Here is a 242629-nt window from a genome sequence, read left to right on the forward strand (position 1 = left end):
TGGGAGGCGGGGGGCAGATGCTGGCCAGGTTAGTGGGCGTGGCTATGAAAACAAGTCGCGCGATGGACGCTGGGTTCTGCTGATGCGGCTTCCCTTAAGGTGGGCTGCTGGGATTCCAGGACCTGAAGCTACTAGAGGGTTGGAAGAAGAGGGATCCTCTAAACTTTGTTTATGAAAAAAATAGACTGTAAAATGATAAAATACACCATCGCCCTGAGCAATGGTGGAGTACAGCTCTATTTATGAGCAGAAAAAAAAGAAAGTATACAAAATATAACTTGGTAGGAAAGTCTTTAAGTTTGTTTTTTTGGGGTTTTTTTTTGTTTTTTTGTTTTTTTTTTGCTTATGATTGTTTCCTAGGGCTGGGAACACGCCAGGCAAATGCTGTACTATGGTCCTAACCTCCAGACCTAGGCTGTTTTATATTAAAAAGTAGTCATCTATTTAATGTGTACAATTCCACTATACAAAATCAATATATAAAAACCAATAACATGCCTGTACACCAATAATGACTTTGCTGAAAAGAAATTAGGAAAAATTCTATTCACAAGAACCTAAAAAAAGAAACCCTAGGAATAAACCTAAACAAGAAAGTAAAAGACCCTCTACAATGAAAATTATAGCACTGAAGAAATTGAGGAAGACACTAGAAAAAAAATGGAAACACTTCCTGTGTTTATGGATGGGCAGAATTACATTGTTAAAATGGCCATATTACCTAAAGCAATCTACAGATTCAATGCAATCCCCACCAGCATACCAATAGTATTCCTTACAGAACTTTCAGAAAAAAATAGTCCTGAAATTCATTTGGAAGAATAAAAAAACCCAGAATGGCCAAAGCAATCCCTCCCAACCCCACCCTCCACCCAGGGTTTGGACGCAACACCTCACACATGCTAGCCACGCACCCTATTATTGAAGTACACATCCCCTAATTGGCCTGCCAAAACAATTACAAGCCATAAAAACAATGCTGGAATCGTCACAATACCTGACTTCAAATTATATTACAGAGCTCTAGTAATAAAAATTGCATGGTACTGGCATAAAAACAGACAAGAACATAGAATGAATAGAAGACACAAAGATAAACCCACCCAGAGTCATCTGATTGTTGACAAAGCACCAACAACATACATTGGAGAGAAGAGAGTCTTTTTAAAAATGTTGCAGGGAAAGCTGACTATCCATACTAGAAGAATGAGACTAGATTCTTATTTCCCACCCTGCACAACAGTCAAATCAAACAAATCAAAGACCTAGAAATTAGATCAGAAACTTTGAAACTGGTAGAAGAATACATAGGGTCAACACCCAAACAGGGAAGTGCCGGCAACAACTTCCTCAATAGGACTCCTGAACTCAGGAAATAATGCCAAGAATTAATAAATGGGATAACATCAAATTAAAAAACTGCACAAGCAAAGGAAATATTTAAAAGCAAAAAGAGTCCACAGAATGGAAGAAAATTTTTGCTAGCTTCTCTTTTGCTGGAGAATTGATATTCAGAATATATAGGGAGCACAAAAAACCTAACACCCCCAAAATAATAATAACCCAATCAATAAATGGGGTAATGAACTAAATAGACACTCCTCCCAAAAGGAGTACAAATGGAGGATTGGGGTTGTGGCTCAGTGGTAGAGCTCTTACCTAACATGTGTGAGGCCCTGGGTTTGATCCTCAGCACCACATAAAATAAAATAAAGATGTTGTGTCTGCTGAAAGCTGAAAAATAAATATTAAAAGTTCTCTCTCCCTCCTTCCCCCCCCCTCTCTGTCTTAAAAAAAAAAGTGATGGAGACATGGCTCAGTGGTAAAGCGCCCCTGGGTTCAATCCTTAGTACGGCAAAAAAATAGATAAATAAATAAAAAGAATACAAATAATGATAAATGTTGCTGAAGGTGTGGGTAAAACTTTTACACTGACAGTGAGATTATAAATCAATCACCACAACCACAGTGGAAATCAGTAAGAAGTTTCTTTGGAAGACTAGAAGTGGAACCACCATGTGACCCAGCTGTACTATCCCTCGGTATCTATCCTAAACAATTAAAGTCATTATACCAGAGCAATACATGCGCACCCCTGTTTACATACAGTAATAATGTCTGTTTCATTCTACCATCTGTCCTATGCCCACATCCATCACTTACCTCTACCTAATCTAAGGTAATGCTATTCTTCCCTAGTGCCCCAGGCCTGTGAATTAGCATCCGCATATTAGAGAAGACAAATGGCCTTTGGTTTGTGGGACTGGCTTATTTCGCTTAACATAATATTCTCCAACTCCAACCATTTACTGGCAAATGCCATAATTTCACTCTTCTTTAAAGCTGAGTGATACTCAATTGAGTATATATATATATATATATATATATATATATATATATACACATACATACATACATATATATCTCACTCTTTTTTTTGTGTGTGTGGTGCTGGGGATTGAACCCAGGGCCTTGTGCATGCAAGGCAAGCACTCTACCAACTGAGCTATATCCCTATCTACAACTAAAAATTTTCTTTATCCATTCATCTATTGAGGGACATCTAGGGTTTGTTCCATAGCCTAGCTATTGTGAATCGAGCTGCTATAAACATCAATGTGGCTGTGTCACTGTAGTATGCTGATTTTAAGTCCTTTGGCTATAAACCAAGGAATGGGATCGCTGGGTCAAATGGTGGTTCTATCCCCAGTCTTCTGAGGAATCTCCATCTACTTTCTGCAGTGGTTTTACCCATTTGTCGTCCCAACAGCAATGTCTGAGTGTGCCGTTTTCCCCACAGCCTCACCAACATTTATTGTTGCCTGTATTCTTGGTGATTGCCATTCTGAAAGGGATGAGACAAACTCTTAGAGTAGTTTTGATTTGCATTTCTCTGATTGCTAGAGATGTTGGACACTTTTTCATATATTTGTTGATCAATTGTATTTCTTATTCTGTGAAGTGTCTGTTCAGTTCCTTAGCCCATTTATTGATTGGGTCGTTTGTTTTATTGGGTGTCAAGTTTTTTGAGTTCTTTATATATGCTAGAGATTAATGCTTTATTGGAGGTGCCTGTGGTAAAGATTTTCTCCCAGTCTGTTGTCTCTCACCTCACATTATTGTTTCCTTTGCTGAGAAGAAGCTTTTTCATTTGAATCCATCCGGTTTATTGATTCTTGAATTTACTTCTTGCGCTTTAGGAATCTTGTTAAGGAAGTCAGATCCTGGGCTAGGGATGTGGCCCAAGCGGTAGTGCGCTCACCTGGCATGCGTGCGGCCTGGGTTCGATCCTCAGCACCACATACAAACAAAGATATTGTGTCCACAAAAAAAAGGAAGTCAGATCCTAGGTTGACGTGGTGAAGATTTGGGCCTATTTTTTCTTCTATTAGGCTCAGGGTCTCTGTCTAAGTCTTTGATCCACTTTGAGTTGATTTCTGTGCAGGGTGAGAGATAGAGGTTTAATTTCATTTTGCTACATATGGACTTCCAGTTTTGTTAAGCATCATTTTTTGACTAGGCTATCTTTTCTCCAGTGAATGTTTTGCTTCATCCCTTTTTAACAACTGAATACTATTCCATTGTAGGAACCTACCCTTTTTGTTTGTCCATTCATCCTTGGAGGAACATTTGGGCAGCTTTTTCTCTTTCTATTTCACTATTATGAATGTTGCCTCTTGACCATTCATGTACACAGGGCTTTTTTTTTTCTTGGTTTTATTTCTGTTTTTTAGCTTAGTTGTGTTTTGCAGGGCTGGGGATGGAACCCAGGGTCTCATGCCCACTGAGCTGTATCCCCAGGCCAGACGTACCTGTTTTTGTGTAGATGAGTGTTTCTCCTTTTAGTAATAAGCCTTGGAATGGGATTGCTGGGTCATATGACAATTCTACGTTAGACTTTTTGAGGAGGTGCTTGTTTTCCACAGGATCTACCCCGTTTTGTCCCTCTTTCGTTTCATGTTTATAGGCAGCAGAAACTGGAGACCAGCCCTAGCCTGTCCAGGGCACAGAGCGAGCACCTCCTGGACTCGCAGCCTCCCAACCTGTGGACACCTCCTGGGGCTTTTCCATTTCACTGGTCACAGAGGGCGGTTCCAGAATGAAATTTTTGATTTTGTTTTGTATGGGGTTTTTTGTTTCATTTTTTAAAAATATTTTATTTAGTTGTAGTTGGACACGATACCTTTATTTTATTTGTTTATTTATTTTTATGTGGTGATGAGGCTCCAACTCAGGGCCTCGCATGTGCTGGGCAAGCGCTCTACTGCTGAGCCACACCCCAGGCCCCTTGTTTCTTTATAGGATGAAGATTTTGAGGTGAGTGAGGAAGACGAGTTCAAGAACCTCTCTGCTCTTCCAGAGGATCTCCTTAGTTCTGTGCCTCCTCCTCCACCCTACAGCAAACCAGGGCCTTCGCTCATTACCCCAGCTGTCACTGCTCTCCTGTGAGGCCGTGTGACACTCCTAATACCCTTTTCAGGTATTTGTCATTAATATCCTCACTTACAAATGGAGAAACCGAGGCTTGGAGGAGTGAGGTATAGACAAGCTGGGTCTTGAACTTGGAATCTTTCTGATCCAGAGCCCTCTTAAATACTCTCCAGCCTGCCTCCAAAGCCAGGGTCCCTTTTTATGTAGGCAGCCTTCCACATCCCCAGGTTCCACATCCTAAAATTCAACCAACTGTGGATGGAAAATATTTGGGAAAATAACCATTGCATCTATACTGAACACATGCAGAATGTTTTCTTATTATGAGTCCTTGAATAATCCAGCACAATGACTGTTCACCCAGCAGTTACTTACATTGTATTAGGTATTGTAAGGAATATAGAGACGATTTTTTTTTTTTTTTTGGTGGTGGTGCTGGGGATTGAACCCAGGGCCTTGTGCATGCTGGGCAATCACTCTGCCACCTGAGCTATATCCCCAGCCCTAGAGATGATTTTTAATGTATACTAGAAGAGTCAAGTATGGTGGTGCACACTTGTAATCCCAAGTACTCAGGAAGCTGAGGCAGGAGGATCGAAGGTTCAAGGCCAGCCTTGGCAGCCCAGTGGTAAACCACACCTGGGTGTTCAATCCCCAGTACCAAAAAATAAAAATAAAAAAACATCCCTCCCCAGCAGAGTGTCTGGCATGGAGTAAAGATGCTCAATAAGGGAGTGAGGTTATGGCTCAGTGGATGAGCACCTGCCTGGCATGTGTGGGGCATTGGGTTCAATCATCAGCATCACATATAAATAAATTAAATAAAGGCTCATTAACAACTAAAAAATATGAAAAATATATATGTGTGTGTTTGTGTGTATGTGAGTGTGTGTATTGAAACCGAGTGTCATACACCTATTATCCCAGCAACTTGGGAGGCTGAGACAGGAGGATTGCAAGTTCAAAGCCAGCCTCAGCAACAGCAAGGCCCTAAGCACCTCAGTAAGACCCTGTCTGTACATAAAATACAAAATAGGGCTGGGTTGTGGCTCAGGGGTCAAGTGCCCCTGAGTTCAATTCCAAGTAACAAAAAAAAAAAAAAAAAAAGTGCTGAGGCTGTAGCTCAGTGGCAGAGCGCTTGCCTAGCACATGTGAGGTACTGGATTTCCTCCTCAGCACCACATAAAAATAAATAAATAAAATAAAGGTATTTTAAAAAAAGAATTTTGAGTGAATAAATGACCTCATGCAATGCTCACGATCCAGCTATAAGGCAATTCCACGGATGAGGAGACTGAGGCTTAGCGAAGCTGCAAGGGCTCTTAGGGCTGCGGAGACTCCAGCCTGTGTGAGTACAGGGCTCTTTCTCTGCCACCTTTCCCCTGGGACCAGCCTGGGAGGATGCTGACCCAACAATCCCCTGTCTGGGCCCAGCTGTTTATCTGCAGAGCTGGTGCAGGTCAATATTGGAGCTGGTGGGGCTACCTGGCTCTGGAGGGTCACAGAAGGGCAGGGACAGGGGAGCGGGGACACAGGAGTTCTGTAACAAAGGTTGGGAGGGTGGAGCCAGCCAGGCTGCTAAGTGGAGGAGAATGTGGGAGGAACCCCTGGGTGCAGCTGGCCAGCTGGCTCCCTGAACCTCTGTGAATTCACCTGGGAAAAGACAATAGCAGTCACAGTCTGGAGCCAGGTGTGGTGGCACACACCTGTAGTTCTGGTTACTCTGGAGGTGGCACTCAGGAGAGTCCCTTAAGCCCACACGTTCAAGATAAGCCTGGGCACAGGTCTCCATGGCCCAAGCCTGTAATCCCAGTGGCTCAGAGGCTAAGGTAGGGGAATCGCAAGTTCAAAGCCAGCCTCACCAATTTATCGAGGCCCTAAGCAGCAATTCAGTGAGAGTTTTCTCTAAATTAAATACAAAAAAGGGCTGGAGATGTGTCTCAGTGGTTCTGTGCCCCTCGGTTCAATCCCCAGTACCAAAAGAAAAAAAAAAATCAGCCTGGGCAACATAGTGAGACCCATCTCAGTAACAGTAACATCAGCCGACATTAAGTATTTTTTTTTTTTTTAAAGAGAGAGGAGAGGGGGGAAAGAGAGAGAGAGAGAGAGAATTTATTCATTTATTTTTTATTCTAGTTCTCGGCAGACACAACATCTTTGTATGTGGTGCTGAGGATCGAACCTGGGCCGCATGCATGCCAGGCGAGCGCGCTACCGCTTGAGCCACATCCCCAGCCCCGACATTAAGTATTTAAAATGCAGAAGGCTTCGGGATCAGGGTGTGGCACCTATGACCTCCTTGGGGTAGACCTGGCTGGTGACTTGGATCCACAGACCAAACGGCAAAACAGACTTGAAGAGTTGAGTTAGGGATGCGTAGCCATGGGCTGCACCAGTCCAGTCGGGTGCACTCTGCACTTTACAGTTGATTCCCAGTGACTCCCAGAGGGACCCTAAGGGACCGAAGGTGCCAGAGCTGCTCAGTGGTAGAGCAAGTGCTTAGCATGTTCAAGGCCTTGGGTTGGATCCCCGGGGGCGGGGGGGGGGGTGGGAAATGAAGGAAAATAAGGGACAGTGTAGGAGACAGAACAGAGCATAGGGTGGGCTGAGGGGACAAGAAGACCCAAGGGGCAGAGCCGAGCCCAGAAGAGATGCCATGTAGTCAGCTGTTAATTTCATTTACTTACTCTTTTTGGTAACGGGGACTGCACCCAGGGGTGCTTAACCACTGAGACACATCCCCACCCTTTTTTATTTTTATTTTGAAACAGTGTTTTGCTAAGTTGCTGAGGCTGGTTTGAACTTGGGATCTTCCTGCCTCAGCCTCACAGGTCACTGGGGTTACAGGCATGTGATGCTGTGACAGCTTTTATTTTTTCAATGCAATATTGGAGATTGAGCCCAGGGGCCACAGACCTAACCCAGACACACCCCACCACCCCATTTTTTTTTTTTTTTTTTTTTTTTTTTGCTGAGGCTGGCTTTGAACCTCCTGCCTCAGCCTCCAGAGCTGCTGGGATTAGAGGACTGTGCCACCATGCCCAAGTGGCCAGCTGATTTTTTTTTTTTTAAAGAGAGAGTGAGGGCTGGGGATGTGGCTCAAGCGGTAGCGCGCTCGCCTGGCATGCGTGCGGCCCGGGCTCGATCCTCAGCACCACATACCAACAAAGATGTTGTGTCCGCCGAGAACTAAAAAATAAATATTAAAAAAAAAAAAATTCTCTCTCTCTCTCTCCGCCCCCCCCTCACTCTCTCTTTAAAAAAAAAAAAAAGAGAGAGAGTGAGAGAGGAGAGAGAGAGAATTTTTAATATTTATTTTTTAGTTCTCGGCAGACACAACATCTATGTTGGTATGTCGTGCTGAGGATCGAACCCGGGCCGCACACATACCAGGCGAGCGCGCTACCGCTTGAGCCATATCCCCAGCCCCCTGGCCAGCTGATTTTTGACAAAACTCCACAGTCACAAGCTAGGAGAAACAAAGTCTTCCCCACAGACTTTTCAAGAACAAATGGAAGCAGCACAATTCACAATAGCTAGACTGTGGAACCAACCAAGATGCCCTTCAATAGATGAATGGATAAAAAAAAAGTGGCATTTATACACCATGGAATATTACACAGCACTAAAAAATGACAAAATCATGGAATTTGCAGGGAAATGGATGGCACTAGAGCAGATTATGCTTAGTGAAGCTAGCCAATCCCTAAAAAACAAATACCAAATGTCTTCTTTGATATAATGAGAGCAACTATGAACAGAGTAGGGAGGAAGAGCAGGAAGAAAAGATTAACTTTAAACAGAGACATGAGATGGGAGGGAAAGAGAGAGAAAAGGGAAATTGCATGGAAATGAAGGGAGACCCTCATTGCTATACAAAATTACATATAAGAGGTTGTGAGGGGAATGGGAAAATAAACAAGGAGAGAAATGAATTACAGTAGATGGGGTAGAGAGAGAAGATGGGAGGGAAGGGGAGGGGGGATAGTAGGGGATAGGAAAGGTAGCAGAATACAACAATTACTAATAGGGCATTATGTAAAATTGTGGATGTGTAACCGACGTGATTCTGCAATCTGCATTTGGGGTAAAATTGGGAGTTCATAACCCACTTCAATCTAATGTATGAAATATGATATGTCAAGAGCTTTGTAATGTTGTGAACAACCAATAAAAAAAATAATAAAAAAAAAAAAGAACAAATGGAGAGGGGGCTGGGGTTGTAGCTCAGTTAACGAGTATTTGCCTCACATGTGTGAGGCACTGTACTGGGTTCAATCCTAAGGACCACAGAAAAAATAAATAAAATGAAGTTATTGTGTCCATGTATACACACACACACACACACACACCCCACAAATGGACAGCTCTATAGACACCAACCTCAACCCTAAACTCATACCACAAATATTACTCAGGGATGGGGACGGGGCTCAGTGGCAGAGCACCTGCCTGGCATGCAGAGTCCTGGATTCCAGCGCCAGCACTGCAAACAAAACCTGAAACATAACGTGAACTCAAAGTAAATCATAGGCCAATCTAAGCCACAAAGGGTTGCGATGTCTTGAATGTCCCCCACAGTGCAATGTTGGGAAGAATCCTCAAGTTCCTACATTGATGCAGGGGACCCTTTGGGGAGTAATTAGGATTAGATGGGGTCATGATGGGGCCCCTGCCTTGGCTTTGTTAGAAAGAGAGCAGTTGGCAGGTCTGCTGCCTCATCATGCAATGTCCAGCGCCAGTTACCAGGCAAGGAGCCCTTGCCAGATGCCAGCAGCATGCTTTTGGACTCCCCAGCCTCCAGAACTGCGAGCTAAACCTCTCTGCTTTATAAATGTTCTTGTCTCAGGTATGCAGTTTTAGCAACAGCAAATGGACTGAGACTGATATTTAGAAAACAAATCTAAGGGCTGGGGTGTGGCTAGAGATAGAGCACTTGCCTAGCATGTGCAAGGCCTGCAGTTACACACACACACACCAGAGGAAAAAATAAATGTGGAAAATCTTGCAAACTTGGGCTCAGCAAACACTGCCTGCACAGAAAGCACAAGAAAAACCAAACTGAAAAACTGAACTTCATTGTAATTTTAAACGTCTGCTTTTTGGGAGATATAATTAAATGTGAGCCACGAGTGAGAAAAGAAGTCACAATCCCTTCTGGGACAAAGGACTTGTCCCCAGAATATACAAAAGTGGTCAAAGAACAGGGAGCCCAGTACTGGAGCTTCTCCAGCACACGGTCAGCACTTGGGAATGACAGCAGTGACGGTCACATAGGACCAGCTGGAAGGTCACCCAATCATCCAGGATCAGCTGCCCAGCCGGTGCCTGAGAGCTGGGCATTGGCCAGGTCAGTGAGAATGAGAAAGGCAGGTCGTTCTGACTGAGGGAACTGCAGCCCTGCCTCCAGGGAAGGCCCCTTCTAGGGGACAGACACCAAAGGGGACTGACGCTGGAAAGGAGGCACAGGCTCAAGCCACCTGTGGCCTTCTGCCCCCCCCCCCCCCACCAGCCATTCCAGTAGCAGAAAGAAAGGGCTTGGAAATAGGGCAGATTCAGGTCCTGTGGGGACAGGTGTACACGATACCTGTGGAGGTCTACTTTTGGGGGCAGGATGGAGCAGCAGGAAGAGCCAATGAGCTGTGAGGCCCGATGCTAGCTCTACCCATGCATGCTGTCATGGTGGGCAACTCACAGGAGGCATTTCCAGTCCCAGGTGGTGGGGAGAGTCCATGGGATTGGAGGTAGCTCCTGCCCGGAGCCCTGCACAGTCTGGCATTGCTGGCTACCCACCCTCACCAACCTCCCAACACACTGGCCTGATCCTGCCCCTGGGCCTTTGCACCCATCGTGCTGCCGCATGAAAAGGGTTGTTGGCTGGATGAACAAGCATACCCCGTGGCCACTGAGGTCTCAGTGCACAGCACTACCTGGGAGAGTCTTCCTGGATCCCCAGCCACACCCCTGGACCCCCACTCAGGTGTTCACACCCTTCTTCTGGGTCCCATCCCCCCCCGCCCCCCCCCAGCTGGGGATGAAATCCAGGGCAAGTACTCTCACACCCCAGCTGCTCATCCAGGTCCTGGGAGGCCAGGAACCTGGTGCCTGTGACACATCACTGAAGCAACGGGTGATCTTCCAGGCTCACGTCAGGGCCTGCTGGGGTCCCTGATCCTCGATGAGAACAAAGATTCACGAGGCCGGGTGACAGGTGGAGCTGGGTGGGCGGTTCCCCTGCTACATCACCCCACTTCTCCAGGCTGTTCCTCCCTCTGTAAAGCAAGTCTTTGGCCCCAAGGGGAGACCTCCACTCTAGCCTGCCCTGTTAGCCCACAGCGCTGCGTGATCCTGGATGAACCCCAGGCCAAGTGGCAATGAAAGAGGCTCCGGAGGCCGCAGCGCGGGTGGAGGCTTTATTTCACTGTGGGGGAGCCTGGACAGAGGGCGGCAGGCAGGGCAGGAAGGGCTGGCGGTCAGGTGGGAACTGGGCGGGGTGGGCTGCCCCCAGGCCTACTTAGGAGGGGAAACCGAGGCCGGCCCCGGGGGACCGAACCCCACGGGCAGGGGTGGGGAAGCGGAGCTGGGTCTGCAGGGACAAGGCCCTCCCTCTGGGCTGCCCCTCACTGCCTCCTGTGGGGTCTCAGTCCCTCTTGCTCTCTGGGCTTTGTGACCCCCGATCCTTGCTTCCCCGACCCAGAGGAGGGAGCCAGGCCACAGAGGACAGAGGACAGGGAGCCAGGGAGTGAGGAGTGCAGGGGGGTCCACGGTGTGCAGAGGGGGTGGCAGCCACCTGGTCCATCAGTTCCTGGCAGCGATGACCACAGAGAGCGCCACGCCCCCCAGAGCCACGGCAGTCGCCCCAAACAGCCACTTCCACGGGATGGACTGTGAATAAAGGGGAGAAGGTGACCAAGATGGCGGAGGGCAGCCACAACCGGCTTCCTGGGCCTCTGCTCCCACCATACTCCAAACAGGCCTCCTGGCAAAGCCCTGCTGGCCACGCCTTTCCTCACTCACCGAAACCCAAACCCCAAGTTCCCACCCGGGTCACCTCCTTGTCCCCGAAGAGCCCCACCCCCACCCAGGTCCCTCAGCACCAATCCACCCGACTCAGCGCTGGTCAGCGTAGGGCTGGGCCTCTGCGACCCCAGCTTCCCCGGCACAGCTGGTGACAGAGGACTCTCCGGCAGGTGCGGGATGAAAAGCGTCCCACTCTCTACCTGCGGGCCCTGGACCTCAGGGTCCCGTGCCCACGCACTGCTCACCCAGGCGCCCTTGCCGGGACACTTGGCCGGCAGCCGGCTGGGGTTGCCCAGCATCTTCCGGTAGAGGGCCGTCTCCGTGCTGCGCTGCGCAGCGTGCTTCTTCACCAGCTTGGACAGCTCCGCGTGGATCGTCTGTGGGAGGGGGCCGTGGGCACCACTGGGACCTGGGGCTTCCGACTGCCTACTCTGTGCTTCACCAAAGGGGGGGCTGCTGTCCCCGTTGCCCAAAGGAATGGGGTAGACGGTGCAGAGCACGAGACAGCCAGGGAGGGAAGGTCCCAGAGGGAAGGCCAAGGACACAGGCCCTGGCCAGGATGGTGGTGCCCTCAGCCCCGGGAGGGCTGGCAGCATGAGTCCAGCCTGTCCATGTGGGGTCACGGGGACTTAGCAAGCTGGCCAGGGGCCTTTAGCTGCCCATCCCCTGCCCACTGGGAACACCAGAGAGCCACATGAAGAAAAACTTACGGCAGACTGCAGGCAAGACTTCCCAGATAGCCCCACAAAGCAAGTCCTTGGGACACCCCTGTCCTGCTCACCTTGTTGGAAGGTTCCAGCTTCAGGGCTGCCCTCAGGATGGGGATGGCCTCACTGTACTCGCCTTGCTGAGCCAGCACCTGTGGGGAAAGGGCGCCATGCCTGGGGACCACGGCAGGCTTGCTCTCCTTCAAGAGGCCCAGTCCTGCTAAGCTCCTGGCCCCCTGACCAGTCCCCACCGTCTCCAGCAGGAGCCCAGGTTCCAGGCCCCTCTGTACGCGCCCACGCCCTTGGTTTCTGAGTGCTACAGCTGGCACAGCACTGTCCCGTCCAAACCGGCCCCTCTCCCTGTGTGTCTGGCTCAGCCTGAGCTGGACGCCTGGGTGCCCCCTTCACTGCCTCCTTCCCTCATGGCCTCAAGGAACTTCCCACGAGGGAAGTTCAGGCCACAGTGAATGACTTGAGGCCAGGCATGTGACCCAAGGAGGTCAGTGAGATCCAGCCTGAATGGGGCAGTACCACTGGGAAGCCAGTTGCTAAGGAAAAAGAATAAAATTCTGGAGCTTTGGGGAGCTTTTTGGAGCTGGGGTGAGGGTGAGGGTTAAGGAGCCTGAGGGAAGCCCATGGCACAAAGGCACAGCATCCCCACATCACTGGGAATGCCTGAATCTCGCCGTGCCTGAAGCTAGCTACCCTGGACAGGAGAGTTTCATGAACCAACAATCTCTCCTTTTTGCTTGAATCTGTTCAAGTGGGTTTCTTTCACTTTCAAACAGTAGATGCTACTGCCACCCCAAATTAGAAACCAGCTGACAACAGCCAGACATGGTGGCACATGCCTATAATCCCAGCGACTCAGGAGGCTGAGGCAAGAAGATTGCAAGTTCGAGGCCAGCGCCAGCAACTTAGTGAGGCCCTAAGCAAATTCAGCAAGACCAAGGCCAGCCTTAGCAAGTGCCCTGGATCCACTGCCTAGAGTGCAGATAGACAGGCAAGACACCTCCATGTGCTACCTATCAGAAGGTGACACAGCAAAAATGAAGAGATGACAGGGCAGGGGAGGGGGCAGGGGAGGAGGCAGGCGAGGAGGGCCTCCTGAAATGGTGACATCAGAGCAAAATCCTGAACAGGAGCTGGCGGTGCAGCTCAGGGTAGAGTGCTTGCCTGGCACGTGTGAGGCCCTGGGTTCTGCCCCCAGCACCACACACACCAAAAAAGAAAAACTAAACCTGAACCAGATCTAAGAGACCTAGGCAGGTCCTGGGGTACAGTGACCTGAGGCACAGGGCACAGCCTGGCCAAGGTCCTGGGGCAGGAGGGGCCTAGACGCAAGCAGGGAGGAGGCTGGGGGACGGAGAGGAGCAGGAGGTGAGAGAGCAGAGGAACTGGAGGAAGGGGACAACCAGATGACTCAGGGTCCCAAGGGCCATGACCAGAACTCAGCTTGTGCTCTGAAGGAGGAGACAGAGCCTCGGAGGATGATACACAAGGAAGAGTGGCCCTGGGACAGAGGCAAGGGGCCCGAGAAGCTGGGATTTAGGATTTAGGTCTAGCCTCGGCCAACCAGTCACGGGACCCAGGCTACACCCCTGTACCTCTGTGGGCCTATTTCCCGCCTGCACCCCAGAAAGCTCAGCTAGCTGACGCCTGTCTTTCTCGGTCACGGGGCTGGGGGCTCGGCTGGGCGGCCCACCTTGCCCTTGCGGAAGAGCGCCTTGATGTTGTCGGGCTGGTGCTCCAGTACCAGGCTGCAGGAGCGCAGGGCGGCGCGGTAGTGGTCCAGCTTCAGCTGCGAGGCGGCCAGGTTGTTCAGACACTTCACCTTCAACTGCAGGAGCTGCTCCTCCTCCTCAAAAGTCATATCCACTGTGGAGGACAGTGGTCACTGCACCACCAGCCCCCAGGACCCGTGCCTCTGAGGCGTGCTGGCTGCCATCCACCAGGGTCAGGGAGCTGGGTCCTCCCGTCTCTACGGGGCCAGGGCCACACCTTCCCCAGGCTCCAGTGTCTGATTCTTGGCACCTCATGGAGGGAGTGTTGGAGGGGCACAGGGACTGATGCCACCTGCCATGGCCCATCGTTCACCCGCCTTCGCGACATTCCCACTGGCCTCGGGTACATCAAGGCTGGAGGGGCCCCGTCTGGAGGGTTTAGGGTTCCGAGCCCAGGACCCGGGGGCTGGGGGCTTCTGAGCTGAGCTGGAGGAACACCTCTGTGGGGTGGTGGTGGGGATCTGACCCAGAGCCAGTCAGTCACCTTTGGCGCTGGACGTGATGGCCTTGATGGCAAGGTCGTAGGAGTTGGCGGCCAGCACGAAGTCCGCTCGCTGGTAGTGGGCGTTGCCACACTCCCGCTTCCGGTTGGCCAGGGCCACCCTCTCCTGCCCTGTCAGCATCTCCAGGTCAGGCCCATCCACGGCCGTCTTCAGGGTGACCTCCAGGCACAGGGCCGCGTGCGGGGGGATGTAGGGGCTCCTGCTGGGGAGGTGGGGCAGGCGGGCGCACTCAGACCCGGCGGCACTGGCCCTCGCCCCAGGCTCGCTGGGTTGACTCTGGGGCAGGAGGGAAGGGCCTCAAGTTCCAGCTGTGCCCATCGCCACCCCTCCTCAGTGAAATAGGGAAGTCACCCTGCCACCCCTGAGCTGCGTGACTTGGCTAGCAGGTGTTCTTCCCTAAGTCTCAGTCGCCTCTTCATCTATAAAGCGAGCAGGCAGACAGGGAGAGCCGGGGGACACCCCACCAGCGTCCCCCACTTGGCCAGGACCCATGTGGTGGCGCTCACCTGCCCTGGGGGCCGTAGCAGTACTTGGAGTCAGCAGTTACCATGGCCGTCTCGCCCACGTCCATGAGGGGGACACTGAGGTCCAGGGCCTGGGGTGGACAGGGCCAGAGGGACTCAGGTACGGCCCAGCCTGGCAAGGTGCCCATCCTGCCCCTACCCACCTCCTCCCTCTCCAACCTGGATGACGTCACAGTCGCCCAAGGTGAACACCAGCTCTGGCTCCTCCTGTACCCGTGTGCCATTCTCCAGCGACATCTGCAGCTGCACGGTGACCACCTGCCCCTTAGCAGGTCGGCTTGAGCCAGGTGGGCCTGGGACCAGTGTCTTCTTTCTCAACAGCCCATTCCCTGCCAGGAAGCAGGGACACAAACCTGTCATTGGGTGGCCCTATGTCCCCAAGCCCCCGCCAAGCTCTGGGTGTGAGCTAAACACGTGATGACCACCCTTCCACTGCCAGGCAGGCTGACCCAAGGAGGCTGGATAGTGGGCATGGCAGATCTGTTTTCTGGTGCTGCGGATGGAATCCAGGGCCTTGCTGGGCAAGTGAACTGCCACTGAGGCACTTCCCCAGCTCCAACAGGACAGATTTAGGGGCGACGATGCTGGTGCTGGGAACTGGCTCAGTGACCAACAGCTGTTCCAGACAGAGAGATCCAGAAGAGACACTGGAGTAGGCCCCTCCTCCAGCTTCAAACCCCAGCCCTGGGATGTCTGGGCCTCAGTTTACCCAGCCATGATGAGGCAGTCACAGGGCCTCCCAGGGGCACCCAGCAAGCCCTTGCTTGGTTTGTAACCACTGCTGTGCTGCGAGTACGTCTCTACGGAAGCACGACGTGCACAGAGTTTAAATATTAAACAGAGTTAAAGGGCTTGTGAGCAAAAGTAGCTCCTGATGCCCCCGTGACTTCAGGAGACCACTGTCCACACTCTCAGCCACTCCGGCTGCTGTCTCTCCCATGCCCCAGGCCATCCCAGGAACCACCAAACAGCCAACGCCAATGCCAGCTGAGCAGGCACAAGGCTCAGCACCCCTGCAAAGGCACTCAGGAGCCTGCCACCCACTGTCACCCCACGGCAACTGCTGGGATGACTGCTTCCAGCACCCACGTGAGACAGCAGACAACAGAGCAGAGAGAGGGCAGGTGACATGAGCTGGGCCTTCCTCAGAGCTCCCCCAGCTTTCCTCCAAACAGAGCCCCAGGGCAGCGAGGGCAAAGACTGCTGAGCAAGAGGGCAGCCTGGTCTGTGGCCAGGGGCTCAGTTCCCACGCTGGCCTACACCCTGCCACATTCTGATGCTCTAGAATACTTTGCAAGTCTGAGTGGATTCTAGCCTAAAGATTAGAGACACTGATGAAGCCATCCTTATTCTGAAATATTCTAGAAAATTCTAAATGTCTGTGCTACACCCCTACTTGTACACACCTAGCATTCAGTCTGAGACCCAGTGATCCGACAGACCCCTGGGTCATAAGGTTTGTGGGCTCTGATGACGGACAAGCTGGAAGTCACAGTCACGGCCAGGCCCTGCCTCCTCTCCTAGGGTGGACTCCCGGGCAAACCACATCCCCTCAAGGGCTGATTCTGTGTCTGGAAAATGAAAACCCCAATTCTTTTTTTTTTTTTTTTTTTCGGTTTTCTGAGATGCTGGGAATGAAACCCAGGGCTTCCCACACGCTAGGCAAGTGCTCTCCCAAGGTGCTGCACAGTCCCTGCCTGGAGGCCCCAACTCTGACCTCAGAAAGAGGCTGCACAAATACAGTGTCACACTAGTGCTCCAAGGGGGAGCTCACAGCTCTCACACTTAACACCCTTGGGAAACAACTTGCCCAACTCTACCACACCTAGGGAGGCTGGGTGACCTTGGGCAAGTGTCTTGGCCTCATGGAGCCCATTCTCCATTAACAGAGATGGAATCGGAAAGGGCTGCTGGAAGGATCCAGTGACATGCCACACGGGACTGGTGTGGAGCCAGCGCTCAGGAAGTATTACCTGGTGTTGGGGAGGGAGTAAATTCTTTCCCCCCTGTACTGGGGATTGAACCCAGAGTGCTTTACCACTCAGCCACACCTGCAGCCCACTGGTATTATCAACAGTGGTGATGATGGATCATTTATCATAAGAGCAATAATCATTCACTATGTCGGATATCAGGATTAGTGGCAACATATTTTCTACAGAATATTAACATTTCTCTAATTTTCAGAATTCTGAAATAGCACAAGGGAGAGGAGGAAGTGTGAGTGTCTTTCTTTGCAGGACTTCTTTGAACATTTAGAATGATAATGAGGCCCCCTCCCCGAGGCCCCCTCCCCGAGGCCCCAAGCTCAGGAGGGACTGGGCAGGAGCTCAGTGGTAGAGCACTTGCACATTCAAGGCCTTGGGTTCCATCTCCAGAACTGCAGCAAAAAATAAATAAATAAATAAATCCTCCCCCAAATATAACAATAATTGCTAATGGTACTTCACAGATATAAAGCATTTAAGAACAGTAAGGAAGTCAGACAGGGTGGAACATTCCAAAGCCAGACTTAGGCAACAGCCTTAGACCCTTTTATTTTGTTTTGTCCCAAACAAAATAAAAGGGCTATGGGTGCAGTTCAGTGGTACAGAGCTTGCCTAGCAGGTGTGAGGCCCTGGGTTCAATCCCCAGCACCAGGGGGAGAAAAAGAATAGTAATGAGTACTGTAAACCAGCCAGAGGGATGAACAGGACATTCTTCAGATCTATTTGACCTCAGGGGGCATTTTTCTGGGATTGGCACCAGTCAGACAATTGCCCAGAAAAGATGCAATAGGGGTTGGGAGCCACTGGCAATCAGCCCGATAGCTGTGTGGCTCTGGGCAGGTGACTCAGCCTCTCTGGGCCGCTGCTAACAGTTCTGGGAAAAAGAGACACAGCACATGGTGTGTGTGTGTGTGTGTGTGTGTGTGTGTGTGAGAGAGAGAGAGAGAGAGAGAGAGAGAGAGAGAGAGAATGAATGGAGTTCATGAACATGAAGCATCTCAAGCAGTTGTCACTGGCTGACAATCACCATAGTTACCAGGTTACTTTCAACCCTCACAGCAGAGATGAGAAACAAGTCTCAGGGGATGAGAAGGCCTGGTCCAAGGTCATTCTGCACCCTGGGCTGTGGCTCAACCCAAACCACCCCTGCTCCTTACCCAGGATGTCCAGCCACTCTTCTGGAGCCGGGGCTGGGGCAGGCTCTGGCTCCATGGCGGCCAGGAACTCTCGGGCCAGGGCCCCAGGCTGCTCGGCCTCCTCCAGAGTGGACTGTCCCATGTCCTCCAGAGGTGGCAGCTCACTCAGATCATCATCATCCTCTTCCTCCTCTTCCTCCTCACCCTCTGCATCCTCAACTCCATCCAGCACCTCGAAGTCTTCAAGTGGTGGGACAGAAGGCGGTGGGGCAGTGGGCTCTGAGGGCTCCGCACAGGATGCCATACTGCTGGGGGGACGGGAACTGGCCCTGAGGAGGGTTACAGATGGGGGTGAGAATCCCACCTAGCCTCACAAATTATCCGCACCACCCATTCCCTGCAAGCTGATCGCCTGCTGTGTGACTCAGGAATTGTGGCCCTCAGTTTCCTCATCTATATAGTGGGTATAACAACAAACCCAGGCTTGTTGAAAGAAATGAACAACCCACTCATCAAGTCCTGAGCATCAGTGTTATCTATTATTAGAACGAATTATTATTTAATCTTTATAAACACCCCAGGAAGTAGGGAACTCCATCCCCAACTGCAGAAAAGGAAATTGAGGCCCACTGGGGCATAGCCATTTGCCCAAAGTCCCAGAGCAAGCCAACTGCAGGGGCAGAATTGAAACGTGGGGTTCCAATCCCTGGGGCTTTATCTGATTAAATGCCAATAAAGAGTCACTGGGTTTTTTTCATTTGTTTTTTTTTTTTTTTTTTTTTTTTTTTTGGCTGGGAACAGCCCCTGAGGCCTCTGGGAAGCCATTTTTATAGCCTCTGAGCCACTTGTGAAGTTGAATCATTACCAGGGCTTTCTACTCCCAACTGTCCCAACTCCCAAAGAGATCCCCCTCCCCACAACCACCAGCACCAGCCCAATCACCTAGAACCCCCATGCTCCCACACCCTGAAGCTAATGACCCCAGCCTCAATCTCCCCCTACCCGCCCTCCCGCCTGCCAAGGGAGACCTTTCTCTAGCCATCCAGCCTCCTTCCCAACCTCTCAAAGCAGCCTTAGGAGTAGGAGAGACACCCCCCCCCCCCAGGCATTCCACAGCTTTTTCCTTGCCCCAGGCCTGTCTCCCTCGCCCAAGGCCTGTAGGGAGTCCCCACCTCTGGCTGTCCTATCACCAATCGGAGCTAGGCCCCCTCCCCCAGGCCCCCAGCTCAGGAGACCAAGCCATCACTCACCCACAGCATCCCCTCCTCTATAATCCTCACCTGCCAGGCTCCTTCCGGGATCGGAGCCCTATTCTGAGACCCTCCCAGCGCCCACCCCCACAATCCCCTGCGCCCACACCAATGGGCCTCCCCCACCACCACCCCTAGTCAGGGCCAGCCCCCCCACAGCGGCGCTGTCGCCCCGTAAACACCCGGGTGTCCCCAGACGTCTCGCTCCCAATCCCATAACGCCCTACGCTCTCCGGACGCCCCCTACCTGGGTCTGGCCCTCCGTCAACCACCCACCCAAGCCCCCAACGCCCCAGGCCGGTCTGACGCCACTAATCTGGGGCCCCGACCCCGCACCCCTTGGGCGCCCCCAGCCCAGCACGTCAGCGTCTACAGCCGCCAGACCGGCTCTCCTCCGCGCCCCACGGCCCCTACCCCCGGCCGCCAGCGCCTGGCTGCGCCCCCCTAGGACACTGCCGACCCCCGCGCCCCCAGCTCGCCTCCCCCACGGCCCTTCGCCCCGCCCATCGGCTACGGCCCCCGCCGCGCCGGCCTCCGGACCAGCCCAGGGCAGCGCCCAGGGCCGGCGCAACCCCGCCGGCGCCCCGGGACACGTGCCTCCGGCTCCGGGACCCCCACCTGGGGTCCTGCGCCCCCCTCCCCGCCCCCAGCCGCTGCCGCCGCGCCTCGGGAACCAGGTTCGGGCGCCCGGCCCCGCCTCCGCCGCGACCATTGGCCGCCGCCGCCGCGACTGCCGCGTCCACTGGTTCTCACACACGTCCGTCCCGGGAGCAGGCTCCACCTCCTTCCTGCTTTGCTCCGCGGGACGTTCTTAAAGGGGCAGAAGCTTCTGGGCCTTTTGGGGCGGGGGCGAGTGGGCCAAGGGTTGGAATCCTAACGCCCGTGATTACCGCGCAGCCCAGTGCTGTGCCTGGCTCCCATCAGAATTTCACCCTGCGCATCTGTAAAATGGGGATAAATACCCTTCTCATGCACTCTCACCTTGGCGGCTGTTGGGAAAACACTACTAAATGTTTCCTGAAGTAGACTGCTTGGGGGTCCAGGCACCTATGAGACTGCCGGATGACCACCCCGAAGCCCTAGTTACAGAAGTGGACCTAAGGCCCGAAAGGGGAAGCACGTGCCCAAGGGCACGCAGAACACCCCCCACGTATCACGTTCTGCTTCCCGAAGATTTCCTGGTGCATACAGGAGGCGCTCAATAACAGCCAGGTGGGCGACAGAGCGAGCAAGACCACTAGAAGTTCTTCCTCCATGCACCTCTGCCAGAGGGTGAGACGGTGTGCACTATCGATTAGAAAGGTTTCTGTGGATCTTATTTTGAAACAGGGCACTATACCTTACCAGCTCTTGTTTAATTTGCTCCCAGCAGGTAATCCTGCTAGAATGGTGTCCTCCTTTGGCTTTGCCCTCCACCCCACCCACCCACCTCACTCTCCCATATCCCGACAGGGATTTTCACCAGTTTTGTGCCCAGCACCTCCTTGAACAATGCCTGACTACCCATGGGAGCTCAATAAATGAAAAAAATAAATGGATGAGTCAGAGGCTGGGTTTTGGAGGTGGCCCTCACTGGAGGCAGTAACTGATTTTTGAAGATCAGAGCTCTGAGGTTGCCGCCTGCAGGAAGTCCTCCCTGACCTCCTCAAGGCAAAGCCTGGTAACCCGCGCCCCCCCCCGCCCCCTCCCCAGCTGTCCTCCGGTCTTTATGAATCTCTACTTCATAACTGGCTTACTTGTGTGTCATTTGATTCACCTCTGCCATGCCCAAAACATGGACGACACCACCGCCAGCAGCCAGGGAAGCTCTGTTGTTTCTCATTGTTGTAGTCCTGACACCTGCTCAGTGTTTGGCAGAAAAGCCTGAGTGGGGGCCAGTGGTTGCTCAGAAATCACAGCACAAGGCAGCCAGGATATGAGAAGTCCCCAGTCAGGGGTCAGGCTTAGTTCTGAGGAACTTGGATTATTTACCATCATCTATAAACTTCAGTGTTGTTTTTAATTTTTTTTTTGTTAAAATATTTTATTTTATTTTTTTTTTGAGAGTGAGAGAGGAGAGGGAGAGAGAGAGAGAGAGAGAGATAATTTTTTTAATATTTATTTTTTAGCTCTCGGCGGACACAACATCTTTGTTGGTATGTGGTGCTGAGGATCGAACCCGGGACGCACGCATGCCAGTCGAGCGCGCTACCGCTTGAGCCACATCCCCAGCCCTGTTTTTAATTTTTTTTAAGTTGTCAATGAACCTTCATTTTATTTATTTATATGCAGTGCTGAGAATTGAATCCAGGGCCTCACACATGCTAGGCAAGTGCTCTACCACTGAGCCCTGAGCCACAACCCCAACCCCTAATCCTTTCTTTCTTTTTTCTTTTTCTTTCTTTTTCTTTTCTTTCTTTCTTTTTTTTTTTTTTTTGTGCTGGGGATTGAACCCAGGGCCTTGTGCATGTGAGGCAAGCACTCTACCAACTGAACCACACCCCTAGCCCCCCCAATCCTTTTTTTCAGTTTTTTTTTAAATATTTATTTTTTAGTTACAGGTGGACACAATATTTTTTTTTTTAATATGGTGCTAAGGATCGAGCCCAGTGCCTCATGCATGCTAGGCGAACACTCTCTCTGAGCCATAACCTCAGCCCCCCTGATCCTTTCTTATGAGATGAGTATTCTGATATTTGGAAGTCACAGGACTAACTGCATTGAGAGTTGAAATGGTCATGTCCTCCCAATGAACTTTCATTTCCATGACATTCCCCTCTTTATCTCTGTTTCTGGCCTTAGAGCGGACTTTGACTAATAGGATTGCACTCATTCTCCTTTGATCATGTTTTCAATGTTCCATGCTCTTCACCATGTTGCCTTCCATTTTTCTGTATTCTTATACATATGTCTCTTGGAAGCAATATAGACTCGAGGTTTTTCGATCATTTATTTATTTATTTATTTTGCTACGGGGGATTGAATCTAGGTGCACTTTAACTTTACCACTGAGATACATCCTCAGTCTTTCTTATTTTATTATTATTTTTTAAATTTTGAGACAGGGTTTCTCTATGTTGACCAGATGGTCTCAAACTTGTGACTCTTCTGCCTCAGCCTCCCAAATAGCTGGAATTATAAGTATGTACCACCAGGTCCAGCTGAATTTTGCTTTTTGATCTATTCTTCCCATCTTTGTCTTTTAGCTGGGTTATTTGGCCTATTTATATTTAATGTAATTATTAACATTTTGGGACATAAATATGCCTTGTTATGTTTTTATTTCTGTCCCACCTGCTGTATGTTCCTTTTTTCTTCCATTTTCACCTTCCTTAAGATTGGATGGGTATATTTGGTAAGACCCCTGTCATTCTTTTTTTTTTTTTAATTTTTTTAATTTTTTGAGACAAGGTCCCACTATATTGCTCAGGCTTGTCTTGAACCTGTGGGCTCAAGTGATCTACCCACCTCAGCCACTTGAACAAGCAAGCCTGTGCCACATCACCTTATACATGAGGAAATGTTCATCTTACAGATAAGGAAACTGAAGCCCAGAGAGGTTGACTACTTTGTTCAAGGTCACAGTGGTGAAAGGCAAGATGGAGCAGGTCCCTTCCCCCACTGGGTTTCTCTTCCAGCAGGGGATCTGGATATTGCATAAACAATGATGCAGATAAGCATTTAATTGCAGCTGTGATCACTTCTATGTAGGAAATGAAACTGAAAAAAAAAAAATTCTAATCCTGAAATTCGGGCCTCCTCTGGCCCCAAAGTCCGTGTCACTGGACCGGCTGAGCGTCCCTATCACTTCCTATTTTTTCCCTTGAACACAACATTTTCTTGTCTCTAGTCCACTATCTAAAAAACATTTTGGGCTAGTCAACTTCCCTTTGGTCTTGATGTGCAGCCCCCTACTCCTTCCACTTCAGCACCCAGCAGCACCCAAGGGACCCACTGAAAAGCTTGGTTTCTTCAGTCTGGGCCTTGTCTCCTGCAAGGGACAAGGTGCATCAGGATTCTGCTTTTTCCAGCCCCGCCCCCAGCTTCCCCCTCTCAGCACTGGCTGCTGCCTGGCTCACTGACATCTCGGAGTCTTCTGAGGATCACGTCCACACTGTGCACTTTCCCATCAATTTTCCCTTACTCCTGTGATTCTCTGTCCTGAATGATTATCTGTACCTAGCAAACTCCTAACCTTCCCTCAAAACCCCAATGCAGATGTACTGCTTCCTGGCAACCTTCTCCGCCTCCAGAAAGAGCCCTCTCACCCTACCTCTCAGATTCCTCCAGGTTGGACATCCTTCCCACCTTCCAATCACCAGTGCCCACGGACTGGGAGTGTCTGTTCCTAACTTCACCTCTATTCCTACTCCAAGGCCAGGGACAGGGTACTCTGGATCCCCAGAATCTGAGCAACACCCAGAATGGAGGGGAACAAATTGAAGCCAGGGATGCCTTACCACTAAGCTACCTCTCCAGCTCCCCCCCCTCCTTTTTGAGACAGGGTCTCACTACTTTGCCGAGACTGGCCTCAAACTTCTGATCCTTCTGCCTCAGTCTCCCAGTCGCTGGGATTTCAGGCACATACCACTGTACCTGAATAGAGTAAAAAAAATAAAATGTTTAATTGTCAAACATAAGAATCCTGGTTGGCATTGTTTGTTTTTCTTCTTCCTCCTCTTCATCTTTTGGTACAGGGCACTCTACCACTGAGTTACACCCAGTCTTTTTTATTTTGTGGCAGGGTCTCCCTGGGTCTCCCAGGCTGATCTGGACCTTGTGATCCTCCTGTTTCAGCCTCCTGAGTCACCGGGATTAGAGGCTTGTGCCACCATGACTGGCCAATCATTGACTTTTCAATGAATGAATGTGACAAAACATGGGAACATTACCTACAGTTTACTGAGGACTTATCTCGTGGCTTAACCTTGTTGTAAGGATTTCACTGCATGATTCATAAGGTGAAGCCACTTGCTCAAGGCCATGCAGCTAGGATGTGATAGACCTGGAATTAGAATGCAGATAAGTCTAATTCCGGGACTTTTAAACAGTCTTTCATGTGCCTGAGAACATTTTGTTGTTGTTGTTGTTGTTGTTTCAGTACTGTTCAGTACTGGAATTCAACTGAGGGGCGTTATGCCGCTGAGCTACATCTCCAGGCCTTTTAATTTTTTTTATTCTTTGATGGACCTTTTATTGACTTATAAGTGGTGGTGCTATGAATTGAATTCAGTGCTCATGCACGCTAGGCAAGCGCTCCACCACTGAGCCACAACCCCAGCCCAGGCCTTTTTATTTTGGAGACAAGCTCTCACTAAATTGCCCAAGGTATCCTTGAACTTGGGATCCTCCTGCCTCAGTCTTCTGAAAATCTGGGGTTATAGGTGTGCATCACCATGTCCAGCTGCAGTAGTTTTTATTCTCTACAGTTGGCCCTCCACATCTGGTGGTTCTGCATCCATGGATTCAAGCAACCTTGGAATAAAAATATTATTTCTTTGCAGAGGGCAGGGGTACTTCTGGGGATCCAGTCCAGTTGCACTCTACCACTGAGCTACATTCCCAGTCCTATTTATTTATTAATTTATTTTTGAGACAAGGTCTTGCTAAATTGTCCAGGCTGACCTTGAATTTGGGATACTCCTACCACAGCCTTCTGAGTCACTGAGATTACAGGCATGATCAGGAGGCTGAAACAGGAGGATCTACAAGGTCTGGACCAGACTGGGAGACTTAGGGAGACCCCACCACTGTGCCCAGCTGGAACAAAAATATTCTAGAAGAAACTGCATCTGTACTAAACGTGTGTAGACTCTTTTGTTATTATTCCCTAAATCACAACAGCTATATGTACACAGCACTTAAAATGTATTAGGATTCTAAGTCATCTAGATATTGTATAAACTCTGCAGGAGGATTGCAAGGTTCTATGCAAAACTCTCCCATTTTCTATAAAGGACTTGAGGATCCTAGGATTTTGGTATTCATGGTCCTAAAACCAATCCCTCACAGATATTGAGGGATGACTTATACATTCAGATACAAAAGTAAATATGTGTGTGTATTGGTTAGTAGATATTCATGTACATTTTCTAGCTCTGACTGCTAGTAGGGTCTAGAGGTATTGACAATACAATACAATTGCAATGAGCACACCAAGCACCTAGATCTTTGTTTCTAAATACCGGCTTCAAGCAAAGAAACCAGGCTCCTTGGAGAAAGGGTTGATTTTAGGGTTGTTTTCACTGCATGGAATATTTTGTGATACCCATAGTAAAGAAGCACTCATAAACGATACAGACTTATTTTTTGTACCAGGGATTGAACCCAGGGGGGCTTAACCACTGAGCCACGTCCCCAGCCATTTTTTTAAATATGTATTTTATTTAGAGAAAGGGTCTCAATAAGTTGCTGAGGCTGGTTTTGAACTCATGATCCTCCTATCTCTGCCTCCTGAGCTGCTGGGATTACAGGAATGTGTCACAAGCCCCAGCTGATGGGAATGTATTAAAAGAACACAGGAAAGAACTTAAAGGGGCAGCAAAATAAACAATACTTGATTAATGGTAATCCACAAAATAAAGTACCCGTAAGTTCAGTCATATTAATACTTGAATAAATCCATAACAAGAGAAGAATAGACAGCTTCGCTTATGGAATTCCAATTCGTAATCAAGTTAATAAATAGAAAACCACTATGAGGCAAACACTACCACAAGTAAATGTTGCCAGCAAGAACCACAGATGGATGTTAAAATTAGTAGATAGGAAAAAAAAAAGACAAAAAGCCTTCCAAAACAACAAAAATAAAACCCACAGGGCATTTGCATGGTCTCATTTATTCTCCTCATTTTCCTTTCCTTTCCTTCCCCCCCCCCCCACTTCCCCTCCCTCTCCTCCTGGCATGGTCTCTTAAGATACTAATTTTTTTTTTTAAGAGAGAGTGAGAGAGGAGAGAGAGAGAGAGAGAGAGAGAGAGAGAGAGAGAGAGAGAGAGAATTTTTAATATTTATTTTTTTTTAGTTCTCGGCGGACACAACATCTTTGTTGGTATGTGGTGCTGAGGATGGAACCCGGGCCGCACGCATGCCAGGCAAGCGCCCTACCGCTTGAGCCACATCCCCAGCCCTAAGATACTAATTGCAAAGGAGAAATCAGCAACTTTACAGAAGAGAAAGTGGCAGACACTGTCTCAAGCAAATAATCAAGTTCAATATCACCAGCAATGAAACACATCCACACCCTGCGCCTTCAAAATACAGTCTGTCCAATCACGAGGAAATATCGGACAAACACAGAGATGGACGTTCTGCGAAACCAGTACTCTTCAGAAATAATACGGTGAGGAAAAACAAGGAAAGACTGAGAACTGTCACATATTAGGGGAGACTAAGAAGAAGACGTGACTGGATTCAACGCAGAATCCTGGATGGAACTCCGGACCAGTTACCAAAAGCGGAGCAGAGATTTATGAACCCGAATGAGGCCGATTTCCAGGCTTGGGAAGCAGAACACCTGGGTCTGATTCGGCTACAGCTCACTTAAGACCTTGGGGGTACTTTTTACAGGTCTTGGGCCTCAGCCTTGCCATCTATATAATGAGATGTCTCTCTCAGCTTTCCCCTTTTGGGGTTGCTTTCGATCTCAGACTTTGAACAACTGAGCAGGCGCGACAGGAACTGTTTGATTGGCTATTCACTGTGACGCACGAGCGAACAGAAATTACGTATCAGCCCCACCACTTCCTGCCGCGCCTCAACGCACGCATGTCGGTCCCAGAATACGGCGTCGCCACGCGCGCTCGCACGCACGGTGCGTGGTGACGTCGAGGCGGCGAGGGCGCCATCCCGGAAGCGCGAGCAAGGCTGCCAGATGTGCAGGTGCCGCCGCCACCGACGCCGGGGCTGAGTTTGGGGTGGGGGCTGGGGACACCGGGGCCGCGGGGGAGCCGGGCCGGGTCGGGCGCAGCACCCAGGCTGCCGCGGGGTGGGGCGCGCCGCTGGCCACATCTGGGCACTCCTGCTGCGCACAGGCCTCAGTTTCCCCAGCTGCGCAGTGGATGCGCGGGGCAGTGCCACGGGCCGGAGCTAGATTCGGAACCCGGGCGCGGGAGTTGGGGCCTGCGCCCACATTGTGCGGTGTCATCCGGAGCCGCGCGTTGCTCTGCTTGTACCTCCAGTGTCCCCAGCGGGGAGTGAGTGCAGAGTAGAGCCCCGCCCCACTTGGGGTAATTTTGTGAGCTTGGGAGGCGAGTTAAAAGTTTGGGTTGGAACCGCTGCGTGTCTGCTGAGCTTGTGACCTTGGGCCACTGAGTCCGCCCCTGTGAGCGTAAGCTTCCCTCCGAGAGGATAGTATCTGCCTCGTAGTGGTGATTTAGAAAAATTCATTGAAGTGTTTTGTCATATGAAGAATTAAATATAAGTGATCGCTCCTGTGGAAGCACCTGGGAGGCTCTTGTTAAACTGATTCCCGGGACTTCACATTCCAGCTGGAGGAAATAGCCTGCTCAGAGATCTGTTTTTTTCTCTTTTTTCCCCCTTGCTTTTTGTTTTGTTTTGTTTAAAGAAATGGGGTCTCCTTGTTGCCCAGGCTGGCCCCGAACTCCTGCGCTCAAGCAGTCCTCCAGTTTCAGCCTCCGGAGTAACAGCCACTACAGGTGTGCGCATTGGCAACCTGCTGGAGCTCTCTTTTTATCGCACTGAGAGATCTTGAGTCTATTCTCATTTTCTGAGACTCAGGTGGAACAACACAGCCTCCTTCTGGGCGTGGCGGCTCCATCATCCCATAATGTATTTGGAGCAGAGCAGATCCCTTGCTGGATCCGTTCTGCTGTGGAGTAGCTGTCGGGGAAGGTTTCCTGAGGCAGCTGTGGGTGAGGGGGAGGTTGCCGAAAACCCCTCTCTCTCACTTCTGGGAGCCAGAAAGACAGGGGGGATAAAAACGTTGAATTTCTTTCTTTGTGGTACTGGGGATTGAACCACCGGGGCCGTTCTACCCTTGAATTACATCCCCAGTGCTCTTTATTTTGAGAGCGGTTTAAGTTACCCAGGCTGGCCTGGAACTTGCTATCCTCCTGCCTCAGCCTCCCAAGTATGTGGGATCGCAGGCATGTGCTGTGGCGCCCAGTTAGAGCCCCGCTTTGAAGCAGAACCATCTCTCTGGAGGTCTAAATCCTGGCTTGACATGGGCTAGATGTGGTCCTCTCCCCCACGAGTGCTCTTTTAAATCTGTTCTTTATACATGGTCATGTTTCTGGAAATGTGGCAGCTGTGGTGACCTTGCCTGACACATAATAAAAGCCCAGTGAACAGTTGGGAGGAAGCTTACACCTGATGTGGCAGCTTATTATTATTATTATTTTTTAAATTTATTTATTTTGCAGTATTGAGGAATGGAACCCAGGGCCTTGGACATATTAGGCAAGCATCCTACCACTGAGCTGTATTTCCAGCCCCAGCAGCTTATTTCTAGAAGAAAAGCAGGGGCTGCAAACTGCTAGCCAAATTCAAAGCACAAATAAATATTCTTGGCCTCCATGATGTTTTTTTTTTTTTTTTTTTTTGAAAAAAGTATTTGTTGCTAACATTTGGAATTGAGGAAATTTCACAGAGGAAAAAAGAAGATCCTATTAACATTTTTTTCCCATAAAAATATCTGAAGTTAGGCCAAAATCAGCTGCTGCTTTAAGAGGCAGCCTTCTGGGCTGGGATAGTGGATTGGCAGTGAAGTCTTGCCTAGCACATGTGAGGTACGGTGTTGGATTCCCAGAACCACATAAAAACAAAGTAATTTCTTTTCTTTCTTTCTTTTCTTTTCTTTTCTTTTTTTTTTTTAAGAGGCAGCCTTTTTGTAGCAGGTGGATACTGACCTCCTGTTCAGATTCCCACCTTTGTGGAACCTGCAGACTGTGCATTTGAGCTAGGGCTCAGGTTCACTGGCTGTGTGACCATGGCCCAGTTCCTCAGTCTCTCTGAGCCTCAGTTTTCTCATCTGTAAATAAAGATGATAATAGTTCCAAGTATTTGAGCTTGGTGCCTTAGGATATAGTAACTGCTCAGTAAATTGGAAGGTAGCCAGACATGGTGGCTTAGCCTGTGATCCCAGTGACTCTGGAGGCTGAGACGGGAGGATCACAAGTTTGAGGTCAACCTGGGCAATTTAATGAGATCCTGTTTCAAAATAAAAAGCTGAGCTGTAGCTCAGTGGTAGAGGATTTCCCTACCATGTGTAAGGACCTGTATTCAGTCTCCAGCACCACAAATAAATAATGAAATGGGAAGGGAGATTAAATGGATTCAAACATTTTGCTGATCCTGTGTAAATTTTCCCCCCCTTTTTTGAGATTCTGGGGATAGAGCCTAGAGCCTTCTGTGTGCTAGGCAAGCACTCTACCATTGAGCCATACCCACAGCTCCTATGTGTGACAATTAACCAATCAGAAGTAAACCTCTGTTGTTCTTTATTATTATTATTTTATCAGTTGGTACTGAGGATTGAACTCAGGGGCACTACAACTGAGCTACACCCATAGAACATAGAACTCCCAGACTGAGGGTGGTCAGAAGCAGATACTGGCCCTTCTGGCCCCATGGAGTCAGGGCCAGAGGAAATTTTTTTTTTTCCCTCCAGTGGACACAACATATTTATTTTTATGTGGTGCTGAGGATCGAACCTAGCGCCCCACGCATGCCAGGTGAGCGCGCTACCACTTGAGCCACATCCCTAGCCCAGGAACATATTTTTTGAGAAAGGGTTTCACCAAGTTCCCAAAGCTTGTCTTGAACTTGGGATCCTCCTGCCTCAGCCTCCACAGTAATGGCTGTTACAGGCATGCACCACCACGCCTGGCTCTGTTGGTCTTCAAATGTGTGGTCCAAAAAGTCAAGCTATCTCAAGGTTCTAGATTTTTCCCAAGTCCCTCAGAAGGGTCAGTTCTGTGCCCCCCTCCTACATGGCCTGGAAAGCCCCCTCTCTCTGGGTAGGGAAGGTCCTCGAACGCCAGGCAATCTGGGAGCTGCAGAGCCATCTGGGTTGTTGTGGCCATTGCCGGGCTGTGAATGCCTGAAATTCTTGGCTTTCATTTGCTCATAAAAGTCTAGTGTCAGAGCTGAGTTTCCAAAATTCTGTTTGCCTGTCCAAAACAAAGCTCTGACACTCCCTTGCCAGGTTCTGGGCCTGGGTGACACAGACAGCTCTCTCTTGGAGCTAACATTGGTATAGAGGGAGCCGTAGACAAACAGGTCAACTGGGAACTCGGGTAATTTCAGAAAGGATAATTTCACTGAAGCAGTGAAATATAAGAGTGACCCAAGCTGGATGTGGTAGCACAACTAATCCCAGTGACCTGGGAGGCTGAGGCAGGAGGATTGCAAAATTGAGGACAGGCTGGGCAACTTAGTAAGGTCTGTTTCAAAATCAAAACAGTTAGGGATGTAGTTCAGTTCCAGAGCACTTGCCTGGCATGTGCAAGGCCCTGGGTTCCATCTCTAATACTGCAAGAAAAAAAAAAAAGAAGAGTGACCTAAGTGGGGTTGTCAGCAAAGACCTCTCGGAAAAGAGACACTGGAGGTGGTGATGTGACAGGCAGCCAAGGTGTTCTGCTAGTGGGGACAGGAAGGAGGCTGGCAGATCCAAAAAGGGCTGGGCCTTGGACAAATGAACAGCAGGTGCCCTAAAAGTTGGGGAGTAGGGGATTCTAAGGTGCTGTGTGCTGTTCACAAATAGGACCCTTTTTGGTTCCCAAGACTCCAAGTTCTGGGATAATAACCCTGAGGCTCAGTTGGCATGGCTGAGTCACAACGCTCATCCCGACTCGGGGGCAATGGTTGAGTCAGAACCCAACCCATGAGGTTCCCAGTCCCACCTTAGGGCCCACGCCCCTGGTGCCTGGCATAGACCGCAGATTGTGGTTTCCTACCTGTGCCAGGCCGTGGAGGAGGAGGAAGAGATGGACCCCCCGGACTCGGCCTCCAGGGTCTTCTGCAGCAGAATCCTGAGCATGGTGAACACGGATGACGTCAATGCCATCATCCTGGCCCAGAAGAACATGTGAGTGTTGGCCGCAGGGCCCCAGGCGGGGAAGGAATGCACTCCTGGCCAGTCCCCACAACAGGCCTACACTGGTGATAAAATGAAGGAAATGAGCAAATCTGCCTGCTGGCTCCAGAGTTGGTCCCTCTGTGACCTGGAGGCGAGGCCTTGGCACAGGAAGCAGGACTTTCAGAAGGTCTTGCAGCTGTGACTGGCTTGGCAGGGGTCGGAGAACTGGAGGGATTTTTTTTTTCCTTTTAGTAACTGGGGATTGAACCCAGGGACACTCTATCACTGAGCTACATCCCCAACCCTTTTATTTATTTATTTTTTTAAGATAGGGTTTTATTAAATTGGTTAGAGTCTTGCTAAGTTGCTGAGGCTGGCCTTGAACTTGCGATCCTCCTACCTAGGCCTGGTATTTCAGGCATGTACCACGGAACTGGCTGTGGCTTCTTTTGGACCTTAACCCAAAGGCTTTCCCACACTGCATTGATGACCCAGCACAGACCTCATTTCCTGCCATTTCTCACTCTGTGCCTGGGCTCCTGGGTGAAGAATCTCAGCAATACCCATCTCACTTCTAGTTCTTGAGGGCAAATTCACACCTGACCTTTGGGAACTCCCGGACTGGGGGTGGTCAGAAGCAGATATGGAGTCAGGGCCAGAGGAACAACTTGGGGCTGCTGGAGTCTAAGGGGAGTGGGGAGTCTGCTTAAGGGAGAGATGAGAAAGTCTTAGCTTTCCGTCACTGTGACAAAATACCTGAGATAAACAACTCAGAGGAGGAAGGTTTATTTCTGATCACATGTTTTAGTGCATGGGTCCCTGGTCTATGGCAGCACAGTATATCATTGTGGAAAAGCACAGGAGAGTAGGCCTGTTGACTTCATTGTGGCCAAGTAGCAAAAAGATGACAGGAAGGTGCCAGGGTCCTGAAAGCCCCTTTGAGGGCATTTCCCCGGTGACCTGACTTCCTTCACGAGGCTCTGCCTTCTAAACATTCCATCACTTCCAGCAGCACCACAGTCTGGTGATCAGGCCTTTAGCACATGCCCTTTCAGGGACATTTAGGATCCAAACCCTAACAGAAGGGTACACTTCAGTAGGATTTTGAAGGTTGAACAGCAGTTTTAACTGGGCAGGCCAAAGAAACAGCACATGCCCCGGTCATGAAGCAAGTAAGGCCTTAGCATAGTCAGCAGGCAGCAAGGGCCCTGGAGGCGGGGCAAAGAGCTTGTGCCCTTTCTCTGCATCAGGCTGGACCGTTTTGAGAAGACCAATGAGATGCTGCTGAATTTCAACAACCTGTCCAGCGCCCGCCTGCAGCAGATGAGCGAGCGCTTCCTGCACCACACAAGGACGCTGGTGGAAATGAAGCGGGACCTGGACAGCATCTTCCGCAGGATCAGGTGTGTGCTTGACCCCTCTGTGGAATGCTCCTATTCGAACCCAGGAACTGGGAGGTTCTGCTGTTTTAATTGTTGTTGCTGTTTGGTACTGGAGACTGAACCCGGGTGTTCTCCTACTGTGCTCTACATCCAGCCCTTTTTGAGACAGGGCTTCACTAAGTTGCTGAGGTTGACCTCAGCCTCCTGAGTCACTGGGATTACAGGCATGAGCCACTGGGCCCAGCCCCAGCCCTTTTTGTTTTGTTTGGGTTCCAAGGATTGAACCCAGAGGCACTCAGCCACTGAGCCACATCCCAGCCCTTTTTATTTAGAGACAGGGTCTCACTGAGTTGCTTAGTGCCTTGCTTTTGTTGAGGCTGGCTTTGAATTCACAATCCTTCTGCCTCAGGTTCCTGAGCCGCTGGGATTACAGGCGTGCACCTGCCAGCCCCAGCCCTTTTTAATCTTGCTATAATTTATAACAGCACATGTTTTCTGGGGCTTCATATCAGGTTTACTGCCCAGATGGTTTGGGGTAAGGGGAGCAGGGATCTTGAGGGTTGATAACCACGGCTATGTGTCCCCGTCACCCAAGAAGGAGAAGAGGGGTTGCCACCTGGCCTGGAACCATCAACAGTAGTGGTACTTATAAGGCCACAAAGATAACCACCTGCTTTGAAAACCTCCTTTCCATTCTCTGCAAACACAGCTGTGGTACTTTAGGAAAAAGAAGAACCAGCTAGGGGCTGGGGATATAGCTCAGTTGGTAGAGGGCTTGCCTCACATGCACAAGGCCCTGGGTTCAATCCCCATCCCCAAAACAAACAAACCCACCCACCAAACCAGCAGTTAAAAAAAAAAAAGAAAATTCTCTAAGCTTCATTTTGTCCAAAGGTAGAGGAGGCTAACATAAGGGGGCACTGCAGGGAGAGGGCCCCTCTGCCTGGGCTCAGGGACCAGACCCCAGGGTGCACGTCTGCCCAGGTGTTCCCAGGCGTGTTGGGCTGAGCGTGGGGCAGAGAGAGGGAGGCTTGGTGAATGGTGAGGGCCAGGTTCCTGCTGCCCACCCAGCAAGGGCTCCCTAGCCAGTGCCAGGCCCAGCCCATCTGATCAGCAGGTTCAGCCCCTGTGCCTTCCCTTCCCTGCAGGACCCTGAAGGGGAAACTGGCCAGGCAGCACCCGGAGGCCTTCAGCCGTAAGTGTCACCCAGGCTAGTGAGCCCGAGCATGCCAGCTTCCTCCACTCAGAGCTGGCTTCCCGAAGGTCACCTTGGGCTGACATGCAGCCCAGGCCCTGGTGGGTGGAGGGTCCAGAGAGATGGGGGTGGGGGGCAAGGGCAGGGTGCTGGTGAGATGCAGTCTCCTTGTCCTGGGGTGTACCCATGTAGTACCATGAGCCAAACTCTGCCCACAACCACCTGTGACGGGGGACTATGAATATCCTGATTTCAGAGGGGGAAACTGACGCCCAGAGAAGCACGATTGTGGAGGAAGTGCAGCTGAAAAGGGAGGGGGAAGGAATCAAGTTCACATCTGTCTAGTGACAGCCCTAGTGGCTCTGGGCCACCATTCTGTGTCGTCAGCACCTCAGAGGGTTCCCGGTTGCTGAGCCTTGGTTTACCCAATCTGCTTAATGGGCCAATAGCTAGCTCTTCATCCCAAAGCTGCCGACTACCATGGACATAAATTCCGAGTTTACAGAGCAGGGTGGACAGGAGGGGTGCCTGGGCCAGGTGATGTAGTGGGGGTGAGGAAGGACAGAGCCAGCTCACCCAGCCTAACCTAGGAGGCTGAGGCAGCATCCCGACATCACTTCGTGTGGGAGGGATTCCTCTTACCTGCTGGGCCTTGGTTTCTTCCTCTTCCTCAGTAAAATGGGCTAAGTCATGTACCCACAGGGCAGGGAGCCTGTCAGGTCACACACACAAAGTCCCCCATCTGAGTGTTTGACAAGGCAGCAGAGCAACTCCTGGGCCTCCTTCCTCAGACATCCCAGAGGCTTCCCTCCTGGAGGATGAAGACGAGGACCCCATCCCGCCCAGTGTCACCACCACCATTGCCACCTCGGAGCAGAGCACAGGCTCATGCGACACCAGCCCTGATACTGTCTCGCCCTCCCTCAGCCCTGGCTTCGAAGACCTGTCCCACATGCGGCCTGGCTCTCCCACTGTCAACGGCCACAGCCAGACGGATGATGAGGGGAGGCCGGGAGAGTAGCCCTGCTCCAGGCACCCAGAGGTCTTGGGCAGCAGTAGCCATCCCCAGGTGTCTGAGGTGGCAGTGGGTAACCCTGCCTCACCATCTTCACCTTTGCCACCCTGTTCTGTCATCCAGGGCTCCCTCCTGGGGCTGCGGAATTCCTGGGGTCTCTAATTTCCTGCTCCTTTTCCTGGGAACATAACCTCATGCCAGGGCACAGCCATCCCAGCTGGAGTGGTGGGGCTGGGCACAAGGGATGTTTTCAGAGCCAGGCCTCAGGTCTGCTCTGAACAACAGTTAAGAGGTGACCTATCCCCTGGCTAGGACCTCCTGGAGGTGGACAAGATCGTCACATCATCCTCTCACCCTGCACCCACTAATTCTGGTTTCCCTGCCCCTTTCTCAGACTGAAGTACTGAGTACTTTCTCCAGTTAGTGTCTCCAGGAGGTTTCTGACACAGAGAAGGAAGTTAGAGATGGAGGCTGGATGGCCACTCAGCCCTGGGCCTGTGAGGCCTGTGTTTGAATAGAGGTGTGGACCTCAGAGGCCCCGTAGGCATCTCCTGGGTTTCCTGGAGCAAGCCACACCACCTTGGAAAACAGAGTTTAGTGGAATATTTTTGTACCCGATGTTTACAGATGCTGTTGGGAAGTTATCAATAAAAAGACTCTGGGGGCTGGAGATGTGGCTCAAGGGGTATCGCGCTCGCCTGGCATGCGTGCGGCCCGGGTTCGATCCTCAGCACCACATACAAACAAAGATGTTGTGTCTGCCGATACTAAAAAATAAATATTAAAAAACCTCTCTCTCTCTCTCTTTAAAAAAAAAAAAAAAAGACTCTGTTGCTAAAAAGGGAAGAGCACCTCTCCCTGGCTTCTTTCCCTCCTTGGGTCTAGCAGCTGAGAAAGTGGACACATGCTGGATGGAGGACATGGAGTCCTTTTGTCAGGGTCTGCAGACAAGCACACACCACTGACCTGGAAAGAGATAGGACTGACCACCAGGCTGCATGGCTGAGCCTGCAATCCCAGCAACTTGGAAGGCTGAGGCAAGAGGATCGCAGGTTCCAGGCCAGCCTCAGCAACTTAGTAGGATCTGTCTTAAAAAAGGGGGGGGGGGGGCTGTAGCTGGCGGCAGAGCTCTCCCGGGTTAAATCCTAGTAACACACACACAAAGATGGGGCTGTTCTTCGTGGAGGTCCCGGTGGTGGCAGTCCTAACAACCCAGGTTCGCACTTCCCAGGTCGTCACACCTTCTGTTGGCACTGCTACCAACACTTCCCTTACCCCCTTGAACAACACCTCTAGATTGCAGTGTGTGTGCGTGGGGGGGGGGGGCTCAGGCAGCCAGATTGGACCCCATTCCCCGTTAGACTCTCCCAAAGTCGCCTCACCTTCGGAGCTCTTAGAATTTATGTAAAAGGAATCTGCTGGGTGCGGTAGAGGCTGAGGCAGGAGGATGGCTTGAGCCCACGAGTTTGAGATCAATCTGGGCAGCAAACAGCAACACATTGTCCCCAAGAAAAGGCACCTTCCCAGGTATGAAAGCTTCTCTGCCTCTGCGTGACACGCAGTAGACACTAGAAATGTTCCCAGGAATAACGAAGCAGGTTGACAAACTCGCACGTAACTTCTCAGTCCTCCCTTTTCCCTGGTCCGGTGCCATCCACAAGTTTCAGTCCCAGTCCAGAACACGGCGGGTCCCACCCGGCACTTTTCGCCAGACCCTACTACCTTTTCCTGGAGAAGGCACTAGTCTCACCGGCTTTCCCTGCTCCCATAGACTCTGCCTTTAAGTCCGTCAGTGCACAGCGGCCAGAGTTTTCCAGCAACAGGTTCCGGGTGTTGAGTGTCTGCGGTGGCTCCCACGGGTCTCCTGCGACTTCCACCTTCTCCATTTCAACCCCTGCACCCTGCACACTCTCTGCGTCGTGACGCATTTGCTTTAGCAGAAAAGTCTCTCCTCTGCTCTATTCAACAAGCATTCCCGGAGCATAGGCCAAGCGCCAGGTAACGTCGGGGACCCGGAGACAGTGAGCTAAAACACCTGGAGGGGCGCGACCATCGTCACGTGACTCGACGGGCGCCGCCCACACCCGGAAGAGGGTGAGCGACGCTGGCCCACGTGCGCCGCGGCTTCATTCGCCAGTACCCAACATGGTGCCGGGGCGGGGCCTGGGGCGGCACCCGATGCGAGACGCGGATTGTGACGCAGACGCGCGGCGTGCTCGGTGCGCAGGCGCTCTCGGCGGCGAATCGGCGGTTTCCGGTTCCGCCGCCCTCTTTTTCTTCAACGAGGCTCCAGAGCGGGTCGGTGGCTGAGGTTGTGCGGGCTGGCGCGGGGTGCCTTGCGGGCGGTGGGCGAGGTCTCGGGAGGCGAAGAGGGAGACCCCGGGCTCGCTCGGGCGGGGCAGCCCCGGGGGTGGCGAACGGGCACGTGAGCCCAGGCTCCCAGCTGGGACGGGGCTCCCCGAGGCGGACGCGGCTCCGGGGAGGAGCCCGAGCGATCCCTCGAGGCGGGAATGGAGCCTCCTGGATGGCCCCGAGTGGATAGCGAAGGGGCAGTAGGCGGTGGCGCTGCTGTGTTGTGCGCCGGGCCTTTGGAAAGGATTGGATTTCTCAGGTTGGGTGCTCGTACCTCAGTCTACGTCAATAGACGTTAATTTTCTAGACTGTTTCCTAAATTTCCTTTTAAAGTGAAGCGTTATCTAAACAGATACCTGGCACGTGTTTGGCAGATAATAAGTGGTAGCTTTTGTTGTGTTTTTGGTGCTACTGGGGATGGAACCCGGGGCCTCGCGCTTGTTAGGCAAGCCATCTGCTGCTGAACTCCATCCCCAGTCCTCGTCATTATTGCTTATGGGTTGGAGCAAAGGCAGTAAGTGGGATCTGGGGAGTTTAGGTCTGAGAAGGAAGCCAAGAGTGTTGGACATCTCATCTTTATGTTAAGAAAGGAGAAGGGGTGTGTGGCATGTTGGAGAGATGGCTACTGGGATGGCATTCCCGTGTAGGTAGTAAGGGAAACCTGTAGGACAGTCCAGGAACTTGTCGAAACGGGAGGATGGCACCATCCTCAGGGAAGATATGCCTGGCAAAGAGAATGCCTTAGGGTACTTGTCATGCATATCAGCAAATACTGAAGGGGATACCTCCTCTGCCCAACTTGAAGGACACTCCTGCAGGCTTGTGGGTATAGCTTAGTGGTAGAGCACTTTCCCAGCATGTGCAAAGCCTGAATAACATCCCCAGTACCTGGGGTTGTAGGGGAGGGCATGGCATCCAGGAGTAGGGCCGAGGAATTGGTCCCTTGGTACAGGACAGGTTTAGGCTAAAAACCAGAGTGTGTGAGAAGACAAGCCCAGAAAAGCCAGGGTAGATGGAAGACAAGTGCAAGGCACAGGCCTGAAATTGTGGTCAGTGCAGGTACAGGAGGGCTGTCAGGCCTGCTTTACTCACCACTCCATCCTGCTTTCCAGCAGACGCAGAGATGCAGATCTTTGTGAAGACCCTGACGGGCAAGACCATCACCCTCGAGGTTGAGCCCAGTGACACCATCGAGAATGTCAAAGCAAAAATTCAAGACAAGGAGGGTGAGTTGGGCTAGGTCAGTGGGGGCTCTGTCCTGTGAGCTAGGTGCTGGATTTGGACAGACCCCAGGTTTGCCAGTGTTTCCCTGTGATCCCTTGGAAAGAAAGCTTTATCTTTAACTCTGTTGTCCTTTTGAAAGATTGGGATTGGTACTAGAGCACCCCTGCAGGGGAGGGCCCGCTAGTAAAGTGTGGATAATTTTAGTAATTGAGCTTCCTTCTTTTTCCAGGCATCCCACCTGATCAGCAGCGTCTGATATTTGCAGGCAAACAGCTGGAGGATGGCCGCACTCTCTCAGATTACAACATCCAGAAAGGTACTGGGGTCGGGCTGCTAGACCAGGCTCCATGAGCCCCCAGTCCCTGGATAGAGCATTAGTGGACTCAGTGGCACTACAGAGGGAGGCAGTTCTTAAGACGAAGGGTCAGTACAGTGCCAGGTACTCCACAGGCTGAGGCAGGAGTGTTGATGCTCTAAGTTAGCCTGGGCAAGTATAAGCCCTATCTCAAAATTAAATATGTTAAAAAAGGGTGGAGGGTTAGGGTTATAGCTCAGTGGTAGAGTCCTCCTGGATTCCATCACTAAAAATGAAAAAGGGGGGAAAAAAAGAAAAAATGAGCACTGGAACTGGGATTGTGTGGTAGATAGCATACAGGAGTGCAGGAGGCCCTGGATTCTGTCCCCAGCACCCCCACCCCCCAAAACAAGTAATTAGGGAAATTTTTATTACTGTTATAAAGAAAATTAGTGTCTCGGGGCTGGGATTGTGGCTCAGTGGTAGAGCACTCGTCTAGCACGTGTGAGACCCTGGGTTCCATCCTCAGCACCACATAAAAATAACTAAACATAGGTATTGTGTCCAACTTCTTCTAAAAATAAATATTAAAAAAAGAAGAAGAGGAGGCTGGGGTTGTGGCTCAGAGGTAGAGCGTTTGCCTGGCATGCACGAGGCCAAAAAAGAAGAAATTTAATGCCTCTTCACTGGGGTAGTTATAATGTTTAAACATTAGAGTTGCCGGATGATTCTCCATGGAGTGTCTGTGGGCAGGTCCGGCCAGCCCTTTGTGTCCATCTACACATAGACCACTTGGGATCCTGCTTGGAGTTCTCATTACGTAATATGAGAAGCACCAGTCTACCAGGTGACAGAAAGCCTTGCTCAGTGACTGAGGTGCTAGGACTGGGCTCAGCTGATGTCCTCTTATCTCCTGCAGAGTCCACCCTGCACTTGGTGCTTCGCCTTCGAGGTGGCATCATTGAGCCTTCTCTGCGCCAGCTTGCCCAGAAGTACAACTGTGACAAGATGATCTGTCGCAAGTATGTGTGCTCAGATGCTTGCAGGTGGGGTGGCAGGAATAAGGGGTAGGGTGGGCCCTCATTAGCCGATGCTATCCCTTACACAGGTGTTATGCCCGCCTGCACCCCCGTGCTGTGAACTGCCGCAAGAAGAAGTGTGGCCACACCAACAACCTTCGCCCCAAGAAGAAGGTCAAATAAAGCCCCTCCACTGGCTCCTTTCCCCAAGGAGTGGCCTCCTGCCCAAGCCCCATGTATGGCCTTGGGACCTCAATAAAATTTCCCTTACATTGACTGGAGCAGTAACTGGTGTCCATGTGACTGTTTTGTCCAGGGAGGTGGCTGAAGAGTGGCCTATCTCCTTTGACTCTCTGTTGCCTTTGGATCCTCTTATCCTTCTGGAGACTAAAAGAATTGGTGGTTCCTGTCCTGCACATACAGCAGGTTTTGTCGAAGCCAAAGCACAAGCAGGTTTCAATTAGGGCTCTGCCAAACGTGTTTTGTCATCTAAATGGAAATTAGGACCTGGTGGGGACCAAGGTCTGCTGTGTCATTGCCTGGGATCTAGTTGACATTTGGAGGTGTCCAGGTGTGGATGAGTAGACAGGTAGGTAGACCATTTACTGTCAGTAAATGCTTCTTAGTTTTGAGTGAAAATTATTAGCACATGTGAGACCAGTCATTCCTCAAGGTTGGTTTTGCTGGGGGTGGACAGGGCCTCATGTGCACTAGACAAGTGCTTTGCCACTGAGCTGCACCCACACAGCCTACCTTAAATTTTGATTGGGACTCAATGTAGGTTATGTCAGACATGCCAATGACTCCCTCTCCTGCGATGCCATCTAAGGGCTACAGTCTTAAGTCACCCCATTCTTCAGCTAGTCCAGTTGCCACCTTGTTGACTGCCCCTCCCTGGTCTAGGTCATCACCATCTGCTATGGCCCATCCTCCAGAGTCCCAGACCGATTATTTTGAGCCAGGGTCCTCACTAAGTTGCTGAGGCTAACCTCAAATTTGTGATCCTCCTGTCTGCCTCTAGAGTTAGTGGGATCACAGGTGTGGGCTGCCACACTTGGCCCATTTCTCCTTGGAAAGTTCCAAAACCCCCTCAGCACTTAAATTGCTTTGCTATTCCTGTTCTTGCCTAAGGCTCCCACCTCAGGGCCTTTGCATAGGACCCCCTAATTCAGCTCACTTTGGACACTTACCACAGTACCTGCCAGTAAATCATCTCAGTGGGCCCGGATGTTATTGGACAAGAAAGGTGTATGCAAAAACCTGAGCTAATATCCTTACAGTATTTAGAGTACCGGGTTCCAGTAAGGACAAACCAGGTGGGCGCCTGGCCCGAATTAACTAATGAAGGATGGGGCCTGCTGTCTGCGGCTTGGCCTGTCGCAGAATCAGAGTCCCTTGACCTCCGGACCTGCAGGGGGCGCCAGGCACAATGGAGCGGCCTGTCTTGGCGTGGCCCGGACTGCGCAGTCATGATCACTACTGGGGCGGCAGCGGAGAACGCCGTTCCCGCGGTGCTTGACGTTGCGGATGCCACCGGAGCTGGGGCACTCGCGGAGCCGGTGTGGCCCTGGGTGAGTCGCGGCTCGAGCGAGGACGGGCGTGGGGCGGGCGGTGCAGGCCCAGAGCGCCGGCTTCATGCCCCAAACTTGCCCCCCCGCCCCGCAGAAAGATGCCCCGATCCGGACGCTGGTGCAGCGAATCCACCAGCTGCAGGATGAGCGCGCGCAGGGTTTCCGCAAACTGGAGGAGTGAGTGCGGGCGTGGGGCCGCGCCGGGCGCGCAGGGTTCAGTCCCGGGCCCAGTTCGGGTATGGGTATGTCAGTGGCGGGAGTGCCCGGAGGCAGAGCTGGGTCCACACGAGGCTGCCCTATTAGAAGTGGGACGGAGTTTGAAGAGGGATCAGTTCGTAACTAACTTAAACTCTTAAGGACCCGGAGAGCGGTCCCCTCTTCCCTTGCTAGAGTCAGGAAGCGTCTTTACAGTCGGTCGTCCAGTCTCTGGGGTGCGGGTACGCCCCCTGCGGGTTGGTGCGGGTGCCTGGCCAGGGAGCGCGTACTCACATCCTCACCTGCTTCAGAGGCCACCGCCAGTACCTGCGGAGCGGCCCGCACTACGACTTCCCTGGCTACCGGAACACAGTGCACGAAGTGACCCAGGCCTTCGCTGCTGCCTCGCGGGAGGTGCTGGCGGTGGAGGCAGAGCTGGCTGGACCTCGCGCGCAGCCCCTGCTCGCGGGCCACGTGCGCAGCCTGCAACAGCTGGAGCAGACGCGCCTGGCCACGGTGAGACCACGACCTCCTTCCTACGCTGTGTCTGTCACTGGCCTGCTGTGCTCATTACCGCCCCTTAGGGAAGGGCCTCAGTCCCTGTCCCACACTCATTTCTGGGAGTCCCAGGCCCCACCCCTTCCTGCCACACCTCAAAACTCCCTAAGTCTTCACTGAGAGATTCTCCGGTGCCTCTTACCCAACCCCAGTTTTATTCCAGGTTTTGTTCTTAGTTCAGGACGTGCTCACTTTACTCCAGCCCCGCTTAAACGCTGTTCCTAGAAGTGGGGACACTGCCTCACGACTGCATCCGCTCTGGCTTTTTCATTGCCTGAGGTCCCACCCTCAACTACTTCCCTGGAGAGCAGGGATTCCCAGGCCACACCCACCCCAGTATTCCTCTCTACCTACTAGTTTTCAGGCCCCGCCTACACTTCTTCTGCAGCCAATCCTGGCCGAGAGGGCTACATCCACGTGTTGCCACGCCCATATTGCACAACAAATTTCCCCTCCAGACCCCAGTATTTTCGACCTACTCCCACCCATGGGTCATAACCCCACCCTGCTTTTGGGACTATGATGCCCCGCCCGCTACACAAGCCACACCCACATATGACCAAGTCCATTTCAAGTGCAGACTCCTTTTTTCAGACTCCAGGGAAACGCTGGACTCTTCACACACAAAGCTCCGCCCCTCATGGCCCTACCCTGCAGCTTTTTGGGGGAAGGGGGTACCAGGATTGAACCCAGAGATGCTTACCACTGAGCCCCAGCACCCTCCCCCCCCCCCGTTTTTTTAAATTTAGAGACAGGGTTTCGCTGAGTTGCTTAGGGCCTCACTAATTTGCTGAGGCTGTCTTTGAACTCATGATACTCCTGCCTCAGCCTCCAAGCCGCTGGAATTACAGGCGTGTGCCACCGCACCCGGCTGCAGTGTCTTTAATACCTAATCTTTATTTTTAAGTAGCAGGGGAGGACAGAGTGGTTTCTGCTTTCTGTGACACCCTCCCCACTGCCCATTCTCCCACCAGGTGGCTCTGCTGCAGCTGATGGGGACACCAGAACTGACTGGGCAGGAGGACACTGAACAGATGCAGCAGCTGAAGATGAAGTGAGCTTTGCTGCCCACTGGGCTGGCCATGCCCGTTTTGCTGGCACCCTCAGGCCCCGCCCTAGCCTGCTGTTTCCTCAGGCTGGCCCAGTCACATCTGGCCAGTTGAGCAGCCTCTCTGGATCCCTATACAACCTTTGGTATTTATACCAGTGTCCTAACCTGGTGGCCCCAGATGTACACATTCCACGGAATACATACCCTGTGACTTCACATCAGAGGCACCCTGAGCATTGCCAAGACACAGCTGCCCGTCTCAGCACATGCCCACCTGCACTAACTGCTTGGACGTAGGCCCCCACGCTCCACTGGCACATGCCTGCACGCTCCTTTTATCTTTTTTTGGTGGGGGATGGGGTGGCACTAGGGAACAACCCTAGGGAGCCTTACCACTGCTCTACACCCCTGCCCTTTCTATTTTTTTTAATGTTTTATTGTTTTTTAATGTTTTAATTTTTTTTAATGTTTTTAAATTGCCAAGGCTGGACTTGAACTTTTGATCTTCCCGCCTTAGCTTCCCTACTTGCTGGGAATAAGGACATGTGCCACTGTGTCCTGCACGTCTGCACATTGTCCCTGACTTCCAAACACATGCTCTCATGCACACATGCTAGACATTTGCCAAGCTGTCACTCTGTAACCTCTTGATGGCACGCATGCCTCTCCCCCAAGACGGCCCACTCTGACCCAAGGAGCCATCCCTCTTCAGGCCCCCTCCCAGGCTAGTGCTGCCTGGAAGTTTGGCGGCGGGCAGGAGGGCCCAGGGCTTGCCACAGCCCCCTCCGAGCTAGTTGCGCGGTGCCGGCTAATCCGCCCCATCTGGGTCTTATTTATAGTTTCCATCCGTTCTTGTAGGGTAATTAAAACCATGGAGGCCATCAGTGAGGTTCTCCAGGACCTCAGGTTTGATGCGGAATCTGCCGAGTGACCGTGGCTCTCCAGAGATGTTCAGAGGAGATGGGAAAGGAGACCAATGGCGTCCAGCCCAACCCTGACCACCTGGCTGAGGTCATGCTCCTCTGGAGCTGCAGACCCTGCTCCAATTCAGTGTACCTCACAATAAAGAGTCCTTCCTCTGCCATCTCTGTGTCCTGCAGTACTGGGGTCCCTGTGTCTGGGGAAGGGGTTCCCCAGGCCAGAGAGGGCTGGGGGAAAACTCTCACCCTGCCCCAGAACTGGTGTTTTGTTTTTTGAGATGTGGTCTTGCTGGTCTGCCTCAGCCTCCTGAGTAACTGGGACTATAGTCCCCACACCCCACTTGAAACTGGTGTTTTGAATCACACCCTTGAGGAGTTCAGAACTAGAGATTGTGGATCCTAGAGAAAGTGTCTGAAATTCTGGGAGGTGGGGCCTCTAGTAGGGGAGGCTTCCAGTGACCGTAGGGTCATTAGGATGCCTCACAGATCTCCCCAAAACCCACAGCCCCCACTCCCAGGCTTCAAACTCACCTTCACAATCAGAGCACCTAAATAGCTCATTTATTTTAAAATATTCTTTTGGAGGGTTACTGGGGGACAAAAGTAATGACTTCTCTTTACTCCCAGCCCTGTAGGGGTTCTGGGTAGCTCAACCAGCTCATGTCCCAACATAACACCGGAGGTGCACCCAAGGGTGGCCTGACATGGGGGCCAGAGCTGTCCGAGCTCAGAGCATCTGCCCCAGCTCCTGCTGATGGTGCTCAGGTGCCCTAAGGTGAGAGTACAAAGGTGGCCCCAGTTTGAGTTCAGTCTCTGGGTCTCCACTTGGCCAGGAAGGTAGCCCCATCCCTAGAGTTTATCTGGCAGGACCTGCAGGCAAAAGGGAAGCCAGGTGAGACAGGCAGCCTGGGCAGGATCAGCCTTCAGGTCCTGTCCCCTCCCACTAGCTGTGTGTCCTTGGGCAGGATATTGCACCTCTCTGTTCCTGTTTCCCCATCAGAGAAGTGGAACTGATCATCCTCTGGGCTATCCTGCCAGTAAAACCCTTGGCAGAGCCCGGCATGCAGTAGAAGCTCATTCGTATTAACTAGGGTGAGTATGTTCATTCCTGAGGATGAGATTCCACCTGCAACATTACCCGCCAGGCACACAGTAAGTGCTAAGTAAATGCAGATGAGTAAGAGGAGGAGGAAGGATTCCATTTGGGCGACTCAGGTTGAGTGTGCTGGGCAAGGCTCACAGTCACCCCAAATACTCCCACCCACCCGGGCCCACCTTACCTCTCGCCGCGCCCCGTCTGCCCGAGGGCAGGATCCCCTCGTCCTGTGCTTGGAAAGAAGACAGCAGTGTCGTGGCGGGTGCTGCAGACCTGGCCCCCAGCCCGCTCCCTCTCCTTCGGCCTTCCTCTCCGGCCGGTCCTCGCAGCTCCCAACCTCCACCCTCCGCCCTCCTCCCGCCCACCTCCGTGCCCGCAGGTCCCTCCTTCCTACCTGGTTGCGGGTCTTGTGCGACTTCTGCATCCAGGCTCGCCACTGGTCGTAGAGGCGGAAGCTAAGGTTCGAGCAGTACGCGTGCTTCTTGAGCCAACCCAGGAACTGCTTGAGCTCGCGCCGCACCGGCCCCGAGCTCGGCTCGCCACCCCGCGGCTCGCACGCGCCGCCGCCGGGGCCCGGGCGCTCTAATGGGAGCGGAGCATCAGGGTCGTGGCGTGGCCGGCAGGGGGCGTGCGCGGACCGGAGAGGGAGGGCCCGGCGCGCGGGACCGCGTGCCCCTCGAAACCCTCCGCTCCCCGGACCGCGTCCTCCCCGCCGCCCTGCACAGCAGCCCAGCTGCACCCCTGGGGAGGCAGGGGGCAAGGAAGGGAGTCCGCCTCCACGTCTCCTCCAGGGACCCGATTCCTGTGGCCAGAGCCAGGTGTAAAGGGAAGGAGGGGGGAGGAGAGGGGGCCGAGGAGGTGCCGAGCAGGCGGCGGGAAAGAAAGGGCGAGAAGCCGAGGAGACAGGGGGGTGGAGAGGCAGAAAGAGTGCGAGACGGGGACAGAGGCGAGATCCAGGGAGGGCGACATTTGGAGGGCGGAGTGATGGAAGAAAGGACAGGATGGGGACAGACTCGAGGGACACTGCCCAGGAAAGAATTCTCAAGGCACAGCAAAAATTAAAGGGGGAAAAAAGGAAGAGAAGGAGAAAAAGAAAAGACACAGGGCAACAGCGACAAAAAGATGGAGGGGGGCAGAATGCAAGAGGATCCCAAGGGGACAGTCCCCAGGATGAGCCTGGGAGCATGAGCTAGTGCGGCAGGGAGTGGGCCCAGAAGGCCAGGTGGGAGGCGCTCCTGTGGGTCCAGCCGCCGGCCGCAGCCAGCCCCAAGCAGGCCGGCGGATAAGGACATCGGCCTCACGTCATAAATAAAGCCGGGGACCCGCTGACAGGCCCTGGCACGGCCCCGGCCCAGGCCGCCCCTGCTGGCCTCCCCCGGCCTCCCCAGCCTCCCCGGCGGACTCAGCCGCCTGCTGGCTCCCGTGCAAGAATCGCAGGTGCTGGGCACGAGCAGGGGCCAAGGCTCAGCCCCTCCCAGCTGTGCTTGCTCCCTCCCATCCCAGAACCTGGAGGGGCCCCGGGCTGGGGGCTGGGGAGCTAGCTGGAGCGTGGTTCTGCCCCTCCCTGAGTCGGGACGTCTCTGTCTCTGGACCTCAGTTTCCCCACCATCCCACCAATGTGGGCCTGGAACTGGGTCTAGATCTCTATGTGCTCTTTTAGGGCCTCAGTGCCCTCACCTGAATAAAGGGGGCCTCCCTCGGGGTGCAATCAGGAGGGAGTGTGGGGGATGGGAGCTTCCTTACCTACTGGCAGCAAATACTAAGGTGGCAACTACCACCATGTGGGCACTTGTCATGACTTATGTCACCTAAATTTTGCAACAGCTTGAGGCAGGTGTGGCTCTCAACCCCATTTTGCAGATAGGAATGCTGAGGCCAGACATTCCAAGTAACTGATTTTTATCCATTTCGAAAGGAGAGAATACAGGCTCAGAGAAACTCCCGATAACACTGGATGTCAGACCCTAATCTCTCTAATACCCTCCTCACTTATTGATTAGAAGGGGACACTGAGGTCATTGGCCTCACAAGCAGGGATCTCAAACTCACTTGCTCTCAGGACTGAAGATGGGGCAAATGCTGAGGGGCCGTGAAGGGGTGACCACTGCTTTGGGGGCCACTCAGCAGTTTGACCACTGCTGTGGGGGCCACTCAGCAATACAGGCTGGGTTGCATTTTCTACAGAATTTCTTTTTTTAGGCAATCTAGGATATTTGTGTAAAAACTTCCTGTTGGGTCAAACTTCCAGGTGGGTCAAACTCCCCCGCCCCCAAATGCCAGACCAAATAGGTTCAGGGGCCACCTTGGGCCCTGAGGGCCAACAGTTGGAGACCTCTGCTATCTTGGAGAAAATGAGGAAATAGAGACCCAGATTCTGGGTGGTTTGGAGCAGCCCAAGGAGCACCCGGCCCTGGGAGGGTGCTCACCGCTGCGGGGCGTGGAGGCAGCTGTGGGGTGGCTCCATTCACTCCATATCCCCGCCTTCTTGGAGCCATAGATGCCAAAGGGGTTGCAGCGCACTTGCACGAAGTACACGGTACCTGGCTTCAGCCCCGCCAGGCGGCACGAGGTCTGATTGCTCACGTCATCTACCACCTGGACAGTGAGGGTCAGGTCAGAGGGAGGGCCTGGGGCCCAGGGGCAGGGCTGGGGAAGGGACGGGCACCTTCCAGTCCACGCTGTCCTCCACGCGGTAGCGGATCTGGTACTTGGCTTGGAAGAGAAAATCCTTGAGAGCTGGCGGTGAGACCCAGCGCACGCTCAGCTGGTCCTCCAGCCCCCCAACTCGGCTCACATGCACGTCGGGTGGAGGGTCCGTGGTCACTGCGGGAAGGAGCAGGGTCTAGTCTTCTTGGTTGGTCCCATGAGAGCCTGGGCATGTCTGGGGTCCAATCCCCCAGGAGTGTAGTCCAGGACACATGGCTTAGGTGGCACCTGCCTCAGGCCCCCCTCTTTCTCCCACTGCCAGGATGGATGGATTACATGATATAATATTCCAGAAACACTCAGCACCTAGGAAGGCTCAATTAATGTCAACTGTTATCACTTTTTTTTTGGCACTGGGAGTTGAACCCAGAAATACTTAACCACTGAGCCCCATCCCCAGCCCTTTTTGTTTTTATTTTGAGACAGGGTCTCACTAAGTTGCTTAGGGCCTTGCTAAATTGCTGAGGCTGGCTTCAAACTTGCAATCCTCCCACCTCAGCCTCCCAAGTAGCTGGGATGACAGGCATGCACCTCGAAGCCCAGTTTGTTATCATCATTAGTATCTGATGGGGGGGAAAAAACATAATCCTGTCCTTAAAGGGCTAGATAACAGCAGACTCTTTGGGGCTGGAGGTGTAGCTTGGTGCTAGAGAGTTTGCCTAGCATGTGTGGAAGCTCCAGGTTCCATTCCCAGCACACCTCAGGGGAAAAAATTTAGACACTGCCTGGCTAATGATATTATCGTTTTCAGACCCAGGGGGCTGATGCCCAGACAGACCCCTGGGACCCTCCTCCACCCACCTCCAGTTCCTTCCCATTTGAAGCTTGCTGGGTGCACAGGGAAAACTGAGGTAGAACTTGCTCACTGGAGTTTAGGGTGTGAAGAAGGGGAAATAGGCTTGGGGGTGGGGCCACCAGCCAGGGGGTGCCCAGGCCTATTCTGCAGGCCCCGTGGGCAGTAGGCCAGGCTGGTGTCTCCCACTGAGGCCTGGGTGAGGGACAGAAAGGGTTAAAGCCCAGGCCTGCTTGGGGCTGAGAAACACCCTAATTAGATTAGGCCCAATTCTGCTCGCAGATCATCCACTTCCTGCCTCCCACCCGCGCCCCCCAGCTCCAGGCCTTGGCTTCCTGGGGCGCCTCCAGACCTGGGCGCCCCCTCCCCGCTCCCCAGGGCCCTCTCCTGCACACCTGGGCTGCCGAGGGTGGGGGCGACCAAGCCAGGTGTTCTCTGCAGAGCAGGGACATCCTGGCTGAATGAGCAGACTTTGAAATAAGGAGTGGATGCCCCGCTGCGCCCCCAGCCAGCAGGGAGAGATCTAGAGTTGGAACCACAGCTGGGGGGGGGGGGTTCAGGCGGGACCTCAGGAGTGGGGACAGAGGCCACAGCTGTGGCATGCCTGGGGGCTCACCCACGTCCAGGATGTCCAGCGTGAGCACATCAGAGCGCGCTGAGCCCAGGCGATTGGTGGCCTCCACCCAGATCTCATAGGGTGTAAAGAGAGCCAGGTCCTTGGGGATGTGGCAGGAGTGAGGGCCCACTGTGTGGTACTCCTCACACGTGTTGTCCTGCCCGTACCACCTGCAGGGGCAGGAGGGGAGCCAGGACACATGAGGGCCCCTTCTGGTCCCCAGACCTCACCAGGGGAGCCCCAGGGTATAGATAGGGACATAGGGGCTCAGAGAAGGCAAGCATTGTTCCAGAGTCACACAGCCAGTCGGGCACAGGCCCCCGGTGGGCCATCACCAACCTCAGCTTGTACTTGAGGGAGTAGTTGGTGTGAAGGAAAGTTTCCCCGTGGGCCCCTGGAGTCCAGCGGCACGTGAGGTCCTTCATGTTCTTGGACCAGCAGCTGATATTGAAGGGCTTCTCTGGGGGCACTGGGGAAAAGGAAGGGTGCAGAAGGCTGAGGGTCTGAGCTAGCTGTGCAGGTGGCAGGGTCCTGATGGCTTGCTGGGCCCCTACCCTGAAGTGGAAAAAGGACAAGGAAGGCAATCTCAGCCCTGCTGCCAGAGAGGTGAGGATGACCACGCGCATGGGCCCTCCCTCCCTCCCTCCCTCTCTCATTCTAGAGATGGAACCCAGGACCTTGCATTTGCCTTGCATATTCTCTACCACTGCTGCACCCCCAGCCCCATAGGACCTGGAGAATGAGGGGTGGGGCCTCCACGTTCTCCTCCCACCTGAGACAGGCGCTTCTGAACCCACCCACTTCCCAGCCCCAAGCCAGAGGACCCAGGATTGGTGCTTCCCTTCTCCAGAGGGGGATGGTACTCCTAGATCTGCCCCTGGGTGTCCTGGGGACCCACTTACAGCCAACATAGAGGCAGGAGCCAGCTAGGATGCTGCCGTCGCGGGCGTGGCACACAAGGTTGTCCCCAGACTGCTGTCTGGACCCGTTGAGGTTGGCCAGAACAAGGGCCAGGGTGGAGGCATTAAGCACCCGGGAGAGCTCAGGGGGCAGGCGACGCCCGTTGAGGGTCCAGTAGAGACCCTCGGCCGTGGTCCCAGGAGGATCCCCGTGCAGCGAGCACGTGGCTTGCAGGGAGGAGCCGATGAGGAGCGTGGGGTCCTGAGGGCTGATCACTGCGGTGTCTGGGATCAAAGAGGAGTGTTTGTCAGCCGTGGGGAAAAGCCGACACGAATCCTCCTCCAGGCCAGGACTTCCAGGGCCCGTGGGAGTCCTGAGACGTTGTTCACCCCCATACCCACACTCACACATTTTATAGATAAGGAAACTGAGGAGTGATTAGGTCAAGTGCCCAGTCCAAGGTTGATGGCAAAGCCAAGATCAACCCACATCTGTCTGACTCCACAACTCAGGTCCTTGCAAGTCACATCATCATTGACTTGCTCAAGACTCTCTGAGCAGTGAAAAAAGTCAGACAGAGCTGGGCACAGTGGCGCAAGGCTGTAATGCCAGCAACTCTGGAGGCTGAGGCAGGAGGATCTAAAATTTGAGGCCAGTCGCAGCAAATCACCGAGGCCCTAAGTAACTTAGTGAGATGCTTACTCAAAATCAAACATAAAAGGGGTTAGGGATATGATTTAATAGTAAAGCGTCTCTGAGTTCAATCCCCAGTACCAAAAAAGCAAGTCAGACATAAAAGCCCCACAGATCCAAGTGATTCTTGCTTTGCACATAGTCTGATAAACTTTCTTTTTCCTGTTTTCTTCTTCTCCTTCTGCTCTTCTTCTTTCCCTCCCCCCCCCCTCTTTTGCAACTAGAAACGAAATTTGTGAGTTCTTTCTTTGACCTCCCAGAGTCTCACACATAGTAGGTATTTCTGTGAAGGGAAGGCAGTTTTTAAAAAGAGAGCCCTGTTCCTACTAGATGAACCATTAAGGGCACCATTTATTGAGCACTGTTGAATTTTAAATACTGGGTGGGTTTGTAATCCCAGCTGACTTGGGAGACCGAGGCAGGAGGATCACAAGTTTGAGGCCAGCCTCAGCAACTTAGCAAAACCCTATCTCAAAATAAAAAATAAAAAGGAGGGGCTGGGGCTGTAGCTCAGTGGTAGAGCCCTTGCCTGGCACGTGTGAGGCTCTGGGTTGGATCCTCAGCACCACATAAAAATAAATAAATAAAATATAGGTATTGTGTCCATCTGCAACTAAAACAAATATATAAAATTAAAAGGACTGGGAGGGGGTAGCTCAGTAGCAAAGTGCCCTCCACTTCTGCATAACACATGCGCATTTTCTCATCAAATCCTGCTCATCTTAAGCAGAGGCTCTGAAAGGGCAAGAGTTCTCTTGCCCTAGTTCACCAACTGTTGGAGGGATATACTAGTTAAACCCAGATTTGTCGGTCTCCAAAGCCCTGCTCTGCAGTCACTGGAGATGAAGGTGGCGGTGGCAAGCTCTAGGCCCCCGACTCCCATCCAAAGGGACTTTACACTGTTGCTCTTTCCCTCGCCTCAGTTTCCCTAATCTGCAAAGGAGAAGGGAGAAAGGTCTGGGTCATTGTGAAGGTCAGGTGGGAAGGGAGGCCCTCAGCTGGGTTGTGAGAGTTGGGGGCTGGGCAGGGGTGCCTCTTTTCCTATCAGCCACGAGGGCAGCCAGCAGTTTCCCTTCCTGGTGATCAGAACCTAAAAGGAACCTATTAGCCAATGGGAAACCACAGCTCAGAGAAGGGAGGGGGGGATGGGCAGGCCAAGCCCCTGACGCCTCTCTGAGTCTCAGTTTCTCCTTGTGGAAGTTCATCCTGGTATCAACCCCAGGGCGTTGTGCCAGGACATCCCTGTGCCAGGCTGAGCTGGGCTTGAATGCTCCTAGCTCCTGAGGACCTCTGACTTAGTGGCTTTACTTCTCTGAGACTCTGAGAAAGGGCTTCTTAGCAGCTATGAGGGCCCGTCCAACTCACTGATTCATCCATTTACAGAGAACCTCCAGTGGTCTAGGAGCTGGAGACACCCTGGGGACTAAAACACAAAATTCCTGCCCTTGTGGGCCTTACATTCAAGAAAGCAGCAGGGGAAAAAAAAGAACAGGAGGACGAGGAGAAAGAGGAAGAGGAAAAGGAGGAGGATCAAGAAATATCTAAGAGAAAGAAAAAGGGACAAGTTAAGCAGGGCCCATAGGGAGTCAAGTCAGAGAGGGCAGCTTGGATAGGCCAGGAGTCCTGTCTGGGGAGGAGACATTTGAGCTGAGACCAGAATAAAGGAAGGGAGGTAGATGTGAAAACTTCTAGGAGACAGTGCTCTACAGGTGAGTGCAAAGGCCCTGGGGCAGGGGTGTGGGAAATGAGGTTTGGCATGTGAGCAGGGATACCGACCTGAGGGAAGGAAGGAAGTTATTCCAGGATTGGAAGCAGGGAGCCTTGGGGTTCCATTTACATTTTAAAAGGACTCCCCAGGGGGCTGTGAGGAGGGCTTGAAGGGGCACAGGGGCAGTCCAGCTTCTCAGAGATGGCCGCCAAGGACAGGGCGATCCAGGCCCCTAGGGAGGCCCCTTGAATGCCAGTATCTGCCGGCCCTCTCCCTCAGCCTCACCGCCCCAGATGGGCGAGGTGGGACGAACACGGTTCTCTGGCCTGGCCCTGACAATTTTCCGGGGCAAACTTGGCTCGAGGGCCCTGTCTTGCTGGAGCCTGGGATCGCAGTTGCGTTTGGGGCTTGGCCCAGGGCTCGCCGGAGGTCTCGGCGTCCGTGCGAAGGAGCCGGCGGAGCAGGCCAGAGCCGGGGAGGCGGGGGCGGCCAGGGGGCGGGGGGCCAGGGGGCCGCCCCGGAGGTCCCAGGCAGCCAGCCGCCCGCTAATTCGGAATTCCTTCGGCATGAACTCGGGCGTGCCAGCGTCTCTGCCCCGGCCCACCCACCGCTTCCTGCCTGGGCCCCCCCAGCAGGGTGGGAGGCGCGGCCGGGCCTGCCCGGACCCCAGGCCCACTCTTAGCCCTCCCCGGTGGGTCCCGCCCTCCTGCTCCCCCACCCGCAGTCCTGGTCTGGCCAGAAAGGGGCTCTCTGGGGGGTCTTGGCTGGGGGGCACTGCCCCTCTGCCACACCCGCCTGGCCTGGCCTGGCGTGGCCCGTTTGCCAGCAGCTGCAGCTGCCCTCCCAGGGCTGAGGGAGGGATGGAGGGGGGGAAACAAGGCTAGGCTGGCCGGAGGGACGGGCCAGCTCCCCACCCCCTCCACCCCAGCAGGAAAGGTCAGGGGGATGCTGCCCCTCCCAGCCCCTGAGTACCTGCACACCTGGCTTGCCGCTCGGTTCTCAGTCTTCTCCTCCATATAATGGGGAGGAATGCATTCTACCTGCTGGTGCACACTCACGGTGTCAAGAGGACCTGGCGCCCTTAGCACCGCAGGACCACAGGATTACAGCCCTTCCAGCTGGGGGTCCAGGCGGGATTGGCACTCTCCAGGCCTCAGCAAACAATGGGCCAAGGCGGTCTGGGACTGGGACATGCACACTCCAGGCCAGGCAGAGGAGCCGCTGGGATCAGCCCCTGAGCCTGGCAGAGGGGCTTGGCCTGGTTTGGGGGACCTCCTAGAGGAACCCCTAAAGCAGATCCCTAGCTTGGGCTTTTGGACAGCCCCCCTCCCCTACTTTCCTGCTGAGCTGGGGCATTTACAAGTTTTTTTCTCTTCCCCCTTCCCAATCTGGAGCCACTGCCGTTATTAAAAAGGAACACCATGTGTTTTAAAAGGGAAAAGTGTGAGATTCTCTGAAAGCCGAGCGGGAGGGTGGCCTCTGTCCCAGGGTCCCCACGGGGGTCCCCATCTCCAGTCCCGCTGGTACCTGCAGACACTTTATGACCCACCCGCCTGCTGATCAGGTGCTAAGACACCCCATAAGTAGAAACATATTGCCGAGGTGTGAGAATCTTTTATTTAATTTCTTCCCCCTTAAAGGAAAAAACACACACACAACACTCCCACCCCCCACCTTCGCCTCTTGCTCTAGGGGCTGGGAAACAAAGCTTGAAGCTATTGGTGGCACTCACAGGCTCTATCCTTGGCCTGGCAGAGTCATTAGGACCCCAAGAGGGCCCTGGGTAGGCCCCCACGTGCCCAGGTGCCTTGAGCAGGCTAAGCTTTCAGCGAGTGTCCCCAGGGGGTGCCCGGACCCTACCCTTTTTGGAGGAACACCACGAGAAAGAGTATGGGAGATTGGGAGCAGTATGTGTCCAGTCCTTGGCCTGTACCCCTGGATGGGGCTCATGGATGATTGTGAACGTCTGGGGAAGACTTTCCGAGTGTGCCCCTGTTGCCTCCCCTGTGGAATGAATGTATGACCACGAATGTGTGTGTGTCAGGGATGGAATGTGTGTGCGCGCCACGATGGTGTGCGAATGTGCATCTGGGATGCAGTGTGCGCGCGTCTGAGGGCGAGGGTGACGGGACACAAGCCAGTGTGAGTCTTTGTGTGTCTCTGGGTGTGTCCCAGAGAGGGTCTGGATGTGGAGTCCTATCCTGGCGGGGGTGTGCATTGGGTGAGGGGGGCCGGAGAATGCCTGAGGCCAGGAGCTCTCTATAGAAAGAGGGTTTCTCAGATTGCGGGTTCCCAGTGGACCCCCCCCCGAAAATATGGGCCGGCGGTGCCCGGACTCACTGGCTCCCGCTCCCTCTAGCTCTCACCCACTCGCTCACAAAGATTTCTCTCGCTGGAGGCTCTCAGCCCAGAGCAGCCCGAGTGAGAAGAGTTCTGAGAGCCGCCGGTGACAGAGACTTCGAGGACTCCAGTGTGCGGGGTCCCGTAGGGGGAGGGCGGCGGCGCCGGCCCGCAGAGAGGCACGTCCCTGGGGACCCCGGGCCGCGCGCCAGGCGGTCAGAGCGGGCCCCCTCCTGCCCCTCCTTCCCCGCGGGGCTCATCCCTCCTCCCGAGGGGGCCCACTCTCGGCCCGCACCCAGTGCGCCAACCGCGTGCGCCCCCGCCGGGGAGCGGTGCCCCGCGATCCCGTGGCTCCGCGACCGCGGACGCAAACGCGTGCGCTCGATGCGTTCCAGTGTGCAGAGGGTCCAGGGCCGCGGTTCCTCGGCCCCTGGGGGCCTGGCTAAACGCCCTTGGCCTAGCGGCCCAGGTAAGAAGGCCTCGGGACCAGAGGCCGGACCCTCGGGCCGGAGGACTGTGGAGCGGTGCGCCCCGCAGGTGAGGGCGCCCCGAGGGCGGCGCCGGGGGCGCCTTCCTTTGTTCCCGGGGCCGTCCAGGTGGCGCCCGCGCCCCCTCCCCCCGCGGCTGCCCCCTGGGCGCCCGCTCTCGGCTTCGGCGCGAGGTGGGGAGCAGGACGCCGGTACTCACGGGCTCCTGATCCAGCTTGCGGCGCCCCGAGGACGCAGAGCAGCAGCAGGGGCAGCAGCGGCGGCGGCCGCCGCGCGGATTGGGCGGCGGGGCCCGGGCGGCCGGCGGGCATGGGGCCGGCGCTGCCTGGGGAGCGCGGCGGGCGGTGGCTGCGGCGGCGGCGGCGCGGGGCGCGAGGAGTGGACCGGGCGCGGGAGGGCGCGGGTCGGGCAGCCCGCACGTCGCTGGGCGCGGACGCGGAGGCCGGAGCAAGTCTGAGCAGCCGAATTGACAAGGCGCTAATGCGCCGCTGGCCCCGCCCGGCCCCGCCCCCGGCCCGGCCCGGCCCCGGGGGGGCTACGGGCCCCGCACCGGCCTCCCCGCCACCCGCCCGCCCGCCCGCGGGCACCGCGCGTCCCGCCCGTCCGGCCTCCGCCCCGCAGCGAACTGTGTGCGCCCGGTCCCGCCGCCCAGAGCCCCCCACCCATTCCTTACCCGCCAGGGACCTCCCTCTCCAACCCCGCCAGCGCCAGGCTCCCCACCCCCAGTCTGGGACCCAGCGCCCGGAATTCCGTTTCCATACCTCTGTCCACTTTCCGCACCCTGCCTGTGGCCCAGTGCCCTTTCAATGTCCCCTGCGGCCCCCAACCATGCCCTGTTCTTCGCTAACCCCCTTCCCCAGTCCTCCCTCTGGGCCCCCACCCCAGTTCTGGCCCCGCCCCCCCACCGAGCGGTCCCTGAGCCCCGCCTACCCCAACTTCCAGCCCCTCTTCCTCCCTAGGGGCTTGAAAGTCGTCCCCAGCCCCACGCCTTCGGCGCGCGGGTCCCACCGGTCTGGGCCCTCCCACTTCATCCCGCCTCTCTTCGTTCCTCGGTGCGCAGCCTCCTCGGCCGGCCCAGGGCTTGGGCTGGAGGAAAGGAGCAAAAGCAGGAAGGCAGAGTCCCCGGCCCTCACGCTGGCTGAGCTGTCCCACTTGCGCGGAATGGTTTTGGGGTTGCTCGAGAGGCGTCCCGGAGCCTCAGGAGGGGGCTACTACTTGGGCAGACAGGGAAACATGGGCCCCCGTGGGAGCGGGAACCGGCTCCCGCACTCGGGATAGGAGGGATTCCCATGAGCAGAGCGTAAGGAGGACTTCTCCTGGGACACATTCACATCCCCCCCACGGAAAAATCCACTCAGCGGCCCGCGGGTGGGGTGCGCCACGCGGTGAGTAATCGCTCCGGCGGCCTCCGCCCGCCAACTCCAGGTATCGCCGGCTGCCTGGAGCGACGCATAGTTTATCTTCCTTTTTTGCGCTAAGATCCTTCTCCGTGTTATTATTTTTGGCCACTGCTCGGGTTTCGGGACCCCTCCCGGCTCCGGCGTCTTATCCCCCTCCTCTTCATCCCCACCCGATCCGGGCGCCCACGAAAAAAGGTTACTGGCCTCCAAGGCCACCGCGAAGGGGACGCCTGAAAAGAGAGTTACGGGGTGGTCCCAACCCTACGGGTGGGTCACAGCCCCGCCCCCAGCTGCAGCCAGGAGAGGGAGAGGGCTGTAACTCTCCCTTCCAGGGGTTTCTTGAAGAGGTATGGACCCTCCCTTCATGTCCCCAACAGGCCGGGGCCGCGGTCTGAGGAGGGCTCAGGCTTCCCCACCTTGTCTGCTCACGACTGCCCCTCACCCTCTCCTGGGATCCCCAGCTCAGACTTCAGAGTGTCAAAAAAGATAAATGGAGGAGGACTTGGGATGCAGGGCATCCCCCTCATCTGGACTCTCGATGGGGCTTTGGGGGAAAGAGGTGTAGGGGGAGTAACCAAGAATGAATACTGTTGTTTCCTGCAACAAACCAGGCCTCTTTTGCCTCAGTTTCTTCTTCTGAAGTGGACAACTGGGGCCAATCTACAGATTGCCAGAGGAAAATGCAATGGAGCAGAAGTCCCCAAAACCTAAAAGCCCTTAGGTTTTAGGTAGCCAAGGCATATTCCCCAGAGCAGAGGTGGCCCCCAGGTCTATTTATCTCCTCTGGAAAATGGGGCCATAGTGCCGCTGCCAGACCCAGAGAGTTAAGTGGAAGGGGCGATTCTTGACTGTGTTTCCAAGATACCCACCACCCCTCCCCCATTGCCTCTGCCTTGCACATGTTCCCAGTGGGGGTAGTGATGTCTGACCCCTTCCTGGGAGGACTTGGGACTTCTGGAGCAACATCTTTATTTTTTCCCCATCTCTGCTCCTCCCCCCAGTCATGGGGGGAATGAGCTAGCTCTCCCTTCCACCCAGGTGCTCAGGCCAGAGACCTGGAAGCGTGCGTGACAACTCTCTCCTTCGCTCTTCCCACACGTCCAATCCATCAGCAAATCCTCTTGGCTCTGATTCCAAAACTCATCCCATTCTGAGATTCTGATCCCTTCTCCCTACCTCATCCTCTTCCAGGTCCCCTTTGGGATGGGCCCAGCCTCCTCTGGGGCTTCTCCCTCTAATCCTCCTGCATTTGTCTGAATACAGAATTTTTAAAAGAAGCAAAACAAACTCTCCCCTTTCTCCCCCCCCACTCCTTCGCTTGCACCAGCCGCTGCAGCCCCCTTCCCCCAAACATGCCAGGCTCTTTAGTATTGAAGGATCTTTGTACATGGGCTCTTGCTTGCACTGAGATGCTGTTCCCCAAATCTTCCCCTATATTAGCACCTTCTCTTGTGTGAGGTCCCAAGTTCTCAGAGAGCCCCCCCCCCATCCTTCCCTGGTACTCTCCATCCCTGTCACTTTTATTGTCTATATATCACAGTTCTTTAAACAACTGATTTCCTTCCCCACTTATTTTCTTAAGACCCTGAGTACCCTGAGTGTCCTTAGGACCCCATGCTGAGCCCAGAAAGGGCCAATAAAGAGCTCAATAAATATTTGCAATATGAAGGACCAAGGAGAGTTCCAACTAGCAAGAAAACTCTTTTCCAGCAAGCCATGCTGCCTCAGGTCCCAGAATGGCCCCTGACTTGCTGTGTGATCCACACTAGTAGAAGTCCTTCTCTGGTCCTTACCCATAGAAAGGTATGAACTATTTCCCTAGTCTGTCCATCCCCATCCTGGAATGTAATGTTTGGGTGAACTTTACCCCATACCTTTGACTTATGACCCCAAGACGCACCCTTCCCTGTCCTGGGTACCCCAGCAACTTAACCCCTTCTTCCACTTTTTTTTTTTTTTTTTTTTGGTCAGGAAAAGGAACCAGGGATGAAGAAACTTCTGGCAAATATTGACCCAAGTCCTTGAAGGTGGCTGGGAATGTACTGAGGGGAAGATGAAGGGAGGGTCCCTCAATGGGGTGGGGGAAGGGCTCTTCCTAGGTCCTCCAACCAAAAGTCACTTCTGGGTCAGGATGGGGGTGTTTCAAGTCCCAGCACCTGGTGATGCCAGGGCACTGAGGAGGCGCCAGGGTAGGGCAGTTGCAAAAGGCACTTTCAGGGTCCTGTGGGACCCCAAAGCAGGTAGGAGTGCAGATAGCAGAGAGTTGCCTCTCCCAATCTGCTACCACCCCAACCCCAAGGCTGCTTTGAAGTGGAGGCTGGTTGTCCTGGGATAAGGGTCTGGTTGTCCGTTTCAGGCCTGTGTGTGCCCCGGGGTGTGTAATGTCCACCCTGGAGGCTGAGCTTGGGGAGTCCCTATTCCTGGGTCTCAGAGTTAGGTGCTCTGAACTTCAGGCTCTAGAGGGGAGGCTTGGAGAATACCAGAGCTGTGCCGGGTCCTGGGCTGGGCTGGTGTGCCTCAGGGCAGGGGAGGCCTACGTGCCCTGCCCCTCTGCACCCCAAAGAAACTCCAGAGACTGGAGGGGCACCGCTGGCCGGAGAGCGGCTGCACCCCTCTTTCCCCTCCAGCCGTCAGCAAACCGCGGCGCCACGGAGCCTTGCCTCCTTCCCAGCTTGGACCCGGCTTGGGGGTGGGGGTCAACAGGGTCGTGGTGAGGGCGGAAAGGGACAAAGGGCGCTTGTCCGCCGTCCGCCCTGACCTCTGCTGCCGCTTCCCGGAGGCCTGGCGGGCCGCTGATTCACGCCTGGGCCGGCCGCAGTGCCCCCCGCCCGCCGCCCCCGCCGGGCCGCCCCGGGGGGTAGGAAGTGAGGGGGGGGGCGAGGGGCGGCGCCGAGTCAACTTTCCCTCTTAAGCCCCGAAGGAATGTCGGCGGATTTCCTGAAACCCGACCCCGGCCGCCCGCCGGCCCGCCCGCCCCTCACCTGGACCGGCTCCCTCGGGAACTGCAGGAGGGGCGCGGGGGCTCACCTGGGGGGCCGGGGTCAAGTCCCCTTCCTCTCCCCTCCAGCGGCCTCCTGGCGCGGAAAGGCGGAGGAGTGGGCGGCCAACTCTCTTGCTTTGCCCGCGGACAACCTGGGCCAAAGGTCTAATCCCTCCAGCCTCAGTTTCCCCTTATGCAAAAGGGTGCGAGGGGTCCCTCCTTCCTTTTGCACTTTAAACAACACTTCTTATGTCTAAAGTCCCCCCCATCACACACCCTACGAGGTTTCGTAGGGCTCTGCCGGCCTCTCTTCTCTGACTTGTCACCTGGGCCACCCGCTGGGTTCCAATTTCCTAGTTTGGAAATAGGACAAAGCCACTAGTACCTATCTTAGAGGGCTGTTGCGAGAAGTGTTTTATTTGAAATGAGTGAAGGACAGGGATTGTGAAAGGGTTAAACACTGGGACTCTGAACTGGCATGTGTGGACTTGAATCCTGGCTCTGCCCAAGAGTCTGGGAATCTAAGTCTCCCACCTGTGAAATGGGGGACAATACTGGTCATAGTACACTAGGAAGCTTCCGGAGGCGTGGGCCTGGCGCAACGGTGGGTTAGCTGCCGGGTTCCCGGGCTCGATTCTCCAGCAAACGCAGGGCAGGAGGCCTTTACCGCTGGGTCGGGGCGGCCTAGCCTGGGAGGGGCGGGGCGGGGCGGGGGAGGGGCCGCGCCGGGATCCAGATGTTCGGGGTCCGCCAGGCACAGCCGCGCCTGATTAAGCCACTTGGGGGCCGGCTGGGGCCGCGGAGATGAAAGCGAGACGGCCGGCCGGGGAAGGGGGCGCGCCAGCCCGCCCCCCAGTCTCCTCCTTCCCAGCCGGAACCTGCGGCGCCCTCTGACCCGCCGACCCTGCAAGGCAGCCGCCCCGTCTGCGGGGGCGGAGCGTCGATAGGGACTTGCGGGCCTCCGCTCAGCGCGGCCTCTGCAAGCACCTGCGTCAGGCACGCCAGCGAGACCTGGGACAACTTCTCAGAGGACCAAGGTTTAGAGGCAGCGCCCCCCTTTCATGCCTAAAGGAGAGGAAGCTGAGTGGACCGCCTAACCCGATATTCTTCTCTTGGAGATCCAATCTGTCACTATGGGGTGTGGCAGCTATGAAAGCCAGAACTGTCCCTGTTTGCCCCCCCAAGTTTTCCCACGAGAATTAGACATTGCAACAGTTCTGTGTACATCTCTGTGTCCCTTCCCACTGAGTCCTAGGGCGAGGGGCTCCCAGTCTGGGGGACAGGGACTGGTTTCCCCAAGTCTGTATCAAGACTGGGCCATCCGAGGCGAAGCTAGTGGTGGGAGGGGCTAGTGGAGAGGCAAAAAGGGCTTCCTGGAGGAGGCGCGCTGCCCACAAGGCACCACCCCTCTGAACTGGCGTAGAACATGCCAAAGGAGAAGATGCCAGCTTTCGCCGACCAGGTCCTGCGGCTCTCACCTTTCGATTCCCCTCTCTGGCTCGGCTTCAGCCCTGCGATCCTCCTACCTTCCCTCCTTTCAATGAGCTCTTCCCCGCCCCAACGTCCTGGCTCTTCCCTCTGCCTGAATTGCCCTTCTACGTCCCGCCGGCTCAAATGTCGCCTTCTAGGCGAGGCTCTCCTTGACATCCCTGGAGAATTGACCCCCGGCTCATCACATCACCCTATTTGTTCTCTTTTGTCCCCTAGGGCTGGCAGAGATGCCACCCTTCGTGGGACCCCCAAGGTGGCACAGACGTTGGTGGCCGAGATCCACCTGCCCCACCCCGCCCGCCCCCGACGGTGCCGCAGCGCCGCTCTCCGCTCGGGTTCTCCGCATCCTCCACCCCCCATTCCCAGGCTGCCTCGCTCGGGTGACGTCAGCGCCCCGGTCCCCGCCGCCGCTGCATCCTCGGCTCCCGCCCCGGAGCCCGAGTCTCCCGCGCCCCCAGCGCATCCCCTTGCCATGGCTGCGGTGGCGCTGATGCCGGCGCTGCTGGTGCTACTCCTGCTGGCATCGCCGCCCGTCGCCTCCGCGCCGCCCGCTCGCGACCCCTTCGCCCCACAGCTCGGGGACACACAGAACTGCCAGCAGCGGTGTCGCGAGCGCGACCCCGGCCCACGGCCCTTGCAGGTGAACCGCTTGCGGCGCCAAACTGAGGGGACCCTGAATCTCTCCGATGGGGGAGGGGCTGGGGAAGCGGTTCTCTGGGACCAGAGCGGGAGGGGAGGAGTCGAGAATGGAGGGGTCCCAACGGTGGGGGAGAGGCTGAGGGTCCCTCCGACGGGTTTAGGGGTATTTCTACGCGAGGAGGGGGCTACAGGAGTCCCTCCAGTAGGGGCTTTGGGGATGCAGATCCCTCGGATGAGAGCCGTGTATGCCTGTGTATGTGTGTGTGGGGGTCCTTCCTAGCCCGGGTAGGGAGTGGTAGGAGGGATGGGACTGAGGCCACCTCCCGGGATCCCATCGCACTATGCTGCGCAAGGGATGCTGACAGGCCAGTCCTTGCCGTCGTCAGGCCTGATGATCCTCCCCAACTGACTCCTACATCCTTACCCCTACCTCCCCCTCTGACTTACCAGCCCCCACTCATCATCGACCCCCAAACCTGATACAAAGGGTGACAAAATTTCCATCTCTGAGTGCCCTTCCTGAGACTCCTCAATCCTCCTCCTCCCTGGGGCCCACTCAGCTCCCCCAGATCTTCCATTGTGCTCCTCTAGCCCCCCGTCTCCCGCTTCCTTTCCTCAGAGCTAAGAGACCGTTCCCCCAAATCCTTAGCCTTCTCGAACCTCACCTCAAACTCCCTGGATTGGGGGAGGGGCCAAACCTTCTTCTCCCCCAACCCCCATGCCTGCATCTCCTACCCCCCCTCCCTCCCGCGGGCCTGAACCGGTGTCACCCCTCCCCCAGGCGGGGCTTCCGAGCCCCTCAGAGTCCCCGTATGACAAGGCCATGCTCATCAGCGCTTGTGAGCGTGGCTGCCGTCTCTTCTCCATCTGCCGATTCGTGGCCAAGAGCTCCAAGCCCAACGCCACCCAGACTGAATGCGAAGCAGGTGAGGGTCGGCAGGGCTGGCCAGCTGGGCCAGGGTGGGGAGAGATGGCCTGGGAATGGCCGCTCAGGTCACGCCTCCCACCCCTGCAGCCTGTGTGGAAGCCTACGTGAAGGAGACGGAGCAGCGGGCCTGCCGCGAGGGCTGCTGGAGCCAGTCCCCTGAGCCGGAGCAGGATCTTCAGCTGGAGCAGAAGGTGGGCTCCCTCCCAGTCTGGCTCCTGGGCACACCCGGTCATCTGAACCTACATCCGGGTTCCATTCTAGACCTACTAGGTGACCTCAACTGAGCCCTGTCATGTGTCCAACCTCAGTTGTAAACTCTGTGAAGGAACTTATCGCCCCTCCTCCTCTCCTCCCCCCCACCTTCCTAGGAGTAAGTGGCAGACAATAGTCCCCGTTCATCAAATATTTATATAGCTCCAGGCCTACTGTAGCCTGTCCCAAATTCCTCAAGCCACTTAGAAGCACCAGACCTGTCACCCTCATTTGGTGGCCCAAGGAGCAACTGCCCAGGTCACACAGTTAGGACTGTGCAAGAGTCAAGATTGATGCCACCAGGGCTTGTGGCTGCCACCAGGCTACGAGAGTTACCTGGTGCTGGTTGAAGCAGTTTTCCTGTGACAAAAAGGTACCCATTGTCATCTGGAGGGGCTTAGAGCTGAGGTTCAGGGAGGCCTGCGCTCCCAAACACATGCACAACTGAAGGCGATAAAAACTGTCCTAGGTGCCCCTCGGGAGGCTGAGGCAGAAGGATCATGAGTTCAAAGCCAGCCTCAGCAAAAGTGAGGCACCTAAGCAACTCAGTGAGACCCTGTCTCTAAATAAAATACAAAATAGGACTGGGGATGCCGAGTGCCCCCTGAGTTCAATCCAGTACCACCCCCAAAAAAAACCTGTCCTAGTCTATCAATAAGGCGATGCATCACCCCATCTGGGGAAACTGAGGCTCGAGAAGTCATGTGACACAGCCAGAGACTCGCAGACTAGAACTCCCCAGAAAGTCTCCCCCTTCACCCACATTGCTCTCCCCTCTCCAGATTTCTACTGTTCAGAAAAGAAAACTGCAATGTCCCCTACCCATTCGGGACTCCTTGACACCATCCACATTTGAATAATTATGGAATGGGGGCGTGGCTCAGTGGCAGAGCCCCTTGCCTAGAAGGCGTGAGGCCCCTGGGGTCCATCCCCAGCACCAAAACAGTAATAGTAATAATACTAATGACAATAATAACAGGGATGAGATTTTTAGTAATAGTGGCTACTCTTCCTTAGAAGTTTGTGCTATGCCAGGTGCTTGGCAGACATCCTAATGGAACTCTTGTGGCCGTCCCATGAGGGAAGAGAATCATCCCCATTTTAAGGGTCAGAGAGGGCAATCCATTCCCCCTGGGGCACACTGCAAGCCAGATGCTGAGCAAAGTCTATGTTTATTAGATGGAGTCTTTGTTGCTCCAAACCACTCAGCCACATCTGAACACAGAGAATTCCTCTAGCCCTCTTCCCAAGGGCTAATGCCCTTCTGTGTTGACATTTCCATGTTTGGGTCTCCCTTCACCAGAGAAAGGTCCTGGAAACTCCTGGTGGGGCCCTGTCCCTCCTGGACTTATTTTCCACCCTCTGCAATGACCTCGTCAACTCGGCCCAGGGTTTCGTCTCCTCCACTTGGACATACTACCTGCAGACTGACAACGGGAAGGTGGTGGTGTTCCAGGTGAGAGCTCTAGAAGCGGCCAGTGGTAGGTGGGTGGTCTGGGTGAAAGGTCAGGTTGAAAAGTGGGATGTACTGACTCTTGGCTCATGGAATGCAAAGTCTAAGGTGAGAAAAGCTTCAGGCACAGTTGGATCCAGGAGCTCAGTGTTTTACTCCACCCTTTGACTCAGCTTTCCTCTGTAGTGGCTTCATATCCAGGCATGCCTTTCCCTCCTGACCACAGGGAGGGTGCTGGAGGCTCTAGACTAAACCTCTCTAGGTTTTTTATTGAGCTGGGATTTATTATGATTGGTCCTGGCGGGGTCATTTGACCATACCAGCCAGTTTGTTATTCTGTTGGCTTGTCCTGAGTCACCTTGCTATTTCATGAACTGAAGGATGGTGCTTAAGCAGGTGGAGGGGTCCAAGAAAGCAGGGAGTAGCATCAACCCACTGCCCGTGGGGTGGGGTCCTCCCTACCTTCCCCCTAATGGAACTAGGTATCAGCCTGGCAGGAGACATTGTAGCCAACTGGGACCCAGCGAGGTGCCTGCAGGGCTCACGGTGCCCTTGAAGCAGCCTCTCTGTGCTGTCTTGTTCTCGACCCAGACCCAGCCTGTAGTCGAGAGCCTTGGGTTCCAGGGGAGCCGTCTGCAGCGAGTGGAGGTGACCTGGAGGGGATCTCACCCTGAGGCTTTGGAGGTGCACGTGGGTAAGTGGGTAAGGCTCCACTGCACCAGTGCTTTGTCCCCGATGTCCCCACTGTCACAGGATTCCTCTTGGCAAGAGAGCCTTATAGGATCCGGATTCCCATCCTCAGTTCCTGAGTTTCATAGTCCCTCTCCCAGGGTCTCAGGGTCCATCTCCATGGTTCTTTGTATCTCCAGGTTCCTTCATCCATCCCTCAGGGTTCCTTGGTCCATCTCCCAGGGTTCCATGGTCCATCTCCCAAGGTTCCTTGGTCCATCTCCCAGGGTTCCATGGTCCACCCCCCAGGGTCCCATGGTCCACCCCCCAGGGTCCATCTCCAGGGTTCCTTGGTTCATCCCCCAGGGTTCCTTGGTCCATTTCCCAAGGTTCCTTGGTCCACTTCCAAGGATTCCTTGATTCATCTCCAGGCCTCCGTGGTCCATCCTTCCGATTCTATGGCCCATCTCCAGGGTTCTGATCTCCATTCCAGAACTCCATGCCCTACTGCCCCAGGCCCTGGCCTCCCTTCTTCACTCATGATCTCTTGGTGGAGGCCTAGGGGTCCCTGAGAAATAACTTCTGTCTCAGACCCGGTGGGCCCCCTGGACAAGGTGAGAAAGGCCAAGATACGCGTCAAGACCAGCAGCAAGGTCAAGGTGGAGTCTGAAGAGCCGCAGGACAACGATTTCCTCAGTTGCATGTCCCGGTGGGTGGCAGGACCCTGGGGGTGGGCTGGAGGTGGGAGCAGAGGGGAGCTTCTTCCTGAGCCCTGCAGCCACCTCTGAGCGGTGCCTGCGGGGCGGGACAGGCGCTCGGGGCTGCCTCGCTGGATCCTGGCCTGCTGCCTCTTCCTGTCTGTGCTGGTGATGCTGTGGCTGAGTTGCTCCACCCTGGTGACCGCACCAGGCCAGCACCTCAAGTTCCAGGTGGGTGGGGCCAGGGGCAGGAGGGTGGCAGAGGGACTGTTCCCTGGTTCTCGACTGGGCCATCCTCTCCTGGCACCAGGCCCTGGCTAGCTGGGGCACTCAGGAGCCCTTCTTGCCTCAGCCCCTGACCCTGGAGCAGCACAAGGGCTTCATGGTGGAGCCAGACTGGCCCCTCTACCCTCCGCCATCGCACACCTGTGAGGACAGCCCCCCGCCCTACAAGCTGAAGCTGGACCTGACCAAGCTGTAGGCCTCGGTTGGCCGGAGCATAACCACATGCCGAGGCCCTTCTGGCCTCGCTTGCCCTGCGCCTGGGAGTCCAAGGTCAGCGTGGGACCGTCCTTGGGCTTCCCCACTCCAATCCTTCTCTCCCCGAGTCCCATCCCTCTCTCCACCAGGTCCTGGGGCCTGATGCCTGGCGGGGTGGGGTGGCCTGGCCCTGTTCCTCCATCCTGCTTCTTTGGGGTGTGCTCTTCTTGTCCTTCATCATGTGGCTTTCTGAGTATTTGAACCCGTTTTGTGTCACCTTTCTTCTTTCTCTCTCCCCTCTCTGGGGGGCTGAGGGCTACAGGGGAGCCACTTCCTATCAGGGCTTCTCCCTTCTTCCCCTCCCTATTCTTGGAGACCCAGCCCCCCAAGAGAGGGAGGGAGGACGCGGAGAGGGGTGACCGGGGCTGGAGAGGAATAAACCATGTATATAAAGGACCTTGGACTGAGCCTGCTTCTGTCTGTCTGTCTGCTCTGAGAGAAGTGGCCTGAGCGTGGCCATGTCCCCTGCCCGCTGTGCCCTTTCTGACACAGGAAAAGTCCCCGGAAGTTTTCACGGGCAAGAGGGCCACAAACCAGCTGCCTTCTCCTGCTGCCTGATGCAGATTGTGCTCCCAGTAAAGGCATGGCCCTGAGAAAGTGGCTCCTGTCACCTGCCTGGTCTGGGTAGACAAGTGCCCCTTCCTGGGCCCCAGGGTCCCTGTGAGACATCTTGAAGAGGCTGCCTGGTGATGTGACCTCTGGCTTCCATGCCTCTTTCTTTGGGGGACAGAGTTTCTGTCCACTGGGGAGAGTGTCAGGGCACTGACTATGGCATCGTCCCCTCCCCTGTCTAAGGTCACTCAGTGTGGCCTTTTCCTTCTGCACGTTGCGTCCGGGAGGACTCATGAAGGGCACATCCTGCTTAAAACCCAAAGATACAGGGCTGGGCTGGGGCTCAGTGGTAGAGCACTTGCCCAGCATGTGTGGGGCCCTGGGTTCGATCGTCAGCACCACAGAAAAGTAAAATAATAAAATAAAGGTGTTGGGTCCATCTACCACTAAAATAGAGAGACCCAAAATACAATCAACCAAAAAGAAAAAAATCTGCAGATTTCCTCAGATCCTTCCAGATGACCCCTGTAGCTTCAGTGACTGGCGTTGGTCTGTTGAGATTCCTGGCTGCGGGCTGGGGATGTGGCTCAAGCGGTAGCGCGCTCGCCTGGCATGCGTGCAGCCCGGGTTCGATCCTCAGCACCACATACCAACAAAGATGTTGTGTCCGCCAAAAACTAAAAAATAAATAAATTATATATATATATATATATATATATATATATATATATATATATATATATATATAAAAAGAGATTTCCTGGCTGGAGCTGGCCCTAGCCCCTAATAAGGTGTGGGATAAAGGACCTGGTCCTGGCTCCAGGCAGTGGTGGGGGAGGTTTCCAGGGCTCCAGGTTGACTGATGGACCGCGGGGGATGGTGGGAGAGCAATGGCAGCCGGAAGCAAGTCAGAAGGAGCCCAGGACTGGGTGTGAGCTCCTCTTCCCTTCATCCGGCCCTGTGTCCTAGGAGGTAGATTCACTTGGGTCCTCTGCCTTCCCTTGCTGGTGGGGGATGAGGAGAGAACAGGTGGTGTCCCTCCTGGCATCCCCAGATCCGAGGCTACAGCTCTGGCTGGGAGTGGTGGTGCAGATCTGTAATCCCAGCTCCTCAGGAGGCTGAGGCAGGAGGATCACAAGTTGGAGGCCAGCTTGAGCAACTTATTAAGACTAACTCAAAACTAAATTAAATTAATAAATTAAAAAAAATCACAGCTTGGCTGGGCAGCCCACTTTCTATTCTGTGTCTGGGGGTCTTCAGCCTGCACATGGGGACAGCCCCTGTTCCCATTCATCTTGCATGCCACCCATTCCCAGTAGTTACCCAGGCTGTGGCCTTTATCATAGCTCTCCTGAATCATCCATTCTGTCTGTTCTGAGCGTTGCTTGCTGTGGGGCCCTGCCTAGTACGTGAATATCAATTCAACATGGGCCCTGGTTGGTTGTCATTTGGCACTCCATATGAGATTTCAGCAGTCCATGGAAAGTCACCCAGGATATAACACCTGGGCAGAGTTGAGAAGGAAGCCGGCCAGCACCACTTGGTAGAACTTTCTTTGATGATGGAAATGTTAGGAACCCATCACCTACAACTGCCTGGATATGTGATTGGTAGAAGTGAGATTTTTCTCTGTGTGTGGTACTGTGTATTAAGCCCAGGTACGCTCTACCACTGGGCCACATCCCCAGCCTTTTCTATTTTTTATTGAGACAGGATCTCACTAGGTTGCCTCACTAAGCTGCTGAGGCTGGCTGGCCTTGAACTTGCAATCCTCCTGCCTCAGCCTCCCAAGATGCTGGGATCACGGGCATGCACCACTGTGCCAATTTCAATTTGTTCTATGTTTTGGGGAGCGGGGTACCGGGGATTGAACTCAGGGACACTCGACTACTGAGCCACATCCCCAGCCCTCTTTTGTATTTATTTTGAATTTTATTTATGTATATACAGGGCCAGGGTCTCACTGAGTTGCTTAGCACCTTGCTTTTGCTGAGGCTGGCTTTGCGCTCATGATCCTCCTGCCTCAGCCTCCCAAGCCACTGGGATTCCAGGTGTGCACCACTGCTTGGCTCAATTTGTTCGCCTTAGCCTTTTTTTTTTTTTTTTAATTCTATTCTGTTCTTTTATTTATTTATTTATTTATTTATTTATTTTTAGTTTTCCGTGGACACAACTCTTTGTATGCCGCACGCATGCCAGGCGAGCGCACTACCGCTTGAGCCACATCCCCAGCCTCCTGCCTTAGCCTTTTAAGTTGCTGACATGACAGGTGTACACCACTGTGCCTGGTGCCTCTATTTTTTTTAAGAGAGAGAGAGAGAGAGAGAGAGAATTTTAATTTTTTTTTTAATTTTTTTCGGCCGACACAACATCTTTGTATGTGGTGCTGAGGATCGAACCTGGGCCGCACGCATGCCAGGCCAGCGCGCTACCGCTTGAGACACATCCCCAGCCACATATTTTTTTAAATTGTGGTAAAATACACAGTCATTCCTCTAGCTCTATATATTCTAAATCCATGGATTCAACCAACTGTGGATCAAAAATCTTTGTAAAAATAATTGTCTCTCCTGGGGTTATAGCTCAGTGGTAGAGTGCTTGCCTAGCATATGAGGCACTGGGTTCGATCTTTAGTACCACATAAAAATAAAATTTAAATAAAAAAGCTCTTGTGTCCATCTATAACTAAAAATCGATTTTACAAATTTGCATTTGCGGGGCTGGGGTGGTGGCTCAGTGGTAGAGCGCTCGCCTAGCATGCATGAGGCACTGAGTTCGATCCTCGGCACCACATAAAAACAAAACTAATGAATCCACCTAAAACTAAAGATACATGAATAAATAAATATTTTGAAAAATTTGCATTTGGGGGCTAGGTTTGTGGCTCACTAGTCGAGCACTTGCCTTGCGTGTGTGAGGTACTGGGTTCAATTCTTGGTATCGCTTATAAATAAACGAAGGTCCATCAAAAACTAAAAAAAAAAAGTTTTTGTTTTTGCTTTTTTTTTTAAATTGGCACCCGTATTGACCATATATAGACTTTCCACTTATCCTTATTCCCTAAACAATATAGTCTAACATCTATGTACACAGCATTCACATTCTATTAGTATTCTAAGTCATCTAGAGATGACTTAAAGTCTACTGGAGAAGCCAGGTGCAGTGGCGCAGGCCTGTAAGTGCAGCGACTCAGGAGACTGAGGCAGGAGGATTGCAAGTCTGAGGCTAGCCTTGGCAACTTAGTGAGACCCTGTCTAAATAGATAGATAGATAGACAGACAGACAGATAGATAGACGGACAGACAGACAGATAGATAGATAGAAAAGGGCTGGGAGTATAGCTCACTGGTAGCGTCCTCCTGGGTTCCATTCCTAGTCTCACACAAAAATAAAATAAAGTCTGCAGGAAGATGTGGAGAGGCTCTATGCAAACACTGTACCATTTTCTATCAGGGATTGGAGCATCTGTGAATTTCAGTATCCATGGGGGGTCTGGGGACCAGTGCCTGACTGATATTTTGGGATGATTATATAACATGACAATTCGCCATTTTGATGATTTATTTATTCATTGTGCAGTGCTGGGGATGGAATCCAGGGCCTCACATGTGCTAGGCAGGAGCTGACTTCAAACCAGACTGAAAAACCCAGACTTAGGAGTTTTTAAGTATACAACTCAGTGGCCTGAAGATCGTCCCCAGGGGCTGGAGGCAGCTCAGTGGGGGGTGCTCAACACCCAGCACAGAAAAATAGAAGCAGCACCTCCACAATGTCGGGCAGCCGTCCTGTCCATTGGCTTCGGTGGCTACGGGAGGGGTCAGCTCAGCTCTGAGGGGCCCTGCTTGTCCCGTCCTGCCTCCCACCTCCCACCCTCGTGGTCCTGGACGCCTGAGTAGCATCTTGATGCCAATTGGTCCTCCCTCCTCTCCCTCCATCACCAAGGACTGTCCCAGCACCCGGCCTCCAAAGCATCCCTCCAGCCCACGCGTGTCTTCTTGTTCCCATGGCAACCACGCAGGCCCAAGCTGTCGTTGCTTCTTGCCCAACAGTTGCACCTGCCTCCTCTCCAGGCCCCCTGCCCACCTCCAGCTGGCCGCCGGGTCCACCTGCTCCAAACCAGGCCCCACCCGAGGGGTCACACTAGAGGTCCCCGTCCCCATCTGCCGCTCTCACCACGTTGAGGACCAGGGGGTGAACCCAGGGGCACTGAACCACTGAGCCGCAATTTGATAAGGCCGTGGAGTCAGACCATGTCCCTCCTCTGTGACCGTCCCCCCACCCCCCATACATGACTCCCTGTTACCTTAACGCCACCTAATTTCTTTTATTTTTGGTACTGGGGATTGAACCAGCTTAACCACGGAGCCACATCCCCAGCCTATTTTATATTTTATTTAGAGACAGGGCATCGATTTTGCTGAGGCTGGCTTTGAACTTGGGATCCTCCTGCTTCAGCCTCCCAAGCTGCTGGGATTATGGGTGTGCGCCCCCGCGCCCGGCTCAGACACCACCTAATTTCTTAGCTGCTAAAGGGCTTTCAGTCCTTGATGACCGGGTGACTATGTCTCCTGTTGCATCCCTCCCATCAGTTAGTCTTGAAGGCAAAAATGGGCTCATTGTCCCCGTTCCTGATGGCACGCTCCAGCCATTGGGCCTTTGCCATCGCTTCCCTTCTGCTTGGGTTTAATGCTGTCATGAACTTGGGACGTCCTCACCACATTGTTGCCCTGTTCCTCCTTCCTAACAGATGTCTGGTTTGGTCTGATTGTTGGCCTGTGTGACTCCAGAGACATCAAACAGCATGACCCAAGTCTCCACAAGGAATTGGTGGGATTCATAGGGAAAAAAGAAATGTCCTGTGGATTAGTGTTGCTGAATTGGGAATATGTAAACCTGGAGCAGCTGAGGGCCACTTGTCACTGCAATGACAATGCCTGTCAGAGGAATGAAGAGAAACAATGTCCTCAGGTCATGAGTAGAAGTCCTAGATCAAGCTGTGCCTGAAGCCCACATTGTTCCTCAATGTTTGGCTAATGTCAGTTTGTGTTAGCCTTCTTGAAACTGAAACATTCAATCCCTTTCTCTCTTGTCTCTCCTGTTCCTCGAGACTGAGCTCTCCTTCCAAGAGTATTTAATTTAATGTATATATGTATGTATTTACTAGGATTGAACCTAGGGGTGTTTTGCCACTGAGCCACATTCCCAGTCCTTTTTCTTTTATATTTTGAGACAGGGTCTTGCTAAGTTGCCCAGGTTGGTTTCAAATTTGTGGTCCTCCTGCCTCAGCCTCCTGAGTTGCTGGAACTACAGGTGAACACGAGCGCACCTGGACTACAGATATTTAAAAATTCATTTTGTATTCTGTGTCTGGCCCATCGATTCTTTTATTTATTTTTGTATTTGGTGGCACTGAGGATTAAACTCAGCCTTGCACGAGCTGGATAAGTGCTCTACCACTAAGCTGCATTTGCAGCCCGAGGGGATTAGTTTTCCAATCTCCAGTGACCAGGTCGGAGCTTGACCCCGACAGATGCTTCATGAATGGAGAATGAGGAACACCAGGCAGGGTTCAAACCATGAGTTCTGTCTCCTGTAGTGGTGGAACCTCCCAACAGAAGGTGAGCATTGGCCGCCTGGAGGAGGTGGTGGGGAGGGGGGTTCTGAGGGATGGGTAGAATTTGGGAGGAATAGAGGGTGTCCCAGTGGATCAAAAAAGGAGGATGGGTGGCTAAATGCAGTGGTGCACACCTGTCATCCCAGCAGCTCAGGAGGCTGAGGCAGGAGGATCATGAGCTCAAAGCCAGCCTCAGCAACTTAGCGAGGCCCTAAGCAGCTCAGTGAGACCCTGTCTTTAAATAAAATGCAAAATGGGGCTGGGATGTGGCTCAGTGGTTGAGTGCCCCTGAGTTCAATCTCAGGAACAACAAAACAACAACAACAACAACAACAACAACAACAACAAAAAAAATAAAAATAAACCCAGAGTGTGTGTACATGTGCTCTGCACAGCTGCCCGGGGACCGGGGTGGAGGGGTCCTGGGTACGCATGTGCTGTCCTGGAGCAGTGTGTTGGAGGGTGTGTGTGTGTATGAGAGAGAGAGAGGGGTTGCCTCACCTCACCTGCCTCTGTGGGTTTCGCTCATGTCCTTCAAGCCCCTGCGAGCTGACCCCCCACACCCCCACTTCTCCCTCTATTTGCACTTCCCTGGCCACACCCCAGGCCCCCCAGGGCCCTGCAGGGACTCTGCCTGGAACACTCCCTCCTTAGGAGCCTAGTTGGGCTCCTTGATGCACTTTGCCCGTCTCGGGTTGCCTTGGGTCCGTCCCTCCCTCCTGGCCTACGGAGACTCTCCCTCTGGTGGCTCCATTACGCCCCTATTTCTCCCTGGTCCAGCCCATGTGCCCTGCAGGGCTGGGTCTGCTGTGGCCCCAGCACCCACAGATGCAGACCACAGGGGCCTCTGGGATGCTGGCCAAGGGCCCCTACTGGTCCAGGGAGACCCCGGGCTGCTTTGCCCAGGCTCCCGTCCAGGGCCCGTGCTGGGGTCCCAGGGGAGAGAGTGTCCCTTCGATGTGTGGCCAAGGACCCGCCTGAAGCAGTCTCTGAGCCTCAGTTTACTATCTGCTCCCAGGGCTTTGCCTCTCCCTCCACTTTCCTCCCACGTCACACACAGACCTGGTGGTGACGGGTGGGTGGCTGGTGTCATGGCAACTGGAAGGAGCACCCACGTGTCCGGGTAGCACATGGTTGCCAAGGCAACAGACCATTCTGTTCCTTGGTAACAGGGACAGAGATCTGGCCGGGGGTGGTGATCCGCTGGGGGAGGGCGGGAGCGGGAATGTCCTTGGCCTCCAGCAGGCACTTAAGTGACACTCCAAACACTCCCAGGAAGGATGGGGACTTGTGTCTGTCTCTTCCAAGGATTTGGGGAGTTCAGGCCAAGGCCCACCTGAGGCCGCCCAGGTACTTCCTGGCGTCCTTCCCTTCCTCCTGTCCCCACAAGTCCCTGTGCCTGAAGCCCGTTCCCTCTGCCATCCTCTGGCTTTGGCTTGAATGTCCTTTGGCTGCTCAGTCCAGCCCCCTCCCCCAGTCACCATGCCCCAACTCAAGCTTTTATCATGTTGACAATTTAGTGGCTGCTGGTTTGCTTGTGTGATGATTGGTTTAATAAATGGTCCCTCTGCCAGATGCGACAAGCGTCTCGGCCACAGCTGGGTCCCACACACCGAGGAAGCTGCTCTCCATACATCTCTGTCGACACTCCGCCGCCTTCCTCTGCCTTGCCCCGCTTCCCCTGAGCCAATCCGACAAGGTCTCCGGCCTCTGTCCCTTCCCGGGTTGGAGTAGGGCCGCCTGCATGATGTCTACCTGGACCGCTTGGGAGTATTGTGGACTTCTCCACCATGTTCTGGAATGTTCTGGAACATTCTAAAACATCTTCTGCTCTGACTAAAGAGGGGATGTCACCTCCTTAAAGAGCCTCTCCTTGACCTCCTGGATGAACCAGTCCCTCCTCCCCGGGTCTCAGCCATCTGCCTTCATGGCAGTTATCACCCCCTGGAAGAGCCTTGGTCGTTGTTTGATGGGCACGTCTCAGATTCCTCTTTCCTCGTTAGGATATGCACTCTAGAATGTTCTGCAGCAGGCGGTGGGATTATAGTCAAATCCCAGTTGTTCAGTACCCCATTCCCTGGTGCTCTCTCCTGCCTGCTCCTCATTGGTCACCCCCTAGAGGTCACCCCAGCCCTGATCTTTATCATGTTCAGTCCATTGAAATAAATCACCTTAGCTGGCCACAGTGGCATATGCCTGTAACCCTAGCTAGTGGGGAGGCTGAGGCAGGAGGATCACAAACCCCAGGCCAGCCAGGGCCACATAGTGAGACCCTATCTCAAAGCAAAATAAAAAGAGCTGGGGATGTGCAGGGGTAGAATACTTGCCTAGCATGTGTGAGGCCCGGGATATGACCTCCAACATGGCAAAAAGTAAAGAATGATAAATAATAAGTAAATAAATAAGATAAATCAGTTTTCATGAGATGCAGTGTACGTCTGATAATGCCACCATCTCAATTGTCAATCCTCTACTCTGTTGATCTGCTTCAGGTAGCCCCTGTGTCAACCTCTATGACCATAGGACGTTTATGAACGTTACATCAAGAGGATCACACAGCATGTCCTCATATGTCTACCTGCGTCACTCACTGTTGGAGAGATCCACTCATGGGAGGCATGAGCAGCGATGTCTTCATTTTCCTTGCTGCGTAGTATTCCACAATGTGACTATTACATCACCTTTTGATGGTCCTTTGGGCTGTTTCCAGTTTGGGGCAGTTAGTATTTATATCTTCTGGTGAAAATATGTCATCTTTTCTTTGAATAAATATATGTAAGGGGTTGAGAGATGCCCCACCCCGTCCCCAAATTTTATGTCTATATGGTACCCCATAGAATGTGGCCTTACTTGGAAACAGGATACTTGCAGGCATAATTAAGGTAAAGATCCAGATGAGCTGAATGTGGAGGAAGGTGGGCCCTCGACTAATGCCTGTCTTGAGAAGAGACAGAAATCTGAGAAACAAGGAGATAGCCATGTGACCATGGGGACAGGAATTAGAGTGTGATGGCCACAGCTAAGGAACTCCAAGGATTGCTTCAGTCACCACTAGTCAGGAGACAGGCGTGGGACGGATTCCCCTTCAGGTCCGTATGGGGATAAGAACCAACCTGGTGGACACCTAGATTTTGGACTCCGGCCTCCAATACTGTGGGAGAACACATTTCTGGTTTTTTTTATTGCCACCCAGTTTGTGGTCTTTCGTTACAGTAGACACGGTTCCTCATCCCATGCCCAAGAATAGGACGACAGGGCCCCAGAGTGGGTGGATACCTCCCTACAAGGATGATTTGGGGGAGCCCCCTGGGGATACTCAGGTCCCCTCTGTAAAATGGCAGGGTAGTTGCATGTGACCTACCAGGGCACGTTCTTCCCTGGAGCTATTTCATTTCTAGTGTTGAGGTGCGGGTGGGGGAGCCCAGGCTTGGTGCCTGCTTGGCAAGCGCTCTCTCGCTGAGCTCCTCCCCCAGTCCTCCTCCTGAGACTTTAAATCATCTCTAAATGACTTATGATACCTAACACAATGTCAGTGCTGTGTAAATAGCTGTTATACTCTATTGTTTAGGGAGTAATGACAAGACTAAACGTCTGTACATGTTGGGTGCAGACGCGACTTATTTTTTGAATATTTTCCATCTGCACTTGTTGGAATCCATGGCTGTGGAACCCCTTGAGGCAGAGGACTGGCGGTGTTGCCAAACACCAAATGGCATTCCCGAGTGGTCTCACCAATGGACACTCCCACCGGCTGAGTGTGAGGCCGGCCTTGGAATCAGGACCAGTTCCTCTGTAAAACAGAGAAAGAAGGGGCTGGGACTGTCACCAGGTGGTAGAGTGAAGTTACCACGCATGAGGACCTGGGTTCCATCCCCAGCACCCCTAAAAAGTGGGGACAGTAAGAACTCCCCCCCCACCCCCGGGTGTGGTTGAGAATACACCACAAGCACGATTCTGGGCATTGAAGACACTCCCTGTATTAGACCATTTTGTGTTCTTAAAATGACATGCCTGAGACGGGTTGGCTTTATAAAGAAAAGAAGTTTGTTTTATTATTTATTTATTTATTTTTCAATATTTATTTTTTAGTTATAGGTGGACACAATGTCTTTATTTTATATTTATGTGGTACTGAGGATCGAACCCAGGGCCTCATGCATGCTAGGTGAGCGCTCTACCTCTGAGCCACAATCCCAGCCCCCTTATTTTTTATTTTTTTAAAAAACATTGTTATTAGTTGTTGATGGACCTTTATTTTATTTACTTATTTATATGTGGTGCTGAGAATCGAACCCAGTGCCTCACACATGCTAGGCAAGTGCTCTACCACTGAGCCACACACCCAGCCCTGAAAGGGGGTTTATTTCACCCTCAGGGTTGGGTTTGGTTCAGTTTGGTGCTTGGGATGGAATTCACGACTTCTCCCAGGTGCTCGATTGCTGAGCTGCACCCCAAGCCTCAGTTGCAGTTTCAGAGGCTGAAAGTCCAAAGAGCATGGAGCAGGCTCTGGTGAGGGCCCCTCCTTTAAAAAGGCTGCATCACCTCATGGTGGATGGCAATGGAAGGGGAGGGTGTGGCTCAATTCCATCTCTACACAGGAAGTCAGAGAGAGAGACTGGGGGACCACAATCCCTGCCCAGGACAACATGGTCCCAATGACCTAATGGCCTCTCCCTGGGCCCAAGTCTGTGTCTGTCTGTCTGTCTGTCTCTCTCTCTCTCTCTTTGGTGGTGCTGGGATTGAACCCAGGGGTGCTCTACTACTGAACTACATCTCTAGACCTTTTATTTATTTTTTTTTTAATTTTGAGACAAGGTCTCACTAAACTGCTGAGGCTGGCCTAAATCTAGCAATCCTCCTGACTCAGCCTTCTGAGTTGCTGGGGTTACAGGAGTGTATCACAGACCAGCTGCAAAACCCTTTTCTAATAAAGACTACATTTCAAGGTTCCAAAGCGAAAATAACTTTTGGGGGAAGCCATGGAACCCAGTACCTGTTGTAAGCATGTGAGCATCTAGAATGTATCAGCCGTCACATTTATATATATATTATTCTTATGTGGTGCTGAGGATTGAACTCAGGGCCTTGCACATGCGAGATGAGTGCTCTACTGCTGAGCCACAACCTCAGCCCTCAGCCATTGCATTATTAATACTAACAAAGAAAGGCTGGAGATGTGGCTCAATGGTAGAGCACTTGCCTAGCATGCATGAGTTGAGTCCCTGGGTTTGACGCACCACAAAACAAAAGGGAATCTGCGATGGCTTCCTTCCACCAAAGTCCACTGGGAATCAATCTCTCTGGTCTGTTTTGCCAGCTAAGTGAAGACATTCAGGTTGCACTATGGTTTGGGGATGGTTTAAGTGTGTCCCTCCCACAAGAATTTATATATTGGGTTGGGGTTGTGGGCTCAGTGGTAGAGCGCTTGCCTAGCACATTCGAGGCCCTGGGTTCAATCCTTAGCATCATATAAAAATAAATAAATATAACAAAGGTATTGTGTCCAACTATAACTAAGAAAAATAAATATTAAAAAAAGAATTAATATATTGAGCTGGACATGGTGATGCATGTGCATAATCACAGCAACTCAGGAGACTGAAGCAGGAGGATTGCAAGTTGGAGGCCAGCCTCAGCAACTTAGAGAGGCCTTAAGCAACTTAACTGGACCCTGTCTCAAAATTTAAAAATAAATAGGGGCTGGGGTTGTGGCTCAGTGGTAGAGTGCTCGCCTAGCATGGGTGAGGTCCTGGGTTCCATCCTCAGCACCACATAAAAATAAATAAACAAAAATAGAGGCATTGTGTCCACCTACAACTAAAAAAATTTTTTAAATTTAAAAATAAATTAAAAGGGCTGGGGATATAGCTTAGTGGTTAAAACGCCCCTGGGTTCAATTCCCAGTATAATAATAATAATAATAATAGTAGTAGTAGTAGTAGTAGTAGTTATTGAGAGCTTGGGCCCAGGCACTGAAAGGTGGTGAGATCCTTAAGAGGTGGAGCCCAGTGGGAGTTTGGAAGACTGGCTCCTCCCTCTTACTCTGGTTTCCTGTTTGGCCATTTGACCACCTCCCTGCATATACTCCCACCATTACTCAGAGCCAACCTGATGCCTGTAATGATGCCCTTGACCTCCAGAACTGTGAGTGAATAGACCTCTTTTCTTTGTAGTTAGCCTGCCTCAAGTGTTTCATTATAGTAACAAAAACTGGACTGATACAGGTTGGCTCAACTTTACGGAGTAGTCCTGGCCATTCCTGGATGTGGACATGTCCCTCCCCTTGGCACCCTAACTAAGGCAGGGGTCCCCAAGAACTGACTCTGACTCAGCTTCCCTGAGAGTCCAGAGCGTATAGCTTGTGCTGTATGACTAGGAGTCCCTCGCCCTCTCTGTGCTTGATCCCAGCCCTTGAGTGGCTCTGGCAGACAGAAGTACAGAACTACATTCTTTGATATACATGGTGGACATCAAGAATTTATATATTGGGCTGGGGTTGTGGGCTCTGGGTGTTTTAGTAGAAAGGGTGACTGATTCTTAGTATGGGTGTGTGTGTGTGTGTGTGTGTGTGTGTGTTGGTGTTTTATTTTGTTTTTTGTTGTTTTTTGAGACAGGGTCTCATTAGATGGCCCCTGCTGGCCTTGAATTTGTAGTTGTCTGGGCTCAGCCTCCTGAGCAGCTGGGGTCACAGGTATGTGCCACAACCTGGCTCCTGGTGCTGGGGATCGAACCCAGGGCCCCACATGTGTTAGGCACGCACTCTAGTACTGAGCTGCTCCCCCCGGCTGGGGGGACAAGTTCTTGCGAAGGGAAGAATTGAGTTCACTGGTCCCCACTTCCCATGCACGGAAACCGAGACCACCCAGCAATCCAGGAGCTACTGCCCAAGGGCCTCAGTGATTCACCCGAGCCCCCCGTGCTCACCTAACGTGCTTGGTGCTGTCCAGCAGCGAAGCAGCCAGGAAGAAAGCAGCATCCACTCCTTGGGGAGCTGACATTTAAGTGGGGGTGGACGATAAGCCAAAAGAAAGAAAAAAAAAAAAGGAAAATGTCTGATAATTCCTCAAAAATTTGAACATAGAACCACCCGATGAGCCAGAAATTCCGCTCCTAGGTATCCGCCCAAGAGAACTGAAAACAGGGAGTCAACAAATCCTCACACTCAAAAGTTCACAGCAGCTGAAAAGTGGAAACAACCCAAATGCTCATCAACAGATGAATGAATGAACAAAATATGGCCCAATCACACGGTGGAACATTACTCAGCCATCAAAAGGAGCAAAGTACTGACGCAGGCTGCCACATGGATGAACCTCAAAAACATGATGCTGAGTGAAAGAAGCCAGGCCAGAGGCCGCAGGGTGTGGGAGCACATGGACAGGAAATGTTCAGCACAGGCAACCACAGAAGGCAGAAAGTAGATTAGGAGTTTCCAAGAGCTAGGAGGAGAGCAGGGCGTGATTTTATGAGAACTAGATTTCCTTTCGAGGGTGTTGAAATTATCTGCATCACATTAGGAGAGATGGTTTCACAGCATTCTGAAGGTACTAAACCCTTGTGGGCCAGCAGCCCAGGAGGCTGAGGTAGAAGGATCATGAGTTCAAAGCCAGCCTCAGCAACTTAGCAAGGCCCTAAGCAACTCAGCAAGACCCTATCTCTAAATAAAATATATATAAAAAAGTGCTGGTGATGTGGCTCAGTGGTTGAGCACCCCTGGGTTCAATCCCCAGTACCATTAAAAAACAAAAAACAAAACAAAACCAAAAAACACACAAAACAAACCCTTGTGGGATTGTAGACGTAGTTCAGTGGTAGGGTATATGCCCAGCAAGCACAGGTCCCTGGCTTCAATCCCTAGTTCCGTCAAAGTGAGAAATAAATGAATAACAAATAAAAATAAGGGCTGAGGTTGTGGCTCAGTGGTAGAGCGCTTGCCTAGCATGCGTGAGGCCCTGGGTTTGATCCTCAGGACTGCATGTAAATAAGTAAAATAAAGCCCATTTAAAACACTTCCTTAGTTGTCAATGGACAGCTAAGAAAATATTTTAAAAAATAAGATAAAAATTATTTTAAAAACACAGAATCATTTATTATGGGTATTTCATCTCAATTTTAAAAAGAAAAGTAAAGTTTGTTAGATGGGAAGAAAATTCAGACTAGGCTGGGAACAGAGAATGGGCCTAGGGGCTGGAAAACAGTCACCCTGACAGCGACTGCAGAATGCAGGGCGATAACAGGAGTTTTTATTTGACGTTGACCTGTGTATTTTATAGAGAAGCAAAAAGGACCATTGAGTGTTTCATGGCTTGTTCCAAAACCATTTGGTGGTGACAGCCTAAGGGGTGGACACCGGCCCCCCCACCCCCCCATCCCCCCGCGTGAGGCTGCGGGAAACCAGGCCCCCCTGAGGCTTCATTCCCTCCTCTAACACCCGGGGGTGTGAGGAGGCCACCAAGCTTCGACCTGGGGCGCTGAGCCCCACAGCTGGTCGGAAGCAGGGGAGCAGGTGAGGTCCCTGCCTCTGGGGCAGCTGTGCCAGCTGCAGGCCAGATGGTGGCCGGGCCTGTGGAATTGCCTGCTGTGTCCCTGCTTCAGCCTTTGCCAGGCTATAGGTCATCTTATTGGGTGCGGGGTGTGCAGTAACCCATGTGGGCCGTCACGGTCCCCTCCCTGGACCCTGCTTCATCCAGAGAAGGCAACCTCTACAGTTTGGCCCAAGAACCCTGCAGAGAGTCCTGGCTTTGCTCGGCCTCACCCCCAAATCTCACCTGTCCTATTAGCTACACCTGCAAAGTGCACTCCAGCCAACACTACCCGGTCACCACCCTGGGACAAACACCATCAATTTTGGCCTGAATTGTTTGCCTCCTAATAAATCCCCAAATGTCAGAGGAGTTTGTTAAAGTCAGTGTTAATTAAGTCCCCTCTACTGAGATGGCCCCTCTCATTTCACACATAAGGATGTCTCCACAGTGACCCCTAAGACCCTCAGTGACACAGAGAATGCCTCCCACCCAGTCTCCCACCTCTTCCCTCTCCCTTGTTTTTGCTTGATAGGCAACTCTCCAGGCATGCTGATGCCTCAGGACCTTTGCACTTGCTGTCCCATGGCACATGGTCTTCGAGCACCCAGGGTGTCCAAAGGGCTGCAGGTCTACAGCACGCTCCGAGTGTGCACGCAGCCAGGAGCCCAGCAAACCTCTTCTTACTTATCTGTGGCTGTGGCTGTGTTCCTGACATGTGGGTCAAATCTGGATGTTATGAAGTGTGCGTGCATATGGACAGCATTGACTTCAACTCTAGTGTAGCGGGGGTGTGAGCTGGAGTTCTCTGCTGAGTGGGGTTTGCTGCCTCCGTGTAGTTCATCTGGAACAAAGGCTGCATGGTGGACCAACCTTGGGCGGAGGAGGGCGTGTCTGCAGAGCTTGCCGGAACGTGAGCGGCTCATGCATGCATGCGTTCAGCATTATTCAGTGATGACTGTGCTGGAGAGGTCAGCAGCACCCAGTTTCTATCAACTCCCACAGTGTAATCTCCTGGGCATTTTACACAATGTTTGAGCATATCTGTGCACCCGGACCTCTGCAGGAGATGGATCAGTACTTGGACCCGGTCCTCCTTGCAGGAGCCCACTCAAGCAAGCCCCTTACGCCCTCCTCCAGAGTCTCCAGCCCTGTACACCTTCTTCTCCTAGTGCTGACTCAGGGAGAACTTTGAGCCCCATCTGGACTCCTGGTCCCCATCCGAGCGAGGTTGCATAAAAAAGCTCTGACTCAGAGAGCAAAAGTAAATCTGCTCAAGGCTGAAGAAAGGATCCTGGGAGCTTGGACCCTTCCAAGGCAGTGATTCTAGGCTTTCAATTAGTTTAGGGATGGAGGGTGTCCTTGAGAGCTCTGGATGCTTTCTAGGAGGGTGTGTGGCTGGGGTGAGGGGTTGGATTTGGCTCCACAGGGTGCACAGCAGGGAGGGATGAAAGAAGGGAGAGGAGGAAAGGAAGGAAAACAGGAACAAAGACAAAAAAAGGAAAGACACGGATGACATTGAGCCCTGGCTGAAGACTGGGGTGTCTGGGGTCTGGAGCTTTCCCAGGGCGCTGGGCCTGATGGAATGAACTCAGATGGTGTAAATGTGAGTTCGAAGAACCTATAGGCAGGGATTTGGGGGAGTAGGAAGGGGATTTGAGTAGAGGTTGGGGAGGTAATCTGATTGGGGAGACTGAGGTATAAGAAACCACAATTAAAGAATGAAGAAGGTATGGTGGATCTGAGGCAGGTGACTGGCATCTGAGGGTGGAAGTTCTGGGAAGTTCTGGGTCTTTTAGAGAATAGTTGGGATCCAATAGTGTTGAAAGTCTAAGACCTGGCAGGGCATGAGTTTCCACGTTTCTGAGGGAGGCCCGCGGAAGGGGTAAGGCTGGGAGTGGGGTGTGCGTGGTGGGGAGAGGGTGAGGTTGTCAGAGTTTAGGGACCAGTTTCTGCACGCCTTAGCTCATCCTCTCCCGCGCCCCTACCCTTAGCCTCCTTCCCGGTCCCTCCCGGCTCTCAGCTCCTAGGTCTCACCACACCCAGCCCCACCCCAGCCACGCCCCATCCTCGTCCCAGGCTCCGCCCACTCACACCTCGCCCTCCCGCAGCTCCGCAGACCTGGCCTTCCCCTCTTCAGGACGGACCCCCCCACACACTCTCTCGCGGAGTCACTGAGCCTCAGCCCGCCCCTCCTCACTCGGTCCAGCCCCCCCGGCCCCGCCCCTCCTCTGCGAGTCGGACCCTCCCTGGTCCGGCCCCACTTGGGACCAGACCACGCCCTTCTCTGGTCCGACCCGCCCCAGCTCTGCCTATGGCCTTCTGATACCTCCGCTCCGACCCTCTTCAGACCTGGTCCCTCCCTTCATCTTGGGCCCCGCCACTCATCATACCTGGCCCCGCCCCTCTCCCTGCCCCTACCTTAACCCTTCGCCGAGTCCCGACACAGGCCCCGCCTTCAAATAGGCCCCGCTCCTCCCAGCCCGCACACGTCCCCCTGCCTCTCCTCAGTCTTGGCCCTGCCTCAATCCTTCACCTTTCACTTTGGCCTGGTTTTGGCCCCGCCTCCCCGAATAGGAGGCCCCTCCCACAATGCCCCGCCCCCTCACCATGCTGAGCTCCGATCCGTCCATCAGACCACGCCCCCTCGTTTGGCTCCGCCCCAATATCTCGTCTAGGCACCGCCCCTCCTCAGGCCCGGCCCCTCTTCGCTCCCGGCTTCTCGGTCTACCCGGTCGGCGCGCGCGGCTCCCGTCACTCGAACGCGCGCGGCGGGAAGATGGCGGAGTCCGGTGGCAGCGGCGGTGGGGCTGGCGGCGGTGGCGGCTTCGGCGCAGGCCCGGGCCCCGAGCGCCCGAACAGGTGAGTTCCGGCCTGCGGAGTGGTCGCGCCTCTGGCCCGGAGCTCCGGGGATCTGTAGGGGTCCTGGGGGACGGTTTATGAGGTCGTCGGGTACTGTGTGGACCGAGGGTCTCTGATGGGGCAGCTGGAGGCAGGCTGGGCAGTCCAGGATCTGCACTGGGCCCTAGGCTCCTGGGGATGGCCCCGACCATAACGGGGTTGTGGGGGAACTGGGGATGCCACGGAGTCTAGGAAGCAGAGAGGGGTCGGAGCGGGGGCCACAGGCAATCTGGAGGGTGTTGAGGAGATCTTGGGGATCTGAGGAGGAGGTTGAGGCTCAGAGCTTCCTGAGGGGTGCTGAAAGACCCCAGGTAGCTAAAAGGGGTCCTGGGAAGGATGAGGCTCTGGGAGGCTGTGAATGGAGGATCCTAGTGAACCTGAGGGCCTAACCCGGGACTAAGGGGCCTGGAAAACCGGAGAGGAGAGTCACTGGGAATCTGGGTTCCCAGTAGGTCCCAATAGCTAGGAAGGAGTCTGTGGGGACAGAGTGGTTCAAGGGATCCTGAGGGATGCAGGTGGGTGTTGGGGAGCAGAAGATTGCTAAAGAGCAACGAGGGTCTGCAGAAAACAGGGTTCTTCCTTGGAGCTCCTCCCTCCCATCTCTGGGTTTCAAATCCCTCCTCCTCTCAGGCTAAAGGACTTGATGCAGAGTCTTACCCCTAGACAAGAGGGCCAATTTCACCCATTTGATCAGAAGGAGGCTCCTTTCTCCATGGCCAAATCTTGAGATGGGTTGAACCCCAGAATTTGCACAAAAAATTATAGATGTTTATATTCTTCTTTGTGTTGATCCACATCCACATCTCTGAAGGAACACCTGCCTTAGGGAGAACCACTTCCCTCTTATCCTATTGGGCAAGGCCAGCATGGCTCAAGACACTCCACCCCAGCCCCCTAGGACAGCCCACCACCCTTGGCTGGCGGAGGAGGAAATTCAGGCTCTTCATTGCCAGGAAGTGTGAAGGAGTCAAAATTTTCAGTCAGTGTGATGAATGATGAAGTTGGTCCCAACTTGGGTGCTATAAAGTTGGTCTTCCTTGCAGGGCTCTGGGCTGATGCCAGCAGGAATGGCCTGATGGCCTGGGGGCATTACTCAGCTTTGGAGACTGGCATGGAATGGTCCATCTAGGGCACAGAGGAGGCAGAGGCTCTGACTGTTCCCAAGGGTGCTGAGTGGCACCTTAAGGCTTAAGTGTGTGGACACAGCAAGGCAAGGGACTGAATCTGGTCTGCCAGTGCCTAGAAGTCAGGGACATCTGTGACCAGAGGAGTAACCAGACTTCCAATGTGGGAAAGGGGCTGGGGCACAACTGGACACCTGCAGAAGGGATCAAGGAGATATCAGAGGATTTGGGGAGATATTCAGAGAGTAGAGCGCGTTGGGCTTGGTGATCAGGCATGAGGTGGCAACTAAGGGACAGACTGAAGGACCACAAACCTCAGGTTCCTGTCTTGGGCCCTGAGGTGAGATTACCTGGGACAGGGCTTTTTATTCTTATTCATTTATTTATTTTTTTGTGTGTGATACTGGGAATTGAACTCTGAGCTACATCTACAGCACTTTTTATTTTTGGGATAGGATCTTGTTAAATTGTCAAGGCTGACCTCAAAATTGTAATCCTCTTGTCTCAGCCTCCCTGGTAGCTGGGATTACAGGTGTGTGCTACTGTGCCCCACTCCGGCTATTTTTTTTTTAGTTTTTAATATTTATTTTTAGTTTTCGGCAGACAAAACATCTTTGTTGGTATGTGGTGCTGAGGATCGAACCCGGGCCGCACGCATGCCAGGCGAGCACGCTACCGCTTGATCCACATCCCCAGCCCCCTGGCTGTTTTTAAACAGCTTTATTGAGGTATAATTAATTAATTGCAGACCATACAACTCATTTAAAAATTTTTTTTAGTTGTTGATGAATATAATACCTTTATTTATTTATATTTGGTGCTGAGAATCGAACCCAGTGCCTCACATGTGCAAGGCAAGTGCTCTACCACTGAGCCACAACCCCAGACCCCAGTTCACTCATTTTAACGAACAGTTCATTGAATTTTAATATTTGTTAAACTGTGTATCTGTCACCACGATCCAGTTATTTATTATTACTGTTTTTTGTGGTGCTGGGGATGGAACCCAGGGCCGAATGCAGGCTAGGCAAGCATTCTACCACTTAGCCACATCCCCAGCCCAACTCCATGTTTTAGAATAGTTCCATCACCCCAAAGAGTCCCCCAAAGCTGTTTGTAGTGCACCCTGTTCCCACCTCCAGCCCCAGGGACATACTGACTTGCTTTTGCCCTCTATAGTTTTACCTTTTCTAGAAATTTCATATGAATGCAATATTTGTCCCCTCCCCTTTCCCCTGCCACCTTTTGTGGCATCAGGGATCTAACTCAGCACCTTACACATCATAGGCAAGTGATCTACCACTGAGCGACACCCTCAGCCCCGGGACTGTACACGTGGCCGTTGTGGAGCAGCCTTCTTTCCTTAACATGTTTCTGAAATTCATCAGTGTTGTTGTATCAGAAGTTTATTCTTTATCACTGCTGAACGAATTGTCCCTCCATGCAGTGGTGTATGGGTGGACAGTGTTTATCTATTTTTGGATCCATGGACTGTTGTGTTGTTTTCACTTTGAACAATTGTAAATAAAGTTGCTGTGAATGTCTGGGTATGTGTCTTTGTGTGGATGCAACACATTCATCCTCTCAGGTGGATACCTGAGTGGAATGACTAGGTCATATGGTACATGTATGTTTAACTTTTTAAGAAACAGCCAAGATTTTTTTTTTTTTCCAGAATGGCTGCACCCTTTTGCATCCCTTCCAGCAATGCACCAGAGTTCCAGTTGCTTCTCATTCTCACCAGCACTTGATATGGCCTGTTCTTACTATTAGCCATCCGTTTTTTATCCCCGATCCCAGGGCCTTGTGCATGCTAGGCAAGCACTCTACCAGCGAGCTACATCCCAGCTCTTCTTAAAATTTTATTTTGATACAGAGTCTCACTAAGTTGCTGAGGCTGGTCTCAAATTTGTGATCCTCCTGCTTCAGCTTCCCAAGTATCTGGGATTACAGGCATGTGCCACAGCGCTCAGCTTGAGTTTTTAATCTATTCTGGATACCAGTCCTTCATTGGATAGATGTTTTGCAAATAATTTTTTCCAAGTCTCTGTCTTTTTGTTTTCTTAAATATATCTTTCATAGAGCAAAAGATTATCATTTTGATGAGATTCCATTTGGCAATATTTTTCTTTTATGAATCATTCTTTTGGTGTTATATTTAAGAAATCTTTGCCTAAATGGAAGCACTTTCTTAAAAGATGTCTCCACCACCCCTGAAATGCCCATCTGCTCCCTTTCCACTATCCTAGTGAAAATCACTTTTTTTCTGGAGCAGATGATAGATATGTCTTATCCCTTGGGTTTTCATGCGGGCAGAGGGGCAAAACCCTAAGGTGGCACACAGATGGCACCCACAGAAGGAGGATCAGGTTTTATTTTTATTTTTATATTTTTCAACTTTGAGACAGGGTCTCGCTAAGTTGCTGGGGTCTTGCTAAATTGCTAAGGCTGGACTTTAATTTGGGATCCTCCTGTCTTAGCCTCCCAAGTCATTGGAATTACAGGCGTGCACCACCGCAACTGGCAGCAGGATTGGGTTTTGAGGGAAATTTGTACAAGATCTTCTTCCAAAGATCCAAATGAGATGTTGAGGCCTCTGTAGTATTGAGTTCCTAAATGTATTCCCAAGGGACCAGCCTGACCTGGTACATGATCCCCCTCCTTGCCTCAACTGCCTATGCCTCCTTGTCCCCCTTCATCCCTGACACTCCTAAGTTATGGGCCCTCAGACTCACCTGTCTGATCACCTGAGCCTCAAGTAGCCACAGAGCATTGTTTTCTGGTCACCTTGTGGGGTAAAATTTACATAACCTAAAATGCACCCATTTCAAGTGAACAATTCAGAGGCATCTAGTACATTCAGAATTGTGCAACCTTGACCTCTATCTCATCCCAAAATGTTCTCATCATTCTAAAATGAAATCCATACCTATTACCAGCCACTCCCCATACCCTTCCCTCAGCCCTGCAACCACTAGTTTGCTTTCTGTGTCTGTGAATTCACCTGTTCTGGGTACTCCATATCAGTGGAATCACACAGCATGTGATCTCTTGTCTCTGGCTTCTCGGCGTCATGTTCTTGTCTTAGCAGGTGTTGGTGCTTCATTTTCATGGCTAAGAATATTCCGTGGTGTGGCTGAACCACAGTTGGTTTATCCATTCACCACTTGATGAATGTCTTAACTGGTTTCCTGTTGCCGAAGAATACTTGAATGACAGGCATAGTGGTGCATGCCTGTAATCCCTCCCAGCGACTCAGGAGGCTGAGACAGGAGGACTGAAAGTTTGAGGCCAGCCTCAGCAACTTAGTAAGGACCTAAGCAACTTAGCAGGACTCTGTCTCAAAATAAAAAGTAGGCAGGCCTGGGGATGTAGCTAGTTGTTAAGCACCCCTGGGTTCCATTCCTGCTACCAAAACAAACAAACAGTGACTCAGAAGGCAACTTAGTGAGACCCTGTTTCAAAAGGTAAAAAGGGGTCTGGGGCTGTAGCTCAGTGATAGAGCGCTTGCCTTGCAAGTGTGAGGCACTGGGTTTGATCCTCAGCACCACATAAAAAGAAATAAATAAAAATAAAGATATTTTCATCTATAACTAAAAAAATTTTTTTTTTAAAGTAAAAAGGGCTGGGGATGCACAATACCCAGCATCTCTCTCTCTCTCTCTCTCTCTCTCTCACACACACACACACACACACACACACACACACAAACGCGTGTGCGCGCACACACGTAAAGAAAAAAAGGATACCGACACTATGAATAAGGAGAAGAGTCTGTTGAGCTCTCAGTGGTGGAAGTCGAGGAGCATGATGCTGGTATCTTCTCCACTTCCTGTGAGGGCTGCATGTGGCTTTAACTCACGGTGGGGCAAGTGGACGTGTGTGGAAGAGGAGGGGACAAAGGGTGCCAGATGCTCTAAAGCAAAGCCCTTGGAGAACTAATCCAGTTTGGGGAAGGGCATTAATCTTTCTTGCAGTCCCTGCCTCCCAATGCTGCCGCACTGCCAACCAAGTTTCAACATTATTTTGGTGGGGACAAACCACATCCAGCCATGGGCAGTGGGCATTTTGTCTGTTTCCACCTCTTGGCTATTATGAATCATGCTGTCGTGACATGTGTCTGTTACATTTTTGGGTAAAACCTGTGCCCAGATCTTCACTGTATATATCTAGGAGCAAAACTGCTGGGTCATGGAGCTGGGGTGGTGGCTCAGCGGAAGAGCACTTGCCTCGCATGTGTGAGGCACTGGGTTCGATTCTTAGCACCACATGTAAATAAATGAACAAAATAAAGGCCCATCAACATAAAAAAAAAATTGCTGGGTCAGGGGGCTGGGGCTGTAGCTCAGGGGTAAAGCACTTGCCTCGAATGTGTGAGGCACTGGGTTCAATCCTCAGCACCATATAAAAATAAATAAAGATACTGTGTACACAGTTCATCTACAGAGAAATAAATATTTTTTAAAAATTGCTGGGTTAGTGGGCATGGTGGGGGACACCTGTCAGCCCAGGAACTCCAGAGGCTGAGTCAGGAAGATCGAAGTTTGAGACCAGCCTGGGCAAGTCAGCAAGACCCCACCTTGGAATAAAAAGGTCTGGGGCTGCAGCTCAGTGGTCGAGAGCTCTTGGGTTTGACCCTTAGTAGCACTGAAACAAACAAACAAAGAATTGCTGGACCCTGTGGACGACTTAGGTCCTTGATCTCACCAGTCACCACCTGACATTATTCGGTGAGGCCCTTGGTGTAAGGGCCTGGTCGGGGGAGCACGAGTCATGCTGTCTTGGGTGTCTGGAAAGTAGGTGGCACAGAGATACTGAATGTCCAAGAAATAAGACTGGCAGGGAGGAGGGCTGGCCATGGGGGCGTGGAAACAGTTCTCCCGGGTTTGCAGCCTGACAGGTAGATGCCTCCTCTATGGGGTCAGGTCTTTGTGGGGAGGGCTTGGGGGGGGCAGGGGAGGCTGGCCTTGTCAGTGACACCGACTTTCTAGTCTGCCAGGCAGGGTGCCTGCATTAGCCTTTTTGTCCCCTGGAAGGTTTGTCATTTGGCCAGAGATGGGGGCGGCTGCTGCCTTCCCCTGGCCTTTCCCGTGGTACCACAACTCAAGACGTGGCTCAGGAGGGACTGCGCTCCCCCACCCCGCCGCCCCCAGCCTTATGTAACTTGTTTGTTCCAACTTCTCTCTTCTGCATCCGAGGGGGGAAAAGAAAGAGCAAAGCATATTCTCCTTCCTTCCCATCTCGAGGGATCAACAAAACCTCGTTGCCTAGTAGAGACGGTCGTTAATGACTGAGCTGAACCTCAGGGATGGACGGAGTGTGGCTGTGGCTGCGGGGTTGGTGGAGGGGCGGCCGGCCTGGCCTGGGCTCACGGGAACAAAAGGCACTTGTTCTGCAGCGGCCTCCTCCAGGCCTGGCCTCCTCCAGGCGCAGGCCGTGGGCCCTCAGCGGGATCCAGGCTCCTTGGAGGGAGAAGAGTTTGTCCACTTGGGGTGCCACAGGTGGGGAGGAGGAGCCTTCCAGGAGTTGAGTTCCCCCGGCTGATCTCCGTCACTGGGAGCTACCAGCCTGCAGAGACCTTCAGGAACCTTCTGCCTGGCCATGCAGGCTCAGTGGCTTGGCCTTTGGCATCCTGCTCCTCAGCCTGTGTTCCCTAAAGGTGCCAGGGGGCCCAGTGTTGCTGGCTCATGATGCTTCTGGGGCTGAGGAGGGGGCATGGGGGCGAGGGATGCTCTGACTGCAGGTGTTTTTCCCTGGGAAATCATGGTCGTGGGCCTGTCACGGTTCAGCCTGGTTCAGTGGCCTTTGTCAACAGCCTTCTCTGACAGTCCCTTGGATTATCCCCCAGTAAGCCCTGACACCTCTGAGGAGCCCAGCCTCTAGAGCCCTGTCAAGAAGATGGGTGGGGCCATTTGGCCTTCCAAGGAGGTCTCATTCCCTTGGCCTCGTCCTCCTTTCCAAAGGAGGAAAAGGCAGAATCGGGTTGAGGTTGTGGCTCAGAGGTAGAGCGCTTGCCTAGCACGGGTGAGGCTCTGGGTTCGATTCTCAACACCGCATATTAATTAATAAATACATAAAGGTCCATCAACAACTAAAAAAAAATTGAAAAAAAAAGATAGAAAGAAAGAAAAGGCAGAATCTTGACCCTTCTGAGCCAGGACTCAGCTCCCCCTGGGAGAGTCAGGGAGATCTGGCAGCATCAGGTGCCACATCCGGTGACAGCTGTCTGTGGGTTCCTCCCTCCAGCCCGTAGCTGCATCAAATTCCTCATCTGGGAGGTGGGACCCAGCCCCCTGGGTGGGGTGACAGAGAAGAAACAAGTGGGGAGGGGGGATGTCGCTGGGGGAGTTCTGTGTTTGTGCTGCATTGGTGACATTGCTCTGCAGTGGTGACGCTGCCAGCGTCCTGCCCGCTGTCCCTGCATGGGAAGCATGGGGTCCTGGCAGGCTTGTCAGCTGACTCAGTGTGTCAGGTGGAGCAAAGGGAAAGCTGGCCTGAGCTGCTGGGAGGGTGGAGGTGCCCTTCCCAGGTGGCTGTGAGGTGCAGGGACAAGGCTAGCAGGGGAGCAGCACATGGAGAGTCTGAGCCATCTTGGTGACACAGAGAGGGAGCAGAGGGAGCTGGCGCCCAGGAGCAAAGCTCGCCCAGTGCGTCTCGAGGGGGCCCGGGGGGTGCAGCTGAGGCTGGGAGAGCTGGGGGCACTCAGCTGAGCCAGGCCCTGTAGGGGTCACTTGGCCGGCCCCAGGGAGCGAGGCCACCCTTACCTCACCTGCTTGCCAGCAGGGTCCCCAGAGCTGCTGACAGGAGATGGCTCTGCAACTGCACGCTTTGCCCTGAGCTGTGCACGCGACTGTCTCACAGCTGGACTGCCTTCACCCGGTAGCTGCGACCCCCCAGGGACAATCTTCTTGTCGTCGGCCATACTTATGGGGAAGAAAGGTTTTTATTAGTCTCCACCATAATCACGCCATTGCCAGGGAGCTGGGAGGCAGTCATCCACCTTCCCCAGGTGGCTGTTTTATTGCCCCGGATCTCCCCCAGACACTTTAAAAGGGGGTGTTTCCCTTACTCTTGCTCATTGTTTTTTGTTGGTTTCAGGGTTTTAAGTTGTGACCTGTCCCTTGGCTTTTCTATTCCTTTCCCTCCCTCTCCCTCCCTCCTTCCCTCTCTTTTTCTTCCGGGTGCTGGGGTTGGAATCCAGGGTCTCTTGGCTGCCAGGTAAGTGCCTCACCACTAGCCTCACCCCCAGCCAGGCTCTTGAGTTTTTTGTTTTTTGTTTGGGTTCCACAGATTGAACCCAGTGTTGCTTAACTGCTGAGCCACAGCCCAGTCCTTTTAAAATTTTTTATTTAGAGACAGGGTCTCAATGAGTTGCTTAGAGCCTCCCTAAGTTGCTGAGGCTGGCTTTGAACTCTTGATCCTCCTGCCTCAGCCTCTGGAGCTGCTGGGATTGCAGACGTGTGCCACTACTCCTGGCCAGGCTCTTGATTTTCAGGCTGCTTTAGACCTGGCATTGCGGCCCTGTAGGAGGTGTGAGAGGGGGAGACACAAGCAGAAACAGTTATGTGTCTTGGGGGCTTTGGGGTCTGGAAGGAAGGGTGGGATTTGCTGAGGGTGTTAGGTGAGGTCAGGGGACACGTACCTCTGCACTCTGGCTTCCTGCTCTTGTGGATGGGATTAGACAGCCCTTTTTGCCCTCTGGTGGGTGTCACAGGTCCCCTGTGTGCCTGCCATTGTGCTTGGTGCTGGTTGTGTGGGTCCACAGGACAGATGGGCCTTGCCTCACCAAGCACCACATGCCACAGGAGTTAAGTGAGGCCGTTTCCCAAACGATCCCAAGGCTGAGTTAGAGGTTCCCACCTCCTCTGGAAGGTTCCAGAGTCTTTTCACAAATGAGGTTGAGCACAGGGAGAGGTCATTCATATGACTGATGAGGGTGGGGAATGAGTGCGGGGTTTTGGGGACGGTCACTTCGGTCAGATCCCTGTTTTGGAAAGATTGCTCTGGTGACAGACAAGGGAGTCTGGGCGATGAGAGGCCAGCACAGGCTTTGGGGCCATTAAAGGTTGAACTTGTGCAACCAGCAGTGGCTGCTGGGAGGGCTCTTAGGTTTCTGCTATGCACTGAGGGCGGGTGCTGGGTGACCCATCAGGTAAGTGGGAAGGAAGGGAGGCCCCACCTTGGCCTTGAGTTGCTGCTACTTGAGCATCCAGTGGCTCCGAGAGGTGAGGACCCAGCCTGGAGGGCCTGCAGCCCTGCCTCTGTTCCAGAGCAGTCCTTGTGCCTCTTCCTGTTCCAGGCCTGAATCAGGTCAGGGTCCCACCCTCCTTGAGGGCTTCAGGTCCTCTAGTCAGCAGGTCCCAGGCCGAGGCTGTCCCTGCTCCTGAGAGAAGGCTGCAGTCACCTCCAGGCAGAGCCCTACTTTGTACATCTTGTTGATTTCACCTTGGGTCACAGCCTGGGTCCAGCCCCTCTTCCGGCTCTCCCATTCCAGCCAGCAGGACCTTCCTAAGATATCACACCACATCACCGGCACCTGCCAGGGGCTCCCTGTCTCAGAACAGCATCCACTTCTCCATGTGACCGGCCTGGCCCCCTGAGCATTCGCAGCCCCGCCAGCCCTGCTGGTCTCCAAAGCACGGTCAGCTGGAATGTCCTGTCCCGCCAATTTGCACGCCTCAAGCCTCAAGTGTTGCCTTGGGGCCCGGCCATTCTGTCCACCCTGGCACCACTTCCCACCCCTGCATCCCCCTGTCCTGCTCTGTCCTCTGTGAGGACCTGTGTCCCCCTTGGATGTGCGCTCCTTGAGGGCAGGACTGTATCCGTTCACAGTGTCCCGTGGGGTGGATGCTCTGAGCGTGGATCTGGCCAGGGCTCCGCACAGTCTGTAATGGATTTTCCAGGGAAGCTACCCTGGCCGGAGGCTTCTGGAACAGCCGTCCATGCCTCTGCCCAGTGAGAGTCATCCTCCTCCTTCTCCTTTTATTGACGGGGCAGCAGAAATTTTTAGCCCGATGTCAATAAATCCACCCCATTGTAGAGAAGCCAGCGCACCGCGCCATTTTGCATGGGCTTCGTTTGGTTCACGAGCAGAACCTCTCAGCGCTGTGTGTGAAAGCTAAAGGCGGCCAACACAGCCGCCCTCCCCGTCCAGCTGCCTGAAGTGGGAAGTGGGGGCTGAGCCCGCTGGGTCCTCACTGGCGGCCGACCCACCCTCCTCCTCTGGTAGCCGCTCCGCAGCTGTGCGGACGAGCTCTCTTAACACTTGTTAACCCCGCGCCTCCCGGCCCTTCCTGCTCCCCGCCCTCCCCGCGCTCTCCAGAGAGGCCCCGGCTCCGACGGCCGAGCCAGCAGCTCGCTAGCGTTTCTGCTGCGGAGCGAGTCTTGGTGCGCATCCAGCGCTTGCCGACCCTCGCCTGCCGAGCAGCCCTGTGCCGAGCGCTCTGCACCTCGGCGGTGCACACTCGCAAATATTGTGATCCGGGAGGAAGTAACCGGCCCCTGGGGGACTCGCAGACCTTTCCTGCGAGGGCAAGGGCTTCCGGAATTGAACACGCTCTGCCTTCGGGGCTGGACCTTCGGGCTTTTTAAAGGCCTTGAGGGGGGTCACCCGAGGATTGAGGCCGAAGATGTTTTCTGACGCCACCACCGTGAAATTCCACAGGGGTCAAAGACGGGATCGGGCGGGAGCAGTCTGGGCTGGATATCCGGAGAGTTCTGTTCTCCACGGGATGTTAGAATTCGAGGCAGTTTGCCGAGGCCGAGCAGAGGCATGTGATCACCCGGAATCTCCTGTTACCTTACTGCAGCTCAGAATGGGGGTTTTCCTGTGGTGGGGCACAAGGGGTGGCGAGGTGGCTGTGAGGCAACAGGCACGCAGGGAAACCCACTGAGCCCCCCAGGCAGCCTTTCCGTCCACATCAGCTAGTCGCCCTTCACATGGACGCTCTCCAGGGCCGGGTTTCAAGTTGTACCATGTGTTCTAGCTGGAAGACTCTGCCCAGTCCCTGGAGGGCCGTCCTGCTCTCCCTGTCTGCTCTTCTTTCCAGGTTTGTGCGCCTTCGTTGCGTGAGGCAGGGCAATCCGGGGGTGCACAAACGTTTATGCTCCACGTGAGTCACTTGTACAAATGATGGGCAGTGTTTTCCTAGCCAAGGCTGATGGCATCGGGCCCCTCTGCTCCTCTGACCTCAGTCACGCCTGTAGCATGTTAGCATTTAGAGTCGTTGAACTTTTGCGTTGGTCAGGAGTGCGGGCAGCTCGCTGACCTTTCTGGGGGAGTCACGGAGAGCAGAGCGGAGCCATCTGTCTTGTCACAGACAGGCGGGACTCAGGCTAGGGACAGCTGCTGCCCACTTGCCCTCAGACTCACCCTCGGTGCGGCTTCCTCACCCACTGGCCCTGTAAGAAGCTCGTGCTGCAGAGTCTGGAGAGGCGGCAGCTGGAGAGGCGTTAAGTCCATGGCAGTTTTTCCAGAAGCTTGTCTGGAATGCCGTGGACGGGTCTAAACTTCTGCCATTGAAGGCTCTACTTGGTTACAAGAGCCAGAAAATCGACTCAGTCTTCAGTCAGAAACTCAAAGGTCAGCCTGGCGTGGTGGTGCACGCCTGTCACCCAGTGGCTCAGAAGCTGAGGCAGGAGGATTGCAAGTTCGAAGTCAGCCTCAGCAACTTAGTGAGATCCTGTCTCAAAAAAATAAAAAGACCTGGGGATGTGTCCTAGTGGTTAAGGGCTGCTGGGTTCACTCCTGAGCACCAGTTTTAGACCCCCTGGGGTTCAAGGCTGGAAGACCTCCCCCAGAATCTGTGATTCCCCATCTTTCAGCTCTTGCCTTCCCTTTCCTGGCCACTGCCTACCGGTGGAAAGGCAATCTCACTTTGCAGCCTAGCAACCTGATGAACGCCAGGGGTGACAGATCTCCATCTGGAAGCCGCAGCTTGAAATCTAGGGAGGCTCCGATGGTGTCAGGTGGACCCCCTCTCATCCTGGGACCCATCCCCATGGCCAGGGGTCTGGGAGGCTGTGGTTGACCAGGCAGGGTCACATGCCTCCTTTTTCAGCCCAGGTATGGGGTCTGACTGATCCTTGCTGATGCCTGAGGGCAGAGAGTAGGAGGGTCCCTGGGGAAAACCTTTTAGGCACCCCTAAAATGGGTGACAGGCTCCTTCTGACACTGAAATTTGTGTCGTCATCAGAAGGCTGAGCCCCAGGGGATGCCTGCCTGTGGCCCAGCTCCACTGGGGATGGGCACATGCCTTTTGGCAGCCCCGTCCCTTCTGGGGCCTCAGTGCCTGTGCTGCCAGGGGAGCAGCAGGCTGGGCTGCCTCATGCAGCTTTGTGCCCAGTCGCTGGAGTTCAGCAGCGGCGGGTCTCTGTGGAGCGGAGCAGTCATGCACCTACCTGCCTCCTCTGTGGAGCCAAGGGGTGTGCTCATTCAGGTGGCCCCGTCCCCCAGCCCAGCACAGGTGGGATGCAGTGGGGGGATGGGATCAACCTCACATCAGTGGGACAAGGCAGACTAGATGCCTCAGCCTGAGGCCTGCCCATTAGATTGCCCCTGGCAGGGGACCCAGCTGGACTGGGGGGGTGAAGGTTGTGGGGGGACCCTGGCTGGGCTGTGATGACAAGGGAGGCCATGGCAGAGACTCTGTACTTTCAAAGAAGGCTCAGAGGTGGTGGGGGAGGCCCTAAGCATGGAGGAGCTGGTGGACTTGGGAGTGGTGCAGGGAGGAGGGCCTGGCCACTGGACACAGAACAGCAGGAGCAAGGGTGGGAAGGTCAGATGACCCGGAGAGAGCCTGCTGAGTGCTTCCTGGTTGCTCTCAGGAAGAGAACAACAGACCCAGCTCTAGGACTTGGGGCAGGAGGATTCATGGAGGGGGGTGAGCTGTTAGCATAGGTAGCAGTTGGCCTCCAGCCTGGGGTTACCACCTAGGAGCCGTCTCCCTGCCACCCCACCCATCTGTCCACCCACTTATCATCCACCCACCAATCTGCTTGTCCATCCATCTATGTGTCCACCAGTCTGTCCTTCCATTCATCCATCTATGCATGTCAGCCCATCCCCCATTAACCATCTTCCTACACACCCAGTTATCTACCTCTGTCCATCCATCCGCCAACTTACCCAGCCGTCTATTCATTCCTTCTTCTACCCACCTGCCCACCCACCCACCTGTTCACCTATCTACCCTATCCTCCCCCTCCCCCCTACACGCTCATCCAGGTGACAGGCATGGCTGCGCTGCCATCACATGCTGGGCATGGTGGTGAGTACCAGGACATGGCAGGAGACAGAAGCCTCCCTGCCTGATCCTTGGAGGCTCCCATGTCATCCACGGGGACAAGTTGGGAACAGATGGATGATGAGCCAAGTGGAGCAATGAGCTGGTCAAGAAATCCAGTAGGTGGGTCAGCCAACAGACAGTGGCCTGGGTCTCTTGCACTGTGACCTGCAGATTGGGGCTTCTTTCCTGTGGGGTGGCTAGAGGTTTAGGGTAGTCCACACCCTGCGTTGGGCCAGCACTGAAGAGCCACCATCCTATTCTCCCCGCCGCTGAGCTTCGTGTCCATCCTTCCAACGGATGATCTCAGCTTTCTGAGCCTCGGATTCCCTATCTACATCTCAGTGACAACCTTGGGGCCCCAGCCATCTGGGCTGTGGAGAGGCGGGTCAGTTCCTGTGTGCCGGGGATGGGCCTGTGTCCTACCCATTGTTCACTGTGTGGTGTTAGGAAAATACCTGAACCTCTCTGTGCCTCAGCTTTCCCACCTATAAAATGGGGGTGAAGCAGTGCCTCTTTTCAAGGCTACTGGCTGCGAGGTGAGCGGGGAGCCAGGTCTGCACTGCCCTGCGTGGAGTGGATACTCACTCAGTTGGTGGGGGCTTTTCTGATATGGACAGCCCAACATTGTGGCTGGCCATGAGCCAGGGAGAGAGGGTACAGTGGATGCATAGAGCTTGCTACTGGCCCGGGGGCAGGGCCCGAGCACCCCTTCCCTTCTGGACCTCTTTCCGGATTTAGAATCTGCTGCCCTTGAGAAGTGGTCACAGTCGGGCAAGTCAGGGTTGGGGGGCAGGCACTGCCCACGGGTCCTCCCATCCATTAGCAGCAGCGAGAGCCTCACACAACCCCATCCCAGTGTGCTGTGGGCCCCCTGCCCTTCACAGCGTCACATGGAGCTGTGTGGATGTGCCAGCCCTGGGTGTGGGCAGGTTGCTTGATTACCTCCTGCTGGGCACTTCCAGATGCCTCCTCCCCTCTCACCCTGTCTCCGACCTTTGGGTAGAGTCAGGCTGGAGCTGCGGACATGCGCAGGGATTGGCTTTGGGTGGCGATTCCTGAGAAGGTGAAGCTGACTCTCCTATGGGCCAAGGGACATCTGTGCAGCCAGGGCCAGTCTGTGCTCCCAGGGCCAGTCACAGTGGGCCTCTCTGCCTCCAGCCTTGGGCTCTTGGGAGAAGGGAGGCTGGTTGGGGGCTCGGAGGGGAGGTTTGCTTGGCCTGCCCAGCCCACCTGCCTCCTGGTACCCACCCGGGTCCATCAGGTGGTGCAGACCAGCGTTGGCACGAGGGTCCTGTTCTACCTTGTTGGTAGCCGTGTAGGAACATCAACGATCTGGCCAGGAGGGAGAGATAAACAGCTCTGATGCCCTGTGCAGAGAGCCCCAGGCTTCTATGCAGCTGCGGGCCCCTGGCTAGAATGTTTATTTTTGGGGAGCTGGGGATGGAACCCAGGGTCTCAAGCCTGCTGGGCAAGTGCCCTACCACTGAGCTAGCTACCCCCAGCTCTCTGGCCACGGTTTTCTGCTCACTGTGTCTTTTTCTGTTTCTCTGTCCCCACCCCTCACATCTCTGTCAGCAGTCTGGGGTCCTGGCCTGCAGGGACATGCAGCTGTAGGGACCTTTTCTAGCTCCTGGGCTCCATGTTTGTGCATCCAGAAGCCCTGCTCTTTCCCCGGCTCCCCCGGGAGCTCAGCGAACCAGAGGACTGGACGTCTTGGAAGGAGCTGCCCGATGAGGAGGGATAACTCGGACAGGGGCCCGCAGCTGCCTGGGGGAGGCGGGTGGGGGAGCACCGAGCGGTCCCAGGAGGAGGCTCGCTGACGTGAGTGTGGGGGCTGTGGCCGGCCTGAGCCTTGGCGGGCCAGGGTGAGGTGCCAGAACACAGTGACTTTCTGCTGTGGCTGGGAGCTCAGAACCCAGAGCTGTGAAATATTGTGGTAACCATGGCAACAGTGACTGCAGGCAGTTGCCTGTGTGGGACGTGTTGGACCCCGTCTTTCTGCACCTTCACCCTCAGAGGCTGGTGAGCCTTGAGAAGCCGGCAGGTTGTGTGGGGCAGGGTGGAGCCGCTGGCCAGGCGCCCGCTGGGCCTCGGCTTCCCCATGTTGAAGGATGTATTCGCTGAACAGACGTCCTGATGCGGAGTCACTGGGTCCTGCGTGAAGTGTGACCCCTGCACCATCAGTGGGGGGCTTGGCGAAGGGTGTAGGTGGGTGGCAGGGGCCGGGAAAGAGGCTTCCAGCGTGGCTGCAGTGTGTGTATGTGTGTGTGCACTTGCACACTCAGACACGGTGAGGCCGAGAGGTGGGCATCACCTGCGGCTCAAGAGCTCAAGCTCCTCCTGTCCTCCATCTGTGGCTCCTGCCTCCCCGCTCTCTGTCCCCCTCTCCACGGGTCTCTGTCCTTCTCTGTGGATATCTCTCTGGGCCCCTGTTCCTCTTTTGAGGTGTCCTTCCCTCTGGGTGTCCGTCTCCCCTTCTCTCCTTTTCTCTCTCTCTGGGGCTCGGGCTTCTCTGTTCCTTCCTGGGTCTTGCACTAGGCTCTCCGAGGATGCTCTTGGAGGTGCTCCAGTCACCTGCCTGGGGATGGCTGGGCAGTGGCTGCGGTGGGCAGAGTCCCCTCAGCCACACCGACATCCCCCTGCCCCGCTGCCCCCTGAAGCGCAGCGTCCCCCCATGCACCGTGGACCCTGGGGTGGGGCGTCGTGCTGGGCTGGGGCGCAAGCCAACCAGCTGCGCCGCGCCGCTGTGCTCCGCGGAGCCACATGGACAATAAAACCAGAATTGGCTTTGGAAGTGGAAGTGCTCTCGGCTCAAGGGGAAGCGAGGGGCTCCACGCATCAGTGGCCTGCGGAGGGCAAAGCTGGCCTGAGCCTCCTGCTCTGTGTGGGGGTGGGAAAGGATTTTACAAAACCCCAAAGAAATGTTTCCACGAAATTCTTTCTCGTTCTTGCCTTTTTTTTTTTTTTTTTTTTTGGACATTCCAATGAATAGAATGGTTGGAGCTTCGATCTCCTGTGGGGTTGGGAAGCCGGTCACAGGGACCAGGCCGGCAGCAGGGTGGGGACTGGAGGGGGCCGCCCACCTGGCAGGTGCTCGGCCCCTCTCCTGAGGCTCGCACAAGCAGTCACCGCCTCCGCCAGCTCCCGATCTCCCCACCAGGCTCCAGTGTCCAGGGCGCCCAGCCTTAGCTGGTATGGCCCTGAGCTTTCATGACTTCCGGCCAGGCTGTCTGGCCTCCTTGGTGCCCCAAGAGCAGACCCCAAGGTGAGGATTCAAGGGCTCTACGAAGGAAGGACTCCAGAGGGAAGAAACCTAGGCAGGAGACGTCAACACCCTAGGAAGTTTCTGGAACCTGAGACAGGTGGTCCACCCGGGACATTGACCCTGCCCAGCACACAGCAGGCCTCTGTGCTTCATGGTGGTGCCTCCAGGGCAGGCCTGGTGCTCCTGTGTCCATCACAGGCCTGAGCCTGCATGGGGGTGTCCAGGGACAGTGCTAGGGGACATAGTGGTAGGGATTTGTCAGAATGGCCTTGGTCTGGGCCAGGCCTGAGGCGGGGGTGTGTGGCCACTCAGGAGCCAGATCCAGGATGAGGGTGCAACTGGGGCGGGTGGTGAGTAGCCTCCAGAGACGTCCTGACCGGGGCTGCTGACGCATTGCCTCCGATGACTCACGTGTGGGTGACCGTGACTTGAGTGGCCGTCTGGAGACTAGGCCCAGTTCAGGGCTGCCGCCGCCTTCCTGGGGGCCTGTGGCCCCGACATGCTGGCCGCCCCCTGTCTGGGGCTGGCCTGAGTAATGGGTCCTTCCCCTCTTCCTGGTGCCGGCTGGAGAGGACCTTAGTCATCATCCCTGGGCACCAGCCCTCCCTCCGCCTCCTGCCCACCTCTGCCGAGACCTTGCCTTGCCCCTCTGTCTTGGCACGGGGGCTCCAGCCTCCCTGAGCCCATCAGAGGCAGCACAGCCTGGTGTATGGAGGGAGAATGGGGACTTTAGGGACATTTGTCTTATCTGTAGGACAGGAAGAAGAAAGAAAACATCCATGTGAGACACCCGCTGCCAGGGACATGGAGAAGGACAGGAGGGGACGAAGCTGCTTTCTCCCTTCTTTGGTGTACCTTGTACCCAACACCTGGTAGCAGCAGTGAGATGAGCTGGCCCCATCTTCTGGACCAGGATTGTCATCAGAGCTGATGCGGCTCAGGCTGCTGGCTGCAGAGACCCTGGCCTGGCCCCTGATGCCCTCTCTGGAAGGTCCTGCTGGCCACCTGTGCTGTCCCTGCCTTCTGGGTCCCAAGCAGCCCTTCCACTTGTTGGGGAACCCAGATATCCTTTGCCCAGGGGAGCTCCTGGCCAGCTCTGTGGTTCCCCATTTTTCAATAAAGCCAACAGCAGGGGAGGCATCTGTGCCGTCGCCCCGGGCAGCGTCTCGGTCCTATAGTGTGTTCCCACACAAACAGCTTTGAGCACAAGCTCAGCCGCTGTGTCATCTGCACCTCCCTCCTCTCGAGGCTGCAGGTGGCGTCTGTCCCTGGTTACACATCAGGAGCAGTCTCCTTCCCCAGCCGGGGACCGCCCTTCACCAGAAGTACTGCATTTAGCTTGTTTCTCGTCTCCTGCCCCCTGTGATGCAGTCTGTCCTGCCCTCCATGTCGCCAGGTTCTGCATCCTCAGATTCAAACAGCTGCAGATCGACGACCATTAAAAAAACAAAAATGTGCAGGTATTTTTTCTGTCGTTGTTTCCTACAAAAGACCTCGTAACAACCGTTGACGTAGCGCTTCCACTGCATTAGCTGTGCTCCAGAGAGGACTCAGGGCCTACAGGAGGATGAGGGTAAGTTCTAGGCAAATACGACGTTATTGTGTGAAAGGGACTTGAGCATACTAGGATTTTGGCATCCGTGAGAGTCCTGGAACCAATTTCTCGCAGGAATCCAGGGATAAGTCTCGGAAGTTGAGTTGCTGGGTCAGGGACACAAGTCTAGAGTGTTGCTAAGCCTGCCAAATCGCCTTCCTGGGTTTTTTTTTTTTTTTTTTTTTTTTTAGTTGTCAATGGATTATTTATTTATTTTTATGTGGTGCTGAGGATCGAACCCAGAGCCTCATACATGCGAGGCAAGTGCTCTACCCCTGAGCCATGGCTCCTGCCCTCCCTGGGTGTGAACTGCCTCCTGTTCTACCAGAGTAGATTGAGCATTTGCTGCCAAATAACCCAGTGTCTCTGAGGCCTGGTGAGGTGTGAGCGAGGCTTGCTCTTAGATCTTTTCTTTTTTTTTTTTAAATATTTATTTCTTTTAGTTGTACACGATGCCTTTATTTTTATTTATTTAATTTTATGTGGTGCTGAGAATCGAACCCAGGGCCTTGCATGTACCAGGCGAGCGCTCTATCGCTGAGCCACAACACCAGCCCCACTCTTAGATCTTTTCTTTTCTTTTTTATTTGCACTGGCATTGAACCCATGGGTGCTCTATCACTGAGCCACATCCTCAGTCCTTTTTGGTTTTTTTTGAAACAGAGTCCTGCTAAGTCCTTAGGGCCTTGCTAAATTTCTGAGGCTGGCCTCAAACTTGCAATCCTCTTGCCTTAATCTGAATCGCTGGGATTACAGCCATGTGCCATCATGCCTGGCTCTCCTAGGTCTCTTCTAACCAGCTCTTATTCCTTTTCTACAAGCTTTCAGCTCATATTTTTGTGCATCTTTCATTGAGATTTCTGGCTTTGTGTTGATTTCTTGGTGCTCTTCATATATGGAGGAGTGTAGTAACTATGTGCCTAAGGATTGAGTGGCCCCATGATGAAAGTGCCCCTGGAATGAGATCTTTCTTCTGATGAAAATGTACATGTGCACACCTGTCCCAAGGGGCAGGTGAAATCCTCCCACACCACCCCAATATCTTGAACTTGTAAGGAAAAACCTGCCGACTGAAAGCAAAATGGCAAAGGCTGCAGGGCCTGTGCATAGCACCTCTGAGCCTCCCCCACTCTCCAGCTCAAAGGGAAGCTGGGGAAGTTGCTGTCTGTGGGAAGGGGCCAGGGGGCTGCCCAGCAACCCTGGGACATCTGCACAACTGAGAAAACAGACCCAGAGAATCAGGGAGTATGCCTGAGCACACCGCTCGCCAGAATCCTGCTCATGCCCCTCACCCTCTCTGGGTGCCCTCCGCTCCCCAGCCACTGCTCCCCCATGGGTCTTTCTTCCATGTATCTCTCAGAGGTTGGCCCCGTACTGGTCTGGGCTGCAGGAAGGATGGCTGCTCATGGCCTTTACCCAGGGGGGCATCCCGGCCTCCTGGTGTATTGCACACATTCAGTGGGCTTGTGGGAAGGGCACTTGGAATCCTGGTCTCCCACCTGGTCACCTCACTGGGTCTTTGCCTGGCTTTTCCTCCTCTGTCTCAGGCCATCTCCTAATCAGCTCCCCCCACAGCAGCTCCTGAGCACTTGATTGTTTACCTCATGTCTGTCCCTTTCCTACTGGAGCCTGTAGCACCATTGGTGGCCTGATCCCATTACGGGGTGCTGGCTGAATGAATGGCAGTGAACGCATGGCTGAGGTGAGGACCCTGGGATGGAGAGCCCTGAGGTGTGGCCCCCTGGTTTATTGGCCCAGTGTCCTCTGACCCTGGCCTGGGTGTCCTAGGAAGGCGCTGAGACATAGATTTGCCCTCAGGAGGCCCAGAGTACAGTGGGAGGGGTGGCCAGGCCTCCAGAGCCCTGGGACGCCAAGGCTACGAGCAGCCAGGATAGGCTCCCTGGAGCAGGGCACAGGCAGGTGCATCTCAGCCTTTGGCCCCCAGATACTTCGCACAGGGTCAGCCTTCAGGTTCAGGTTACTTTCTAGTGGCTGCTGATAATGAAGGCGGTGTGCCTGTACCCCCAGCCCACTCTACACAGCAGGGTCTGTGCAGCAGGGATGTCACCATTGCCGGGCCCCCCAGATGCATTAATCCTCTCTGTTTTAAGCCAGTTCTGGCGATTCATTCACAAGGTCAAGTTTGACAACACATTCTCCCCGGTTCTGGGAGGGAGGCTCTGAATGGTCACACCAGCTGTTCATGGTGCTATGGTGGCATTTGGACCTGGCCATTCATCTGGAGCTCCCACCCTGACCCCTGGCCTCTGTGTTGCACAGAGAAGGTGCAGTGCTGGTTGCTGGGCAGAGTCCAGGCAGGGGGTCCCTGGGGTGGGCTGTGGTGGCCAGAGCCATGGGCAGGGCAGGTGCAGGGCGGGCAGGTGGAGCGGCTGACCCAGGGAAGTGCACACTTTGGCCCAGGAGGGGCTTTGGGCAGACGGATTTGGAGCTGCAGTCCAGCCCAGGAGGAGGCTGGGCCTTCCACCTTAAGCGCCATCACCTAGCTATTGTGGGGAGAGACGCTGAGACACCCCTTCCATCCTCCACATCTCTGCTCCTGGCTCCGTTCCCTCAGACACACAGGGCCTGATGGCACAACCCTGGCTGCAGCTGTGACATAAAGCTGACTCTGGATGCTTTGACTGCTTCCGGTCCCCCGCTCCAGGCCTTGGGAAGCTTCAAGGACTGACACAGGCTCACAGCAGCAGTCACGTCCACCAGGCAAGGGAGCTGGATGCGAGGGAGGAGAGGAAGGGCAGGCTGAGGGGGGACCCTTCTCCTAGCAGAGGACAGGCCATGGGGACAAGCTGGAGTCCTGGTGTCCACCTGGACCCTTTTTCTCCCTCTCTCCAGCACCCCAGCGTTGCTCACCAGCCCAGCTGACCGCAGCACCGGGCTCCGAGTTCTTGTGTATTCCTGCCTCCACCCGGTGCAGGCTGCATCCCCAGCAACATGTCCCCTGGCCTGGGTCCCCTGTCTCCTGGGACCCTGAGCACCTGCAGGCAAGGCTGGAACACTGGCTTCTTGCTCTGCCCCACAGCCCCTCCCCGGCCATGGTCAGCCCTGGGCCCTGCAGCCCCTCTGTCCACCTTTTCCTGAGGGTCTCTGAAGGGCAGCTGAGGCGGGCAGCCCATGAGAGGTCAGGGAGCTCTGAGCCCAGGGACCACTGTGAGCGAGCGCCAGCTTGCCTGCCTCTGTTGCCAGGTCCTGGACCCTCGGGCTTGTTTGGGGCCGGCGGACAGAGGGCCGGGGAGCCTTCCCGCTCCTCCCGCTTTCCTGGAAGGGCCAGTGCCTGTGTTCCTGGCTCTCTGTGGGCAGGCGCAGTCCAGGGAGAGGGCGGGCAAGTCCCAGAGGGCCTGGAGCCTGGGGGAGAGCCGAGTGCAGGGAGGGGGAGTGGGGCGTGCTGGGGGTCCAGGGGGTCCTGGAAGTGGTTCTTTTGTGTGTGTGTGTGTGTGTGTGTGTGTGTGTGTGTGTGTGCTGGGGATCGAGCCCTGGGGCACTTTACCACTGAGTAACACCCCAGGCGTCTTTACTTTTTTATTTTGAGATGGGGTCTCACAAAGTGAGGCTAATCTTGAACTTGGGATCCTCCTGCCTCAGTCTTCTGAGTGTCTGGGATTACAGGCGTGTGCCAGGCCCCGTGCTCCACCTGGGAGATGTTCTTGACAGCAGTGTCCCCCTCCTGTGGTGTTCTGAGGATGAAGTGCTGTGTTCAGAAACTCTTCATTCATGACCTGCTGAGTAAAAGCTTCCCAAAATGCAGGCTGGTGGGGGAGCTCAGTGGTCGAGAGCTGGCCTGGCCCTGGCGTGTGCGAGGCTCTGGGCTCCATCCCTGGCCCTGGAAGATAATTCCCTAAATGGAACAGCAAAGGGGTCAGCGGGAGGCTGGAGAGGAGAGGGTGGGGACGGGTGAGGTGATGGCCGGACTGCGGCTGGCCTGGTGTGCTCTGAGGGCTGGGGCTGGGGCAGGGTTTTCACAGGACCCGAGAAGATCCCATGCCCTTTTCTCTTTTATTGAGGTGCAATTCACATAACACAAAATGATGATTTTTTTCCCCATGAAATCCACAAAAAAAATGCCTGGGATGGAACCCAGGGCTCCACACGTGCTGGGCGAGCGCTCCGCCACTGAGCCCCACCCAGCCCCAGACTGGGGTAGCGTGGACACCTCACTGGCATGGCCTCCATCTCATTCCAGAATGTCTCATCACCAGGTGGAGACGCCTCGAAGCACTGAGCATTGGTGTCTCCTTCCCGCCCCGTCGGCTCCCGGTCTGCTCTCCGTCTCTGTGCTGGGCGCTTCCTGGGGGAATCATGGCTTCACACTCTGTGGCCTCTGTGTCTGGCGCCTTTGACTTGGCGTCGTGTTTTTGAGGTCCTTTTGTGTGTACCAGGACTTCAAGGCCCGTGAGCCACGTCACCCCCTCTCTGTTCTCCCCCCAGCATGGCTGATAAGAACGGGGCCCTCAAGTGCACCTTCTCGGCGCCCGGCCACAGCACCAGCCTCCTGCAGGGCCTGGCCACCCTCCGTGCCCAGGGCCAGCTCCTGGACGTGGTGTTGACCATCAACAGAGAGGTCTTTCATGCGCACAAGGTGGTCCTGGCTGCCTGCAGCGATTACTTCAGGTGAGTGCGGGCCCTGGGAACTTGGAGGGGGGACAGGGTGACAGCAGTCACCTTCTAAGAAGGGGCCCATCTCAGCACCAGCCGGAAATGGCTGTGAGGGAGAATGGCTGGTGTCGGCTTGGAGAGAAGCCCCCTGCCTACTAACCCTGCCCGCTTCTCCTTGACTCTCATTCTTCTGGGGCTCAGCATGCTTGGGAGTTTGTGGCACCTGCTTCATGGCCTCCGCCCTGGGAGGGTCCCGGCTCAGCCAGGCTTGCTTTCTTGTTTCCATCCTGGGACTGAACCCAGAGGTGCTTAACCACCGAGCCACGTCCCCAGTCCTAGTTTTAAAATATTTCATTTAGAGATGGGTCTCTCTGACTTGCTTAGGGCCTCACTGAGTTGCCGAGGCTGGCTTAGAACTCACCCTCCTCCTGCCTCAGCCTCCCAAGCTGCTAGGATTACAGGCGTGCGCCACTGCACCCTGCTAGGCCAGGCTTTCAGTCCAAGTCTTCATTGGACAATTGCCCTATGCCAGGTGCTGATCTAGGCCTCACGGATCTAGCAGGTACAAAACGGGCCCAGGTCCCTGCCTCCATGACACCCCCAATCAATCACACCTAAAGCAGAAGAGCTGGGGGACTGGAGGGGCCCCAACAGCCCTCATGTCTTGCTGACCCCATGTGTTGGGGTCTGGATGAGGCTCTTCTGTGCCCTGCATGGTGGGTGCTTCCTCCGTGCAGTAGCCAAAACCTTGGTGGGCATGTGGCTCTGTCCTTCCCTGTGCCGTGGCTGGGCCAGAAGAGACGGCCCCTTGGAGCTACATGGGCAGGGAGGTTCCTCTTCCCTATCGGGGGCTGTCATGGGGCTAGAGATGGTCTCCCCGTTCCCTTGGGGACAAGTGGGTGAGCCTCCTAGCTGCCAGACTGAGCTGGGCGGCCCTGGGAGCCGCTCCTGGGCTCACTTCAGCCCAGGTGTGTCTGGAGCCACACATCCCCACGCCCGCCGCCTGCCCGGTGGCTCAGCAAGGCCATTGTGGGGAGCCACAGCCGCCAAGCCAACTGGGGCGCCGTTTCTATTTTTACTCTGGATTTGGGGACGGGTGGGCCAGCCCAGCCAGCAATGCCCTTTAAAGGCTCCCCCGCGCTGGCACTGCAGCCGCAAGACCTTAAAAGGCAAAACTCCTTCCCGTCGCCTGCGACAGCCTCAGTCTTCCTCACGATGCCCCAGGGCTGGCGGGGACTCCAGGGGACAGGCCTGGGAGCTGGTGCTCACTGCTCCTAAGAAGCCTTGGGTGCTGGGCAGCTTGCTGGGCAGTGGTTAGCTGGTGGCACCTCACAGCTGTCCTCTTGCTGTGGTCCCAAGCCTGGCCCACACAGGTGCCACTAGGGCACAAACATCTAAGGGGCAGTGAAGAGCAGAGTTCCCCTCCCCTCAGGGCCCATCGGGGACAGTGCCCTGGTGTGGAATGCCAGCCTGCCCCGAGGGACCTGCCCACATACTGAGCAAGCCCTGGGTGGGCACTGGGGCGGCGGAGGCTTTGAGCCCCAGGCTTCCCCAGTGTCCTCCTGCCTGGGCCCGTGTCCCTTTACCAGCTCTCTCTCATGTTGGCTCCCGCCTCTCAGAGCAGAGCAGCGGGGTCACAGAGCTGGGGTCCCTAGCTTGGAGTCTCACATTGGGCTGGGGACTCTGGACTATGCTTGGAGCAGGGAGGTGCTTCCGTGTTCCTGGGCTCTCCCTGGAGACAGCAGTGGCCCCCTGCATGGCCTCCAGGAGTTGTCCCATTCCAGGGGACCCTTGTTGGTGGTTGCCTGGGCCCAGGCTGGGGAGCTGGAGCTGCTCGTAAAGGCAGTGAGCAGCTAGGGACTGGGCTTTGCAGACCGGGGCAGGACACCTGTGCCTCGCTTGTGTCCTGAGCTTAGGTGGCTTTTCCCTTGGAGCCTTTGCTCCTCTGAGTCAGCTGGGTTCCAGCAAGTCGCTTGTTGGGTGAGGCTGACCTGGGCCCGCTGCTCCTGCAACTCTGAGCCAGGGCCAGGATCTAAACTAAGGACTCAGGCAGTGCCCCCTGCAGGGGCCGCTGGGAGTCACTGTTTCTGGAAGGAGGCACCACTGGGGTGGACTCAAACTCTTTTTTTTTGGTACCAGGGATTGAGCTCAGGGGCACTCGACCACTGAGCCACACCCCTAGCCCTGTTTTGTATTTTATTTAGAGACAGGGTCTCACTGAGTTGCTTAGGGCCTCACATTTGCTGAGGCTGGCTTTGAACTTGCCATCCTCCTGCCTCAGCCTCCCAAGCTGCTGGGATTACAGGCGTTTGCCACCGTGCCCGGCAAAACCCTTTCTTTCCTTGCTTGTTCTTCCTGAGAGTCCAGCTCCACTGTCTTCCTGCTGGCTGCGCCCTGCGTTCCTGTCCCTCCGCCAGACTGTTGCTGGTGGAGAGGGCTTCCCTTGGCCACCCCCAGCCCATACTGTGTTTCCATCCCTCAGGGCTATGTTCACTGGAGGCATGAGGGAGGCCAGCCAGGATGTCATTGAGCTGAAAGGCGTGTCTGCCCGCGGCCTGCGGCACATCATCGACTTCGCCTACAGCGCCGAGGTGACCCTGGACCTCGACTGCGTGCAGGACGTGCTGGGCGCCGCGGTGTTCCTGCAGATGCTGCCGGTGGTGGAGCTGTGCGAGGAGTTCCTCAAGGCCGCCATGAGCGTGGAGACCTGCCTCAACATCGGCCAGATGGCCACCACCTTCAGCCTGGCCTCGCTCAAGGAGTCCGTGGACGCCTTCACCTTCCGCCACTTCCTGCAGATCGCCGAGGAGGAAGACTTCCTGCGCCTGCCCCTGGAGCGCCTGGTCTTCTTCCTGCAGAGCAATCGGCTGCAGAGCTGCTCCGAGATCGACCTGTTCCGAGCCGCCGTCCGCTGGCTGCAGCATGACCCGGCCCGGAGGCCACGCGCCAGCCACGTGCTGTGCCACATCCGCTTCCCGCTCATGCAGTCGTCGGAGCTGGTGGACAGCGTGCAGACGCTGGACATCATGGTGGAGGACGTGCTCTGCCGCCAGTACCTGCTGGAGGCCTTCAACTACCAGGTGCTGCCCTTCCGGCAGCACGAGATGCAGTCTCCACGCACGGCCGTGCGCTCCGACGTCCCCTCCCTGGTCACCTTCGGTGGCACCCCCTACACTGACAGTGACCGGTCCGTCAGCAGCAAGGTGTACCAGCTGCCCGAGCCAGGCGCCCGGCACTTCCGCGAGCTCACGGAGATGGAGGTGGGCTGCAGCCACACGTGCGTGGCCGTGCTGGACAACTTCGTGTACGTGGCCGGGGGCCAGCACCTGCAGTACCGCAGCGGCGAGGGCGCCGTGGACGCCTGCTACCGCTACGACCCGCACCTGAACCGCTGGCTGCGCCTGCAGGCCATGCAGGAGAGCCGCATCCAGTTCCAGCTCAACGTGCTGTGCGGCATGGTGTACGCCACGGGCGGCCGAAACCGCGCCGGCAGCCTGGCCTCGGTGGAGAGGTACTGCCCCCGGCGCAACGAGTGGGGCTACGCCTGCTCGCTCAAGCGCCGCACCTGGGGCCACGCCGGGGCCTCTTCTGGGGGCCGCCTCTACATCTCGGGGGGCTACGGCATCTCGGTGGAGGACAAGAAGGCGCTGCACTGCTACGATCCCGTGGCCGACCAGTGGGAGTTCAAAGCACCCATGAGCGAGCCCCGGGTGCTCCACGCCATGGTGGGCGCTGGTGGCCGCATCTATGCCCTTGGTGGCCGCATGGACCACGTGGATCGCTGCTTCGATGTGCTGGCTGTGGAGTACTACGTGCCCGAGACGGACCAGTGGACCAGCGTGACCCCCATGCGGGCTGGCCAGTCGGAGGCCGGCTGCTGCCTGCTGGAGAGGAAGATCTATATCGTGGGGGGCTACAACTGGCGCCTCAACAACGTGACGGGCATCGTGCAGGTGTACAACACGGAGACGGACCAGTGGGAGCGGGACCTGCACTTCCCAGAGTCCTTTGCAGGCATAGCCTGCGCCCCTGTCCTGCTGCCACGCGCAGGGGGCAGGAGGTAGTTCCTTGGACTCCTGGGATCCTGGCCCAGCTGCATGTGGTCTCCCAGCCCGCCTGGCAGGCACAGCTGGGCAGGAAACCTCAGGCACACACCACCCCCCCCCACCCCACCCCCCGCTGGCCTCCAGGGGCCTGCTGAGCTGAGGGGCTGGGCACCCTCTTGAGGCAGATCCTGGCTCTGAGTCCAGCCCAGGGGCCCAGCCCCAAAGGCCACCACATCATGGCAACAAGCTCATGCCCCAGGTGGTTCCCTTACCCAGCCTGCAAGTCCTGCTATGGGGGCAGCCGGGCTCCTCCTGGTGTCATTGTGTGGCTCTGCTTCCCTTCCCTCCCGTCCCCACCCAGCTCTGCCTGCCTGTGGTTCAGATGCTCAGACGTGAGCCCATGAACACCGAATGCCAGGCCCCTGGGATACACCTCCCCGCCCTCCTGAGTCGTCCAAAGTCTCCCTAACATGGGTGCTCTCAGGGCAGGAGAGGCAGCTTCAGAGCCCCTGGGTTGGGCTGATGGATGGGGAGGGCCTCTCTGCTTCCCCAGATGTGCTTGCCCAACCCTTTCAGCCTGAGCTGCCGCGAGGCCTCTGCCTGCGTCCCCCTGCCTGTCCTGGGCCCCTGCACCTTAAGGGCCCCTGCTCATCTGCTTGCAGGAGAAACCACAGCTGACTCCCGGAGGCAGCCCTGAGGGCGCTGGGCCCTCCATTTGGCGCTGAGCATCACCCAGGGCCTGAACAAGGGTGGCTGGCCAAGATGCCCCATCTGCTGCCTTGGCTCTGGGTGGCCAGGCTGTCCCTTCCCACGGTGGAGAGGACACCAGCCCAGGCTCCAGAGTGCTTCTGCATCCCGCAGGGCTGTGGACAATTTTGATTCCCCTCCCTCAGCCCAGCCCAGCCCTGGTTTTAGGTCAACACACCACCAAGCCTGAGGCCACCCTTGGGCGGGCGCTGGGGCTGCTCCTTCAAGGGCTTTGCGGTATCTCTGGCCACATTTGTTTTGGTGTCTCACCCTCTAAACGTCTTCTTTTTGTTTTGTTTTACTGTTCTTTTTTTTTTTTTTTTTTTTTTTTAGAAGCCAGCACTGCTGTCTTCTAAGTGAGGTTCATACTCTAGGGCCAACTTAAAGTGTCTCTTCTGCTGCTAACAGAGGATGGATGTCGAGTTTTGTGACCCGCTCACGGTGTAAAGGATTAACCTCATACCTCAGCCGCCGTCCTTCCCTAATGTCTCCCTTTATTTAATAAAAATGTTATGGTGAAAAGATGGAACGGCCTGCGCTGAGCCTGTGCAGCTTGGGCCTGATTGGTCACAGATTCTGCTGTGTGTGTCCTCCGTGAGTTTGGGGCTCCTCTCCCCTGCCCCAGCCTTTTCCCTCATTGCCAGGAGCTAGGGGTGGGGGGCTGGGTCTTGGTTCAGGGGGACAAGGACAGTGGGAAGTTCTGTTAGGACGTCCACCTGGGCCCAGGGTGGGGCAGCCTTGGAGGGAGGCTCCAAGGAGAGTCTTTCCAGTTTCCTGGCCCCTGCCACCAGGCAGCAGCCCCCTCCCCGCAGGTCCCGTCTTTCCATCTGCGTAGTCTCAGGGACCAAGGCAGATCAGGCAGCCTGGGAGCCCCTCTCCCCAGGGGACGTGCTGGGGGAGACACAGGCAGGTCCTACAGGAAGCGTGACGTCATCGTTCCTCCATATGGGCCTGAGAGCGCCTCCAAGAGCCCCACACCCCAGGCCCTGCCAGGCACCCAGCTACATAGAGCAGGCCACTGGGGGCTGCTGGCTGGTGGCAAATGCCTGACATCCTGGACAGACTTCCAAGAAGGGATGGCACTGGGATCATTCTGCAAACGCAGGTCTGTGTGAGTGGCCTCCCCCGATGTTCCAGCACCCCTGTGCAGCTGCCCTGGGCCCCAGGGTGAGGCTGGAGGCGGAGCAGTGCTGAGATGGGAACTTGGTTGGGAACCTGGAAGGAGCCCATGCTGCCAGGGGCATCAAACCAAAGCCGCTGTCCCAGGGGACTCCTCAGAACATTCCCGCCCCATCCCCGCCCCAGCTCCCCAAAGAGAGCGCCTCGCCGTTGGAGGCACAGCCCCTTCCGGGGGTAGGGAGAAGCCTTTGCCAGCTGCAAGTCCCCCAGATCAGCTCACACCTCAGAACATCTTGTCCCCAATGAGCTGGCAGGGGTGCCGGCCGCGGGAGGGGGCGCTGCCGTATCTAACCCGGTCGATTGTGCAGAACCGTCTGAGCCGGTTCATGGAATGTTCTCCGGGGCCCCCTGCCCCTCCCTCGGCCCCCATCCTACCCCCGGAAGAAAGGAAAATTATTTTTTGTATTGTAAACTTTAAACACGAAAAAGCTGTTTTTAATTTAGCAGAAACTGGCTCGAATCTTCACTTTGTGAACGTTTGTGTCCTTCAGAGAGAGGCGGAGCACGCCTGCGCACACCCGCGCTCGCACACCCTCACCGGCACACCTGCCTGCGTGCACCATGGCCTGCACACTCGTGTGGTCCTGCTGTGCACACGGGTGTGCTTGCTCTGGCTCACGCCCTCTGTGACACCTCGCATCCTCGCTCACATGTGCTTAGACGCGAGCTCACAGGCACAAGTTCACACGAGTTCGGGCCCTCGGACCCCCCTCCCCCCGTCTGGTGTCCCAAAGGGACCTGGAGCCCTGCACCTCCCTGGCCCTGGGCTTCCAGACGCGCTGCTTCCTGGCTGCGGCCTGGACGTGGACTCGAGCCTCCCTCCACACCTGGTTTAGGCTGTGGGAAAACATTCTCCTGAGACGGAGGAGGCAGGCCCGCCAGAGGGAGGCCAAATGTGACTTCTGGGACCTCGCAACAAATGAGGGCCAAGGGGGCCTCTGGGGAGCCCTGTGAGGTGGGAATCCATCCTGGACCTGGCCAGCTTGGAAACCCGCCCCTGGCTCTGTCTCCAAGAAACAGACTCCAGCTCCTTGTTTCTCACGGGCCCTGGAGATTGGCTCTGCACAGTGGAGCCTCCGGACCCTGCCTCACAGCAGCTTCGCACCCAGCGAGGCTCAGGCACAGAGAGGGCGTGGCCCAGGGAGCAGAGCACAGGGGAGAGGCCCTGGGGTGAGAAGGCCGGAGCAAAAGCCTCCATCACCTCAGCATTTGTGGGCACCACTTGTGTTTGGGCCTCCCGGGTCAAGAAGAACTGGCGGGGGGCTGTTTAAGGCCCCCAGCTTAGTTCTTGTCTGCCTGTCATTCTCATGGCCTATCCTGCTGGTGGCCAACCCAGCAGCCGTAACTCACCAACAAAACCCTGATATGGTGCCAGTAGCAACGTGCCCAGCCTCAGGGGTTGATTTAAGATTCAGCTGAGCCATTCTTGGCAATGCTTTTTACCGGGGTTGTTTTCAATCCGGGCATGTTTCCCAGCTCTGGCCAGAAAGTTTTAAGGGGTTGGATGTTTCTGGACAAGGGAGAGACCTTGTTGCCCCCTCCCTTTCCTTACTGCTTCATATGTGGATGCAATGCCAGGAACTTCTGCAGCCATCTTGTGGCCATGAGGAGCAAGTTAAGAGATGCTTTTTGGGGCTGGGGTTGTGGCTCAGTGGTAGAGTGCTTGCCTCACATGTGTGAGGCACTGGGTTCAATTCTCAGGACCACATATAAATAAGTGACTAAAATAAAGGTCCATTAACAACTAAATATATATATATATATATATATATATATATATATAGAGAGAGAGAGAGAGAGAGAGAGAGAGAGCCCTGAATCACACACAGGGTCACCAATGCTATCATGGCTCTTCTGACCTCTGGATTCCTTGTTATGAGAAATAATATCTGTGCTATTTAAGACACTCACAGTCAGATATTCTGATACTTGCAACAAAATAGTTTCAAATTTATAATATAAAATGTGACAGAGGCTAGAGTTTCTCATGGTAAATGAGTCAGGGTTTTTACTTGTAAGCAACAGAAGCTGATGGGGGCCAATTTAAGCAGTGGAAGTACATGTTAGAAAACTGACAGGGCTGGGGGTGGAGCTCAGTGGCAAAGCACTTGCTCAGATCACGTGAGACCCTGGGTTCAACCCCCAGCACTGCCAGAAACCAAAAGAGAAAAGTGTAGCTCACAGAAGCCACAGGACAGGGGATTTCAGCTGAGGGTAAAATAATGTCAGGGGCCAGGGCGGTGATGATGCTCCTGCCACCACTGCCCAATCCAGATGCCTCCATTGGCACTGCCATCTGTCCTTGGCATTCAGCCATCATGGCCCCTGGAACCACTACAGAACTGGATGGCCCTGCCCTGACACTGTTTCTTTGTACCGCTTGTCCCTGAATGGAAATGTCCTGCTAGCCCAGCGCTCATCTTAGGCCAACATCCCAGGCACTTGGGGAGTAGAGACAGTAAGTATGTGAGTGTATCTGTCAGCTACTGCTGCGTAGTGAACAAGCCCATCTCAACAGCACTCAATGAGTGTTTGTTTTTCACGTCTGAAGTGAGCCTTAGGGTGCTGCTGCTGGGCTAGCCTTGGCTGAGCAGCTCTGCTTCCACATGCAAGGCCAGGGTGGGCAGAGGCTCTTGCTTCCCGGTCTCACATTCTCCGGGGACCAGCAGCTAGCCACAGCAGGGTCTCCTCCTCCTCCTGAGGACAAGTGGAATCCCCTGAGGCCTTCTAATTCTAGACTTGCGACTTAGATGCAATTGCACCTTCCCGTGTCTTTAGCCAAGTAAATCACATGGCTGAGCTGAGGAGGAGGAGTGGGGAAGGTTCCTCCATCTGGCAAGAGCTGCCAAGTCCCATGGCTGAGGACACGGTCTCAGGAATGAGTGGGGGAATCGGGGCCCACAGTTCCATTAATCGCCATTGCCCTGGGGGCGTCCGTTACAGAGGGCTGACTCCCCAAGTTTGAACAGGAACCCAGACGTGGACAACCAGAAAGGGAAGCCGGCCCTCCTCTGCCGCACCTTGGCCCCTGGAGGCAGGGAGGGGGAGCCTCTGGATTTTTGTCCGGTGGGCGTGGTGGTGGGTGTCCTGGGCATCGGGAGGATCTGGATGGCGAGGCCAGCTGAGGCTCAGCTGGGTTCAGGCGGAGGCCTTGTGGGTGCTGTTGGTAGCCCATCCCGGCTGCCCCTTCACGGGAGCCTTTGGGGCCCCTCAGAGGTGACCCCCGAGTCCCGCCCACTCAGCTTCAGCCCTTGCTGCCCTTTGTGGTGACCCCACCTTGTTTCACCTCCTGCTCCACCTGGAGCCTGGGCTGGAGGGCAAGGGCCTGGTTCTCACCCCACACGTGTTCTGCCATGAGGTCTGCACATTTGTTTGTTCATTTTTTTTTAAATTTTAGTTTTAGGTGGACACAATATCTTTATTTTATTTTTATGTGGTGCTGAGCATTGAACCCAGTGCCTCACGCATGGTAGGTGAGCGCTCTACCTCTGAGCCACAACCCCAACCCGTTTTTTTATTTCTTTTTCTTTTTGTGTGGGGATTGAACCCAGGGGCATTCGACCACATTCCCAGCCTTTTGTATTTTATTTAGAGACAGGGGCTCACTGAGTTGCTTAACACCTTGCTTTTGCTGAAGCCTCAGGCTTTGAACTTGCAATCCTCCTGCCTCAGCCTCCCCAGCGCTGGGATTACAGGTGTGCGCCACCACGCCCGGAAGTTTTTTCCTTTTTCTTTCTCTTTTTGTCTTTGCTGAGCTGGGTCTGGAACCAGGGCCCCACACGAGCTAGGCAAACACTCTACCACTGAGTCACATCTCTGGCCCCGTGTCTGAATTTTTTGTCTTCTGTTGGGACCTTACCTCTTTCTCCGTGATCAGACCTTATCCCTTTCTTGTGTCACCTCTTTCTTTTTGTTTTTGGCGGCACTGGGGATGGAGCCCAGGGCCTTGAACGTGCTAGGCAGGTGCACACAGCCCCGGGTTACCCTCTTAAAACTCTCTGACAGTAGCCTGGTTTGGAAGTCAGAACCGGGCCCTGGATGGTTTTCCTTTTTGCCTCCCAGTTCCAACGGCCCTAATTCACCTCGACACAGTGTGGTACCCCAAATAGACTAAGATCCCATATAAGGAAGAGCAAGAAAGCAAAGCGTAAACCAACATCTTCAAGAAGCGTTTTGCTTCCCTGGCAGTTAGTGCCCATGATGAAGCAGGCGCTGGGCTAAGTGCTTTCGTGCGTTATCTGTTTAATCTTCCCCAGAGTCTGGTATGAAGAGTGCCATTATCCACATTTAACTGGGGAGGATAGTGAGTCTCAGAGAGGTGATGACACTTTCCCATTGTCACACATCTGGACAATCAACAAAGCTCGGACAAAAGACTAATAGTAAACAAAGACGAATGGGGGGAGAGAAAGGGAGAGAGAAGGGAAAGCATATGGAAATGGTAGGAGACCTTCAATGATACACAAAATTATAAGAGGTTATGAGGGGCAAGGGGGAGGGGGGAAAAAGGGGAGAATTGAACAACAGCAGAGGAGGTAGAGAGGGAAGATGGGAGGGGAGGGGAGGGGGGATAGGAAAGGTAGCAGAATACAACAGTCACTAATATGCCATTATGTAATAATGTGAGTATGTAACAGTTGTGATTCTGCAATCTGTATTTGGGGTAAAAATGGGAGTTCAAAACCCAATTGAGTCTAATGTATGAAAGATGATATATCATGAGCTCTGTAATGTTTTGAACAATCAATAAAAAAAATAAAAAACTGGAAAAAAAAAAAAAAAAGCTCAGACTGCAAGCTCTCAGGAGTTTAGGTTTTTATTTAACTATGTTGAGAGGCTTGCTGTGGCCCGGATGCAGAGGGGAAAGGTGTTCCAAGAGGGCAGCCTATGCAAAGGCCTTGAGGCAAAACAGAGCAAGGCTGGAGTAGAGGGTGTGAGAAAGGGCAGAGGCGATGTTGGTGGAGTTGATGGGGAAGGAATGGAGCCAGGTAGAGTTAGGAAGCTGAGGAGAGAGAACTAGATTTGGGAGGCAGTGGGAAGTGGTTTATGAAATGTGCTTCATAACTCAAGCAAAGCTCTTTAGCAACTGATTAGCTGAAGAGTGACCCAGGGCAGATCGGCCCTAGAGGGAGGGACTCCAATCTCTTTGGGGATCAGATAGGTTTTCTAAAACACAGAACACTGGAGGTGTTTTTTTTTTTTTTTTTTTTTTTTTTTTTACTTTTTATTTGTAGTTGGACACAACACCTTTATTTTACTTATTTATTTTTATGTGGTGCTGAGGATCGAACTCAGGGCTTTGTCTGTGCTAGGCAAGCACTCAACCACTGAGCCACAACCCCAGCCCTGGAGGTGGGTTTTGATGGATGAATAGGAGATTCCCAGGGAGAAAATCATTCAGCAGACACTCTGTGTCCCACCTTGTGCCTAGTACAGTGTCAGCTCTGGGTTCCTAGGGAAACAGAGTCAACACAGGTAAGTCTAAAATGAGGCCCAAAGTTCTCAGACTTTCAGGGAATAATAACCGAGCCTTAAAAATAAAGAATCGTGAGCTGGGCGTGGTGGCACAGGCCTGTAATCCCAGCGGTTCAGGAGGCTGAGGCAAGTTCAAGGCCAGCCTCAGCAATTTACTGAGGCCCTAAGCAACTCAGCGAGACCCTCTCTCTAAATTAAAATATAAAAAGGGCTGGGGATTTAGCTCAATGGGTAGAGTACTTGTCTCACATGCCCAAGGCCATGGGTTCAATCCCAGCACCAGAAAAATCAATCAATCAATCAATCTAGAAATTAAAAAAAAAAAGAAAAAAGGAATGGCGTGTGTCGGTGCCCTCGGAGTCGGGGTGTGCCTAAGAAGGCTGAACGTACTTTCACCCTCTGATCTCAGCTCAGTGAGCGGGAAAGCAGACAGGGCCCCAGAAACAGCTGCCTTTGAACAGCTGGGTCACGGGTCCAGACTCTGGGGTCACTTCCAACAGTCCTTTAAGGAGGGTATCTCAGAAGAAAAGTGAGCAGGCGCCTGCCATGGAAGGATCTGGGGGACAGCAGTCCAGGCAGAGGGAGCAGCACAGGGGAAGAGGACAGGGTGGCTGGGGGGGGGGTCAAGGGCGCACAGGCCTTTGGGGGCTCAGGACTGGAACTGGTTGGCTGGGCAGCAGTGACTTCTGTTGATGAAGGTGGGAGTGAAGACCTCAGGATGGGTCCTGGGTGGGGGGGTAGCCCTCCTCCTGCCCCGGGGTCAAGGGAGCAGGAAGGAGGGCTTTGGTCACTGTCTGGCCATTGTGCAATAAGCAGCCGGGAGCTTCCTCTGACTCATCTCCAGGGTTGGGGAAGGATCAAATTACATGCCCAGCTTGGGGTGAATGGGGGTGAGCAGGGTGAGCTTTGGCCTGGGTCCTGAATGTGGGGGCGTGGCCCCTTGTTGATATCCAGCAACCTCTGCTGCCTCCCAAATCTTTCCTCCTCTATCTTTCTGGGTCCAGAAACTGGCTTCCTGCTGATGCATGTGAGTGACTAGGGTAACCGATATTTAATACACACTTATGAGCCAAACAGGTGACATGCATTAACTTCATTTAAACCTTACAAAACCTGGGATGAGGAAGGAAGCTGAGCTCTACTGTCAGGACAGATTCTAGCCCTGGTTCCCATGCTGAACTTGCTCTGGGAAGCTGCTGTCCCTGTCCCAGCTCCATTTCTATTTCATCTCTGACCTCAAGTGATGATAACAAGAACTAGATGCCACATTTATAGCATGCTGCCTTGCACCTGACGCATAGAAGCTGCAGTCGCATCTGTGCCAGGGATAGAAAAATGGACTTTAAATCACTTTAAGCAAAAAAGGGAATACATTTTTGGCTCATATAACTGAAAAGGCAAGGATGTCTAGCTTCAGGCACAGCTGGATCCAGGAGCTCAGAAAATGTCTGTTGCTACCTTTTGGTTCTGTTATCCTCTCTGCATGGGCCCACCCTCTATATACGGTGACCTCTGGCACTGAAGACCTGTACTAGTCTTGGGGGAGGGTTGTCTTCATTTTCCATGGTTCAAACAAAAATTCCAGAATTACATTGCACTGTCTGGTCTGAGCCAAGCATTATGGCCAGAGCAAGGGGCTGTGCTGATTGGCCAAAACTTCCATCTTAGGGAGACATGTCTTAGGGAGGAAGAGCAGTGAGGACAGCCCCATGCACACCTCAGATGCTGAAAGTCTGACTGGGTTTCCCAGAAGGATCACTGTTGATGTCATAAAGGGTGGGGAAGGGTGGTTTGGCAAAAAGAGGTGAAGTCTATGAAATGCTCAAAATCATATGAACATGAAAGAAAAACAGGGCAGCAGCAAAGGCCTGAGCCATTCCAAATGCAAATCTATGTATATAAATGTATTTAATATGGACATTTTATCGACCCATTGTAAAGAGCAAATAAAAGCACTCTTGGAAAGTGTTGGCGTCTCCCCATAATCAGCATTCCCTCTGTCATCTCTCTCTAGTACAAATGTGCTTGTTGTCCAAAGCTCCCCCAAATCCTTCTGGTCGCTCCTCCTGGCTTCCTCTCTGAAGTCCCTGATCCTCCTGAATATGATTTTTTTTTTTTTTAAAGAGAGAGTGAGAGAGGAGAGAGGGGGGGGGGAGAATTTTTTAATATTTATTATTTTTTAGTTCTCGGCGGACACAACATCTTTGTTGGTATGTGGTGCTGAGGATCGAACCCGGGCCGCACGCATGCCAGGCGAGCGCGCTACCGCTTGAGCCACATCCCCAGCCCTGAATATGATTTTCAATATGGTGGCTGAGGTCCTTTTGATTCGGGAGGGATAGTTAGATGGCAGAGCAACTCCTGCTTCTCTAGGTCACCCCTGCTGCCATTGGTGAGACTCTGTCCCCAACTTCTACTGTCAGGTCTAGGTGGAATTTCTTAGATCCTTCTGTTAACACTCCATGGCAAAGCAGAAATCCTTGAACACGACCAAAGTGGAGAAATACACAGAGGAGGCTGAAGTTTCATAATTTCAGTTTTTTTTGGCTCATGTGTCCAGAATGGCTGGTTCAATGGGCGGGGGGAAGGAAAAGAAAGGTGTTAAGGATGACCTCCAGGTATATGAACTGGGGCTGCTGGTGAGCTCAAGTCTCAGTTCAAATGTGCCCTGCTTCCCTGGCCCTGGTGGCTATAGGAGCCTCTCCTTAGTGTGGCTCTCAAGCTGGCCTGTCACTGGTCTTATTTTTCCACACATTTATTTCCAGATGTTCTTGCTGGTGTCTTTGGGTTATTTTTGCTTCTCTCCCCAACGGTGCACCAAAGGGCAGGGCTCACGTGTTTTTGTCCATGCTCAAACCCTAGTTTGCCTGGCACATAGTAGGTACTTCATAAAGAGTGAATGTCGTTGTCAGGTGGGGGTGACATCCACCTATAGTCCCAGCAACTCATGAGGCAGAGACAGGAGAATGCCAAATTCCAGGACAGTCAAGAGCTAGACCCTCTCTCTCCCAGAATAAAAAAGAAAAAGGGTGGGGATGGCGTTCAGAGGTGGAGTGCTTGTTTAGCATGCTTGAGCCTCTGGGTTCAAACCCCAACACTCCAAAACCAGGGAAAAAAAGGAAATGAATGTAGTTCGAAAAAAAGGAAATGAATGTAGCTCTGAACTGGTCTCAGAGCTCTGGGTCCGAGTCCAGGCTTTGCCTCCGGGAGCCACCTGTCCCTGAGACGTGCCTGCTGCCACCCTTGTGAAACGCGAGTGCGTGGGTCAGGATGACTCGCTCTGGGGGTCTCCAGCCCTACGGCCCATTTCTGGATCTTGCCCAACGGCCACGCGGCCGCTGTCCAGCGAGTCAGGCAGCGGATCAGAGCGCCTGCGCCGAAATTCCCACTCTTTCCCTCTTCCCTCCCCGTGGGTCTGAAGCGCGCCGCCGAGGCGCGCGCATGCGCTATCGCCCCCGCGCCGCGCGTCTCTTTTCTGCGCCTGCGCCGCGCTCACGACCGCCTGCGCGCCTGCGCAGTGCTCACCGCCCGTGGGCCCGGCCGGCGCTTGCGCTGTGGCACGAGCGAGTGGGGGGGCGAGGAGGTGGAGGAGGAGGAGGAGGAGGCGGCGGCGAGAAGATGGCGACTTCGAACAATCCGCGGAAATTCAGCGAGAAGATCGCCTTGCACAATCAGAAGCAGGCGGAGGAGACAGCGGCCTTCGAGGAGGTCATGAAGGACCTGAGCCTGACGCGCGCCGCGCGGGTAAGGGGGTGCCCGCGCCGACCCTTCGGGGCCGGGGGAGGAGAAAGGAGGGGGCGCGTGTCTGGCGCGTGCACGGGGCGGGGGGGGGCGCGCGGCGGGGGCGGGGCGCGCGTGGCGGAGGCGGGGCTTGGCACGGCCCGAGGGGGACAGGTGTCCCCGTGCCCCGGGCGTCGTGGGCGGGACGGGTACCCCCACATCCTAGAAACCTGAGGTGTGCAGGTGTCAGCACATCATTGCTACTTTAGGAGGATAGGTGACACTACATCATTGTTACCTGGAGTGGACAGGGGCTCTACCTCGTTACTACCAGGAGGGAACAGGTACCACTACATCAGTTGTTACCTGAGGGGGACGGATGCCGCCTATCATTACTACCTGGAGGGGACAGATGTCCCCGTGTCACTGCTACCTGGGGGGACAGGATGACGCTGAGGTGTAGGGGCTGAGTGCTGCTTGTCGGCATCATTTTTACCTGGGCGTTGGAGTACAGGTGCTCTCACAGCATTGCTACCTGAGGGGGAGAGGTGCCTCTACATCACGGTCACCTGTGCCCTTCTTGGGTGTTGGGGAGGGACAGACGTCCCCACTTGTGGACCTGGGGTGGGACAGGTATCTCTCATTCCTGAACAGGTGAGGGAAAGGTCAGATGCTCTCCCTCACGGGGTCCTGATGGGACCTAAGAAGGCAAATTGTGCTGAGTCCTGGAACTTTTGGGGACCAGGTGATGTTCTCCTAGGGGGACAGGGGCCCTTTCAGGATGAGGGTGGGAGGATAGGTCTGCCTCAGGTGGCTGGGTGCATGTGGCATCCAGGAGCAGGCCAGGTTCTGCCAGGCTCACTTGGGAAGCTGCCACGGGCTTGGAGCAGGGTGTGTTGGCGGTGGGGTCTGAAGCGGTTCTTCTTGTAGGCCAGTGATCATGGCCTTAGTTTCCTCCCAAGTGTGTCTAGCAAGACCTTCCTGGGGGTCAAGGAGGAGAGCATGCTGTGCACAGGTGGCTGCAAATGTCTGCTGAGGTCCTTCAGTGGTGAGACCCCATCCTGCACTGTGGGATCTAAGAGGAGGTGGGTGTGGGAGTTGCAGGCACCCACACCCCTGGTTTCTGGATTCGGCCACTGATCTGACTGGTGCAGGTGGACTTACCTCCATCTCTGATTCCTTAGGTGGAACTTTGGGGTCGTGTTCTTTTATAATTAGATGCTTGTTTCTCTCCAAGAAGGTGGCCTTGCAGGCTAGGATGTGTGTCTTCATTTCTGTGTACACATTTAGAGCAGATTGGTGCTATGTCGGCAGACATTGCAAGAGCCTGCTCAGGGAGCAGGCCCCGTCTGTTTCTCCTCTAGGATGTGGAGAAAGAGGTGGTTGGCAAACGAATGAATGAGTGGAAGAAGAAAGAAAGTGTGCCACTTGAGTGGCATCCACAGGTCAATTAACTGAAGCAGGAGTGTATGCGGCTTATCTCTAGCACATGGTGTCAAATGTTTGTAGTGTGACAGGAAGTAAGGGGTCATACTAGGTTTGTGGTGTCATCATGGTTGGAAGTTTGGTTTCTGCATAGGGCTGGAAATGGACTATTGTTGAAAAAATTTCTTTAACAGAACAGCTCCAGCCGGGCGCCTGGAATCCCAGTGGTTTGGGAGGCTGAGGCAGAAGGATTGAAAGTTCAAAGCCAGCCTCAGCAACTTAGCAAAATCCTGTCCCAAAATAAAAAATAAGAAGGGCTGGGGATGTAGTTCAGTGGTAAAGCACCCGAGTTCAGTGCCCTTGATTACAAAAAAAAAAAAAAAAAAGAAAAGATAAAAATAGCAGCTTTATTGAGATATAATTCATATATCATACAATTTACTTGCTTAAAGTGAAAAAGTTCTGTGATTTTTGGTTAATTCATAGAGTTGTGTGACTGTGACCACTAATTCCAGATTATTTTCATTGCCTCAAAAGAAAACTCTGTCCCCATTAGCAGTCACAGCCCATTCTCCCCCTCCCCCTGCCTTTGGCAGCACTAATCTGCTTTCTGTCTGTGGATTTGCCCAATCTGGACATTTTGTATCAATGGAATCCTGCACTGTGTGGCTTTGTGTGTCTGGCTTTCGCCAGGCATGCCTGACATTTTCTGGGTCCATCTATGTTGTAACGTGTGTCAGTGCTTTATTCTTTTTTATGGCTAAGTAATATTCCTATGATGGACACATCATATTTGTTTATCCGTTCATTGGTTAGTGAATTTAGAAAAAATTTTTAAAGTATGCATTTGGTGGTTCTGTCCACACTGGTGTCCATTTTCCATCTCCCACCGCGCGCTCTGTTGCATTCTTTACATTGGGGGGGGGGGCTGGACTCCAGGCTGAGGTATGTTTACAACAAACTTTTAGAGACAAAGCAATGTTTTCTACTAGTGGGGGGTGGCAGAATCAGGGGACACTTGGCAATATCTGGAGATGTTTTGATCATCCCGACTAAGGGAGGCTGTTGGCACTGGGGATGGAGGCCAGGGATGCTCTTGAGAACCCTCAGTGGACAGCACACCCCACCCAGAGAGCAGTCTGGCTCCAGGTGTCCAAGGCGGAGAAGCCTCCCACTGGAGAGTGACCCGGAGGTGCTCAGGGTTCGAGCCTTGTACCCGGCTGGGTAGAATTCAGTGCTGAGCGTGCAGCCGTGGGCTGTGCCGCCTGGGCAGGTGGGACCAGGACTAGCAGGCACTCTGTGTCTGTGTGGCCTGTAGGTGAGTGGGCTCACCCGACACAGGTCCCCGCCTGCGCTCCTCGGTGGCTGGGTTGTGTCGAGCTCCTTCCTGCAGCGGACACCAGGGCTTCCCTCACACCTGTGGATGGACTCGAGTGGCCGGGTCAGCGCCTGCTCCTCTCGTGAGTCTAGGGACGGCCAGCCCCCTCTTGTGTGTGCTCCTGGCTCCCCGTGGCGATGGTGGGCTTGCCTGAGGTGCTTGCAGGCGAAGGAGGCTGATCTGCAGGGGTTTACCCGGATGAGTACGTCCCTGTCGGGGGACCCCAGGGTGTTGGGTAGAGGGACTGGTGTGGTGTGCAGGCCTGAGCAGGGTGAGCTGCTACCTTTCTTCCTGTGGGAGAGCTGTGGCGCTCTGCTGTGTGGCTTAGGGCAGGTTTCACAACCTTTCTGAGCCTCGAATCCAGACCTGTAAAGTTGGGGCAACTCGTTCATTTCACTTAGTGACAATTTTTTTTGTCTAGTGTGTCCCAGGGACTGTGTTGGGTGTATGGTGACCCAGTGGTTTTCAAGGTCCACCAGGGCTGTGCTTTTGGGGAGCTGATGTGGATTTGGGGGGAGAAGAAGGAATCAAGTGAAGGAGGCTGTCACTGCGAGGGAGCGGTGTGCTGGGAGGGGACGGCTGGGGGCACGGAGGGCGACATAGGGTGCCCACTCAGAGGTGGGGGGGGACAGCGGGCGTGGGTGGAGAGGGGAGGAGAGGTGGGTGCAAGGCCTGGATTTCACCCTGGGGACACAGCCCGCGAGGCTCAGCCGCGGCCCGTCTGTTGCTCATTCCTGTCACAGTTGGCCCTTCGCATCCCCGGCCTCAGTGTCCTCAGATTCCACCAACAGGGGATTGAAAATATTTGGAAAATGAAAATTGTATCTGAACCAAACGCGTACAGACCTTTTCCCTGTCCTTGTTCCCCACACAATACAGTATGGTGACTTTTCCCAGCAATTTCGTCATGTCAGTGCCAGAAGTCATCGAGAGATGAGGGAGATTCTGCAGAAAGAAGTGCCTTGGCTCTATGCAAAGGCGACGCTGGTTCCTACCAGGGACTTGAGCATCTGTGGGTTTGGTTTCCTTTGGGAGCGTCCTGGATCCAGGCCCCTGGGATGCCAAGGGACTACTGTCCTTCTGCACAGCGTCGGGCCCACCTTGCAGTGGTGTGATCATATTCACAGTTGCACGCCCAGCATCGACTTCTGTGCCCCTAAAGGAAACCCCACCCCCACTAGCAGTCACTCCCCACTCCCCTTCCCCAACCCCTGGCACCACTAATCGGCTTTGTGTCTCTCTGGATTTGCCTCTTTGGGACATTTCATATCAATGAAATCATACGCCATGTGGCCTTTGTGTCTGGCTTCAGTCACTCAGCACCGTGTTTTTGAAGTAGCAAAGATTGCTGCTTCATTCCTATTTTTTTTTTTTTTAATTTGTGGCTGTCAGGTGCAGTGGCACGCGCCTGTAATCCCAGCTACTTGGGAGGCTGAGGCAGGAGGATTGCAAGTTTGAGGCCAGCCTTGGCAACTTAGCAAGGCCCTTAGCAAGTTAACGAGATCCTATCTTAAAATAAAAGATTAGAAGGGCTGGGATGTAGCTCAGTAGTAGAGCACCCCTGGGTTCAATCCTTGACTCTGCCAAAAAAATTTTTTTTGTGGCAAAGTATATGTAACATAAAATTAGCTGCTTTAACCTTTTTGAGGTGTACTATTAAGTGACATTAAGTACAGTCACAGTGTTGCACAACTATCCCTTCCATCCGTCACTTATTCCTCGGTGTAACTGAACCTTATACTTTTTATGTGGATCTGTCACATTCACTTTTCCCGCTGGACCCTTTTGTCTTTGGGGATCTGCCAGCTGTGGGCATTCACGTCCTTGGCCTTGTGCTGGGGAGTGGAGTTGCAGGGTCCCATGGTAGCACTGTGTACCCCCCGAGGATGCTTCTGGCTTAGAAGATGGCCACAGCCATGAAGGGGGAGGTGTGGGCTGAGTGGCTGCTTCAGGCAGCCAGTACGGGGGTGGTGGCTCCCAAAGGGGGTGACCAAGAGCAAGGGATTTTTGTGGCATTTGGGCTGGGGGGTCAGATGGGAAGGGTTAGGGATAGGGCTGGGGTGTGTCACCACCTGGCCAAGGCTTCCTGGTTATTTATCTATTTATTTTATATTTTTTAGTTGCAGAGGACACGATACCTTATTTTACTTATGTGTGGTGCTGAGGATGGAACCCAGCGCCTCGCATGTGCGAGGCTCTGCCACAGCCACCTCCCCAGCCCTTCACTGGTTACTGAGTGTCTCAGGCCACAGCACCTGGGCCAAAGTTCCCCAGTAAAGCAGCCCAGGGTGACCTGGTCACGACTGAGGGACTGCAGTCTCCTGGTCCTGCTCTGTGATGTGGTGGCCCTGCACTGGTGGGTCTAGGCAGCGTGCAGCAGGGGCTGGACCAGTGGCGTGTGGAGGTGGCCCCCCATCGTGGCCCCCAGTCACACCTTGGCACGGGAGGCCTCCATGCTGGCTGCTTCCACTCCCCGGTGCCATCTGTGGCCTCGGCTCGGGGCGCACGTTAAGACTCCCTGAGCCACTCTGATGAGAGGACAGGATGAGGCGCCCTCGCCGCTCTGCCTGCCCCTCCAAAGCCCCCCAGGTTGTGAGCTGTCCGCCATGGCGGGTGGCCGGTGGTTCCAAGGAAAACACCTCCCACCTCCCAGCCCCCACCTGTGAGGGGGACCTTCGTCGGAAAAGAAGGGTCGCAGTTGTAATCAGAGTCAGGAGCCCGAGGAGAGATCGTCCAGGATCTAGGGTGGCCCGCAAGCCAGTGTCTGGTGTCCTTATGAAAAGAGGACGTGCCACAGCCACAGGGGAGAAGGCCTCGTGAAAACAGGCCGAGACTGGTGTGAGGTGGCCACAAGCCAAGGAGCACCAGAGGCCGAAGAGGCCAGGACGATACTGCCCTGGGCCTTCAAGGGCAGGTGGCCAGCCGACACCTCGTCACAGACCTCTGGCCTCCAGAACTGGGGGAGAGTCAATTTGGGTCCTTTCACACCTCCCAGTTTGTGGTCATTTGCGACAGTGGCCATAGGAGGCTCCCTGGGGTCCGAGGCAGAGAGCCTGCAGAAGCTGCGCCTGGTGGGGACCTCCCGCCTGGTGGGGACCTCCTGCCTGGTGGGGACCTCCCTGAGGCGGGCTGGCAGCTGCTGAGGTGCCTGGCCTTTCCCGCCTGGCTCTGTGGTGGGAGTGGCCCTTCCTTCACCCACTATGGAAACAGGGGCCTTCGCCCCACACTGAGCTCAGGGTGATAGTGAGTGAGACAGAGGGACAGACGGTGGACACCAGGGCCACAGGTAGGGGTCGCCTCTGGTTGGGAGCTGACCACAGGGCCTGGGCCCAGGGCAGGGGTGCTGGGTGACGGTGTTGGCTTGTGTGCCGAGTTGGGTGGGGGACACGCCAGCAGAGGTTTCTCGGAGGAGAAGTCTGCACTGTGCCCTGAAGGAGCCCTGTGCCTTGTTCCGCACCCCGTGGCTGTCATTTACTCCTAGATTGGTGCCGCTTAACGCCTCAGCAAGGAGCTTGCTTTCCCTCCATCTTGCTGATGGGGAAGCTGAGGCCTGCGGAGCATCCTTCTGGGAGGAGGCCGAGCTGGGGTGCGCCCCAGGCAGCATGCAGCGGCGGTCTGGAGCAAGGATTAAAACCAGCGGGCAGCTGGCACAACGAGGGCACCGGGGTCCCTGCTGCGAGGGAGGCTGCGGCGGGAGGATCACCTGAGCCCAGGAGTTCTAGAGCAGCCTGGGCAACCTGGTGCGACCCCTCTCAAAGCAACCAAACCCACCAAACACACACACAAAACAAACTGGAGCTTCCGGTTGTGGGGGAGTGCTGTTCTTGTTGTGTGACTCGATTTCCGGAGCCAAGCCCTGTTTCTCTGGGGACCTGGACCTGGGAGTCAGCATCTCCTGCCCCTCACCGTCATGGCCTCGAGGTGGTGGCTGGGCGCAGCTCTGCTTCCCAGGGCCACGCCTGCTGGGCCTGGAGTGCACTCTGGTGCCGGTTCTCAGGGGATGCAGAGGAGCCTCCTGGTTCATCTGATGGCTCGCCACAGGAAGGAGGCTCTCATGGGGGACCCTAACCCGGCTCTAGGCCTTTCCATTCATGTACCCCACACGTGATTCCCGGGTGCCCCCACCAGCCCGAGAACACGTCTTGGCGCTCCTCTGCGGGTAGCCTTGGAGGCAGACCGGGCGCCACGGTGTCTTTTTTTTGTGTGTGATGAAATTCGCAGTAAATTAACCATTTTGGTAAAAGACATGGTGGCTTTAGTGCATTCACAAGGTTGTGCATTCACTGCCCGGTCACTCCCCGTCCCCCTCCCCCGGGTCCCGGCAGCCACTGATGTGCCTCGTGCTCTGTGGAGTCGCCTGTTCTGGACATTTCGTATCAGTGGACTCACACCGTGTGGCCTTTCCAGTGGCTCCTGCCGCTCAGCGCCCTGTTTTCGAGGTTCACCGGTGTTTTCCAGGCATGGCTCACCTGCTTTGGCTCCCTTTGTTCTTGGTGGACGTTGGGTCGTTTCCTCCTTGGGCTGTGGTGAGCGTCTCATGTGAGGATTTACTCGGGATCCTTTTTGCTTCTCTTGGGCAGATTCCTGGGAGGGGGTTGCTGTGCGTCGTGACCTAACCAAGTGGCCAGTGCTCAGAGGACGTAGTCAGGCCCGCCTTCGCTGGGGATCGGAGGAGAGTTTCCGAACCTGCAGCATGTGTAGAATAGGGTGACCGGGTGGGGAGGGGGGTGTCCCCACTGAGGGACCGGCATGGTAGTTTGGCTGAGTCTCACAATTAGACCTGTCTCCGTGCCGTCCCGGGTCCACCAGCAAGCACTCCCTGAAGGCAGTTTTCTCCAGGGCCTCACTTCCCGTGGGCTGGCACGTTGGTGGCCCATCGTCTAACACAGAATGCCAACTGGGACCCACCAGATTGCTATCCTACCCCGCAGATCCAGGCCTTGGCTAGCTACACCTAATAAAGTTTTATTAGAACACGGGCCACGCCTGTTTGTTGACACGTGGTCTGCCCAGGTGTTTGCTGGCCCCTGGGCTACTGTGTCTTCAAGACCCGGTGACCTGGAGAGTGAGGAGGATTGGCTGGAGATGGCGGGGGCTTGGAGGGAGGGCGTGGCAGGTGGCACTCCTCCCGGTTTTGGGGCCTGTGAACTGTCTGGAGGGACAGGGACAGGCTCCCCAGGACTCTGCTTCTGCTGTCTGGAGTGGGGGCTGGGGTCCTGGGTGGAGGTCTGAAGAGTCTGCCACACGGGTCCTGCTTGGGGGCCTGGGCCTCTGGGTCACCTAGGTGGAAGGAGGGTGCTCACCTTGGGCTGGGGTGAGCTAGCTGGCCAGTCCTGGGGTGACAGCTTCCAGTTGTCTTACAGCCAGGGAATGTCTTCCCTCCTCACTGTCCCCAGGTTTAGCCCCTTAGAGCACAGCGCCAAATAACACCTGCTTTGGCCAGTCACATCTCTGCTCTGTCCCTTGGGTTCCTGTCACACCGTGGGCCCTTTGGTCCTACTGTTAGGGGCTGAGGGTTCTTTAGTCTGTGCTGGGTCAGCTGTGCTCTGTGTCGCTGGCTTTCTGGTTTCAGTCGGGATTCCATAAGCCACATCAGGAATGCCACGTGGACACTGGGGGCAGCTGGCAGGAGGGGGGTGGCCTGAACTCTTGCCACGGGAGCATTGGACCCGCAGCTGGGCTGGGCGCCGGCGCACACCTGTGATCCCAGCAGGCCAGGCGGGGGGACCACGAGGTCACGGCAGCTGGGCAATGTAGCTAGACCCCGTCTCAGAGTAAGTGGTGAAAATGGCTGGGGATGTAGCTCGGTGGTAGGTCACCCCGGGCTCAGTCCCCAGTCCAAAAAAAAAGAAAGAAAAGAAGAAACGACATCACTCCATGGAAAGTGGCATGTTCTTAAGGACTGATTCTGCCTTTGGGGACATTTGGCAGCACTGGGACGTTTTTGGTTGTCACGATGGGGTGTGTGGGGGTGCTCCTGGCATTGAGTGGGTAGAGACCAAAGATGCTGCTCGAGCCCTACAGTCTCAGGACGGCCCCCACCACCGAGAGCGACCTGGCTCTGAGTGGCAGCAGGGCACGGCCAGAAGCCCCGTGAGCGGTCCCTGCCTGAGTGAGTGTGGGAGAGGGCTGGGCAGAGGCCACAGTCACCTGAGGGCCACCCTGAAGCCTGCAACATGTAGCGACACAGGCAGACCCAGCCTCTCTCTTGCTTCATGGCATGGAGATCAGCAGCATTAGAGGCGAGCTAGGATTGACCCGGTTGGACCAAGCCAGCGGCCAGTGTGCGTCCTCTTGCGTTACACAGCCAGGGCTTGCCAGCTGGGCAGGGTGGGGCAGGGCAGTCCGGCTGCCGGAACCGCGCAGGGAGGAAATGGCTCTTAGAGAGAAACTGCCCAGGGCCAGCAGCTGGAAGGAAGCTGGGCAGGTGGTGAGGGCCCTGAGCGTGTGGGCTACGGGGAGCCATGAGAGGCTTCAGTGGGATGGCCACAGTCACCAGGGCCATACAAGGAGTGGCAGGAGCTGGGTTTGCTAGAGTCCACGTAGTGTGGACCCAGCGGACTGTTGTGGGAACCCACGAAAAAGAGCCCATTGCGTAGAGGGGACACTGAGGCCTGGGAGGTCGCGAGGCTTGGGATGTGAGGAGTAGGGATTGGGACCTGTGTCTGGCCCCAGGGCCCAGGTTTTTCTGAAGCTGACCTCGGGTCATGCTGAGCCTGGTGCATATCTGCCCGTTGGCACGGCCGCTCTGGGCTTTTCCTGAACCGCACATTCTTTGAGTGTGTTCTTACACACGCATGTGCATGGGAGGCTCTGCAGGGTCCCTGTCTGGGAATGGCCCCACTTCTGTGTCCCTGATCCCCTGCAGTAGGAGGAGGGGTGCCTTGGCTGGGAGGAGGACTGGGGGCATTCAGGAGGCCAGGGCGGCGGATTCCTGGGAGAATGGGGACCCCAGGCCCCAGGGTACAGGATGGAGCAGGCTCCCCGCCGGGCTGGGGTACTCTCTGATCTCCTCCCTTTTCCTCTCCTCATCACCATATCCAGCATGCCCAGGGCAGAAGGGGGTGTTCTTCCCTGGCTGCGTCTGACTGCGGTGCTTTGGCCGGATGGGGGTCCAGGTGCCCAAACAAGGAAGCTACCACGTGCCTCCAGGGCCGAGGCCACGGAGAGTCAATATTTATTATTTGCCAAAAGGAAATGAAGCGTGGCCAGGGCGGCGTCCTCAGCTTCTCAGATGGGCATGGAGGATTCTGCAGCGTGGGCACTGTGGAGGGCCATCTCGTAGGTGCCCACCCTCAGCCGGCTCCTCACTTCCTTCCAGGATGTCCCATCTGGGCTGGGCTTTGTCCTTGGGAAATGGGGGTCCCAGTGTCTCTGTGCAGCTCTCTGCATCTGAGTGTGGCCTGGTGTGTGGATGTGCACTCTGTTCACTGCCGCTAAGGCTCTGGGGTACACGCCCGCAAACACACGCAGGCACTGAGTGGGCACTGGGTGGGCATGCAGCAGGTTCTTGGCAAGTATACAACAGACATTTGCCTGGCACACAGCAGGTAGTCAGCAGGCACTTAGCAGGTGCACAGCATATACTTAGTGGGTGCGTAGTGTACACTCAGCAGGTGCTTTGGAGGCACGCAGTGGGTACTCAGTAGGTACTCAGCAGGTGTACAGCATGTACTCGGTGGGTCGCACAGAGGGTACTCAGCAGGCTGCAGCAGCAGCCGGGCACTGACCTGCCTGAGGTCATTCCAGAGCCTCCGAGGTGGTGGTCTCTAGGAGGCGGGGTTTCCCGCTGCTGCTCAGGCGTCCCCCCTTAGTTCCTCACACATGGCCTGGAGTTGTGGGCTCAGTGCAGGATTGATTGTGTACCAGCCACTAAGGTGTCCTGAGCCGGGAGAGTAGCACGGCCATCTCTGGAACTGTTTCAACCCAGCCCTGAGTCTTTACCAACTCATACAATGTGTTCCCGTTCCAGGACAGGCCGTCAGACCCCTGTGGACTAAGGGTGGGATGGGCCTGGGGCAGTGTGGTGGCACCCGCCCAACCCGCTGGGTTCCCTAGGGGAAATGCGAGCAGCACTAGGGTCTCTGAATGATGTTGCCCTTAGCGGCTGGGATTGAATTGGGACTCCATTCCTTTGGTCAGTCAGTCTGTGTTAATTGAGCACCTACTAAGTATTAGGCCCTGGAGATGCCTTGCAGGTCAAATCAGATAAGGACCTTGTTCTAGGGAATGCTCAGAAAACACCAGCAGCCAGCTGGCCTTGTCCCCTGAGGATACGGCTCTGAAAGTGAAGGAGGTGATGTTTGAGCTGAGCCTGGGGAACAAGGGTGACCGAGATGATAAGCAGGAGGCCTCCCACAGGGAGAAGCAGTCCTGTCTGGGCTCAGTGGATGTTGCCTTGTGGCTTGGGATCTGGTTACCGGGTGGTGCCGTGCTTAGGGAGGGTTTTGAGGACGGTGTCGTGACATTGATGCTTAGTATAAGATTCCTATGGCTGCCACATGGGGACAAACCTGAGAGGAATGCAGGTGGGTGCAGGAAAGCTGGGAGTGGGCTAGGGCTGGTATCCCCTGCAGGTGGCCTGCGCTGGGGCTGTGTGACTTGGGTGGGGGTGGCTGGGCCAAGTCTGATTGGCTCTGTGACATGTGCTGTAAGTTTCCTGAATCATTCCACAGGTTTTTCACCCAAGTCTTGAGTTCAGTTCTCCAGGACCGATGACAAGGGGAGGCTTATGCTAATTGGCCATGACTTTGTTCCCTGGTGGCCCCATGTGGAGCAACATCACTTCCGCAGCAGAGACACTGGGTCCTAATTCCATGTAGGATGTCCTCCCTGCTCCGCGCCTGCCCTTCCTAGGAGGTGGAGCTTGAGGCAGGGGTGGGTGGGGCGTTGACCCCAGAGGGACTGCATCTCTGCGACCAGCACTGGGAGATGGCCCCGGGGACACTGCCACCCCCCAGCCCGGGGATGGGCATTCTTGTTTGTGGGCCGTCTGCTGCGTGTACGTGAACACCCCATTCCCCAAGACCCCCGCCCGCTCCAGGGGCTCCCTGCCGGGGTGAGGCTTCCTTGAGGACTTTTGCAGGTTGCTTGCCCTTCCTGCGGGTGTGTTCTGCTGCCACACCTTGGTTTCTCGGTTTTGGTGGTGCTGGGAAGGGAACCCAGGGCCTCGTGTCCGCTGAGCTGCACCTCCAGCCCACACCTTGATTAAAAAAAAATTGTGTTTCCAAACATCAATTAAAATTGAAACCGGAGAAATCAAAGCGCTTCCCGTTTCTCCTGTGCATTTAGCACTGCTCACCTGGGTGCAGAGGGAGGGAGGGTGCGTGCCAGTTGATCATTCACCCAGAAATTTCTGGGAGGAAGTGTCAGCACAGCCAGGCTGGGCACCTGGGGCTGCCTCTGCGTTGCTGGCGGCCCTCATGATGGGGACACGCAGAGGTGGAGCATGTCCCCATCATGAGCACACTGAGCTGCTGCCCAGCTTTGCGGCGGCTGCTGAGCCCCCAGTGTCTGCTGGAAGGCCTCTCTTCACTTGCGGTCAAGATCAGTGTTCAAGTGACCAGAGGGAGAAGTTCCCAGGGCCCTTAATTGCTGGGTCCTTTTGCATCTGTGAGCATCCTGCTGCCATCACGCTGTGGGGATCCTTGTGTCCTCCCAGGCTGGTGGGCTTGGTGGTTATATTAGGACAGGAGTAGCTCATTAAATTACAGAATGAATACACCCCCGCTGGGTGCTCGGGCCCCTTCAGCTCAGTCTTGGCCCACAGGCAGCCGCGTCCAGAGCTAAGTTCTGCAGGGAAGTGAATTTCCCAGAAGGCTCAGTAGACACAGAGAGGACAGGGTTGGGGTGCTAGAGGCCACTTGGGCCCCAAGAATCCCATCCTAGGGCCCCCAGCACCTGGCTGAGTGGCTTGTTTCTGCTGCTTAAACCCCACATTTGCCACCTCCTGCCAAATGAGCCCTCCCCTCTGGGCTTCAGTTTCCCATCTGCACAAGGAGGAGACTAGTAAGGCCCCCGGAGAGATGGCCCGGGCACACACGGTACTCCCTGGGCAGAGCACTTGGCCCCGGACCTGCCCACCTGGCATGCAGCAGGTGGCTACAGGGACGCCCTTCTGCCTGAGGCTGGCCTTTGGGTGCCACTTGTGCAGCCATGAGGGTGGGATTTCGCCCTGTTCACCTTTGCACCTGGCATCTTGGTTTATGAATCATCTCTGTTCAGTTTCTTTCTTTTTCTTTTTTGTAGTTGTGGATGGACAGATGCCTGTATTTTATGTGTTTATCTTTACATGGTGCTGAGGATCAAACCCCGTGCCTCACGCGTGTTAGGAAACGCTCTGCCCAGAGCCACAGCCCTGGCCTGTTCAGTTTCATTTGGTAGTGGTGTGACTATTCATGTCTTTTACCTTTTTGTTTTTTATTTTTATTTTTTGGGGGAGTAGAGGGGCACTTGACCACTGAGCCACATCCCAGCCCTATTTTGTCTTTTATTTAGAGAGCGGGTCTCCCTGAGTCGCTTAGCACCTCGCTGTTGCCGAGGCTGCCTTGAACCCTTGATCTTCCCGCTTCAGCCTCCCAAGCCACTGGGGTTACCGGCGTGGGCCCGGCGCCCTGTGTTGACTTCTTCTCTTTTGAGATGGTTTTTGACTTGGGGAAAAATTGCAGACACCGTCCAGAGTCCCTGCTGCCCCTCCCCTGGCTTCCCTCACCTAGGTTCGTGTGCTGATCCGGGTGCAGTGGTCACCTGGGATTGCAGGTGGTCCAGGTTCCCCCCCAGGCTGCGCTGGACTCTCCTACGTTTCCCCGTTGCCCTTCCACTGCTCCAGGATTCCAGGTGGCGTTAGTGGAAGTGTCTCCGTGGACTCTTCTGACCTCTGACGGTTCCTGATGTCTCTTTCACCCCTGGCCTTCACCCCTGTGTTGCCCAAACGTTTTGTACAACTCCTTCATCGTAGTTTGCTAATGTTTCCTGGCAGTAGGACTGAGGTGGTGTGTTTTCTGGTAGGAATTCCAGAGAAATTAATTTTTTTTTTTAATGCTGAAGATGGAGCCCAGGGCCTTGAGGTTGTGAGGGAGTGCTCTACCACCAAGCTGTGCCCCCAGACCCCCTTTTCTATTCTGATAAAATTCACATAACATGGACGGGTCAGCGCTTCAAGTGCTTTTATGTGGTGTAACCGTGGCCACCATCCTTCTCCAGGACTTCCGACCTTTCCACCTGAAACCCTGTCCCCTCCACACACATAAGCCCCCACTCCCACCTCCCAGCCCTGGCTGCCACTATCCCGGCTTCCATCTCTGTGAATGTGACCACTCTGGGACCCTCCTGCATGTTGCCATCTGTGACTGGCTTGCTTGACTGAGGGTTCATCCTCATTGTAGCCTGGGTCAGGATTTCCTTCCTCTTTCAGACTGGATGCTGCCTGGCACAGTGACACACGCCTGTAATCCAAGGCGCCGGGGAGGCTGAGCTGGAGGATTGCAGGTTCAAAGCCAGCCTCAGCAAAAGCAGGGCCCTAAGCAACTCAGTGAGACCCTGTCTCTAAATAAAATACAAAATAGGGCTGGGGGTGTGTACATGGGTCACGTTTTGAGTATCTGTTCATCCATTGATGGACCAACGCTTGAGCTGTTTCCAGCAGTGGGCCTTGTGAGTAATGCTGCTGCCAACATTGCTGTGTAAATGTCCATTTGAGTCCCTGCTTTGAAGGATTTTGCAGGTATACACAGAAGTGGGGTGGCTATAGTGTGTGTTGATTCTGTATTTGATTTTTTTTTTTTTAGTAATTATCATACTCTTTTATACAGGGGCTGCGGGGGCTGGGGACGTGGCTCCGTGGTAGAGGGCTTGCCTGGCCTGTGCAAGACCCTGGGTTCAGTCCCCAGCACCACTACAAAACCCCCAAACCAAGAAGTAATTATACAGGGGCTGCAGTCTTCCTTTTTTACATTTCTACCAACAGTGTCTTCACATCCTCCACACTGTTACTTTGTTGTTGTTTTTTTTAATAATAGCCATCCTGGGGGTGTGAGGTGGTATCTGGTTGTGGTTTTCCTTGGCATTTCCTGGCTGGTGAATGATACCGAACATCTTTTGTGTGTTTTTGGCCATCAATTAAGTATCTTATTTGGCGAGATGTCTGTCAAAGTCCTCTGCAAACCAGTTTTTGGGTTGGGTTGTCCTTTTATGTATTCTGAATGCTAATTCCTTATCAACTGTATGTTTGCAGAGATTTTCTCTTGTTCCATGGGAATGGGGCCTTTTCATTCTGTTGATTGTGTCTCTGACGCACAAATGTTTTTAATTTTGACAAAGTTCAATTTATGTATGTCTTTGTTGCCTGTGCTTTTGGTGTCAGATCCAAGAAATCAGTGCCAAATCCACGGTTATGAAGCTTTTCCTTTATTTACTTTTAAAAGTTTTTATAGTTTGAGTTAAATGTAGTTTAGATTTATAGTTTCATAGTTCTAGTTACAGTTACGGAGTTATGGTTTTAACGTTTATTGGCTTTACAGTTTTAACTTTCAGCCTTTGATCTGTTGGGAGTTAATTTTCGTCTATGGTGTTAGGGAAGGTCTAGCTTCATTCTCTTGCATATGGAAATCCAGTTTTTCCAGAGCCGTTTGTTGAAAAGATTGTCCTTTCCCCATTGAATTGTTTTGGCACTGTTGTCAAAAAATGATTTGACCATATGGGCTTATTTTTGTGCTCTCTCTCTGTCCCATTTTGTCTATATGTCTGTCTTTGTGCCAGTACCACACTGTTTTGATTATCGTAGTTTCATAGTAAGTTTAGAAGTTGGGAAGTGTGAGTCCCCCTTCTTTGTTTTTTTTTTTTTTCTAAGATTGCCCGAGCTATTTGAGGTCCCTTGAGATTACATGTGAATTTTAGGGTGTATTTTTTAAAATTTCTATTCAAATGTTGTTTGGGTTTAGATGGGGAATGTATTGAGTCTGGAGATAGTTTTGGGTTGTGCTGTCTGAACTCTGTGTGTGTGTGTGTGTGTGTGTGTGTGTGTTTGCGTGATTGCAGTACCGGGAGTTGAACCCAGGGCCTTGCACATGTTTGGCAAATGCTCTACCACTGACTTCCATCCCAGCCCTTTCTTCTAAATTTTTATTTTGAGACAGGGTCTCCCTAAGTTGCCAAGGCTGGCCTAGAGCTTGTGATCCTCACATCTCGGCCTCCAGAGTAGGTGTGCTGTGGACCCATTAGGGCCATCGCCTGCCCTGCTGGCTGTCCACAGCAGGCTGCTTAGCGGAGGAGGGCTCTGCAGTAGGACAGGAGGAAGGACTCTCGGTCACTGGTGCAGGAGGGGGAGGGGAAGGGTCTTTGGGTGGTGGAGGAACAGCATGTACAGAGGCCCAGAGGCCTAGAAGGGCCAGGTGGGAAGGGAGGGGAGAGGAGCCAGATCCGGAAGGGCCCTGGGAGCCAAGTGGGGAGCTTGGCCGTGGTCCTGAAGAGGCCGTGGGGTGGGGGAGGGGAGACCCAGGCTCAGCCTTGGATGGAGGAGAACCTGGGGAGGGATGGTGGTGTGGGTAAGCAGACTGGGTGAGGGGGACGCAGGGCTTAGGCAGCTGAAACGGGGCCACCCCCGGGTTTCTGGCTGTGATACCAGCAGCAGGGAGATCACTGTGCCTTCTTCCAGGGCCTTGAGCAGGGGTGTGGAAGGAGGAATCAGGGACATGATGAACCTGGTGAGGGGCTGCTGGGCTAGAGGAGGATCCTGTGAGCATCACAGGGAACGTTCTGGAAGCAGGTCTGGGAGGCTCTGGGGAGGTGGCTGACAGAAGAGGTGACACGTGAGAAGTCCCGAGGCCTGAGTCCTTGGAGAGCTGAGTTTGAGGGGTGGGAAGAGCTTGGCCAGGAGCCATGGAGGCTCCGCAGGGTGGGGCTGGGAGGGAGGGTAACTGGACGTGAGCTGGCCCGAGGCCTTGGCATCCTCCCGTGGGGCGCGTGGACTGAGGTTGGGTTCCGGTGGCAGCTGCCCTTCTGCCATTGTTCAGGTCTCTGCAGGACCTCGCTAGTGCCCGCCCTCGTCCCCAGCACCCCAACACAGAGCAGATGCAGGCCGCACTGTGACTTCCCTCCCTCAACGTCCTACCTTGCAGATGTCCCTCGGCCTCTGGTTGTCCCCTTTCCCCTGTTCCAGGGTCCTCATGTCATGGGAGGCTCGTCTGCAGCTTGGTGCTAGGAGCCGGGCTGTGGCTCCAGCTGCTGCCACCCGTCTGCTGCCTCCCCTGAGGCCTCGGGTGCACCTCACCCCCCAGTGGGCAGACCTTGCAGGGCTTCTGTTGGTTCCGCATGGTACTTGGAGGGGCAGGATCCTTGTGCCGTTTCTAGGGCAGCAGGGCCGGGCAGGGCGTGGGAAGAGCCTGGGGAGTTCAGGGTGCTCCTGGGCCGGCCTTGACCTTGGAGCAGAGGTGCACGAGGTGGTGGCAGAGCAGCTGTAGAGGCTTGTGTTGGTCGATGTACTAGAGGAGGTGACTGAGGGGACAGGGTCTGGGGATTGACCCCTGTCCCTGCCCCCTCGGTCAGTGTTTGGACATCATCCTTAGGTGGAGCAACATGATGTGGGGACAGTTCTGACGCCTTTCAGAACTTTCTGGGATGTGGCCTTATGTTCCTGTCTGGGGCTGGATAGTGAGGAGGGGGCTGTCAGGAGGGAGCGGGCAGGGAGCGTCTGTGATTGGGTTATGCGGGTCAGAGGGGGAGTCTGGGGCTGTTCAGCAGCTGTATGTGTAAGAGGCCATGTGCAGGGGTGGAGGTGACCCCTCTTGGACCCTCTGGGAAGCCAAAAGTGTGCCTGGGGCTTAACCCAGAAGAGAGGGTGGGTCTCTAGGTCCCATCTCTCTTGGGTGTCATCTTTGTGCCTGGATGCCCACCCATCTGTCTAAATGCAGCCAGGGTCAAGGTCCCAGCCCTTCAGCTATGACACAGAGGTTCTGAGGGCAGAGGCCTGGGTCACCAGCCACATCCCAGCTGCTCCCGCATTGCCCGGTGCAGGGTGAGGCTCTGGTGGGCTCCGACCCCCCCCAGGCTCTCGCCTCCCTCCCTCCACTTGGCTCCCTCATGGGCAGCCTGCCCTTGATCCTGTTCTCTGCTGGCCTGCTTGCCCTTGAGCCCTAGGGTCTTTGCACTCGCTGGGCCTCCCCCGGACTGTTCTTCCCAGCCCTAATGACACCTCCTTGGCCACCCACTCCCTGCTTTTCCCCTACATGGCCTCCTCCCTCTGCTCAGGTGGCCCTGTGTGCCAGGGCGCTCCAGCTGGACCTGCCAGCCTCCCTGCTCCGGGCTCCCTCCCTGTGCTTCCTCACCCTCCTCAGCCTCTGTCCTGCTGGCTGGGGACAGTGCCTGGTCCCAGGGAGAAGTCTTGCCCGATGGGTGGACGCGCAGGACTCAGTGAGGTTGCTGGGGGTAAAGGTGGACCTGGGTGAACGCTGGTGTGGGCCGTTTCCTTACGTGGGGGCTCTGGGTCACGGTGAAGTGTGGGCGACACCCCAGGAATTCCTTAAAAAAATTTTTTTTGTGGTGCTGGGGATGGAACCCAGGCCCCACATGTGCTGGGCAAGCGCTCCACACCAAGTCACACCGCAGCCCTACTCCCTGACGTTTTTTTAAAATCAGTATTTACCATTTTAACCATTTTTAATAACTTTCCTTTTATTTGTTTATTTATCTGTTTTTACGTGGTGCTTGGGATGGAACCCAGGCCTCACCAGTGCCAGGTGAGCGCTCCACTCCCGAGCCCCAGCCCCAGCCCCAGCCCCTCCCTGACTCTTTTCTTTAAAATATTTTTAGTTGTGGGTGGACACAATGCCTTCATTTTCTTTCTTTCTTTTTATATGGGGCTGAGGCTCGGACCCAGCACCTCACGCGTGCCAGGCAGGCGCGCTAGCACTGAGCCCAGCCCCAGCCCCTCCCTGACTCTTGAGGAAGCCTGTGCCCGGGCCTGGCTGCTGATCTGTCTTCACACTTGGTCCACCCCAGGTCCCCTCACAGTGTCCCCTCCCCAGGGCTTCACAGGCCTCAGGAGCTGGGCATCCACTCAGGCCAGGGCCACTCATGGTTAATTACGGACAGGCCACAGTGGATGTCTTTGGTGTTTTGGCTCCGGGGGACGCCTGCGTTCCAGGCCTCGCTTGGCCTGCGTGCAGCATCCTAACTGCACCTTCCTGTCCCAGATGGCCTGCTTCTCAGGGAGAGCCGGGGGGCTGCTCGTGGAGGGGGAGCTTCCTCCAGGCCTCGAACCGGGCCAAGCAGCTGCTGAGCTGGAGCAGGGAGTAGAGGGAACGAACTGGGCTTGGTGGCCCTGGGTCTGCAGTCCACTGGGTGACCTCCAGTTGTGACAACCCCTCATAGTCCAGGGCCAGCTGGATTCAGGCGTGAGGGGACCAAAGCTTCCATTCCCACTGGAGGCAGTGGGGGGAGCAGGCTGATGAATCCCAGCCAGGAATCCAGGCACTGGTGTGTCGGCACGTCTAGTGTTTAAGGAGAAGCCAGCAATTCTGATGTTTAAGTTAATTTTAAAATAAAAAACTTTAAAGTTGGCCACCAGTTTGCATTTTTCTGGACACGCTCCTCAGACCTCAGGAAGACCGCAGTTGCGGCTGGCCCCGCTCCTGCCTGCCAGGCTGCAGGCTCTGGTGAGCACCTCTGAGCTGCAGAGGCGCGGTGCCTTCCCCAGGGTTCTGCCTGTGCCCAGCCACCCTTGGAGGGGACCTGTGGGGGCTGATGTCCAGGGTCACCAGTTGTTTCTCTTCTACATGCACATGGGGCCCTGGTGGCTTCCCAGTTTGGCAGCATGCAGGTGGGCTGATGTGCGCCCCTCTGGTCACCCCCACACTGCCAGAACCCCGAGGATCCTTTTGGTTTCTCTTTCATATTTTTTTCCCAAGGTAAAATACACAAAGTAGTGTCACCATTTTGGAGTCTACGGTTCGGCAGCTCAATGTGGTGCTGTGCAGCTGTTGCCTCTCTCTGGATCCAGAACACTTGCATCTCCCCAAAAGGAGATCATCCCCATCAGCAGCCACTCCCTGCCCCTAAGTCTAGTCCCTGGCAGCCACTGATCTGCTCCCTATCTCTGGATTTGCTGCTCTGGGTATTTTGTTTCTCTTATTTGGGTTGAACTCAGAGGCACTTTACCCCTGAGCCACATACCTACACCTTATTTTTTATTTTTGAGACACGGTCTCATCAAGTTGCTTAGGGCCTTGCTGAGTTGCTGAGGCTGGCCTTGAACTTGGATCCTCCTGCCTCAGCCTCCTGAACTGCACACATAGCTGTGCCCAGCTCTGGGTGTTCTGGACATTTTGCATAAATGGACTCTTCACCATGTGGCCCTTTGTGGCTTGGCTGCTCTTGCTCAGGATCATGTTTTTGAGGTTCGTCTGCATTGTAGATCAGGATTTCATTCTTTCTGCGTGTGTGGTGCTGGACTTGGAACCCAGGGCCTTCTGCATTGTCTAGGCAGTGCTTTGCCACTGAGCTTCACCCTCAGTCTTTTTTATTTTACTTTGAGATGGGGTCTCATTAAGTTGCCCAGGCTGACCTTGAATTCGTGGTCCTCCTGCCTCAGTCTCTCTAGTTGCTGGGATTAGAAATGTGTGTCACCTTGCCTGACTGAGTTTCCTTTCTTTTTTCATGTATTATCTCTCTCTCTCTCTCTCTCTCTCTCTCTCTCTCTCTCTTTTTAACCTTTATTTTGTTTGTTTTTATGTGGTGCTGAGGATCGAACCCAGTGCCTCACGTGCGAGGCATGTGCTCTGCCGCTGAGCCACCACTTAGCTCTGAATTTCCTTTCTTTTATGGCTGATACTCCACTGTGTGGATGGGCCCTTGTGTCTATCTGCTTACCTGTGGGTGGGCATTTGAGTGGTTTCCACGGTTTGGCGGGTGTGTGTAGAGCTGCCTGAATGTGTGTGTACGAGGATTTGTGTGAATGGTTTTCAGTTTTCTTGGGTCTGAACCAAGGAGTGGAATTGCTGGGCCATGTGGTAAGTCTGTTTAAACTTCTTGTTTTGTCTGTTTTCTTTCCTCAGATGAGGTCTTACCACGTTGCCCAGGCTGTTTTTTTTTTGTACCAGAGATTGAACCCAGGGGCACTCGACCACTGAGCCACATTCCCAGTCCCTTTTTAAAATTTCATACTTTGAGACAGGGTCTCAAGTTATTTAGGGCCTCGATAAGTTGCTAAGGCTAGTTTTGAACTTTTGACCCTCCTGCCTCAGCCTCCTGAGCCACTGGGATTAAAAATGTGTGCCATCATGCCCAGCTGCCTGGGCTGATCTTGAACTCATTTGCTCAAGTAATCTTCCTGCCTCAGCCTCCTGGCTCGCTGGGGCTCCTGAACTCCGAACGCCTGGATCTGGGCCCTACTGTGCATTCTACCACTGAGCGGCAGCCTTGGACCTTTTTATTTTTTATTTTGAGACAGGGTCTTGCTAAGTTGCTGAGGTTGGCCTTGAACCTGCGACCCCTCCTGCCTCAGCCTTCTGAGTGCGCCACTGGGCCCACCTCCCTTGGTGCCTTTCAAGAGCAGCTCCTGCTCCTGCAGGGAGTCGGCAGTGCCCACCCTGGGCTCTGGGGACGGTGTCCCTGCCTGTTCAGGGACAGTACTAGGGCTGCCACACAAATGACCACAAACCTGTGGTCTTAGAAAGCAGCAATGTGTGCTCGCTGTTCTGGATGCAGAAAGTCCGAACTCAAAGTGTCAGTTGGGCTGATTTTTCCAGAGGCTGCAGAGGCGGGGGTGTCCTTCCTGCCTCTTGAGCTTCTGGTGGCTCCGGAGTTTCTTGGCTTGTGGCTGCCTCCCTCTGACTCTGTCTCCATGTGGCCTTCTTACGTCTGTTCTTATCATACAAGGTCACCTGCCACTGGGTGAGGGCCACTGTACTGCAGTGCACGGCTTCCTCTTAACCCGATTACACCGGCACAGACCGCCTTTCTAAATAAGGTCTCATTGCAGATGCTGCAGGCCAGATGCTGCTGGTCACGGTGCACGGGGGTTTGTAGCCACAGTGTGAGTGTGTGCATGCGGGCACATGGGTGGGTGCACACCAGCCGTGTCAGTCTAGCTCCTGGAGGGTGGGGGTGCAGGATTCAGGGAATGTCCAGTGAGTGGTGACAGGTGCAAGGTGGGGGCTGAGGGGCGGGTGGGGCTTGGGAGTGAGGGGTTGAGGGACAGGGAAGCCAGGCCCTCCCCTGGGGTCCCCTGTGTGGCATGAGGGCACAAGGAGCCCAGGACTGGATGTGTCTTCTTGTGGCCTTCGTCTCAGCTGTACTGACAGTCCCTGGGCAGTAGCACTTGGGGTCAGGGGCCGCCTGGGAGCTCAGCTGGAGTCTGTGCAGTGGACCTGGACTGGATCAGGGCGGCCACCCGTGCTGCGTTCCCTCCAAGCTGAGTTTCCCAAATAGCGTCCCCATTGGAGGGGTGGTGACGCCCTGCGTTCTCCCCTCTGTCTTCCCAGAGGCCCAGAAAGGGGACACAGGTGCTCGGCTCCACGGGGAGGTGAAAGTTCCCAGCTGGGCCGAGTGCCGGCAGGGGCAGAGCAGAGCTGCTGGTTGCTGTAGGGGGCCTCAGAGGAGGGGGCTTTGCACGTGGTCCCCGGGTCAAAGCTGCAGCTGTCCCTAGAACTAGGGGAGTGGGTGTGGGAGCAGATGGCACAGGCAGAGAGTGTGTGGGCCGAGGGACTTGGGGGGGCTGGAAGGAAGACCTGGCAGCGGTCCTGAGGGACAGAAGGGCAGGGCCCTGCCAGCCCGGGGACAGGGTTGGGTTTGGATCCATTGTATTTAATGGGACAGTAAAAGTCACCTTTTTTGGAGGGGATGTTGGGGATTACACCCAGGGGCACTTTACCACTGAGCTACATCCCCAGTCCTTTTTTTTTTTTTAATTTATTTTTTAGTTGTAGTTTGAAATAATACCTTTATTTTATTCATTTATTTTTTTTATGTGGTGCTGAGGATCCAACCCCAGACCTCGCACGGGCCAGACCTGCACTCTTACCACTGAGCCACAACCCCAGTGCTCCCAGTCCTTTTTTTATTTTTAATTTTGAGACAGGCTGTCATTAAATTGCCGAGGCTGGCCTTGAACTTGTGATTCTCCTTCTTCAGCCGGAGTCTCTTTCCTTCAGCCTGAAGAATTACAGGTGGGCTCCTCTGCATCTGGCAACATTCACCATTTTAGAGTGAACAGTTATGTGGCATTTGGCACCATCTCAGTGTTGTGCAGCCACCAGCTCCGTCTAGTTACAGAACATGTTCATCCGCCAAAAGGAGACCCTATACCTCCCAGCAGCCTCGCCCCTCCCCCCAGCCCTTCGAAACCACTGATCTGCTGCTTCCTGTCTGTGGATTTGCCTGTTCCGGACGTTTCATATCAACAGAATCCTGCAAGGTGTGTCCCTCTGTATCTGGTGTCTGTCACTGGTTGTCATGTTTTTGAGGTTCATGCGTAGCAGCAGGTGTAAGTGCTTCATTCCTTTTCGTGGGTGAATAATGTTCTACTGTATGGCTTCATCATTGTGCATATACTCAATTTATTTATTTATTTTTGGAGCTGGGGTTGAGCTCATGGGTGCTTTGCCACTGAGCCACACCCCCAGCCTTATTTTGTATTTTATTTAGAGACAGGGTCTCACTGAGTTGTTTAGTGCCTCGCCGTTGCTGAGGCTGGCTTTGACCTTGCAATCCTCTTTCTTCAGCCTCCTGAGCTTCTGGGATTACAGGTGTGTGCCACTGCACCCAACCCCAGCCCTTTTTATTTTGAGATGGGGCCTTGCTAATTTTCTGATTCTGGCCTTAGACTTAAGATCCTCCTGTCTTGGCCTCCTGAGTCGCTGGGATTATAGGCATGCACTCCCTGCTTGGTGGGACGTGTCATTATGTAGGCACTCATCCATTGGTGGGTTTCCCCTTTTTTTTGGCTCTTATCAGTTGTGTTCTTCTGAGCACGTGTGTGCAAGGGTTTGCATGGATGTGTTTTTATTTCACTGGCGCCTAGACCTGGGAGTGGCATTCCTGGGTTATATGGAAACTTGGCATTTAACTTGTCGAATTGACAAGCAGGGAGTTTTGTTTTAAATAGAATAGAGACCTGCTGTGTGTTTTAACACGGAGAGCGGCACCATCTGAATTGAAGAAAGGGAAGAAAGGAAGGGCATGTGTGTCGGCTACATGCAGGGGGTTTTCTGTCTAGGGGACACCTGGACAAGGTGAATGATGACCCAGACTGGGACCAGGGAGGGGCTGCTAATGGGCCCTGAAGGTCAGGCTGTAGGACGTGATCTTGAGAGTACAAAGGGGACCCCAGCCCCTGCCCCTGCTTTCTTTTGCCCTGGTGGGTGCCTGGGGCTGGTGACGCCTGCTCCATGGTGAGGCGGTTCCTGACCATTCCCTGCACTGTGAGTGTCCCTTGGACTGCCTGAGCGTGCTACAAATGCCGCCATGGTCTGAGGACAGGGAGGCGGGTGACGTCCAACCCCGCTGGGTCCTGGAGGCCTGGCTGGGAGTCTCGGGAGCTCTGTTAACAGGGCTCTGGGAACGTAGAGTTGCCCAAAGGGTAGTGGCGGGCTGTGGCAGGCCCAGGACCCAGCCTCCTGGATCACAGAATGACTTTAGTGTTCTTATGTAACCCCGACACTGAGCTATGTCTAAAAAATGGAGCATTAAAGCTATTTTGGGCCCGTGGTAATGAGGGCATCTCACTTTTGTCTTATCTTCCCGTGGTCCCCGCCATCCTGCGGGGAGGCGGCGTGGAACGGGCTGCTCCTCGAGAGAGGCCATATCAGCCAGACCCCAGCGAGGCCATGTGTCAGGGGGTGATGCCGCTTTAAGACATCATTTGCTGGGCACGGGCTGGGGGCGTCTTCTGGAAGATCGGCCGCAGTGCTTAGGATCCCGGAGGCAGTGACCCTGCGGGAGCAAGGCTGGGCCTCCTCCTCCACCACATCTGGGATGTAACTTCCCCAGTTGGGTCAGGCACCTGTCAAAAACCAGGCCTGACAGTTTCAAGACGGGCACGGGGCTGCTTGGGGGAGGCCCCGCTCGGCGGTGTGGGCGGGGTGGGCTCCCTGCCCGGACCGAGGGGCCGCTCGTGGGGAGGCAGGCCCTGTTTCAAGTGGCCGGCGTCCCCCGCTGGTGGTTTGTGTTATTCAGTTGGTGATGAGATTTAAAATTAAACTGCAAAGGATCTGTTCCCCCAGCTACAAATAGAGACGTGTGCTCGCACATTCCAGAAACGGCGCACACACCAGGGGTGTGTTTGGAGGCATCGAGGAGGAGCAGGGAGTGCTGGAACCCCTCCCTCGTCCCCATCCATTCTCTCTCTCTCTCTCTCTCTCTCTCTCTCTCTCTCTCACACACACACACACACACACACACACACTCACTCACTCTTCATGTGTAGGGCCTCAGTCTCTCTGTTTTCTGTGACTGCTGTGACAAGTGACCACAAATGCGGTGGCTTAAAACAACAGAAATATTCCCTCCCAGTTCAGGAGGCCAGAAGTCCAAGATCAGGGTGTCCTCAGGCTCCGGGCAGGATCCTTCCTGGCCTCTGGCAGCTTTGGGGGTTCAGGTCTGGGGCTTGTGGCCACACACCCCAGCTGCTGCCTCCGGTGTCTCATGGGCTTCTCCCCTCTGTCTGTCTGTCTCTTCTTGTCTTCAGAGGACACCAGTATTTGGGTTTAGGGTCCACCCTCGTCCAGAATGACCTTGTCGTAACTAACGACATCTGCAAAGACGCTCTCTCCAAATAAGGTCCCTTCACAGGGACTGGGGTTAGGGTGTGACACGAGCTACCACAGACTCTCTACCATGTCCTCACTAGCTCTTTTTCTTTTGTGGCAGGGGTGGGGGTGTTCTGGGGCACCCAACTACTGAGCCACATCCTCAGCCCTTTTCTTTAGAGACAGGGTCTCATTGAGTTGCTTAGCGCCTCGCTGTTGCTGAGGCTGGCTTTGAACTCATGATCCTCCTGCCTCAGCCTCCTGAGCTGCTGGGATGACAGGCGTGGCCACCGCCCCCGCCTCACTAGCTCTTAAACAGGTCCTTGGCTTTCCTGAACAGGTAGTATGTACCCCACTTCACATCGGGCACCTGGGAATGCCCAGGTCACGGGGAAGCTGGGTCCCCATGCTGTCCTGTACCCCAGCAGAGCAGAGCATGGGGGGTGTGCTGTTGGGCTTGATCCGTGGGTTTTGGGGACGTGCACTGCCATCCCTTCACACCTGTGACCCACTCACTGACATCCCAACCTCCCGCCATCCTGCCAGTGGGGACTCCCAGCGGTGTTGGGTCTAGGAAACTGAGGCCAAGTGATTAGCACTTGTCCCGGGTCCCTTGGCCAGTGAGAGTTAGACCTGGGGCACACTGCAGGCGTGGGCTCGCAGGGCCCCATCTGGCCTACCACAGTGCTGGTGTGGTATGTTGGGTAGTGACCCCAGCACTCCCACCCACGTCCTATCTCCTGGCACCTGGGACTAGGGCCTTTTTGGAAAAACGGTTGTTGGGGTGTGATTTGTGATTAAGATCTTGGTGACATGGTCCTAAATTTTGAGTTGGCCCTGAACCCAGTGACTGGTGTCATAAAAAGAGGAGACCAGACAGAGACTGACGCCCAGGGAGAGGTCATGTGATGATGGAGGCAGAGATTGGAGTGACATGGCCAGAGCCAAGGTCCAACAGGGACTGCTGAGCATCACCAATGTTGTGACTGAGGTGAAATACACAGACTATGAAATCAACCAGTTTGTTTATTTATTTTAATTTTTTTAAGCTGCAGATGAACACAATATCTTTTTTTTTTTTTTAGAGAGAGAGAGAGAAAGAGAGAGAATTTTTAATATTTATTTTTTAGTTCTCAGTGGACACAACATCTTTGTTTGTATGTGGTGCTGAGGATCGAACCCGGGCCGCACGCATGCCAGGCGAGCGCGCTACCGCTTGAGCCACATCCCCAGCCCAAACACAATATCTTATTCATTTATTTTTCACATGGTGCTGAGGCTCGAACCAGTGCCTCCTGTGTGTGAGGAGTGCTCTGCCACTGAGCCCCAGCCCCAGCCCCTGAAATTAACCATGTTAAAGGGAACATTCTGTGGTTTTCAGAACATTCGGAGCACTGTGCCTCGATTGCTTTTGTCCAGTTCTAGAATGTCTCTGTGTCCCCCCCAAAAGGAGATGTGTCCATCACGTCACTCCCCACCCCTCCCCCAGCCCTGGGGGCCCCTGACCTGATTTCCGTCTCTCTGGCTTTGCCTGTTCTGGACATTTCATGTGAGTGGCATTATGTGCCATTTGGCCTGTTGTGTCTGGCTTCTGTCACCCAGCGCCGTGTTGCTGGGGCTCACCTGTGTTGGAGCTGGCCAGGGTCATTCCTTTTTATGCCTGGCTGATAGTCCAGTGTGTGGATGGACCACATCTTAAGATCCACTTTTCTGTTAGGTCATCACTTTTCTCTGCTGTAGCGCTGGGGCTCGCATCCGGGCCTCTTGCACCGCAGGCAGGTGCCTTGCCACGGGGCTACCTTTTTTTTTTTTTTTTTTTTTTTTTTTTTTTAAACAGATGTTATCCAATTCTTTTTTTTTTTTTAATATTTATTTATTTATTTTAGGTCTCGGCGGACACAACATCTTTGTTGGTATGTGGTGCTGAGGATCGAACCTGGGCCGCACGCATCCCAGGCGAGCGCGCTACCGCTTGAGCCACATCCCCAGCCCACGGGGCTACCTTTTGGCGCCTCTTCTCCCCACTCTCCACCTCAGTTCCCAGCTTCGTTTACATCCCTCTTCACTCTCCCACCTGTCCCTCTGTGTCCCACATCCCTGCCCTTGGCGACACTTTGGTAGTACGGGCAGTGAGAAGCAGAGGAGGGTGGGTGTCCCCATCGCCCCAAGTGCAGAGCCAGGTCCAGATGCAGGGCCTGAGCCCCAAGTCATCAGCCCCGCTGTGAGCTCCAGTGCAGCTTAGAGTGCTGGAGGTTCATGGCGGAGGCCAGTTCAGAGTGGGGGCTGGGGTCCCGGACAGGGTTCCCAGCAGTGGCCTCGTCCCTCACTGGCCTGCATCATAGGCAGAGGACAGGGGACCTCAGGATTGTGGAAGGTGAGGCACTTGCTTGGTGTTTCCTGCCTAATCGCCGTTTGGAGTCAGGAGCAGGAAGCTCGTAGCCACGTGCCCCGGGGGGTCAGCGGGGCCTCCGCTGCGGCTGCGTCAAGGGCCCAGGTGGAACAGGGCGGTCCCCTTTCTGAGTGCCTGGTCTACAGCAGCTTCATCAAAAGTGACACACACTGGTGAGGCTCTGGGGTGGGGTGGTTTATTCAGGGCTCCCAGAAGGGACGACCGGCAATGGTGTCCCTTCCTGTGTTAGTCAGCTGTCACCAGGACGCAGTGCCGAGATAATCTCTTTAAAAGAAAAGGTGTATTTTGGTTTCAGAGGTTTTATTCCGTGGTCACCTGGCCCTGTTGCCTTGGGCCTGTGACAAGGCTGTACATCGTGGCACGGAGCATGTGGCGAGGCAGCTGTCGCCTCATGGCAGCCAGGAAGCAAAGAGACAGAAAGGGGCCGGGCCCAGCGTCTCCAGGACGCCCAGTGCCTCACTTCCTCCCCTAGGCCCTGCCTCCCCAAATCCCCTGGGCTGGGGACCAGGCCTGCTGCACAGGTACCCTTGGGGGACTTTCCAGATCTATGGCACCATCTCACCCAGGGAGAAGCGTGGCTGGAGTGACGACGCTGTGACACCCTTACCTGAGCGTAAAACCTCCACAACAGAACTGCAGTCTTCACGTGGATGGCCGCAGGTTGAGAGAGTGACTTGGGGGCCTCCTTGGGGAGTGTCAGTGAGGACTCCCGGCAGGGTGGGCGTCGGCCTCAGCAGCATCCTGGGGGGGTCCAGATTCAATCGCAGGGAGGGGGAGGGGACAGCTGTTCCACCAGCAGGCAGGTGCTAGTGTGTGTGGTGCCTTCTCCACTTGCTGGGACTGTCTCCAACTTGAGAGAGGTGACAGGCGGCATCGTTGTTGTCTGGGGAGGGGCTTCCGTGATGAGCCGGGTGTGGGTCCAGCAACTGTGCTGCTGGGGGCTCAGGAGCCTCCTGCGCCTCAGCCCCGCCCACCCACCTGGGTCCTTGGTTTCCCTAGGCCAGGGGAGATGGTCCCACCTGCCTTAGGTTGGGAAGCCATGCGGATAAATGACCCTGGCTCCTGTAACAAGCGGCCACAGACCAGGCGGCTGGAACCACAGGAATGAGCTCTCGCAAAGTCCTGGAGGTTCCAAGTCCAAATTTCAGGCATCAGCAGGGCGCCTGGGCCTCCCTGGCTCCAGGGGAGGGTCCCTCCTGCCTCCTGTGGCTTTGGGGGGTTGCAGGCATTCCTTGTCTTGGAGCCATATCCCTTCAGTCCCTGCCTTCCCCTCCTGATCTGTCTCGCCCTTTTCTGTCTCTTATGAGGGCGTCAGCCATGGGATTTGGGGTCCTTCATAGGTACTCTAGGATAAGTTTTTCATCCTTGGATTGTTTGCTTATTTCCTCTGCAAAGACCCTTTTCCCAGATAAGGTTGTGCACTCTCGGGTTCCAGGACGTGGCTGTGTCTTTTGGGGACATAGGTGAGGCCGAATCGGGGCTTTGATTGAGGGTTCGGCCGGTGCCTGTGTGTTGTGGACTCAGACATAGATGCCGTCCCTGTGCCACGCTCTTCTCAGTTCGCGGAGATCTCTGGCCCTGTGAGCACCTGGGCCCCATTGGGGATCATCTCCCCTGTATCCCCCTGGGGACATCTGTGGGAGCTCCCTTTGTCCCTGCAGACCTCTCCATGCTCCCCCTGGGAGCCAGTGTCCTCTCTCCCCCGCCCACTAGACTCACGTTGATGTTTAACCCTGTTCTCCGGTTCCGCTCCTGCCCTGTGCCATACTGATTTGGGGGATCTCTGACCTCTGTGGGGCCTCTGTACTTTGTGCAGCTCCAGCTCTCGCCTGAACCTGGTCACCCACCTGCAGCTTGGCTCACCTTCGGCTTCCCTGTTGTGGCCTCTGGGGAGCCCCTTGCCACCCTCACCAAACACCTACCATCAGGCCATCTCTTTGGTGTCTGGAGGTTTAGTTAGGCCTGCCTCTGTACCGGACAGGAGGAACCTGGGGTCATTGGTCCCCTCCCAGAGCCCAGGAGGCCTTGGTCACCTTCCTCAGAGGACAGAGTGGCCTGGCTGCCCCCCAACCCCACGTGTGGGGCCCTCAGTCCACACTGAAGAAGGCTCAGTCTGAGCTGTCCATGCCTGAGGGGCCTCCGGTCTGAGCTGTCCATGCCTGAGGGTGCTGGTGAATGCAGCTCGGTCCCTGGTACCTGCTGGCTGGCCTGCGCCCTCCTCTGGAAACCCCGCTGGTGTGGCCTGGCCGGGCTCCCCTCTTGGCTGTGCTTCATGCTCTCCCCTCCTCATCCTAGCCTGTGTGCGCCTCTCCTGGTCGGGTCACTGGGCTCTTCCTTTGTTCTGGAGAATCCCTTCCTTGCTGTCTGTGGCCTTTCTGAACTGCTAGCTGCCATCCCTGCCACCTCCACCCTCCTGCTCTGCCCAGTCCCCTCGGGGACGTCCCTGGGTTGGGGGCAGTGTGGCCCTACCCTGGGCCCCTCTGTGCCCGCGTGGATTTCCCGTGGATTTCTGGAACACGTGGCACATCTCAGCTCTGGAGCTGGCCACGGCACCCAGACACGCTCTCCCCTGATTCTTGTGCCCTAGTCCCCAGTCTTGTCCGACTTGAGGCTGTGCCCTGGAACGGGATCTGGCTGCTTGTTCTCCTGACGCAAGAACATCTTTGCGCATAAATCTGCGTTTCGGATGATCTCTCTCAGGACGGCTTCCCAGAAGTGGGATTACCGGGTCGGAGGTCGGGAACGTGGCTCAGGCTCTCCACAGATGCTGCCAAATGGCGCTGCCGATGCTACCGGCCACCTGCCTCGGAGTCCTGATCATTTCCGCCCCTGCTGATGTGTGCTGGCCTTGTTTCACCCCTGGGTCCCCTGGGTGGCAGTGGAGGACACTAGGCCTGGGGAGGAGAAGATGCTGCCCCGGGGGCCCTTGGGGCTGGAGCCTCGAGCAGTAGTGGGTTGAAAAGTGACTCCCCACCCCAAAGAAAACCAGTGAACAGTTACTCACGGCCATTCATGACTGTGAGTATGACCTCATTTGGAAATAGGGTCTTTGCAAATCTAATCAAGTAAGTATACGGTTCTGGGTGGTTTCTGAATCCAGTGACTGGTGTCCTTATAAGAAGATAAGGTCGCTGGGGATGTGGCTCAAGTGGTAGCGCGCTCGCCTGGCATGCGTGCGGCCCGGGTTCGATCCTCAGCACCACATACAAACAAAGATGTTGTGTCCGCCGAAAACTAAAAAAATATATTAAAAAAATAAAGATAAGGTTGTGGCTCAGAGGTAGAGCGCTTGTCGGGCATGTGTGGGGCACTGGGTTCGATTCTCAGCACCACGTAGGAATAAACAAACAAAAATAAAAGTGTTGTGTTCATCTACGACTTTTATATATATGTATATATAAAGAAGGTACAATTTAAAAAAGAGAGACAGGAAGGGAGGGGGACATGTGAGGAGGCAGAGATTAGGGTGATGTGTCTACAAGCTCTGGGCATTGCGGGAGCCACCAAAGCCAGGAAAGAGGCCTAGGGCAGATTCTGCCTCCCAGCCTCCGGGGGAGCCCTCCTGCCCACACCTTGACTTTGAACTTATGCCCCCAGAACTGTGAGGGAATGTATTTCTGATGTTTCAGCCACTTGGTTTGTGGTCGGTCGTTATAGCAGACAACAAATACGCCCACCAGGAATTTCCTCCTGCTCCCTCCTTTGGAAGCCGACTTGGTTCTGGAAGCATCTTTGGTCCCCAGCCCCACGGCCTCCCGTAGGTGTCAGCCTGGCCCTGCTGGAGCCCCGGGCAGCTCCCCCAAGTCACAGGTGAAACCAGATGCCCGGCTCCTGCCTGGCCCTCAGTGGTTCCCGCAGAAGCCCAGCTCATCTGCATGGTGGGATCCCTGTTTCCTCCACAGACTGGGGGAGGGCGGGCCTCGGTGCGGTCGCCTGCGCCATGGGGGTGGCCGCCCTCCTTCCTCTTCTCAGCTGACCCCATGCTGAGGATGTCTGTATATGACCAGGGCCTTGAGTGTAAGAGGTAAAAAGCCACCTCAACACTCCCAGGCTGGCCATGGCCTCCCCTGGGTGGCAGCAGCTCCTCAGCCCCTTCGGCAAGGTCACCTGCCCTTTGCCTTAGCTCCGTGTGGACCATGACACTCAGTTCCAGGACCCTTGTGGCTCCCCTGGGCCTGCTGGGACACATCCTGGGCAGGAATGGCCTCTTGGCCTGCTGCGCGGTCAGCAGGTGGGAAGCCATGCTCGCCGGCCCCCAGCCTTGAGGTGGAGGAAGAGGCCGCCAGGTTCAGTGCCCGGGAGACCCCAGATCCTCGCCGTCCACCCTGTGCAGCCCTGGGGTCTGGGGATGTAGTTGGAAGGGCTTCTGAGGGGGTCATGTGACCCTTCCCCACTGGACAGGTGCACTGTAAAGTCAATGACATCTGCCACCCTCCCTCCTGTGTCCTGGGCTCCAGCCCTGCCTCCCCACCCCTCTGTACTGACAGCCCTGATGGCTGACCTGGACTGGTCCCTGCTGCCCTCACTCCCTGGGACTGTCCCCAACTGCTGCGCTTCCACTTCTGCCCCTGCTGTTGCCTCTGCCTATCTTATTCTTCACTCTGGAGGGTCCCCATACTTGGTCCTTCGCACCAGTGAGTCTAAGTCCCTGCCCCTACCCAGCTTGGCTCTGTGTGTCCTGCCTCTCCTGGGCCCCAGCGGACCCTGCTCTTCGGCCCAGTCCTCCTCCCTTGAGACCCCTGCCCTGGGCTCCTCCCTGCCTCGTCACAGCCCTTCTGTTACTTGCCAAAACTCCTGGGGACCAGCTCAGAGACCCTGTGGCCCAGGTGGCCTCCTGACCCTGGAGAGCTGGCTGCCTTTCCTGCTGTGCCCCAGCTGTGGCTGATGAGGCAGGATGGGGGTTGGGGCCGGGTTCATAGCTGCCACAGCAAAGTCCAGGGACTAAGTGGCTTCAACCAATAGAAGCCTCGTCATTCTGGGGGCCAGAGGCCCAGGATGGAGGTGCGGCAGGGCTGCTTGCTTCGGAGGCCGCGAAGGAGTCTGCCCCAGCCCGCCTCTGAGCTCCCGGCAGCCCTCGGCAGTTCTTGGCTTGTGGCCGCGTGAGTCCAGGCTCTGTCCTCACATGGCCTTCTTGTCTCTGTGTCTGTGTCCTCCCTCTTTTTAGGAGGACGCCAGTCATTGGATTTAGGGACCTCCCTAAATCCAGGGTGATCTCATTTTCAGATTCTTAACTAATTACATCTGCAAAAAACTTAATTTCAAATAAGGTCACATTGCGAGGCTTCTGTGGGCAGGAATTTAGTGGGGTGAGGGGTCCGGGGCGGGTTCTGTTTTGTGCAGGATATATCCTGGGCTGCCTACCTTCAGTCCCATGCTGAGCTGGGCTTGGTGGCACATGCCTATCATCACATCTCTCTCAGAGTCTGAGGCAGGAGGACCCTGTCTCAAAAAAAAAAAAAAAAAAAAAGAAAGAAAGAAAGAAAGAAAGAAATGGAAAGAGGCGGGCGTGTGGCTCAGTGGTAGTGCTTGCCCAGCCCTGCTCTGACCCCAGCACAATAAGAAGCAAATAGATCCTGGTGTCCGGGTCGCCTGGACTGCCTTGCAGCCTGAAACGCCTCCAAGCGGATGGTGGTTCCTCTGGCAGCTCCCATCCGAGACCCTGGGAGCAGGCCTCTTGCCTTACATTCACGAGACGGAATCCAGAAATTCACCCACAGTCCGACTGTCAGTGTCCGCTGTCCGGCAGCCCTGGAGGACAGGCATCAGCTGGTCACTCCTACATCCTAGACTCTCTCCAGGGCTGGGTACAGCAGAGTGTAGCTCAGTGACCCCTCCCTGTGCCCTCACACCCCTGTGTCCTGTGAGCTCCTTCAGAGAGTCTGGGATCTGTGGGTCTTGACAGGGCTTGGCTGGTTGTGGCCGCTCCCTGAAGACTTGGGGTGTAGGGCCACTTAGGGCTCCCCAGTTCTAGATATGACTGTCCGTGGACACTTGCTGGGGGCAGCACGGGTCCCTGGCTGTCAGCGCATGTCAGCCTCCTGGACAGACATAGGCAGGCAATGTTCCCATGACAGGGTGCTATTGTTTGAATTTTGTGCTCCTCCAAATTCATATGAGGAAGCCCTAACCCCTAATGTGACCGTATTTGGAGATGGGGCTTTTACGAGGTCATTAAGGCTAATGAGGCCTAAGAGCAAGGCCCTGGTTTATAGGATTGGTTTTGAAGAGGAAGAGAGAAATTACATCTGCACCTCAGGTACCCAGACAGGGCCCTGGAAAAACCCAGGGGGCAGATCCCTGCCGGCCAGGAAAGCACCCTTGCCAGGAGTGGAACCAGCTGGCACCTGGTCTCAGAATTCCAGCTTCCAGGGGGTCATTTTGGAAGCAAGCCACGAGGTCAGAGAGGTCACCTCCTGAAGAGGTGGTATTTGGCTTGAAACCCAAATGGTGAGCAGGGGCCACCATAGAAGCTTCCAGGTAAGGGTGTGGTAAGTGCAAGGGCCCAGTGGCAGAATGCAGGAAGGCCTGGGGGCTGCAGTGGGAGGTTTGGGGTGGCCTCCAGGGCCATGAAGTGCAGCCCTCAAGCTCAGGGACGCTCCTGGTGACAGGAGATGTGCTCACAGGCCCGGGAGAGAGCCTGGGTTGTAACCAAGGCCCCTCCTGGCACCATGTGACAGGCAGTCCCCTGCTCCTCAGTGCCTCAGTTTCCCTGCTCGCAAAACTTGGGTGCAGTCGTGTTCCCGCCCTTGCAGGGCTGCTGGGAGGCCCCATTCAAAGAGGGCGCTCGGCCAGCTGGCAGGCCGGGGTCTCCTGTCGGGGGAGGGAGCCCCTGTGAACCAGCTGTGCTGCTCGCCGCCCCTAGGGACGTCCCTCCATCCCCGCCAGAGCATCCGTGTTCCACAGCCACCACCAGCAGAGAAACAGAACGTGCTCACAGCGACCCTGATTCAGTTGGGTCTGGAAATTTGGCAGCGGCAGCGGAGCCTGATTAAAGGCATTCCAGGCCCCGGTGTTTGTGTATTTGGTTCTGTATTTACACTTGGGGAGCGAGAGAGGAGGCAGCCCCAGAGCGTCCCGAGGGCCGGGCCTCAGTGACTCAGCCTGGAATCCACGCGCCTCTCAGGCTCTCATTCACTCCCGCTCCGGCCTTCCTCCCCGCTCGTCCGCGTTTCCCGAGATGCTCCGCACAGCCAGCTCGCAGGCCCTCCGTCGGCCTGGGGGCCAGGGGGCCGGGGGGCCAGGCAACAGCAAAGCTCCACAGACACTCTCTCCAAACGTGCCCCACACGTGAGTGTCCAAATGTGCTCCAGACTTGAGTGTGTGAGTTAAGCTCTGAAGCTGCTAGAAAGAAACCCAGGGGCAGCTCTTCCTGACCTTGGACAGCAGTGGACACTGAGACATAACAAAAGCACAGCAGCAAGGTACATTGGACACCATCCCAGTGAAAACTGTTGTGCTTCAACATCCATCCTCAGGCATCTGAAAAGACAACCTATGGGATGGGAGAAAAATATTTGTAGTTTGTGTATTTGATGGGGGATGAATTTCCAGAGTATCTAATAAACTTCTTACAAACCAACAAGGAAAAGATGGTGCAGTTTAAAAGCGGGCAAAGGACTTTGAATAGACTTTTTCCCAAAGGCTACTGGTAGAGAGCCGACAGGCAGTTCAGATGCCCACCATCACCAACCACCGGGAAATCCAAGTTCAGAAGCACCATGAAAGCCCGGCGCTGTGGCTCATGCCTATAATCCCAGGGCTCGGGAGGCTGAGGCAGGAGGATCACAAGTTCCAAGCCAGCCTCAGCAAATGTGAGGTGCTAAGCAACTGAGCGAGACCCTATCTCTAAATAAAACATAAAAAGGGCTGGGGATGTGGCTCCGTGTTTAAGCACCCCTGGGTTCAGTTACTGGTACACCACCCCCTTCCCGCCCACCCAAAAAATAGCACAGCGAGACGCCATCTCACACCCCCCGACTGCTGTTATCCCAAACCAGTGACCAGGGGAGCGGCTCAGCGCTTGCCTGGTGTGCACAAGGCCTGGGCCCCATCCCAGGGCTGCACACACAGGGAACAGGCGTTGGGGAGGAGGCGGAGGCCTGGAAGCCTCCTCCGTGGCTGGCGGGAGCCTAGTGTGGCGGGCTGCTGAGGAGCGCGGCCTGCAGGTCCGCCACAGGTAATGCAGGACCTGCAGCCTCCCCAGGCAGAGCCGTGAGGTTGGGAAGTGGGTGCAGACACAGCTCATGTTCCCTGCAGATTGTTCCCAGCAGCCAAAAGTTTCAGTTTCTGGAGTCACAGCCCAAGTGTCCATCAGCTGGTGAATAAATAAATAAGCGGAAGCGAGGCGCACACATGTGTGGGGTACCCTGGGCTATAGGAGGAGTGAGGCCCCCATCCTGGACGCAGCGCAGGCAAACCTCAAAGATATGTCTCGTGAAAGAAGCCAGACACAGTTGCCACACATGGCAGGATTCCTTGATGTGTGATGTCCAGGAAGGTGAATCCGCAGAGATAGAAGGCAGATCAGTGGCCGCCCGCGCTGGGGGAGGGGACGGGGAGAGACCGCTGGCGGGGCTGGGCCGTTCTTAGGGGATGGAAACATCTGGAGCCGAAGCGATGGCTGCACAGCACACTCGGGGCCACTGAGTCGGGGTACCGCCGCGTGGTTTTCCACTTTTTAAAAAAACATACATTTTTTTAATCTAAAATAAAAAGGGGCTGGGGCCGGGGCTCAGTGGTGGCCGCTTGCCTAGCACGTGTGGGGCACTGGGTTGGATTCTCAGCACCACATAAAATAAAGATCTTGTGTTCTCCTACAACCAAAAAGTACTTTGAACAAAACAATAAAAAGGAAGCAAGCGCCCTGCGCGGCTGGGGTGGTTCTGGGCTCAGTCCTGGCCCGTGGCTCTGTAGGGCCCGTCCTCCCCAGGTCTCCTTGTGGGCAGCGTCCGCCCTCAGGGCCTTGCACTGACTGCTCTGCACCAGGGCTGTGCCCCTTCTTCCATCCAGCCTGCCATCTTCACAGCTGCCCTCCTAGTGACCCAGGGTCCCCAGCACCAAGGTGAAGGGTCCACTAAGGGAAATGCAGATGTCCCCAGGGCATCACATCTTCACCCCTGCCTGGAGCAGGGCCTGTCAGAAATCTGAGGCACGTGCATTTGGGGCGTTTTGCTCTGGGGCAGTTCCTTTTTCCCTTGGAGGAGCCCAGAAAAGGCTCAGACGTTCAGGGTTCTAGTCTCTGTAAGTTGGCGAGCACGAGCCTCCCCCCAGCTTTGATGTCACTCAGGAGAAGCTGCAGGGAGCTCATCAAAGGCCGGTGCCCAGGGCTGGGTGGAGGGCTTGGGCTCATGTCCAGCCCCCTGGGGTGTGCAGCGTTGCTCCGTCCAGCCCCCAGAGCGCCGGAGCCTGCGCGTGGTTCTGTGATCTGGGAGGAAGCCCATGCCCACTCCTGCGGGCCTTGTTTTAAATCCGAGGTCTCGGCTGCAGGGAGCAGATGGCGCCTCCCCCAGGAGTGCGGGGGGGTGGGGCAGTGTTAGGGCTTCAGGCGGTTTATTTGCCGTGGGTCTGGACACCATGAGCGGGCCCTGGAGCTGTAGGGCTGAGGTCCCTGGTCTGGCTGTTGATGCAGGGTGTCACTGAGAGCTTCATCCTCTCAGCCGCTCTCTGACCTTGGCTGCCACTGTGGTCCTCAGACCCGGTGCCACCAGCCCCAGGGCCTTTGCACTTAACATTTGTCCTTCCCTGTTCTTTGCCATGTCCTCGAGGCCTTCATGCTTTCAGCCCAGCCTGAACCTCCACGTTTGCCTTCTGCCCCTGCCGCTTCTTGCCCGTGTGCGTGCTGAAGTCCACCAGCCCCGGGGGTCTTTCTGGCCTGTTGCCAGTGCCCTCCACATGGAGCAGGGCCCAGTGTTGGCCAGATGCTTTCCTTGGGGACGCTGTCATGTCAGCCATTGCAGACTGGCCACTGGGCCAGTATGAACTGTCAGAAGGACATGCCTGTCTGTGGAGGGGGGAGTCTCCTGCCACCGTGACTCCCAGGACGCTTGGAGGACCCTGTGGAGCCCTGTCCCTCCGTTCCTTGAGCAGCCCTGTGTTCAGAGCCCCTCTGCCCAGGCTGCCTTCCTGGGACTCCACCTCAGGCTTGCAGGGCCCGGGTGGCGAATGACCCAGGACACTGAGTGCCACCGGCTAGAGCTGGCACAAACAGCGCGCCCTCCCCTCCCTCACAGTAGTACCTGCCACTTCTACACTTGGACAGCCCCCCTCTGTCCTCGATCCTCAGTTTTCGTATCTTGGCTGTGGGGGAGGGGCGCGGGCCCTGCCTGGGAATCTAGGAGCCATCTGTGAATGGTTCCCCACATCTCACTGTCTCCCCCACGTGCTGGACTCCACCACTGTCCGGCTCTGCTCTGGGCCTCAGGGAGCCGACAGTGTGACCTGAGACAGACCCACAGAGCTCGGCAGGGGCTCAGCTGGAGAAGGCAGCTCTCCAGGGCTGGGTGGTGTCCTGTTCCCAGGGAGATGCTTCCTGGGGGAGGCAGTGCCAGTGAAGGCCCTGCAGCAGCCGTGACTGGTGTGGGCGGCGGAGGGGCCCCGAGGAAGCCCGTGCGCTGGGGTACAGTGTTGGGGAAAGAGGAGGGCCAGACCTGCAGGCCGCCCCAGTGGGAGAGCCAAACTGAGACCCGCTCAGCGCACACAGCTCCTCCGTCCCCAACTCCTGTCTGCGCCGCTGTCCCTGAGCAGGGCGGAGCTGGCTAGTCTGCTCCCTTTAATCTCATTAGAAGGCCAGGCTGTTGCCCTAGTGACTGCCGACAGGCCTAACCAAGGCCACGCCATCTGCAGTAAGGTGGGGATGGTGGCAGGGGAATTGTCACCTGGTGCCGCACAGGACTCCTCAGGAGACTGGGGGCTGCCCCAGGATCTTGTCCCCTCTGGAGAAGTCACCATGGCCGAATCACTACAGGCCTTCTGACCAGGGCCACCTGGCCACTGCTCTCCAGCCTTGGGACCCTGCTTCTCCCAACCTGTGGGTGCTGGGGATGAGCCTGCAGGAGCGTGGATACTGGGTGCAGCAGGGCCCGCCAGCACAAGGGGCCTCCTCAGGCTTCATGGGATGGGGATTGAGAATTTTGTGCAGAAGGTCGTGGGACATAAGCAGAGGCCACACAGGAGGTGTGGGGGGTCCCTGCCTAGAAATGAGGGGCTGGGGCTGGGGCTGAGTGCAGGGCCGGAGGCTGCTCTTTACCTCGAGGGAGCTGGTGTCCTTGAGAACTGAACCGCTGCTCTGACCAGAAGCACCGGGTCCACCTCTGGGCGCGGTCCTCTGTTGTCTCCCACTGATCCCTGGTCCCAGGAAGGCTCTGGCCCCAGCCGTGCAGGCCATGCAGGGTTCCGCTCAGGTGTGGAGTTCATGTCGTCTTGGCCACTTCCTAGCTGGGCAGCCCTGGAGCTTGCCATCCTCAGAGGGCCTGTGGGTTTGATGGTGTCACCCCAAAAGACATGGGGCTAGAACCTGGGGCTGTGACCTTAGTTGGAAATATGGTCTCTGCAGATGTAACTAAAGGTCTCCAGATAAGCTCCTTCTAGATGGGGGTGGCCCCTAAATCCAGGGACAGGAACCATCCTCCCTCAGTGTCCAAGGGGAATTGGCTCAGTACCAGGAAATGGATGGAAATCCATTTCAAGGACGTTCTGTAGTATCTAGTATGTGTAGATCTTGCGCATGTCCTCCCGTGGACTTACCCCCCCCCCCACGCCACCCGCCGTTGCGGACCGTCTCCTTCACCGTGATTAGTGCTCAGCAGCTGCTTGGCCATGCTGGATCTGCGCGTGTTCAGTGTTAGTGAATTTTTCCCCCAAGTAATTCTGATCTGCAGTTGGTTGGGTTCACTGATGTGGGACCTGCGGATATGGAGGGCCGACGCCATGACTATGACAGAAGGTAGCCAAGGGCAGGTCCCGAGAAGCCCGTGTCATGGGGGATTGGAGGGTCGTGGCCACAAGCCAGGGAGGGCCTCCCCCTCGGGTGGAAGCAGCCCTGCGGATGCCGTGACTGGGCCTGCAGCCTCCTGGACCGTGAGAGAACACATCCCTGAGGTTTGGGCCACCCAACCTGTGGTCCTTTGGCAGCCCCAGGATACTAACGTGGCTGTCACGAAGCTTAGCTGCGTGGAGACCTGGGCAGGGCTCTGCATCCCAGGGCAGAGCCTGAGGAACACCCAGTGGACCCACCCCAGAGGCCCAGGGATGGGGTGGCGCGAGATGACCAGAGTGTGTGCTCCTTCCAGTCCCTCACGGCCCCACTGACGCTGGGGCCAACCCGAGTCACCTCTGGGGCCTGGGAGGTCCCTTCAGAGCCAGGGCAGTGGCGGGACATCTGTCCTCAACCGTCATCCCCTCTGACCCCAAAGGCCAGGCGCTGCTGAGTGGTTGGTCACAATCAAGGCTTTGAGGTTCATGGCCTGGGGATGGTGTTCTGGAAAAGTCCAGGGCTGCTGCTAGCAGGCAGCAAGCGAGGAACCTGCAGCACTTCCCGTGGGTCTGCCGCAGCCGCGCAGCTCTGGTGCCCGCTGAGCAAGTCCCAAGTGCTGGCCATCTGGTGGGCTCGGGAGGTTAAAGGACGGACATTCATGAGGCGGGGCAGTTCAGACGTGGTCATTGAGGTGACACAAGCCAGGAGATTGTGGAGCTGTGACAAGAGCACAGGTAGCCCAGCCGGCGGTGCTGTACCGAGGTTGTGGCTGTCATTTGACTCCCACGCTTCAGGAGTGAGAGGCGAGCTCTGGGGGACGCTGGGCGAGGGGTGCTCGCAGCTCTCAAGAGCATCTCTGCCATTTTCTGTAAATCTACAACTTTCCCGATAAAAACAGTGTCAGGGCAGTCACAGAACCAGGGCCTGCTGTGGCGGCAACGGGGGCTGCTCCTTGGGTGGGGCACGGAGGCCCCACCAGGATGCGGGTGGAGGTGGGCTGGCACAGGAGAGGCCCTGCGGGAGCCGGACTAGGCAGAGTACAAGGTGGGGGGCCAGGGCAACAGGGGCCCATTCCCATGACGGGGGAGTCTGGACTCTGACCCTGGTCTGTCTGACCCTTAGGCCACAGTGAGGGGCACCCTGGGAGCTGTGGCCTGGGCTTGACGTCCTCCCCAGGCCTCAGCTCCTCATCTATGGCCCTTTGTCGGCTCTCATGAGTCTGGGGTGGAGGGACGTTGTCTGGGATCTTCTGTGCCCTCCTGGGAGGTCCCTCCAGGGCCAGGCATCTGCTCTGACCTTGGGTTACATCAAGGTCAAGACTGACTGTCACTGGAGTTGGGTAGGAGGGAGTGGCCGAGCCACTGATGGAGCCTTCCAGCTTCCTACCTTGGTCTTGTATGGATTGCAGGTGGGCCTGTCCCCAGCCGGTGACCATGAGCTCAGAGGGCAAGAGCAGTGGTGTCAGTCCATCCCTGCATGTGTCCGTCCATTCCCCCGTGTGCCCTGTGTGCGTGTGTCCACCAGCAGTGTTGCTGCAGTTCTGTGAGGTCTCTGGCTTCAGGAGCACAGCATGGTGGGGGACAGGATGATGACATGGGGGAGAGGGACATAATAAGGGATGTGGCGTGACCGCAGAAAGAGGTTGAACTAACTCTAGTGCCTCAGTGCCCGGCAGCTCGCTGAGCTGAGGCGTGAAGTCCACTGGGTAGAGCCTGGGTGGCAGGACCCTAGAGAAGGGTCCTGCTCCCAGGGGTTTCCAGCCAAGCCTGGGGGCCTGTCAGTTCCTACAGATTCAGGGAGTCCCCACGTCTGCTGTCAAGTTGGGCAGCGCCAGGCGGAGTGCGCTCATCCGGAACTGTCACAGGGTGGATTATCACAGCAGAGGGACGTGGGTTCAGGTCAGAAAGGGAATCAGAGACTAAGCAGTGACTTCCAGTTTCCCCTCCAGTGGAGTCGTGGACAGTGTTGGATCCTCCCAGCTGTGTGTGACAACAGGCATGGTGTACTGCCAACCGGGGATGTTCCCTGGCCTTGGGGGCTGAGGTTTTTATTGGGGGTTTGTCCTGTCCATGTGGATAATGACCAGGGTGGCTGACATCAGTGTCTACTCCTCCAGAAGCTGAGCTGATACTGGGTGGCCCAGGGCCTCCGCCCTAAACCACAGTGTGGACTAGACATCTAGGGTGGCCTGAGGCCCTGGGGACACAGTAACTCTTTTTTCGTGGTACTAGGCATGGAACTCTGGGCTCACAGGCTAGGCAGGCGCTTTGCTCCTGAGCTCCACCCCCAGCCCTTTCTGTTTATTTTGAGATAGGGTCTTGCTAAGTTGCCCACGCTTGCCTGGAACTTGGGATCCTCCGCTCAGCCTCTCGAGTAGGCACGTAGTACTCAGTGACAGCCGTCCTCCATGACGTTCAGTCCAGACCTGGTGGGTTGGGGCATCACAGGAAAGAGGCTTGGACAGAGGTGGGACCTGGGGGCTGGGAGCATCCTGTCAGTGTCCGATCCCATGAGAGGATCAGCAGGTTGGCCTCGGGCTCTTGCTGACGCCAGGTCTCCTGCGTGGACAGCACGTGATGATGAGCGCCTCCATTCATGCCCGACCTCTGCGCACAGACCCGCCCTGTGACTGAGTCTAGGGAAGGGGAAGCCGAGACCTGGAGGGGTGGAGGGCTTAGGCCTCAGAGGCCACAAGGTCCACAAGAAGTGGACAGAGCACGGGCTCCTGCCCTATAGCTCTGACACAGGAGGACGTGGATGAGGTCGTGGGAGGTCGGAAGGGACCTGTGCCCAGGCAGGGCCTGGGGACAGGAGCTGCAGGGGCCCCACCCACCCTGCCTGGCCTCCCCCTCTGGCCTGCAGCTGGCCTGTTTGTCTCGCATGTCTGCCAGAAAGGATGCAGTGGGGTGTTCTTGGTGGGCGTGGCTGACGGGCAGCCACTGTGGGCCGGGGCCTCCCAGCCTGACCCCGGGCCAGGCTGTGCAGGTGCGGGGAGCCACCCAGGAGCACACAAGGTTAATCTCGCGCTCAGCCCCACTGCAGCTCACAGGAAGCAGCTGTTTACCTGGGCGAGGTGCTCTGCTGGGCGCTCAGCCAGTTCCCGAGCTTCGCTTCCCCCTCCGGTGTCCGAGGCCCCCCAGGAAGCTGGGGCTGGCGTGGGAGAGCAAGCAGCCAGGCGGCCAGCTCCCGAGCCTGCCAGGAGCTGTTTGTGAGGGAACGCGAGCCGGCCTTGTTGTGTACACAGAGTGGACCTAGCAACCGCCCCTGCCGGGCCGCGCCGACACTGTTCCCACTTTGCACCATGGCAGCCGCCTTCCTGGTGGCCAGGTAGGGATTGTGGGCCATCATCCCTGAAGGTCATCTTGCCACCCGGGCCAGGGACCTCTGCCTTTGCTCTCTGCAGATTAGAATCAGCCCCGTTCTGGGACAGCAGGGTCAGTCAGGCAGCTGCAAGCCTTGCGCCGAGTGCTGGTTGCTGTGGAGTGAGCAGCAGGGACACCGCCCCTTGAAGGTGCCTGGCTGGGCCAGCATCAGCGAGGCCCGCGGGATACCCAGAAGGAGTCTGGGGACATGGGCAAGACCCCCAAGAACTCGGGCTGGGTCTAAGGGACTCGCTCAGCCACCCTGGTCTTGAATAGGCTGCCACAGGGATCTGAAGGGCTACTCCTTGAAAGGCGTCATTGTCCTTTGGAGACAGCGCTCTCTGATTCAGGCCATTGGAAAAATGGTTTCCCAGGTCCAGGGTTCCATCCGCAGCCAGGACAAGAAGTGGCTCCCCTGGGTGCAGGGCTCCTCTTGGGCTGGTGTCTGTGGTCTTCTCGCTCCTTTGATTGCCTGCTGGGGCAGCCAGAGAGGGAGCTGCTCCCCAAGTTCATGATTGTGGGCTTCCTTGGGGGTGCTTCCTGCCTCAGGAGGACCATTCCAGGGCCTCCAGATTCTTCTGTCATTTTTGGTCATGAGACAGCTGACCTCGTTGAGGATCTTGCAGTCTCCCTGGTGGATGTGCACCTCATCACCTAGGTCCTGTGGGCACCCTGGGGGCTGGGGCTCTGTGAAGTGCACTCGGAGGTACTCCCTCCCTTACGACAGCGGGCCACTCGTCTTTTGCAGCTTCAGCTTCAGAAGTCCCAGTTCCTGCAACTGGGCCCGAGCCGTGGCCAGTACTATGGAGGCTCCCTGCCCAATGTGAACCAGATCGGGAGTGGCACCATGGACCTGTCCTTCCAGGTGAGCCCCCTGCAGCACTGCCTCCCCTGGGGGAGCCCCTATAGCCTCCCACCTGAAGTTGGTCCAGCTCTGACCCTTCCCTCACCACAGAGCATGTGCTGTGGACTCTGAGGGCAGCTGAGGTCACCCGACAATCGCCTGAGCCCTCCCTTCCCCTGCCTACTCTCTTTCTGTACTGGGGACATTAGGAAGCAGCGCTTCAGTCCTGGTTCACTTGCCTGTCTGCCAGCCTGTCCCCTGTGAGCAGACCCCAAAGCAAGCCCCCGTCTGGCCGCCCGTGAGCATTCCAGCAGCCCCTACACCTGTCCGCCGGCTGTGCGGCAGCGGGAAGTGCTCAGGGCCTCTGGGGCTTGGCTCGGTCCTGCCTCACTAATCCACAAGCCCAGCATTTCTCAGAAGGAGGCCCGGCCGCCTGACCCCACTTGTCTGCAAACGTTTCTTGGCAGAGACCCACACAGCGGCTCCCGCAGGCTGCAGGCCGCTGCACACGGCCTTATCGAACACAACGGGAGATAAAGTCCCAGGATCCTCTGCCTGGCCTCTGGTCTGCAGGTGGAAGCAGGAGCTGGCGGTGGGGTCAAGCTGTGATTCAGGGCCACCTTCAGGGCAGTGTCTGGGCTCTGCATGGACAGGTCCCCCCAGTGATCACACCCCCGTCCAGTGCTGGGGAGAGTTGTGGAAATAGCCCTGTCCCTAAGTGCTGGTAGGCCTGGTGGAACTGAGGGCCGTCCCCCAGGAGCTCAGTGTTCCTTGCACCGTGGCAGGGATGGGTGCCGCCGCAGGCTGGCTTGGGGTCTGCTGGGATCGGTTCCTCAGGGCGCCTCATCTAGCAGACGCTCAGGGTCTCCTCTCTGGTTCCCTGCGTCCTCCCTGTCAAGGCCCTTGCTGAGTCGGGTCTCCACCCACCCCCCCAGCTCTCCCTTCCTCTGTTTCTGCGTCTCTTCTTCCTTCCAGAAGGACATCTCTCTGGGCATCTCCTCTGCTCAGCCCCATATGGGGCCCAGACCAAGCCCTCTCAGGCATGGGGTGTGGGGTCCTCCTGAGCATCTGTCGCGGGAGGCTCATGGCCTGGGGCCCACGCGTCCTGCCTGCTGGGCATCTCAGAGTCTCGGTTCTTTGCATTTTCAGCCCAGCGGATTTCTGGGGGAGGCCCTGGCAGCGGCTCCTGTCTCTCTGGTAATTGAGCCCCCAGGCTGAGGCCGTGGCATCCCCAGCGCCAGCCTGCAAGACCCTGACATGTGTGAGGTTGCTGGTGTCCCCCAGTCCCCCATGTGGCTGCCCCTGTGGCTCCCAGGGAGATATCCTGTCCACCAAATGGAAATGGATCTGCTCCCCACTCCTGTCTCGGGAAATATGTATGGTTGCATCAAGAGCCCCCCCCACTCTTGGGGTCTGCCTGGGGCAGATGCCACGTCTGCATATCCCAGTCTGGGGTCCCCCTGAGCAGAATCCGAGCATGTGCCCCCAGCGCTGCATGGTCCATCCCTCTAAACACACGCACGTCCGCGTGTGCACGTGTCTTGTGGGGCCAGCAGGCAGGGCTTGGTGAGCTGGGGCGTGGCTGGCCCAGCTCCGTTCCCCTCTGGCTCGGCTTCAGCCGCCTCGGTTTCCCCTTTCGGTTTCAGACTTTCTGAAAGATAAGTGGCCCTGCCCTCTAGGCCCCACAGCGAGCCTCTTGGGGACAGAAGTGTAGCAATACCCAAGCCAGCAGGGTCTCCACTGGGTGAAAGGCGGATTTGGGAGTCCCCGTTGAGTCCCCTGGACGGGCAGCCCTGAGTCCTGGTAGGTGGGAAAGGACAGCAGTTCCGGACACTGACTTTGTCCTGGAAGGGGCGGTTTGTTGAGCCCTGGGGTTGCCTTTTGCTCAACTGCCCAGAGAAGACAGCAGGGCCAGGGGCCAGATGGCTAGGTAGGGGGACCCACCGTGTCCAGAACTGGCAGAGGCAGGTGACCTAGCTCTGGTCAGATGGTAAGAGGGCAGCGCAGGGCCAGGGTAGGCAGAGTGCGGGCTCCCAGCGGTCCCTGGCGTACAGAGCCTGGCAGGGGCAAGGCCTGGCTGGGGACCTCGTGCAAACCCCAGGTGCTGGAAGGAAGCCCCATCCGGTGAAGTTGTGGGCCAGGGCTCTGGGTGGCTCCTGGCTAAGGCGGTGAGGAGGGTGTGTGAGGCCCAGTTTCCATGAGAAGCAGCCTTGGGCTTCACTAGGAAGCCGCCTGGGAGCCAGCCCTTGGCCGGGTGGGCCAGCAGCAGTTCTCTGCAGAAGTCCCCGGCCCTCCCTTGGCAGCCCCTCCAGGGATGACGCAGCAGGGGCTAGAAGGCCTTTGGCCCTGAGGGAGGGGCGGAGCCTGTGTGCACCTGGAAAGGCCGGGGAGGAGGTTGCTCAGGCCGCTGCACCCTGGCACCCTGGCACCCTGGCCAGCACTGGGCCCCGAGCTTGTGCCGCTCTGCCTGGCCCGTGCATGCCAGCTGCACTGCACGCCTGTCCCCGGCGCCAGACACCCTGCCAGCTCTCGCACCCCCATCCCCAGTGCTCGGAGGGCTGGGGAGCTGGGGCCCCAGAGACCCCCGTCTCAGCCTTCAGAATGGTACCCAAGGGTGTCTCTGGAGTGGGTGTCCCCGAGATTAGATCCTGGGGCAGAGCGGGGGAGATACCAGGTCACAGTTGATAACCACTGTTTGGGTTTCTCTGTTTCAATTCCCCCCACCCCCTCCTTGTTCCCAGACACCCTTCCAGTCCTCAGGCCTGGACACCAGCCGGACCACCCGACATCATGGGCTAGTGGACCGAGTGTATCGGGAACGTGGCCGGCTTGGCTCCCCGCACCGCCGGCCCCTGTCAGTGGACAAACATGGACGGCAGATATCCTTTTTCCCAGAGAACATGTAGGCAGGGATAGGGTCCCCCGGTCAGCAGCTACACGACCCTGAGTTGGCCTGCAGTTGCTGAAGGGGGCCTGCTGCTGGCTCTGGAGATGGACTCAGCCACCCAGGGGGCTTCCTAGAGCAGGCAGTGCCACAAGCCAAGGAGCCTTTGTTCTGACCCCTTGGAGCTAGGGTGGCCCAGGGAGCGCCTCCCAAGGCAGGAGTTGAGGCAGGAGACACTGGCCCACAGAGGGTCCTAGCAAGGCAGTGGGGCCCAGAGGGCCATGAGTGGGAGCCCGTGTCTCAGGACTGTAGGCTGATGGGGCCCTCGTGGGCAGTGCATGGGGGTGCCCAGCCCAGGCAGCTGAGGGAAGGGTCTGAGGGTGGCTCCATTTCTATGTAAAATTTGCATCTGTTCCTCGGCCAAGCAGAGATCTGCCAGATTCCCCCCGCCCCAGCTCGACCACCCCTTGGTGCTCCGCCAGCCGGGCCCCCAGCACCAGAATCCGAGCAGCCTCAGGTGGTTCCTGGGATCCCCAGCTCTGCAGAGCAGACGCCTGTTCTCTGCTGCTCATTTCCGCGGGCTGGGGAAGCGCAACCAGCTGAGTCCCAGACCGGACCCTCAGGCCCCAGGAGCGGCCCCATCAGCCCAGAATTAAGAGGCGAGACCAGGGTCAGCTGAACCAGACTCCCCGCTGTGCCTGCGGCCCCGCTTGGACGGGGTGCAGGCCGCACGTGCACTTGCAAGAGGACAGCGTTGAGTGGTAGGTGGAGTGGGGCCGCACCCCCGGGGAGCCCCTATGGCCTGGGCTGCTCACAGCCAGGCAGGAAAGGCCGGCAGGAAGCGCCTGTGAGGCAGCAGCGGACACCCCGCCCCGCCGGCCCCAGCTGTGTGCAGGCCTGGCTGCCACTCCCGCAGCTCCAGCAGCAGGGCCGCTGGGCTGCAGGGGTCTTCCTGCTCAGTGGCCACGAGCACTTCGGTGCAGGCAGGCCCAAGCCCACAGTCCGTCCCCTTAACTCACACTCACGCCGACAGCTGTCCATACGGCTCCGTGTATCTGTCACCACCCGCGGACACCAGCTGGAGGAGGTCAGTGGGCAGAGCTGGTTCCCAGCCCCCACCCACTCGGTGGGAACAAAACTAAACTTTCACTATAGTAGTGCATAGAAAAGCCGTGAGGGCGGAGTTACTCAAAATGAGGAAATTAAGACATGTCCCCAAGTTTCTAGAAATCACTGTCACTCTATAATGCCAGCGCTCTGCCTAGGGGATCTTCAACCCGTCCTCACTTTTGTCTGTTTCTTTATTTTCTTTACCCCAAATTGCCACTTGCTGTTTCATTTGATGCTTGATGAGCAGTTTTTCATGTTACTGAACAAATTATTGAAGATGCACTTGTTACAGGCTGAGTGCAGCGGCGCATACGTGTCATCCCAGTGGCTCTGGAGGCTGAGGCAGGAGGATCGAAGTTCAAAACCAGCCTCAGCAAAAGCGAGGCACTAAGCAACTCAGAGGGACCCTGTCTCTAAATAAAATCCAAAATAGGGCTCGGGGTGTGGTCCAGTGCCCCTGAATTCGATCCCCGCTATCCTGCCCCCTCAAAAAAGTTTTCTAGGCTTGTGCTAGAAGACTAGGAAAATGCATAAAGGTATATAGAAGAGAAAAAGTCACGTCTTTAGAACTCTGCATAGCATTCATGGTGCATTAGGTGCTATAAGTCATCTACAGATGTGCTTAGAGTCTACACAGATGCCATTTCATAGAAGGGACTTGAGCATTCATGGATATTGGTGTCTGAGGAGGATCCTGGGACCAACCTTCCAAGGAACAGATATGGAAAGACAACTGGATGCACATGCACAACCGTATGTGCACACGTGCACACATAATTTCATGACATGATACAGTCACGTACGTAGTTAAGTATCCACCAAGCACACATTAGCTGATACACAACAGACAACTGTGTGGCTTAGGCTCTGTTTTCCCATTTTAGACATAGACATTGAACACAGAGAAGCCAGAACACTGACTCAGCGACACACAGCTGGTTGGGGGCCGGGCTAGGATCCAGGGTTCAAGACTCCTTTAACCTGCGCCATTATATCCTTTTCTCCTTGGACCACGTTTCCTCTAGTCACTCTTAGAGGCTGGGATATCTCCACTGGGCGCACATTGGCCCTTAGTCTCCTCCTTGGATTGACAGCTCTGCAGCTGGACCCACGTTTTCCTGTCTAGGAGTTGTTCTGGGGACCCTCCCTCGAGGCACTTCTAGCTGGGAGCAGATTGGCTGACCTGGTCTTTTTTTTTTTTGGTACCAGGGATTGAACCCAGGGGTGCTTAACTGCAGAGCCACATCCCCAGCCCTTTTTTTCTTTTATTTAGAGACAGGGACTCACTGGCTAATACTCGTGAGGCTGGCTTTGAACTTGCAATCCTCCTGCCTCAGCCTCCTGAGCTGCTGGGATTACAGGCGTGGGCCATCATGCCTGGCTCACCCTGGCCTTTCTTGTCAGTTTCCCCACGGGAGTTCCCAGGACGGAGTCTCCACCAGGTTCCTTCCAGGGTCCGACCAGTTGGAGCAGGACTGCCCCTCCCCAGTCAGTTTCCCACCAAGGGGGCACCCAGGGGTCTCTCTGAACCTCCCTTTCTATCCATCACAGCATGTTTGAGACTGAGCCTCTAGAGGACATACTACCCACTTGTGTTTGTCACCAGGAGGGGACCTAGTGACAGGCTGCACACTCAAACCCCCTAAGGCCAGGTCCCTGTGGGACCCTCAGGCCCCCTCGGGGAATTTCAACAGGAAGGGCCATCCTGTCCCTGAAGCCAGGACTCCCTACTGAAGGGGCAGGCAGGGACAGTTGGGAACAGAGGGACAGCTTTGCTGTTGATCTGGATTTCAGTGGGCTTTGTGGACAAAAACTGCCTGAGTCCAGTGGTCCTGTGCAGCAGTTTGAAAAATGACTACATCTGCCACCCTGTCCCATGGGGTGTGTCCTGGGCAGGGCACATAGTGCCAGGGCTGTAGTATGGCTGTGGTCATGACTCTTCTTTATTCTGGGGGGGGTCTCACTGTCTCTCCCCTCTCCCCCAGGACCAATTCAGACTCCGCCCTTCACCAGAGCACAATGACGCCCACCCAGTCAGAATCCTTTACGGGTGGATCTCAGGATGCACACCAGAAAAGAGGTATGAGAGGGGACTCGGTGTCTTTGCTGGGGTCAGGCAAGCCCAGCAGGTGGCCCTTGTGCTCTGGAGGTTGGCAGTCCATGGGTGGACAGGCTTTCAAAGAAGAACCCAGGCTATGCCAAGGACAAGGAGAGGGGCTCAGAGTGGGGCTGCTTGGATTGGGTTTTAAAGGATGCATGGGAGTTTTCTAGGCAGGTTTTAAAGGATGCATGGGAGTTTTCTAGGCAGAGAAAACCCTGCAAATACATGAGAGTCCAGGATTCATGGATTCAGGGTAGGGCTGTGAAGACTGGGTGCTGTTCAAATAATTCTTTCAAATGCAGGGGCAGTGAGCCTATAAAAGGGGCATTTACCAGCTTAGGACTATAATCTAGGGCTGGACCTCTAGCTTCAGGCACTGCTTGATCTAGGATTTCACACTGGACTACTTTCCAGCTGTGCTGGTAAGAACTGTCCCCCGCAGCTCCTGAGCTCATCCTGGCTATAGCGGGTGAGAAAGGGCCCGTCTCTCCCCAGCTCTTGCTAGGTGCCTCCTCTCCAGGCCGCTGTGCCCAGGTCCTCGGCTCTGTCCTGGAGCCAGGCATGGAGGCAGCATCCTGGGAACCTTCAAGGCGAGTAAATGTTTAGAGACTGGGGAGCTGCCAGGCGCAGTGGCACATGCCTGTAATCCATTAATTTGGAAAGCTCAGACAAGAAGATCCAAGTTCAAAGCCAGCCTCAGCAACTTAGCGAGGCCTTGAGCAACTTAGTAAGACCCTGTCTCAAAATAAAAAATAAAAAAGGGCTGGGGATGTGGCTCAGCAGCTAAGTGACCCTGGGCTCAACCGCAGAACCAAAACAGTGAACAGAGCTGGGTAGTGTCATCCAGAGAGGGGTCGTCGACGATGTGAGAGGCCAGGCCCGGGAAGCCCCACGTGCGTGTCATCTGGCCTGAGACCCCGAAGCCGTAGAGTGACCTGGAGTGAAATGCCCAGGTGCCACTTGTTTTGTGATAGTGTTTCACCGGGTGGGTGTATAAATGTGCCAGGAGACCCTGCCGATAGGATTGTCACCAGAACCTGGGCCCTGGGAGTCCCAACAGGCGGGCAACAGGTGCAGGAGGTAGAAGGGCAGGTTCTGGGGTGCCAGCCTGGGTCACCTCCCCCCGGCCTGCAGGCACCACCTGGGGCCTTCTTTCTGAGGCCAGCAGCGAGACTGTCCTCAGATTGCTGCCTGTCCTGGTGGGTCCCCGCAAGCACAGGGCTTTTAGGGGATAGGCAGGCACAAGGATGTCACTGTCCCTGAGGACGCTCTGACCATGGGAGGAAGGCAAGACCGAGACCCTTGCTGCTCAAGAATCCAGCTGGTCTTGGAGTCACAATCAGAGGCATCATTCATCCCTGCGCTCCCAAGAGGGGCCCAGGCAGTGCCAGGGTTTTAGTTCCCCCGCTGCCTCGCCACACCACCTGCCAGCCCACGTGTCACAGAGTGTGTGACAGATCTGGCTGGTTCCTCATGGCGTGCTCAGAGGCGAATGAAAAAATAGCACCTCTAGCAGGTACAGAGGGGAGCCAGCGGCCACTCTTGCCTCGACTGAAAGTCTAAGGAACGGGCTTCAGCCATGGTTCATCTGAGTGATGCCATCCTGTCCCTCTGTCCTGTCCTTCTGTCCTTCTGGACCCTCTTAGAACAGTCGTCACAGCTGATTCACAAAGCTGCTGCCGCTGTGCCCACTGACATCAGGCCTAGGGGCTGACCCCGTGTGCTCGGTGCTGGTGGCCCAAGAGGAGCCCAGCCAGCACGGAGAGGGGGAGCAGCCCAGGTGGGAGAAGACGTCTGCGGGGTGGGGGGGAGCAGCTGCCCACACAGACTATGCTGTCTGCTGCCCATGGAGGTGCCACGGAGGCCGGGTCAGTGCCAGGAGGCGGACTCGACACAGCCGTGGGCTCCAGGGCTTTGGTTTTTATTTCTTTGTAAGATATAGATTCTCAGGCTTATCTGATCTTTTAAAAAATGAGACTCTTTTTTGTAACTTTAGTAGAAGCCCCAGAAATGACCATGAGGAAAGTTCCAGCTTCACCCCGGCCCTGGCCGTCAGGGAGGTTGTCCTCTTTCTGAGTGTCCTCCTCCCCTGTCCCAGTCTTACTATTAACAGTCCCAGGAATGGAGGAGACCACGACCGAAGCAGATAAAAACCTTCCCAAGCAAGCGTGGGACACCAAGAAGGTAAGAGCCTGGGGCTCCGGACACCTGTTCCTTACTCCTTCAGGCCAGGCCAGGACGAGATAACGGAGTGACGCGTGGAGGTGGGTCACCCTCGCAGACCTGCCCCTGCACAGATTTGCCTGTGCCGGGGTTCCGGGGGCCCTTAAGCCTGCTTAATGCTAACAGCAGGACCGTCACACGGCAGAAGCCTCCTGTTAAAACCCATGGCTGGTCAGGCTTCAGTAGAAAGTAGAGCAGCACAGATGGCCCATGCCAGCCCGGCCACGGCCACCTAGGCGTGGGGCAGGAGGACGGTGAGTGTGAGACCCCCCTGGGCAACTGAAGGGAGACCCTGTCTCCAAAAGGAGAAAAACCGCTTCTTCCCTCCAAGAAAGAAATGGAGCAACCGCCCCCTGTCCCTGTCCCAATCTTATTAACAGTCCCAGGAGGCTTTTCAGGGGTGTTGACACAGGAACCCCCCCTTTGGGAATGCAGTTGCAGCGAGGGGGGTGCATTTAGAAGCGCTTATGCAGAGCTTTCGGAATAAGCGGGAACCACCCAAATGTTAGCGGGGGTTTGTTATGAGATGACCCTCAGTCGCTTTGAGTTGGGATTTTTAAAGGAATTCTGAGGAAATAAGAGACACTCGAGGTAATGCGGTTGCCTCGCAAGGTCAGGGTAGGGGTGCTTGAGAAGGAGGGGCTTAGGGTGCAGCAGTCGCCCTCAGCACCACACAAATCAGGAAGAGAAAAAGCAAAAAAATCTAATCCGAATGAAACCGCACAACCACTGAATGTCTGGTAAAGCCGAAAAGTAGGTCCTGGTCCGTTGGCGCAGCTGGATGTCACCTTTCCATTACAGAGAGCAAAACAGGCTAGTGCCTCGGAGGGGAGGGGCCGTAGGGATGGCGGAGAATGAGGAGTGGCTCTTCAGTACTTCAGAAACCCGTTAATGTCTCCCGTAAAGTTCGTGGAAGCTTTTCACAGTATCCTCAGAAAGCTGGTGCCTGCTGGCTCCCTGCCACCACTGTACCTGAGGTGCGGCTGCCAGGCAGAGCCTCCCTCCACCAGCGGGTGCGCCTTCCCCCCCTGGTGGTTCCTGAAAGCTCGTCCAGCAGTGTCGTCCCAGGCCCTGGTGGCAGACTAGAAATTAGAAAACGTGACTCGCTTGGAGGCTCCTCTCAGGAGACGGGACTGTCCTTGTCACGCCCGTGAGGTCAGAAGCACAGTCCTGGGGGCCCTGCCCATAGCCACAGTCCCCAGGCCCCGCAGGATCCCGTCTCCCTGGCCTTCGTGTCCTCCACTCACAGAGGAGCAGACCGAGTCCTGCTGCCCAAACGCTTCCCTGGCACCCCTCCCTGGGGCCAGCCCACAGGGGAGCCGGGGAGGGGCGCCCAGGGCTGTCATGCCCAGCCAGGGAGGCCCCTGCAGCACAGCAGGCCTGGCACTGGGGTCGCAGTTTACTTTTCCATTGCTGAAAGTCCAGAGCCTCGGGCAGCAGAGCAGGGCTGTGGCCCTGAATTCAGAGGCCACTGTGGGCCGTGCCAAATGAAGTGCCTGAGCCAAGGTGGGATTTCTCCCTCCCGCCGTGGTCCGCGTGTTCTGGAAGTGTCCCTAGCCGATAAGCTTGGTGCTCGTGGAACAGCTCTTGGCGCTGTGAGAAGGTCGCACAGTGTACATGAAGAGGCCCCTGGGGTGCTGGCTCAGCCTCTGCTGTCTTCTCTTTCAGACGGGGTCCAGGCCCAAGTCCTGTGAGGTCCCCGGAATCAAGTAAGTCCCCGCGTGGGCTCCCCCAGGCTCCCACCCGCCATGAGCCTGCACGTCCTGGTGAGGGACACCACGGTGGCCACCCAGCAAGTCCTGTCTTGGGCCGGTTCCAGCCCCTTGCTGCCCGAGTCAGAGCCTCCTCAGACATACCCTGTCCCTGGAGAGGACAGCCCTCCCTGGGCCACAGAAAGTGTTGTCCCACCCTCCCCTTCCCCTCCCTGGGGGCAGGCTGCTTCCTGAAGTCGCTGGTGATGCCCCAACAGCCATCTTATGAGCATGGCAGCACCTGACTGAGGAGCGTCATTTTACACCTGCTCGTATTCTCCTGATGGCCCCCTCCTGCCCCTGCCGCAGTTTCTGGGGGCGACCTGGCCTGTCGGCTGGCCGCTGTCCCCAGACCTCACCTCTGCCCCTGTCTGGCCTTCCCCCAGCATCTTCCCATCCGCCGACCAGGAAAACACTACAGCCCTGATCCCCGCCACCCACAACACGGGGGGCTCCCTACCCGACCTGACCAACATCCACTTCCCCTCCCCCCTCCCGACCCCTCTGGACCCCGAGGAGCCCACCTTCCCCGCGCTGAGCAGCTCCAGCAGCACTGGCAACCTCGCCGCCAACCTGACGCACCTGGGCATCGGCGGCGCCGGCCAGGGTAAGGGCCCGAAGCATGGCCCCAAACTCCAGGTGCCCAGGCTCTGCTCCTTGGTAGAGGACTGTCTCCTGAAGGTGGCATGTTCATTCAGATGGTGGCTTCTCAGTCGTGTCCACAGTGCCAGGCACCTGGAGGGTGGAGATGAGGGGTGACAAACCTGCCGCAGGAGCTCAGCATTGCCAGGCTGACCCACAGGGAAGGCCCCCCGCCCTCCCCCCCGCCTAGGCCCAGCCTGGGCAGAGAAGGGTGGGGTGTGAGGGGTGCATGCTGCCTCCAGGGGTCCAGTTGCAGCTTTGAGGGTACCAAGTGGCTTCAGAGAGGCTGGGGAGCCTAGGAGCAGAGCCCCGGCAGTGGGTCATGCTGTCCCCCATCCCTCCTTGCCCCATCCCCTCACTGGGGACAGAAATGGGCCTGACCTGCTCCTTCTCATCACGTCGGACGGCTTGCTTTGTGATACTTTATTCTGGCCCCTCCCTGTTCTTTACACCTGTTCCTCCCCTGGCCTGGTCAGGGCTCGTCCCACGGGCTCTTCGCCTGTCCCAGGAGCTCCCAACTTTGCTCTGTCCCTGTTCTTTCTGGGGATTGTCCACTGGTGGCTCCCTGAGGACTGTGGAGTTATCCCCTTTAACTCCTGTGTTCTCTCTCTCTCTCTCTCTCTCTCTCTCTCTCTCTCTCTCTATCCCCTTTAACTCCTGTGTGTTCTCTCTCTCTCTCTCTGTCTCTCTCTCTCTATCCCCTTTAACTCCTGTGTTCTCTCTCTCTCTCTCTCTCTCTCTCTCTCACACACACACACACACACACACACACACCCTTCCTTTATTAATCTAGACCCGGCAACTCTCCCATCAGGACCTGACCCAGCTTCACCCTTCCTCCTGCTCACTTGCCTCGGCCCTACCCAGCCTCTTCTCTGACCTAGAACATGACCAGCCCATAACCTGCCTCTGTTGGCCTCACCTCCCTCCCCATACAACCTCTGGAGCCCAGGTCACCCTCCACCCTCCTTGCTCCCTGCTTGCCCCACAGCTGGATGAACTCACTCAGGGCCTTTGCACATACTGCCCTGATCCTGTGCTGCTCCCGCTCTACCTACCTCGTCCTACCTGTCCCCTGACTGTCCCCTGACCTCTCATGCTGTGCTGTGTTTCTGTATTTGCTCTTAGCATTTCCACATGTTCTTCAGCTGTCCCTTGCGCTGGGCCTCAATCTCCCAGGTCCCTGCCATGACACCTATACCCTTTGTTTGCTGTTTGGGGTGTGCATTTGCATCTGGGGCAGGCATCTGACTTCCAGAGAAGAGATGCCCCAGGTGGTAGGACAGGCAGAAGAGCTTCTGGGGGGCACATAGCGGGTGTGGATGACACAGGCTCTGTTCCGACCCAGAGCCGTAGAACAAGCCAGCACTCTCCCCACCCGTGAGCCCATCCTGCCTCCGCTGCAGGTTCAGCGGCAGCTCCACGCAGGCTTTTCCATGAGAGCATCACACTCTAAAATGCATACTTGGCAGAGTCCCCCTGGCTGCCCTGGGAGAAGGGGCTCTCAGGAGGGTGTTCAGGGTCTGGAGAGAGGGAATCTCATTGGATGCTTTGCAGGTAGATGACAGGGTGACACCAGCCTGGAATTCAGGTCACCCGAGGTGGGGCAGCGAGCAGGAAGCCCCAGCTTGCTCCTGTTGCAGGTGCCAGCAGGGCAGGGGACAGGCAAAATGATGCCGGGTGTGTGTGTGTGCCCGCGTGCGTGCGTGCTGCTGGGCATCAAACCAAGGTCTCTCCTATGCTAGGCAGGCTTCCTGCTACTGAGCTCCCTCCATTCCCCAGAGACCTGGCCAGACGGGTGGCGCCTGCCCGCACATGGCCTGTGCAAAGTAAAATCCAAAGGTCAGCTCTGGGGCTGCCAGTGCCCCCCCCCCCCAGCCAGTGCAGAAGCCACCAGCTTCCACACCCATTCTCCCCACGCCAGAGCTCCCCCTCCGCTGCCTGTGGGTCCTTGGCAGGCCCCCAGAGCCTGCACCTTCATCCCGCGCCCAGTCTAAACAAGCACAGGAAAGAGCCCTCATGGAGGTGAGAGGCGGCCAGGGTGTGGGCCCCAAGCACCGGCCCAGGAACGCCCGACACCAGTGCCTATGTTTGTGGAGCTGCCGCTCCAGCAGCTCCCGAGCAGGGACTCTGCTTTCTGGGTGCTTTTTAAATAAAGCTGAGCTGCTGGCCACCAGCGCACATGCGTGTTTACCCGCTCCCGGCCCCACCGCTGGCCCCACGGGGAAGAAGAGGCGCGGGGGGCAGCCCCGGCGTCTCACATTTGCAAAAGCTTTGTCCTGGCTGCTTGCCAGGTCTTGGGAGGGGGGCAGGCCCTGGGGGCCCTTCCTGGCACAGCTCCGAGGCCGGCCATGCCTGCCAGCAGGGCTTGCGTGCCACAGGACGGGCTCCTGCCACCTGGCCCACCCGGCCCGCCCTCCTGGCAGCTCTCCCTGCCCGCCCGCCCCAGAGTTCCCCTCCAGCTGGCTGTGTTCCTGCTCCAGAGGTGAGCCAGTTTGCTGAAAGGCATACAATAGCAAGATGCTGTGTTTGCCCTGCTGGCCCGACTGGCCCCTCTGGGGTGGTGGCCGCCCTGTGTGAGGCTGGGCACTCGCCTGGCAGCCCACAGGGAGTTAAAGACTCTTGTATTCAGGACAGATATTGGAGATGGGCAGCCGAAGGGCAAACCATCTGGTGGTGTATTTTGTGTGGTACATGATTGTGTGTGCGTGTGTGTGACTTCAAATCCACATTTAAAAATCAGGCAGTTGGTGTAGAAGCGTTGGTTTCCAGCTTCTCTTGGAGAGAGAAGGCAGGTGACAGCAGGTCAGTGTTCTGTGCTGATGATGAGCCACGGGCCCCACGTCCACCTCCTGCAAGCGCTTAGCACAGGCTGCGCCCCTTACTGAGCCCTGACATCTGCTCCTGACCTGAGCACCAAATGTTCCTTGGCCCCACCAAACATACAAGATAATTGGTGCCCAGACCCAACAGGGCGGCCTGCGGTCCTGACTCCTAGTTTGCTCTGAACAGGTGCCTCCCAGACTTCTCCTGCTTGGGCTTTCATTGATGTCCCCTTGACATCATTGGTCCTGATGCCCAGGGTCTGTGCAGACGCCAGCCCTGCCCCCTCCCATGTGAGCTGAGCAGAGCCAGCAGGGCGTCCAGGGGAAGTCCAGGCATGACCCAGCTTGCCCCAGCGAGCAGCTGCCCCGGGCATGGGGAAGACTGCCTGTCGTCTCCTGGCATGTGCTGGGAGTGTTCCCACAGACCCGTAAACCCGCCGCCCCATCTGCCAGAACACAGTTGCCTTGGTGCCCTGGGCGGATGGGTCCCGGATCTTCCTGGGTGAGTCAGTCAGTTTCAGCCGGCCTTGGCTGCAGGCCAGACTCTCCCAAGCCTGCTTGTGACCTCACTGGGGCTTCATGGTGAACCTGAGTGCAGCTGTTATCATCCTCACCTCACTGACAGGGAAACTGAGTGTCAGGGTGGGTGTGGGTCAGGCTGGGCCCCAGGGTTCCTCTCATGAGGCCTGCTGTGTGCTTGGCACGTGCCCAGGAGAGCCCAGCAGCCCAAACCGCTGCCACCCTGTCCTCGATCTTACCTGCTCTTTCACCACAGTGGTATCCAGGGATCACATTGCTCAGGGTGAGGGCCTCGGAGGCCGGGGTGAAGGAAGGGGCAAGGTGCGGGCTCCTGACAGGAGCCCTGCAGGGACGGGGAGAACGTGAAGGAATCAGGTCTGAGTTGGGCAGCCTGGTGGGGGACACTCTGGTGCAGGAGGATGGCGTGGATTGGGGCACTGTGGAGCCATGAGGAGCTCCTCAGGGAGCGGACATGCTCATTGGAGGAGGAGCACCAAGCCTGTGGAGGAAACCACAGCACAGACTTGCCTAAAGCTAGCTCCGACCTGAGCCCACTTCAGCACAAAAAGGGGGTTTATTGTCTGAAGCCAGAAATACCACTCTGGCTGGAGAGAGCTCAGTCCTTGCCTGTCCCCTTCAGCCCTCCAGCTGATGGATCTTTTCCTTGTGTGGAATGTGCCCCCCCAACAGACAGCCCTTCCTGGAGTTTCCATCCAAAATCCCAAGGCAGGCTCTCATTGGATCAACCTGGTCACATGCCTGTCTGGGGACCAATTGTGCTCCAGGAGTGGGGAAGTGCTGATTGGGCCTGCTGGAGGAGTGGTGGAGTTAACTAGGAAGGCAAGAGGAAGACGGCCGCACTGGGCGGAGAGACTCCCCAGCTTTGGCCATTGGGAAGTGCCCACTGGCTTCTTCTGAGCACCTGGGCTGTCCCTATGCAGTGTGACCGTGGGGGTGTGAGTGTCTTTCGCCTCCCTCACACTGTCCTCCCCGCCTCCCTTCTTCCTTTCCAGGGATGAGCACGCCGGGCTCCTCTCCACAGCACCGACCTGCTGGTGTCAGCCCGCTGTCCCTGAGCACAGAAGCAAGGAGGCAGCAGGCCCAGCAGGTGTCGCCCACCTTGTCCCCACTGTCACCCATCACTCAGGTGCGAGGGTGAGGTGGGTGGGGAAGGTGAGGGCTCAACTCTGCCCCTCCAAGAGGCCCCTGCCCCTTCAGGGGACGATGGAATCCAAGAAGATTCCCTGTTGATTTTCAACCACAGGAAAAATGTACGAGTCAGCGGCCCCCTGTGCCTGACCCAGGCAGAGGCCATGAAAGGGGCTCCTGCGGGTCCCATGAGCATCCTCCACTAAGCTGCTTCCCTTCTTCCTGGTCTAGTTGACTTTTCCGTAATGGAATAGTCAGCAAGCTTGGATTCACTGTTTGCCACAGGGCTCCATCTACTCTCCTCTGCTTCTCATAGTTGGTGTCCCTCTGTCCAAATCGGGTTTTCAACTCACTGTTGTGAATTTTCATGATATTCTTATGGTCCTTTTTCTTCCTGTAAAGTCAGTAGGGACTTTCCATTTTCATTTCTGATTTTAGTATTTTCAGTCACTTTTCTTTGACATGATAAATCCTGCCTTGTAGAGTGAGGGAGGAATTATTTCCTTTTTTTTGGCGGGGGGGAAGAGTTTAAGAAGCATTTCAATTCCTGCTCAGAATCTTTGGTAAAATTCAGTGCATTTTGCCACTGAAACCACTTGGCTCTTGGTCTGTCTTTAGTGGGAGTTTTTTAATGACTGGTTCAATCTCCTTACGTCTCCTGTTTCTGTCGATTTGTTTTTGGTAGTTTGTGGATTCCTAGGAGTTTGTCTGTTTCAACATCTTTTGCTTTGCTTTGTTTCTGTTTTGCTCATCCCAGGGACGGACCCCAGGCCCCGAGCACTCTGGGCTACCCCTCTTCCACTGGGCTACCACCTGTCCCTATTTTTTTAAATTTTTTGGTTTTAACACGGCCACAATGGCACCATCCACCTACAACAGAATGCACAGTAATCCCCCCTCCTGCTGCCAGGCCTGGGCCGGGTGACCACCGCTTGCCTCCGTCTGCTTATCAGTGTGTCTTTCTGGGTCAGAATCCACACAGCCCTGGCCAGCTCCTGCAGCTGTGTGTCTTTGTGGACTGTCTGGATCCTGGGCCTCCTGCCCCTTTCCTTTTTGAAACTCTTTAAAAATTTTTTTTTGAGGAGGGGCGGGTACCAGGAATTGAACTCGGGGCACTTGACCACTGAGCCACATCCCCAGCCGTATTTTGTATTTTATTTAGAGACAGGGTCTCACTGAGTTGCTTAGTGTCTCACTTTTGCTGAGGCTGGCTTTGAACTCGTGATCCTCCTGCTTCAGTCTTCCAAATCGCTAGAGTTACAGGTGTGCCACTGCACCCAGCTGCTTTTTTAATTTTTAAATTTTAAAGTACCTTTATGTATATATTTATTTATTTTTACATGGTGCTGAGGATCAAACCCAGTGCCTCTACCACTGAGCGCTCTACCAGTCAGCCCCAGCCCCTTTCTCGAACCCCACTGCTTATTGGGGGCAGGGCATGTGCCCATGTGCTATAGCTCTTGGGCAGCCATCCTGTCTCAGGGGATGGGATGGGGACCTGGCCCTCCTCACCCTGGGCCTTCCCCCAGGGGCCCCAGGGCTGTGAGTTTCTACACAGAATTTCCAAATACCACCACTACCCTCTGCTTCTTTTCCTCTTGCCAATTCTTTTTTTCAGTTGTAGTTGACACAATGCCTTTATTTTATTTATTTATTTTTATGTGGGGCTGAGGGTCGAACCCAGGGCCTCGCACGTGCTAGGCGAGTGCTCTACCGCTGAGCCCCAGCCCCAGCCCCTTGCCCATTCTGACAAGGACCTGAGCCAGCCTTGGCCCCGTGACTGTACCAGTGTCTCCATAACCCCCACCTTCCCTGTCTCCCCAGCGTGGACAAGGCTTCGCGGCAGGAAGGGCCCTGGGTGGGCTCTGCCCTCCCGAGGCTCTGACTCTCTCATTGTTGGGAGCACCCAGTCCAGGGGCAGAGCCCACGGGGTTTGTCCATCCGTCATTAACAAGTTTGTGGGGCCTCGGGGACCAGGTCCCTGTGGCTCCACCTGATGACCTCTCCTCCCCAGGCCGTGGCCATGGACGCCCTGTCTCTGGAGCAGCAGCTGCCCTACGCCTTCTTCACCCAGGCTGGCTCCCAACAGCCGCCCCCGCCACAGCCCCAGCCCCCGCCACCTCCACCGCCGGCGTCCCAACAGCAGCCGCCCCCGCCGCCGCCTCAGGTGCCCGTTGGCCTACCCCCGGGAGGCCCTCTGATGCCAAGCGCCAGCCTGACGCGGGGGCCACAGCTGCCCCCGCTCGCGGTCACGGTACCGTCCTCTCTCCCCCAGTCCCCCCCAGAGAACCCGGGTCAGCCATCGATGGGGATTGACATCGCCTCGGTAAGCCTGGGACGGTCCTGCAGGGCCTGGCGGGGGGGCTCGTGGAGGAGGAGTCTGGGGGCTGCAGGAGACCCCATTGGGCTGGGCGGATGCCCCCCCCCCCCCGACAGTATGTGTGAGGGTCAGGATAGAAGCAGACCCTGCCCTGGGCCAGGCCAAGCCAGGCCCTCCACGAGGGCTACTGCTGGGACTTCTTAAGCCGAGGTTGTCACCCCGAGTACTGGTGGGGAAACTGAGGCCTGAGCAGGGTCATTGGCCCCAGACTCCTCCAGGGGGCCCCCTCGGGTTTGACTGCTGAGCACTCCTGCTTGCCCTCGCTCCTGCCGGAAGCCGGCCTCCTGGAAGATGCCAGGGCGCTTCCCGTGGCCTGGGGAACAGCATTCTGAAAGCCCGCTCAGGCTGAGGCCAGGGCCTCGTGAGGTGGTTCAGACAGCACAGCCCCTGGGGCAGGGAGCCACAGCCCAGAGCAAGGCACTCCCTGCCAGGGCCAGACGGAGGCTAATGAGTGCTGGGACTGGCTGGGTTAACCCCTGGACCCCCACACCTTCCTGATAATGGGGGTCGCGGCTCCACTGAGGACCATGTTTGGCACACATTTGACCCTCCCGCTCAAGCCTTGGCTCCGGCTGCAGGCTGAAGGCCTTAGAACCTCGTGCTCTGTAAAGAATAGGCACACCTGCCCTGCGTGAAGCAGGCGGCCCTGTGTGGGGACCCGCATGGCCCAGGCTCTTCCTCTGGTGAAATCACAGCAGGCGCCGTGCCCTTGCTCAGGAGCTGGGCTGTCCCTGGAAGCACTGCGTCCCCATCAGGTGCAGAGACAGCCTCTCCAGGGCTCTTGGGTCAGGACTTACTTGGACCACCCAGCACCCCCAGGATCTGCTGGTTTCCACTGGGCACAGACCCGGGTGACCTCTGAGTCTCTGTGCAGACTCAGTGGGGATCATTTCTTCGTGGTCGTTTTCTCCTTGCTGGCTCCTCTGTCACCCATACCCTGTCCCACCTGGACTCCACCCCCTACCCCAGGCTGCTTAAAAAGGGCCACTGAGAAAATGGAGGTGAAGCAGTATTGGGGCCCTGGGTCAATTGAACTGGACCTCATTGAATCACAGGCTCAGAGAAGTTTGGCAGTTTGCCTGGAGGCACACAGCATGGCCAGGTTGGATCAGGACCAGAGTGGGGTCTAAATCTAGGTCCTAGCCTGGCCTGCGCTGCCTTCACTGGGTCTGGCTCAAGGAAGTGGTCAGATCCCTCAGAGGTCTCTCAGATGGCATAACCCAGGCAGGCTTGTCCCTGGGGAGGCCTGCAGTGGTGAGCACACAGTGCTGAGAGCCTGTGGCACGTCCAGGGACAGCCCTCCTGTCAGCCCCAGTGACCAGGGTGGGCCAGGTTCGCCCCTGCTGAAGACTGTTGGGAGCAGAGGTCATGCTCTGCCTGCCCTGCTGGGCTTCTCCCGCCCTGTGTGTGAGGGGCGCATGCTCAGAGGGGCATGTGCCCATGGGGTGTGGGCACTGGTGGTCCTGCGTGTATATAGAGGCGTGTACTTGTGTGTCTGGCTATGAGTACATGGGTGCGGGGGTGTGGGGGCTTGTGTGAGTGCAGACTTGTATCTGAGTGCACAAATGGGTGTGTGCACGCGCCTGGATATACGTATGTACACACATTTGTGTAGATGTGCATGTGGGTGTGCACACGTGGCTGTTGCATGTGGGTGTGGGTGTGTGCACATGGCGCTCTCAGCTCTGAGGTGCCCGAGTCCAGGTTGACTCTCCAGTCCCCTCCTGTGGCCCTGGGAAGGCGGGGAGGGAGACCCGTGCTGGGCTCTCGCAGCCCGCTCTTCACTGGAGTCCTCAGGCTCAGACGCAGCTCCAGGTGCCCGGGGTGCCCTGGCGACCTGTGTTGGCACCCACCGTCAAGGCATGTGTGGTGGGAGCCTGCTGGGAGCTCATGGGACCAGCCGCTCCCAGGAAACCAAGATGGGCCCCCGTGCTTGGGGAGCTAGGCCGCGGTCTGACCTGTCTGTCGTCGCAGGCGCCGGCTCTGCAGCAGTACCGCACTAGCGCGGGCTCCCCGGCCAACCAGTCTCCCACCTCGCCTGTCTCCAATCAAGGCTTCTCCCCCGGGAGCTCCCCACAAGTAAGGGACGCCGCCTCCCCTCGCCTGGCCCCGCACTGCAGCCTGCTTCGTGTCCCTGTGTGCCATCGTCTGCTTCACTGCTCACCCATCCCATCTTGTTCCTTCCATGGACCGGGGCTGTGCACGCACCGGGCTGCACCAGGCGGGCCCTGGGGACAGACCACCACCTGGGCCATGTGGAGGAGGACATGCAGCCTCTGCCACCACTTGGTGCCTTCATGGTCTCTGCCAAGCCTGCTAGGGATAATGGGGTTCCTCATCCAAGCCTGTCACATGAGCAGTGGCTGTGGTGGTCACCCCACCAAGGGACTCGGTGACGACTCTCTCAGTGTCCTTAGGCCCTCAGGACTCGTGGCAGTGTGTGGCCGAGAGCAGGAGCCCAGGCTTGGCCACCCTGCAGCCTCGAGCTTCAAGGCTCCTGAAGGGGCGGTGGACTCCCTTTCAGGGCACAGTTCACTTGACCTTCAGTGGTGGCAGCCCCGACTTCTCAGCTCGTCTCTCCCCTCCACCCTGCAGGAAGGCATGTCCCTTGGCTGCTAGGCCCCAAGCCTAGGTCAGTCTACTGAGCCCCTCTTGCCCCATCTGTGGATGAACAGACTGAGGCCGAGTCCAAGCTCCAGGTGACAGGGCAAGATGTGACTTCATCAGACGCGGGTTTTCCTGCCGGTGGGTGCAGGTCTAGGTGTCTTAGGACCCCTTGGTCCTGCTCAGCCTCTCCGCCCGCCCAGGCTCCCTGCGCTGGTGGCTGTTCGTGTGGCTCTGGTGTGAGGTGTGGTCTTGGCTTCAGCGGGTCCCATGTTTCGTTCAGAACTTCCATCAGGGGACCCCACTTCCTAGGCAGAGACCACCTCATCCCCAAAATGTCCTAGAAGCCACTGCAGGGCCCAAGGTCATGAAGACGTTCCCTTGACCCTGGCAGAGGGATGAGAGGCTCCGCTCCCTGGCGAGGCGGGGAGACTGCTTCCTTCTAGGGGACCCTGCAGGAATGAAGACAGACTCCCTTGTCCCTTGCTGAGGTGGCCTCTCTGCTGTCTCCAGCATCCAGACCACATGAGTGGGTCATCCTCCCCCTCAGCCAGGGCTCTGCGGGGACTCCTGCCCGCAGCCCCGCTGCACAGCAGTGGCGGGGTGGTGGTGACCTCGAGTTACACCTGCTCAGCCTGGTGACCGCACAGCCCGTTCCACCCACGCTGCGCTGAACTCTGGTAACACATCTGGTCTCGTCACGCGGCGCTGCTGTGGGGAGGGCCTAGAGATGCCATTCAGGTGGGCCCCCATGTGCTGGGCAGGGCAGGAGGGCTTCTCCCTGGAGGGAGTCGGCTGAGGGTCACTTCATTCTTTGCCACCAACCAAAATGCTGTGGTCCGGCTGGGTAAGAGCGTGCCGCTGGCTCGGCCGCCTGCCCGTCTGCTGTGTACTGGTGTGGGCAGCGGGGGCTCGAGGCGAAGTGGCTTGGGGCTCCCTCAGAAGCAGAAGGTGCTGGGAAGAGACCATACCTGGTTTTCTGCCTGCAGCTGGGTCTCCACAGATGCGCTCATCAGACCCCTGGGCCTGGGCCACCCCAGCCTGCCCCACCCTGCCCGGCCCACACCTGCCACCTCTGTCCTCAGTTGGCCATTGTGTCTGTCCCAGTCAGGCCCGGCCCCAGGCCTCTCCCAAGCTGACGTCCTGGCCACCCACAGGGCAGCCTCACAAGAGACACCTTGGCCATCAGCGCCCCTGTGTGTCAGGGCCAGGGCCACAGGGACAGGATCGGGCATCATCTCAGAAGCCCAGTCCCTCCCAGCACCTGCCCCCAGCCTCGCCAGCTGGGTGAAGCCTGCACTCTCCGCTTCCTTCTCACTGGACGGTACCAGCCACGGCCCTGCAGCCCCTTGGCAAAGCCTGAAGCAGGTGGTTGTGTCTGGACCACGCTGGGGAAGGCACCCGGCCGTGGGTGCGTCGGGCTCACCCCAGCTCGAAGCTGTGGACTCTGGGCTTCGGGGATTTGCCACTTTGTTCTCTTCCTCAGTCCCCCTCTTTAACTCCTCACTGGCCTTCGATGGCTCATCCGTCACTGTGACTCCAGTCAGAGTGGGCATCTGCCCCTTCTGCTCTTGGTCCACTGACCCCAGGGGGCTAAGGGTTTGCTGTCAACCCAGATTGAAGCGTTGAGTTGTCTTAGCACCTGGGGTCTTCCCAAGACCACTCCGACGGGGAGCCCAAGGGCCAGGGGGCCAGGGCGTTTGGTCTGTGGAGATGGTCTCTGAGACGTGGTGTGCTGGGCACCCTGTCCTGCACAGGTAGAAGCAGGCTGGAGTTCCCAGCCTTGGGGTGCTCCTGGACCTCTGGTGGCTGCAAGGTCACTCCAGAGCTCTTTTCTAGGCCTTATTCATCAGGGGCTTGGGATGTGACTTGGCCACTTGCACAGCCCAGCTAGGCTCTGTCCCCTGTCTTTTAGTTGTGGGCTCCAAGCACACCTTTACAGCATTCCCACCACCCATGAGTCCCCTAGTCCCCTCCTCCTCTCCCAGGGACAGCCCATGCCCCTTCCTCTGAGCACGTCTGGCTGAGACGGGACGCGGCAGGTGGCCTCCCCGTGCGGGCCTCAGGCCTCTCTCTGCTCCTGTCTGTACTCGCTTGGCCAGTGGCCAGCTCTGTGCATCGTCCTGTCCAAGTATGTGTGCCCTGTCTCCTGTCTTCCTGGGGGCCCATCGGGTTCCCCAGTGCACGTTCTGTCGTGAATGTAACGTCCAGGCACCTTCTGTCTTGGCCCCTCTCCCAAGTCACCTCTGAGGCTTCCAGGTCTCTCATCTGGCAGCCCCACCTTCTCCATGACAGAAGTGGGGTCTCCACACCCAGCTCAAGGGGAGTTGGGGGTGGTGTCTTGGAGGGTATCAGGGTGCAGACACCCCAGGTGGAAGGAAGCAGTCATCCAGGACCGGGACGCACCCACGGACCCCAAGATAAAAGTCATCAGCCTTCTGCGTCCCAGGGAGCTCCGGGGGCCTTTCTCCCTGTCCAGCCAGGGCCTGGGAGCGCCAGTCCTGATGGGCCCTGGTCCACCCCTGCCCAGTCTTGGGGGCCATGACCACAGCAGGCCTCTCTTCTGTCTGCAGCACTCGTCCGCCTTGGGCAGCGTGTTTGGGGACTCATACTATGAGCAGCAGATGGCAGCCAGGCAGGCCAATGCTCTGTCCCGCCAGGTGAGGGGGCGCCCAGGCCACCGGCTGGTGCCCACAGCACATGCTCGCCAGGACCCAGACCTTGGGGGCAGGGCCGCACGCACTCAGGGGACCCTGCCCACCCCTTGGCTTCGCTCCTCAGTCCCTGTCCTGTCTTTGAGCTGTGGAGGCCAAGGCCCCAGCAGAGGTGGCTCTGTCTGGCTGGCAGAATGGAGTCCGAAGGTAGAGGGGGAGGAAGGGCAGGCCTCGACCAGGCAGGGACAGGGCAGCGACTGTCAGAGCAGTGCCTTGGCGTGGGCCGTGCACGTGGGTTGCCGGGAGGCTGTGCTGGCTTTGCGTGGAGGCCGGGGCAGGGACGCCGGGGCAGAGGAGGTGTGGCTGTGGCCTGGAGCACTCACTTGCTCATCTGTCCATCTGTCCCATCCATCCATCCATCCATCCATCCATCCATCCATCCATCCAGTCTTGAGTGCCGGGGAGGCCCTGGGGCCTGGGGGCTCACGCTCAGCCGCTTTGGATGCCAGGCCCCCTGCAGGGGCATCCTGGGGCTGCAGGTGGCAGCCGGGAGCCCTGGGTGGTCCTCACGGCCTGGCACGCTTGCCTTGCCAGCTGGAGCAGTTCAACATGATGGAGAACGCCATCAGCTCCAGCAGCCTCTACGGCTCCGGCTCCACACTCAACTACTCGCAGGCGGCCATGATGGGCCTCACGAGCAGCCACGGGAGCCTGCAGGACACGCAGCAGCTGGGCTACTCCAGCCACAGCGGCATCCCCAACATCATCCTCACAGGTGAGGCTGGCAGGCCCGTCGCAGGCCCAGTGCCCAGGGACAGCATGACCGCCGGGAGAGGGCTCGGCTCCAGCAGGAGACTGAGCTGGGCTGCCTCCCTGCCCTCAGCCCAAGGGTTCAGCGGGACAGGGCCCCAAGGAGGCCAGATCCCTCCCACACCTTGAACTCCACCCGCTCCTGGGCAGGACGGGCCAGGGAAACACCTAGGCCCTGGGACAGGCATCCAGCACTCTGTGCAAAGCCAGTCAGGAACCCGCTGCCCAGGTACCTAGGGGACACGCAGCCCCATCCTGCATGGCACGGATGAAATCACCCAGCACAAAACCCAGGCATTCAGTGGCCACCCCCACCCCTGTCTTCACCAGGGCTGCTGGGGAGTCCCCACTGGCACCTCTAGGATACGGAGGTCACATTCAGAGCCCCTGGTGCCCTTTGTGGGAATCCTGACCTCCCACCCCTGGGTCAGGCAGTGGGCAGAGGTGGATGCCCAGGGACTCCTAAGACAGGGCTGCTCTCTGATGGCGCGGCTGCCCAGGGAGACGGGGACTCTGAAGCCCATGTCCCAGCTCTGCAAACAGGCGCAGCGCCTCCCCCAGGGCGGTAGAGGGAGGAGCCAGGTTCCTTCCTGGACAGCAGCTGGGCCCGGTTGGGGACAAGTGCCCTTTGTACCTGCACCCAGCCTGCCTCTCATGGCCCTTGGGGCTTCAGCCCTGGGGCACTGCTGACATCTAGTGTCGGGTCATTCTCTAAGGTGGGTACTTTCCTGTGCCTCCACCCACCAGATGCCAGCAGTGTCACTTCCCACAGTTGTGACAACCAGAATGTCTCCAGACCTTGGCAGTGTTCCCTGGAGGGCAGGTCTGACATTGCTGGAGGCTGGGAGCCAGGGAGGCCAGGCTGAGCTGTACTATTTGTCTCTCCTAGTGACAGGAGAGTCCCCTCCTAGCCTCTCTAAAGAACTGACCAGCACTCTGGCCGGGGTCAGCGATGTCAGCTTCGACGCTGACAACCAGTTCCCCCTGGATGAACTCAAGATCGACCCCCTGACCCTCGACGGACTGCACATGCTCAATGACCCTGACATGGTCCTCGCTGACCCGGCCACTGAGGACACCTTCCGGATGGACCGTCTGTGAGCGGCCATGCCTGGCACAGTGCCGCCGGTCCATGGTCTCCGACGGCGTCCCTCCAAGCCTGGGGGCGGCCACACTCCGTCCCTCGCAAACGGCCGAGCTTGTGATTCTGAGCTTGCAATGCCGCCCGGCGCCCCCACCAGCCCGCCCCCGGTTGTTCACCTCCCGCTGAAGCCCGGCGAGGCCCCGAGCTGGGCCCTCCGTCCGTCCGTCCGCCTAGGGCCAGGCTGGGGTCAGAGGCTGTGAGTCCTCACTCCCGCAGACCCTCCCTGCGCTCGCTCCTCTCCTACCCCGGGGCCGGCCGCGAGCCCCCCACAGGATGCTGAGAGTGGGGTGTCAGGAGGCTTGGGGTGGGTGTCTGGGCCGAGGTGCACTTTCCGACTGTTGATGAGCTCTCACTGCCTTCCTTCATCCCGTCCCCGCGACCCGCCATCCCCAGCCCTCGATCAGGTAGACAGCGGCCCACCTGCTGAGGCAGCAGGTGCCACCTGCTGAGGCAGAAGGTGCCAGAGGAGGGACAGGCAGAGTGAAATAAACACTATTTTGATGGCCGTCTTCTATTTTCTGAGCACACTCAAAAGCACTAGGCGCTGTCCCGGGCGAACGTTAGGTGTGACCCAGCATGCGGAGCGGCCGGCGCCCCCTCACCCTCCCACCCCTTCAGCCCAGCCAAGGCCTTCTGTCCCGAGATGCCCAGACAGGCGGAAGCAGACCACAGCTGCCCCGGGCAGGGATGACCTGGGGTCTTTATCTCCCTCTCCCTGTCCTGTGGTCACATTAGAGGTACATACTGTTACTAAGGCATGGGGGGTCGGGCGGGTAGGTGGCCAGGGAATCTCTGTCGTGATTTTTTTTTCTTCTTTGGTTTGTATTTACATTTGGTTGTAGATGAGTAGCTGAATCTTTCCAGCCAACACTTGCCTGAGAGCATGATTTTATAATCCCAGAATCCTGTGTTCCCCATTTTTAAGCTAACTGGAAACGTGGGCTGATAAACCTAGGAGCGGTGGCCGCCCGCAGGCCCAAGCCCGAGCCTCGGACTTTCTTAAAGGCCACCTAAGGCCCCGCCTGTCAGAAGCTCATGATGGCTAAAGAGGCCGCTGTTGGTGCATGAAGCAGACTTTGGGGACGTAGCCCATTTTATGGGAGGGTCTCTGCAAGACCTGACTCCACCTGCTGCTCCTCAGTGTGTCCCCAAGCCTCACCTTGAAGACCCCATGACTGGGGCTTCTGCGCCAAGGGCATCAGGACCAGTGGGAAAGAGTGGACCCCTGAGAGCCAGGGCAGAGCTGGCCTTTCGTCTCCTGCACCCTGCCCTCTCTGGCTCCCGGTCCAGGCCTCTGATGGGCCTTGTGTCCCAGCCACCAGTTTTTGGTGCCTCTGCCAGGGCCGAGGGGACTTGGAGGCAAAAGGCAGCGTGTGTCTTAGTGGCAGGTTTCCAGGTGCTTTGAGAAGTGCCTCTGGAGGCCAAGGTTGCAGTGGGGCACCCGGAGTGGCCTCAGACACTGCCACCACAGGCCCTGTGACAGGCAGTGGCACAGCTGTTTTCTGTCTCCCGCTCTGGGATGTGACACTCTTGGGTTTTTCCTCTGGGTTGCACCTTGACGCCCTCGCCTGCGCCTCTGCCCACCAGGCTGGCACCTTCTGCTGGGTGCGTTTCTTTGTGGTGTCGCAGCTGCCACCTCCGCCAGGTCACAGGAGCCCTCATTCTGTCCTCCGGAGCTGCATTTGATACTAGCACCGTTCCTCCCTCTCCTTCCCAGTGACACTGTTAGCACATGGCCAAGCAGCCAGGTGGCAACTGTCCTGGGTCACTGTGCACCTGCTGCTGTCCATCACTCTGGGCTTGAGCACAGCATTAGACAGTGTCCAGGTCACAGCCCATTCTGCTGCTGGGATGGGGGCCGGAAGCAAAAAGTGGGGACATTTTTTTTTTTAAGAAAGACTCTGTACACGGGAGGCTTTGGTTACATTAGACTTGTATGTAGAACTTTAAAAAATGGCCTTAATAAAATCCCACACAACCTGCCTGGGCACAGTTTTCAAATAAGGTGTTGGGGACCTCACAAAGGAGCCTCATGGGCCGCCACTAACTGTCCATCGAGCCACTGGCTAATGCCACCGCCAATGCTTTTTCAGGCTCTTGGTGCAGACAAGCAAGAGAGGAGGGACAGTGCCCTCTGAGCATCCCAGGTTTGTGGCCCGTCTCCAGTGTCCCACAGCCAGGACCACAGGTGACATTGTATTAACGCAGTGGCCTTGGCTCATCGCCAAATTCTTTTTCCAGTGGGACTGAGGTGATCAAGGTCAGGGCTTCCTGGGAAGGTGCGGGGCCTTGTTCGTTCTCGGGGCCAGCTGGGAGCCAGCAGCCAGGCGTCCCCGTGTTCTGGAAACGCTCACCCCCTCTGCACCTGGGCAGGCCACCTGGGCTCTGTAACCGGATTTTGTGGGGGTCTTTTTTTAGATGTCACTTCTCTACTAAATATTCCTGAATTGCCAAGACTTAAACAAGACAGTTTAAGGGAACCAGCCCTGTGCTTTGTGACGTGAAAATACTGTGATTTAGACTCGCTGCACCAGGAGGGCCAGGCCAGGGGCCCCTGCAGCATGTATATAGCCCCGCCGCTCGTGTCCTCGTTTGGGACAGGCTTGGATACTTGGCCCTTGCCAGGTCAGAGGCAGGGCCAGGCCAGCCGTTCCCCCAGCCCTACCCATGTACTCCCGGCTTTGGCCAGGCCCCTCCGCTTTGCAGACCCTCCCCCAGGGCAGAAGCAAGACAGGGGGCTTCTGAGAACACCACGTCCCCACCGCCTCTTCTACCCCCGCCCTCTGGGTCCCAGGGGGGTGCATTTGCTCCCTCACAAGGCTCAGAGCCAGAGCCTCCGGGTCAGCCCCTTTGTGCTCCAGGCGTTTTGCTCCACAGGGCCCCACTTGGGACACTCCTATCTGGTGCCACCTTCTTGTGGCTCTTCAGTGCTATGGAGGAAGATTCTGACATAGTGTGATTTCTCCAGGTGGCCCAGCTCTCTGGAGGACACAGCAGGGTCCCCTACAGAGGCCCGTGTTTCTTGGTGGGGCATGGAATGGTGGCCAGTGGCCTTTTGATGGACGTGGGACATCACAGCCAGGGCTGCTGGCCAGCAGCTGCCTATAGCCACTTGGGGGCACAGCCCAGGGAGGGATAGGCAGGGCCAGACAGCTGGGCAGCCACCCTGTGTCAGTGCCTGTCCCTAGAGGGGGCTCAGGGACCCCCAGCCCTCCTGTCTTGGTGGGTCCTCAGCTGGTCCAAACCAAACACTCTTCCAAATCCCCACCTGATCTGGCTCCCGGTTTTCTGTATTTCCAAAGAAGGCCTCGAGCGCCTGGCGAGCTGGGCGTGGTGAGGCCAGGTGGTACTGGGCCTCCACGCCCTCCAGTGGTTCCTGATGCAGCTGGTGGCCAGAGGTCACAGGGTCCTCAGTGTGGGGGTGGGATGACGGGCCCTCAGCACCAGGGGCCCCAACGCCAATGATAGGAAGTACCCTTGAGCCTGGTGCATTGTCACCCTGCAGGTGACACTCCAGGTGAGGGGACCATGGCTCCTGGAGCCCTCCCCACATGGCCTGGAGAGCTTGGGGAAAACTCAATCCTTTACAACCCCCTGAGGATGCTTGGGGTGCGGAGGCAGCAGGGTCCCTTTAAGCCGCATTCTCCTTGGCCCCTGAGTCCCCATTTCCTACAGGGGTCTTCTGGCATTTGACTTGGTGTCCTTGGGACATCCCCCTCAGGCATGCCCAGTCAACTTGGCCTGAGCCAACCATGTCCTTGGGTTCTTTCCAAGGAGTTCCGGCCAGCCAGGGCTCGGGTACCACTCAGAGCCCTCTGTGTGGTATGAGTGTCCCTTCTACCTTTGTCACCCAGGGACAGGAGGTGGGTGACCTGCATCCCAGGCCTGGGTGCGAGGCTACTCCCAAAGGCATGGGGTCAGGAGTGAGCCCCATGGGACCTGAGCCTCAGTTTCCCTCCTGTCACTTTTTAAACCCGAAGGTCTCAGGGCCCCCGGCTCCCTGGCCAGGGTCGGGGGGCAGAGGCTGGCCTTGGGATGGTGCTGGTTCCAGATGGCTCCATCCACCTTTCTCCGCGTGGCTCCTGTTGGGGGTGGTCTCACAGGGTTCTGGGTCTGGGATCAATCCATGTTCGGCCTTGCCCAGCCCAGCTGGTCAAGCACTTCTGACCTCCTGCCCACTGGGGACATGGGGACGTAGCCATGGCCTCCCACCACACCCCGGAGACTGGGCTTTGGCAGCCCAGGTCCACAGGTCCTGCCTTGCCCCCACTAGGAACTGCCCCCCAGGGGCTGGACAGCCCCATTGATATATGCAAACCTGCTGGTCCAAGCCCCGCCCTGCCCATGCCCCTCTGTGCCCAGGCTGGCTCTGTCCCCCAGCATGTACACTCCACTGCGGATGTCCTGTGGGCCTGCGCGGGCGCTGTGGCAGGCAGGCGGGGCGGGCGCTCAGGGCACTCTCGGCTGCCCCTGCCCGCCCTCCGGCGCGGACGCTTTTGTCTTTGTACCTTTGCATCCTTTGTAATGAAATGGAATAAAAATCCAATGTTTTCGTCTCTGTCTCTTCCCGTGTTTTCCTACCCTGTCTCCCTCCCTCGGGGGTGGCAAAGGCCCCTGACCCTCTCTCTCCATGGATGGCCACAGATACACGGGCATGAGTGCCCCACACACCCCTGTCGGCACCTGAGGAGGGATCCTCAAACTTGCAGGGGACAGACCAGCCCCCTAGAATCCTCCAGCAGACACTCCAGTGGAGGGGTCCCAGCTTCATCATGGCTGAGTGACTGGGACACGTGGCAGACCTAGGAACCTCCCCAAATCAGGACTGGATAGTCAGCAGTTAGGTGGGCCCCTCAGAGGCCCAGTTACACTGTCCCCTTGCAGCAAAGACCACACTTGGCACTCCCTCCGCACACAAGCTTTATTCGCCTCTCTGACCCTCTCCCTTCCCCTCTGGGCTGGGGCCTCCCTCGGACCCCATCCCCCCTGGTAAGGGCAGCCAGTGTCCAACAGTGGGTTCAAGGTTCCCTAGGCCCGCTGCAGCCGCTGGGTCTCATAGTCTTCAGGGATGGTGTCTGCAAGAGAGGGCCAGCGGGTGAGAGGCCTTGCGAGGCCTTTGGGCAGATTCCCTGCCCTCCCTCCCGGGCCCCAGCTCACCATTGCAGCGGTAGCGCAGGTTGGCCCAGATGATGTTCTCCTGGGAGAAGCAGAAGACCCCCAGGCGGCCGCCCCTCATGGTTGTATCCAAGACCACGTTGCTGTCAGCCACCAGCTCGGGCCCCTCGTAGAACCTCACCCTGCAGGTGGGAGAGTGAGTCAGGCCCCAGCCAGCACCTCTGCCTGTGTTGGGATGGACACGAAGGGGCCCTGCCCACAGCCAGGGCTGAGTGACGCACCTGGGCATCCTAGCATCGTGGAATGAGGGTCAAAAGGTTCTTCTAACTGGAGACCCACTACGCGCTGCTTCTGCTTGCCTCATATTCCCATTTTACATACAAGGGGTCAAGGCCCCAGGAGCCCCTTTCCCCCTGCAGCTGAGGAACTCCCAGCTTGGCCTGAGTGTCCCTGCCTGGCCCAGCTCACTGGTGGAGGTGGGGGCCCCACCTGATGTAGCCCACTTGAGGCCGGTGCTGCAGGAACCAGCGGTAGGACGTCTTGTCCTTCCAGCCCACATTGCGAGGGTCCTTCCACAGCAGCCGCACCTGGGACTCTGTGTCCCCTGTGTGCCACAATGCGTTCCGTAACTGCTCCCCGGGGCCCGTGGAGGACTTCACAGCCTGTCATTGTCCAAAGAAAGGGGTTCAGAGACTTCAGGGGTTTGGGGAAACCTGGATTCTAGCCTGGAAGGACGGAGCTGTGGGTCATGGTAGGAGGCCCTTGTTGGGATGACAGACCCACAAGGAAGCTTTCTTGGGAGCCAAATGGGGGCTCAGGGGTGGATCATGGGGGGCAGTCATGGGGTCTCCTGAGAGGATCTGGGAGTCCTGAACAGATTGGTGGTCTGGGAGGATTAGGGGAGGATAGATGACCTGTAGGACTTGGGTGCCTGTAGGATCAACCAAAATCTACAGAATTGGGGGGATTTGCTAGAGGGTTTCAGCAATATATTTGGGTCTAAGGGAGTCTGCAGAAAATTTGGGGGACTCAGAAATAACAGGGCCCTGTGATAGGCTTTAGGGGGCAAAGGCAGGTTGGGGGGACCCTGGGGCAGTGTTTGAGGGCTTGTAGGAGGAAGCAAGATTGGGGCCTTTGGCTACCTAGGTGGAGGGAGAGCTTGGAAGTCTGCAGAGTGATGCTCGGGGGCTGTGGGTGTGTAAAGGCTTTTGCGGGGGGGGGGGGGGTCTGCGGGAGTGTGCAGGACCTTGAGCTGGATACCAGGCTCGGCCACAGCGCGGAAGGGGTTCGCCTGCCAGTAAGTTTGTTCCATCTGTTTCCACATGACCACGTAGAAACTCGAGCTGTCCTGGTAACCGAAGATGAAACCCGCGTAGTCGTCATCCGTGGCTGTGTTCACGTGGAAGGTGCCCTCGAAGTCCACGCCATTGAAGGCCGTGTACCCTGACAAAGGGAAGAGGGTTTCGGGCTTTCATAGCCCCAGTCTTGGGTACTCACCAGAGCCCAGCCCGCCCCCTGGAATCTGCCCCTTCAGGAGTCCAGACCACGCCCTAAACTACCACTGACCACGCCCCTCCGGAGCCCTGAACGCTCACGGCCCCGCCCTTCCCGGCTTCAGGCCTGCCTTGGCCACGGCCCCGCCCCCTGCGGCCCCGCCTCTGAGCCGGCTCCGCCCAGCTCCCCGGCCTCTTACCCACAGCCAGGCCTGGGTCGCTGTTCATCGTCTGCACGATCTCCATCCCCTGATTAGGTTCAAGGAAGAAGGACCTCAGGTCGGCCACCAGGGCCTCTAGGCTTCCCGTCCCCCACTTAGGCCCTGCTGAGGGGTTCCTGGTCGCCCCAAAACCACCACCAGGCCTTGCCCTCACCTGATTGAGCACCACCCAGTTGGGGTCAATTTGCGCATCGCCCTCGGGGTCCAGCACAACAGTCTGGAAGGCGCGGAAGTCCGTGAGGGTGACCTCGGCGTTCTCCGGACACACATCAATCTTGTCTACCACCTTGTCTGCGTCGAAATCACCCTGGCACGCGTCACCCACGCCGTCCCCTGAGAGGAGATAGGAACTGAGACAACCCCTCCACGGGGGTTCAGCTTCAGGCTCTGCCACAGGTGAGGGCCACACCCATTCCAGGCCACCTCACCCCCACCAATACCGGCCCGCCCCTGTCACCCCTGTCATACTGTCTGCATCCTCCTGGCGTGGGTTGGGTACCAGGCGACAGTTGTCCCTACTATCAGGGACTCCATCGTTGTCATCATCGTCATCACAGGCATCACCCTGACCGTCGTGGTCTGAATCTTGCTGGGCACTGTTGGGCACTGTGGGGCAGTTATCCCGGGAGTCTTGGTGTCCATCCCCATCCCTAAAGAGGGTAAGTTCAACAAAGAGACAGTGGGAAGCTCAGAGGATTTGTCGGGTGTCCCACACACCCACCCTAGGTGGCCTCCTTACTGGTCTTGGTCGCTGTCACAAGCATCTCCTACAAAATCATGGTCCACATCCCTCTGGGGAGGAGGTAAGGATCAGGGTCCACAATCAGGAGAGAGGATCTCAGAAGCCTCCCTCAGTACTCCCTCTGCAGCCAAGCTCCTCCTGACCCCAAGGAAACCCCCAAGGCCAGGCCACTTGGACCGTGGGAGGCCCTTGTCCGGCAGGGGGGATTCTCTAAGCTGTGGTCTTGGTAACCCAGCCTGGGCTCACCCCCAGTGCACTGACCCAGCTGGGATCTGGCCTGCTCTCACCTGGTCTGGGTTGTCCTTCTGAGGGCAGTTATCACAGGCGTCCCCTACACCATCACCGTCACTGTCCTTCTGGTCCGAGTTGGGCACCCTGGGACAGTTGTCTGCTGAGTTTCGGATCCCTGCAGGAATCCAGGCACAAGTACCAAGATTGGGGTGGGGTCAGATAACTTCATTAGGACAAAGACCAAGGCTGATGCTAGCCTGGAACACAGCCCCAGCTCCGTGGAGACTTAAAAGAATGGATGGTTCTCCCTCCCAGCTAAACTGGGTACCTTGTGAATGCCACCCCAAACCTCTATGTCCCTGTCTGTAAAAATGTCATCTTTGGCGTCTGCAGCAACTAACACAAAGTCCACCACCCACTCCTAGGAACGTTGCCCCAGTCCTGCCTCCTATCTTAAGGCCTGGCTTGCATTTTTCTGCCCGTGGGAGCACGGGCCTTGGTCTAGGGCGACCTAGGCGAGTTCACACCATCCAGTTTCCAAGATCCATCAAGCCCCGCCCCGGAGCTGGCCGCTCATCTCCCCAGCCTGCTTGCTCACGGTCTCCATCGATGTCGTCGTCGCAGGCGTCGCCCCGACCATCCTGGTCTGTGTCCTTCTGGTCGTCATTCTTCTGGGACCGGCAGTTGTCGCACGCATCACCCCACTTATCGTTGTCAGAGTTGCGTTGGTCTGCGTTCCGCACCAGGGGGCAGTTGTCCTGGGGGAAAGGGCCAGTTAAGGAGAGTCAGGCTGGGAAAGGTAAAATCATTTCCCATTCTTGCTCATCTCCGAGGTCCCGCCTCCTCTTCAGGGAACTCTTTTCACCCCAGACCGAAAGCCCAGTCCAGCCTTGGTCCCCTCATGGCCTCACCTCTTCGTTGCGGATCCCGTCACCATCGGCATCAGGGTCGCAGGCATCTCCTATGCCATCGCGATCCACGTCCTCCTGCCCTGAGTTGGGCACCGTCACGCAGTTGTCCTGAGGGTGGGCACGGCAGGCATGAGTGGCTTGACCATGTAGCCCTGTCCGGACCCCACTCCCGCTCGGCCACGCCCCTCCACGACCCCGCCCACCTTGCGGCATTGGCGCTCGGAGCAGCGCAGTTTTTCGTCCGGGAAGCCGTCCAGGTCAGTGTCCCGGCCACAGAGGAGTCCGTTGCCAGCCCAGCCGACTGCACACTGTAGAGGGGAGTCCGTGGGTGACCTGATGTAACCGTACCCTCGACCCCTCTGCCGCCCCCTGAGTTCCTGCAACTCACCACGCAGGACCGGGAGCCGTCGCGCTCCAGGACACAGTCAGCCTTTTCGTGGCAAGGGCTGGGCGATCCGTCAGGGCAGAAACGTTGCGCGCGCCGCTGGCAGCCAGATGCCTGATCGCCCACGAAGCCAGGCTGGCAAGGGCCACACTGGAAGGAGCCCTGCGCCCATGCCCGGGACAGTCAGCGCGGGCCCTCACCCCTGCCCTGCTCCCCTGGGCGCAATCCTTCCCTCCCTGCGCCGGCCTTACCCGGGTGTTGATGCACACCGAGTTGGGAACGCAGTTATGCTGCCCGGTCTCGCACTCATTAATATCCGTGCAAACCTAGGGGAGGGGGGACGCAGAGGTCACCGTCCCACTCAGATACCCATCCCTCCATTCTCACCCCGTCCTCGCCGCTTCCACACCTGGCCTTGCCACTCCTCCCATCCTACCCGGCAGGGCAATCGGAATCGGTTCTACCGCGGAACACCCTTCATCCTCCCGCTAGAGCGAGGCTGGAGGACGAGTTGACTGCATAAAATGCTTCCCCACTTCCCTTCTGCTGCCAAAGCGGAGCCCCTCCGCCCCTCACCTGCTTGTTGGCCTTGGCGAAGGCCAGTCCCACGCCTTCGTGGGTGGGGCCGCTGTACCCCGGGGGACAAGCCTCACAGCGGAACCCCGGGCTGGTGTTGATGCAGCGGACGCGGAGAAAGCAGGGGTGGGCGTTGCACTGAGGGAGAAGGAGCCACAGCGGGGTCAGAAAATGTGGAGCTGGACCCTGAGAGCCACACCTCCGGGTTTCGGGGATTTGGAAAATTTAAAAACTGTCAGCCAGCCCTGGGAGCAGGGTGCCACGTGGGACGAAGGCAACCATTCCAGAAGTCACACACGACTTTGCCCTGATGGGAAAACGCAACCACGAAAGAGAGGGGCTGCTCCCTCATGGCCGAGGAAAGGAGTTTTGGGGACGGGCATCCCCAGCGGAGGGAGGGAGTGGTCGCCGGGGTCTGCGTGCCCGACGACGGTGGGGTCGTTGAAAATGGCGCTCCTCTGTCATAGAAAGGTGGCTGGGGCGGTCGACCCCAGGTGGTGAGGAGGGTTGTTGGGGAGGACCTCGCCCGGCGGTGAGAGAGTCGTCGAGGTCAGTGTCACTAGCGGTGGAGGGGGTGATCAGGGCGGGCGTCTCCGGCGATAACGAGCGTGATCTGGGTGGAGGTTCCCGGACGGTGAGGAGGTCGTTTTGGCTTGCGCCCTCAACTGTGAGAGGCTCCTCTGGGAGAGCACCTCCAGTGGAGGAGGGGGTTGTTGGGGTGGTGGGAGATTGTTGGGTGGGTGGTGGAGGGATCGTCAGGGCGGCGGGGTTCGGGAGCCCGCGCACCTCATTAACGTCGGTGCAGTGCGAACCGTTGCCGGTGAAGCCCGCGGGGCAGGGGCCACAGCGCGCGCCACTTGCGGTCTCAGTGCAGGCCACGCCTGGGAAGCAGGAGCCAGCAGCGCAGTAGGACAGGGGCCGCACGCTCAGGCCCGGCGTGCGCGCAGGCTGCATCCCTGCGGGGGGGGGGGGGGGCGGGCTGGTCAGGGTCACGCCCCGGGGCTGACCGGAGACCCCTGGAGGCGGGGCGAGGTCCCGCAAGCTCCGGATCCCGCCTTGGGCTGCTCGCGGTGTCTTTCCTTCCGTGGACTCTGCGCTGCGCTCTTTTCTGCCTCTCCTCTCCGCTCCTCCATCTCCCTGCATCTCTCGCAGCACGCTCTGTCTCTCTGTCCCCCCTCCCTCTTGGTCTCTCTTCCTCTCTCATCCAATCTCCCTATTTCTGCCAGCACCCATCTTCCTGTATCTTTTTTTCTCTGACTTTCCCTCGTTCTCTGTCTCCACCATCTCTCCTCTCTCTCCCGCCCGCCCGCCCGCGTCTCTGCCGCCCCAGCCGCGCTCACCGCACGCGTCACACTCCATCACGGTGTTTTTCAGGAATGTGATCTCCTTGACCTGCAGGACGTGGGGTGGGAAGATCAGTGGAGCCCCTCCCTCTCCTCCCTTGGCCTCCCCTTGCCATCCCCTGGACTCCCTGTCCACTCCCCTAGACGCTCTCTTCTAGGGCTCCCGACCTCTAGACTCCCTACCCTCCCGGTTTCCCTGTCCTTCCCCTAGACTGCCTCCTCCTTCCTTGGAGCCCCTATCTCCGTGACCCCTCTCTCCCCCTTCCTTCCCACACACTTCCTCGCCCAGGACTCCCTCCTCTGAGACCCCCTCCCACCTCCTTCCCCATTGCTGTCTCCTCACGCGCCTCACCTGCTGCCGCAACAGCTCCCGCACGTCCTGCAGCGCTGCGTTGGTCTCCTGCAACTCGCGCAGCATCTGCGGGGCAAGGTCTCCGCCTGTATTTTCAGGGGGTGCTGGTGGGCTTCGGGATCTGGGGATCCCACAATCCCATCCCTTCCCTCGGGATCCACAGCCTGCTTTCTCAGCCCTGCGCGCCCCAGCGAACAGTCCTGAGCCTCAAGAAGCTGGAACTGCAAGCTTTTCAAAGGTCCTCCTGTTAATGGGGGGACATGGCACTTGAGGCCAGCGTGTCTTACCTAGAGGAATCTGGCCCTGGCCAGACACACCGAGGGTCGACAGGGTGAGTAGGAGAACCCAGGCGGTGCCAGGGGCCATGGCTGCGGCGGGATGCTGGACGGCTGTTCACTCTCTGCCGCCAACGAGGCCGTGGGGCCTTTTTATCCCAGCCGAGTGGCCGGCCCCGGGGACGGCCCACCGCGGCCCTGCCCAGCTCCAGCCGCAAGGTAAACAGATGGCGCTGAGCTTTGCGTTCAAGGCCTCACCAGCAGATTTGCCCAGCAGAGCTGCCGGCGGCTGAATCAGGACACAGAGGGGCAATTGGAAGTCTGTGGCCTTGGGGGGAGTCAGGTGAACCACCCCCCTACCCTCCCCCAGCCCTGCATTCCCTCTCACTATTTATTGAGTGCCTGCTGTATACAAGCCTGGGGTAGAGCTGGGAACAAGTCTCCACGGCTGCCCTGAGGGTTTGAGAAGGTGAGGACACACCCACTTTGGATGAGACTGGCTAGTCCCCTGCTCCCTCCTCACTTGCTTCAAAATCCAGCAAATGGGGCCAGGGTGGAGCTCAGCTCAGTGAGGCCCTGGGGACCATGCTCAGCACAGAAAGAAAAGAAGAAGAAGAAAGAAACACAGACCAATAAATAAGGTCTCTCTGTGCGCTTCTTTCCTGGTACAAGGGAGGTGATGTGTGCCATCCTGAACTGTTATCATCAGTACTGGAAAATGGGGCAAAAGCAGGGGAGATGCATCTGGGCAGCTCCTGCCTCCCACCCTCGAGGGTTACAAGGTGTTCGCTCTCCCTGTGGTTCTTGGCTGCTGGTGCTGGACGCCTGACTGCCCAGGACCGGGTTCAGTTTCTCAGGCTGTACCGTGGGGGGGACTGTGCGTCAGTCCCCAGCCAGGGTGTGAACTACCCCTCAAGAGCTCCAGTTGGAGGAGATCCGAGGGGGAGTCTAGGGCTTCTGTTTGTGGAGGCTGCGCCATACCTTCCAAGTTTCTCCTAGTCGCTGTGGGAACCGTCCATAATAAAAATAAAAATGACGGCTCATGGGGAAAATCTCTCCTCGGTGTCTAGCTACACTCTTGAGCTATAAAACACCTTGACTTCCTGGAGTCTGTTAACCCTATCCACCCTGGCCTTCCAGGACTCTCAGCCTGTAGTCTACAGACAGGGAAACTGAGGTCCAGGAAGGGGAAGAGGGAGGAGGTGAAGTGGCTCTTAGCCAGATCTGTTCGCAAGGGAGGTTACAGAGAGTCACCGAGGGCTTCCTCGAGGTGGAGGCAAGGGGACAAAAAGGAAAGGGAGGTTGGGTGCTGTGGCGCTCTTCAGTAATCCCTGCTACTCAGGAGGCTGAGGCAGGAAGATCACAAGTTCAAGGCCAGCCTCTGCAACTTAGGAAGACCCTGTCTCAGGAAGGAAAAGGACTCAGATCAGCAGAGGGGAGACGAGAGGGCAGCTCTAGTGGGGAGAAGCTTGGGGGGCTTGAGGGTGGGGACATTTCTAGGCACATTCATTCATTCCACTAATGTGCAGGAGCAGTCATTGTGGGTCACGTCCTGTGCTAGGGGACACAGGAGGAGACGCAGCCTCCTCCCTCTTAGGGAGCCCAGGTTAGTGGGGAGATACTACACCATCACCCAGAGGGGCCAGGGCTCTGATGGGAAGCACCCCAGGAGGTGGCCCAGTGGGAGAAGGGAGGGGGATTTGGGGGGGCTTCATGAGACACCCAGGCTGGGACCTAGATGAAGAGGATGGTACCAGATAAAGAGAGGGTGGAAAGGTGTTCCAGGAAGAGGGAACAGCAGAGGCTGTTCCTGAGACAGGCATGAGCCTTGGCTACGGGACGTACTGATCTCAGGGTACCGAGATCTTGGGGCTCAGGCAGAAGCAGCAGATGAGACTTCAGAAGGTCAGTGCCAGTGGCATTTTTCTTCCAGGGGCAATAGGGAGCCACAGAGGGTGAAAGAGGAAAGGCTTGTCTGGAGGGGGAAGCTGGCTGGGAGCCGCCAGCCGAGCCCAGGCATCTCCAGTGAAGCCCATGCCCAAACCCGGCCCCCAGCCTGCCTGCTCCTGCCCGGGGCCATGAGCTCACCTCCTGTTTTCCTTGGCATCCAGACACCTGGAGGCCACTCCCGGGCAGCACTGGAATTCTCAGGAAAACCACGACTCCAGCAGGACCTGTGGGCTTGTGTGTGCCTCGTGCGGCTGGGACGAGCGCACATGGAAGCCAGGTCCCTGCCACAAGCCAGGCACGGGGCTGGGGCTTGGACACACGTGGCCTGGGCCATGACCAGGCCACGCGAAGGTGCAGGGAAGGGCGTTACAAGAGGGAACCGCAGGAACAGGGTCTCAAGGATGAGGCGGGACCCAGAGTCCTAGAGGACAGGCCAGTGGCTGGCCCCTGGACCCCACCCGCCCACAGTCCCCTCCCAGGCAGCTGTCCCTCCTTGGCCCACGCGGCACCAGCCCACGCTACAGAGAAGCCCACTGCAGGCATCTTTATGACCTTGGACCTGCTGTTTCTGCCGCTCCTTCCAAGGCCAGCTGTGACCGCCCCTTCCCTGGGGACCCTTACTCCTGGCAGCACCTCAGACCCCAGGCAGATCATCCCGGCTGAAAAGATTGGGGTGGGTGACCCTAGCCCAGCCCTGACCCTGACTAGGAATGTCTGTGGTTTGCTTAGTCCCTCTCACCCGGGGCTCCCGGGAGGCTAGGCGGGTGCAGAGAGTCAGGCCAATAGGTTGGGTAACCAGGAGAGCAGCCCTGCAAGTAGTTATTATTCCTTAAAATAATGTCACATTTTTACTATTAATAAAGTAACCGCTATTGCACGCAGGCACGGATATGTAACAACAGATCCCATTCTTAGATATACCTGCAATGCAGCAATTTAAACATTTGGAAAAAAAAATAGTAACCCCTGACATCACGGTACTTGATATGGTAGTGAAGATGGACTTGGAGGCTCACAGCCTGGTTCCAAGTGTTGTCCAAATGGCCTTGCTGTGTGACTAAGATCAAGTCGCTTACCCTTTCTTTGCCTCAGTTTCCTCACCTGTAAAATGGGTGTAGTGCATGTTGAGGGGATGGAATGAACTGCCTCATGGGAATCCTTAAGCCCCGTTCCCAGCTCCAGGATTATATGATATGGAACTTGAACATTGTGGCACCTCTCAGAGAGGAGAGGCCATGGCCTGAGGTCACACAGCCAGAATTCAAACGGGAGAAGACAAGAACCCCAAGCCCTTCACACACCCAGTCCCTGCGGCAGTCACAGAATCCAGACTAAAAACGCTGGCCCGACCCCCTCAGGAGCTGGGAGGTTCTGTGGCCCTGGCAGCGCCTCCCGACTGGGCCTCTGCTGGCCCGAGCCAGCCCCCTTCCCACCAGGCCAGGCCCAGTAGTTCTGGGAGCCGGGCCAGGCTGGGCCGAGGGCTGGTGCCTGTTTGATGGGGCCCCTGGGCCCCTCCTGGCCGACGCCTGCTGGGCCAGGAGACACGCGGGCGCCCGGCTGGCTCTCCTGCCCAGCGCTGCGCCTGGTGAATCCAGAGGGAAAGTATGTGGGGAGGCAGCTGCGCTGGGCGGGCCGACCACAGCCCAGGTCTGGGGAATTCATCAAGGCAGCACGGAAGGGCCACTTGGCCACCTCTGCCTCCAAGCCCACAAACCAGACTCGCCCCACCTCGGATGGCCACACTCAAGTCAGTTCTCAGGAGGGACCGCCTGCCAGGGGCAGGGTGAGGGTCTAGAACCAGAGCCCGCAAACCCACACCCGCTTCCTGAGGGAGCAGGCTCTGCAGCCTCCTGCCCTCCTTCTGCTTTGGCCTTGAGGCCAGTCCAGCTGAGGCTCCCCGCTGGGTGATGATAAAGGAAGAGGATAACAATAAACATAGTGGCTACAATTTTATTGAGCAAGTGCCAAGTGCCGGAAACCTTGTCGTGAGGCTCTTGTGGGTTTTTCTTTTCTGTCCTCATCAAAGCCCTAGAAGTCAAGAATTCATCATCATGGGATGCCACAGGGCACAGGGGGGCAATCAGGGCACAGCAATGACATCTCGACATTCAGGGCTTGAGCTTCACATCCTGGTTCTGCTGTGTGACCTGAGGAAAGCTGCTTAATCAGTCTGTGCTCAGATTCTTCATTCTTCTTCTCTCTCTCTCTCTCTCTCTCTCCCTCTCTGCCATCTTCCAAAGATTTTTCTCCTCCATACTTGACTTCTTTTTTTTAATATATTTTTTAGTTGTAGGCGGATACAAAGCCTTTATCTTATTTATTTTTTTTTATGTGGTGCTAAGGCTAGAACCCAGGGCCTCACACACCCCAGTCATCTCTACCACTGAGCCCCAACCCCAGCCCCATACCTGACTTGTTAGGGTCAGCCTTCTGACTGAAGGAGGAAGGAGCTTCACTAGGAATGGACTGGAATTCCAGGAGGTGGCTTTTGCGAGGTGCTGAGTTCTTTTTGTCTTATTTTTGGTACCAGGAATTGAACCCAGATTCACTTAACCACTGAGCCGTGTCCCCAGCCCTTTTTTTTAATTTTTTATTTTGAGACAGAATCTTACTGTTGCTGAGGCTGGCCTCAAACCTGCAATCCTCCTGCCTCAGCCTCCCGGATCTCTGGGATGACAGGCACGCGCCACCGTGCCCGGTTCCCTTCCTTGTTTTCCAGGGATAACTGTGGTAGGATAAAGGAGCATCCTGCCCTCCCTCCTTCCCTCCCACGTTGCATGAGCGTTTTGTACAGACAAGGTGAAAATCTACAACCACTGGTAGAAAATATGCAGAAAAGCTGTGCATCCCAACATGGACGGAAGCTTTTTTCTTGTTGTTCCCTAAACAATGCACGACAGCAACTAGTCACGTGGCGTTGACCTCGCGTCCGGTATTCTAGGCACCTAGAGACCACTAAATACCACGGCATTTCACAGAAGGGATGGAGCAGCTGTGGGCTTTGGCTTCAGGGGGTCCTGGAACCATCCCCGTGGATATGGAGGGGGACTGGGTGGGAGGTGCTGAGCACTCCGTGTGGCCACCAACACCCCCGCTTCACAGGTGGCCACACGGAGGCTCGGCCAGCCCTGCCCGTCCTGTCCTGTCTGCACGGACCCTGGATGCTGGAGAGGGAGGTCATGCCCCGTCCACCCCAGGGAGACAGCCCGGCCACAGAGCAGGTCCCCCATCCTGCAGCTCCCCCCGGGAGGTGGCCTGTGGCCCACCCAGCCCTTGGCCCTCTGCAGTCCCCTCCCTGCCCTTCACAGGAGGCCCCTGTTCAGGCAGGTGATGGATGGAGCAGGACGTGGCGTGTTTGCCTACTGGGCAGGGACCCAGGGCAGCCCGGCTGGCAGGGAGGAGCCCGGCCCCCAGCCTGTGCACCTAAGGAGCCAAGTGACTGCTTCTTCATGGTTGCATGAAATGCAGTAGCCTCACCCATGACAGACCCTCACCCTCTGTCCCCTCTGTGGGGTGCTGGTGGCCCGGAAGGGGGTGCAGACTACAGGAAAGGCGCTGCCAGCGCGGGTGAGGGGAGCCCATCAAGCCCAGCGGCACCTGCAGGCGGGGGCCCAGGCAGAGACACAGCCAGGGCAAAGGCCCAGGGGCAGCCGGGGCCCACCCAGCTCCTCTGCCCTCCTGGCTCCCGCCTGGTCTGTGACCCTCCCTGGGCTCCGTTCATGGCCTCCTCCTTGCTCAGCCGTCCTCTCTGGCCTCCGCAGTGCCCTGAGTTGCTCCCTCAGAGCCCGACCCTGCTGCCTGGCGCTGGCGCACTGCAGGGTCACGTGGCTGCTTCCTCTGCACGGCAGCCGGTCCTGGGGTGCCGGTCCTCAGGGTGCCTCCTGCAGGGCACACAGTAGAATACACAAATGGTGAATGAATAGAAGGTGGGAGATGGGTGGGCGGGTGAGTGGGTGGACGGATGGGTTGGTGAGGGACAGTTGGGTGGCTGGATGAGCAGGTGGACAGCAGGGAGCTTCGCTGTGTGGCAGCCCCATTCAGAGGTCACTATGGTTACGAGGTCATGGCTCAGTGGTCGAGCACTCAGTAAAAGAAAGAAGGTGAAGCACACAGTAGGTGCATTTCAGACATTCTCTGCCTTCCTTGCCGTGTATGAGATGGACTGGCAGGTCCCCTCCGACTGCCCCAGCCTCCTCTTTCTGTCCCTCCTGCTTTTAGGTCTCCCTCACCTCAGGGCCTTTGCACAGGCTGTGCCAGCTGCCTGGAGCAGCCTTCCTCCTGCTCTCCAGCTGGCTGACACCTACTTCCTCCTGCGGCTGGAGCCGGCCCAGCCAGGGCCAGGTGTGTCTTCCCCCACCCAAGAGGGATGCAGATGGGCTGGGCATGTGGCTCAAGCAGTAGCGCGCTCGTCTGTCATGCGTGTGGCCCGGGTTCGATCCTCAGCACCACATACCAACAAAGATGTTGTGTCCGCCGAGAACTAAAAAATAGGTATTAAAAAAAAAAAAAAAAAGAGGGATGCAGATGATGACTCCCGTCCTCCCAGGAGGGTCCACACCCCACCACTGGGAAGTCAAGGAGGGGACTCTGGGGCAGACACAGGGGGCCCCTGGAAGGGGTCTGATGGCACTTGCAGTTGATGGTGTTGGGCAGCCGCTGGACACCGGCCCCGGGCACCTCCTGGCTGTGTTTGCCACTGGGCTGAGCTGTGCCCTTCTCTATAGCAGGGAGTCCAGGGGATCCGAGCCAGGAGACCCCAGGTCACAGTGGCTGGAGACTCTCGGGAGTGAGGACTCATGACAGGGGCTAATGGCGTCCTTGCCTCTGTAGCGTTAAGACACCCACAGAGCCACGCCTTGTGGCCGCCAGTCCCCAGAGAGCACAGGTCCACAGGGCAGTGGAAGCTACGGGACCCAGGGGTAGAGAGAGAGGGTGACAGGGCGCGAGGACACGACACATGTGATACCACCTGGTCAGGGTTCAGAGTGGGCTCGGAAGGACCATCGAGGGCCACGCCCCGTCTGCTGTCCCAGGAGGTCTCTCCCCAGCCAGCCGCCCAGTTGCCCGTGTCCTAGGGCCGGGGCCAGGCGAGGGCCCAGGAGCCCAGTACTCAGCAACAAGTGGCAAGGGAATCAATGAGTCCCTTCACCGTCCCCAGCCGCAGGGCCAACAGCAACAGGGTGGGGAAGGGGGCGAGGCCAGGACCTGCTCCAGCAGACGGGGCGGCTTGGGTTCCCAGACACACCCGGTGGGAAGGGGCTCGCGGGCGGCTCCTGGTGGGGACCCCTCACCCGGGGCCTGCGGCAACCGGCCGGGTCCAGAGCGCAAACCCAGGCCCGGGTGGAGACGGCCCAGGACACAGGGGGCCCAGGACACAGTGGACCCAGGACACAGGGGGCCCAGGACACAGGGGGCCCAGGACACAGTGGACCCAGGACACAGGGGGCCCAGGACACAGGGGGCCCAGGACACAGGGGGCCCAGGACACAGGGGGCCCAGCGGCTCGCGGCCAGCCTGCCTTTCCGGACCCAGATGTTTGCTTTCAGATGTGGCGAAGCGTAGAAGCCAGAGCTCGAGCATGGGCAGCTTCTCCTGCTCGCTGAACTCCCCATGCCCTCCTCACAGGGCTGCCATGGGGACAGGGTGGCCATACAGCTGGCACCAGGGACAGCCAGCCCCCGGTCTCCATGGGTTCCACAGCTGCGGATTCAACCAACCGTGAAAGGAAAACACGCCGAGAAAAACTGTCCCCGAACTGAACGTGAATAGACTTTTTTCTTATTAATTATTCCCTAAAAATACAACGTAAGAACTGTGTGCCCGTCATTCTAAGTCACCCAGGGATGGCTGTAGTCTCCAGGAGGGGGATGCCGGAGCACACTCCGGTGGCCCTAGTGACTCGGGAGCCGGAGGCAGGGGGATCGCCAGTTTGAGACCAGCCTGGGCCACTTGGTAAGACCCTGGTTCCAGATTTCAAAAGCAGGCCTGGGGACTGGCCCAGTGGTCGAGGCCTACCTAGCACGTGCGAGGCCCGGGGCTGAGCCCCAAACCGCAAACAAACAGGAAAACAAGCCTGGGGAGACTGCGCAGGCGCTGAGCAAACACTGTGCCACTTTACACACGGGACTTCACCTCTGCAGATTGGAGTACCCATGGGGGGGGTCCGGAGCCAGTCCCTGAGGGACAGACCTACCCTATGTGAAGGGAACTTGCCCTCACCTTCCCCCTCCCCACTCTATAAATGGGAAAGCAGACTGCTAGGGAGGGGGATCCTGATCGGTCTGACACTCCCTGGTGACCTGAGGGCTGCTTCTGTCTATAGGAACATCAGCCAAGACAAACCCAGGCTACTCTGAGACACCAGGTAACAGGGAGAAAGCCTGCTGGGCACTGGCTTGATCCAGAAAGGGAATGTGTAGGGTCAGTACCTGAAAAGACCATCAGCAAGTGTTGCCTGCAGGCATGGCTGGATCCAGGACCTCGGATGATGTCTTTAGGACCTATGACTTTCTTTCAGCTGTCCCCTTCTTCCTTTTCTTTTGATGATGATAAAATATGCATAAAATAAATCATTTCAACAATTTTAAAGTGCACAATTCAATGGTGTTTTGAGTCTATTTCTGATGTCCTGCAGCCATCATCTTTATCTAGTTTCAGAACATTTTCCCCTCTGCCAAAGAAATTCTATGCCCACTACAGTCACTCCCAACCCCTCCTCCCCACCACGGCAAACACTGATCTGTTTTCTCTCTATGCACTCCCCCGTTCTGGAGTTTCTATGAATGGAATCAGCCACAGTGTAGCCTTTTGTGTCTGGCTCTTTCCATCATGTCCCCACTGTTTTTCTATGTGGTGGTCTGCGTCAGTGCTTCATTCCTTTTTAAGGCTGACTAATATTCCATCACATGGATAGACCATGTTTTGCTTATCCACTCAAGTGTTGATGGCCACTTGGGTTGTTTCCACTTTTTACCTGTTGTCAGTAATGCTACCGCGAACATCTGTTCAAACAAAGGTTTGTTTGAGCTGGAAGCAGTGATGCTCACCTGTCATCCCAGCAACTCTGGAGGCTGAGGCAGGAGGATGGCAAGTTCAAGGCCAGCCTCAGTAACTGATGGAGACCTTGATTCACAAACTAAAAACGGCTGGGGATGTGGCTCAGTGGTTGAGTGCCCCTGAGTTCAGTCCCCCTCCTGGCCTCTCCCCCTGTCCCGCCCCGCCCCCACCCCCTGCTGCAGAGACTCTCCCCCTGATTGGCCAGCAAAGATCTCAGGGCTGATCCTCATTGGCCCAGCTCAGATCCCACCGCCATCCCCAACCAATCTCTGTGGTCGATGAGTGGAGGGCTTCCAAAGGCCAGTCCCGGCCCGAGCCGCTCCGGGGTGGGGACCCGTCATTCTCGGTGCAGACTGGATGCAGACTGGGTGGGCCTTCCGTACCCTGCGCTTCGGGACCCGACAGCTTTAACGGGTGACCTGCAGATGCCAAGCCTCTGCCACAGCCTCCCCCCCCCAGGTGTGCTCAGGGTCCCTCTTGCTGCCCCTGGCTCCCAGCCCCAGCCCAGGTCCGCCCAGAATGCTGCCGCTGGGCGCTCAGGGCTGGCCCGGGGCCTCCCCACTCCGCTGGCCTCTTGACCCCCTGGGTACCAGGCAACCTGGAGCACCGCGAGGAAACACTCACTGCTTCAAGGCCACCACCCACAGACGTTCTTTCCAAAAGGCTGGTGGGCGGCAGAGGTGCCAGCGGCTGGCATGAGCGGCTTCCTCACTGTCACCAGTTCAGACACCGTTCAAGAGACGTTCGTTCCCCTCTGCCCGGGCCCTGAGGGTTGAAATGGGCACGCGAAGAATCACAGGGAATATCGTCCCGATCCAGGTGACAGCCGTGACTGAGAGCCTGGGAGGAAGGGAGCAGGTGACAAGCGGAAGCCCAAAGAGGGCAACACATTCGCTCAGGGCCACAGGGTACGTGAGCCGCAGATCTCTTCCAACCTCCACCTGCTCGTTTTGCTTTTTTTTTTTTTTTTTCAAAAAATTGTGTTTGGGGTTCTTTTTTTCTTTTGGTGGTTAAAAAACAAACCCAAAAAACATACAAACAAGAAGGTTCTGTTCCGACCATTTCTTGGGAGAAGTTTAGCAGCATTAAGTACTTTCACCTTGGGTCACCACGGCAGGACTCTGTCTCGTAAAACTGAAACTCTGCAGCCACTCAACACTCACACCCAAGCTGTGCCTGGGCCACTTCCTGGTTCTCCCAGTGATGTGGGAGGCTGAGGCAGGAGGATTGCTTTAGCCCAGGAGTTTGGGGACTGCCTGGGCAATGGGAGTGAGACCTGGAGACCCTGTCTCTAAAAATAAAAAACAAAACAAAAAAAAAATAAACCCCAGAACAACTACAAAACCCACTCCCATTCCCGCCTCCTGCAGTCCTTGGAAGGACCCTCTTTTCTTCTGCTGCTCTGTTTTGGGTGGTGGGGGGAGGGACCTGGTCCATGTGAGGCAAGGATGCATGAGCCACCCACAGACTAAACGACCTCCTCACGCCTGGTGTCGGAGGACCCAAATGTGACTCCCCACAGTTGTCATCTACTGTGACTTTAAGCAGCCAATGAATCCCACCTGGATCAAAAGACTTGGGAACATCATAGTTTTGCAAGGACTCCCAGCTGAGTCATGAGTGATGGGACACAAGGACGTTATAAGAAGAATGACCAGAGCCAGGCACAGTGACGCATACCTGTGATCTCAGGGGTTTGGGAGGCTGAGGCAGGAGGATTTCAAGTTTGAGGCCAGGCTCAGCAACTCAATGAGGCCTTAAGCAACTTTTTTTGTTTTTAATATATTTATTTAATTGTAGATAGACACAAGCACTTTATTTATTTATTTTATGTGGTGCTGAGGATCAAACCCAGTGCCTCACAAGTGCTAGGCAAGTGCCCCACCACTGAGCGACAACCCCAGTCCCCCTGCAACTCAGCGAGACCCTGTCTCTAAATAAAATATAAAAAGCAACACAGAAGGCTGAGCAGGAGGATCACAAGTTCAAAGCCAGTCTCAGCAAAATCGAGGCGCTAAGCAACTCAGTGAGACCCTGTCTCCAAATAAAATACAAAATAGCGCTGGAGATGTGGCTCAGTGGTCGGGCGCCCCTGAGTTCAATCCCTGGTACAAACAAAGAAGAATGAGCAGGCCTGGGGACGCAGCTGAATGGTGGGGCATTTGCCTGGCCTGTGTGAGGCCCTAGTTCCGCCCCAGCACTGGAGGAGGAAGGAGGAGGAAGAGTGGGAGGAGGAGAAAGGGGGGCTCCCCAAGCTGAATGCTGATGAAAAAGCCCGAGGCCTGCGTCCTGACAACCCTCGTCCACCCGGTCCCACCCAGGCCTCGTGCTTGGAGGAAACAGGGCTGCTCGGGGCCGGCCCAGCATGGGAGCGATTACAGAGAAGACGCCCTGTGTTCCAGGGGGAAACCGAGGCCCCCGTCCCGGCCAGAGGGACGCTGAGGCTCAGCCTCTTGCCCTCCCAACCCCTGAGCCAGTCTGGCCTGGCGGGGGTCCCGGGCCTGTTTTCCCGCCTGGTACTAGGATTAATGTCTTGGAGGGGCAACGCCTTGGCCCTGCTGGTGATTATTTTTTTAACCTTTGCAGATTCAGCCAGAGACTCAAAACCAAAGCTGTCCTGCCCCCCACACCCAGCCGGGCTGCGGCCAGCCAGGCTACATAGAGGCCTGACTGGGCCGCGGGGCCTCCCCCAAACCACATAGTCCCCCCACCAAATCACATGGTCCCAGCTGTGTCCAGCCCCACATCTGGATGGTTCGACTTGGTTCAGGCTTCCAGCTAGGAGACAGGCCCCTCCTATTGCACAGAGGTTGGGGTCAAGGCTTGGCCTGAGCCACCTCCCCACCCTCTCCCTGGTGGCGGCCAACATGTCTGGTCATTGACCGCTGTTCTTCACCTGCAAGGCCCCTGGTTCCATCTGGAGCCCAGCCAGTCCAGCCCGGCGCAGTGGCACATCACTAATTCCAATGGTTCGGGAGGCTGAGGCAGGAGGATCACGAGTTCAAAGCCAGCCTCAGAAACTTAGCAGAGCCCTAAGCAATTCAATGAGAGAGACCCTGTCTCTAAATAAAATATAAAAAGGGGGCTGGGGACATGGCTCAGTGGTGGAACCCTTGCCTTGAATGTGTGAGGCACTGGGTTTGATCCTCAGCATCACATAAAAATAAAGAAAGATATTGTGTCCATCTACAGCTAAAAAACTATTATATATATACATGGCTGGGGATGTGGCTCAGTGGTTAAGTGTCCCTGGGTTCAATCCCTGGTGGGGTCTGGCCCACGTGGGGGAGGGGAGACAGGGAGATACAGCTGGACGGGCCAGCAGGGTCTGGGATGACTGAAGCTGGATTCCATCTCAGGGCAATGGGGAGCCATGGCAGGTGTGTGAGCAGAGGGAGGACACACCAGCTCTGTCCCCTGTGGCAGGTCTCAGGAGGCTTTTTCCCAGACCTGGGCCCTCGGTGGCTTGTCACGCCTGGTGGGATCATCCCAAAGCAGTTTTACACAAATTCCTGTGGAGAGCCATCCCAGGATGGCCAGGCCGCCAGGCAGCCTCCCCACAGGGCTCAGGGAGGTCCATCCAGACAAGACAGCGCGCCCGCAGCTGCCTATCCTGCCGGGAGCCCCAGGGCCCCTAGAATAGCTCCGTGTCCCTAAGCCTGGCCCGGCTGCCCCTCCCAGCCTGGTGGATGCAGAGACCTCTCTCCTTATTACCCTGGAATTTTCCTCCCGGCCTCTGCCAACGCCTTCAGGAACACATTAGAGGAGAATGTTCCCAGTCTAAGCAGGGCTCTTTTATGGCTGTCGGGCAGGACTCAGACCACAGAGTGGAAAGGCCGCGTCACCGTGCTCCTCCCGCACGGCGCTCCGACCCGGCCCTCCCTCAGCGCCCTGCTCTGAGACTTGGGTTCTGCCAAGTTTTTCCGGCAGGGGCCCCTTCCCCTACCTGGGGAGCAATCCACCAGGGAAGCAGGATCCGGCTGAAGTCATTTATTCACTCAATGACCATCTGCTTGGCTTCGCTGCGCATGCATCTCCGTGTCGGTGCTGGGGACACCAGGGAACCAGCAGGACCTACCTTGCACTTGGGGAGTCTGCAGGAGGGTGGAAGGGGAAGCTAGGCCGCAGAGGGGAGCAACCTGCCCAAGGAGAGGGCCAAGCCCGGTGAGCAGCCGGAGCCAGCGGCCATCTTCTAATGGAGCTGAGGATCAGATGGCAGATGCTTTGTCCTTTCAAAGAACAATAAAGTGGCCTAGAACATGTCCACCATCCCAGGAGACCCGGTCCCCATCAGCAGTCACTCCCAACTTCCTTCCCCTGGCTCAGGGAAACCACCGATCTGCTCTCTGTCTGAATGGGTTTTTCTCCTTTTGGACATTTCATATCAATAGAGTCACACGCCATGTGGCCTTTTGTGTCTGGCTCCTGCCACTCCGCATCATGTCTTTGCGGTTGTCCACATTGTAGCCTGGGTTGGTGCTCTGTGCCTTTTCGTGGCTGAGTGATACTCCACCGTGTGGATGGACCATGCTTTTTTATCTATTCATCTGCTGGTGAGTGTTTGGGTTGTTTCCTCCTGTGGTGAACAGGCTTGCTGTGGACAGTCCTGTATAAGGATTCATTTAAGTGGCACACACCTGTAATCCCAGTGGCTCTGGAGGCTGAGGAGGGAGGATCACGACTTCAAAGCCAGCCTCAGCAACTCAGCAAGGCCCTAGGCAACCCAGCAAGATCCTATCTCTAAGTAAAATACAAAAAAGGGCTGGGAATGTGGCTAAGTGGTTAAGTGTCCCTGGGCTCAATCCCTAGTACAAAAAAAAAAAAAAAAAAAAAGAAAGGAAGGAAGGAAGGAAGGAAGGAAGGAAGAAGAAAAAGAACAGGAAAAGGAAAAGGATTCATTTAAACTCTTGCTTTCAATTCTTTGGGTCTAGGAGTGCAATTCTGGGTCAGTTTATATGTTTAAACTTATAAAACTGCAAATGGCCACATATGATGGTGTGTACTTACAGTCCTAGCTTTATGGGAGGCTGAGGCAGGAGGATCACTTGAGTTCACAAGTTTGTGGCCAAATTGGACAACATAGTGAGACCTTAACCCAAAGTGCATAATATTCCATATAAGTAGCCTGTCACTGTTCTAACAAGACCCTTCTCGTAGACAAGTAGCTCCCAGGACTTTCCGAGCTGCCATAGAGCTCCTAGTGTCCTGCTTTCTAGATACTTGCATGAGTTTATTGGAGCCAATCCCTGAATGCAGGAACCTCCAGTCAAATGGCTTGTACGTCTTTACTTCCAGTCCGTTTTCCCAAATTGAGTGTTGGGGCGACTTTACACTCTTTGGGGCAATAAATAATGCCTTACTGGCTCTCTGGGCATCCCTTTGACAGGTCAAGTTGACAAGTTAAAATGAACTATCACAGGGGCCAGTCTGGCCCAGGCTGCTCTTGAACTTGTGATCCCCCTGCCTCAGCCTCCTGCATAGCTGGGATGGCAGGCAGAAGGTAAAGACCTTGAGATGCAGCCATCCTGGATTGGGGCAGGCTCTACTCAACATGACTACTGCCCTATAAAGGGCAGGGGCTTAGCGTGCATGAGGCCCAGGGTCCACCCCTGCATTGCACACACCCACCTCAGCAAAGACGGCCAGTGACAAGCAACGGAGCGAGGTTAGGCACAGACCCTCACGGCTGATGGAAGGAACCAAGCTGCCGACACCTGGATTTTGGATTTCTGGCCTCCAGAACTGTGAGAAAATAAAGAGCTGTGGTGCTGAGACCCCCAGATTGTGGTAACTTGTTACAGCAGCCACAGGACACTCATACCACTGCCCAGAGAACCCTTCACTCCAGTCTCCACTCATTCTTTTTATTTCTTTCTTTTTATTTTTATGGTACTTCTGTGACTTACTAGAACATATACATATTTATTATTAAAAAGGTATCATGCTGGCCAGCATGGTGGGGTGTATGCCTGTCATCCTAGAGACTCAGGAGGCTGAGGAAGGAGAATTGCAAGTTCAAGATCAGCCTCAGCATCTTAATAAGACCCTGTCTCAAAATGAAAAATAAAAAGAACTGTTGATGTAGCTATAGCCCTGTAGATCATCCCTAGGTTCAATACCAGTATTTCCAATCAATCAATCAATCAATCAGTCAATGGCATCATGCTGTTTGTACCATCTTGGAGGACCTACTCATTATCACAGTAATGCTTTTTCCTGGTGATACTATTTCTAGGTTGTGGTTAAATGCTATCCATCCTTCTCACACACACTTTTAATGGCTATATACTATTCTACCACTTCCATTCATCATTCAGGGAGATTCCAAGTTTGTCCTGCTGTGGACTCCACTGAACATTTCTAGTAGTTTCTCTTGGGTTTACTCTAAGGCAGGTATCTTAGCCCATTTTGTGTTGCTATAATAGAACACCCTGAGGCTTGGTAGTTTATACAGTGAAAAGGTTTATCTAGTACACAGTTCTGGAAGTTAGAAAGCTCAAAATTGGGTAGCAGTATCTGGGAAAGACCTCATGCTATGTGGTAGTGGGTGGCACCACATGGGGGACATGTGCGAGAGTAGAGCAGACATTCCTGGAAGAGGACAAAGCACAGGGGTAAGTCTGATTTGTAACAGCCTTGAAGGCCTGGTCCCTATCGCCAAGGCCTGCCCTCCTGTCACTCACCTTCATCTTAAAGGTCCCCCCACCTCTCAATGCCGTTACATTGGTGACCAAGCTTCCCACAATCGGATCTTTAGGGGAATGAACCACATCCAAACCGTGGAGGTGACCAATCCCCTGGAGCAGGAGGAGCCAGGCTGGTTTTGACATGACCACCACATGACAGCCCCCAGCCCTGTCACACTCCCTGGTGCTCTGTGTGCTGTCCCTTGGGAATTAGTGCCAACCTACGGGGCAAAGTGGTGGCTCGTTGAGGTTCTTGGGTGACTTCAAAGCAACTTGTTAAAAAAAAAAAAAAAAAACAGGTAAAGCCAAGCATGGTGGCACACGCCTGTCACCTAGCAGCTGGGGAGGCTGAGGCAGGAGGACTGAGAGTTCAAAGCCAGCCTCAGCAACTCAGCAAGGCTCTAAGCAACTCTGTGTCTCTCAATAAAATATGAAAAAGTACTGGGGGTTGGCTCCGTAGTGAACTGCCCCGGGTTCAATCCCTGGTACAAAAAGAAAATTGTATAAAAAGCACGTTCAATTCATCACGTGAACTGTTTTGAAGCCAGCAGCTCGTGGTGTCTGTTCACCCCCAGCACTGTGTGGCCATCACTTCTAGCTAGTTCCAGGACATTCCATCCCCCAGCAGTCACCCCCACCTCCACCCAGCCCGCAGCCACCGGGAGGGCTGCTGTCTGTGGATTCGCCTGTCCTAGACACTTCATGTCCAGGGGCTCACACACCGCGTGGCCTCTGTGTGCTTCTGTCACTCGGTGTGATGTCTTCGAGGCTCAGTGCTGTGATGTTCTGTCATGTGGAGCAGTTCCGCTGCTCCTCCGTCTGTCTCTTGCTGTCTGCACCGTAGGCTGCTGCGGCCGTCCTATGAGGATTTGTCCGAGTCCCTGTGTCCACATTTGGGCTCTGCGCCTGGGAGCAGAGCTGCTGGGTCACCTCCGCGTTGGGTTCAGCTGCGGGCCCCTCCCCGCCAGGGCCACCCAGGCCCGGTTCCTGCCCCCAAACCACTCTGTTATTTTCCGTTTGGGGCGATGGCCGTCCTCCCTCTGATCACTTTGTCCCCGTCTAATACGCACCCACCTACTCACTTCTGATGGCTCTGCTCTGTCCCTCCCCCTCCTAGGATGCCAGCCAGGAGGCCCCGCGGCCGTGGGCACGTGAACTGGGGACGTGCTGCCCACCTCGGTGAGTGTGGAGGGCCGTGGCGCAGGGAGGGCTGCTCTTTCGTTTAACTTGCGCCTTGTAAACCAGCCACAGCGAAATTCCACCCAAAGACATCCGTCCCGGCCTGGTGGGGAGCCGAGCCTGGGCAGGGGTGCCCCCGGGAGCTGCTCAATAGCAGCCTTGAGCGTCTGCAGGAAGCAGGGCTTTGAGGTCGGGCCTCAACCCACCCGACCCCCCGGAACGTCCCCAGAAAAGCAACTGTGGTTTCAGGTGGCGGTGGGCTCCGCGCTCCCCGCTTGAGGCTTCCCGAGACCCAAGGTCATCTTCAAAGAGGCCGTTGAGCGCCCCCGCGCATGCCAGTCCTCTCTGCCCCCTGGCATGGCTGGGTGTGCCCAGGGCCTTGGCCAGGCCCCGAGGCTCACAAGGGGCTGCTTTGAAGCAAGAACCGGAGCAGCAGAGAAGGACCCAGAAGCCACAAGTGTCCACTGTTCCCGGGACGGGGCAGCAGGCAGAGCCCCCAGGGTCTACCCAGGCTGACCACGTCTCAGCAGGGCGGCACTGGGGGCCCCTCCTCTGTGGGTGCCGGAGCCTGGCGCGGGCATTTCAAAGAGCCGGTGACGGCTGAGCGCGGCCACCAAGGCCGCGTGTCTTGTTCTCAAAGCTGTGGAATGTCCCGGGGTGGCCAGGGCCACTGCTTACCCTCGAGGGACCTCTCTTGGTACAAGAGAAAAATTCTGTTTTCCTGGACCCGGGGAGGCTGGCATGGAATCCAGGACGGGCCAGAAATGTCCAGCAGCCAGGATGTGGGACAGGGCTGTGAATTCCAGACTCGGGTCGCTGGGATGTGTCCAGGTTGGATTAGGTCACTGAGAGGGATGGGCTTGGGGTGGCCTCATTCTACCTGGACTCCAGCCTGGGCTTGGAGAGAGAGAGAGAGTGAGAGGGAGAGAGGGGCCTGCATTGGAGGCTCAAGGCAACTCCAGCGGAGTCTGAAACGCTTTCTTAATAATCGACTTCTAAAATGGAGACCAAGAAAAGAGACCCAGACATTCATAAATAGCTGGTGCTCCATGATGGCAGCCAGGCACCAGTCATAGCCCTACACCCATCACACACCACAAATCCCATTCACAGGCAAGGCACAGAGAGACCAAGATGTTTGAGAGAGGTCACACAGCAAGCAGATGACTGGGCAGACACGGGAATCCAGATCTCCTCTTATTTATAGAGGGCAGCACCCATCTGCCTTCTGTGAGTACAGCAAAGCTGTGTGTCATGTTTTTCTTTTTAACTGGATTTTAGACATTTTTTATTGTGGTAAAATATACATAGCATAAGATTTGCCATTTTGGCCTTTTTTTTTTGTATCAGGGATTGAACTTGGGGGCAGTTCACCACTGAGCCACATCCCCAGCCCTTTTTTTAATTTTTGTTATAGTATAATGGTTTTATGTTAATATTCTGTGCAATTTATAAATTTAAACTTTATATATCTATACACATATATATGTATGTATATATAAACATATATATGTGGTAAAGTTCAATTTATAAATTATATAAATAATACATATTTATGAAAAAAACATAGCTGTATTGAAACATCCCCCGGTATCCACTTATTGTGTACAATTTTGGGAGTTTAGGTATCAATTAAAAATAATAATTATTTGGTACCAGGGATTGAGCCCAGGGGCGCTTTACCACTGAGCCACATCCCCAGCTTTTTTATTTTTACTGTTTCATTTTGAAACAGCGTTTCCCTAAGTTGTTGAGGCTGGCTTTGAGCTTGTCATCCTCCTGCCTCAGCCTCCCGAGCTGCTGGGATTACAGGTGTGCATCACTGAGCCCAGCAACTAGATTGAATCTTGAACACAGTGGGCCTAGGATCTGGTACTGCTGGGGTTGGGGCATCCCCTGGGGGTCTGGAACGGGTTCCCTGTGGACCAAGGTGGACAACTGTGCTATGAACAGGGATATTTAAAGCATTCGATCAGGTACATTTTGACACATCTACATCCATGAAGCCATCAGCACAATCAAGAGAAGGGACACATCCACAGCCCCCAACATTTCCTCCTGCCCCTCTCCCTTTCTCCTGCCTGCTTCCTCCTCCCTGGACAACTTTGATCGTTTCCTGTTGGTAGAGGACAGTTTTCACTTTCTGGGATAGGAAAACAACGACAACAACACCCCCCCCATTTCTGTTTTTTTCCTCTGCTCTCTCCCAGAACAACAATAAAAGATGTCTGTGACCCCAAAAGCTGTCAGGCCTTCTCCCCACCAGCGATGGACACCAGCTGAGCATTCTCTGATTCAACTCCCACCCTCTCTGCCGGAGCAGCATCAGATCCCACATGTTGAGGCTCAGTCCTAAGACCGTCCCTCCCTCCTGAGGCCCATCGCCACCCCCAGGTGGTCTTCCCTTGCTTCCCTTGCTTCTGACTTGCTTCTGCACTAGGGTTCCCAGGACCCCTCCCTCTCTTCCGTTAGTTTTGCTAAAGCTGCTCTCACAACTCAGGGAAACAGAGGGCACAGATAGACAGCAAAGTGAAGAAATAAACAGAGCGAGGCCTAAAAGGGTCCCAAGCACAGGAGCTTCCGTCCCTGTGGAGTCAGAGTGTGTCAACCTCTCAGCATACCCACCTGTTCTTGTTCCCCTTCCAGAAGCCTCCAGCTATCCAGGCTCTCTGAATCCTGTCCTTTTGACTTTTATAGAGGCTTCATTACACAGACACAATTGAATAAATCACTGGTTATCTGGGTGATGCTTGCCTGTAATCCTTGCTACTCTGGAGGCTGAGGGAGGAGGATCACAAGTTTGAGGCCAGCTTTAGCAACTTAGTGAAATACTGTCTCAAAATAAAAATAAATAAATAAAAAAATAAAAAGGGCTGGGGCTGTAGTTCAATGGTACAGCACCCCTGGGTTCAGTTCCTACTACTGGAAAAAAAAAACGCTAGAGGGATGAGCAGTCATATGATCATAGTTTAAAAAATGAATCACCACATGAAAAAGAGTGAAGCTTTGTCTGCATCCCTTTTCCACTGCTGTAACAAAATGCCTGAGGCCAGGTAATTTATGAAGAAAAGTGGTTTATTTAGCTCACAATTTTGGAGGTTGAAAGTCCAAGATCAGGCCTCATCTGTTTGGCCTCTAGTGAGGTTCTAATGGCAGATGGCATCAGGATCGGAACCCAGTAGAGAAAGAGAATCATGGCCAGGCAGAAAGGCAGAGACTGGGGGAGGGCCCAGACATTCTTTTTTATAACAATCCACTCTTACAAGAATGAATCCAGTTTGCACAAGAACTACTTAATCCCTTCCAAAGGAAGAACCCCCTTCTGGCCTAACCTCCTCCCACCAGGCCCTTACCTCCATATCACCACAATGAGGACCAAGCTTGTAATACATGAACCCTTGGGGTTCACACTCGAATCACATCCAAACCATAGCAGATCCCCAAGACTACAAACAGCATAATGCCTTTTTTTGGCTGGGGACGGGTACTGGGGATTGAAATCAGGGGCAGTCAGCCACTGAAGCACATCTCCAGCCCTATTTTGTATTTTATTTAGAGACAGGGTCTCACTGACTTGCTTAGCACCTCTCTGTTGCTGAGGCTGGTTTGAACTCGTGATCCTCCTGCCTTAGCCTCCCAAACTGCTGGGATTACAGGCGTGGGCCACTGCACCCAGCACATAATGTCCTTTTAAAAATTTTTTTTTCTTTTTCTTTTAGATGTTAATGGACCTTTATTTTATTCATTTATTTACATGCGGTGCTGAGAATAGAACCCAGTGCCTCATACATGCCAGGAAAGTGCTCTATCACTGAGCCACAACCCCAGCCCCAACATAATGTCCTTTTTTTTTTTTTTTTTTTTTTTTTGAGGGAGAGAGAGAGAGAATTTTTTAATATTTGTTTTTCGGCAGACACAACATCCTTTATTTTATTTTATGTGGGGCTGAGGATCGAACCCAGCACCCAGCGCATGCCAGGCGAGCACGTTACCGCTTGAGCCACATCCGCAGCCCAACATAATGTCCTTTTAATAATAAATATGCACATGTACTTCTAGTAACTCACAAAAGTGTCATAAAAATAGAGCCGCCCTTGGGTTCCAGGTTCCAGGACCCTTCTCACATTCTAAAATCCACAGAGACAGGGCTGGGGTGTAGCTCAGTGGTACAGCGCTTGCCTAGCAGGTGTGAAGCCCTGGGTTCAATCCTCAGCACCCCATCCCCCACCACACACAAAAAACCTTATCTAAATTTATAGAAGCTCACGTCTTGTCTATAAAATTGTGCAGAGAATTTGCAGAGAACCTATGCACATCCTCCAATGTACTTTTTTTTTTTTTTTTGGTATTTCAAGTACATTTTATTTAGTAATTTATTTAAAGTTTTAAAATTTGTTCTAATTAGTTACACATGACAGTAGAATGCATTTTGACACATTGTACACAAATGGAGCACAACTTCTCCTTCCCGGAAGGGTCATGTAATCGTACAGGTGCGGGGTAGTAACGGGTAGTAACGTCCGTCTCCTTTCACCTCCTTCCCCTCCCCACAGCTCCCCCCCACACTGCCCTCTGCACAGTCCAAAGTCCCTTCATCCTTCCCTACGCCCCGCCCCCCACCATGGGTCAGCTTCTGCTTATCAGAGAAAACCTGCAGCCTTTGGTTTTGGGGGTTGGCTTACTGCACTTAGCGTGATGTTCCTCCCATATACTTTAAAGACTCTCTGGACAACATAAAATAGCTAACACAAAGTAAATGCTGTGCAAATCACTGCTATCCTGTCCATGTTCAGAACAGAGGAAATGTTTTCCTGAGTATATTTTTTATTATTGAGCATTTTCAATATTATTCAACTTCGACTTTTCCGTTTGCCCAGAGTCAGGCGACCCGTGTTTCCGTCAGGACTGAGCCGATGACCTGCGGCTTCCCTGGCCTCTACCCACTAGATGCCAGTATAGAGTTGCTGGATTCAGCCAGTGTGAGTGCAGGACGCCCAGCTGAATTTGATGATTTCAGATATACACTATTTTTTTAAGCAACCCTATGTCCCAAATTTTACTTGTATTTAAAAAGGCGCCTGAGGGCTGGCGGGTAGCTCAGTGGCAGTGTGCTTGTCACAGATGGGATCTCAAATGTCCTCCAAAGGCCCATGTGCCAAGGCGTGGTCACCAGTCTGTGGTGTTCTTGGGAGGTGGCAGAACATGTAAGGGGCGGAGCCTAGTGGAAGGAAGTTAGGTCCTGGGGCTATGCCCCCAAGAGAGCACTGTGGGCCTGGCCCCTTCCTGTCACTTCAAGGTGAGAGGCTGACCTGCTCCAGCTGTGATGTGCTGCTTCTCTGCATGTGGAGCCAGGGAGCTCGTGGGGATTACAGGCACTGGGGTGACAGGCATGCGCCACCACACCCTGCTCCCTGCTGACTTTTAACCATCTAAATTGGGTATGATACCTGAGGCAGTGTGAGTGCTCTGTAAACAGTTGTTACACTGTGTTGTTTAGGGACTTGTGCCAAGGGGGGAAAGGGTCTATGTGTTCAGTACCGAAACCAATTTTTAAAAATAATTTTGATCTTTCTTGGTTGAATGCACAGGTTTGGAACCCACAGACACAGAGCCAACCATGGCCCTCAGGCCTTTAACGTCACCACAGCTTTCCTGGTTCTCCAGCCTGCAGCCGGCACACTGGGACTTCTCAGCCTTCACGGTCCCGTGAGGCAGTACCGTAGAATCTCCTCCTGGATCTAGTCTTTGGTTTGGGGATGTTTAGTGCTGGGGGACGGGACCCAGAGCCTCACCCACCTGGACAGTGCCCTGAGCTCCACCCAGCCTTCTTCACATGCATGCCGCTCTGTCTGTCCCTCGAGGAGCCTGATACAGTCTCCATAGGCCCGAAAGGTATGAAGATGTAGATGATCTTAATTTTGCAAAAAGAAAGCTGTGCCACAGGTGCCTTTGGCAACATGCGACTGTCCTTCTAGCTGTCCCTTCAACCTGTAGAGTTTGGCCACATGGAGACGAGAACTTCTTCGTTGTTCTCTCCAAGCAGTTGCGTGGAGTCATCCATCAAAACACTTACTGAGCACCTATGGTTTTTTCTTTTAATATTTTTTAAGTGGTAGATACCTTTATTTTATTTATTTTTCTGTGGTGCTGAGGCTTGAACCCAGTGCCTCACACGAGCTAGGTGAGTGCTCTGCCACTGAGCTACAACCCCAGCCCCTTGAGCACCTACTGTTTGCCCAGCATTGTGCCAGGCCTCAGACATCAAGCAGCAAACATGATTGACACGGTCCCTCCACTCAGACAACTGACTTCTGTCCTCCCCTGTGCCCTGGTTTGAATCCTGAATCTCCCCCCGGGCCCACGTGTGGAAGGTCTGGTCCCCAGCTTGGTGCTAGTGGTGGTGGGAGAGCTTTTAAGAGAAGAGGCCTAGTCAGATGTAGTCGCCTGTGTCAGTGGTCCCAGTTCCTTGGGGGCCTGAGTGGGAGGATCACTTGAGCTCATGAGGTCAAGACCATCCTGGGCAACACAGTGAGACTCTGCCTCAAAAAAAAAAAAAAAAAAGGAGCAGGATCTTGAGTTCAAAGCCAGCCTTAGTGAGGCCCTAAGCAACTCAGTGAGACCCTGTCTCTAAATAAAATACAAAATAGGGCTGGGGGTGTGGCTCAGTGGTTGAGTGCCCTGAGTTCAATCCCGGGTACCCAGAAAAAAAAAGGCACTGGAGCCACCTTCGCCACCCGGCATCGTGGCTTAGCCACACACACACACACCAGAGTGTCAGTGTTCCCCATGACCACAGGCTGACTGGGAGCTGGGCTCTGGGCTGCTCCCGCGCATCGCCACAAAGGATGGGACCACAATCCCTAGCCAAGGAAAGATCCAATGGATCGCATACGGCTTTTGCACATCGAGAAGTCAAAAAATAGGAAGTCAGACCATCCTAAGTCAGGAACTGCCTGTAGTTTAAAATAACTGGCTTATTCTTGCACAAGTCTGTGGGTCAGGATTCTGCAGGGACTTGACCTGAAGTTGGGGGAGGAGATTGGTGGGGCAGGAGCTGCGGAAGCTCTAGGGGCTTCCAGATCCATGTCCACGTGCCTCCTGGACCAGCTGCAATTGGGAGGAGGTGGAACCTTTAGGCCGTGGGCCCAGGGGGAGGACGTGAGGTCACTGGTAGTGTGCCCTTGGAGGGGCATGGCCCCTGGCCCCTTTCTCTCCCTCTGTCTGGCCTCCTGGCAGCAGTAGGTGAGCTGCCTGCTCCGCCCCAGGCTCCTGCTGTGATGTACCGCTGCAAAGACAGGAACAGGCGGTCACGGACTGAAACCTCTACATGAGCCAAAGGCAACCTTTTTATTTATTAAGGAAATATAAAACCATATTCTCAGTGATGGAAAGCTGACTAATGCACAGACTTTCTGTATGACTCAGCGATTCCACCAACTCCGGACAGCACTAGGGGCTGAGACAAGCCTGCAACACCTGGCTTCTGGGGCCCATTTAAAGTGCCAACCATACACCATGCCTTTGAAGAACTGCAGAACCCCTCCTACAGCTGGAGCACGGACTTACAATCCTACCAGCAGTGCACTGTCTTCCGCTTTTCTGCGTCCTACCAACATTTGTTACTTAAAAAATTTATTGTAGCCCTCCCAAGTGGTGGTATGTCACTGTGTATGGGTTTTGTTGTTGTTTCTGTGGTGCTGGGGATTGAGGCCAGGGGCGCTCTACCACTGAGCTACACCCCTCACCCTTTTTTGGTTTTGAGCAGGGTCTTGCTAGGTTGCCCAGGCTGACCTTGAACTTGCAATCCTCCTGCCTCAGCCTCCCAAGTCACAGACATTACAGGCATGCGCACCATTCTCCACCTCATTGTGAGTTTGATTTGCTTTTTCCTAATAGCTAGTGACGGTCAGCATCTTCTCATGTAGTGTGAGACATTTGAATGACTTTTGGGGAAAAGTATATATTCAAATCCTTCACCCTTTTGTGCTTGAATTATTTCTCTTTTTATTATTATTGAGCTTTAATTAAGAGTTCTTTTTTTAAATTTTGGTATGTCTTATACGTGTGTGTGTGTGTGTGTGTGTGTGTGTGTGTGTAGCTTTATTTTATTTCTTTAAGTGGTGCTGAGAATTCAGCCAGGTTCCTCACACATGCTAGACATGTGCTCTACCACTGAGCCCCAGCCCCAGCCCCAGCGTTCTTTTTATATTATGGATATCAGTCCCTTTACAGATATGTAGTTTGCAAACCATTTCCCCCATCCTGTGAGTTTGTCTTTTCTTTTTCTTTTTCTTTCTTTTTTTTTTTTGATGGTGCCCCTTGACAGACAAGCTTTAAATTTTGGTCAAGTCTAATAAATCTATTTTCTCTATAACTGCTTGTGCTTGTGTTATATCTATGAAACTATTACCTAATCCAAGGTCATGAGGATTAACCTCCATGTTTTCTTTTTAGGGTTTTATGATTTTAATTCATATATTCAGATATTTGATTCATTTTGAGCTAATTTTTGTATATGGTGTGAAGAAGGAGTCCACATTCTTTTTTTTTTTTTTAAGGTGGAGGGCCTTAAAGAACAGATTTATGTTCTCACAGTTCTAGGGACTAGAAGTCCAAGATCAAGGTGCCCACAGGTGTGGTTACATTCTGAGGCCTTTCTCCTTGGCTTAGATGGCCACCTCCCCTCCACATCCACATGTGGTCTCTTTCTCTGTGCACCTGTGGTGTCTCCAGATTCATTCTTTTGCTTATCCAGATGCCCTGGACCATTTGTCAAAGGAACAATTTTTATTTATTTATTTATTTTTAATTAATGATATGTTAGGATTCTTCAGAGAAACAGAACCGGCACTGTGTGTGTGTGTGTTTGTGTGTGTGTGTATGTGTGTGTGTGTGTGTGTGTAAAGATACAGTAAGACAGAGAGACTTATTTTATAGGATTTTCTCACATGATTGTAGAGGTTTGGCAAGTCCAAAAACTTCAGGGTAGGCTGGAAGGCTGGAAACTCAGAAAAGAGTTGCAGTTCAAGTTCAAAGGAGATTACTTCTTGCTAGGTGAAGTTGGTGTCCTTCTACTCAGGCCCTCGATTGATTGGACAAGGTCCACCACTTTATAGAGGTAATCTGCTTAACTCAAAATATGGTGATTTAAATATTAATCTCATGTGAAAAACACCTTCACAGGGCGGGGATACAGCTGAACAGTAGAGCAGGCACCTGGCATGCACAGGCCCTGTGTTCAGTCCCCAGCACTGCAGGAGGGAGGGATATTGGGCATGGTGGCCACGCCTGTAATCCAGGGACTTGGGAAGCTGAGGTAGGAGAATCACAAGTTCAAGGCAAGTCTTGGCAACTTAGTGAGACTCTGTCTCAAAATAAAAAATAAAAAGGGCTGGTGATGTAGTAAAGTGGTAAAGTACCATTGGGTTCAGTCCTCTGGTTTTTTTGGTACCAAAATAAGAAAAATAAATAAATAAAAACCCTTCACAGAAACATCTAGCATGTTTGATCAAATTCCATATCTCTGGGTACCATGGTCTAGCCAAGCTGACTAATAAAATTAACAATCCTCACTTATACATATATTCTTATACCACTCTTAAAAATTTTCCAAATAAAGCCAATAACAATGTCATACTTCCATCCAAAATGATACAGCTGTCCTGCATAGTACCAAAAATGCACCCACACTTTCCCCAGAAGAGGAGCTAGAGTTCTCAGGTGATGTTTAGTCTTCTTGGTATCAGCCAGAGTTTGGATAAAAGTTCCCAAAGCACCCACGTGTTGCAGGTTTGGACTCCAGCCCATGGCACTACTGGGAGGTGGGGCCTAGTGGGAGGTTTTAAGTCACTGGGGATGTGCCCTTAAAGAAAATTTGGGGACCCTAGTCTTCTCTTTCTTTCATGTTCCAACTCTGAGTTGAATGGGTTCCTTCTGCCATATGCTCTCCACCATGCTGGGCTGCCTCATCACAGGCCAACTGACCAAAACTGTGGGCCTAAAGAAGATTTTCCTTATTTTTTTAATTACTTATTTTTTAGTTATAGGTGGACACAATATTTTTATTTTATTTTTTTTATGTGGTACTAAGGATTGAACCCAGTACCTCATGCATGCTAGGCAAGCACTCTACCTCTGAGCCACAACCCCAGCCCAAGACTTTTCTTTTTAAGAAGTTGATTATCTTGGGCATTTTGTTATAGTAACAGAGAGCTGACTAACACAGTATTCCATAACTCAATACTTCAATGCTCTGCGGGGGACCATACAGTGGACAAGGGATGGTAGTACTGGCAGAAGCACTCTGTGCAGGGAAGGCAAATCCATACCTAGAATAGGCATCTATTCCAGTACAGATAAAGCACTATTGCTCCCATGACAGAAGTGATCCAACATAATTAGCCCGCCACCAGGTCACCGGCTGATCACCTTCAGGAATGGTACCATTTCAGGGGTTCCTCTGGTGGCAGATTGGGCACTTAGCCAGGCCAGCCTTGGTGAACGGAAGTCAATGTTGCTGAGCCCAGGCTTAACCCCCAGCCCTTCCACCATGGCCCCTCTGTTCCTGGGCCCCAGGGGCAGTGACAGGGGTGGCTAGGAAAGAGGCTGGCTGTCCACAGAACAAGTCAGCTTAGTCACTTGATTATTAAAATCCTCCTCTGCAGAGGTCACTTTTGGTGGGCATTCTCATGGGACACCAATATCTTCATGTTTCCCTCCTTCAGAGAGATCTATCTGCGTTTCTCATCTCCAGAAGTTCTGGTTACCAATTTTCCAGTCCTGTTCTTTCCACATCCCTGATGCTTCGGCCAAACCAATAGCTATGGTTCATGAATCAGTATTTAGTTACATATCTGGCCTTTTCTCCATCTAAACAAAGTCAGAACCAGGTGCACTGCCCGAAGGCCTTCCCACCGGGAGGATTTCCCTTCACCACTGTCCTTTAGGGAGATCCCAGCAAGAGGCTGTACTCTGCAGCTGTCCGCTTTTGGGTGGTGCCTGCAGATCATGCAGAACCATCTGCAAACCAGGCCAAGTCCTCTGTTCCTCTGTCAACTGATCATATGCAACTCCCAGCAGGCCATGCTGCTGGCTGAGAAAGAGAAGGCAGCATAGCTAGAATGGGGACCAGGAGCATTGGGTCACTTATGTAAGTTACTTGTGTCTTCAGGTTTATTTGGGCCAATCAGGTATACTCATCCCTTAGTATCCACAGGATTCCAGGACCACCCCCCCCACAAGATACCAATATCTGTGAATGCTCAAGTTTCTTACATAAAATTACATAGATTACATAGTATTTGCATTGAACCTATATTCATCCTCCCACAGACTTTAAATCATTTCTATATAATTTATAATTCTCAATACAAATACAATATAAATGCTGTGTTACATTGTTATATCCAGGGCTGGGGATGTGGCTCAAGTGGTAGCGTGCTCGCCTAGCATGCGTGAGGCATTGGGTTCGATTCTCAGCACCACATAGGAATAAAATAAAGATACTGTGTCCACCTAAAACTAAAAAATAAATATTAAAAAATAGTTGTTATATCCCATTGTTTAGGGAATAATAAGGAAAAATCTACATATCCAGTACAGAAGCAATTAAAAAAAATATTTCTGGCCGGGCATGGTGGTGCACACCTGTAATCCCAGGGGCTGGGGAGGCTGAGTTAGGAGGATCGTGAGGTCAGAGCCAGCCTCAGAAATGGTGAGGCACTGGGCTGGGGATGTGGCTCAAGTGGTAGCGTGCTCGCCTGGCATGCGTGCGGCCCAGGTTTGATCCTCAGCACCACATACAGAACAAAGATGTTGTATCCGCCCATAACTAAAAAATAAATATTAAAATTCTCTCTCTCTCCTCTCTCACTCTCTCTTTAAAAAAAAAAAAGAAATGATGAGGCACTAAGCAACTCAGTGAGACCCCGTCTCTAAATAAAATACAAAATAGGGAGGCTGGGGTTGTGGCTCAGTGGTAGAGCACTCGCCTAGCATGTGTGAGGCACTGGGTTCAATCCTCAGCATCACATAAGAATAAATAAAATAAAGGTATTGTGTCCAACTACAACTAAAAAATAATTAAAAAAAAAATAGGGCTGGGGATGTGGCTTAGTGACTGAGTGCCCCTGAGTTAAATCTTCAGTACAAAAAAAAAAAATTCTGATTCATGGTGGGTTGAATCTGCAGATGCAGAACTGGCAGATACAGAGAGCCAAGCGTATGTGCCACGTTCATCGATGATAGAGCGCTGTTGTGCGTGCCCAGCTTTATGGGTTAGTGAGTCATAAACACTCAGTTCATGATGGGCAGTTCAGGTTGCATGGTGACTTGGTGTCCCATGAGTAAGCATTCAGTCTCAAAGTCTAGTAGCAGGGCAGGAGCCATTTCCCCAAAGGAGAGTAGTTATCCACAGGGGACAGCAGGACTTTGTGACAAATTCCCGTGGGCCTGCAGTGTGATTCACTTAAAGGGTCTGAAAAGTCTCCAAACAGCACCCTTTATTGCCACATGTACTTCAAGCTCTGTTGGATTTGCTAGATCTTATGGCCCAGCTGGCCCAGCTGGCAGGGCAGCTCACAGGGCAGCCCGGACCTGGGACCGGCCCTTCTCTAATTTCAGATCCCACTCAAAGAAACTAGGTTTTTTTTTTTTTTTTTTTTTTTTTTTTTTTTTTGTACCAGGGATTGAACTCAGGGGCACTCAGCCACTGAGCCACACCCCAGCCCTATTTTGTATTTATTTAGAGACAGGGTCTCACTGAGTTGCTTAGCATCTCACCTCTGCTGAGGCTGGCTTTGAACTCTCGATCCTCCTGTCTCAACCTCCTGAGCTGCTGGATTACAGGTGTATGCCACGGTGCCCAGCAGAAAACTAGTTGCTTTTTTGGTGACTTGGTAAATAGGTCAGAGTAACACGCCCAATTAAGGAATATATTATCTCCAAAACCCAAAGAGGTCCACTAGGCACTGCCCCCTTCTCTGGGTTGTAGGAGGGGTCAGAGGCAACACCTGTTTCTGTATCTCAGAAGGGATATCTTGACCCCAGCCTGCAGGAGCCACAGAAATTTCACTGAGGTTCGGGGCCTCTGAAGTTTTGTCAAATTTATTTCCCATCCTCTGACCTGCCTTACCAACAAGTCAAGCAGAGTCTCTATTTGTCGATGACTCAGTCCTCTCGACATAATGCACCACGTAATGGAGCAGAGAGGTACCTTGTGGGAGGGAAAGGAGAGGAGCTCCCTGTGGGCTAAAGGATGACATGGGGCTGGAGAGCTGGCTCTCCGCTGAGCTAGGAAGCGGAGGTGTACTGCTGGCTTTGTCAGATTAAAGCAAACTGCTCCTGGTGGTCCTTACTAACAGGGACAGAAGAAAAATGGCATTTGTCAGATCAATAGCGGCGTATCAGGTATCCGGGGAGATGCTACTTTGCTCAAGCAATGAAACCACACCTGGCAGAGCCGATGCAGTGGCTAAGCTCACCCTGAACCACTGTTCTTCATCTGTCCTCTGCTGGGGTCGCACAGGAGAGCTGAATGGAGACAAGATGGAAACCACCATCCCTGCACCTTTTAAGTTGGTGACATGGCACTCCTCTTTACAGTCCCTCCAGCAATGTGGTAATGCTTTTGGTTTGCAATTTTCCTGGGTAGAGACAGTTTTGTGGCTTTGACTTGACCTTTCCTACCATAACAGCCCTCACTCCACACTCAGGGGTTGTCTATATCTGTCGTCTATCCATTCCAACTCTGCATTCTGGAACTGGGAAATAACCACAGGATGGGTTTCTGGACATACTGAGCCCACTGTGAAACAGACCCGAACTAAAATTCATTGCTCACCTGACTTCTATAAGCTCCTACTCTTACTGGGAGACCTCAGTGATGTTGGGGTCTCCCGGAATCAATGTCAGTTCAGAGCCAGTGCCCAGCAGTCCCCAAATGGTCTCATTATTTCCTTTTCCTCAATGCACAGTTAACCCTGGTAAAGAAGTCTGAGAATGATTGATAGTCTAAATGTTTGGCAGTGTCCCAGGCCCTTCCTCAAGGGGACCCAGCCTCCACTTTCTTCAAGGGGTTCTGGGTCTGTAAATCACCTCAGGTCTGGGAGCTTGTTGAGGGGCCGTGGGTCTTCATTCTTACAATTCAGGATAGACTCTTGTTCCCTTGACCTAGGCACATTTCTGTTTCTACAGATCAAATAAGAATTTAGTGGACTTCCTATCTATTTCACTTTTAGGAACTCCACAGGTCTGAGTGAATCAGACTATTTTGATTGCTGCTTTTTCTTTCTTTTTCTTTTTCTTTTTGGTACCGGGGAATCCAACACAGGGCTTTGCGTATGGTAAGCCAGTGCTCCACTCCTGAGCTACATCCCCTGCTCAACTGCTGCTTTGACTCTGCCGTCCAATATGGTGACTACCATCACCTTGCCCTTGGTGGCTGAGTGCTGCCACCTGGCCCCTGCAATGCCAGTTGGGACCCCACTACCCCCATTGCCTTTAATTTTCAGTTTCCACACTGCCGCCTCCAGACACAGAGCAACTGCAGAGCTCTTCTTCAAGGAAACCGGGCTTCCCTTGCACATTTACTTCTCACATATTGGTGAGAGGTGTGTCTTCTGGACCTTCCCCGTGTGGCAAGGCTAGCATTTGCAATTGGCACCTGGTGGGCCACCTTTTGTCAATGTTTCATCCAACCAACTAAATAAACTGGACTGACATTGCCTCTCTGTTTGGGCTGGCGACAAACGTGTCCTTTTCACTCAATCTGCCTGTGATTCCCCACACAGCTCATGAGATGGGCGTGGCCTTCCAAGATGTCAGTCAATCTGCTGACAGCAGACATCAACAAGCTAGACTCCACCCCCTGAAACCCGACTCCTTGCCTCATTTGAGAGGCTTTTCCTCAATAAAAGGGTTCAGCACCTGCTCTGTGCTCTCCTCTTGCCTGCCTTGCCCACCTTGTGGGAGATGTAGCTGATGAGTAGTCACTGAACCCAAAGAAAAGGTACTTTCGGTGTCTGCGTCTTTATTTAGGCCCCAAATTCACTTGGAGTGACCCTGACCGGTTTAGTTGTGTGTCGTGACACAACATGAAAGGTAGAATCTCTGCTTGTGGCCCGTGTCAACCCATTCTGCCTGAGCCAACTCTGTGTCCTTCCCACCATCATCCCATGCTCTTCATATCCATTCTCACACGTATTCCTGAGATGTTTATTTTTATATATTAGAAAAAATCAAGTAGTCCTTTTGGAGTGTAGCAAAGCTCCTCCTGGGTTATTCTTTGGGTTGAACCGTTAGGCACTTCCTGGGACCAATGTCTAGTGATAGGTCCAGAAGACAAGTGAGGTGGAGGAGGTGGGTTCTGAGGAACCTTGGAAGACAACTGTCTCTGAGGATGTCATTACGATTCATTAGGGAATGTAAGGCTAACTTACATTATGTAAGGTGTGGGTGGAGAGCTTGCTATTGCTGGCAAAGAGACCCATCAGAATTTAGGGACTCTTGCCAGCGTGGTGGCACAGGCCTGCAATCCCAGCAACTCTGGAGGCTGAGGCAGGAGGATTGCAAGTTCAAAGTCAGACCCAGCAACTTGGCAAGGCCCTGAGCAATTTAGTGTGACCCTGATCAAAATAAAGTATAAAGCCGGGTGCAGTAGCACACGCCTGTAATTCCCAGCATCTCAGGAGGCTGAGACAGGAGGATGGCAAGTTCAAAGCCAGCCTCAGCAAAAGTGAGGCCCTAAGCAACTCAGTGAGACCCTGTCTCTAAATAAAATACAAAACATAGGGCTGGGGATGTGGTTCAGTTATTAAGTGCCCCTGAGTTCAATCCCTGGAACTGAGAAAAAAAAGGAATGGTGGAATTTAGGGACTCAATGCATCCAGGTTCATCAGTCTTTCTATACGTCCAAGTTCCAATTTTAAGGATCCCATTTCTTCCCAATGAAGGCCCTCAATTTAACAGCAGACACCTCGTGAACTTTGGAGGTCAGTTTGCATTGTGATGACAGTCACTAGCAGAATGAGATTCTAGGTTTGATTTTCAGCAATCTCAGGTCTGCAGCTAAAAGAAATAAGGGTATTTTTCAACCAGAAATATCAGGTTATCTAGGTAGTGATGGAGCTGGGAATTGGAATCCCTGAGCTCATTTTTATCATTTTCTACTTTGTCCAGCAACATTAGGAACAACCAGACAACCTCATTAGCTTGTTAGTTGGACAGAAATACTTGAAAGTATCATATACCTGGTTACCTGTAACCCTGTCCCTTATAGGAATTTGATTAGGAGTATCAATGGTGATATCTGCATGTTTCTATTGCCACATCAGGCCATAGACTATCAATGCTTTTTTTTTTAATTACTGGAAGAACAGTCAATAGTATCTTTTTTTAATATTTATTTTTTAGTTTTAGGTGGACACAATATCTTTTTTATTTTTATGTGGTACTGAGGATTGAACCCAGTGCCACATGCATGCTAGGTTCAATCCCCAGTACCAAATAAATAAGTAAATAATGTGAGTATTCAAGGTCTTTTGCATTTCCATGTGAATTTTAGGATCAAGTTGACCTTTTCTGACACACATAAAAAATTCTAGTTGGAATTATGGATAAGGTTTGAAATGAATCTGTGGATCAAATTGGGAATAGTACTGCTATCTTCACAAGATTATGTTCTCCAATCCAGGAATACTAGAGGTCTTTCCATTTATTTAAGTCTTATTTAATTTGCTTAAAAATGTTTCATAATTTTCAATGTACTAATCTTATATATTTTTAAACTTATTCCTATTCTTGTTGATGGTATTTTAAATGGAATCACTTTTTAATTTCATTTTAAGATTTTCATTGCAGTGTATAGAAATATCACTGACTTTTGAACACTGATCTTGCATCCTACAACTTTGCTGAACTCCTTATTAGCTCTATTTTTTTTGTCTGTGTGTACCCCTTAGGTATATATATGCATATATGATCATGTCATTTGTAAATAGAGTTGTTTCACTTCTCAACCAATGTAAATGACCTTCCTTCTGCCTTTCCTTTCCTTTCCGTTTCTTTCTTCCTTCTTTTCTCTTTTCTTTACTTTTGTCTGAATGATCTTTCTAGAACTACTAACACATTGTTGAATAGAAATGGCAAGAATGTTTGGAGAGGTCAGTGTCTTCATATTAAAGCTTTAATTGATTGAATGAGGCCCACTCACATTATGATTATAATTTGTTCTTTTTTTAAAATACTTTTTTAGTTGTTGATGGACACAACACCTTTATTTTGTTTATTTCTGTGTGGTGCCAGGGATTGAACCCAGTGCCTCACGCATGCTAGGCAAGTGCTCTACCACTGAGCCACAACCTTGGCCCCTCAATTTGTTCTTGATCTTAGAAAAAAGGTTTTCAGTCTTCAACCATTAAGTATGACATTAGCCATGGGTTGGTTGATTTGTTTGCTTGTTTTTCTGTTGTTTTTGCTTGTTTTTCTATTGGGGATGGAACCCAGGGCTTCACACATGCTAGGAGGATACTCTGCCATTCAGCCACACCCCAGCCCAGCTGTGGGATTTTCATACATGCCTCTTATCAGGATGAGAAGTTCCTTTTTATTTATTCCTGATTTACTGTTTTTATCACATAAGGATATTAAGACTTTTTTCTTTTTATAGGGCTATTGGGACAATCATTTTCCTCCTTTATTAACATGATTTGTTATATTGCTTAATTTTTATATTTTGAATCAACTTGACATTCCTGGGATAAATCCCAATTGGTCATAGTGTAATATTATTATATGATATTGAATTTTATTTTACAGTATTTTTTCTGGGAGTTTTTTCAGCTGTGTTTATCAAGACTACTAGTCTGGAGTTTTCTTTCCTTGTGATGCATTTGACTGGCTTTGGATGATAATATATTCATAGGAAGAGTTAGTAAGTGGTCTTTTCTCTTCACTATTCTTTTTTTTTTTTTTTAAGAGAGAGTGAGAGAGGGAGAGAGAGAGAGGAGAGAGAGAGAATTTTAATATTTATTTATTTTTTTATTTTATCGGCGGACACAACATCTTTGTTTGTATGTGGTGCTCAGGATCGAACCCGGGCCGCACGCACGCCAGGCGAGCGCGCTACCGCTTGAGCCACATCCCCAGCCCCTCTCTTCACTATTCATTTGCTTGTTTGGAGAGTGTGTGAATTGGTGTTAATTCTTTATTTTTTTTTTTTTTATTTTTTTTTTATTTTTTTTTTTTTTTTGAGAGTGAGAGAGGAGAGAGAGAGAGAGAGAGAGAGAGAGAGAGAGAGAGAGAGAGAGAATTTTTAATATTTATTTATTTATTTTTTTAGTTCTCGGCAGACACAACATCTTTGTTGGTATGTGGTGCTGAGGATCCAACCCGGGCCCCACGCATGCCAGGCGAGCGCGCTACCGCTTGAGCCACATCCCCAGCCCCGGTGTTAATTCTTTAAATGGTGGTAGAATAAGTGGGTGAAACCATTAGGCCGTGGGCTTCCCTTTGTTGGAATTTTAAAATTTTTTGATTTTTGACTATTAAGTATTTATTTATTTATTTATTTTGGCAATGGGGATTGAACCCAGGTGTATTTAATCACTGAGCCACATACCCAACCCTTTGTTTTTTAATTTTTTTAGTTGTAGTTGGACACAATGCCTTTCTTTTATTTATTTTTTAAAAAATATTTGGTATTGATTTTTTAGTTTTAGGTGGACACAATATCTTTATTTATTTGTATGTGGTGCTGAGGATTGAACCTAGTACCTCATGCATGCTAGGCAAGCACTGTACCACTGTGCCACAACCCCAGCCCATTTATGTGGTGCTAAGGATCTAACCCAGCACCTCGCACGTGCTAAGTAGCGCTCTATCGCTGAGCCACAGCCACAGCCACAGCCACAGCACCCCCAACCCTTTTTTATATTTTATATAGAGACAAATTCCCTCTGAGTTGCTTAGAGCCTCTCTAAATTACTGAGGCTGGCTTCGAACTCACAATCCTCCTGCCTCAGCCTCCCAAGCCATTGGGATTACAGGTGTGCACCACAGTGCCTGGCTCTTCTTTTTCAGTACAGAGGATTGAACCCAGGGGTGCTCTGCCACTAAGCTCCATCCCCAGCCCTTTTTATACATCTGAGTCAGGGTCTTGCTAAGTTGCTGAGGTTGGCCTGGAATTTGCAGTCCTTCTGCCTCAGCCACCTGAATTTTTGGGAATACAGAAGTGCACCACTACATTTGGCCCTTGTCAGGTGTGTTTGTTTTGTTTTGTTTTGTTTCTTCTTTAATCGGTTTTAGCAGTTTATGTGTTTCCAGAAATCTGTCAGTTTCAGGTAATCATCTACTTTCCTGCGTCCATTGCTCACACCATTTCCTTATAATCGCTCTTATTTCTGTAGAGTCAGTACCGTTGTCCTCTCTTTCATTTCTGATTTTAATTTGAAACTTCTTTTTCTTGTCAGTCTAACAAAAGGTTGGTGAATTTTCTTGACTCTTTCTAAGAAACAACTTTTAGTTTTGTTGACTTTTCTGTGTTGTTTTTCTCCTCCTCATTTCATTTCTCTCTGCTCTAATCTTTCTTATTTCAATATCTCTTCTTGCTCTGGGTTTTATTTCTTCTTCCACTTTGTTAATGAAGCTTAAATTGTTCGTGTGAGATGTTCTGGGTATGTTGTTGTTGTTGTCTTGTTTTTTAATACTCGGAATTAAACTCAGAGGTGCTTCCCCCCTGAGCTACATCCCCAGCCCTTTTTATTTATTTTTTTATTCTGAGACAAGGTCTTGCTGAGTTGCCCATGCTGGCCTCAAACTTGTGGTTCTAGGATTACAGGCATGCGCCAATGAATTCAGCTTTTCTGTTTTAATGTAGACATTTATAACTATAGATTTCCCTCTAAACTCTTCTTTTGCTGCATACCATAAATTTTGGAATGGTTTGCTGTTGTTTTCAAAGCACTTTCTAATTTCCTTTGCAATTTTTTTTCTTAATCCTTTGGACATTTAGGGGCATATTGATGTGGATTTTCTTTTTTAAATATATTTTTTAGTTGAACACATACCTTTATTTATTTATTTTTATGTGGTGCTGAAGATCAAACCCAGGGCCTTGCATGTGCTAGGCGAGCGCTCTACTGCTGAGCCACAATCCCAGTCCCAATTATTACTTTTTGCTTCATATATCCTGGGGCTCTGTTAGGTGCAGGTATGTTTATAATAATATCTTCCTGATAGATTGAAACTCATGTCATTATATAGTTTTAAAATCTATTTTGTCTGGTATCAGTATTTGCATAGAATATCTTTTTCTATCCATTTACTTTCTTTTCTTTTCTTTTTTTTTTTTTTGGTGCTGGGGATTGAACCCAGGGCCTTGTACATGAGGAGAGCACTCTACAAACTGAGCTATATCCCCAGCCCTGTCCATCTACTTTTAACCTACTTTTTGAAGCTAAAGTGAGACTCTTAGATAGCATACAGGTGGATTATTGTTTTAAAACTCATTCTAATGATCTCTGCATATTAAGTGGCGAGTTTAATCCATTTTCATTTAATATAATTACTGATGAGGATTTATTTATGTTGTTCTTATTTTTCTAGGCATCTAGTCTTTTTTGTTCAATTCTTCCATTACTTCCTTCTTTTGTTTTAAATATGTGTACATATATATATATTCTAGTGTGCCTTCATAATATCATTTTTTAAATGAGAATATACATAGAAAAAAATGGATATCCTTAGAAGTGGAGTTGCTGGGTCAAAGTGGGAGAAGTGTGTGCAATTAGAACCCTAAAAGCTAACACCAGAATGATCTTTAATTCTCCTACTACTTTTTTTCCTAAGAGGGCTTTGCATTTCATTGATACCATCTGCTGGTTTGTTAGGAGTTCTGCTTAAACTGTGTTTTTCTGAGGAAGGGGATCTAAGTTCATATTCCATATTCCCACAGTTTAGGTAGGGCACAGTTGAAACCCCTTAAAATGTGAAGGAAGGGCTGGGTTTGGAACTCATTGGTAGAGGACTTTCCTAGCACATATGAGGCACTGGGTTCAATCCTTATCACCACATAAAAATAAATAAATAAAGGTATTGTGTCCATTTACAACCAATAAAATGTTTTTTAAAATGTGAAGGAAAATGAAGCCTCTTTTCCTGTCATGATAAATAGGAAAACTTGAAAAATGAGGAACTGTGGTAAGATTGGGAACTTTTAACTCAGTTGTGTATGCCAGGAGTCCCATGGGCTGGCTCCAAGTATTCAGAGAGTTCCAGAATCTTGGGAAAGAAAGGGAAGTACGTATGTTCTCCAAAGTCAGTTTACCAAAGAGGAATCTGAATTCTGGAGTTGCAAGCTAAAGACCCATAAACCAGTAGCTGACCCTGGATTTAAATTATCTCTGAACCTTTAACTGAGCACCTATTTATTTTTATTTATTTTTTGTTGTTGTAGATGGACACAATACCTTCATTGTATTAATTAATTTATTTTTTATGTGGTGCTGAAGATTGAATTAAATTAATTCAGTGCCTCACACATGCCAGGCAAGTGCTCTACCACTGAGCCACAACCTATTTTGTGTAGCATTATTCTCCCTATTGGAAAGACCTGTATGAAGAAGGTAAAACCCTGGCCTTAATGAATCTTTTAAAATAAATAATAAAATAAGTAATAATTAAGGAGTGAATACTGGCTCATTTGTTCCTTATCCACCATATGGTCATTATTTCCCAATCTCAACCAAGCAAACTCTAGGTTCAAAGAGGTGAAGTCTTGTGTACAGGGATTTCATCCCAGGCATATGTGCCCAATCAGTTTATTATATATTGCTTCTGAACAATCATTAGAGCAACAATAATAAAAAAGAGTAATAAGTTTCAGGGTCATCAGGCATAGGGCCAACCACCATCTTGGCGTTCCAGGTTCAGTACTAAGACTGTCCCACTCCCCACTCATCTATTCAACAAATGCACACTGAGCATCTACTATGTGCCACATAACCTCTTTTTCAGGTGCAGAAACTGAGGCTGCAGTTGTGGCTCAGTGGTAGCACACTTGCCTAGCATGTGAGAGGCACTGGATTGGATTCTCAGCACTGCATATAAATAAATAAAATAAAGGTCCATCAACAACTTTAAAATATATATATTATATATTATATGTACACATAATATATATATACACACATACATATATAAATATATATATATATATATATATATATATATATATATATATATATATATATATATAAATTTTTTAAAAAGAAGCTTCCTCCAGACTATCATGCTAAGCCAATCCCCCAAAAAACCAAAGGCCGAATCTTCTCTCTGATCTGCAGACGCCGACCCACAGGGGGGAGCGGAGAGTAGAAGTTCACTGGATCCGACGAAGCGGGGGGCGAAGGGAAAGTGGGGACAGGAGCGGGAAAGACAGCAGAAGGAAGGGAGGTAACTGTCCTGTGCTCCTATGTGAACACACGACCAGTGTCCCTCCACATGGTGTACAACCACGAGGAGAAGGGGAAGTTACACCCCTGTACGATGATATGTCAACATACTCTACTGTCATGTATATGTTAAAGAACAAATTTTTAAAAATTTAAAGAGAAGCTTCTTCGAGGGATGGGGCGCACTGCCTCCCCCAACCTCCCCAGCTGGGTGTTCCAAGGCCACCTATGGAGAAGGGCACTCAGCGCTCAACTAACCCGATCCTGTGCTTGCTCCGAACACCACCACATCCGCACCGCCCGCCGCCGGAGCGTCACTAAGCACCGGTTGGGGCGGGGCCATGTCCTCGAGCAGCCCAGCCGCGGCGGTTGGGAGTTCCTCCCTTTTGCGCGTGCGCGTTGCGCGTCCCGTCGTCCCGCTGGGCTCCCGCGTCGGGGCGCGGTTGGCGGCGTCCGAGAGGAGCGCGCGCGCGCTTGCGCTGGCGTCGGGCTCGCGCACGCGCACCTGCGCCGGCGTCGAGCTCGCGCACGCGCACGGCAGTGGCGGCGGCGGCGGCGGTTCCTGCCGGGGGCTCA

At 54.8% G+C, this 242629-nt stretch overlaps 9 protein-coding genes across 32 annotated transcripts; 6 read left to right on the plus strand and 3 right to left on the minus strand.

The window, feature by feature from the left end:
- Window positions 1–10829: 10829 nt before the first annotated feature.
- FKBP8 (FKBP prolyl isomerase 8) lies at window positions 10830–20110 on the minus strand. 3 transcript variants are annotated; one of them, XM_081283078.1, is made up of 9 exons: window positions 19962–20110; window positions 18115–18422; window positions 15129–15298; window positions 14952–15040; window positions 14427–14647; window positions 13864–14036; window positions 12233–12310; window positions 11697–11828; window positions 10830–11316 (listed from the first exon to the last, which is right to left on the minus strand). In XM_081283078.1, exons 2-9 carry the CDS (start codon window positions 18395–18397, stop codon window positions 11230–11232), a joined length of 1233 nt encoding a protein of 410 aa, XP_081139204.1. In that variant the 5' UTR covers window positions 18398–18422; window positions 19962–20110; the 3' UTR covers window positions 10830–11229. The 3 variants fall into 3 exon arrangements, with proteins under 3 accessions (XP_081139204.1, XP_081139205.1, XP_081139203.1); XM_081283079.1 differs by having other exon boundaries at window positions 14427–14644; window positions 18115–18416; window positions 19935–20094; XM_081283077.1 differs by having other exon boundaries at window positions 18115–18416; window positions 19935–20094.
- A 6946-nt stretch (window positions 20111–27056) lies between these two features.
- KXD1 (KxDL motif containing 1) lies at window positions 27057–35735 on the plus strand. Its single transcript, XM_081284381.1, has 5 exons — window positions 27057–27202; window positions 31249–31370; window positions 32612–32764; window positions 33892–33938; window positions 34730–35735. Exons 2-5 carry the CDS (start codon window positions 31270–31272, stop codon window positions 34957–34959), a joined length of 531 nt encoding a protein of 176 aa, XP_081140507.1. The 5' UTR covers window positions 27057–27202; window positions 31249–31269; the 3' UTR covers window positions 34960–35735.
- Window positions 35736–37083: 1348 nt separating this feature from the next.
- On the plus strand, window positions 37084–40124 carry UBA52 (ubiquitin A-52 residue ribosomal protein fusion product 1). Its single transcript, XM_081284380.1, has 5 exons — window positions 37084–37255; window positions 38421–38531; window positions 38759–38845; window positions 39744–39846; window positions 39933–40124. Exons 1-5 carry the CDS (start codon window positions 37099–37101, stop codon window positions 40024–40026), a joined length of 552 nt encoding a protein of 183 aa, XP_081140506.1. The 5' UTR covers window positions 37084–37098; the 3' UTR covers window positions 40027–40124.
- Window positions 40125–41255: 1131 nt separating this feature from the next.
- REX1BD (required for excision 1-B domain containing) lies at window positions 41256–44302 on the plus strand. The gene is made up of 5 exons (XM_081284379.1): window positions 41256–41414; window positions 41509–41591; window positions 41921–42125; window positions 43142–43221; window positions 44077–44302. The coding sequence occupies exons 1-5, from the start codon at window positions 41313–41315 to the stop codon at window positions 44147–44149; spliced, it is 543 nt and encodes a 180-aa protein (XP_081140505.1). The 5' UTR covers window positions 41256–41312; the 3' UTR covers window positions 44150–44302.
- Window positions 44303–44682: 380 nt separating this feature from the next.
- CRLF1 (cytokine receptor like factor 1) lies at window positions 44683–56260 on the minus strand (the record flags this gene model as incomplete). 3 transcript variants are annotated; one of them, XM_081288552.1, is made up of 10 exons in its annotated part: window positions 44683–45008; window positions 45419–45466; window positions 45629–45816; window positions 47661–47829; window positions 47900–48057; window positions 49350–49519; window positions 49689–49818; window positions 50252–50533; window positions 55678–55931; window positions 56240–56260. In XM_081288552.1, 9 exons carry the CDS (start codon window positions 55787–55789, stop codon window positions 44988–44990), a joined length of 1278 nt encoding a protein of 425 aa, XP_081144678.1. In that variant the 3' UTR covers window positions 44683–44987. The 3 variants fall into 3 exon arrangements, with proteins under 3 accessions (XP_081144678.1, XP_081144679.1, XP_081144677.1); XM_081288553.1 differs by lacking the exon at window positions 56240–56260 and having other exon boundaries at window positions 45419–45461; window positions 55678–56095; XM_081288551.1 differs by lacking the exons at window positions 55678–55931; window positions 56240–56260 and having other exon boundaries at window positions 50252–50660.
- Window positions 54463–66924, plus strand: TMEM59L (transmembrane protein 59 like). 3 transcript variants are annotated; one of them, XM_081288555.1, is made up of 11 exons: window positions 56547–56863; window positions 58589–58681; window positions 58850–58905; window positions 61566–61989; window positions 62770–62914; window positions 63004–63107; window positions 64472–64624; window positions 65213–65315; window positions 65882–65999; window positions 66102–66219; window positions 66341–66924. In XM_081288555.1, exons 4-11 carry the CDS (start codon window positions 61822–61824, stop codon window positions 66467–66469), a joined length of 1038 nt encoding a protein of 345 aa, XP_081144681.1. In that variant the 5' UTR covers window positions 56547–56863; window positions 58589–58681; window positions 58850–58905; window positions 61566–61821; the 3' UTR covers window positions 66470–66924. The 3 variants fall into 3 exon arrangements, with proteins under 3 accessions (XP_081144682.1, XP_081144681.1, XP_081144680.1); XM_081288556.1 differs by lacking the exons at window positions 56547–56863; window positions 58589–58681; window positions 58850–58905 and adding an exon at window positions 54463–55459; XM_081288554.1 differs by lacking the exons at window positions 58589–58681; window positions 58850–58905.
- Window positions 66925–83926: 17002 nt separating this feature from the next.
- On the plus strand, window positions 83927–112116 carry KLHL26 (kelch like family member 26). The gene is made up of 3 exons (XM_081285385.1): window positions 83927–84078; window positions 106831–107013; window positions 109481–112116. Exons 1-3 carry the CDS (start codon window positions 83996–83998, stop codon window positions 111060–111062), a joined length of 1848 nt encoding a protein of 615 aa, XP_081141511.1. The 5' UTR covers window positions 83927–83995; the 3' UTR covers window positions 111063–112116.
- Window positions 112117–122006: 9890 nt separating this feature from the next.
- CRTC1 (CREB regulated transcription coactivator 1) lies at window positions 122007–191502 on the plus strand. Of its 16 annotated transcripts, XM_081287044.1 has the most exons (16): window positions 122009–122189; window positions 166199–166315; window positions 167444–167491; window positions 169036–169173; window positions 170204–170265; window positions 172274–172368; window positions 174488–174573; window positions 176281–176321; window positions 176750–176970; window positions 181363–181496; window positions 183513–183665; window positions 183774–183824; window positions 185853–185957; window positions 189056–189142; window positions 189731–189911; window positions 190836–191502. In XM_081287044.1, exons 1-16 carry the CDS (start codon window positions 122064–122066, stop codon window positions 191045–191047), a joined length of 1857 nt encoding a protein of 618 aa, XP_081143170.1. In that variant the 5' UTR covers window positions 122009–122063; the 3' UTR covers window positions 191048–191502. The 16 variants fall into 16 exon arrangements, with proteins under 16 accessions (XP_081143165.1, XP_081143159.1, XP_081143172.1 ...); XM_081287033.1 differs by having other exon boundaries at window positions 122008–122189; window positions 183513–183824; XM_081287046.1 differs by lacking the exon at window positions 189056–189142 and having other exon boundaries at window positions 122008–122189.
- Window positions 191503–195997: 4495 nt separating this feature from the next.
- On the minus strand, window positions 195998–204944 carry COMP (cartilage oligomeric matrix protein). Of its 3 annotated transcripts, none has more exons than XM_081285084.1 (20): window positions 204823–204944; window positions 202747–203023; window positions 202460–202545; window positions 202105–202156; window positions 201551–201720; window positions 200765–200902; window positions 200440–200514; window positions 200192–200350; window positions 200007–200111; window positions 199804–199911; window positions 199491–199650; window positions 198949–199067; window positions 198659–198711; window positions 198388–198569; window positions 198074–198252; window positions 197899–197947; window positions 197452–197648; window positions 196695–196867; window positions 196248–196387; window positions 195998–196165 (listed from the first exon to the last, which is right to left on the minus strand). In XM_081285084.1, the coding sequence occupies exons 2-20, from the start codon at window positions 202823–202825 to the stop codon at window positions 196119–196121; spliced, it is 2271 nt and encodes a 756-aa protein (XP_081141210.1). In that variant the 5' UTR covers window positions 202826–203023; window positions 204823–204944; the 3' UTR covers window positions 195998–196118. The 3 variants fall into 3 exon arrangements, with proteins under 3 accessions (XP_081141210.1, XP_081141209.1, XP_081141208.1); XM_081285083.1 differs by lacking the exon at window positions 204823–204944 and adding an exon at window positions 203123–203183; XM_081285082.1 differs by lacking the exon at window positions 204823–204944 and having other exon boundaries at window positions 202747–203079.
- Window positions 204945–242629: the final 37685 nt, after the last annotated feature.

This window comes from Spermophilus citellus (assembly GCF_964194105.1).
Source record: "Spermophilus citellus genome assembly, chromosome: 3".
Lineage (NCBI taxonomy): Eukaryota > Metazoa > Chordata > Mammalia > Rodentia > Sciuridae > Spermophilus > Spermophilus citellus.

What these genes read in the sequence shown, in the direction of transcription:
- FKBP8 (XM_081283078.1), bottom strand. Translation starts at nt 18,397, where the DNA reads ATGGCATCCTGTGCGGAGCCCTCAGAGCCCACTGCCCCACCGCCTTCT. An exon ending in TGCTACGGCCCCCAGGGCAG is followed by an intron (nt 14,648 to 14,951) that starts GTGAGCGCCACC and finishes CCACCTCCCCAG; the next exon opens with CAGGAGCCCCTACATCCCCC. An exon ending in CATCACGTCCAGCGCCAAAG is followed by an intron (nt 14,037 to 14,426) that starts GTGACTGACTGG and finishes TGTCCTCCACAG; the next exon opens with TGGATATGACTTTTGAGGAG.
- KXD1 (XM_081284381.1), top strand. Translation starts at nt 31,270, where the DNA reads ATGGACCCCCCGGACTCGGCCTCCAGGGTCTTCTGCAGCAGAATCCTG. An exon ending in ATCCTGGCCCAGAAGAACAT is followed by an intron (nt 31,371 to 32,611) that starts GTGAGTGTTGGC and finishes TCTCTGCATCAG; the next exon opens with GCTGGACCGTTTTGAGAAGA. An exon ending in AGCATCTTCCGCAGGATCAG is followed by an intron (nt 32,765 to 33,891) that starts GTGTGTGCTTGA and finishes CCTTCCCTGCAG; the next exon opens with GACCCTGAAGGGGAAACTGG.
- UBA52 (XM_081284380.1), top strand. Translation starts at nt 37,099, where the DNA reads ATGGTGCCGGGGCGGGGCCTGGGGCGGCACCCGATGCGAGACGCGGAT. An exon ending in CGAGGCTCCAGAGCGGGTCG is followed by an intron (nt 37,256 to 38,420) that starts GTGGCTGAGGTT and finishes GCTTTCCAGCAG; the next exon opens with ACGCAGAGATGCAGATCTTT. An exon ending in GACAAGATGATCTGTCGCAA is followed by an intron (nt 39,847 to 39,932) that starts GTATGTGTGCTC and finishes TCCCTTACACAG; the next exon opens with GTGTTATGCCCGCCTGCACC.
- REX1BD (XM_081284379.1), top strand. Translation starts at nt 41,313, where the DNA reads ATGATCACTACTGGGGCGGCAGCGGAGAACGCCGTTCCCGCGGTGCTT. An exon ending in GGTTTCCGCAAACTGGAGGA is followed by an intron (nt 41,592 to 41,920) that starts GTGAGTGCGGGC and finishes CACCTGCTTCAG; the next exon opens with AGGCCACCGCCAGTACCTGC. An exon ending in AGCAGACGCGCCTGGCCACG is followed by an intron (nt 42,126 to 43,141) that starts GTGAGACCACGA and finishes TTCTCCCACCAG; the next exon opens with GTGGCTCTGCTGCAGCTGAT.
- TMEM59L (XM_081288556.1), top strand. Translation starts at nt 61,822, where the DNA reads ATGGCTGCGGTGGCGCTGATGCCGGCGCTGCTGGTGCTACTCCTGCTG. An exon ending in ATCTTCAGCTGGAGCAGAAG is followed by an intron (nt 63,108 to 64,471) that starts GTGGGCTCCCTC and finishes TCCCTTCACCAG; the next exon opens with AGAAAGGTCCTGGAAACTCC. An exon ending in TTCCTCAGTTGCATGTCCCG is followed by an intron (nt 66,000 to 66,101) that starts GTGGGTGGCAGG and finishes GGGGCGGGACAG; the next exon opens with GCGCTCGGGGCTGCCTCGCT.
- KLHL26 (XM_081285385.1), top strand. Translation starts at nt 83,996, where the DNA reads ATGGCGGAGTCCGGTGGCAGCGGCGGTGGGGCTGGCGGCGGTGGCGGC. An exon ending in GGCCCCGAGCGCCCGAACAG is followed by an intron (nt 84,079 to 106,830) that starts GTGAGTTCCGGC and finishes TTCTCCCCCCAG; the next exon opens with CATGGCTGATAAGAACGGGG. An exon ending in GCCTGCAGCGATTACTTCAG is followed by an intron (nt 107,014 to 109,480) that starts GTGAGTGCGGGC and finishes TCCATCCCTCAG; the next exon opens with GGCTATGTTCACTGGAGGCA.
- CRTC1 (XM_081287033.1), top strand. Translation starts at nt 122,064, where the DNA reads ATGGCGACTTCGAACAATCCGCGGAAATTCAGCGAGAAGATCGCCTTG. An exon ending in TGGACAAACATGGACGGCAG is followed by an intron (nt 169,174 to 170,203) that starts ATATCCTTTTTC and finishes ACTCACACTCAC; the next exon opens with GCCGACAGCTGTCCATACGG. An exon ending in CATCGGCGGCGCCGGCCAGG is followed by an intron (nt 176,971 to 181,362) that starts GTAAGGGCCCGA and finishes CTTCCTTTCCAG; the next exon opens with GGATGAGCACGCCGGGCTCC.
- COMP (XM_081285084.1), bottom strand. Translation starts at nt 202,825, where the DNA reads ATGGCCCCTGGCACCGCCTGGGTTCTCCTACTCACCCTGTCGACCCTC. An exon ending in ACTGCACCGACGTTAATGAG is followed by an intron (nt 200,903 to 201,550) that starts GTGCGCGGGCTC and finishes CTTCTCCCTCAG; the next exon opens with TGCAACGCCCACCCCTGCTT. An exon ending in CGACGACATCGATGGAGACC is followed by an intron (nt 199,068 to 199,490) that starts GTGAGCAAGCAG and finishes GGATTCCTGCAG; the next exon opens with GGATCCGAAACTCAGCAGAC.